The sequence below is a fragment of the Meriones unguiculatus genome, chromosome 16 (assembly GCF_030254825.1).
Source record: "Meriones unguiculatus strain TT.TT164.6M chromosome 16, Bangor_MerUng_6.1, whole genome shotgun sequence".
In the NCBI taxonomy this organism is placed as follows: domain Eukaryota; kingdom Metazoa; phylum Chordata; class Mammalia; order Rodentia; family Muridae; genus Meriones; species Meriones unguiculatus.
The window spans coordinates 59,128,181-59,407,226 of NC_083363.1; the positions used below are offsets into that span (position 1 = coordinate 59,128,181).

The 279,046-nt window shown below is 48.9% G+C and overlaps 4 protein-coding genes and 1 pseudogene across 18 annotated transcripts; 3 read left to right on the plus strand and 2 right to left on the minus strand.

Moving 5' to 3' along the window:
- Positions 1 to 11,293: 11,293 nt before the first annotated feature.
- Positions 11,294 to 116,772, plus strand: Inpp4a (inositol polyphosphate-4-phosphatase type I A). Of its 14 annotated transcripts, XM_060369871.1 has the most exons (27): positions 11,294 to 11,503; positions 11,699 to 11,811; positions 65,385 to 65,446; positions 66,317 to 66,519; positions 67,108 to 67,152; positions 72,332 to 72,450; positions 74,374 to 74,490; positions 74,770 to 74,849; positions 75,070 to 75,181; positions 75,965 to 76,055; positions 76,437 to 76,584; positions 77,937 to 78,067; positions 79,873 to 79,977; positions 80,487 to 80,595; positions 82,511 to 82,528; positions 85,573 to 85,756; positions 86,843 to 87,061; positions 87,926 to 88,181; positions 91,274 to 91,306; positions 96,647 to 96,819; positions 97,715 to 97,838; positions 98,609 to 98,735; positions 98,992 to 99,132; positions 100,976 to 101,073; positions 102,735 to 102,847; positions 105,032 to 105,186; positions 109,775 to 112,584. In XM_060369871.1, exons 4-27 carry the CDS (start codon positions 66,414 to 66,416, stop codon positions 109,953 to 109,955), a joined length of 2,985 nt encoding a protein of 994 aa, XP_060225854.1. In that variant the 5' UTR covers positions 11,294 to 11,503; positions 11,699 to 11,811; positions 65,385 to 65,446; positions 66,317 to 66,413; the 3' UTR covers positions 109,956 to 112,584. The 14 variants fall into 14 exon arrangements, with proteins under 14 accessions (XP_060225854.1, XP_021487229.1, XP_021487233.1 ...); XM_021631554.2 differs by lacking the exon at positions 11,699 to 11,811; XM_021631559.2 differs by lacking the exons at positions 11,699 to 11,811; positions 109,775 to 112,584 and adding an exon at positions 114,423 to 116,772 and having other exon boundaries at positions 11,295 to 11,503.
- A 6,136-nt stretch (positions 116,773 to 122,908) lies between these two features.
- Positions 122,909 to 133,944, minus strand: LOC110545445 (cytochrome c oxidase assembly factor 5). Its single transcript, XM_021631553.2, has 3 exons — positions 133,703 to 133,944; positions 132,168 to 132,251; positions 122,909 to 126,351 (listed from the first exon to the last, which is right to left on the minus strand). Exons 1-3 carry the CDS (start codon positions 133,799 to 133,801, stop codon positions 126,310 to 126,312), a joined length of 225 nt encoding a protein of 74 aa, XP_021487228.1. The 5' UTR covers positions 133,802 to 133,944; the 3' UTR covers positions 122,909 to 126,309.
- Positions 133,945 to 133,977: 33 nt separating this feature from the next.
- On the plus strand, positions 133,978 to 141,689 carry Unc50 (unc-50 inner nuclear membrane RNA binding protein). The gene is made up of 6 exons (XM_021631550.2): positions 133,978 to 134,330; positions 135,115 to 135,398; positions 136,336 to 136,456; positions 139,903 to 140,042; positions 140,134 to 140,235; positions 141,378 to 141,689. The coding sequence occupies exons 2-6, from the start codon at positions 135,119 to 135,121 to the stop codon at positions 141,512 to 141,514; spliced, it is 780 nt and encodes a 259-aa protein (XP_021487225.1). The 5' UTR covers positions 133,978 to 134,330; positions 135,115 to 135,118; the 3' UTR covers positions 141,515 to 141,689.
- Positions 141,690 to 141,954: 265 nt separating this feature from the next.
- On the minus strand, positions 141,955 to 223,207 carry Mgat4a (alpha-1,3-mannosyl-glycoprotein 4-beta-N-acetylglucosaminyltransferase A). 2 transcript variants are annotated; one of them, XM_021631549.2, is made up of 16 exons: positions 223,103 to 223,207; positions 218,660 to 219,000; positions 188,822 to 188,989; positions 186,777 to 186,917; positions 181,898 to 182,031; positions 161,636 to 161,682; positions 159,845 to 159,958; positions 158,884 to 158,959; positions 154,652 to 154,766; positions 153,225 to 153,355; positions 152,282 to 152,386; positions 151,995 to 152,188; positions 149,484 to 149,562; positions 148,453 to 148,519; positions 146,977 to 147,089; positions 141,955 to 146,839 (listed from the first exon to the last, which is right to left on the minus strand). In XM_021631549.2, exons 2-16 carry the CDS (start codon positions 218,751 to 218,753, stop codon positions 146,813 to 146,815), a joined length of 1,605 nt encoding a protein of 534 aa, XP_021487224.1. In that variant the 5' UTR covers positions 218,754 to 219,000; positions 223,103 to 223,207; the 3' UTR covers positions 141,955 to 146,812. The 2 variants fall into 2 exon arrangements, with proteins under 2 accessions (XP_021487224.1, XP_021487223.1); XM_021631548.2 differs by having other exon boundaries at positions 152,282 to 152,389.
- Positions 223,208 to 249,555: 26,348 nt separating this feature from the next.
- On the plus strand, positions 249,556 to 249,691 carry LOC132648460 (small nucleolar RNA SNORA48; annotated as a pseudogene).
- Positions 249,692 to 279,046: the final 29,355 nt, after the last annotated feature.

Sequence of the window (279,046 nt, forward strand, 5' to 3'; positions counted from 1 at the left end):
ACACACACAAACACACAATCCACACTGGTGATATAACTCAACTTGGTGGCAATGCTTGTCTCTCATATACAGTCTGCCTGTCCCGTGACACCCCCAGGGGTCTCTGCCTTTGTGATTTATGAGCTAGCCAAGGGTGAACTGAGGTGGGGAGAGAGACGTTGGGTGAGAAGAAGGGAGCTTTAACTATATTCGTTTTCAGATAGAAAACTGAAGTGTAGCAAAATGACTCAACTTGTTGATAGCATATGCCTTCAAAGTCAGTCGAGGACTGTGGACATGGATCTGTCACCACTGTGCTAAATTATGCGAGATGGAGTTGGATCTGCTTCATAAATCTAAGCAGAACGCATCCAAATGCTCTTTCACATTTACTATGATTCTACTGAACACTTAAGAAAAAATTGTGGATTGCAATTCATTCTTGAGTCATGGAATCAGTCCAAGTGCAAGCTTGGGGGGAAATCAATAGAAAATGACACACTTCGTTGACACTACTCCAGAAGCCCTGTGGTGTTGTGCTTGTTAAACACCCCCCCACACACACACATACATTTGATTAATAAATTAACAGAATGGTGGCTGGAGAGATGGCTCAGTGGTCAAGAGCACTGGCTGCTTTTGCAGAGGACCTGGCTTCTGCCCTCAGCACACACACTGAAGCTGCAACCATCTCTAACTCCTCACCTCAGGGAGCACCAGGCACACGCATGGTGCATAGGTATACATGCAGATAAACACTCATACTTTAAAGCAACTAAAGGCATTGACTGCAGCTCCTGCTCTGTATTGTAGCCAGCAAAGTCTAAATACCGCAACAAGTATTAGGCTTTAAATGTTTGTGAAGTTAGCAAGAACGAACCCTGTCATGGAGCTGGGGTCCTGGCTCAGTTGGGAGAATGCTCTCTTAGCGTGCACAAAACCCTGGGCACAATTCCTGGCACCCATAAACCGTGAGTGTATCCCCAACTTTCAGAAGTCAGAGGCAGGGGGAATCAGGAGTTCAAGGTCATCCTGAACTACAGAGCAAATCCTAGGCTAGCTTAGGATAGGTGAGACTCTACCTAAAAAACAAAACATAAAACAAAAGCCTTACATCTGTGGGAAATTCAGAGCGCTCCACCCTTCTTTGCAAAACATGAGTGGAATGAAGCTGCGTTCTTTTTAGAAGCACTAGCATGTCAGCATGTTCCCTGGCAACAGGATCCGCTTCCGTGTTCCAGCTCCCAAGGCAGTGGCGTCTCTCCAGCACACCTGGATCATTCCGAAGCAACTGAGGGAACAGACATTCTCCTTTCCAAGTAACCTGTCAAAAAGGACTGCTGGATGCTGAGCCACGGAAACTAAGAAGACGGTTGGCAGTGTTGGTGTCCTCCCTGCCGTCATCCTGTGTCCTGTCCCCATCCCCCTCTCCCCGCCCTGCCACCTTCTCTGTTCCCTCCACAGTCAGGGATCCTCTCTCTATCCATCTCATTCTACTCCTACCTAGCCTCAGCCTGTTTCAGACTAGAGGTTCGGTTTTACTTTAGAAGAGAATGGAATATGATACACTCTTTGAAAGGAGAGCAAAACAGAGTGGGCGGAAAAGGAAATAAAATTTATACCGAACAAGCAAGGATCGTGTGAGCAAGAGGATCAGGTAGGGCCTGATAGTCTGCATTTCTAGCAGGTTTCCTGGGGACACTGACCCTGCTGGTCCCGGGCAGCCTGGGCAGCCCTTTAGTACTGAGGTTATTACATAGTTGGATCATGAAAGTTTAATGGTGATGTGGCCTTGGCGTCTGGACAGAACACACCCGACACCACATTCTCAGCATAAAGGACATTTATTCCCCAGAGGGACGAGGGGTGGGGGCCTGCCTTGGATGGGGCAAAGACAGCAGCAGGTGGCTTTTAAGGAGAAAAGGAGAAGTGTGTGCCAGGATGAATTGGTAAGTCCTGATTGGACATGTTAGCCAGTATAGCCAAATAATGAATTCTGATTGCTAGGTGTTGGTGTTTTGGTAGTTGGACCTTGGTGGTCAACCTCAGGAATGAGTTGGGGATGAGGAAGTGGCGAAATACGGGACTAAAACTTGGTGGCTATCTAATTAGCCCATCAGCAAGGCTTATATTTATAGCTTCATTTTCTTGTGTTTTTATATTTTTACTTACAAATATTTTATTTTATGTGTATGAGTGGTTTTGCCTACATGCATGTGTGTATACCAGGTGCCTGCCTGCTGCCCTAGGAAATCAAAAGCAGGTGTTATATCCCTTGGAACTGGGGTTATGAATGGTTGTGAGCCATGTGGGTGCTGGGAGCTAAACTCGGACCTTCTACAAGAGCAGCAAGTGCCCCTGACTGTGGAGCCATCTCTCCAGCCTCAGGATTTTAGAGAGAAGCAAAGCAAAACATCACAAACTGAGTTTACATTTGCATGTGTGTGTGTGTGTGTGTGTGTGTGTATTTGAACACATGTGTATGGGCATGTTTCAACAGCATTCCTGTGGAGGCCAGAGGACAAGAACTTACAAGAGTCAGTTGTGCCTTTCCACCATGTGGGTCCTGGGAGGTTGGACTCTGGTCATCAGTGAGTGACTTTACCCACTGAATCACAGGACCTCCTTAAAGTATTTCTTATAAGATGGGTCTGCCAGGAATAAATTCAAGTCTTAATCTCTCCCCTAATTATGATGGCTAGTTTTGCTAAAAGTAAAGCTTGAAGCCTTTTCCTTCCACTGCTTGGACAGTGTTAGTGCTGGTTGGTTTTGTATCATCTTGACTCAAGCTAAAGTCATCCCAGAGGAGAAAACCTCAATTAAGAAAATGCCTCTATAAGATGGAGTTGTAGATGGCATTTTCGTAATTAGTGGTTGATGTGGGAGGGCCCAGCCCACTGTGGATGGTGCCATCCCTGGGCTGGTGGTCCTGGGTTTTCTAAGAGAGCAGGCTGAGCAAGCCATGATGAGCAAGCCAGAGAGCTGCACCCTCCCTGACCTCGGCATCAGCTCCTGCCTCCAGGCTCCAGCTGTGTTTGAGCTCCTGTCCTGACCTCATTGGGTGATGGACTATGATATGGAAATATAAGCCAAACCCACCCTTTACTCCCCATGTTGCTTTTGGTCACAATGTTTTATCAAAGCAACAGTAGCCCTGACTAGGACAATATTGCTGGCTTTTTACTGTTTTCGTTTGTTTGCTTGTTTTGTTTCTGTTTTCGTTTGTTTGCTTTTTTGTTTCTGTAAGAAACAGCTGTCAATTTTATTGAAAGCCATGTGTGATAAATTGTTTCTTTCTGCTTTCAAAGCCTCTCTTCATTCATGATGCTGTGTCAAGGTGTGAATCTTCTTGATGTCATTTCAGAAGAAATCTATTGGTTTTTGTTTTTTGTTTTGTTTTAGATGTTAAGGTTAATATTTTCTCATCAGATTTGTAAAGATTTTAGTGGCTTTTTCTCTGAAGATTCTTTCTCCATCTCTGTTTTCTTTCTACCTGAAGCTCCATGTACAGCTAGAATGTACAATGGTGCCCACCAAACTTTCAAGCTCTTTCTACTTGATTTTTTACTACAGATTTTCCTGTGTGTGCCTGTGTGCTCAGACTAGGCAATATCAACTGGCCAACCCTCTCATTTGCCAATTCTCTTTTGCTGCCTCAATCCACGTATTTTTCATTTCAGCACTACATCTTTAACTTACAGCATTAAAGTATAGTTTCTATATCTTTGTATTCCATTTTTGATATAGTATCATTCTTATATTTTCCCTTAGTTTTTGAAAATAGTTTAAATTACTTTTTGACCAAATGTGTAACAAGCTCATTCAGGTCTGTCTCAGCTGCCTCTTAGCCTGTGTCCTTTCTTGACCTGTTAAGTGTCTTGTAACTTCTTGTCAAAAATTGGACATTTAAAATAATGACAATAGTTACAACTCTGGAAATAATACTTCTTTCTCAGGGTTCATTGTTGGTATTTATTGTTACTTTTTTGCTTGCTTAGTGAAACTCTGGGACTAATTCTCTAGTCTATATATTTTTTTTTTCACTTGCAGTCATCAATATACTAAAGTCTTTATTCTTTTTCTTGTTGCACTGATTAAGATGCCTGACAAGCAACCAAAGGGAGGCAGGACTTGCAGCCCATCATAGCGGAGAAGGCATGGCGAGTGGCTGGAGCGAGTGGCTGGAGCGAGTGGCTCATGGCAGCAGGAACTGGCAGCATTGATTGCTCATGTCTGACCATCGGACCAGGAAGCATAGAGGGAACCTGTGTCTAAACCTGAGGGTCTCTGCTTCAACCCACTTCCTCCAGCAAGGGCCCACAACTTCTGAAACAGCACCACCAGTTGGGGACTAAGTGCTTAAATATGTGTATGTGCCTTACTGGGGCCCGGAATCCCATCTCCTGGGAGGCTGAGGCGGGGCGATTGCCTGGGATACTTAGAGCCTTTCAAGTCAGCCCTGGCTGCCGAGGAGCTAGAAAAACTGAGGAATATAGTTGCTCACTACCCCCCACTCCCTTAAAATGACTGTTGTTCTTTGAGGCAGGGTCTCATTATGTAAAGCGGACTGAACCCTCACAGAGATCTGCCTGCTTCTCTCACCCAAGTGCTAGGGTTAAAGGCCTGTGCCACGCTCCCCGGTGGCTGCGGTTAAGATCAGGCTGAACTAAGTTACTCCGCGTTGTGCTGAAGGGCGACTGTTCAGACTGTGCCTCGTTCTCGCAGGCAGCTTTTGACTCCGTTGTGAGGATGGAGGATGACTTTGCACCTGGGTGGGCACGTGAGCGGCACCATCTGCACACTCTACCTACGCGGCACAGACGCATAAAATTAATTACTTCCGGGAGTAAGAAGGATGACAAACCCTGTAAGTTTGTCAGGGTGAATTGGGACCGCAGGAGAACATGGGCATATTAAGAATTATCTCAGGAAAACCAGGCTTGAGGACTTACGGGCCATAGCACACTGAGGAAGAGTATAGACTCCCTCCTCGGGGTCTCCTAAGGAGGAAAACACACAGCTAGCTCTTTGAAGGCAGTGTCCCCCACTCCTGCCATCTGACCCTCTGACCTGTGCAGCAGGAACTGACAGGAATGGAGCTTCTGGCCACGGCAGGGCAGGGCATCAGCCCAGCTTGGTTTCTGCTATTGATGTATCCTATTCCAATTGTGCCTACCTGTCCTGTTTGCCTATCTGGGCATCCCTCCATCTGTCTGACATCTAGTTCCTCTGGGCTGCATCCTGCCCTTTTGCCTCTGCAGTTGGACTCAACTCTAGCCCTTCTCCAACCTGTGAGCCACATCAGCCCGGTGAAAACACTTCTTCAGAAGACCTCCAGGCTTGTGGTCTTTAACTCCTGTGATGGCTGTTTTGGTTTTCAACCTGACTACATCTGGAATTAACTAAAACCCCCAAAATGGCTGGACATTCCTGTGAGGGATTTTTGCTTTATTAAATCTTTTGTGGTGAGAAAGACACACCTTTAATCCAGATCTTGTGATGTAGGAAGACACACCTCTAATCTGGGCCATGCCTTCTGCCAGAAGCCTGTATGAAGTACATGGAAAGAGGAAGTCTGTTTGCTTGCTTGCTTTTGCCCTCCCTAGCAAATCTATTCCTTCACTGGCATTAGAGCCCACCTTTTCAGGATTCCAGCTAAGACATCCAGCCTTGGGGACTGAACAAACTGGATTTGTAGACCTTCTGTTGAGAGACACTTTGTTGGACTAGCCATACCACAGCCTATAAGTCATTCTAATAAATCCCATATGGGATTTATATTATATAGACATATATATTCATTTTATAAGTTCTGTTACTCTGGAGAATCATGACTAAAACACCTGTGTTTCTTATCAGTGTATCAGTTTGGCACAATTAGAATCATCTGAGAAGAGGGAGCCTACCTGAGAAAATGCTTCTGTCAGGCTGGCCCATAGGCACATCTATAGATTTGTCTTTTACATAATGATTGGCATGGGAGGGCCCGGCCCATTGGCGGCTGTACCATCTTTGGGTAAGTGGTCTTTGGTTGTACAAGATGGTGAGTTGAGCAAAACAATAAGTAGCAATCCTCTACGCCCTCTGCTTCAGTTCCTTCCTCCAGGCTCCTGCAAGGGAGTTCCTGCTCTGCTGTCCCTTGGTGAAAAACCATGGCTGGGCCTTTTGGTCACAGTGTTTACCACAGCAATAGAAAGCAAACTAGGACAAGACCCCTACCCTTGTGTAAATGTTTTATTTCCTCAGCTGAGGGGATGAGAGGAGAGCTGTTCCCAGGTGTTCTTAGCTCTTTCTCAACTCAGCTGTTCTGGCCTAAACTCCTCTCCAAGCTTTTTGAATCAAGCTGGCTGACTCAAACTGGCTTCTCCTTGGCTCCTGACTGAATCGCTCTGCCTGGCCTCAAATTCTAGCAATATGTTCTAATCTTCTGGCTCCTCCTCATTCTCTGGCCCATACTGTCTTCAGCTGTGTCTAGCTTGTTCCCTCTGTAACCTGTCTCTGTAAAACTGTCCTGGTAATTACCTCTTGGTAAAAACCTCTCTCTCCGTATGCTGCTCTTAGGTCACCCCTCTTTCCTGTCCTGTTTTCGTGTGAGTTGGGTGTATCCTATCTCTGACTCATTCTAGCAATTTTTTTTCTGATTTGTCACTTTGCCCCTCAATTAGACATCACTTTCAAACATGGCTGCTTCCTTCTATAAACTAACTTTACCTTCACTGTTTGGGATTAAAGGTGTGTATTAAGGTTGTGTCTGCATTCTAGCCAGATCACATAGACCTTGAAGGACTTTGGATGTGACCCCTTGCCAGAGCAGCGATGTTGCTGGATTAAAATTCATTCCTCTGTACCCACGCCCTTTCATTCCTATCCATTTTCCAGGCTTGACTTCCGGGGCCTTTTAAGTCTTTGTAGCCATTCTGTACCTACCTGTGTACATTTACATTTTTTGTTGCATAATATGTGATCAGAGAGTTACTATCAGTAATTAAGACTGGAATATCGGAATTGGTGTTTGTCTCTGCTGGAGCTAGGAAGAAAAACAGGACTATATGGCAAATTGCTGCCAATGAAAATAGCACACCTTGTGAATTTATTGTTATTCAATGGATTCTGACCTTGTAGAAAGACATAAGCACGTCTGTCTCTTTCTGACAAAGCACACTCACTCATGACAGCTACTTTACAGTACCCTCTTGTAATCAAAACAAGAACAAAGCAACCAAGCAAACAAGACCCTGCAAAACCAAAACAAGAGAAAGGCTACTGAATGACCGGGGGCCTGTCACATCCAAGCCATCACCGGTGTTATTCCAGTAGCTTGCTTCTAGGTTGCCTAGCAACCTCCGACGTCATCACCCGCCGCCAGGTGCGCATCAGGTGGGTGCGGGACATATCCCGGTACTCCTCTTTTTTTTTTTTTTTTTTTTGTCTCTCTGTCTGTCTGTCCCGTCTTTCTCTCCCTCTGTCTTTTTTTTCTCTCTGCCCTCATGGCTCACTCAGGTTTTAACTGCCTTCCCCTCCCCTCCCCTCCCCTCCCCTCCCCTCCCCTCCCCTCCCCTCCCCTCCCCTCCCCTCCCCTCCCCTCCCCTCCCCTCCCCTCCCCTCCCCTCCCCTCCCCTCCCCTCCCCTCCCCTCAAATAAACGTCTTTGTTTCAGACCTGTTGCGCGGCTTCTTAATATAACCACAGGTCCTTGGTTAGCTTCCGGGCTTCCCGGTGATTAGAGATTTCCTCGGGTCCTTCCTGTGTTTGGAGTCGGGGCTGTGTGCGTTTACTGGGCTTGTCTTCAGTTCTCAGGCCCACTCTGACGACTTCCTTACTCTTCCCATGCGGCTTGCTCTAAGTATCGAAGTCAGCTGGGGCTGGAAAACTGGGGGCTGCTTCAAGCCTTCCCTGGGCGTGTGCCCAGTTGTGTTCATCGGAAAATCCTTTCAGAATTCTTATTTCAACTTCTTCCTCCGTGGACATCTCATTCCTCATGTATTTCCTTTTAAGTTTTTTTTTTTTTTAACTAGTTTTTATGTGAATGGATGCTTTGCCTGCATGTGTGTCTACATGCCCACTTGCATGCCTGGTGAAGGTGGAGGCCAGGTCGGTGGCTCTCCTGGAACTTGAGTTACAAGTGTTAACTGCCGTGTGGGTGCTGGGAATTAAACCCAGATCCTTTGGAAGAGCAGCCTGTGTTCTTAATGGCTGAGCCATCTCTCCTTTCCCTCCTTTACAGTTCTAAAAATGTATTATGTTTTAGAATTTCATACACGCATATGTTTTGCTCCCCCCCAGATTCCTTCCCTCCAGTTCCTTCACTGTCCCTTCCCACCACTGAAACTTTCACTCCTTTTACGTTTTTAAGTGAGCCTTTGCTTTGCTCCAGGCAGCGCAGGCAGCTGCAATGTTAAACACCTGAGGCTGGTTTGTTGTTGTTGAGTCTTGGCATAAATAGCTCCATTTTCTAAGTTCTTAAGACACGTTAATTAAAGACCCACCACGATGTTATCAGACAAATCCAACAGCGCTAAGTCTTGAGGAACAGGACTTCTCGAGGCGCTCAAGTCCTTTTGGTCCACCTTGTTGGTGGACACTCACAGCTCTTCGGAGCTTCTGAAGCCATGGTGCTCTGGCCTACGTATATTTCCTTACAAAACTACTCGTACATATGAACATCATATTTAATGGTCAAAAGAGAAAGTCTCATGATTACTATGAATTGTACACAGATGGTTCAGGTTGGTATGCTTCTCATAGGTGCAACCCTCCATAGAAATAGGCCTCCTTAAAAATAGTTTGCCTCATCTCCAGGGTCCGGGGTAGCGCTTGGGAATTTACATTTTTAGTGTTTTTGTTTTTTAAAATTGTGTGTGTGTGTGGTGGTGGTGGAACTCAGAAGACAGTTTGTGGAAATTGGTTCTCCTTCCATGTGGAGCATGGGGATTGAACTCAGGTCCCCAGGCTTGACGGTAAGACCCGTTATCTGCTAAGCCTCTCTGGCCCCTGGTAAATTTTTGAGGGAAAATTGAAGCTGTTTCTAGAGTTAGTAGGGTCAGAGCCTGAGTTCCGGTAACCCTGGTAGGCTAGACTCGGCACAAGTCCTCATTAGGCCAAGTAAACAACAGTGAAAAAAGAGAAAGAAAATGTATGCGGAGTGTCCACACCGGGGAGAGGGACACAAAGCTCTAATGGCGTCCCCTAGCACCCAACCCCCCCCCCCCCCCCCGCCTATCCCAGCTCCCACCACGAAGATTCCATTTAACCATAGCAGCAGGTCTGCGGAGCCAAGTGGAGCCAGCCAAGGTCACTCATGTTCTTCATCATTTTCCAGTCTATGCGGCGGAGTGTTCTGACAAGTTGTGAGGTCTGTGTGAAGTCTCTTTCTGCTCCCAGAAAGAGATTTAATGGCCCCACTTCTGGCTGACACCATACTTCCCAACCCTTTCTTTCTCACAGCAGGAGAGGTTTGTGAGGCACTTCAATTTCTTGAATGGTATTTTTTCAGCAGTTTGACAGTTAAAAGGCAGGGCGCTTGTGTCTGCTTGGGATATTTCCTTTCCTACCAACATGTTTCCATCGCTGGTATTTGGGGCTAGTACACCGTGGCACCGCTGTCTTCCTCTGATGTTGTCATGTGCGGGGAATGCACATTGCCATATTTGTCCACAATCTCGGCTCCCTGTTTCCTTACTAATCTTCATGCTACAGTGGAGTGGGTGCCCATCAGCGCACTGAATCATGACTGGGCTTTTACCATTACTCAGAAGTGTGCAAGAGTCAAGGACAAATATTGGAACCCCTATCAGATTTGTTACTGTCTTGAATGACTGCTGAAATGAGATTGGTATTTATTTTAAACCTGTAAATTAAAAAAATGAAGGCTACTGGTTTGAAACTCCTCCTTAGCTTGGTTATAAATAGCATAGTTGTACTGGTTAGTTTCTTTCTTTTTTTTTTCTCTTTTTTTTTAGGTTGACAGACAGAAGCTAGAATTATCTAGGAAGAGGGACCCTCAGCTGAGAAAACTCCTCCATCAGAATGCCCTGTATGCACCTCTGTGGGGCATTTTTAAAGTTAGTGATTGATGTGGGAGGGCAAAGGCCCCGTAAGGCAGTGCCACCCTTGGGCAGGTGTTCCTGGGTCGAAGACAGCACCTGAGCAAGCAGGTTTCACTCATGGCTTTTACCTGGTGATGGTCTTGTAGTCCGTAAGCCAAAAAACACCTTTTTCTCTCCCAGTTGTATTTGGCTAGTGGTTTCCCACAGCAATAGAGAAGAGACACTCTGGCCGTACAGCTTATTATCTAAATGGAGATGCTTTTGAGAGTGAAAGGGGATTTCTACTCATTTTAATGGGAGAAAACCAGGCAGACCAGTCCCTTGAATTTTAAAAAATGAAATAGGAAAGTATTTTTCATTTTTACAAACATGTTTGATTTTCTTGGCTTTTGGTGTTCGGGTTAAGGTTCTGTAAATTTTTTTCTCCCATTCATTTGAATGACAAAAGATAAGCATTTTGTTAATAAGTTACTCTTCAGAGGGTGAAAGTGGATGTGGCAGTGCTTACTTGTAACCTCAGCATTTGGGAGGCAGAGACAGGAACCTAAAAAATTCCCAGGGGGGCAGCCTCCGCCACATAGCGAGTTGGTGACCATCCTGGGTAACATGAGACCTGTTTCAAGAACACAAAACAACCAAAACAACAACAACAAACAAACAAAACAAAAAAAAACACCCAAAAAACAAAAAAACCCAAAACAAACCAAAAAGGACAAATTAAATGTAAACAACAAACCAAAAAACTGAAAGAAGGTTTTGTAGTTCAGTAATTTTCCTTCCTCGGGCAGAAATGTTAACATTAGTAAAGTTAAAAAATATCAGCGGCAGGGAACCCCTGTCTCAAGTAAAAGAAACAAATTGAAATTAAAATAAACAAACCTATCTTCCGAAAGTTTTGACTGGTCTTCTCTATGGAAAAATACAGTTTTGAGGCAGTGTAAGGTCCGTTATCTCTCGGGAGTCTATAAACGTGTGCCTGTGCCTACAAGCTAGCACGGGATTCAGGAGGAGAGCAGCTCCGTTATGGCCACGCCCACCTTGATTGATTAGCTGCATCTGCACTTCCGGACTGCCCCTGCTTGTCTCTAATCACCTGTTCCCTTAGCGGGATCCAGAGGGCAAGGGAAGGTGGAAAAACCCGCCCACTCCTGGGTGACGTCACACGAGGGGTGGAACCCTACGGGAGGTGAGGCCTCCTGGGGGCGGAGTCGGAGAGGGAGGGGGCAGGGCGCCGGCCGGGAGCGGGGCGCGCATGCGCGGTGAGGGGGCGGAACCGGGGCGGGGCTGTGCGCGATATTCTGAGAGAAGGCGGCGGCAGGGTTCGGGCTGCGCGGGGACAGCGGGTTCGGGGCTGGGGTGGACGCCACGGGCCTGAGCAAGGCGGCCCGAAAACAAGTCCCGGCCAGTCTTCAGCTGCAGCAGCGGGCTGGGCCCAGGCCGGGGTGCAGGGCCCGGAGGACAGAGGCCGGGGCGCGCCAGGTAGGTGGGCCGAGCTGGGCCGAGCTGGGTCCGGTGGTGCTGGGCTGAGCTGCGCGGGCCGGGCGGCGGGGAGCCGGGGACACTGGGGACCCGGGCGGAGGGCGCCCGCGGTTGTCATGGCAGTGGCACAGCCTAGCGGTTCGCTGGCTGCGTCTTTGGAGCGCGGTCCTAGACTTGCCGCCGTCCCTCGCCCAGGGCTTCTCGGGATCTGGAGGATGCTCTACATCGCGCCCTCCCGGTGCATCTCTGCTGGATCTCAGGCATCCGACGCCGAAGGCCTCGCGGTATCTCGGGTGTCAACACACCGGGTAAAAATAAACACGCATCTTGGTGGAAGACGCCGACTCTGCGCCCTCGCAACTCTTCAGGCATTTTCTGTCCGCGCTTCGTCCAGGACAGGATCTCCCTCACCTTTGCTTTATGTATTTTATATTCCTCTGGCTTTCCTAGTAAGCTAATTGAGAGGTTTGCAGGGATCCGTGGTCGTCTTTTGCAAAGCCTGTCATGAATGTGTAGGCCATGGAAACACTCAAAATGTCAGACACAAATTTATATCGCTGTGGGCGAAGGAAGGGAGCGTTGATGGGGCCTTAGCTTCTCTTGCCCCTTTTCGCCTGCCCTCTGGCATTACATAATGGTGGGTACCTCCTGCCTGGAGTTGACAGCTCACGAAAACGTCCCACTGGTAAGAAGGAAGTATTGGCCGTTGTAAATCCCATCTTCTTGTCTTTTGCGTTGCCTCTGAATGTGTTTGGTGTTGAGACGTTGCCTAAGAGTAGAATGTGATTTGTCACCTGCCATTTAGGGCGTCCGAGCCAAGGGAAGGGGGGATGGGGTAGCACGGAAGTTGGGGTGTTGCAGTGATATTCTACTTGGTTCACTCCTGTGCCCAGTGGGTTGTGTGGACAGTGGTGGGGGGGCATCAGGGACCTGGGGACAGAGCAGGCTAATCTGGGTATGAATTCTGAAGATTCTGTCACTTGCTAACTTAACTCAGGTTCTGAGCACTCTTGTCTCTAAAAGGTGAAAACAGAACCTCATTTGCTGAGTTTAGAAATCTAGATGCAGGTGCCGGGCAGTGAGCAGCTGTAGGCTGTCCTACTTAGGATGAAGACGGGGAATTTTGTCTTTGTATCTGGGCTGAGGCCTTTGCCTGGGGAGTGCTTTGACAAAAGGTTTCTCCTGGAGAATTCCGTTCTTTGAAGGGAACTGGTGCTCATTTGAGGAGGGCTCTGCGTTGGTCAGTACATGTGTTGGTGTTGGGAGACCACAGTGCTGTTCCCGGGTGGCCCTGTGTGGGGACAGCATTGCCAGGAGCTGTTCCCTGTGTCTTGACAACATAATTAGAAATAAGTCAAAGTCACTGGGGTGGCTGTCTTAAAGACTGGGCCTACAGGAGTGGATTTGGATAGATACAGAGAAACAGGAGGGATGCATTTCTGCTGTGAGAGGATTTGTCTTGTTGTTTGTTTGTTTGTTTCAAGACAGAGTTTCTCTTTGTAGCCTTGGCTGTCCTGGACTTGATTTGTAGATCAGGCTTGCCTCAGACACACTGAGATCCACCTGCCTCTGCCTCCCTGTGAGACCTAGGATTTAAGGTGTCTGCCACCATGCCTGGCTGTATTTGTTATTCTTAATTAGCTATTTTGCCTAACTACTTACTTCTCATTTGTCACCACCCGTCTCAGAATCTGCTTAGGTAACCCCTGGCTCTCAAGCACACTCAGAACTTAGGGCATATGGCATTATTTATTCCATTGTTTTGGAAACTAGGTACTGTGTAGTATCACTATTAAAATGAATATTAGTTGTTAAAATCCACTTTAAGGAAATAACACACAGAAGCTTTATATAAATGTTAGAACACTGGGGAAAGGGGAAGTGTGTGGCGGAGACCTTACTCTCCTCGAAGCTGCTTACCCAGGAGCCTTCTCAGCTAGCCTCCCTGAGTGTGCACACTAGGAAAAAAAAAAAAGCACTGGGAACCAGCTAAGGGCCTCCTCACACTCTGGCCTAGCTACCCAAGAGCTCAGTAAGGCAGAGTGGAGGGGGAAGCGCTCCATTGAGGCTATTTTATTTTTTCATTATTATTATTATTATTTTATAGTTTATTTGCTCTGTATCCCAGTTGTAAACCCCTTCCTCATCTCCTACCAGTCTCACCCCCTTTCTTCCCCCCTTATGTCCCTTCCCTAGTCCACTGATAGGGGAAATCCTCCTCCCCTACTGTCTGACCCTAGCCCATTAGGTCCCATCAGGACTGCTTGGGTCCTCTTCCTCTATGGGCTGGCAAGGTCTCCCCACCAGGGAGAAGTGATCAAGGAGCAGGCAACCAAGTTCATGTCAGAGACTGTCTTTTCTCCCCTTGCTACGGCGCCCACATAGAGACTGAGCTGTGTATGGGCTACCTGTGAGCAGGGGTCTGGATCCTCTCTATGTATGGTCTTTGGTTGATGTATCAGTTTCTGCAGTCCCTCCTGGGCCCACTTCTCTCATGTTCATGCTTGTTTGTTTGTTTGTTTATTAGTTTTTTTCAAGACAGGGTTTCTCTGTGTTGCCTTGACCGACTCACTTTGTAGACCAGGCTGGCCTCGAACTAACAGAGATCCATTTGCCTCTGTTTCCAGAGTGTTTGGATTAAAGGTGTGCTCCACCACTTTTTTTTTTTTAAATAACTTATTCATAAACTACTTGATGAATACTCTGTAATCTTAAATACTTCTTGGTGGCTTGCTTTCTTTTTAAAAAAATTTCAACAATATTTTTTTTTGATTCTTTGGGAATTTCCCATCATGCCTTGCATCACACTCACTTCCCAGTCTTTCCATGTCTGCCCCCACCCTTGTGACCTCCGCCAAATAAACTAAAAAATAAAAATAAAAATTTAAAACAACAACCACCACCAATTTCAATTTGTGTCATCTATAGACTTGCTGGAGCATGCTCAAACTCTCAGTGGCCTGCCCCTTAAGTAGATCTGAGTCCTTACTCTCTTGCACCTTCGCCAGAAGGCATCAATTGTGGAGAGCTAACTTCAACATCCTTATCACACTTCTTAAGAGTTCTTCTTGATGGCTTCCTGTTTAGGTTGCTACTGTTTTGGCGGGTGTAGGCCAGAGTAGAGGTTGTCACAGAAGCGTTCTGCATCCCACTTTCCCAGCTGTACAGCTACAGTCATCAGTATCACCTCAAAAGTAGCTTCCTTGCTCTTTGCAGTTAACGGGAGCACAGGTCATGGGCTTTCGAAGGTGGAGTCTTGAAAACATTCTGCAGTACAGTACTTAAAACCCAGGAGATGAGCACTGACCGATACCGTTATTTCATGCATAGGTCTTATTTGGATCTTAGAAATTGCTCCAGTAATGTTCTTTGTCCCAAAAGGAAATCCTATCTTATCGGTTGTCGTCATTGTTTTGGGGCTACAGTCTCTTCTAACTAGTGCTTCTTTGTATTTGGTGACATTGACACACTTGAAACTACTGACTGTTTTAGATAGTGGCCGTCAGTTTGGGCTTCCTGATGTTTCGATTCAGGTGGTCCTTGCAGGAGCAGCACAGGGGCTGTGGTCTTGTCACATGGTAGACACTGCCTGCCATCTCATTACACTTGATACTAGTCTAGTTTAGCTTGGTATCTTGGTGAGGGTGGTCTGCAGCACAGTTTCCTCCTTACTCTCTGCTGCCATAGCTAGAGCCCGCTGCCCCTTTATCTGCATCTCGTTAGAGTTGACGAAAGGGATTTTCTAATTCCTGTTTCCTTCTATGTGGATTAGTTGGAGCTGTACTAAAGAGGACACCTTTTCTTCTCCAGGTATGCACTTACTTTTTGAGTTATATCCCTGGACCATGAATCCTGCCTCTTTCATTAGACGTTAGCCTGTTGCTGTCATTATTTCTTCATTACTCAGAAGAGTCCCAGATTCGGCCTCTGGGAGCCCCTTTCTTTGAACGTGTTCTCATCCTTCTTTAAGGACTTCTTTTTCGTTCTGGTACAAAATCTTTGAGACTCATTTTGTGTTTTCCTTGCCCCAACCTCAGAACCCCGTTCCTTCTGTGGAGAGCATCTTTAGACTCCAGGATGCCAGCAGTAGGTGCCCCAGTAGAAGCAGGGTCATTGCATTTATATATGTTTGTATTTGCAGGAGAGCAAACTCAGGGTTTCATGCATGCCAGGGAAGCCTGCTGCCACTGAGTCACATGGCCAGTCCGTGTGTGTTTGATGCCTCTAGACCTTTTCAGTGGATCAAGGCTCTTGTAGAGCTGGCATGGTGGCTCAGCGGGTAGAGGCACTTGCTTTATAGCCTGACAACCTGAGTTCGATTCTTGGTGACCCAAAATAAGTTATAATGTATAAGTTTAAGTTTCAGCTCACATAAGTAGTCACATTATACTCCATTTCCTCTGATTTGCTCTTTCAGTTTCAAGCTATGTTCTGGGGAACTGTTTGTGTACCAGTGTGATGAGTCTGTCCTGTTTTGGAAGTAGGGCTTCATCTTCCAGAGTAGGGGCGCACTGTAGCTCCTTGAACCAGCTTGTATAGTTGGGCCTGGTGGTCCTTTCCAATTTTCTACTGTAGGAATAGCCAGTTATCTGCGGTCCAGGTCCCCCGAGAGCCCTCCTTAGGCCCCTGCGTGCATCAGTAGGAAAAGGAGTGATTATGAAATGACAGTTTTGCAAAATCACCCCCAGGAAGACCTTCCATTATTTGTTTCCCTTTAACTCTGCAGCGTTGACATCTTAATTTTGCCAGTCCAGTGGCCCAAACAACATTTTTTAAACCATGTCTCCCAAATGGCCAAAATCATTGAACTCCTTTACATGTTGAACTTTTTGTTTTCTCTGAGTTACCTGTTCATAGCCTTTGTCTGTAGTGTCTCATACTAGGTTACTGCAGGTTCCTTGGCAGCTTTAAGTAGAAATTGTTTCCCCAAGGAAAGGGAGCCCAGCCCTTTCTGACCGCAGGCATGCCTTCTGTCCCCAGGCATCTTTGTGAGGTCCTGTCAGTGGAGAGCTTCTATCTTGAAGGGTGCTAAGGGGAGACATGGTCAGGCACCGGCCTGGTGGTGCTGATAGAAACCGGGTGGGGACAGAGTCAAGTCTGTCCACCTCTGATGCTATTTCCATTAAACACTGTATTCAAGGACGGTAAGATTTCTTCTCAGAACTTCGCGAGCTCTCGGCTGGACTTACAGAGGCCTTCAAGTAGCCATGTGACTTCAAGCAAGTGGCTTATTCTCTCTTTGTCCACATATATCATGTGCAAAACTGGGCTGATGGTGTTTATATGAACTCCTGGCCTGCACTCGATCTTTGATTAAGGGGTTGTTGAGTGAGGATCCCCTGGTAAAGGCCTCAGAAGTGGACCAGGTTGGAGAGGCTCATGGCATCACATCATAAGGTGAGATGTCTGTTTCCTGGGACAGTCAGGAAGACAGGTGTCCTCTGACCTCCTGAAGGAGGGGCCTCTGCTGGAGGAAAGTGTTAGCCCCTTCCAGCCCCTTCCTGGGCCTTCCTTCTCTGCCTCACACATCCTCCTGGCCACAGATTCCCACAGCACCCCTCTTGTTGGACCTCGGTAGGGTGCTGAGGTCTTCTGAAAACCCCTGTGCATTTGCTGCTCTGCAGCCTGGCACGCCTGGGATCGGCTGTCACAGAGACTCTCTGGCTAATTCACTATAGGGTGTGGGCCACTTTCTTTGCCTGTCCTGCGTTGCTTGCATATTAAACGATTTGCTCTCTACCTCACTGACTCGGGGTTTTAAGACTCGGGTTTTTTATATGCCTATATGTGCTAGGCATATATATTCTGTACATCTGAAGGAAGTATGTTCAGGCGTGTGGACATCTCTGGGAAGAGCCTCCTTGTGTGGGGGGTGCCCTGGATTAGAGGGTTATCTGGCTGGGATGCTTTCAGCAGCGTTCCTGTGCCAGCAGCTCAACGGTCTTGTCAGGGACCTAGATTCTTCTCGCCTGTCTGCAGCCATCACTGCTGCTGTTGCCTCATGATGCTTGCCAGGGTCGGCGGGACTGGGTGGTGTGTTGCCTCTGTCCATCAGGGAGGGGAAGGAAGTAAGCCAGGCACTCAGTAGCTGTGCACGTCAGCCCTTCTCTGCTTTGTGGGGCACAGGGCCTTGTCAGTATTCCCCCAGCTGTTCACCAGAGCAGCAGCAGCAGCTGTGAACATGCTGGAAACGCAGTGTGTCAGCCCCACCCAGCTACTAACTCAGAAACCGGGATTGGAACTTAGAAATCCTCTGCAATAAGCTCCCAGGAGGCTACACTGCAAGGCAGGTGTAGAAGCTCCTTCCTTATTGTAGCCAAGACCACCCCGACTCTCGGGGTAAAGACAGAACTGGAGATTAGAACTCCTTCCTAAAGAGAGAGTAATGTTGGGTGCTTAGCCTATCATGTGAAGTGCCCAGTGATTAAGAACTACAGGAGCATTGCCTTTCTCAATTCCCGCTGCTGTGTGCCCAGCTCACCCACCCAGATGACCTCCCTCGCTTTGTGCCTGCGTCCTGCCAGCTCCCTCCGAGTGGCTGTGTCTCCCTGTAGACCTGGCACAAAAGGAAGCAGTGTGGACCACATCCCAGCCCCAGGTAACAAGCGTGGAGTCCATTTGGCCTGGCCCAGGCTGACACTGCAGCCCTGGGCTCCCTTTGCTAATTCCCTGTTCAGGACACTTGTGTGTTCTAGTGTGTAGGGTCCATTGAGCTCTACTGCTGCTTGTGCCATCAAAAGCAAGCAAGCAAACAACAACAACAAACAAGGAGAGAGCAGGATGGCCAGCAGGGGCTGGCCTGGACACAGCCCAAGCGATGACTTTCCGTGGTGGTGGGAGCACTGGTTTCATCTACTGTGACCTGCAGCGTGCCCATTTCCCCAGCACAGTGCTCGCTCATGTCTGGGTGAAGTAGCAGCCACCACAGCCATGCTCAGAGTGACCGCCCTTGCACGTCTCCTGGAGTTAGGGGGCTGGGTATGGCTAGTGTGCTTGACTTTGCGATTTAATGTCTCATCTCAGTTCACTGAAGCCACAGGAAGAGCAGACTTGCATCACGCTTTCAGCCCTTTGAGCTGACACTAGGGAGGAGCTGGCCAGAGAGCCATGAGGAGGGGCCCTAGTGTGCCCCAAAGGGTGGCCGTGCTGAAATCAGTTTGAGGCTGTGATCAGTACTTGAAACTCCTTGGAAGAAAACCAGCAAATATCCAAGTGTGTTTCTAACGGGGCAGATTAGCGTCTTTCAAGCAGAACATTTAGGTCTTTGCATGTGTTGTATTGTAAGTTTTGTAGTAATGTAAATGTCCCTTGCTGGGCTTGGTAAAGACTTGTCAAACCTTAGGGGTGAGTGCAGGAGAAACTAGCTAGCAGTGAGGAGGGCATGAGAGCATACACGGCCTTTCTTGGGGATAAGGCCTGTGACCTCCGTGAGCACCTGAGTGTCTGACCCTGGTGTCAGCACAGAGCCAGGAGGATGAGGCAGTGAGGCTAGAGAACAGGCGGCAGCCGCAGAGAGCCCTGGTGCTTTCTGCCTTGAGCGGTGGTCTGTGGTCACTGGACACCCAGACCCCCGTGATGCCACTGGGTCTCAGCCTGCCACTCAGAGAGGCAGCAGAGTCCGTTGTAAGCTTGTTCATTCAGCAAAAGTTTTATGTCTACATGTGTGTGTGGACATGTACACGGCACTCTGGAGGCTCACTGTAGGGCTTTCTCCCCAGAGCCCCATGGTAGTTAAAAGGTGCTCCAAAGGCAGAGACAGGCAGATCTCTCTGTGGCGGGGAACCAGAGCTGTATACTGTCAGAGAGAGAGAGAGAGAGAGAGAGAGAGAGAGAGAGAGGGAGGGAGGGAGGGAGGGAGGGAGGGAAAGAAAGAAAGAAAGAAAGAAAGAAAGAAAGGAAGGAAGAAAAAAGTGCTAACAAGGCTGTGGGCTGTCCCATCTCTAGTTACCCCTGGGAGCATAAATGTTGCAGAGGAGAGAGGTGTGGAGAAGTGGGGACAGGCAGCAGAGGTCAATGGGCAGAGTGTGGGTGATGGTAGGCGGAAGAGGAAGGAGCTGGCCACTAGCTTTCAGTTAAGTGCTTGCTGACCCATCTATTTTGCAGGGGCTCTTTAAGTCACGGAAAGGTCTGTGGTTGTGTGCCATGGCGTGTCAGGTGTTCTCACACCCCGCACACTGCTTTGTGTTCTGCATACAAAATATTGGAGGAAAGAGTCCCCTCACATGACTCGGCGATAATCAAGTAGGGCAGGAGGGAATGAATGGCAGCGCTTAATTAGGAGGAGGCTAGATGCCGAGAAATGTCAAGGGACCTTGTTTGGAAGAGAAGGAGGAGGTGTGAACGGGCTGGTCTTGGGGTGAGCACCCCCCCACCGCCGTTCACAGTGGGCCCGGCTTGTGCTCTCTGGGTTTTGTCCTCAACTACCATGACCTAGTGCAGTTGCGCCCGGAGCCTCACCCACCTCCTGCCCACATTGGGGAGCTTCCCTTTGTTTTTGCCTCCCTCTGAGATGACCAAATGGGGTGTGATGAGTGAGGGCTGTGCGGGCAAAGTGTTGTGTGTTCTTGATCTTGTGGACAGTGGGCCAGTGCATGGGCATGCCTGAGTGTGCGCACACACACACACACACACACACACACACACACACACACACAAGCGCGCATGCGCGCGCGCACGCTTGCACGAGCAGCCTGTTTGGGGAAGTTTTACTTTTCTGCCCTGCCTTCCTTCTCCTTTCACTTTCTCCACCATCACTTTCTTGAGGGGAGGAAGCTTGGAGGCACCTCCTGAGCAGCAGGGTGAGTGGTGGAGAGGGATCACCCTCCCCCCTGCCCCTCATCCCTGCACCCTCCCCCCTGCTCCTCATCCCTTCCCCCTTCCTGCAGAGACCTCTCTGATAGCTGCACTCTATACCAGGGATGTGCTGCAGCCCACACCCCATGGGCAGATAGAGACCGCCCTACCCGAGCCTGCGTTCGCCTAGTGCCTGGGCACACTTGACCTCTGGCTGAGGTTGGATTCCTTCCTGTCTTCTCCATTCATCTCTCTCTTTAGCCCGTGCTCTGCTCTGACCTGTTTCCCCCATTTGGCCTAGTTTACTTACCTTTTTATTGTACTATTTTTAATTGACATCACAGGGTACAGAACATTTCAGCAACAAATTCATGATCAGTGAGGGTAATTGGCCTGTCTGTCCCCTTGGTGTCGGAACATTCAAAGCCTGCTCTACTAGGAATTTTGACACACCGAGATATCATTAGCATATTGTACTGTCCAACATGAGAAGCCATTGTTCTGTCCTACTGAGCCACTCATTAGCACCTACGCAGGCGCTTCCTTGACTCTAGGAAGCGTTGGTGCGCTGCTACCTTAAACAGATTTAAAGTAGGTGTGCTTATCTTGAGGGGATGAGTGTTGGCCTCCTCAGATGTCTGTGCGCCATGCTCAGAGTGACCGCCCAGTGTGTGCATTGCCCAGCGTGGCCGAGAGGGTGTTGAGTCCCCTGCATCTGGAGTTACTGATGGTTGTGAGCTGCCACGTGGCTGCTGGGAACCAGACCCGAGTCTTCTGCAAGACAGGCAGTGCTCTTAACCTCAAACTGATTCTCCGGCTCCAGATTGTCGCCCTTTTTGATGTCCCCTTTAAGCTTCTACATACACAAGAGAAGTGCAGCACTGCCTTCTCTGTGCCTGCACTTGACATAGTTCCACTCCCGAGATTGTGAAGGACAGGACTTTTCCTTTTTTTATGGCTGAATAATCTCTCTCTCTCTGTTCAGTCTTGAACTCCCAGGCTCAGGCTCAGCTGATCATCTCGCCTCAGCCCCCTGAATACCGGAACTTGAGGCACACTTTCTGTCTTTTCGATAACTAATTGGGGTGAGATGATATTTCATGTGGTTTTGATTTGCATTTTTCTGATTAGTGGTGTTGAACATTTTTTTCATATGCTTGTTGGTCATCTATACATCCTCTTTTGAGAAATGTCTGTTCAGAGCGTTACGTGTGTATGCTGTGGTCTCGGTCTCTGTCTTTCTCTTCGTGCATGCTCATGTGCCGTGTGTGTGTGCGTGTGTGTACATATGTTGAGGCTGCAAGTCAAAGTCAGATGTCTTCCTCTGCTGCTCACTTTGTATTTTGAGACGGGGTCTCGCTGAACCCCGATCGGGATCCCCGCTTCCCAGCACCGAGGTTACAGGCTCAGGCTGCTGTCCCTGGCTTTTATGTGGGAGCAGGGGATCTGAACTCTGGTCCTCATGCTTGCATGACAATTACTTCACTTCCTGAGCAATGGCCCAGTGGGGCCACCCCCTCTTTGTCCGGCTTTGCGTTGGGTTAATTGGGTTGTTGGTTTTGTTTGCGTTCCCCTGGAGATCAGTTCCTGTTTAGTGTGAGTTTGCAGTGTTTCTGTCAGCTGTCCATCACTTCCTACACTCTGCTGAAATGAGAGTCTCATGTCCTGAAGCACATTTTTTGTAGTAAATTTTTAGTTTTAGGCAATAAGTGAGTCTGATTCCCTCTCTGCATGGGACTTTTAGTCTCCCAGCTCCAGTTGTTGAAGACGCTTGGGCTCCCCAGTTACGATCTTGCTGCAGCCTGCCGGCTGCACGCGTGTGGGCTGCTTCTCAGTTCTGTTTCATTTGCAAGTGTTTGTATGCCGGTACCGTGTTGTTTTGATTCTTCTAGCTTTATGGTATGTTTTAAGGGCAGGTATTTCATGCCCTCACTGTTCTTGTTAAAGATCATGATCGCTCTGTGCACTCTGGTCTTTTGTGGTTGCCTGTGACTCTCACAGTGGTTTTGCAGCATGTGTGAAGATTGGCAGCTGTCCTTTGATGACCTGTCTTCTTTCCTATGAGCTATTCCTGACGTGTTGCAGAAGGAGAGCTAAAGTGCTAGCTGAGAAGAGGGGCAAAGCGCTTCAGCTGGAATACAGCTGGAAGGGTGCTGCTGCTTCTGGAGAGGAGCCTGAGGGAGCTCAGAGCTCTCAGGAAGCCGCAGCATCACTCCCTAGTCAGGGATCTCGCTCCTGCAGCTCTGCGCTGTGCACAGGTCCGGGGCCTCTGCTTAGTGCTAACTGTCTAATGTCCTCCACCCGAAATGTGTTCTGAGGTTGTTACAGGTGCTTTGGAAGTTTATGGTGTTTGAAGAACTTCGCCGGGAGGAGGAAAATCTTTTGTTTTGAGTCAAATTAACGATTTAGTCATTCTTTAATTAGCAAATACCAAGCTGGGTATTAACTTATTGGTCAGAGAGAAAAGTCGGCGGATGTCCTGGCTCAGAGAGAAGGAAGCCAGTGGTGGCTGCACACCCGGTACTGATGTGGCTGGTGAGTGACCCAGGGTTGCAGGTTGGCCTCAGTTTCTTAGTGGGTTACCACTGGCCTCTTGCGTGGGAATTTGCACTGGGGTATCCTGATTCTCTCGGGGTGCTGGGCCACACTGTGCTGTGCAGCAAGCATGCATTCAACCCATTTGATAACAAAGAGGGCTCTATGCCTTAGTGGATAGGACTCATTTAAAACAGGATTTTCTATGCTGAGCAAGGTCTAGGGCAGCAGTTACTGCATCATTCACTCATATTGAGCATCCTGGGGTTTGACCTGTGCTATATACTCAAGTGCTGGCTGACTAGGAAACTGTTAGGGATCATACTGGTGTTCCTCAGGGCAGCTAGCAGCTGTGGCTTAGATCATGAACCCAATATAATGGTCTAAGAACTGTAATGACTAAAACCAGGGCCTGTTTATACACCTGAACCTTGATTTTCCTGCACTAAATATGCAAGCCAAGCTATCAGATGTTTAGGGTAGCAAACGAGAATATGATATATGAAGCTTTTTGTACTTGCTACTTAGGCAGGACAGAGATAGGGCTGGTAGCTTTTTAAAGGTTTGTCAACTGTGGATTATATTAGGGAGAAACTGTTTTGTAATCATAACAAAATGAATCCTGTTATGCTTAAAAGGGACATGTAGCTGGAACTTGTAGCTAGCCCACAGCTACCTGCCTCCCTTGCAGCTAGGAATGCGTAAATTTGAAGATGCTTTATTTAAAGACCTCTACAAAGTAGAAGTGTGGAACAATTACCTTAAACCTAAAATAGAACTATTTCTTGTCCACAGCCCTCAGCGGTCTTGGGTGCTGATCTTCTGTGTATCGGGTATACAAGGGGAATGGTGAGGCTGCTGGGACTTGACATGGTTGTCTCTAATGGAAAGAAGCAGAAGAAAAGAGGCTTCAACAAAGTATTGTTGATTTGTGCTTCCTGTACTGACAGCGGGGGCATGCAGTCAGAGCTCTTGCCTTGCTGTCTTCAGGATGAGGCTGAGGGCTTTTGTGTAAGTGTGGCTTAAGGTGAAGTCAGTGTGCAGGCATTCCAGACACTAGGCTGGTGATAGAATGTGTGCCACGCTTGTCTAGCATGCCTGAGGTCCCGGGTTTCATTCCCGGCACTGCAGAAAAAGAAATGTAAAATACTAGGCTAAGGAAAGAGGCTTTATTATCACTCTTCTCAGTACATCAACCTTCTGTCTCTGTGACAAGAACTGAACAGCTACCCATTCCTAGCTGCAAAGGAGGCAGGTAGCTTTGGGCCAGCTGCAGGTTCCAGACTTGTTATTAAAAACAGGGAAAGGGAGGAGACTGCTCACAGTGCTCTGAAGTTAAGTAGCTTTCTAATGACTCCAGAGCTGCTAATGAAAAGTAGCTAATCTCTAGTAATAGTTTTTCTTAGCCTTTTAGCTCTCTCTCTCTTTTTTCTCTCTCACTTTTTTCTTTTTAAAATTATTTTTATTTTAATTTTTGGTTATTTTAGCTCTCTTTGTAACTCTACTTGTATAAAAGGCCAGAATGATCAAACAGCCCCCTACCCTTTCCTGCCCTGGGCAGGGTGGGGTCTGCTGACTGCCAGTGAGTGGGATACATCGTCTCCAGTCTCCCAGTTCTTGGTGTCTATGATGTCCAAGCTAGTAATAATTATTGGCATTATTTTTAGCTAATTATTTCATAATAGAAACATTACCCCATTAAAAAAAAAAAAAAAAAAAAAAAGAACAAAACCCTTTGCTTGCAGGATCTTCCTGTCAGGTTTCATGGAAATCCCTCCTCCACCCCCATGGCTGTGCTGCTCTGGGTGTCACTTGGAGCTCACCTCCTTATTTGCCTGGTGTCCCAGGTGGCTTGGATTGAGCGGGATGCTGTATGGTTTTGTTTAGAGGAAACAGGCTGTTGGGACGCCCAAGCGTACGTCCTGTATGCAGAAAGCGAGGCCAAAGCCAGGAGGGAAGTGCATCTGATGCCCACGTTTCCTCCGGCATGCCTAAGTGAGAAAACTGTTGCTGCAGAGAGGAGGGGAACGTGCAGAGGAGCCTGAGCTCCTTGAACCCTTGACCCACAAGGGACCGGGACTCATGGATTCTTTGTGTGACCCCTGGCTGTGGTCAGCGCTTGTCAGGGACATACTCAGGAGGCCCCTGGGCAGCACCTCAGTTTAAGATGGCAGCCAGCACGGGCCTCGACACCAGAGCTGTCCTTCTGCTATGATTCTGCTATGACTGCTGCAGATATGACTTGGTCATCCGTGGGGTTCCAGGTCAAGACTGTAGTGTGCACAGGCAGAGCTGTGACTTTGGGAACCATGCTCCCTTGCGCGCAGGCAGAGCTGTGACTTTGGGAACCATGCTCCCTTGCGCACAGGCAGAGCTGTGACTTTGGGAACCATGCTCCCTTGCGCACAGGCAGAGCTGTGACTTTGGGAACCATGCTCCCTTACGCACAGGCTGAAGTTACAGATCCAGGTTAGCCAGGCAGGCACCTGCGGCCTGCAGTCCCAGCCACTGGGCCTTCTGCCTACTTTTCCTCAGCCCAGTGGACAGGGGCATGGCAGGTTCCTCCTCTGCTGGGCCTGGTGCTGTGTACTTGTAGTTTCAAGCTGGGGAGGGAGATAGGGAATTGCTGGACTTGATGGCCAGCTGGTCATAGCTTTTTTTGAGTTCCTGCTTTGGAAACAAGGTGGATAGCCTCTGAAGACTGATAACCAAGATTGACATGTGGCCTCCATACTGCAATCAGGTGCATCTGCATGCCTGTGTACATGTATATAAACACCCCTTACACACACACACACACACACACACACACAGGCACGCATGTACACACACACATATACACATACACACATTATAATATACAGCATTACATATGGCCTAGTCTGTCTCTCACCTCATCCCTCAGCCGCTCAGTGCCATGTGGTCTGTGAAACTCTGTATAAAACATGCATATGTATGTGTATATATATATGTATATAGATATGTATGTATGTATACACATATATATGTATACACACATATATATTTATGGTATCAGACTTTTTCACACCCATGGTATCATGCTACACACGTAAGTGAAATTCACTTTCCTCATTACTGTGTATCATTGAAGCAGTCTTCTGTGGGAGTGCTAGGCTCTTGCCACCAGTGTCAGCAGTTTGAGAGAGGCTGGCCTGTGCCCACTCACCCCTCCTGTGGTGCCAGCACTCTGCAGGATTGCGTATCACTCTGGCTGCAAGGAGACTGTGGCTTGGATGAAGTTGTGAAATGACCTGTGACTTTACGTGTATTATAGATGGCAGTTAATGGTTACTTGTTATTTATTGATACTGGTTATACATTTTCCAAACAGTGCCTTTCAGTTGCCACATGGACTTTTAAAAATGACCCCTGGTACCCTGAGTGAGCTTTGTCAACGATGTCTTTGATGCCAGCTATGAGAGCAGTGGCTCCAAGGGCCTTTGCTCTGCCTGTCCCACTGAGCAGTGCCAAGTGTGTAAGGAAGGACCTCCTTAGTGGCCGGAGCAGAATGTCCCGGTCTCCTGCGGCAGTCTGCCTGAAGCTGGTCCTGGCCATGCACTCCTGGTGGGTCTGTCTGTGGCTTGGGGTGGTGTACACTGTGTCTGAGAGGTAGGAACAGCCCGGGCAGGGGATCCGAAGTCCACTTTCAGAGCAATGTGAGGACGTCTTGAATGTCTGCATCTGAGACAGCATGCTGCTTATGACGGGTGGTGTGAAAGCAGTCACAGCACTGTCAGGGAAGCAGGGGATGTCTTGAGGCCCCTCAGGGCTTTAGGTGGAGCCACTTGGGCAGAAGGGAAGCCACACTTGCAATCCTAGAGGTAACCAGAGAGTGAATGGATCTCCATCTGCAGAGTACTCACAAGTAGGCTTAGGGGAGACTGGAGCCATGCGCTCCTGTGGGCACACTTCAGAAATTAGCCCTCTGGGGTCTTCCGTGTGTGCCAGAGACTGGGGACAGTAGGAACACTGAGCCGTCTCTTGCTCCTGACCAGGTCTCACTCTGTGTGCCCATTGTCAGCTTCCTGCGCTGCGAGTATCAGCTAGCTTTGAGCACAAGGTCTCCTTCAAGGGAACTCAACCCTGACAGACAGCCAGGGAAGGGGCCAGGCATGCCAGCTCAAGTGGGGGCTTTAGGAAGGGAACGGTTTTTCTCCTGAGGTTTGAGGGTCCACCCCGGGCTTGGCATGGTAGAGGGCTTCCATGGCTCTGGGGAGGGATGCCTGTCAAATGTGAGATCACATTGCAGGTGAGGGGAGTGGCCTGGAGCCGGTGGCAGGGTCCCGGGGACAGTGCAGCCATATTCTGACACTAGAGTAGACAGCAGAAAGGCAGTCCAGATCATGAGACCCCCATCCTCAACAACCCAGAGGAAGCCGAGGCTGCGGTCTGCAGAGTGGGAGCGACGTGGGCACAACAAAGGAAGTAGAGTTCTTGCGCACAGCGGCTTTCAACATGTGGTCTCACTTTTCAAGAAGGAACATGGAGAGTTGGGTGTCCAGAGCAGACACTGAAGGAGTCAGAAGAGGGTTCTAGAGAAGGAAGCTCTTCCTGTGACAACACACTGAGGAGGAGTTTGATGGCCAAGGCTAGTCAATGCTGTCTTTGCCTGTCAGCCTGCCCTTCTCCCTGTGGATGCCATAACCGGCTGCTGGGGCTAGCTTCCCCCTTAGAAGCTGAGGGACCTGAGGACCTCAGGAGGGCCTGCTCCATGAGGTCGGAGCACAGGGCATCTGTGTGAAGTAATCATAGCAGACATGAAGACAAATGTCTGGAAAAGTCATGTTCCCATGGAATGAGATGAGTCTTCGAGCAGCCATGAGACACTCATTTTAAAGATGGGATCAAGCTAGATAGGCCCCATGGAGGAGCTTTTGTTTGCACAGCACAGAACTTGCCACTTAGCACAAGCCTTCTTTGGAGAGAAACCGTTGGTCCAGGGAGTATGGCAGGACTCTCCTTGCTAGGTGGGATTTCCTGAGTTCCTACCACGTGCCAAGGAGGGTGCAGATTATGTCATAGCCACTTTCTGTGTGGTTCCCTGTATTCGTTTCCTGGGGTGGCCGCTATAGCAGATGTGACTTACATCACTTAAATGTTCTTTCTCATAGACCCGGAGGCCAGAAGTTCAGAATCCGTATCAGCAGGCAGCTAAGGTGTCAGCGTAGCTGTGTTCCCTCTTTAGCTCTAGAGGGGTGGTGTCTGAATTCTGACATGCATGCACACCACACACACACACACACACACATACAGTTAGCCTGTAAGTCAGCAGTGGGTGCTTCATTTTTTCTGTAAAGGCCAGATAGTCTTCCAGGCTTTGCGGATTCCTTCATTTGTCCCGGTTCTTCCATGGTTGGCACGTAAGGTGTGCAAGCAGCTGGGTGTGACTGTGTGCCACTAAAACTCTAGTTTATAGCCGGTTGCTGGGATTTGACCCTTAACCTGTACTTTGCCTGACTCCTTTGACGAGTTATTATTTCCTTTTTTTAAACACTGATTTTATGCACGTGTGGGTAAGTCCTTGCTCTGTCCGTGTGTGTGTACACATGCCATAGCATACAAGCAGAGGTCAGATGACAGCGTGTAGGAATCAGTTCTCTTTGCAGCATGTGGAGTCCCCAGGCTTGGTGTTAAGCCCCTTTACCCACTGAGCCATCCTCGGGCCCTAAACCATGAATTCTTGCTTTCTGCTCGAACCCCTGACGTTTCTGGTCTGTTCTCTAACCCACAGAGCATTCCGTGTTCCACCTGATGCTCCTCACATAGGCTCAGGCGTTGTCCCTGCTGACTGCCTGTTTTTCCCTTCAGAGCCTCACGAGTCGCTGTTAAACAGAGGCTCTGGCCTCTTACTGGCTTCTGTTTCAGGCTAAATGGTCAGGAACTGGGCACAGAAGCTTGATGTTTGTTAAGTGGCCTGAGCCAGTTTGAAATGCTGAATCTGTGGTTGGGGAGTCCCGGCCCCTTTCTTCAATATCCCTTACCTGTTGAAGAACTCCAGGAAATTGTTGACCTCAGAGGTAGATTTGCCCTGACACTCTTGAACTGTCCAAGAAACCCTGACAAGACAGTGTCACAGACAGCACCATAGGATTCAGAACTGCAGACCTGGGTTTCTGCTCCATGCCAGGCTGGGTGCCTGGGCATACAAGCCAGGGTGTGGGCTGGCTTAAGAAGGAACGGGCGTGGGTGACCTTCAGAGGCTCTGGAGAGGTCCTGTAGCTGTGGTATTGGTTCTGGTACTGTGTCAGAGGGCTGCTTGCCCTTGTCCCTTGTTTAGTGACCTGTAAGGAGCGTGAGGGAGCAGGAGTTTGACTAGGCGTGGGCTACCGACTGAGTCATCGTCTGTCTCCTTTGTGTTTCCACTTGGCGAGGCCTGTTTCTGGACGTCCTGGAGCAGCAGTGTTGTCCCCTTGGATGGAGGCCGGGGAGACCGTGGAAGTGAGCATGAGCTGTGGGGGACAGAGGAGTTGGGCAAACAGCTGGACTTCCAGCATGCCCTAGCAGTCTCCATGAGGTCACGAAAGGGTCAGTAGGGTGAGCAACACACGCAGACCGACCTAGGGCAGAAATCTCTGCTGGCCCTGTGCCTAGCCTGCCCTAGCATCCCATGTAACTGTTTGGAGAAAGAGATACAGTGTATCTTCCTGGAGGTGCGCCCTGCCTGTAGCAAAACCAGTCCACCTAGAGGGCTGTCCTGTGGTGAGTGTTCAACTTGACTGGTGCTGGCTAGCTACCTCTGCTGAAGAAGTAACCTCTTCTGTGTGTAGCTTTTCTTCTGGAAGCAACTATGGCTTCTTGAGGGAGGTGCCATGCCCCAGTGAGGGTACCTCCTGCGGCCTCAGCTAGGCGTCATGATGGTCTGTGGTGGGCCTTTGAATTGATGGCTGTTCAGCATGGAGCATCTGCAGGAAGGGGGAAGTGATGAGACACACCCAGAGCTACTCCCCTTTCAGAAGAGGGAACGGAGGCCTAGAAAGGACGAGGGCCTTGCCCAAGTCTCCAAGGTTAGCCAGGGTCCTAGCTGGCTTTTGGGTGCCTGGTTTCCCTCTCATTTCGGCCTCCTGTCTGTCTGCCACAGCTGTGTGGAAATGGGTCAGAGATGGGCACATTGCAGAGAGGGCTCTGGAGCCCACGGCGTGCCAGGTACACGCTACTCTGTCCCAGCCGTGAGTCCCTTTGTATTTAGCTTTGTGTTCAGTGCTGAGGGCCAGTGGTGACAACGAGGCATTAGGGAGCTGAGAATCCACATAGGACATTAGAGGTTTTGTCCTATAGCTGAACAGAGCAGAGGGTGTTCCTTCCTTCCTGGAGAGAATGTGTTTAAATTGGCTGTGGAGCATGAGTTGACTAGAGCCAGCCGAGTGCTCCAGGCAGCAGCAGGGGCGGCATGAGCAGAGGCTGGGGAGTGTGTGCCCTAAGGATCACTTAAGTGATCTGTAGGCGCTTGGGGAGCTGGGGAAGGTAGATGGGCTAGAAGGTCCTCCTGGGTACACAGTTTATGCCACATGCTACTTGTGCTAAGAGCCATGACCTCAGCCGGGCTGTTAGCCCTGGATTTATGAGTGAAGAGAGCCCTCCAAAACCCCATAAAGCTGGGGCTCACCGCCTCGAGTGCCTCAGGAACCTGCCCCCGGGATGTCTGGTGAGATTAGCTGTGGGTAGACAGAATGGTGGGCCAGGCCAAAGGAGCCAGACTGACTTCAGGCTGGTTGAGGTGACGGTGACCGGTAGCATCTTGTCACGCTTTGCAAGTGGGTGTTGCTCTTCTACTTTAGGCATCAGCAGATGAAAAGTGGCCCTGCTGGCCTGTAGGCCTGGCTGTGTGGGGCAGTGTGGGCAGGGTAGGAACAGCAGTGCACCCCCCTTCAGCTTCTTTCACAGGGGAGCGTGGAAGAGGGGTACCACCGTCATGAAGAGGGGGACGGGCCTTCACGGGAGGCCGCATGTCCCAGTTAGCTGCCCCTAATCCTGACTAACAGTGTGTCAGTCATAGTGACTTAGTTTTAAGCCCCTCCCCAAGTGTTCTTCCTTTCCATTTGTTCACTAAGTCTGTCCAGAGATGTTTGATCCTCCGTGGTAACGGGGATGTACTGGCAGCCTCCTAAATCAGCTCTGTGCGGGTGTTCCTAACAAGTCGTCTTTGTACCAAGAGTTTGCCCATATATTTCTCCTGAGTAAAATAAATCAGACTTGCCACCTGGAAAAAAAGATAGATCTCAGATACTTAAATTTAGCATGTAAATTAGCAAGGAACACACACACACAAAATTTAACAAAAAAAAAAAAAAGCAAAAACAAAAAGCCACAGATTAAAAAAAAAATGTAAACACCAATGAAATGGTTCAGTGGGGAAGACCTCAGCTACCAAGCCTGAGGACCCAACCTCTGTCCCTTCAACCATCATGGTGGAAAGAGAAAACTGACTGCCTCAACTTGTCTTTGACCTCTGTACATGGACCATGGCAGTCGTGTGCGCAAACTCCACACACACATACACACACAGGGATGTGCAGACACACCAAGTAAACACACACAAATAAATTTGAAAACTGAATTTTAAAAATATGCCAAAGAATCATGCCATAGAAACTTTAGGTGGTGAGGGTCTGGAATACTAATTTCGCTGATGTAATGTTAGACAGTGCCCACTATGGACCGGGTGTCAGCAGGGCGCAGGCTCAGCGCATGTGTGAAAGTAATGCCTGGTGGGTTTCAGTGAAGCTGAAGCACAGCCGCATAGTTGAGTGCTCAGTGGTAGGTGTGGTGGAGCAGCTCTGTCCTGCCAGGGTCTGGGAAGAGCTCCCCCTCCTCCCCTACACAGAGGCCACAAGCACTGTGTGACCCAGCTCTGTAAGGACCGGCTGAGGGGAAGTGGGGCAGGCTTCCGGGAGCAGCCCCTTGATCGGTGTGTGTCCCAGCTGGGAATGGCCTAGACCGCCATTCCCAGATGTTCTGAGTCTCTTCCTGGCCTCTGAAGACTGGAGTACTTAGAGCAGGGCTAGTTTCCTGTGCCCTGGCTGCTAAGAGCCCCTCCTGTCTGCTCTCTTCGCCCTTGTTTTAATGGGTAGGAAGCCTCAGATGTGGGGCTGGAGACATGGCCCTGGCTAAGAGTACTCACTGCTCTTCCGAAGGTCCTAAGTTCAATACCCAGCATCCACATGGCAGCCCACCCCTGTCTGATGCCGTCTCTGACATAAACCTGCAGATGTACTTGCAGACAAAGTTCCAATATACATAAACACATAAATGTTAAAGAAATCTGTTTAAAAAGAAGGAAAGCCACATTGCAACAGCATTGAGCAGCAAACCGCTGTACAGCAATTCCACATCTCCGTGTGCCCAGGACTGAACTCTAATACCAGGCAAGGCACATGATGAGTAGAGACGGCATTTTAGTCAGGAGGACTTATGGCCAGTGCCTTAGCCTCAAGTCTGGTTCTTAAAATGGGGCTGGAGAGGGACACGTCATCTGTGGTCCCCGCTCTCTGGGATGGCTTACCACAAGCTCCAGATCTCGCAGCCCCTGTCTGCTTAGTGGCCGGATTCAGAGCTGTCCCGAGTTCCCTAAAGCAGGAGTGCTATTTTGAACACTTTGTTAGAGGGCTGGGTGTTTAAAACTAAAATAGAGTGTTCGTTTTAATTTACGGGTGTTTCTGTTCTCTTTTCCTGTCTCAGCCAAACTGTGTGTAAGTTCCCTTCACCCCAGGAGGACAGCCCCAGGGACACTGCACTTGGTGACAGGGAGGAGCAAGAAAGGTGGCCGCAGAGAGAGAGGCCTGCTGCTTGGGGAAGGCCTAGCATCCCCGAGTTTCCCTTGAGGGATCTTTGGTTTCTTCAGCGGCTTGTCTCCTCATCTGGGACCAACTCAGTCGTCAGAGATGTCGAGGGAGCCATGGCGAGGGAGTCATGGCATGGGAGGCTGAGCCTGCTCCCAGGGGAGCCGCTTTCCATCAGAGCTGTTTGAAGTTAGCTTCCAGCCTGGGAGGGGCAGGCCACACCCCCATTTCCCAGTCAGCTGAGGCACCCTCGGCAGATGTCAGAAATCCTCTCTCTGTTCTACAGCCAACGGTGGTCTCTTCTGATGGCTGCTTGTGTGGCTAAGAGGCTTCAGTTGGGGAGAGTGGGCAGGGAGGCCTGGGCGGGGCAGGTGAGCGTGGAGGGTTGAGCGGTGTGGCTGTCTGTCCTAGTCTGTCCTAGGACTCTGATCAGTGTTGTCATGGTCACACATGCCACTCACATTGCCGCGGTGCTGTTTTCTAGCCTTTGGAAAAGAGAAATGTCCGTTTTTTAAAAAAGAGATCATAGAAATTATTTTAAGCTTTTTTTAAATAAGAAAAGCAAATAAGTAAACATCATGCACCAAAATTAACCAGACCAAAGACCACCTACAGCTTGAGCAGCCGCGCCGAAAGGAAGCTGTGGGCGCCATAGTGGATTTTATACTTTCACTGTGGAATATGTGCATATGTACTTACTTACCGTCAACGATGAAAGAGAAATCCTGACTCTTGGAATCGGAAAACCAGCTTCTTTCTGTCCTCTCTCAGAACGCATCCTCCTTACCTGCTTTCAGTCCTCCCTGTCACCTTGTGTTTGGCCGCTTTTGATCTCTTCCCAGTGCAGCCAAACACACGCCTCTTCACATGTATTATTGGCTACGTTCTACATAGGAGGTAAGACATTTTTTCTTTTTAGTATTCTGTGGTCTACCTCAGTATTACACTTTCTAAGCCCACCCATTATTGGGTTACATTTTATGCATATTTGTATCATATTTCCATTATCTATTCATCTACTGATGGGCAGCTAGGCTGATTACATTTCTGTTGCTGCAGTGGATAAACAGCAAGTCATGGGGCACACGTATTCTGTGGCAGACACTGTAGATCTCTGGATATGGTGTGGTCATGCTGTAGTTCTTTTCTTAATTTTTTGAGATGTCTCAAACCGATTTCCACAATGGCTGTGAGAATTTGCACCCCACCAGCAGCGAATGGGGGATACTTTCTCCCCACATCTCTCCAGCATTTATTGCCAGGTGTGTTGATGATAGCCATTCTGACTGGGGTGAGGCATTACCTCAGGGTAGTTTTATTTTGTGTTTCCCTATGGTTAATGATAGCGAACATTTAAAAAGAGTTATTGGCCATGCATATTCTTTAAAAACTGTCTGTCCACTCTGTTTGCCCATTTGTTGACTGGCAGTTTTATTTCCATGGTACTTAATTTCTGCATTTTGTAAACTGGATACTTAGAGCTTGTCCAGAATGTCACTGGCGAGGCTCTTCACTTATCCTGTAATCATCTTTTTTCTGCTGATTGTTTCCCTTACTGTGCAGAAATCTTTCCATGGAGTGCCACCTGTTGATGCTTGGGTTAGTTACAGTGTTACTGGTGTCCTACTGAAAAAGCTTTTGCCTGCGTGAGTGTCCTGAATGGTCTCTCCTATGTTTTTTTCCAGGAGTGTCAGTGTTTCAGGTTTTATTTTATATTTTATTTTACGGGTTTCGTGTGTGTTTTGATGCAGGGTTTCTCTGTGGCCCCAGCTGCCCTGGAACCCTCTCTGTAGACCAGGCTGGCCCTGAACTGAGAGTTCCACCTGCCTCTCCCTCCCAAGGGCTGGGTTTAAAGGTGATGCCACCACTACCTGGTGGTGTTTTAGGTTTTAAATTAAGGCCTTTGATCCATTTTAAATGATTATTATACAAGGTGAAAGGAAATCTAACTTCATCTTCTCCAGGTGGAAGCCTAGTTTTGCAAGCACCGTTTGTTAAGTAGTCTTTCTTCCAATGTGTTTGTCTCCTTTGTCAAAAAGTAAGTGGGCACAGTTTGTTGTTTTATTTCCAGTTTTTCTGTTTGGTTCCATTGGCTTTCCTGTCTGTTTCTTTTCTTTCCTGCCTGGTTGTCTTATGACTGGAGCTCTACAGTGTAGTTGAGGCCGGGTATTGTAATAGTTCCAATAGCGTTCTTACTCCTTAGGGTTGCTTTGGTCTTTTGTAGGTCCATATGAATTCTTTTCTTTTTCTCTAAACCTGTAAAATATAACATGTGAAATTTGATAGGGATTGCATTAGTTCTGTATCTTAATTCTGGTAGTATAGAATTTTTCATGATATTAGTTCTGCCCATTTAAGGATATGAAATGTTTTGGGTAGGCTGTTAAAATTTAGTGGGAAATGATTGTATCAGGCTTTAGGCATCTTCTAAGACAGTGGGCCACAGGCAGCTTTTCCTTCATAAGAGGATGGCACCAGAGAGCTTGTTCAAGGGTATATTTTAATAAGTCGACTGATTTCTATAATCAGTCGACTGGGGTTAGAGAGGTGGTTCAGGGGCTAAAGATACTTGCTGCCACCCAAGTTTGACCTCTCGCACCCACACATTGTAAGGTGAGAACTGACTGCCACAAGTTCTCTTCTGGCTTCCACTTGTGGCATGTGTACACACACACACACTAACAAGTAAAATGTAGTAAACTGAAAAAAAAAATAAAAAAAGCAATCCAATGGGAGTCCTTTGAAGTCAGAAGGAAAAGTATATGGAGTAAGTGCATTTGTTGCCCTCTAGAGACTGAAGCGTCCTCAAGGCCTTTGTGGCGGCTCTTCTCGGTGGGGCATTCCAAGGTCCTGGCATGCTGGCACTGCCAGTCACTGGCTACTCTTGTACCAACCCTGAGCTGCCTCCTGCGTCATGCCATAACCAATGTATCTGAGTATTTCTACCGTGGCCCAGAACTGGGCTGGAACCACTGGCGGGAAGCGGTGCTGGTGGTGGAAGTTGGCTTGGCTGGTGCAGGCGCGTCTCTTGTGTGCCTCCTGACATGTGTCTGAACAGAACAAGATGTGAACTGAACAAGATGTCTTAAAAGCCAGGGGCTAGGCTCTTTGTCATGATTGCTCTGTGCCAGCTGTCATCATGGGCCTCTGAGCTCAGTACACAGTCTGGCCGACAGCATCTGCACGTGAGGATTTGAACCGACTTGTCTCTAGGACCACAAGTGTGGCCCAGCTGTTCACGGGTCAGCAGTGAGAGCTGCAGCACAGATGTCCCAGGCTTGTCCAAGACACAGGGCAGTTAGACCATGGTGTCTGCAGCACAGCTGGGCCGACTACACATGGCACAGAAACATGTGGAAAGAGCATTGGCTGTTGTGAGGAAAGATCGCTAGTTGACTATATGACATTGTCAGCTTCTCTGGAACAATTTGCAAATGACATTTGGCACACCAGGGGTAGTAACAGATGTGTTCCCCTCTTGGATCAGGAGGAAGGCCAAGCCAGCCATCAGCCATTTCCCTTGTTCCTGGTTGGCCAGTGTGAAGTCAGTGAGTCTCAGGCGATGCTCTCTGGATCCTACTGTGCCCAGCACCAGCGCCTCCTGGAGGGTCTCCCTGGGCTCTGCCTGTATCTGAAGCTGTCCCTTATGCACTTACTATACGACTTCCTCTGAAACCTTTCTTAGGATGCTATGATCACAAGCAATATAAGTCCTAGTGGAGGAAGGAAGCTGCCTTCAGGGAGGGCTGCCCAAGGTCACTTTCTAGCACCTGAAGCTGTGGGGCTTCCTTGTGGGCAATTACCCCTCTGCTGTCCCCGCTCCTGACCCTCTTCATGCTGCCTCGTTCTCTGCCAGGACTCGAAGCCTTCTTTTTATTCTGTTTCTGAAGGACCCCTGGTTGAACCTGTCTGACCGTTCTGGTCCTCTGACTGTAAGATGAATGCATGGTCTTATACCTCCTTCATATCGGAGTTGGCTCGCCATGCCCACGCAGGTGCTGGGTTTTGAGCCTGGCCTTTGTCAAGGCTCATTTATGACTCCAGGGCGACCTGATGAGGTCATTCCTATCCACTTGTGTTTTACAGAGTAGGGAAGGCTCGCTCAGGGTTGCTCTGGTTTTTATCCGACACTGTGAAATGTGTTCTGGCACCGTGTGGTGCTTCTTGCCTTAGAATTGTGGTGGTTTTTCCCACGTAGGTGCATCATTACCAGCGCGGCCTGCATTCCGTGCTAGGGACTTCAGGCAGCCTGAGTGTTGTTCTCAGCTCTCCACGCTGCCGTGGAGCCCCAGGAATTGTAGCCCCTGTGCAGAAAGGACCATATAACCCAAGTGGCCAGCACCTGTCCATTTACTTCCTGATTCTTCTTTCCTGGCAGTAGCCTCTGCCAGGCAGAGGGTTCCCCATCTCTAGTCCCTGGGGGTGTCTGCTGTCCTTGTATGCTTGCATCTGATTCCCAGCTGGTTTCTGTTGCTGTGGAGAGACATCATGACTATAGCAACTCTTATAAAGGAAAGAGTTTAATTGGAGCTGGCTTACAATTTCAGAGGGTTAGTCCATTATCATCATGGCAGGAAGCATGGCAGCACGCAGGCAGACATGGTGCTGGAGAGGTAGCTGAGAGTTCTACGTCTGGATCAGCAGGCAGTAGGGAGAGTGCTGCACTGAGTATGGCTTGTTCTGAGACCTTAAAGCCCACCCCATGGAGACACAGCAACTCCTCCAACAAGGCCACACCTCCTCCAACAAGACCACGCCTCCTCCAATGAGACCACACCTCCTCTGACAAAACCACACCTCCTCCAACGAGACCACACCTCCTCCAACAAGACCACACCTCCTCCAACGAGACCACACCTCCTCTGACAAGACCACACCTCCTCCAACAAGACCACACCTCCTCCAACAAGACCACACCTCCTCTAACAAGACCACACCTCCTCCAACAAAGCCACACTTCCTAATAGTACTGCTCCCTATGGCCAAGCGTTCAAACAACTGGGGGCCATTCCTGTTGAACCACCACACCAGCCAATCTTGACTTCTGCTGTACTGGCCTAGCATGTGGGTAGGAACCACATCACCCCTGAGCCTTTACACATCCAGAAAGGAGAGGGCCAGCACCCATGCTTACATGCTGACCAAGCAGCCAAGCAGCCACACCTTCACCCTGGAAGTAAAGCAGTACCTGGGATTGACTCTGAGTCACACAGCCATGCTGCAGGTTCAGCACTCTCAAGATGACACCCAACCAAAACAATGGACTAGAGCCTCTGTAGAACTTTACTTCTTCACCTGCCAAATTGTATAAACTCATGGGTTTCCATTTCAGATATACATAGAACGGATACTGAGGAGTGAGCCAAGGCCTCACACACGCTTGGCAGGCCCTCCACTACTGCCTCATTGCCGTTGGCTGGCTGTGGCCCCGTCATCTGATCAGCGGCTTCTTTCTCACTGTGGTAGCCCCTGACAATAAACCTGCCATCAGCTCTCATGTATTGTCCCCTGAGTGCTCCCAGCCTCCTCTCCCACCATGAGTGGACTCCAGCTGCCTCAAGTCTGCTTTGCAGATGATTGGAGTCTACGTAAGTGTGGCCTCATCCCGCTGAGAAGACCATCTGTGCCAGCGGAGACTGTCCTGTCACACAGGGCCCTTGTTGCCTTTCCTGACTGTGGCTACTGAAGAATGCTACTGTGATGTCAGGGTTTGGTGGTTAAGAACGTTGAATGAGGTAATCCTGCAGCCCATTGCTTCACGAGTGTGCTCACTTAGATGCCTGTGAGAAAGCTGGTGCTTCCCTTGGAGCTCACTGGTCTTAGCTGGTAGGGTGTGTATAAAAGGACTGGCTTTAACTAAGGCGTCATCTGCTTCTTTGTTTCCAGGTGTTGAGTAAGAAGCGAATCTAAAACAAAACAACCCTTCTCTCACTGTCCCTGCTTGCCCATGGGGGCTGGGCTTGTTCTCCAGCACCCTATGCAGTGGACTAGAGTGTGTCCAATACACCTCTGACAAGTGGGACCAGCTGTCACTTAGGACTCAACTCACCGGCTTCTGGTGGTCAGAACCCAGTTGTAGATTATTTTATTGACTCACATGGTACAGGTTTTATACTTTGTAAGTATTTTGGTTTTTAAATGTTGGGGCCGGAAAGATGGCTCTTAAGAGCACTAGCTGCTCTTCTAGAGGACCCAGATTTGAGCCCTAGTACTCACCTGGCAGCTCGCAACCCCCTGTAACGCTAATCCCAGGGCATCCTCTTGTGACCTCCATGGGCATGAGGCATGCCTGAGGTACACAGATAGACATACATGCTGGTAGAACACCCATACACATAAAATCAAATGAAGAAAAAAATGGAAGCGCTTCCTCTTCCTGTGAATGGTTAGCACAGGGTCGGTTGTGAGGGCGGCTTCAGATGCTGTGTGCTCAGCAATGGAAACCATCCCAGTGCTGAGACGCGGCGGCTTTTCGTAAACATCACTCTTTTATTGAAAAAGTCAGTGTCACGGCTTGGCTCTCTTCTTTGATCTCAGTATACTAAAGGGAAGGGTCTCCAGATGAGAAGGCTAAACCAGAAGCAGGCCTGTGTTCAAGTTCTGGAGCCAGGCTTCATCGGGGAATTTGAATTTCACACAATAGAAAATGAGCTGCTTGCATGCGGCTTCTCGTTCCTGATTCTTCCCAACAAGAAGTCTGTTGGCTAGCTGTCCCCACCTTCCTCCTGGGGGTTTTCATGGGCTGTTGTGATGCCATCAGCTGGCTGAGGTCTCCTGGAGCCTCCTCCTGGGTGTTTCATGGGCTGTTGTGATGCCATCAGCTGGCTGAGGTCTCCTGGAGCCTCATTCATCAATCAATGACGGTTAGGGCAACACGTGAGCACGGTGAATAGTCTTAGCGTATCCGCCCTCTCTTTCGTAAAAGATTGTGTATATATGCAGTGTGGATTCCCTGAGCTGGAGTGCTAGGCTGTGTGCTGGGAGCCATACTTGGGTCCTCTGCATACACTTTCATAACTGAGGACCCTTTAGCCCCCTTCCCCTTCTTTTTTCCTCTGTTGCTCGATTTCTCTGCTTTTGATGATATTCTGAGATATCTTCTTTGCCTCTCTCCTTGCTGTGTGTATAGGTTGAGCACTACTCTGAAATGCTTGGAACAGAAGAATTCACTTTTAGGAGTCTTTGTATGCATAGATAAACCAGACGGAGTGAGCTGACTTTGGAGTCTGAAGCGTTTCCTGTGTCTGATTTCCAGACTGGGGTTGCTCAGTCTGGATTCCCGGGCAGTAGTGGGCAGCCAGAAGGCCTGTCGTCTGAGGTGGAGAAGGGGGTTCAGATCAGGGGGTCTTCAGCATGTCTGGATTTCTGTGGCGGGCTGCATCGGAAGGTGGCTAGCATCCCAGCAAGGCTGCTTGCATAAGGCAGCCCAAGGAGGTTCACAGACAGCAGGTCCTCTCAGCTGTCTGAGCGCTCCCCATCAGCCTCCTCCTGAAGGGAGCTGGCTGGGGACATTTGCCTGCCATGACCTGCCCTATTGACGGAGCATAGCAATACTGACATCAGGCAACAGCAGGAGGCCAGAAGAGCAGGTCTAAATTCAAATGCTTCCCCACAGGTGTCCTTTGGTAGGTGCCCAGAAGGTCAAGGACAGCGATGTGCTAGAGTTGGGAGAGGAAGCATGATTTGCCACCCTCGCCCTAAGAAAAAGAAAAGGGCTGATTTAGAGCTGGGATTAAAGGTAAAGGCAAGAGACACTAGGTGGTGGGGGCCCTTGCTCCCCTTGCAGCGGGCCTAGTTCGGTTCCCAGCACCCACAGCAGGCGGCTCACATCTGCCTGCGGCTCCAGCTCCAGGGGATTCAACGCCCTCCTTCATCTGACCTCCAGAGGCAACTGCTCTCTCTCTCAACAAAAGAGAAGCCTAATTTAAAATAGTTTTGGATTACAGGAAAGGGTCACAAAGGCCCAGCCTCACTTGTTCATCCTCTTAATTGCCATGCTACATTTGTCACAAACCAAATTGATATTAACTGAAGCAAATATTTTATTTCAGTTTAGCTTTCTTTGACTTTTCATATAGTGAGCCTTTTCCACTGCAAGGTGCACTCCAAGTCATTTTACGTTATTTGTCACCTTCTTAGGCACCTCTTGGTTGCGACCTTTTCTCAGAGCATCCTTGTTGTAATGACCTTGGCAGTGTCAAGGGCACACGTGTTCAGGAATCGGCACAGTGCCCTTCAAAGCTAACATTATTAGGCTGAGACTAGAGTTTGGGGGTAAGACATCATCCCATCCCATGAGAAGCACACGGTCAGGCTGGAGGGATAGCTCAGCAGTTAGAAGCACTGGCTTTTCCAGAGGACACACCTACGTGGCCGCTCACAGCCACCTGTATCTCCAGCCCCAGGCATCTGATGGTCTCTCTGACCCTGTGGGCACCAGGCACACACTTGGAGCCCAAACACGCACGCAGGGAGAACACTCATACATGTTAAATTAACAAAGCAGCCTAAACCAAAACACACCAAACCACAGCTAGTACAGCTTGATCACCTGGCCAGGGTCACATTTGTCAGGAGTTGCCCTGTGAAGTCTCCCTCTCAACGGTGGTGTTTGGGGGGCGTCACTGCACATCTCTGAGGGAAGAGCATTTACTTAAACTCTCTGTTTGACAGTGGACGCATGCCTGTTCTAGTCTTGTGTCTGTTGTAGTGCTAGGCTGCTGTCTCAGTGCTCAAGTCTCAGCTTTGGCCAAGCCTGTTTGGGTTGCGCCACTCCAGCATCATTGTATGTGTGGACTTCCTTTTTTAGGACAAGGTTTCTCTGTGTAGCCCTGGCTATTTTGGAACTCACTGTTTGAGACCAGGTTGTCTTCAAACTCACGGAGATCCGCCTATCTCTGCCTTTCAAGTGCTGGGATTAAAGGCGTGTGCCATTGCCACCCAGGTCCTTTTGTTTTTCCAAGGGTCTTTTTGACACTTGAAGAGGCTCCAGGCTGGTCTTGACTCAGCCCTAGCATCAGTCATTTCTCCTGAGAATCCTCACCACTTGTGTGACAGCACAGTGGATGGATGCCAAGCCCCGTGTGCACTGCATCCTAACTGCTCTGCTGGATGCTGTCTCCATGGTGCATCTCCCTGGTCCAGGTGGGGCCACATTACTTGGTCTTGCATGACTGAGTCCCACTCACTGCCCTATGCCCAGTAGGGGCTCTGGGTTAAATATGGAACAATTTAACTGAAGAGGAAAGGCCTGGGGGAAAGAGTGTTCCAGAAGCCTGAGCACTGCAGTCAGGAAGCTGGCACTCCTTGGAGGCAGTGGTTGCCTGAGGGAGGAGTTCACAGAAGGGAGATTAAAGGTGAGAGGCTGGGCATAGGAGCAGTGTGTGCACCCAGGAAACTAGATGGGGCTGAAGCTGGTAGGGTGGTGTCCACCCAAGCCCTCTCCCTGGGCTGCTGAGGCCATCAGCCAACCACATCTTTCTGATGGGCAGTTGGTGGGTGCCTACTCCCCCATGCCTACTCCCCACCACCCCCGGCTGAAACTCTAGGATAAAGCCGCTGTCCACAACACCAGGACAGATACGTCAGAACTGGCTCTGATGCCAACTCTGCCCTAACGTAGGAAATGCAGAGCTGGCCTGCACCCTGACACCCCTCCACCCCAAAACTATTCCTTCATAAAACAGCAATCATCAGTAACTTCCAGAGTCAAAGCTTAGCGAATACGCTGCTGTTATTGTACAGAGGCTCTGGTAGGCTCTATTTGCCTTAACAGTTGCTCCAGATATGAATGGTCATGCTGGGAGTTTCGAGCTCACACAAGGCCTGTGTCCCTCCTATCGGCCCACAGATACCCACTCCAGGCTCAGCTTTGCCTCTACATCCCATGGGACCCAGCTGCTCGAACTTTTATGATCAGACAAAACGAATCCATCTTTGAAGAGGCCCGGAGTCTCCAGATTCCTGCCTCTTCCAGTCCACTCCTTCTCACACCCCCATCCCTACTCCCTCTCCCCCACTCTCTGCCACCACTCTCCCCTCTAGCTACTGAGTTATCAATGTTCAGCGTGCTTGTCCACTGACATGCACACTGGTGCTTCCTGACTGTGGGGTAGAGAACCGGAGCCTTCCAGAGAGGTATGCGTGAAAGCTTTAAGGAGAATAGGGACAGGGGCAGGCCAGACCATCAGGGCTTTGGCTGACCCCAGCCCGGCCTGCACTAGGACCGATTTGGGTGCTTATGAGGCTCTCCTCACTTGGGTGCTCCCACACCAGCAGGTTAGCTGGCAACCAGGTACAGAAAACAGATGACAGAGACAGAAACCTTACCCCAAACACAAAAGCATGTGCCACCTGAATACGTTACAATCCATAATATCAGAATTGTCCCGAGGGCACAAAGCTCATGCTACAGCCCCAAGCCCCACTTTCCTTCTGGTGATTCAGCCTTGTTTTCATTAGCTGGGGCTTGGCTGCAGGCGGTACTGATGGGACCCACTATTCCTAGAACCAACCTATCTGACCCAGTTTGAGTTTTCATCATTTTTTTCCATCAAAAAAAGAAATATAACCTCATTTCATATCCCAGTGTGACATTTTAATTTAAGAAGCTATCATTAAAACGCCTATTTCCTTTGGAACATGTTTTGTTTTGTAAGCAGAAAGAGTCTACCTGTTGTAAAATAGTAATTTCTGAAAGCAAATAAAAATAGTAATTTCTGAAAGCAAACAAAAACATCTGACACCCAAAGGATGCACTGAGCTCTGGTTAGGACGTGGGCAGGCTCAGCACAACCTCGCCCTGTTCTCTCCCTGTGGCCACTGACAAAGAAGGCAGCAGCTCTTCTAGATTCTGGGTGCTCAAAGGCCCTGTGGTCACAAGTGAGTGGCAATTCTAGGGTGAGGAGATACCGAGTCCTAATTTCGCATAGGACAAGAGCAGGAAGGAGGCACCCCATGAGAATAACAACATGTCGGAACCGACAGGCCACAGGAACCTGTGGCATCTCCTGTACTAACTGTGAGCTTCACTGTTGTACACACACACACACACACACACACCAGCAATCTGTAGCAAATAAGGCTATTGTCACCAGAGCGGCTGTTTTGTGCACTCAAGGCCATTCTCCTGAGGATCAGTGTTGGGGTGACTGTGGCGTGGAAATGCAAAGTGCAGAATTCACTAAACTAGCCCCACAACATCACTGAAGAAAAAACAAGCAAAAGATCCAGGATCAGTGTCCACAGCTGCTGCAAAACAAAATTGTAAGACATCCAAAGAAGCAGGTCACAGATGGTGCCCACGGGAGGGTCCAGTTATCGGACTTAAGACATCAAACCCTTAAAGAAATAATGCTTAAAGAATGGTGCGGTGGCAGTGCCTTTCCAAATAGCATCATTAAGGAGACAGAGTTAAACAAACAAAACAGAAATAGAAATAAAACAGTCTAAATGGAAACTCAAGAGCCACAAAACACAGTATCTGAAATGAAAATCCTCCAGAGGACTGCAAGGGCCGATACTAATGGGCCAAAGAGAAGCCCCCAGTGAACTTGGCTAACTTGACAACATGACCACTCCATGGGATGGTTAAGGGGAAGGTGTTATTGCAGACACGAGAGAGGACAGCCAGAGGCATCTGCAAGAGTCCAGAGCAGAGAAAAAAGTTAGTAGACAGAATGTGTTCAACAGTTGGCCATGGGGGAAGCAGGGAGCAGAGTGGAGAGAGATGGAGGAAGGGAGGCTGGGTGGGAGCAGAGAGGGGGAGCAGGGAGACAAGAGCATAGCTGAGACATCAGGGTTATAAGGAGAATGAGTAGCTGGGGGAGGGAGGCTGTGGGTGAGCTAGACGAGCTGAGAAGGGCTAGGATGCTCATAGGCTCTGAGGTGTTAACAGGTTCTTGTGACACTGAGGGAGACTGGAGGCCAGCACATGCCTAGGTATGCTGGTAGGCACCACAGATAGCCATTTGGGGAAGTGGAGTTGCCTTTGGACCTGACTTAAAGGTGGAATTATGAGATTACCTGATCCAGATGGCTGAGAAAAAGTGAACAGCTTATAGAAGTGTCAGGAGGAGCAGAGCCAAGTATCCATGCCAGAGTTCATGGTAAAAGTGTAGAAAGACGGAAAAGGGGGCCTACTGTGTAGGAGGGAATCCCAGGAGAGTTAGCAGATGACTTCTGAGAAATAGTGCTCGCAGGAAAACAGTTCTGAAACAAAGCAAGTCAATCTGGTATCTTATCCAGCAAAACTTACCTTCAGAGATGAAGGGAAACAGACAGACTTAAAAGAACAAACAGCCCAAGGCACACAACAAACCCCAGGACTGCTAGCCCACTGCCCTGTAGGAAGTACCAGAGGAAGCTCTTGAGGATTACAGCAGATGAGTGGACAGTGGCTTCAGGTTGGAGGAGAATGAGGAAACAGTGCCTGTAAAGGTGGTCATGCAGCTGTAAAGCCTTATGGTGCATAGCGCCAGCCTTCTTTCTAATGCTCTTCACAGGTAGCATCACATAATCACACCACTGGCCTGCAGCACCTAGGTGTGTAGCATCTCTGTCGGTGGGAGCAGGGGGGAGGCAGATGGAGCTAAGCAGTATTAGTGTGAAGAGGCGCCACACAGCGACTCACAGCCTTAGGCCGTGCAGAGACCCTCGTGATGCAGAAGGCCAACAGAACAATGGCAGCTTCACACTTGCTCTCTTCTCTTAGAGTCAGTCAATGAAAGGAATCAGTATTGGCCCAGGATCCCCAAGGCCAAGTTCTCAGCACAAAGGATATTTATTTGCCCCAGAGAGACAAAGAGAGATGAAGGACGAGGGAGAAGGGGAAGGGAACAGGGGAAAGGCATCAGACATATTTGTCCCTGGGGGGTGGGCAAGGGGAACATTTAACATAAAGGACTCCCTCTGGATAGAGAGGAGACAGATGCCGCAGGCTTATAAAGGTCAAGGGGCAGCCCCATGTTAGGATTTGGTGTTTAATTTTGGTTGGGTGTGTTCATTAGGTGAGCCAAAGGGGGCTTTTGATTGCTGGGCTTCAATACGCTGGTAGCTGGACCTCGGTAGTCAGCCTCAGGAGGAGGAAGTGGGCAGATAAGGGAGTAGCCCTTGGTGGCCAGCTTTAGGGATGGAATCTAACAGTTTTTAGCAAGGCAGAGGGGCTGGGGTTAGGGCAAGGCCTGCCAGAGCTTGAGCCGCTTGAGCTGGCCAGAGTCAGGACATAAAAATGCAACATGGTGTGATTCTGAGCGTGTGTTAGGGCATCCCTAACATGTTTGGATGTAACATGAAGCAGTGGCAGATGGACAGGAGACGTGAAGCCAGCACTAGCAGGAGTCTTCTTTCTGTGTCTCACAGGGAACCTGGGTGTGAAAGAACAGAGGCGGCACCGGAAAGTGGCCTCTTAGTGCAAAGGAAAGACTGCAGAGGAGCCAGAGAGGCAGGGCACCTGTGTCCTTGACACCCTAACGCTGTTTTGTTGGCTTTTAAAGGTTTGCTTACATTTTATGGGTATGGCTGTTTAGCCATGTGTATGTGCACCTTGTGTGTACCTGGTGTCCATAAAGGCCAGAAGAGGGTGTTGGGTCCCTGGCCCTGGAGCAGCCCACTCTCCCAACAGCTGAGTCCTTTTCCCAGCCCCTCTGTTTAAAATAAGGTTTTAAACTAAGTGCTGAAATGTTACTGTGTTTAGAAGATTCTACTAGGAAAGAAATTTTGTCAGCCTCCTGGCTGGAGCCCTCTGCCACCTCTGGCTTATCCTGGATGTGTTTTCCAAAGGTGTGTTTCAGTGTTCTAGTCAGAGCACCGTGTACACCTGGCCTGAAGGCTGTGAAGGAAAGAGCTGCAATGTGGGAGAGAGATGAGCCAAGGATGGTTCTCTTGGCTCTGTGACCTGCAGCTGGCGGTGTGAGCTACAGTGGTAACCCTTCCGCTTCTGGGCTCTGGGATTCAGGAGTGCTGAACTAGAAGCCGACGGCAGCTCCCTCCCCTCCCTCTGTAGTCTGTGTGTGAGGGGAGAGAAGGCCCTCGGCCCGTGGAGAGGCTCCTGCACCCTCCGCAGCCCCTGGGCCCCTTGGCTTCCCCCCACGGCATGCACCACACCAGAGTGTGGACTTGCACAGCGGGAATGGTACAAGGCACAGCATGGAAGACGTGGTGTGGGTGGGCGGGTCCTCCTACCCCCATGAGGTAGCAGTTAGTTAGTGGTGGAGTTCATAAAGATTTAATAGTCTGATGTCAAGAAGGTAGAACCTTAATCCCAGATGATTAGAGTCCTTCTAAAAAAAAAAAATGCCCAGAGGAAGATCAGAATGTGGATTCCCTTCACAGAGAGCTGTGACCAGCCTCTGGGTCAGCATGCTACCTTCATCTCGGCCTGAAGAGCTGAGAAAATGTCTGTTGTTTAAGGCCCCTGCTCTGTGACCTTTCATTATGGTAGCCTGGCCCTACTAATTCTTGCCTAATGTGGAGTCCATGCTGTGGGGAACAGGGAGAGCAGTCCCCTTCAGTTTTGTAAAGAACATGCCTGGAAGGTAATTACCGGTCTGAAGGCTGTTTGGGAGATTGTCTGCTCCTCGATCTCCTCATGTCTATTTCCTGACCAGCCGCACGACAGGAGCCATCTGTCCATCTGCTTGGGGTCTGGCTGGTGTGCACAGTGACGCGTGGGCAGCCTAGAGATGCCTGGGTGGCAGTGGATTCTCCTCGGCCCCCTCAGCTGGGTGTTGGAGATCGCAGCCCTACACTTGGGCTGTGCAATCCTCTCCGTGGGTTCAGGGCTTGAGCCTCCATGCAGCTTAGCATCCACAGGGGGCTGTATTTATTTGACTTCATTTGAAAATTTAAGGCTTTTCTGAACATTGCTCCAAGTAATCTGATGAATTAGAAATTCTAGGATTTATACCTAAAACAGCAGATGGTTGAAGGCTTTCTCATGACTTCCTACTAATCCCTGCCCTAGTCCATGTGGGGTAGATTGCTATAACCCCACAGACTTAGTGCCAGAACTCTGTTTTAGTTAATAAGCCTTATTTTAAAGCAGTTTGGGGTCATACCAGAACTGACTGGAGAGTAAAGCTCCTTTGATCCTCTCCACGCACAGATATCTGGCCCTGCCGCTGTGGCTGGAGGAGGCGGCAAAGGAACAGTGAGCATCTCAGTTTGGCTGACGGCCATCAGCGTTCAGAGTGTGCAAATGTCAGGCCTTCTTCTGTAGCCCCCAGCTCAGCCTGGCAGAACTGGGTGTATGTGTGGGACCGGCGCCGCCACAGGTGGTGCTGCCAGAATTTCAGGACAGTCCTCCTGGTGCCCAGGCGTCCCAGTGGTCCTGGCTCAGCCACCTGTTCAGGATGACAGTAAAGTAGCGGTAAGGGCAGAAAATCAGTTCAGGGAAGAGCACCGAAGAGGCTTAGTGACTCCAGGTCTGTCTCCGGGGAAGGATAGAAGCTCTGGGATTTGCCAGCTGACAGCAGGTGACTGGTTGGTTAATGGTCTCGTCACTCTGTTATCCCAGCCCAGTTCTGGGAGGAGTTCTGCAGCAGTTGTCATCATTGGAGAACTAGCTCTCATTGTCACTTGACCGCATTTAGAACCACACACTTCTAGGTGTATCTGTGAGGGTGTTAGAGAAAGCCCCGTCTGGGTTGAATGTCACCTTTGAGCCTTGTTCAGGCCTAGGATCCAGGATTCAGTCCTTCAGTGTGGGGTAGTGACTTGTGATCTGTGAAGCTCTCTCAGAAATTCTCACAATACTTCCTTAATTTTTCTTAGATTTATTTAAATTTATGTGTATGACTATCTTTCACACACACACACACACACGTCTGGTGCCCATAGTGGTCAGAAGAGGGCATCGGAAATGCTGGCACTCGGGTTACAGATGGCTGTGAGCTACCATATAGGTTCTGGGTACTAAACTTGGGTCCTCTATACAAACAGGTGCTTTTCACTCAGCCGTTCTCCAGCCCCACCCCCCTTCCTTAGCTAAGGTTCTACAAACACTGAAGAAAGGACTGTCTTCCCCACTGTGTGACTGTGAACTGGACTTCAGGCTGAGCTCCATGTGACTGCTACAAGGCCAGAGTCCTCCTAAGAGGCACACCTGCTGTTAAGGAAGGGCATTCATGGACATCTGTGGATACATGGTAAGGAGCCCTTGACTTGGGACCTTCTCAGTAGGTTCAGGGACTATTGAGAAGAGGTCTCTTGGGGCAGGAGAGAGATTGTGGCTCTGAGTACAGTACGGACAAGTGGGGATTTCTAGGTAGAGAGCAAGTTGGGGATGAAAGGTTACCAAGAGGGGCCTCAGGGGTCGGGGGCTCTGACTAAACTGACTTAGTGAAAGGGTTCTGGATGAGGGCAGACAGGGGTAGAGTGACTGGATGTATCCCAGGGTGATGGGTGGAGGGGGTGGAGGAGGTAAGGACTCAGATCAGATGTAGATGGTGGTCATTTCCAAGCCCACTTACAAGTCCCTTCAATAAAGCTGGATTTTAAAAGGAGGTGCACATATGGGCATAGGAGAGAGTCATTGTTGCTGCCCACAGAAGTGTGGCTGCAGACACAAATAGTTAAAGCCATGTATACCAGTGCTTAAATAGTATTTTTTGTAGTAAGTTTAAGTTTAAAAACAGAGTGCCGGGCAATAGTGCCACAGTGGCCTTTGATCCCACCACGCAGGAGGCAGAGGCAGGCAGATCTCTGTGAGTTCAATACCAGCCTAGTATACGAAGTGAATCCAGACAGCCAAGGCTAGACAGAGGAACCCTGTCTTGAAAAAAAAAAACCCAAATAAATAAATAAGCAAAAAAGCAAACAAACAAACAAAGAAGAGCCAGGCAAGGTGGTGAAAACCTTTAATTACAGCACTTAGGAGGCAGAAAAAGGTATATCCCTGAGAGTTCAAGGCTAGCCAGGATCACACATCTCAAAAAAAAAAAAAAAAAAGCAAAGAAGTAAATGCAAACCCTGAAAACATACATAAAAGTAACATTTATTTTACAGACTAAATAGATTGTGCTTATATACTTAGGAGTGTGTGTGTGTTTGTGTGTAAAACATTAAAGAAAAAGATTTGAAAGAGAACAAGGTACGGGGTACGTAGGAGAGTTTGGGTTGAAACTCTTTTAAATAATCTCAAAAATTTTACAGAGCACAGTTTAAGGTCGTGAAAGTGACTCAGAAAGTGCAGTAGCGCCCACAGCCCCTGTGCGAGAAGGTGCAGGGACAGCAGAGCCCTCGGTCTGTCTCGGCCTTGCTGGTTGTACGTGGATGGACTGGGACAGACACCTTTCCTCTGAACATCAGTGTCCTTGTAGGAATCGGAAGCGATGATTTCCCACGTGGGCAGGCTCTGTCGTGGACCCAGGACAGAGCCCAGCAAATGTGGTTGCTTTCATTTGGGCCAACTTCACCCATGTTTCGTATTTCGCTGGGGAAAGGAGGTGAGACGTGGGAGGAAGGAGCCACATCTGGCAGGGTAGCCCAAGTTGCTCAGAGTTTGTGCTGAGACCAGAGAGCTAAATAAAGACCTCAGCTAAGAGCTGGGAGGGTCTGACTGTGTCCCGTGTGTCTCCCCTGTGTCCTTGTGTCCCTGCCTCTCACTTGTTGGAAGGCGCGCCCTGCTCTGTGCACAGCAGCCTTGGGAGAGGTTCTGACTCACTGCTGTTAGGATCTCTGGCTGAGTGCAGTGTGTCGTCTTCACACCGCACTTCCCCTCCCCTCCCCCCACAGTGTTCTGCAATAGTGTGACTGTCTTCACACTGCCCACAGGGTGTGCAGAGCCTGGTCCTTCTAAATCCCTGCCATGAGGCCAGAGGCTAGGTCCAGCCTGGGGTAGCCAGTCCCTGTGCTCGCTCAGGCTGCCGGCGTCCTCCAGAGGAGAGGCTGTTACAGCTGGTGGAGGCCCACTCATCCTGCTACACCACCAGTGCTCTCCCAGGAGTCAGGACTCAGACCAGCTGGCAAAGAGGGTGCTTGGGCCTGGAGTGTATATGTCTGCTGCCTGCGGACTTCCAGGCTTTCATTTTCCACAGGTTTCTTCCTAAAAGTGAACCTTGAGGGGCTGGAGGGATGGCTCAGGGGTTGAGAACCCCTGCTGCTCTCGTAGAGGACCAGGTTTAGTCCCCAGCGCTCATGTCAGGCAGCTCCTAACTGCCTGTAGCTCCAGCTTTAGGAGATGGTACATTTCTGTTTACAACCCAGTTGCTTTCCATTTTTAACATACAGAGGCAGACGGAGATTTTGGGTAGCCTTCCCTGGTCACTGCTCCTGGTGATGGCAGATCTCCATCACTTTGTGGAGCTTGTATCTTTTTGCTGTGCCTCTGTTTCACAATTCAGCTGCAGATTGTGGAGAGAGGGATGAGGGAAAGCTCCTCCTGAAGCCTTCCCTCTTATCGGCCGGTCTGCAGACAACGCACAACCAACCTGTGGAACAAGCTGCAGCAGAAGGGAAGGCCCTGGCAGCCACATTGTTGAGCGGCTCCTCTGCTGTGCCCGTTAGGGGAGTAAGAGACCCGACACAGCAGTGAAGGATGCCCTCGTCCCCCAGAGACATGGCACTGACTTTAAAGCCTCCCAGGCCTTTACTTCCTGTTCCTGTTGGGTTTTATGTGTGTACAAGCGGTGCTTCTGTGAGAGCTCGCAAGCGTGGGCTGACATTACCTTTAGTTGTGCGGATGCCAGACTCATCTGTGGGGTACCTGGAGAGCCCTGGGTCTGCCCTGCCTGTGTTGCTTGGTGGATACCATCTTGACCCATTCATACCCATCCTTAACAGGGCTATAAAGAGCCCTATGCCCAGAAGCCTGTCTGGAGAGCGAGGTCTAAGAGCCACAGTACTGTGCAGATTTGTGGAAAGGATTAGGATCCTGCGAGGTTCCTCGTTGCCTCTGAGTTGGCCGCGCTCTGGCTTCCCGCCTTGACTTCTGTGTCCCATAGAATGCTGTCCCTTCAGTTAGTGCTCCCCCTAAATGAGCCCGTATGTCTAAAAGTCAGCTGGACCCACACCTCACAGCAGCATCATTGTCTCCAGTTCAGGCTTCTTCCTGCAGGACTCACTTGAATGACTTACTACTCTCTTACGTTAGTGACTCCGTCGTGTGCCCTCCATAAGTACCTGGTGCTGCCATCTGTGAAGCAAGTGAGTGTACAGCTGAGGTTCTAGCCGTGGGTGCAGAGGGTATTTCAGGCAGCTAAGCCAGGTGGACCAGGGACGAACAGAAGGCCACTGTCGAGCCCACCAGAACCCCCGTCTGCCTCTGCGGTCCTCTGTTGTTGGTGTGATCTTCCATAGTTCAAGAAGAGTCATGCCTGCAGGGAAGATGTTACTGTTGAGCACAAGAGTGACAAAGGCCAGCTGCTGCCTCGCCCTGCCTAGTCGAGATGGCCAGCAGCAGCGCTGGAAGGTCAGCTCTGGAAGTTTCCTCACAGAAATGCATCGGTCCGAGCCATGGCTCAGAATCTGTCTACAATTGTTTCTTTTCTCGGGCTTCCATCAGCCCTGCCACTGCCAGCTTTGCAGCAGCACCTGTAGCCTGGCCGCCTTGGCACGGACCCTCAGAGGGCCCTGTACTAGGTGCTCTTCTTGTTGTGATAAAATTCCCAACTGCAGCTTACAGGAAGGCATTTGTTTCAAATGGATATGGTTCCTTGTGGTCGGTCAGAAAGGTGGCAGCAGGGCCATGTGGCTGGCTCGTCACCTCCGGAGGAACAGGAAGTGGAGAAGGAGGCATGCTGGTGATCATGTGCCCCCCCTCCCTTTATTCAGTCTAGTATCCCAGGCCATGAGATGGTCCCCCACACACACACCAAGGGCAAGTCTTCTGGCCTCAGTTTAATTTCTCCGGAAGCACCCACAAGGCCATGCTCCAGAGCTGTGTCACCTTGGTGATCCCAAGCCCCGTCACATTGTAGGTGAAGATTAAGTGTCAGAGGCCCCATTTTACCAAACACAGAACAGTATTAACTGAGGAGCTGAAGCTGTAGACCAACTCTCCAGAGATGTCCTGTATAAAATCCATCTCCTCCTCACCACCCCCTCCCTCCCACTCTCCCTTTAATGAGAACATGGAAGGAAGTTCTGTCAGAGTCTGCCAAGAGCTCTCTATGGTAGTGAATTGTGCAAACTGTTCCATGGTTACAGCTGAAGCAAGCAGACAGCACACCACTTTGCTAGAGATCTATATACATTAGCACACGCAAGCCGTGTGTCTCCCTTAGGGCTCTATGCTACTTAGGGGCCAGAACCTCTCTCCTCAATTTCGATTTGTTGGAGAGGAATCTAGAGATTGGATGGTGTTACCCATTTGAAGGCCTTGAGCAGACCATTCCTGGTCTCCTGGCCTGCTGCCTTGCTTCAAAAATAACTTTATCTTCCTGGCACTTCATTGATCTGTGGTTGTTGCTTTGCAGTTAGAGCCCTTTATGGAATTCTCTTGCTACTCAGGAAATGCTGTATTTCCTCATGAAACGAACGTTGACACTTTTGAACTAGAAAATAAGTTTTCGTAGTGATTATAAAAATGAACCTGGGGATGACAAGATGGCTCAGCAGGGAAAGGCGCTTGCTGCCAAGCCTGAGGACCTGAGTTCAACCCCATGGTCTCCATATGATGGAAGGAGGGAATCGGCTCCTGAAGTTCTCAGAGTTGTCCTTCTACCTCCACCCATCCCTGCGCGTGCATGTGGACCCACACACAGATAAGTAAGATGCAATCAGATTCTTAAAGCTTTTGGGATGGAGAGAGGGCTCAGCGGTGAAGAGCGCTGACTGCCCTTTCAGACAGTACAGGTTTGATTCTCAGCAAGTACATGGTGGCTGACAACCGTCTATAGCTTCAGGTCCTGGGGTCTGATGCCCTCTTCTGGCTTCTGCAGACAGGGCGCGCACATGGTGCACATACATGTATGCGTGTAGGTGAAACACCCATGCATGTTCCAAGATCTTAAAAAAGTTACCAGGTCTCACCAACTCTCCACATCCGGCTTAGTCAGGGTTTCTATTGCGCAATAAAACACGATTGGCCAGAAAACAGCTTGGGAAGAAAGGGTTTATTTCTTCTTGTACTTCCAGGTCATAGTTCATCACTGACAGAAGTCAGGGCAGGAACTCTAGCAAGGCACAACCTGAAGGCAGGGACTGATGCAGAGGCCACGGAGGAGTGCTCCACTGTTGGTTGCTCAGCCTGCATTCTTAGAGCACCCAGGACCACCAGCTCGGGTGGCACCGCACACAGTGAGCTAGGCCCTCCCCATCAGTCACTGATTGAGAGATGCACCACAGACTTGCCCACAGGCCAGTCTGATAGGGCATTTCTTCAGTGGAGGCTCGCTCTTCCCAAACAATTCTGGCTTATGTCAAACTGATAAATGGAGTAAGCACGGCGTCTGAAGCATAAGGAACCTTGGGGTTCTTAGTTTCTTCTCCTGTGGCTGTCTAGAGTGGATGTGCTTAGGGTGAATGTGCAGGAGCCTCTTCAGGCTCTGGCACGGCCCTGCTGCGTGTGGAGGAGGAAGCAGGCTGTGCTGGGCTGCCTGTGGGTCTCCGCTGTGTGCACTGGACAGGTGCTAGTGCCTGCAGTGAGCTTGAACCCATCTAGGCAGGTTTTCCCAAAGCTCCGTTATTCCGGAGTTTTTAAAGTTGCCTGGATAGAAATATATTGCACTAAAAAGCCTGGCATCATGGCACCAGTGATCCAGCAGACGCTGCTAAGCTTCCCATTCAAAAAAACCTGGAATGGCTGGCAGTGTGGTGTTACAGGTGAACTGACCTTGGCCAAGGCCTGTGCTTTTCCACGGTGGCCAGCTAGTGCTCCAGTGGTGAGCCCTTCTCTGTGGGGTTCCATAAACCTGAGGCAGACTGAGGAGGGTTGTGAGGAGGTAGGATGCATGCTTTGTTCTTCATCTGCAGAGTGTGTGGCACTCTCTGAAACACAGCTAGGAGACTTTCCTTAAGAGGCTTTGGCACATTCTTCACTTGCGAGACCAAAATGTTCTCCAGTGACTGAATAACACCAGTTGAGAACAGAAAAAGGAAGGAAGTTGCAAGTGCCTGTATGGAAAGAACAAAAGGCCCCTGTGCTTAGAGCCAGCCTGTCACCACAGGAACCCAGACTGGAGACTGATGGCAGGGCATCACCTACTCAGCTCTCCCTGAGACATACCATTTCCATGGAATACTTAGGCCAGTGCTGTCCCACTGCCAGGAACAGGACCTTTTTGCCTACTTGGTATTGTTGACTAGGTGGTCTACTTGTCCTGTTAACTCACTTTTATTCTCTTAAGTACACCTTGAAATATTTTTAATAACAATATTGACAAGCTGGGTGTGGTAAGGGGACATGCATATAATCACAGTACTTGGGAGATGGAAGCAGCCTGGGTTATATTGGGATGCTCTGTCTGAGTGTCTCAAAAAAGACAAAAACCAAAAACCAAGCCAAGCCAACCAACCAACCAACCAACCCACCAAACAACCAAAGAGAAAAACAAAGGCAAGACAACCACACACACAGTCAAGACAGTAAATCAGCATACCTAAATAATAAATGACAGAGAGGTGTTCCCTCTAGCCCCTTACCTCTCCCCTTTTGCTTTTCCTGGAGACCATCTCTTCCTGATATCTGTATCCTTGATGTGAAAGCTACATATCTGCCAGAGCTTGTCAAGATGATGGCTGGAGGAGGCTAGTACTGTGTCCATGGTTGCAGTCTGAAGTACTGCTCCTGAAAGGAATGGAAGGAGGACACACTAATGCAGTAAAGGAGGAGGCTAGTACTGTGTCCATGGTTGCAGTCTGAAGTACTGCTCCTGAAAGGAATGGAACGGGGACACATGAATGCAGTAAACGATGTCGGAGGAAAATGACACCTGTGAGCATGATACAGATGAGGGACACCAGAGGTGAGGAAGGCGGCTCCTTGTTAGAGCTTGTTGTGGCCTGAGCCAGTGAACTCTGAGCTCGCTTTTGCTTCCCATGAGAAGGAACAGCATTAGGAAGGCCTGCTGTTAGGCTCTGGCTTCCCTTTGTAAGCTGTGGCCGTGAGGGCGTCCCTCCTGTCTGTCACTCAGGGTCACTGCCCTGTGCAGCACGATGACTAGGGGCCAGGGGCCCGGGAAGGCCTTTGCAAGCTGCCTCATGGTTGTCTGTACTTGTACTTCCTCCCTGGTGAGCATCTACCAAAGAGGTCTCTAGAGAAGCTGTACCTCTCTGTGGACACTGGAAGAGCAGCCAGAAGAGACCACAGGCCAGGCACTTGTTGGTCTCCAGCTGTGTAACTTTTGGTCATGTACCTACAGTGACAGGAGCACTCACAGACCCCTGGAGGTCATGTACCTGTGTTGGTAGGGAGCACTCACTGAGCCCTGGAGGTCAGGTACCTGCATTGGTGGGAGCACTCACTGAGCCCTGGAGCAGCACAAGGCTATAAACAGAAGGAAGGAGTAATGGCTGTTCTTCTCATCAGAAGGGAATCACAGGCCTGAGTTTGCCACTCCAGCAGCTACAGCGCAGAGCCCAGTAAAGTAGAAGAGTATTGAGGTGGGAGGGACCAGCATTTTCAGGGCTGCCTCTTTAAATAGCAGATTGTTTTATTTTGTTCCGTGACCATATTGATTTTTACTCAAACACTGAAACCAAATACAAACAATATGCTGCAAAGCAAGCTGTTTGGGATTCTCTGACTGGCGGTTCACAGTTGAGGGAGGTGTAGCCATGGCCTGTCCCTCTGCTCTGCTCACTCAGCAGCTTTTCACATTGGAAAGCTGAACTTGGGTCTTGGAGTTATTTGGCTTTTTTTCTTTAAGGTCAGAGCAAAGAGACTCTTATTTAGCTACTGAAGTCATAATGACTTCAGATGAGTCTCTCTAGGTGCCCCCGACCCTGGCACAAACTTGCCTACAGATAAGCTGATGGTTCATATGGGAGTTCCAGGTACTGCCATTTGATCCCAGCCCTCTGGCCAGGGGTCACCTGCTCTGGGTGAGCCCAGGGTCTCCCTTCCCTGGAAAGTGCAGCTAGTGTCTCTGGGGGCCGGCACTGGACAGTCGAGAGTTGGGATTGCCTTATGACCTGTCATGCAGGTAGCACATCTTCAGAGAGGGTGACTGGCTGGGACACGCAGCAGGGACCTGAGGAGGCTGTCTGCGCTGTCGCCATTAGGCCACAGTGGCGGTGCCCCTGCTCCAGAGTTCTCAGAAGTGTCCTAGCTTTATGACGGAGGTGCCCTTCTGCCTAAGCTCACCCAAGTTGGGTCTGCACCCTGCAGGGCAGTGCCTGGCTGTTAGCCAGTGGTTCTCTCTTCTCTTTAGGAATACAGTCTTACAATGTAAAACCCTGTGGGCACTTGAAACTACGGATAGTACCAAACCTTATTATATACCATGGTTTTTCCTAGACACACATACTTGTGATAAAATTTCTTAAATCAGGCAAAGTAACAGTAACCAATAATAAGACAGAATAATTGCTGTGTTGTAGTAAACAGTGACCGTATTAAGCGGGAGAAGAATTACGTGAACACAAACGCTGTGATACCGTGCTGTGGCTCCCACCGTTGAGAGGGCCACCGAGTGACTGACAGGAAGGCAGTGTGCACACTGTGATGACAGGGACAGGAGACAAAGACATGATTCACGTCGTGACTGGACAGTAGGCCAGTGTGAGAGTCCGTCATGCTTATCACAGTGACATGCAATTTCAAGCGTATGAATTATCTCTGGAACTTACTATTTTCAAACCGTAACTGGGTGTGCGCACCTGAAACCCCAGCAGCTGAACTGCAGGTAAAAGGGCTCAGTGAGATGCCATCATCACGACCCCTCCATCACTGAACCCCTCGAGGATGGGTGATACGGGCTGCGTGGGAAACTGTTAGGACAGCGGCAAGGGGCATCGTCATGCTGGACGTGGGCTGATGCCCAGGGGGACGTCCCCTCCTGCACTGCTGTCCCGGGAGGCAAGAACAGACGTGGACACGCCTCATCCTTGGGGAAGAGGAGAGGCGGAGCTTGGGATAGAGGGTAGCCTGGTGTCTTGTCTGGAGTCCAGCTCTCAGCAGGGAGAGCTAGAAGCTGTCACCAAGGCAGGCTTCCTGGCCTTGTTGAAAGAAGAGAAGGAAGAGGAAGCTCTTCCCGCCGAGAATGGGCATACTTGGCTGGCTGTTGGCTTGCAGAGGACCCTCCCTCACCACAGAGGAACTGGGGTAGGCCCATGCTCTGAAGCCCTTTAGCTGTGTCTCCTAGAACCCATATGTGGATGGGTGGGTCTGCCTTTGTCATTGGCTGGTGGCCCTCACTCAGAGATAGTGGGTAGGGCGTCACAGAGAAGTCACTATCCTCTTCACCGTGGCTCTTAGCTACCTCATGTCTCAACTGGTGTGTGAGAGTTCACAAAAATTAGTACTGGATGGTTTCCATTTTAGTATGCATATACAGAAAACTGTATGGCATTAAGGTTTTACCCGGCAAGGTTCCAGGAAACCTTCAGCTAATTGTGTGAAGTTCAAGTGGCTGGGCTAACAATAGTGAAAGAAGTGAGACTTCTCAAAGTCATTGACATTTGGAGAGAGAGCAGCACACACAGTTGTGGGCATTGTCTCTACGCAGCCCCGACAATGCACAATGGGTCCTACACAGTGTGTCCATTCTCTCTCCAGTACTGGGAAATGTATGTGGCAATGAAGGACAGATGGAGCTTAGTGGGTGCAAATGAATGGAGATGGTGTAAGAACACTGCTGATTAGCCACAGAAGCAGCCTCCGTAATCCCTGGTGCTGGCACCCAGATTTGGGGCGCTCTGCCTGGAAAGGAGCAGACTGGCCCTTCAGGCGGGGAGGGTTTCAGATGTTTGTCCAGCACCAGCCTGGCCTGAGATTATACCCATCTTCCGTGAATTTGCTTTCGCTTTGTTTGGTTTTCGTGTCTGGTGACTTCACTCCTGATGAAGCCTGTGTGTCCATCTTTGCATCCCCAAGGCATGATTCTTAAAGGACCCTCAACTTCTCAATGACTGCCAATTTCTAGGAAAGAAATAGCATGAGATACAGAAGCAAGAAAGTGGAGGTGTTTGAAAAGGTGTCTGGAGTGTGAGGTTTAATAGTTGGCTTACAGCGGGGTAAGCCAGAGGACTCTTCACCAACCCACGTCTGCCCAGGCATTCCTCCGACATCACAGGTCAGTATTGACACACCTACAGGCACCCAGACTGGGGCCTGGGGCCTGGGGCTCAGCACATACTTTCGTCATTTCCATTCAGTGGTTTGATCTCGGAGCTTTGCACATACTAGCAAGTGTTTAACTTCAGCATGTATTCCTAGCCCTATATGTAGCTTTATTTTGAAATAGGGTCTTACTAAGTTGTCTTAACTGGCAACAGACTCACTCTCTAGACCCAGCTGGCCTCAAACTCCATCCTCCTGCTTCAGCTTCCAGAGTAGCTGGGATTTCAGGCTGCTCTGAAATCATGCCACAATGCCTGCTCGGCATAAATTGTTTAAATGCACTTTCCCCAAGGCATCTTATTTTCAAGCTGCTTCCTATGTAAAATCTCCTGGAGGGTCACAGTTTGAAGAGGACATAATGGACTGGGTGGCGGTTCTTACCTGAGTTGTCCCTGAAGGCATTCTCATGGAGATCTACTGTGATCCGAAGAGCAGCCATAGGGTGGTTGTAGAGACAGAGACTTTTTAGATTTATAAAAGCTTTAAAGCACCATAACTGGGCAGTTAGCAACCCTCTTAGCTATTTTGCTGTTTTCCAGCTACACACCCCAAGTTACTTGCCATAATTGTTCTGTTTGGCTGCTTTTGTTCCATGGGGCCAGCCCTCATCCATGGCCATGCGCTCACAGTCTATACTGCTCCATGGGGACTTCCTTCCTCCCCGGCTTCTCCTACTACCTCATGGTCTCCCATCTGACCTCACGCCCAGGAATGTAAGCTTCACCCACTTCTCTTCTGCCCAGCTATAGGCTATCAGCAACTTTATTTAACCAGCCAGAGAATATTGGTGAGCAAAGCTTACACAACATCGCTTGGAGTACCGGAGACTCCAAGCAATCAGATCTTGGGGGCCATAATTTAGAATTTGAATGCATAGTGCCAGACCAGCCCCCAGCATAGGGTGGCCAGGCCAAAAGCTGTGCCAGGTAGAGTGTTTGTAAAGGCGGCTGCAGGAAGGTGCACAGCATTTGCTGTTGCCTCTGTGGACAGAAGTCCTGGGCTTGAGGAGCTGAGCAGGTTGAAGCTGTGATGGACTGACGAGGACATGAGAGGAGAAAGGTTATACACACTGTGTCTGGAGGCCGAGAAGGGAGGGGGTACCATTGGCTGAGATGGAAGCTTGAGGGGTGGAGTAAGGAAAGAAAGCTGAAGCAGCCGGGACTAGTGCTGCCCTTCAAGAACTCCTGCCCAGTTTAAAGGAACATCCAGGCTTTTCTGAGGCCTGTCAGACTTAGAGCTTAGCATAGCCAACCAAATACCTAGTGGTAATTCATAAACGTTATTTCCTTCGTTCTGAATTACAAGTTGGGGGCCTGCATTTGGTATCCAGTGAGAGCCTTCTTGTGCCTTCACACTGGAACACAAATGTAAAGTTAGTTACACTTAGGCCCCTTGTCGGGCACCAGTCCTCTCTGAGAACGGAGCGAGACACCTGTCTTCTAAAGAGCCACCTGGTAGTACCATCCAGTGGCCACTGAGTCTCAGTACATGAGTTTTGGAGGGTCCTTTAAGTGACTGACCTCCTGAATAGGGGATCTACATTTGTATCTGGGTTTAGACACCACATTATAAGGCATGCTACTTAAATGGTGCTGAGCCATTACCATCATTATTTATTTATTGTTATTAGCAGAAATCAGGAAGTGGGAAGCAGGAGGTAAATAATTGAATGACAACAATGAGTATGTATGAGTGTGTGAGTGTGTGTGTGTGTGAGTGTGTGTGTGTGTGTGTGTGTGAGAGAGTGTGTGTGTGTGTGTGTGAGTGTGTGAGTGTGTGTGTGTGAGTGTGTGTGTGTGTGAGTGTGTGTGTGTGTGAGTGAGTGTGTGAGTGTGTGTGTGTGTGAGAGTGTGTGTGTGTGTGTGAGTGTGTGAGTGTGTGTGTGTGAGTGTGTGTGAGTGTGTGTGTGTGTGTGTGAGTGTGTGTGTGAGTGAGTGTGTGAGTGTGTGTGTGTGTGTGAGTGTGTGTGTGAGTGTGAGTGTGTGAGTGTGTGTGTGAGTGTGTGTGTGTGGTGTTGGGTTGAAGCTGTTTGTGCCCAGGGATGAGCAGGGCTGGATGTTGTTAACTCTTACTTTTGCTTGTGTTTGACTTGTAAAGCACTTCCCTCCTGTTTTTTAAGTACTAGCCATGCTGAGCTGCTTTGTAGCATGGCTGCCCCGAGTCAAGCGTTACACCTAGTACTAGAGAAGTTGGCCCTCTGAGCAAAACAGGCAGGACTTCTACCGTGAATGGCTGTCGCCACAGGACAGTTGTTGGTGGAGGCCATCACTGCAGAGGAGGAGTCTCCAGCCACTGCCCCTAGACATCTGTGTGCAGTTCTGCCCTAATTGCATAGAGGGGTAGGGAGGATGGCAGGGGTTGGGGGGATGGGATGAAGTTCCTGTGCCTTCTAGAGCACATGGGCTAGGGGAGGTTGAGAGCGGCTCTCTCCATCCGTGTGGCTATGAGGAAGCCATCATCCATGCTGAGTTAGGACTTTCTAGGGTAGCTGTTTGGGGTCACCTATATGCTTGCCAGCAGCCTCTCACCCAAAGGGTGAGCTTTGGATGGGACCTTATAATAAATCCCCAGGAAACATTTTCCCGACACCCTGCAACTGTTCTCCAATGGTGGCCTGTCATCCAGACTGTTTCCCCTGTGAAAGGTAGTATTCAGGAGGACATTTCATTCAGGAGTCAACATCAAGGCTTCAGGACACCGTCTCCTTGGTTATTACAGGAAGTTTTGGTGCCAGTGAGAGCTGATGCCACAGTGATCTGTGAGTTTCAGTTGTTCTGGATTTGGGGTTTTAGGAGAAAATTCCTCTTTTTCCATCTTCTAAAGTAGGCTCTCCCTCAGGGCCTGCTTACTCACTCTGACTCACATCTTTCATGCTACTTTCCCTCCCATCGCTTGTGTGTGGAGAGAGTGGTATGGGGAAGGCTGATGCCCATGTGCAGACACGTCAATGAAAGGGCTGGGCTGGGCAGAAGGGTCCCATTTGTATTTGCGCTTTCTTCCTTTTTGCTTCACATGTCTTTTACTTCCCTGTGATTTCTGAGAGGATGCACCTGTGTATGTTACTCCCTGTCCCCATTTTCATGAGCTTAGTTTTAGAAAGATGCCAATGTTAAGATGGGCCAGAGCAGCTCTTGCGGCTCCTCCTCCTCCAGCTCTAGCCCATAGCCTCCAAGAGGCTACTGAGGTATGGGGGCTCCTGAGCCCCTTCTCAGCCTGAGACTCTTTAGTTTCAGTGAGGGGAGGGGAAGGCAGGCCTTTCCAAGACTTCAGAAGCTTCTGAGGTGCCTTGCCGTCCTCTTCCATTCCATTTGTTTCCTGTAAGAATCTGATGCTTCCCGAATTTCTGCATTCAGTGGTCATGGCCCTCCTTGGGGTTCAGGACACTGGTGCTATAGAGCCTCTCCTGTCAGAAGGACCTGTCCTCTGCAGAGTAGAGAAAAGAGGCAGTTCCACAAGCTCTTGCTTGCTTCCAGTTCCTTAAGCCCCTCCCCACAGTTTTCACTCTTCCTGATTTAAGTGCAGTTTTTCTTCTTCTTGATGAACTCCAGTCTTCAAACAGAACTGGGAGAGAAATTAGGGACACTGGGAATTTAGAAATCCTTGGTGAATTATCTTAAATTAATGAGTCCAAGGAGGGAAATCAAATTCGGCTGTACAAATTGCCTTGCGTTCTGGGTCTGATTTAAATTGTAGATTATAATTAAGTGCCCCCAAATAGAAGAAAAGTAGCTGCCAAAGTCATTGACCTAAAATACGTGACCTATGAACTAGTATAAAATTAGTATGTAAATATCCCTTTCCAAGAATTTTAATCTTCAGAGAACCCCCAGTGTAAATGACACAAACTACCTTCTCAGAGACAAGTGGGCAGGTGGAGTAGGCCGGAGGAGACAGGAAAGAGGGTGGGTGGTCAGCTGTGTGCGGAAGATGTCAGGGTTTAGACAGGCTGTTTGTTAGTGGCACATTGCTGCTGTCCAAGGGGAAGGGCTCACTTGTGCCTTCACCATTATGGTGAAAGAAAGGCAGCAAGGCAGGGCATGGGATACCAAGATTACAGTGAAGCAAGGGGCAAGAGAGGGCTGCTCCTTCTGCGTGCTAACTCATAGCCAGACTTTAATGCGGCCTTGTGAACATACAAACATGACAGTATAGAAGACAGAAAAAGTTCCCTGAAAACAGTTCCCAGGCCCAACGGCCATCTTGTCACAGCCTTTGCAGGCTTGTGTCCTATTTTTTGTTGTTGTTGCAACTAGAAAGCAGGTGGTGCAGACCTGACAGGAGCGTGTGCCAGGAGTGTGTGCCACGCCTGTGACTGTTGTGAAAGCATTGAGTACACGTCTCACTGAGGCGCAGAGCCCACTTCTGTACTGCTCAGTGGGTTGACACTCAGGCACACTTAGGGAATCTGCACCCCAGCCAAGAACAGAACATTCTCGGAGGCCAGGATCAACTCACACCTCTGCAGTGGACACCCAGCGTGATGCCCTTCTCTTGACAAAATGGATTCTTCGGCCCCTGCCTGCACCTCAGCCAGTGGGCCGTCCCTTTGGGGTCTGTGTGGTTGTCTTTCCCAGTGATTCATCTGTTTTGCTCTGCGCATTTTACAGAGGATGACCATTTCTGTTGTCCTCAGTGACTGTCACTGCACTGAAGAGCCTCATGGTGTGACTGTGTGTGTGTGTGTACTTACACAAATGTGCATTCCTGTTAGCAGTTGCATTCAGAATTCTATCTCGTGCAGATGGGTCACCAGCTAAGTCCTGTGTGCAGCTTGGGAAGGGACTGCCAACTGTCGAGAGGAACCATGCCATTCCTACCCCACCACAGCACTGGGTCCAATTGTCCTCCATCTTTGCCAGCTCTCGGCTCTGTCTGTCCTTATCACTGTAGCTTTCTAAGTGGTTGTTCTGGGCCTCTTGGCCTCAGTTTATATTGTGCGTGACTTGTGGATTTTTTAGTCATTTTAGTATCTCATGATGTTCTAAAACATCCCGTTGCTGGGCGCTTAGATCGCTTCTCATCTTCAGTCTTTACAGTAAGCGGTTTTGTGCACGAGGCTTTTCCATGTTTGAAATTTTGTTTACAAAATTTAATAAATTGTATTCTGAAACTTTGTATCACTCTAAAACGTTCTCTACAGGATAGAAGGGCCCGGGCCTGCCAGCAATTCATAATTTGGAAGATGAGTTGGGCATCCTTGCAGAGTTAATTTAGGTGGGATAGTTGGATTTAGTGTTACTTTGCTGGAGTTTAATAGTTTTTCAACATATTTACCATACACACTTTTCTTTCATGAATTCCTTCTCCTTGATGCTTGCCTCATCAATGAGTTCTGTTCATAACTGCCAGCATTATTGTATAGTTTTAGTAGTTTTCCAGTTTCATTTCTGTTGCTGTGACACACACATTGACAAAAAAGCAACTTAGAGACGAAAGGCCTTACTTGGCGTACAGTTCAAAGGTCATCACATTCTCAGCTGGGTGCAGACAAAGCAGGAGCTTGAGCAGTCCATTGACTACCTCATATCAGCAGGGAAGGGAAAGAGAAATAAGTGCACTCATGGTCGATGACTGCTTTCTCAGCTAGCTTTCTTCAGGCGGACAGCTCTGAGGCAGTGCGGGGTGGGGGGAGGGGGAGTTGGTACTGCCTGCCATGAGCGGGCTGGGTCAGTTATCCGTCGCTATTCCATGCACTTGCCCATAGTCCACCACGGTCTCGACAATTCCTCAACGGAGCCTCTCTCCCCCTCTGGCTCTGGGCTGTGACCAGCCCTGCCCAGCCTTGGAGGAGTCTCAGTGCTTTCTAAGTTTCAGTATTTGCATTGCAAATGTTACTTGTGTGTCTCTTGGTAACAGCAGATCAATGAGTAACTTCTTCCTTTCAGTAGTTTCTAGAGTGGCTCTCCATCCAGTCCGTAGCGCTGCGGGCTGAGCTATAGGGCAGAGCTTTTCGGGCACCCCAGGGGGCAGCGATAAGCCCTGCCTGCAGAAGACCATGAGTCAGTCCAGGGCCTCGGCGCCATTCCCTGCTGTCCTCTGATTATCACCAGGTGTGTGCGCTGGGCCCTGAGAGCTGCCGTACTGGCTCACAGCAGTTCCTGGCCTAAGTGGTCCAGTCTACAGGAAGTACCTGCTCACCAAGCAGTGGCGGCAAAGTGGGAGCCCAGTGGAGCGCACGAGCCCCTCCCGCTAATATGCGTTTGGCTCTCACTGTAGTTGGTGAGACGGTGCCGCTAGCCTCATCTTAGACACCAGAGAGCAGAGCTCAGAGTTGAGCTGCAGCCCCTCCTGGGCTGTGCTTGGTGAGTGGGCAAGCCAGGGCCCAGCCTTCCTCACTTTCTCTACCCACACTCCCTCTTGGACCTTCGGGGGAGGCCCACACTCCCTGACCGGAAATCCTTGGAGTGGAGGGGCCTTTCTCATTCTTTGAGTGAAACACTAGATGCGGCCAGCTGTTGACCTCCTACCGTTCTGGGTATCATGCTCTCAGGAAATGATGCCTGCTGTGCTCATCAAGTTACTTTTCTATCTCTAGATGAAGGATTTGGCTGTCCTTCTATGAAGCAATGCCTCGTGGTCTGAAGGCAAGCATGTCTGGTAAGTCACTTCTCAAACAGACCTGAGCAGTAGCCCGGGTCTTCTGGTGTGGGCAGGAGGTAGTGTGAATTGACTTGAGCAGTAGCCCGGGTCTTCCGGTGTGGGCAGGAGGAGGTTGTTTTTGAGTCTATGGGTTCCTTTGAGGGGGTTCTCTTCCTGAGCTGATGGCTCCGTTAGTTATCCTAATTATGAAGGCTAGTCCCTTCTAGAACCAGCATGGCTGGTAGATGGGGTTGGACAAACCAGAACTCCCTTCTTGCTGTTGAACCTGAAGCATGGTGGGAGCTCTGTGCTGTGCCAGGGCAGCCTCATGCTGACTCGGCCACAGTGGCGTTCTCTCTCAGCTCTTTACCCCCAACATCCTCCCCTGTGGTTAAGGGTAGATCGTCTCTTGACACTATGGAAAAGTCTTGAGAGCTTGTTAGCTGGAGGGAGAGAAAGTCAGGCTGGAGCTTCAAGCCTTGGCTTGTTCTGCCTGGAAGATGGACAGTGCCCTGGGCAGCAGAGCTCTGCCCATCGTTGTCCTTCCAGCAGAGGCACTGTGGGAGCTGATAGGGAGTGGAAAGGTTCTGTGGGACTTGCCATTAGGAGAGGGCTAGAGAGCGGCAAGAAAACCGTGAAGGCCTTACATTTTGCTTGCAGTGAGACTCGTGTAACATGGTCCATTCTGGTAGAAGAGAGTTGCCTGGGTACACCGTGCGGAGAAGTGGGGAGGAGGAAGAGGACAGAAGGTGTCAGCCATCCTAGCCCAGTTCCACACTGTCACAGGATGGCTTCAGCACCTTGCTGGGGTTAGGCCCTGCTCTCTTTCCATGGGGACACAGTTGCTCCACTGTCACCCTCTTACCAGCGTTTGCTCCCACCTCTCAGGGCTACTGGCGTCTTAGGAGTCCAGGGCAAAGCTGTCACAGGGGAATTGGGTGAGGCGTGACCCAGGACCAAGCTGCATATCCTCACCAATGACATCATGACAGCAAGAGAGCACAGCCCTCGCCATGGTGCCAGGGCCCGTGCGGTGCAGCGGGCTTCCACCATCGACGTGGCGGCTGACATGGTGGGCCTCTCTCTGGCAGGTGAGCTTCTCAGATGTGTACTAGATATATGCCATGAGCATGAAGGATGCAGGCTCCATGCTGTAACCGTGTTGCAAAGGCCAGGGGCAGCCGGCGACCAAGCCTCTAAGAGAGGCTGTCCTGGTGTGGTGTCCTCTGGCCGGGTGGGATGCAGAAGGGACAGCTGGAGCTCCGGGGAACTGGTCTGGTAAAACTCATCATTTCTTCCCAGCTTGGGTGAGCACCCTGTAAACAGAATGGAAAAAAGTCTGAGATTTTTTTTTTCCCGGAATCTCTAAACTACTATAATGTTTTGGGATGGGCTATAGGAATTAGTGTTTCTTGTTTCTATGTTTTTTTTTTTTTCTTTTGGTTTTTCAAGACAAGGTTTCTCTATGTACCTTTCGGCTGTCCTGGACTCACTTTGTAGACCAGGCTTGCCTCGAACTCACAGAGATCCGCCTGCCTCTGTCTCCCTGAGTGCTGGGATTACAGGCGTGTGCCACCATTCCCAGCTTCTTGTTTCTATTTTTGCATGAAACAAATGTAGTCTAAATTCTGGGGAAGATTCATTTACAGTGACGTTTTCTGTCATTTCTCTTCTAACAGGAAATATCCAAGACCCAGACGAACCCATTTTAGAATTCAGCTTAGGTAAGTACCTTCTCCTGGTTATTGTTCCTGTCAGTCTGTCTCCAAAGCTGCTGTCAGCACACTGCTGAGCTGTTTCTGAGGAGATGCAGCGCCTCAGAGGCTGCTTCTCACAACTGACTGCTCCTCCATGATGAAGCCGCCTGTGGGTGGTGGTCTGAGTTGTGTTCAGTGGACACTCTTACAAATAAAGTTTCAGTGGACACTTGGGAGCCAATCTTTTCATGGGGGCGAATGTCCATGTTTTAAGAATGAAGTATCAGGAAGGCACAGAGCAGGCTGCGTGAGCTCCAGCAGTCACAACGTGGTGACTGCACAGCTGCCCACACTTTCATTTCTGGTACCAGAGTCGCTTGTCTCTTTGGAGGGAGAGGGTGTTATATTGTTTAGGGAAGTGTCACCTGAGTGGAGGTATGTACCTAGCGGAAGGAAGATGAGGGCAAAGGAGGGAAGAAGCAAGAGTTCAGGCCCGGGTTCCTTTTACCTGTGGGGATGGTGGGTGGAAGTGTTCTCATCTCAACAGTGGGAGTGGAAATTTGTACCTCAAAAGTGATTTAGAAGAAAGCAAAAGAAATGAAAGACCAGCATCCTTGTGTGCTAGGCCTACAGCGTGAAGCAAGGGTGTTTGGATGGAGCGGGTGTCGCAGGCGTGGGAAACACCAGAGGAACACTCAGGCCTGTGGGGAGGATGTACCTGTATGTGCTCCCTGACAGGGTATTGTTTAGAAAGAGCAGCTGTAGAACACAGGACAGTCTTGAAGTTTAAAACAACAGATGAAACTCACCAAATCAGGAAAGCCTGGAAGATATCCACGAAACTGTCTTAGCAGGCAGCATAGGGAACAGGAGCGAGCCGGAGCCGGACCGTCCAGAGTGCCATCATTTAAGAGTAAATGGAAGAGCGAATGCAAAGAGGAAGTTTAAAAATAAACAAGAAATCCTGTAGAACTGAAGAATGCGAGTCTAGTTAAAAATACCTCTCAAGGCATCTTGTTTTCCGTCAAGTCTGGAGAGTGCCTGGCCATCGTTTTGTCAAATGTTCTTTTTCCCTTCTCCTTCTGGAACTCTGATTAAACCTGTGTTGGCAAACATGATCTCCAGGACTCTTGGAAATTATTTTTCTTCTTTTTATTTCTTTCTGTTCTTCAGACTAAGTCTTAGCTGACATTTCCCAAGTATGCCAACTCTTTTTTTTTTGGTCTGCCCACGGTTGAGCCCCTCTTAATGATTGTTTCGGTTCCGTTATTGTACTTTTGAATATTCTCTACATGGCTAGTTTTATGATTTCAGTTCCTTCACCGATAGTCTCTGTTTAACAAGACATTTTCCTCATATTTTACGTAGTTTTTTAGTAGGTCAAACATCTATGACTGCTCAGGGACAGGTACTTTTGACTGTTTTTTAGTTTTTAAATTCTTCCACATATGAGCAGTGTTTCTCTTGTGTGTTGTATTTTTCATGGTTCATAAAGTCTAGTTAAAGATGAGATGCTTTCAACATGTGATGTACCAGCTTTGGAAATCAGACTCTTCTCCCCAGGGATTTTTGTTGCTGCCACTCTTGTTATTGTTGTTGCTGACTGGTCAGGAATGGCCTCTGCCATGTGTGGCTCCTGGAGTGGCTGCTCAGTCAATTGGCAGTCAGGTTCAGTGTGATCTTTGTGCATATATCCAATATATCCATGTATACCTGTGTGTGTGTGTGTGTGTGTGTGTGTGTGGCCTGTGGAGGCCAGAAGATGGAGCCCTATCGCTTGGAGCTGGAGATCCTGACGTTTGAGAGGAGCCAGACATGGGTGCTAGGACGTGAATTCTAGCAGTCGTATAGAGCAGCAAACACTCTTAACTTCTGAGCCATCTCTCCAGCTCCATCTGGATGATTTTAATATCTTCATTTTATTTCCCACGTTCTGAAATTTCATCATGATAAAACTTGCTAAATGTCCCTTTCAGAGCGCAGATAAGCTCCAGAGACAGCCACACCTGGATTCATCCTAATTAAAATGGTGAAAGTCAAGGACAGAATTTAAAAAGCAGCAACAAACTATGAGTTTTATTTTTAGACCATGGCTTAAAAATATCGGAGGATAGGAAGAGGGAGGAAGAAGAGAGGAAGAAAGCAGGATGACATTCAAAAGCAGTAGGGTAACGCTGCAAATTCTTAGAAAGGCAGCCAACCTAGAATAATATATTAGGCAACATCATTAAAAATAGACGAGGACATATGTTCAACAAAAACTATTTCACAAGTGTTTTCAACATTATTTGTAGTAACCAAGAGGTAGAAGCAATCAAAATACCCACCAGTGGATGAACAGTGTGTGATGTGTTCATTCAGTGGTAACTCAGAGCACTGATACTGTAGCATTAGTGAGGCTGGGAAAGCGGGCACATGGGGGAAGACAGCCACAGGGCATACTGCACACTCCTATCATAATGAAATGTCCAGAAGAGGCAAGTCTACACAGGATGAGCTTAGTGGTTTCTGGAGGTTGGAGAAGAAGAATGATAAGTGGTTGCTGGTGGGTATAGATTTTTTTCTTTTGAAATGTGGCCGTATTAAGGAAGTAGACAACTGTAATGGTTGAACAGCTTGGGGTGGTGAATTATCTTCGTAAAAACACTGAGAAGCCAAAGGTACTCTGCTGCAGGTTGAGTTCGTAAGTCATGAAGGAATGGCCCCAGCTCAGAATTCATAAGGGAACAGATTTTTGAGTGAAAGGTGAGACAACATGTGGCATTGTAACCTTTGGTGGCTGAGAGATCAGAGACAGGAGAGATGGGAAGAGGAGCAGCAGGCACAAAGTCTCTCCCTAGTACAAGGGCTGGCCAAGGACCCAGTGTGACCAAGTAGCTTGTCTCCTGAAACATCCAAACTCCCAGGAAAAGAGAAAACTCATGTGCTTCTAGATGAAAAATAGCATTGCAAATTCTTAAAAAGGCAGCTAACCTAGAATTATATATTCTGCAAAACCAGAGACCTTACATAGCCTCATGCTTAGGAAAACTATCATTACCTGACCAGTTTCTGAAGACACACACACACACACACACACACACACACTTAGTTGCAGGGCATGGGGTGTTTTTTTGGCCAAAGCCAGAGTTTATTCAGTAGAAACAGCTTTTTTGTCTTGAGAATGTCAATCAGAAGCAATCAGGTTGGGGCTAGGGCTTGGTTGCCCAGTGGCCCATCATGTGCCAATATATCTGAAGTGCTGATCTCATTTTACCATGACAACTGTGGCAGAAGCCCCGCAAATCAAGAGGGATTCCTTTTCATACCACAGCTGAAGAAGGCAGTGCTAACGAGAGGCAAACAAGAAGTGTAACAGAAAATGGGTACTGACGAGAAAAGCATGACAGTGCAGGACAGGACCAGAGCCCTTGCAAAGCTCTGACATAGTCGTGGAAGCCAGCACATGTCTAGTGTTACTTATAAATACCAAATGAGCATTACAGGATTATAGCAGAATAACCAAAGCTAAAAATCTAGGGATAAGTTAAAAAGAAAAAAGCCAAGTTGAAACAGTTGAAGAGAAAATCGGTAATTCTAGGTATAGGCCAAAATGAAACTGCCAGTGTAATGACAGAGAGCTGCAGCAATAGAAAAAAGTTTACAGTATTAAAAACTGCTAACAGCGGCTGGACATGGTGCGCATACCTGTAGTCCTAGCCCGTGGGAAATAGAGGCAGGGCAGTCTCTGAGTTCAGGGCCCATAGTCTCTGCAGTCGTTTCATCTAGCCGGGGTTACACAGTAAGCTCCTATCACAGAAACAAGCTAACAGTCCCACAGTGAGAATGTTTAATCTGTTTGTATTCAAGAAAAAAAGGGTTTAGTGTTTGTAGTTGAACCTTTCTCCCAAGCTAATAAGATAAAAAATAAAAATAAAAAATAAAGAAGTTTTCTAGGTGCATTGTAGGAGAACTATTGAAAGCCAGTCTTGGAGAAATTGTGAGAATTGCCTGTTGGCATGCGCGCACACGCACACACACTCGCACACACACACGCACACACAGTGCTCAACATAGTAGTAATTAGACTGTCAGTTTTATAGCTGGAAAAAATAGAAACCCTGAGACAATATATTTAAAGGTCTTAGAAAATAACTACCTAGAGAAAATACTCTTCAATCATTCAAGTGCGGTGAAGGATTTCCAGACTGCACACACTGAAGGGAAGCGCCAGCCCCCCCCCCCCCCCGGCCGCGTAGTCTCCGCAGTGCTGTGGAGTGCTACTCAGGAGCACAGAGGCGATTCCAGGTAGAAAGTCACAGGAATAAAGAAACCGAGACTCCCAGGCCAGGAGGAGTCCGTGACAGCGCAGTCAACAGTGTAAAATGGTCTGTGTGTGACAGGGCACGGTTAACGGAAGGCGCTATAGTTAGAGCCCGTGGAGGCCAGAGAGGCCATAGAACTCCCTGGATTGGGGTTCAGGCACACCCATGGGGGGTGCTGAGAAGGGAACCCGGCTCCTCTGCACGAGCAGCCCTGTCTTTGTAAGGAACCGTCTGTTGTGGGTGGCATTAGAGTGTAGTGCCCAGGCCTTTGCTCCCCTTTCAGTGTTTTTCCGTCAAGGGACATGTGGGAGCCAGGGCAGTGACTGGGTCACTGTGTGGTAGACTTACTTCACACTTGGGATGTTTTGAGGTCAGAGTAAGACAGATTTGTCTAACTGAAAGCCTCCAGTGTTTAGTTCTAAGAAGAAGCATTTCAGAAATGCTAGATTTGACATGCGTTATAAAGGAGAGTTGGCCTCTTTTAGAAAGAGCTTGGTTTTGCCGTGGAATTTTACTCTTATTGTAGCAGCTGCCCGCTGGCACGCCGGGTCCACGGACTCTCCAGGCTCCTTAGCCACAGCCGTCATCATATGCAGATGCATGGCGTGGCCTGGGAGCTTGTGGAGGCTGCTGGCTCTGAGTCCACTCTGTGAGCCAGAAGGCCACCTAGTTCAGGCTCCACTCCACGGATGCCCTCCACACTGTGAGGAGGGAGGAGGGAAAAAGAATGAGAAGACAGGTTTTTATAATCCCCCTCTTACCGACACTGTGACCATGGTGTCTCTAGGACTGTTGTTTCAGGTTGTTGTTTTTTTTTTGGGGGGGGAGGGGTTGTTTAGAGCAGTGAACTAACTAGAACTCTACCCAAAAGGATTCTTCTTCCTCCCATCTTGATTCTGTAGCTTGCAGTGAGCTGCACACTCCATCGCTAGATCGAAAACCAAATAGTTTTGTGGCTGTGAGTGTCACCACCCCTCCCCAGGCATTCTGGACGAAGCACGCGCAGACGGAGATCATCGAGGTGGGTGCTGCTGCCCCCGTCCCTGGCGGGAGGCCTCGTACTCATGGCTGTCTGTTCAGTCCTTGGGCATCTGTGGCTTCAGTTCCATTTTCAGTTCATGATTCTTTTTGTCACTCTCCCCTGGGTGGCCCGTAGTTTACCATCCTTCCTGAGTTTTGATGAACTATTGGTTGCTATTTGTGCGAAGTGATCCTATAAGACTGACTGACTTTTGAGAGGTGAGAACTAACTTCCTTGTCACTTCCTGCTGTGAGTAGAGAATTGTGCTCATTAATTGATGCTTGGAAGAGTGAGGCTGGCCACTGTATTTCTTTTTTAACTTTTTTTTTCATTCTTTTGTGTTTTGTGTTGCGTGCTTTTTAAAATAATTTATATGGCTTTACCTAGGGAAGTGTACAGAATCTTTTAGATAGTCGAATACATTATATGAATTATGGTACAAAGTATAGAAGTTTCTGATATGTAATTCCACAGGGTTTTCTTTGTGATAAGAATAATTAGCAAATTGATCTTCATTTTAATTTTTTTAAATATATCTATGCTTTTACATAAGAACTCAATAGTATATAATACATACTTTTATATCAAGTTTTCCATTTTCGAGGCTTGCCCCTTCTGAGAGTCTCTCAGAGCTTATTTCCAAGTCAGGTCATATGTGGTCTAAGCCCCTGTTGAGCACTGGCACCATGTCAAGCACTGTACTGACTGTTGTACCAAACCCACAAGGGCACGGTTCTTGCCCTTGAGAGTATCTCAGGGGGGAAGGAGCACAATTTACCAGGTCACTTCTACACACAGGAAAGCAGGGGGAGCTTTAGGGTAGCAGGGTGAGGATACAGCAGCAACATTCCTTTAGGTAGGCCTCCTAGGTCACACTTCACAGGAAGCCCAGGTGGGGTCCCAGCTCTGCATGGCTTGAAGGTGATGCCTGATGTCTAGGACTGTGCATAGTATATGATGCAGGGTGAGAGCCGAGCATCATGGAGTTTAAGAAGCAGGGATGCTTGCCATAGAGCAGAGTAGCTAGCTCTGCAGGACTGCTGCACGGAGGTCTCATGACCCTGACAGGTGTCTGGGGGAGGGGTGTGGGAGGAGTTAGCAGAAGGAAGGAGTGGGAAGAACAGGCTTACAGGAAGACCCAGCCGAGGTAGACATAGCAGGAAGAGATTGTGGTCTCCTGTCAGCACCCACTCAGCAGACAAGGCCACCAAAGCTGAACCCAGGCCTTAGCCTGCTTTGATGATTCCTCTGGCATGTGGAGGGAAGGTTGGGGAGGGCTCATAGAAGCCAGCACTGAGAGAGAGACCTAGGGCTCCCGAGGGAGGGAGGTGTCACTCAGGTAACTGCTTGCTCTGCTACTTAGTGCTGCTGAAAAAGTGAGAAGAGTTTGATGGAGCTCTGAGGCAAAGCTTCCAGAAAAGGCACTTGTGACCTAGAAGCTAGAACCTGGTCCTGAAAGAGGACAGCCCTTAAAGGTCAGCTTTAATTATTCCAGACACAGGGGTCTAGAAATAATCACTGAAACTGTCCATTTCCTCTTTGCTCTGCCTTTGCACACATCTGACAGGAACACAGCTAAGTAGCAGTCTAAATATATAGCACACCTGAAACTGCATCACCAAGAACACTCCCCAAGAACCTGCTCCCCAAGAACGCTCATGGGTGTCTGACCCAAATTCACTCAGGGTTAGCCAGCAGTGAGTCCTGTGTGGCCTCTGCGGCGGGCCTGCTGGTTGTGCCCCACGGTGATGCTCCTGTCAGGCTACAGCTTCCTCTTTGGAAAGCAGAGTTCTTTGGTTCTGGTGCTGTCATTAGCATTTGTGTTGAGCAGATCAGTAAAAATGTTACTTTCCTCATTCTGAAACCATTCGGGCAGCTCAAAAACAATTCCTCAAGATGAATTCCAGCTGTTTTCTGTTCCAGGGAACCAGCAATCCCATCTTTCTAAGCAGCATCGCCTTCTTTCAAGACTCCCTTATCAACCAGATGACGCAGATCAAGCTGTCTGTGTATGACGTCAAAGACAGATCTCAGGGAACAGTTAAGTAGCGTGCAGTTGCCGAACAGGCTCCCTCCACTTACCGTGTGTAATGGTCTAAGCGAGCGGTAGCCAAGATTGAGCTCACTACTGACTGGCTTATAAATTAGCCTATTTGGAAACATGCTTCTCTCTGGGAACTCACTTCTGAGCTTTGTTATGGGTTAATGGGGTGAGGGTGGGAGGGAGGTGTTTCAGGAAGCACGTGGTTCCCTGAGCTGTGGTGCATGGATCGGAGGAATGCCCAGTGTCCTTACCCTGCTTCTCCCTGTCTCTGTCAGATGTATTTACTGGGCTCTGGAACATTTGTTGTCAAAGACCTGCTCCAGGACAGGCATCACAGACTGCATCTCACGCTGAGGTTCGTGCTCGCCCTAAGCCTTTGAAAGGCCATCTATCCTCCTGGGGTCTGTCTCAGGGGGCGGGCAGTGGTGTCACCGAGGAGAGGTAAGATGAGCTACTCAGTGTGTCCGAAGGCCTGTCGGGATGGTGCCTTGCTTCTCCTAAGACCCTGGTAACCCAGGATGACTGAGCTTTGCTCAGCCAGAACAGTGCTCCTCAAGGCACGACGCTTGTTGCAGGTCTGCGGAGAGTGACCGAGTGGGCAACATAACTGTGATTGGCTGGCAGATGGAGGAGAAGTCAGACCAGAGGCCCCCCGTGACCCGGTCTCTGGACACCGTCAACGGACGGGTGAGTGGGTACCCCTCTCGTGGCTTCAGAACCATCAGAGGACTGATCTTCACACCCAGCTGTGCTCGGTGAAGGGCAGGGAGTGCTGTCTGACATCACCTCCCAGCGACTGACTCTCAGGGCTTTCTTGCGTGTGATGTCAGGAGAAACAGAAGGGCTCCTGCTGTGACGTGCAAAGCGCTGCTGGCGGGGGAATGGCCTGTGCTTCGAGCCACGCTGGCCGCCTCTGTGGCACAGCATTGAGAGCAGAGTCTCATTGCTGGAGTACAGATGGGGCAATGGGAAGGCGTGAGTGAGGAGGTGATGGCGACATATGCTTCCCCTACATCCTGGTGACTGTTTCCCCAGTCACCTCCTTCACACTGCCATCCTCTCGGGACTCTCTCCTCCTATCCCGTCTCCTCATGGCCCACACAGTCTCTCACCCAGACAGTTTCCAGCTTAAGAGCCCAGCACTGTCCCCCAGGGTGCTCAGAACACTGACCGAGCATATCTGGTGTCATCTGCGTCCGTTTGCATTTTGTATACCAGACTGACACCCAAGGTGAAGTGACTTAGAAGACAGGTGAAAAGTGGGCATGCATCCAACGTGGGAGGGCCATCTGTGTGTGTGTGAGTGTGTGTGTGTGTGTGTGTGTGTGTGTGTGTCTGGGCAGCTTGTGCAGTGTAGACTAACGCTGCATGATCAGCCGCCAGGTCTTATGTGATGCACGAGTCCTGTTTCTGCCAACACCCTGGAGTCCTCAGACCCAGTGTTCTCTGTTTTTCTCTAACTCTTCCCAGATGGTTCTGCCTGTTGATGAGAGCTTGACCGAGGCCCTGGGAATCCGATCCAAATATGCTTCTTTGCGAAAAGACACCTTACTGAAGTCGGGTAAGCAGCTTGCTCTCATGTGACCGGCCACCCTCTACTCCCCACCCACTGTGGGTGTCACCCACCGGCCCCAGTTTCCACCTGTCTGCTGCTGTTCGTGAGCACGGCATTTTGTGCAGTGATGCAGAGTCAGGGTGCCTTGAGGATGGGCGTCTTATTTCCTTTTCTTTTCTGCCCCAGCCCCTAGCACTTTAGTTACTTTCGTCCCCTGGTGTAGGGAGGCGTGTCAGGGACAGCCACTTGGTGGGGCTTAAGTGGTTTTGGGGGTTTCTTGTTGCTGCTTGCTTGTTAACTCTCCTGGGGGAAACAGGGCCTGAGTGGGAGGGAGCGTGCAGGTGGGTGTGCAGCCTTTCACCCTCGGCCTCTCCCGTCCCTCCTCAGTGTTCGGCGGCGCCATCTGCCGCATGTACCGGTTCCCCACCACTGACGGCAACCACCTACGGATCCTGGAGCAGATGGCAGAGAGCGCCCTCTCCCTGCATGTGCCTCGGCAGTTTGTGAAGCTGCTGCTGGAGGAGGACGCGGCCAGGTGAGGCCGCTGGGAGAAGGAGACCACCACCATGCCGTGTGCACATGCCTTCCACACGCAGCAGCGCACCCCCAGGCTCTGCCAGTGCTGGCCCTGAGCCTCAGCCCTCCAGACTCTCACAGGCCTAAGCCCCGGAGGCTAACTGACATCAGCATGTCTCCCTCCTTTGTCCCTTTCTCCTGTCATTCACCCTGTTTGGGGCCACAGAGGTAAGGACCTGAAGGGTCCTCTTCTCCCAGAGCAAAGCTCTCATCCCAAGGCAAGGGTGAGGCTATTTCCTGTCAGTCTCAGGCTGTGACCTCCACACTTTTTCTAAATCAGTGTTAGTGATTAACACCATGTATCCAGAAACTCAGTACTGTAGTGCAGATGTTTTTAGTTTTCACTCTGAAAAATTCAGAATTTGAGAAAAATAGCAGGAATACAGTAAGTACCACATACCTTGCATCTAAATTTACAAAGTTATTTTGCAGTTTTATCTGTTTGTGTGTATTATTTGTGTCATAACTTTAACTTTAAAACCATAGTCTTTATTTGTACATATTTATATAACTGTAGTCGGTTTCTCCGTGCATGCTCAGTTTCCTTGTGTTAATTCTCACCATGCAGGGGTGGAGCATATGTGCTGTGGTGTCACGTGGGAGGGCAGAGGATGGCTGGGCGGACTCTGTTCTCTCTTTTCACCATGTGGCTCCTGGATCCAACTCAGCCACCTTCATCCACTGAGCTGTCACACCCACTCTCATGCTGTGTTTTTTTGTTTGTTTGTTTTACTGTTGCCTGCTTTTCGTTTCATGGTGCATTAATGCTTGAAAGTGCCCCTTCGCTGGGCAGGTGCTTTAGAGCCATTTACGTTGCTGGCCGCAGCGGCCTGTGATACGCTAACACTCAGTGTGGGCAGCAAGGATGCTCAGGAAGGCCGATGGCCACTCCGGAAGTGAGGGCCTGTCGCTGTGTACCTGGCATGGAATGAGGGTGGGAGTGGAGTGCGTCTCACCGCTCCTGGCCTTCCACTCTGGAGTACTGCATCGCCCTGCAGAGAGCTTTACCATTGCCTGAGTGGAGCCTTCAGGGTCACCGGGCAGAGCCGCTCCTTGGCCGCCGCTTTCCTCTCCCCTCATCCGCTGTTGGCCCTGAGCACTTAGCTCAGTTCCTGTGCTTTCTCCGTGTGCTTCTCAGTGATCTGGCACATCATCCTGTGTTCTGGCGACTTGTTTGCCTTTGCATTGGCCGTGAAGCTGCTGGCCTGGCCCTGGGAGCAGCGCTGCTGCTTCTCCTGTGTTCTCTGTGTTCTACCCCCCAGCTCCAGGGGCAGCCAGTCAGCCTGTGGCCTGATGTGTGTTTGTTTGCAGAGTTTGTGAGCTGGAAGAGTTGGGGGAGCTGTCCCCCTGCTGGGAGAGCCTCCGGCGCCAGATTGTCACCCAGTATCAGACTATCATCCTCACCTACCAGGAGAACCTAACTGACCTCCATCAGTACAAAGGTGGGTGCGGTCCTGTCTTCCTAAGGTAGCTCCCGTACTCCCACACAGGTATCTGAAGGCCTGGGGAGCTTAGACTTGCGCTGATTATCTTGAGTGGGTTTTTAAAAATAGATTCTTATGTAGGTGTGAATTCTTTCCATGCTGGGGTTTTCAGATCATAATTAAGATGATAAACTGATGAATTGGAAAAAGACTTTATGATGTTATCTCCTAAGACAACCACTGCAGAACGAGGTTGAGATGAGGCAGAGACCCAGGTTATTGTGGTTCGTGTGGGCTCTTCATCCTGGTGGGACCACTGAGAACCAAAGGACATGGGCTGTTCGCCTGAAGCAAAGCAGTTTCTCGTTGAAATATTCAGTGCCATTTTTAATGGATGTGTAAGTTGTTAGAGTGCAGCTCTCTATTTTAATACTCAAAAGAGAAAGTCACGTTCAGGCACCTCAACTTCGTTTTTTCTTTCTTGCTTTTTCTTCTTCCCAGGCTGGAGTCTGGTGGTCAAGCTCAGGGCCTGGTGCATGCTGGGAAAGCACCCTTCTTGAAAATGAGATTTGATTTCCAAACTGTACAATTTCTTTTTAACGTGTTTATTTTTATTCTAGATGGGATGGATTTTGCTTAATTGTTTTAGTCTTTCAAAGTACTCTTTATTTCTTATAATTTATTTTATAAAGATGCATATTATTTTATTTTTGAGATTATCACATAATTATAACATTTCTCTCTTCTCTTTCCTTCTTTCTTTCAAAATATCCTTTATCTTTTTTTTTTCCATCTATATAATGCTTTTTCAGTTTAAGAAAAAATCATAAACCTTTCCATTAGCTTGGAAAGATGGTGGAATGTGGGCCTGGTCCAAGCTGAGCTAGTCCAAGTGCATCTTAGAGAAATGGCAGTATTTGCCTGAAGGGCTGAGGCGCCTGCCCGTGCTAGATAAATGCTCCCGTGAAAGCATGGAACCCAGGCAGACTTGAGTTTTCTTGGATGGAGCTTCTCAGATATTAGAAGCATCCGGCTATTCTGAGACTCTCAGGTAAACACAGGCCTTGGCAATATTTCTTGCAGTGCCAAAGACAGGCACATGGCAGCTCTGAGAGTCACAGCATGGCTACCAGACTCCCGAGACAGAGAGCAGAACACACAGGTGCTGTCTGCCCAAGAGCCCCCGACGCATTGTTTCGTACTAGTTGGAATGTTTATTTCTTCGCTGTTGTCATTTTCATCAGCAATTCTTTTGGTTGGTAGAGTATGTGATTCCTTGTTTAGTTTCGGATTCTGGTTCTAGTAATAAGATTTTGGGTGCTGGTTAATTGTCCGACCTCTCTAGCCATGGCATGTGAACCTACTTAAATATGTTGGAGAGGGCAAGCTTCAGTGCCATGTAGCCTTGTTGAACTTGATGGGCCTAGGTGAGGCACAAACCTTTTCATCACTTCGGATTGAGATGTGCTGTCCCGGAAAGAGCAGGCTCCGGGCTCTCAGATGATCTCAACCTAGAGTTGGCGGGCAGGGTCTGCCATGGTCCACTGGCTTTTTATAGTGTTGGCTTCATGCTGCCTACGATCACATCTGGGGTGCGTGCCGTGTCTGTGGTGGACGGGTCACGGAAGGGATCATCACTGCCCTAGCCTTGGCATGCAGAGCCAGTCTCCTGGCCACAAGCTCGCCTCCGTACTGTGTTGAGTGGCCACTCCTGTCCTGCCCCTGTTGAGGTAAACCTGCTTCCATGCGGCAGCAACTCAGGGCTGTGTCCTACCTGTGCATTCCGCATGCTGACAGGCTGTTTTCTTGCTTCTGTTTCTTAGGTCCTTCATTTAAAGCCAGCAGTTTGAAAGCAGATAAAAAGTTAGAATTTGTTCCCACAAACCTGCACATACAAAGGATGCGAGTTCAAGATGACGGAGGCTCAGGTACTTACTTTTCTTACCCTGTTGCTGGCTGGTGTTCTGCTCCTCAGTTTGGGAAAACTTGGTCCCTGAGCTGCCCTCTATCTGGCTCATTTTTTTTTTTTTAAAGCTGGACAGCAAGAGAAAACTCATTCTCTTCCTTTCTCCCTTCCTCCCTCCCCCACCAAGGACCTTTGAAAATTTTCAGTTACAGAGTCCAAACCCCATCCTTACATCTTCAGCTTCCTTTCGTTCTTATGGCATAAAGTCGCCCACAGGTGAGCCTTCCCAGGATGGTTGGAAGTGCGCCTTTGGCAACCCAGGTGGCCCTTCCCTTCAGACACCAGTAACTATTCTTACTAATAGTCAGTGTTGGCTCCAGAAAGCCTCTTTTAGCCTCTGGGTGAAGGATTATGGAGCCAGAGGCTGTTTGCACGTGGGCTGTAGGACCCACAGTGCAATGCATGTTGCTGTAGCTGCCTTGTCTGCAGGCCTGACCCCAGAGTAATGGAGGAAAGCTTTCTGTCACTCAGATCAGAACTACGACATCGTCACTATTGGAGCCCCAGCAGCACACTGCCAAGGTTTTAAGTCAGGAGGGCTTCGAAAAAAGCTGCATAAGTTTGAAGAGACCAAGAAACAGTAAGTGGAGGAGGGTATTTGTGGTCCTTGTACAGCTGTGTTTGATGTTTGTGAGTTAAAATAAGAATCAAAACAGAACCGCAAAAACATCCAGCCATCTGATCTGCTTCCGCGTGGCTGGAGGAGCTGCCTTAGGGACCTGTGCTACTCCGTGTGTGTGCATGTGTGTGGCTGAGGAGAGTGAGCGGTGAGGGCATCTAATCATCAGTCCCGTACTTTCCAAGTGAGCTGCACACACAGAGCCAGCTCTTGAGTATTGCGGCAGGCAGCTGCCTGTGTGCAGTCCTGCCATCCCAGGTTCCGTAACAATACCTGGTCAGTTGGCGGAGCACCTGTAAAAGCCTCTCACAGGACTGTACTGTCAGGGGTTGTTTCCCTAGTTCGTAAAGCCCCTGGTGTGCTGTGTCCTTTCCTAAAGGACAGCAGTGACAAGCATCCCCACTACTGAGTGGGCTAGAGGCTTGTACAGTTCTGTCCTGAGCAGGAAGTTGCCAGAGAGGCGGGGGGGGGGGGGGGCTCAGACGAAGCGTTCCGTGGCTATCTTCCAGAATGTCACCTGGTAGACATTAAGTGGATCAGAGGGGTGTGAGTGCACTTGAGGTGAGTGCTGCTCGTGTGAGGCCTTGGTAGCAGGTGAGACGGAGGAGGCAGCATAAAGGACTGAGTTTCAGAAGACTAACTATGGTCTCAGTGTGATTGGCCACTATGGAACATGCCTATATGTAAGGTGAGGTAGAGAGAACAGACCAGTTTGGTTTTCCCAGAAGGGATGAGGTAGCAGGTGGGTGGGGTCAGGCGTGAGGGAATGAGACAGAAGAATGTTAGTGGGATTTCTCTGCGGAATGTGGTCTCAAGTTGAGAGTGGAATGGCTTGAGAGACAGGAAGCAAAGGTCCAGGGAGCCCCCAGAGACCCCCACGGTGGCAGGTGGAGGCATAAATGGGATTTGATTGGTCATTGTCCAGTTCTGCTGCCGTGGCCAGAGTGAGGAGACTGCAGGACTGGGTCAGGATCTGGACAGACTGGACCGGGGGCTGTCAGGGACCAGTGAAGTCAGAAGGCAGATCAGATGCCACCGATGTGGGCGATGCCAGTGGCTGAGCAGGGAGCAAGAGAGGCCATTCTCAGAGCAATTGCCCTTGCAATGTGTGTCAGCCAGCCCTGGCTGTGAGGAGGAGACATGTGCAAAGCTGGGGTCAGCAAAGCCACTTCAGGGTGCTAGCGAGGCTTCAGAGAGCCTTGGTTCTTTCCTACCAAGCACACAAACTGGGTGGTCAGACTCTCCTCCGCGTTCATGCCCGCAGTGTCCTAGGGGGTAGGAAGAAGGGCGAAGCTTCTGTCACAGTTCTGCACAGTCGGCCACAGTGTGTGTGTGGCCCGCCGTTGCCTGGTACTATGTGGAAAGACTGAGTGTATGAGCTGAGGCAACGTGATTCTCTGACAGAAAAAGTCCATTCATTCTAGGTGACCAGTCAGGAGGGGTCACCAGGCTGTCCAAGAAAGGCTGCAGTTTGGATACTAGACGACTTTACATTTTAGCTTCAGAACTTATTTCTACACTGCCTCTTTAGGCCTTTCAAATATGTAGGACAGATTTTATGTAACTTTGTACTAATGTCATAAGCCCACTTTCCGACAAAGTTTGTGCTCTTTGAGCTTTCCTTTAATGCAGATGTCTAGTGCCCCTGGTGGGATGGCTATGGGCCTTGAACACTGACCACAGACTTGTTGAGGGAATATAGCATTTTGGACTCATAAGTTTGCTTATCCCCATAGTCATGCCCTCAACAAATCATGTCTACTTATTTTGAAAAAAAAAAAAAAAAAAAAAATTAGCCAGCCTTTAAATTATGCTTTGCCTGTGATATTTGCTAACAATGGCTAATGCTTCATTTGGTGTTTTTTTTTTTCTTTAGCAGTTTTGAGGAGTGTTGGTGAGTTTTCTGTCTGTGGAGAGTGTATGTTGGTTCTTGCTCTTGTGCAGAGAAAGCTTGTGCTGTCCTTCATCCGGGTGGCTCCATCCCATTTGCCGCTTGGCTCTCAGTTCCGTGTCCTGTAGACAGGCTCCTCCTCCAACTGCAATGCCCTTGCTAATGAATAGCCAGTCTGCAGCCTTCCTGGCAAGCCTGAGGCAGTTTCTTCCTGCACTCAGTAGAGCCAGGTCCAGTGTGCCTCCTCCCAGGCTACAGAAGAGCCCACTGAGGACTCTGGGTGCTAGGTACCCCATCATTCAGCTGCTACATTGGGCAGTACACACCTTTACCCAGTGAGCCATCTTGTGCCCCCCAAGGCCATGTGGGAACCTTTTTTTTTTTCAGCACATGGTAGGCAAAGCTGGATCACTCTGCTCAGCCTCAACCATGTTAATTTTTTTCTTTTGAGACAGCGCTCACCAATTTTCTCCAAGCTGGCCTTGAACTCAGCCTGCAGCAAGGCCTTTCTCAAACTTGTGATCCTCCTGCCTCAGCCTTCAGTAGCTGGTATTACAGATCTGTGTAATCACCAGGCCCAGTTCAGTCTTCTATTACAAGAAGCATGAAGCCTTTGAGTTGTCATTTTCCTCTTGTCTGATGGAGCTGGTTTATGTTTTCGTAAAACTTAGAATATTCTGTGCTGGTCTCAGTGATGGTGATGTTAGGGCCAGTGTTGCCCAGTGGGCAGCAGAGCAAGAGCTGAGTGACCCCTTCCTCTGAGGATTAGATGGAAGCCAGAAGCTACTGTGTCTACTAGGATCTCCCCCCTAGTCCCAGACTGGGAACCAGCAGCTCACCAGGAGGAGGTCCCACAGCCCTATGGGAAATGCTGCCACCTTGATCTAATGAGCCAAGAGGCTCTGGGGCTGGGGCTAGATCCTAGTTAAGAGGGCACTTCAATGCTGGGAACACACCATGGCAGGGATAAACTTACCCAAGAAGAGGCCTCAACAGTTTTCTCTTGAGGGTCCCTTCCCTGAAGGAGGGAAGAAGGCGTCTAGGAAGAGGGCTGCTGGAACCATTCCTCATGGAGAGACTCATTCTCCTCAGCCTTTTTTTAGGAGTGTGCCCTCAGAATCTGTGTCCCTTCTCCCTCCTAAGGCTTCTCTGAAGGGAGGCTCCCTTTTTTCCATAGCAGGCTGCATCAAATCCCTAAGGGCCTGAGGGATGCACAGTGAACTTAGGACATGGAGGGCCAAGGGCCCCAATGCCCCTTGGTAAGTTCCAACCCAGGTGTTTTATGTGACCCTTATCTGGAAAGTTCTTGAGGTTCCATCTGAACTGAAGACTCTAGACCTTCCTTCTCTGAGGAAGGGCTTGGTTTCTTCCATCTTTCCACTCTTTCCCCAGAATACCAAGCATTCTTAGGACAGGTGGTGAACCTTCCAGCCTGAGAGCAAGGGGACGCCCAAATCTCAGTCAAACATTTGGCTCTACCCCAGGGGTGAGGGACCCAGATCCACAGGACTGTCAGCTATGCAGTGACAGCCTTACTCTTCATATGCAGAGTGACAGTCCATGCTTATGCTTGCATGGCACTCTGTGAGTAGCCTCCTCGGCTGCTGAGGACGACCTGGGAGGCCAGATAATGAGCAGAACAGTAGGCTTCTCCCCAGGGGCAGCGTGGCCTCTGCGCCCCACCCCAGTGCCTTTGTGTGGTGCCTGATTTTGGAGATCACTGAGTACATGCACGTATGTGCTCCTCATGTCCCCAAGAGCAGTCCCCTGAACTTGCTCACCGTGTGTCAGTCCTAGGTATGTTGCTCTAACAGGTGTGCACAGCCCTGGGCGCATGCAGCCGTAGACACACACGACACATGGGCCGTGTAGACTCTAAAGGTTGGGGGCCTGAAAGAACAGATTCTACTTTTTAATCTTTTCTGAACTGTATTTCCAAGACCTGCTTGTCCCAGTGGCAGCTATTCATTTGGGAGCGGGATTGCAGATTGGAAAGCAGCTCCTGCACGAGGCGCTGTGGAATGATCACATGCTACACAGGCGCGGTGGCAGCCGCTGCATGGGCTTCCGGCAATCCATCATTGTCTGCTGTGGTGTGTGGGCTTGTGGTGGCGGTGTTCTCTGGGGCAGTTTGGTGTGTGGTGTTTGCATGTTTGTCCCCTCACCCAGAAGGAGAGAGGGCCGTAGTGGTTTCTTTCCGACTTCCTTCTGGGCCTCCTGGAAAGGGCTGAGGTGACACTCCTCTCCAGCCACTGGGTAGTGTGTGAGGAGAGTCACCCTCTGTTCTCCATGTTGCCCCTCCTCCCTGGAATTCAAGGTGAGCCCTTTACTTCAGAAGGGGCAGCATTCCCTCTGGCTGCTGCCCAGCCCTTTCACATCCCATTCCCAGATACACGTGCTGCGAGCTGGTGAGGGGATGGAAAGGATGAAGGGCTGCGGCTTCAGAGCCATTGAGTTGTCGGGGCGGCCTCTGGTTGGCACAGTCTCTACTTTCTCTGATGCTGTTGTCAACATAAGGAAGTCCTGAAACCGGAGAGGGAAAGGAATCCCGGTGCTGGGAACTTGCTATGGTTAATATGTGAGAGAAAAATGTGGGTCTGCTCACAGGAAGCCTAAAAGCCCTGTTGCCCAAATGAAGAAGCAAACTTTAGGGTGTGGGTTTTAGTTCTTTGATTTTTTTTTTTTAATACATAGTTCAGTGTCTGTTGTAGTGTGGTAATTGATCCCTTCCTCATATGTGAAGGACCACTCACGAGTTAATGGATGAGGTTTCTAGGTAAGATCCCAGCATTTGGTAATTATTTCAGTGATATTTGAATGCATTTATACACATGCAAATGTGCGGTAAATACACAGGATACGGGTACAGTGCACATAAAAAGTGTTAGTCATGTATGTGTTATACTTCTCCTCAGATAAGAAGGATCTTCTAAGATGGCCTTTGCCCAGCAGTGACTAAATCACCCAGGAAGAGCTCTTTATTTTCGGGATAGTCGTGGGTGGGTTGCATGATTTGGAGAGCCCCTCAGACCTGTTGTTCCTTTTAGTGCTCCATCTAGCTGCCAGTCCATAATCTACATACCACAGGACATCATCCGAGCCAAGGAGATCATTGCCCAGATCAACACCCTGAAAACCCAAGTTAGCTACTACGCAGAACGGCTCTCAAGGGCGGCGAAGGACAGGTCTGCCACTGGCCTTGAGAGGACGCTCGCCATCTTGGCAGACAAGGTGAGGGGCTGCCCAGCTCCATGTGGGTGGAGAGTGCCTCTGGGTTTCTGGAAGCTACTGGGCTGCCCAGAAGAGGTCTTTAGAGAGTGGCATCGTGAGGACCCTGAAGGTTTTTCTTTTAAATCTGCAAAGTTTCAGGGAAGCCTGTGACTGGCTGGTCGTCAGGTGTGGCTGCAGACCAGCCTGTTGGTGTGCGAGTAAATCTGTGTTCATTTTCCCTGGGCTCGTGCCGACAAATGGCTTCCTTAGTGACATCCTAGTCAGCACGAATATACCAATTATTCAGTCACAAGAAATTAGCAATATAACCTTATAATGGCTTATGTAAAATTAATTTTAAAAGTTCTGTTTAACTGTGACTCAATCCTGATTAAGAATTGTAAGTATCGACGAATACTGAGAGAGCAGCTGTATCAGCACGTGGTAGATGGCCTTCTTCTCCTCACCCATTCTGATTGTACCTCTCCACCCACACCTGGCTTGATGATGGGTGCTGTTGGTCCTGCTCGGAACGTGTTAGATTCCTCACATGAGTTCCCACAGGACAGAGACAGACCATGACCACCTGGAAAGGAAGCTGTGGTTGTCAGCAGTGAAACTGGGAAGGGCAGAGCACCTGTTGCACTCTCCAGGATGAGGCATGTGCCACCAGGACGCCAGTCATTCAGAGCCTGATGCATCAAAAAGGCTCTAGTAATTGAACCAAAGTACTGTGTGACCCCCAGGGCCTAGCCCCCGAGGCTGGGGCAAAGTCCACCATGTGGTCAAAGCTGGAAAATGAGCCCTTTCCTCTAGGGATCTAGGGTCAAAGGCAAGCAGAGGCAAAAATGTCAGGTAGGAGTCTCAGCCTCTCCCCATCTTCCAAACACTTCTGGGATAAGCAGACCTAGTCCTCTAGTCTTGCAGGGAAGTTCTTGCTGAGATTATCCTACTGGCTCTCATGCTGCCTTTGTGTTTCGATCCCCTACAGAAGGCTGTCATGCAGGCTGCATGGAGCGGGATGGGCAGGGGAATGTTGGTCTTAGCCTGCGTCCTTCTCTGAGATCGCACATGCTTAGCAGCCCTGGTTTGTGTGTGTCCCTGCAGACCCGGCAGCTGGTCACTGTCTGTGACTGTAAGCTGCTGGCCAACTCCATCCACGGGCTGAATGCAGCACGGCCTGACTACATCGCTTCCAAGGCCTCGCCTACCTCGACTGAGGAGGAACAGGTGATGCTTCGGAATGACCAGGACACCCTCATGGCCAGGTGGGCAGGGCGGAGCAGCCGGTCTTCTCTGCAGGTGGACTGGCACGAGGAGGAGTGGGTGAGTCTGCTGTCCCGGCCTGTTGAACTTTGGTTGCAAACTAGAGCAATGCTGCCTGGGACCTCCCTCACGGAGTGCCCAAAGGCTGGCTGCTTTGCTAGCACGCCCCAGGTCTTCTGAGCATGTGGCTCGAGGCCAGCGGATGCTGAGGTAGACTGTCTTCAGAACACAGTGTGTATAAATCTACACGATTGTGCTGGGACAGGCCTGCGTTCCTCAGGGCTCTTTGTGCTTGAAAGCAGGAGCGTGAGTGCTCAGGCTACTAACCCTGGCATCTCGTCTCTTTATTGTTCCCGAACTGGCTGGAGAGCCGGATCCTTGTCTCTCAGGAAGGGACACATGCTGCAATTCGTCATTTGTTGGGGCCGCTTCTCAGAGGCAGCCCATGAAGCGCTGAATTATTAATTGGCAGCGAAGTGTTCCGCCAGCTCTGGCAGCCTGTGCTCTGTGTTCCGCCAGCTCTGGCGCCCCTCGCTCCCAGCCTGCCCTCCCTCCCCCCTGCTCCCTCCCCCCTGCTCCCTCCCCCCAGCCACCAGCTGTTTCCATTCCTGTCCATTGGAAGGAAACTTCAGTGCGTGTGATGGTTGCAGGTGGCTTGCAGTGGAAAGAGGCAAAGGGTGAGCTCCTGGTGCCCTGTGGCCTGTCAGGTGGGACTGGAAGGCTGTTGTTCCTCCAAAGAGTTGTCAGTGAGTGTCTGTAAGCTCTCGAGCCAGCGACCACAAGGCTGCCGTTGTCTTTGGAAAGCTCATCTGACTTGAGGGCTATTCAGACATTATGGGCTGGGGCGGGAGAGAGATGGGGTTAGGCTGCATTCTCTTCTTGTTTCTTGGTTACACGAGCTGACCCGGTGTTCTTGGTCTTCAGGAGAAAGTGTGGCTGAATGTGGACAAGAGCCTGGAGTGCATCGTCCAGCGGGTGGACAAGCTGCTGCAGAAGGAGCGCCTGCATGGGGAGGGCGGCGAGGACGTCTTCCCCTGCCCTAGCACCTGCTCCAGCAAGAAAGGTAACCGGGACAGCCAAGCCTACTGGATCAGACCGGAGGACCCCCTCTGTGACGGCCCCTCCTCGGCATGCCCCTCCTCCATGCCCACTGCTGCATGCCATCCTCACCCAGGCACACGTGCGTATGCATCCACGCTTTCCATGCAGCCTCAGCTTGTGCCTCGTCACTTCTGTGTGTCTGTGTCTCCCATGCCATGCCTGCTTCCCCCAAGCAGACCTCGGGGAGGGCTGTCAGAGAGCACAGGCCTGGGGGGAGTCCACATGCCAGAGCAGCAGACAGGCAGGGTGGAGGCTCCTGTCGTCTGTCCATGCCACTGAGCCCGCCACATCTGCCTCGCCGCCGTGGATAGACAGGCCCTCCTGGGCTGCAGTGTCACGGTGGGAAGTCTTCTTAGGCTGCAGTGTCACGGTGGGAAGTCTTCTTAGGCGGTGAGTCCCCTGAGAAGCTGCCAGGGGCTGCATGCAGATGCCTCTGGGGTGTTACTCTTGGCGTGTTGGAAATAGGTAGAGCTTCGTAGGAAGCCTGCCGGATGAGGCATGCTGGCAGCCCCAAGGGCTCTCATTGGCTGGGCATGCTCTTACCCAGCATGTCACCTAGCGTCATAGAACTCAGTCAGGTGGCAGATAAGCCCGACTGACCTGTCTGACCCCACTCTTAGAGGGCGATCCTGATGTAGCACATTTGTGCAGCAGCACGCTTCAGAAAGGGACACTGGGCACGCTGCACGCTGCCCTCCAGATAGGCCCGAAGGCTGAGGACTGATGGTCCCTCCTCTTCGGTGCCTCTCACCTTTTTCTGTAAGAGCTGATGACACTTGGGTCATGTGAGCCCTGGCTGCGCACCCAGCTTCTGCCTCCCCTTTGCTCTCCACGAGGAGCTTTAAGCTGCAGTGAGTCCCCAGAGGGGTGCAGGCTTGGCTTGGAGATGAGGACTCGTGGTAGACAGCAGCCACCGAGCACAGAATCATTCACCAATCCCTCGTCTCATTGGTCTGTAGTGTTTCCAGGGCACTGTCTTTCTTGAACCTCTGTTTCAGCCGTGTCTATATCGTCTATTTCCTCTCTCGGGGGGTCACACCTGTCACCTTTTCAAGCCTGTGATTGACTCATCCAACTAGGCTGTATCTGTTTTGTTTTCATTTTCCTGTTGTTTATTTTTTTTCTGAAAGTTACTTTTTTCTTTATTTCATTATTTAGTTCTCTTTTAACATTAACTTGTCTGTAGGTCTGGGGATGTAGTTATCTGGTAGATCACTTACCGTGAATGAATGTGAGGCCCCTGCAGGACTGACGAAGAAATAGCTATAACTTTGTTTGTAACGTTAAATATTTCCTGCGGAGGAAGAAATGGCTAGATGTTTTAAAGTGTAGGAGCTGGTGTGCTGTGTGATGAGGCTGTTTGTTTGTGACTCATTTGTCTGTGGCACTTGTCCTAGTTAGGGTTTCTGTGGTGGTAATAAAACACTGACATGACCAAAAGCAACTTGGGAAGGAAAAGGTTTATTTCGAAGCTCACAGCTTACAGTCCTCCATCCAGAAAGTCATGGCAGGCACTCAGGGCAGGAACCGGAGGCAGAGAAAGATACAGAGGCCATAGAGGACCCTCCTTCCTGGCTGCCCAGCCTGTCCACGCCTGGCCCCACCCACAGAGGCCTGGGCCCTCCCCAGCAATCACTAAGTAAGCAAATGCCCTGCAGGTTCACTGACAGGCCAGTCTGAGGAATCTTTTCTCAGTTGCTGCATTGTTAACCCAGGATCTATGCATACCCCAGCCTCATATACCCCTGAGATGCTAAAGTTTGTATGTGACTAGGAAGAAAGTCCATAGTAGCCATCAAATTTCAAAGGGCCCCATGACCCATGACCAGTTACGAGCCACTGATCTGAGAGTAACTGAGGAGCCTCCTTTCTCCCCTTGGGTTGAAAGGTTTGTTTTTCAAAGTGAGTAAACTCTAACAGGAATGGTCCCACCCTGCTGTGTGAGAGCACCACAGGTGCTCCAAAGGCCTAATCTTTCCTCATAGACCAGAGTCCTGCAGTAGAGGCTATGACGAGCAAAAACACACACACACAAACGCACGCACGCACGCACGCACGCACGCACGCACGTGTGCGAGTGCGGACGTAGTTGTCAAGGCTTGGGAGAACTCATCAGCCAGATGGAGGCTTAAGAATTGCTGACCGTGTTGGGCACATCATTTCACACCCTGAGGGGTCCTGACCTTCACCAGCCAGTCTCAGGAGTTCAGTTCTGACAGAGGGGCTGAGCTCCTCAACTTACACACGGCCTTTTCTTTCCATCTTGTCAGTTTAATGAGTCAAGGAACTCCTATGCCCTCCTTCCCTGACAACACCCTAAACTTGTTCTGGCTAGTCTTGGGAGACTATAGCCCTCTGGCTTCAGTTTCCTATGGACATCCTTTGAACTGAAGCTCAGACACAATATGAAATGCAGCTTTTCCCCTTTGGTGCCGTCTCTTACTGTCTTCTCAGATGGCACATTGACTTAATTAGGAATTGTAGCATTTTCCAGGAGAATGTGGGGGGCAAATGAGTGCACCCCAGTAGGACCCAGCAAAACTGAACCAAATCAAAACTGGTATTCTCTAGAAGACGTTCAGGGGCGGTCCAGCTGGAGGGACAGCCTAACTGGAGGAGTTTCCTATTGGAGCCATCTTTTAAATCATCTGCTTACTTTAGTTGCAGTTTAAGGACTGGCGTAAGGGTCTGTGGCCATATTGGGTTTATCACTGGGCCTTCACAGTTTAGAGCTCAGCAGTCCATCTTGAACTCTGGACTCCCTCATGAGCCAGGGCGGTGGGCTCCACAGTGCATGCTTGGTCGGTCAGTCTCTCCCACTTGCCGTTGAAAGCGAACAAGGGCTCCATGTCTACGTCACCATCACTGTGGCATCTGTGGCATTGTGTGTTGGCTCACTCACCTGAAGAACATTTTATGTTGGAAGTGTCAGCAACATGGATGTCGATTCTGGTGAATCACAGTGGTTTGCCCCCGGGAGGGCTCCGCTGCTCCCCGCAGCAGGGATGCCCCTGGGAAACCGGGTAAGAGGCACCTGGGCCCCAGGCCTCTTCTCCGTGTGTTTAAGCACCTTGTGCAAGCTGCTGCTGCAGTAGCTCTGACACCGAGCTGCTCGTGTTTGAACTGTGTGCTGCTCCTTAATCATCCCTGTTGCCCTCCGTTTCTGTGCAGATTGCAGCTCCCCTCCCGAAGAGTCCAGTCCAGGTACGTGCTTTGCATTCGAGGCTTCGGCTGGTGGCTTTTCAATATCCAGGTAGTGCTTGTAGCTCAATTAGCAAGGATTGCTTTGTGCTCCCATAGTGGGGAAAACATTTCAGGACTTTGTTAGTGTTGATGTTTGGTGAGGGACCCGCGGGGCTGAGGGAATTCTGGCCTGGAGCAGGCCGCTAGACACACTGTGCTTTTTCTCCTGTACCTTAAAACCTTTCTACTTGATTTATTTTTGAGAGCACTGGGCTTCGTGTGGTGGGCGACCTGATGTGGAATGCTCTGTGTCTGTAAACAGTTCTTGTAAGCTCGCCTGGACCTCTGCACGCAGCGTGGAGGCGCAGCCGGATGATCTGCGCCCACTGCGGGTGTGGCGGCGCGGCACGCTCGCTCTCCAGCTGCTGGATGCGGTGCAGCTTCAGAACTCTTCACAGACATTGATCTAGGCCTCAGTTGGGATTACGGCTACAAACGGGATCTTTCCACTACATTTTCATAGAGAACCTAATGTGCCTGGTTCTAGCTCGAGGGTTGGCAAACCACGGTCTTTCGCTAAATCCTGGCCACAGGCTGCATGGTGCTGTTTTATTGTCTACACCTGCTGTTTTCAGTGACTGCAGCAGAGACTACATTACTGTCGTAAAGACTCTATTGTAGGGTTACCTTCTGATCTTGTTCCTGATGAGCTTCCTGCAAATGCCTTGTGGTTTTCTCACAGTGTGCATGCGCCTTTCTCCCAGAAACAATGCGATCAGCCCAATGATTGCATGTTTCTGAGGAGATAGAAGTTGGAAAGACACCTGCTGTAAATCTAGAGTACAACAAATGATGGGGGCAGGATTTACAGAGCCATTTCTGCCCGCTGACACAGTGCCACGAGTCCACTCACTGTGACCACCTGGCAGCAAGCCCAGAACTGTGCTGGAGTTTGTCTCTAACTGGGCTCGCCACACCTTCCCAGTTCGCTCCCTTTGTAGTTCTCTTTCCCTAGACATCAGTGCAGCAGCCTCCCGAGGGTCTCAAATCCCAGTGTCATAGATGAGCCATCAGGGTCATGGGCCTTAGTAGATGCACAGTTAACTGCTCGGTACACGTCTGCTGCTTGACTCAGCCAGCACCTTCAGATAGCAGACTTCACTGAGCCTTGGTGGAAGTCTGGGGCCATGACCACCGGTGAGGACCAGAAAGGGAGGCCTGTGAGTCTGTGGCAGGAGCTCAGGGTTGTTCTTCACTCCGGTTTGTGTTGGCATACAAATGATACCTTGAAGTAGAATTTGGGGGGGATTGCTAACGCACCCCCTCACTTTTAGTTATCTACTAGGAGTTTCTGTCCCACTTGAGAAGTTGTTTAGTTTCCAAATAAAAGCCACAGAGACTCATTTGATTTATAATACGCTTTAAAGCACTAGAGCTGGGCAGACATCAACCCTCTAAGCTATTTTGCTATTTCCTAGCCATGTTCCCCAGTATTACTTGCCATATTGTTCCTGACTGGGCTGCTTCTGCTCCACCAGGCCAGCCCTCACGGCCATGGATGTGCTCATGGTCCATGCTGCCCTATGGTGACTTCCTTCTTCTCCTTCTTCCTCCTCATGGTCCCTACCCGAGACCCCAAGTCCAAGAACCGAAGCTCGGCCTACCTCTTTTCTTCCCAGCTACAGGTTGTCTAGCTTTTTAATTAACCAGTCAGAAATAATTGAGGAGCAAAGTTTACACAAAGTTTATACAAAGGACAGTGTTTGTGTGAATGCATACATCTGTACCTCAACCAGATCTTAGGGCTCAGAATTTAGCTAAATACACAGAACACCAGACCAATCCCCCAAAAGCCTTCAGATAGGGGATCTTACTGAGCCTCCATAGTGGGTGATGTGGATGTCTGGGCCCATGGCTAGTAGTTTGGACCAGAAAGGGTAGCCTGTGAGCCTGTGGCAGGAACTCGGGGGTTCTTCTTCATCCTGGTTTCCGTCAGCACACAGATGATACCTGGCTCATAGAGTTCTTCCTCCACTTGGGAAGCACTGGCGGCTTTTCCACAGTTGATGTTGGACATGGTTCCCTGCCGGGAGTATCCTGTACTGCATACTCAATGTGCATGAAGCACACACAATCCAGAGACCAAAAGAGTTACTGAATGAGTAAAGTGCCTGCTGTGCAATCACGAGGATCTGATTTCAGCTCCCCCAGTAAAAAGACAGCGGCGGCAGAGCATGCCTGTAGTCCCAACACTGGAGGGAGGGGTAGGAGCCAGGCTGGTCCCCAGAGCTTGCTGGCTGGCCAGGATGTAAGCCAGTTGGTGTGCATCAGGTTCATTGAAACACCCTATCTCAAAAAGTAAGGTGGGAATCGACAGGAGAGGGGACAGGAGATCAGCACAAATTTACAGATGCACGTAAGGATGCGCACACCTACGTGTGAGCACATGCATGCATATAGCACATATACATAAAATCATACAAACATGCAGACACATACATTCATATTGATGGGTTAATTAAAAGCAAAAATAGACTATGGATTCAGGGGTATGAGCACTTGAAGTTATCGAAAGGAGCTGCAGGTGTGACGGGTTAGCAGATAGCTAAGGATTTTACCCCAGAAGTGACACAGCTGCAGGGCTTAGAACATGGCTTAGTTGACCTGATTCACTAAATTATAACAACAATAGCAACAGTGTCTTTCTCTTTGAGGTAGCACATTGAAAACCCTTCACCAGCTTTAACATCCCAGCCATTTTTATTTGACAGGTCTGCGTAGATACCATGTGTTAAAGTTATTTTTATAAAAATGTTTCTCAGTTTCTCTCTCAAACTGGCTACCACACAAATAATCGAGACACTATTATATTATTTTAACAAGCTTTACAGCACATTAACTGAGCAGTTGTTAATCTATTCTTCACTATCCTGGCTAATCTGGCTTCCTCCAGAGTAAATCCATGAGATTAATTGCACTTTGTAGCTTTCCTGCTCCAGCTCCTCTCCCTGATATCTCCTGGACCTCTACTTCCTCCTCTAACTCCTCCTCTCCTGCTGGCAGGAAGTCCAGCCCTATTCTCTTCTGCTCAGTGATTGGCTGTAAGCCACTTTATTGGCATATCAGGGGACGGCTGGGGAGCAGTGTTTACACGACATTGAGACAGGAGATTCTCAGAAAAAGGATTGCAACCAGATATGGGGGTACAGAAGTAGCATTTGAATTACACAGTAACTTTATGCCTATAACCATGTGCTGCTATTGAAAATCAATTTGGCTTGGGAGTTTGTACTTATGCATAAACACATATTAATTACCCACTAACCCTCCGTTTTTCCTCAGCACAAGCAGGCTGACTACTAAGGATAATGGCTTTGGGAGTCAGTCAGGTGAATGTACATGGCCATTCTGTTTGTGTCTTGGAATGGCTCTGAGCCTCTGAGCCTGTTTCCTCTCTTTGTGGGTAGACAGGAAGGCTAGTGGGAATATTAGAAATGGTGGCCATGCCTTTACTGGGCTGTCGCCATCCAGGCTTGTCAGAGACCATCTAGGAAGATGTCCTCCTTGCCCTCTTGCAAGTTCACATCACCGGTTTTCCAAGACGAGCATTATGTGCCTTGAAGCCATTTCTTCTAGACTCTTTTTTTCTAGCTTAACAAATAATTCATTGTTATATGAATTTCATTTTGGAAAAAGGCAAAGCGAAAAAGTCGAATGGGGGAAGCGGGGCTTAGTAGAACAACTTGTACTCTGATTATTTTCAGGTCAAAATAACCACAATTACCTTATGGGCTGTAAGAACTGGAAAAGCAAAGTAAATATGGCTGCATTTGATCTAAGCATTTCAATCTCTAAGAGCAGCATTTGGAAGACAGGGGGGAGCCTGGTTGTTTTTATTTTTTGAGATTGGATATTAGTATGTAGCCTGGGCTAGCCTTGAACTTCTGATCCTCCTGCCTCAGCCTCCCAGCTCCTGGGATTACAGGCATGCACTTCCATACCCAGCTATGAAGAAGGCTCTCACCAAACCTTTCCCAAATGCTTTGCTATACTCCCTGGTCTCCATTGGCCATTTTTGGTAGACTCTGTTGACAGAGTTCTTCAGAGAAGCAGGAGACTTCGTGTATGAGGAGTTCCGAGGGAGAGTGAGATCTAGGGTCCATTCAGTGCTTCTCTCAGAATTTCCCAAAAAGGTCTCATGGCTGAGGAGTCCAGGGCCTTGCCTGTGTCCATCGCTGCTCAGCGGCCAGGCCTGGAACTCATACTTTCCACTTCTCGGTCCAGTGTTCTTTGTTACTGCGTTCTATTTGCTAAGACCTTTCTGCTTTAGATTCTAAATTTAAGCCTGCTTTTTTTTCCATTGCAGCCCCACCCCTTGTCCACATACAGTGTGCCTGCATAGCCAGTTAGATCATGCCCAGCCCTGGGCTGCTGTGTGTACTCAGGCCCGTTGCTGAGCGCGGGCAAGTTCCTCCACACATTCTTGGAGTTAAAGTGCCAGCCAGGTGGGGGACGAGCAGAGCAAGTCTCTCTTCTCTAGTGACTTCAGGCTGTGTGTCCCAGAGGCTACCCCTGGCAGAGCAATCGCTGCTCTGGGGGCTCTGCAGCCTGGAGGCACACTGCCTGGAGCATCCCGAGTGGGATTGTGCTGATGTCTATCTTTGGACATGGCATGGCATATCTTCTCTTTTTGCTGTCGTCCGGGATGGAAACAAGGCAGAGCCAAGGCTGCCCCTAACCCTGCTCTTCCCCTTCGGGGCTCTATTTTTAAGGGTTGTTTTGGCGCAGGGTTAAAGTTGCCTGGCATCTCTGAAGGAAAACTAAGATGGGAATATTTGAGAAGTGGGGTTGGGGGACAGAGAGTGCCAAGGAAGTGAAGGAGCAGAGGTGGCACTTTGCTGTGGGAAGGGCCGTGACGGACACCCTGTCAGTGTGCCTTCCTCGGGGAGTAGAGGAGCCAGCATGCTGTGGAAGGAGATTGGCTCTTCTTGCACACAGTCTTTCTCTGGCCTTGTGACCCGAAGAAGCTTCTCTGTTGTTGCTTTCCTTAACAGTCATGGTCTTGCATATCAAGGAAGGGGTCCCTGGCAGTGTTAGGGTGCCTGGTGTGTGGGGGTGTTACCAGAGTGGAACTCACCTAGCTTACTGCAGCAGCTGCAGGCCGAGAATTGGCTCTGGGCAGAACTTAGTGCTGCTTTTCCAGGCCATGTGTGAGCAAGCAGGGTCAGGAGGTATAGAGCGGCTAGGGGGGGTGAGAGGATGGATGGAGCAATGGTTAGGGGCAGGTGGCTTTCTGCTTTACAGGACCTGCTCCTTGAAGCCTTTCTTTCAAATTCTAACAAGCCCTTCGCTCACGTACAGGTGAATGGAGTGAGGCCCTTTACCCTCTGCTGACCACCCTCACAGACTGCGTGGCCATGATGAGTGACAAAGCCAAGAAGGCCATGGTCTTCTTGCTCATGCAGGACAGTGCGCCCACCATTGCCTCATACTTGAGCCTGCAGTATCGCCGTGATGTCGTGTTCTGCCAAACTGTAAGCCCCCAGAGGACACAAGGGTGGTCATGGGCACCTCCCACCTCAGAGAAAACGGGCTCAGGGAGCACGCCCCTTCCCTCTGCACTTGTGAAAAGCACAGGTGACTGTCTTTTCCCCACCTGCTACTTCTAAGTTTCCGTAATAGAGGCACAGGAAGGAGACCTCTCATTGAGGAGTATCGTTTCCTCCTCAAGAACCAGCTCTGACAGGACAACCTGGCACTAAGCAGAGCAATGGCAAAAGCCTCTTTGTCACGCTTTTCTTTTTCTTTACAAGGGATGTATGTGATCAAGAGCCACATAGGTGCTTGTCAGTGCAGTGGAAACAGCACACACTCAAGTTCTTGTCACAGGGCTCGATGTAAAGATTGCAGTTATCCCGCAGTGAAGAGTTGAGGTGAATCTCCAAAAGATGTCAGTAATCAAACTAGTGGTGTGAGCAGCCTGGGGGCTGGTGCTTTGTAGCCCCCACCCCCACCAATGCTGGGACGCCTGCTGGCCCACAGAAAACCCCCCTAGGGAAGCTAGGCTGAGACATTCCCTCTTGTTTCCAGACAGGGTTGGCATGGGCCTGAGGGGGTGGGCCCCTCCCCTGTGGGGAGCTGATTCTAAGCTTCCAAAAGGTTTCAGTTCAGGAACATCCCCAAGGAGGTCGTGTCAGAAGCTGAGCCCAGCCCAGCCCACCTTTGGCAGGTGCTGTAAGCCTGTGTTTACCACCCTTCCCACAGGGTCTCAGCCAGGGGTCCCTGGATCACCAGCCCCCAGCCCTCCCTGAGGGATGGGCGTGTTGCTGATGTCCCTTGAGCCGTGGAAACGAAGGGCCCAGTGTGGGGTGCTGCTCGGGGAGAAAAGGGCTGCTGAACACACACGCCATTCCCCCGTGCCCCCCACAGCTCACAGCCCTCATCTGCGGCTTTATCATCAAGCTGAGGAACTGCCTGCATGAGGATGGCTTCCTGCGGCAGCTCTATACCATCGGGCTGCTGGCCCAGTTTGAGAGCCTGCTGAGCACCTATGGTGAGACCCGGGTGTAACCGCCAGCCCAGGGCCGAGGGTGGTTCCGTGTGAGCCTCTGGCAGCCCTCCCTTCCAGATCCCAAGTGAGTTCGAACATCCCGGGATGTGTGGTAAAGAAGCAGGGGATAGCCCTGTGCAGTTCTGCACACCCCTTGGTTGGCAGTGGCGATGCTACATGTCTTAAAGGTTTGCATAGTGAACAGGGGTGATAGCCTGGGCTGCTTCTCATTTCCTCCACTAAATCTCTGCTGACACCTGTGTGCTGAAGACATTTAAATTACCCAAGCTCATTCCTGTGGCTGGGGAGGAGAGTTGCTGCATCAAAGAGAAGGGGCAGCTGAAAACTTAAAAGTTGATCCCAAATTGTCCTTTAGGGAGACTCCTCCCCTGGACTTTTGTTTCTTTACCTCTTCCAAGCAGGTGAAAATGGACCCTTTAGAAAGAGCATTTGTTCATCTTGGGATTATGGGTTCTTGGCCAGGTATCCAGCCCCAGGTGGAGGAAGGAGGTGGCCACAGCAAAGTCATTTTACCGTTTTTCTTCCCATTCTTGGGGAGCTGGCATGGGGTTTGGAGGCTCCATGCACAGAAAGCTCATTTCCACCAGTGACATGTACAGTGCCGTTATGCAGTCCACAAACACTCTCTCACAGAGCACTGTAATGAGGGTGTGGCTCAGGGAATGTCCTCCCACCCATGCCCTGAGCCCCCAGTCCACACATGTCCTGGGAGAGTAGCAGGCCTTGACATCACGCTTCCCTCTGCTGTTCAGGAGAGGAGCTGGCCATGCTGGAGGACATGAGCCTTGGAATCATGGACCTGAGGAACGTGACCTTCAAAGTCACCCAGGCTGCGTCGAATGCGTCGGCGGACATGCTGCCCGTCATCACAGGAAACCGGTACGTGACCCCTGGAAATGCTCTGGCCAGCAGCATGCTTTCGCTTGTGTTTGTCTCATGGGTCACACACTGCTCTGTCTTCACTTTTACTTTATCTTACTCTTTCAAACCACGGCCCCTACCCAGGTCAAGTTCATAACTTCTCCTTAAAGGTCCGAGTGGGCACCGAACCACGGAACCCAGGGCTCTGAATTATGCTTTCATCTGTGTCCTGCTGTGTGTCCTGACCTCACCCTGTGTCTCCTCTCTCCGCTAGTGATGGCTTTAACGTAAGGATCCCTCTGCCAGGCCCACTGTTTGACTCGCTGCCCCGAGAGATACAGAGCGGCATGCTGCTGCGGGTACAGCCAGTGCTCTTCAATGTGGGCATCAACGAGCAGCAGACGCTGGCTGAGAGGTGCGTGCTGGTGCCTGGGTGGGGGACTGGGGCTGTGGGTGTGAGGAAAAGCAGTGTGCTTACTGGGGAATGTTATACAGCGTTTTAGAGCAGGACACGCTCAGATTTACATGTTGAGTAGGTCATATTCTGGCCATGGGTGGAAAGGATCCGAGGGAGATGCGAGGCTGTTGCTGACGAGGCCGGGGGCCCCAGGGCAGCGCTGTGGATCTGGGTGGGAGGAGCCCGGTGCAAGTGCTCTGAGAAGATGCAAGTAGCATGAAGAATAAGCAGCCTGGCCTTGGCTTCCAGACTGGACAAGTGGGCTGGCGCCTTCACTAAGCTCAGGACAGCGGGAAGGTCATGTGCAGAGCAGATGGCAAACCACCGGAGGTTCCAGCGCAAAAGGCAGACCCTCCCACCCCCTCTGAGGCAGGAGCTAGAAGAGTCTATTTTGAGCAGAGTGGCCTCTTGTGGGGGCTGCAGAGGGAGGTGTCTCCGGAGAGAAAATAGCACTCCCTGCATCCAGCTGCTGCTGAGCGGTCTCTGCAGAGGACAAGTCCAGGGCCCTGAAGGGAGGGGAGGGGAGGGGAGGAGAGGAAGAGGAGGAAGGAGAGGAAAGGGAGGGAAGAGGAGGGAGGGAAGAGAAGGATCGTGTGCTTTTCGGCTGGAGCTGAAGAGTGAGCAGGATTGGCTTGGTTTGTCTGCTTGCTCCAGCAGCAAGCTAGTGAGTTTGCTTTGCTTCCCAGATGAGGGGACACACCCCCACCTCCAGGGAGCAGGTGTCTGCCACACAGAGCCATGTGGGCACCAGGTGAAGAGTCTGTTGAGTAGGAGGGAGCACTGCCTCTGAGCTAATGAGGGCAGTAGAGCACTCTGTCCTAGAGCAGTGTGCTGAGGGCACAATGGCAGAGCTTTTTTTTTCTTTGTATTTTCTCTTTCACTGTTGAGCCCCTTCCTTGAAGGTGGCATCCACTACTTACCTCAGGCATTCGGTAGGCATTCTTGCAGCATATAGTCGGCACAGGTCAGACCTATGATGAGGAAAGAGAAGGCCCCAGGCTAGCCCAGCAGGACAGTTAGTGTTCATACAGCAGAGGATACCTTTAGGTCCCAGCACAGTCTGCTCATTCACTGCCCCCCACTGCCGTCCCTTTTCCTGGGGGCCTGTGAGGCAGGGAGACACAGGAACTCCAGGAAGAAAGCTTGTGGCACACCAGTGGACCTTTCAGCATCATTCTTCATCGCTGTGAGAAAATACCTTTACGAAGACAAAAAATAAAACAAAAACACCTTAGGGAGTAAAGATTTATTTTGGCTTATGATTTCAGAAGTTTCAGGCTATGGTTTTGAGCCATTGCACCTCAGGCTGTCATGGAAAGGCAGAAAATCATGGTGTGGAGCAAAGTAGCTTACCCCATGGTGTGCAGGAGACAGGAGGGAAGGGCCAGAGGGTAGGGGCGATCCTTCAACGATGTAGCCCAGTGTCCTCTTCCTCCAGCTGGGTCCCGGCTCCTACAGAGCATTTAGCTGGGAACCCATCAGTGAATCCATCAGGATCCAGTAATCTCTCAGTAGTGCCCAGAGCCCAAGCCTTCATGTGCGCTTGCATGGGAGAGACGTCTTACCAAACTGCAGCAGGTGGGGTGCTGGGCCGGCGTACTCTTAGGCACACCCAGTGTTACAGTGGCTTCTGCTCACAGAGTTTGTCCCAGTGCTGTGGAGCTAGCTTTAGGGGGGAAAGAGAGACTTGGGGTTTGGACTGGCAATGTATCTGCCTAGGAGAGCCGAACCCTAAGATCTCTTGTAGTTTTCAATGTTGACAATGACAAGGCCTTCTGCTGATGTTCTCATTCTCCCCAAGGTTCGGAGATACATCCTTACAAGAAGTTATCAACATCGAGAGTTTGGTGCGGTTAAATTCCTACTTTGAGCAGTTTAAGGAAGTTTTGCCAGAGGACTGTGAGTGTTGCTTCACCCATCATGCTCTACGCTGCTTGTGCAGTCCTCATTCTGGCTGCCTGCTTTCTTTCCCGAGAGCTGCCCAGCGCACCCTACTGCAGCGTAGTGCACATTCATGTGTGTGCACAGATCTGAACATGCATGTCTCCGAGCTGTTCCTTCTCTGCCCCTCACGTGTGTGCATGTCCCATTCACCTGGCCTGAGTCCCACTCCGGAAAGCTGCTCTGGTGCTGCAGCCCCCGCCCCTCTTCTGCTATACACGCTGTAGTGCTTTCTGCTGCTGTGTTGAGCCTCCTTGGTCCATCCATGGCAGACTGTGTGCACCTGCTGAGCACCTGTGTGCACCTGCTGAGCACCTGTGTGCACCTGCTGAGCACCTGTGTGTACCTGCTGAGCACCTGTGTGCACGAGAGGTCTTGGAGACAGTCCAGGGCTTGGATACACAAGCTATCCATGTATTTCTGTCCCTGGCACATAGAGTAAGATGATCTTTAAGCATATTGATACTTTCATAGTGTCCTAGTTAGGGTTTCTATTGCTATGATAATACACCATGACCAAAAACAGCTCGGGGAGAAAAAGGGTTATTTTAGCTTATGCTTCCGCACCACAGTGCATCATCAAAGGAAGTTAGGGTAGGAACTCAAAGCAGGAACCTGGAGTTAGGAACTGATTCGGAAGCCAGGGAGGAATGTAGCTTATTGGCTTGTTCCCCATGACTTTCTCCGCCTGCTTTCTTAGAGAATCAGGACCACCAGCCCAGGGTGACATCACCCACAACAGGGTGGGCCTCCCACATCCACATCACGTTGTCAATAAGAAAATGTACCACGGGCTTGCCTCTGGTAGAGGCATTTTCTCTTCCAAAAAAAACTCTAGCTGGCTTGCTATGAAACTTGCCAGCACATATAACGTTCCAGGAATGTCTGTAGCCTCTAGTCCCTCCCAGGACTCAGCTGCAGGTCTTCAGCGAGGCGTCCTCCAGTTCTTCCTTAGTGCTCACTAATAAAAAACATGCATCAAGTCCTTGCTTTATGCCAAGGGCTCTGTCTCCTTTTCCTGAGGATTATCTGATCTGATCATTGCTGTGTGGACCAGGCACGTGTTACCTCAACCATGACCTTGAGGCCCTTCTCTTTATAATATGTGTGTGAAAAATTCCACAATAGCTTCAGAAATGGTTGCCTTGTCTTTAATTTTCGTCCCAGATTTTTTGGGTGAAGCAAGATGACATGGCAGGTGAGGAGGTCGTGCAAGGGCCTGGAAACTCCCACAGTGGAAAGGGGGAGCTGTTAGGAGCGGAGTTAGACAACCCTGGCCATTCAGAAATTCTTCCTGCAAGTGTAAACTGAGTTCTCACAGGCTTCACTTCCAGACTCTCCCAAGGTCTTGCTCACTGCCCCCTAGAGGGGTAGGAGGCTTGAGTTGCTACAGTCCTTTGGCATGCCCGTCTCCAGCCTCTTGGGAAAGCCAAGGAGAGAAAGTCCCTTCACTTTGACGGTGGAGCTGACAGCAGTGAAGGAAGCTCAGGGCTCAGCATCCTGGCAGCGCTGTTCAAGTCTGCAAACACCTCCCTCCCCTGCCTGCTGTGAGGCAGGAAAATGCCTGCAGTGGCTATTTGTGGGTGGCCCCTCTTCCATGGACTTCCCTTCTCTTCCAGGTCTCCCTCGATCTCGGAGTCAGACCTGCCTGCCGGAGCTGCTGCGGTTTCTGGGGCAGAACGTCCATGCACGCAAGAATAAGAACGTGGACATCCTCTGGCAAGCTGCCGAGGTACTCGCCCTATTGGAGGGCAGTCACCGTGTGCCCTCTGTCACTCACCGTAGTGAAGACAGACCAGAGCCTCAGCCAGCAGGGAGAGCGCAAACCCCTCTTACGCAGGACACAGGGAAGGTCGCCACATAGCTCCGGCAATGCTGGAAGACACTGAGCATCTTTGCCCAGGAGTTCACTCCAAAAGGGCTGCCTGGATTCCCACAACAGACCTGGAATGTGTTCCTGTGACATTGCCAGCCAGGCTGATGTGTCCTCTCTTAAGAAGCCTGGATAGTCTTTTGACCGCAGCCAAGACCTTCGCCTGCCTGGCTTGAGCAGTGCCAGGGGAGACTGGCTGCTTCTCATAGCTGCTCAGCGAGTTCTTCCTCTGCATTGCTAGGCAGACCTCCTCATTGCCCAAGCACCTGCACTGCTAGGATTTTCTCAGAACTTTAGTCAGGGATTCCCAAGGCTCCACTACGAGCCGGGGCACCTGAGCAGTTTGTCAGTCACTTGTGTGCCCTTCATGCTCATGGCAGTATACTCATGCTCATGCTTCATGCTCATGGCTAGTTCTGGAATCCGGGCACTCCCTCCAACCTACCAACCTGGCCTGGTGCTTGCTGGACCACCCCAGTTGCTGCTAGAGCCTGGGTTAGGGCGTCCTTGTGGTGGCCCTTCTCAGATGAGCTTTACATGTGAGTTGCTGATGGCTGTGGCTGCTGAGGCGATTGTGGAATGAAACTTTAGAGTGGACGTTGTCCGCACACAGTCTCTTCCTCCTCCACAGCAACCCAGCTGTGGGAGACGCGGGCTGGGTCCCCTGTGGAGCTTCTTTGTCTAGCTAGGCTGCCCTTTGAGCTTGCAATTACAGTGACACTTACTTTGAAACACCAAGTAGCAAAAGTCCTCACAAGGTTCACAGACTGCCTTTTCCCACTCTCCTAGTCTGGGGTCTAGTTTGACATTGTCGGGCTGGGTCCATGAAATGAGATGGAAACACAGGAGGACACGCCTTCTCTTGGGTCTGTGCAGCAGAGCAGGGGAGCGCCCCTTTCTGTTAGCTTGAGGGCACTGCTCTAGTGACAGCCCCTTTCATAGATGCCTCTGTGAGCTTCTGAGAGCCAGCACACAGTCCAGAGGGTGACAGAGAGGGACGCTGAACAAGGACAGGGTCCTCCCTTGCTGATCCAGTCTTAGCACGGTGACTGACGGCTTCACCCATGCACACATTCCTGCATGCCTTATTTAGAGACCGAGGCGTTCTGTCTATTGCATGCCACACGACAGTCCTCAGTTGTAGGGCAGCTGACCCTCCCTGTCAAGTCAGAAAACACACCTTCCGTTCCTGTTTCTAGTTGAGCCCAAGCCGTGGAAGCTTAGATTCAGGGCTGTGGACTTCTCAGGGACCTCTGTATATCTCACTTCATGTTGTCCATATGGTCACCTGTGGGGCAGTGGGTATGGGGCAGCGAGCCATACCACTTAGACGCTGCATCCCTCAGAGCTGTCCGTTTTCGGAATCTTCTTTTCCTTCCTATATACGAACAGAGTCCCCGGCCAGCTGAAAAACCGTCAGTCAGGTCTAGGTGATCGTCGCCTAGGCAGGAGACCCAGGCAGAGCCCTGGAGCTGGCCACAGACCTGGCTGGGAGTCTGTGAGCGCTGCAGACCCCTTCCTGTGCCATGGCTACAGTGTGGAGCCGTGAGTCTAGAGGTGTATCTAGAAATGAAAGGACATGCCCCGGTGTTCTTGCCGAGGGAGAAGAGTCATGCCGGCATGTCCAGGGATAAGGAGACCCTGTGTGTGGCAGTAGCTTTCCTTGGCTGGATTATCCTCTGTGTCCTCATTCCTTGGCCTGGGTGTGCCAAGAAGGCCCAGCATGACTTACTAAGGCCCAGTGCAAAACAATGATGTCCAGAAGTCTCTAGAAGGAATGTCCCTTGGAAGAACACACAAGGAACAAGTTCCCGTGAGGCTGTGAGAGGCAGAGGTGAACTCAGGTGGCAGGCCCTCCGGGACTCCTATTTGGGGTTACCTTAGGTTCTGATACCTAAGGTCAGCAGGACACAGGGCTGGAGAGCCAAGCAGTCAGGCTGGGAGCACTGTCATTGGTGTTCTTGTCACGTCGGTGGGGGCTCCCTCCCCTTGAGGGTGCTGCCTGTCTGCCAACTTTCCTTCCAGTCTGTTTCCTGTTGGCAGGTCTGTCGCCGCCTCAATGGGGTCCGATTCACCAGCTGCAAGAGTGCCAAGGACCGCACAGCCATGTCAGTGACCCTGGAGCAGTGCCTGATCCTGCAGCACGAACACGGCATGGCCCCCCAGGTCTTCACACAAGCCCTGGAGTGCATGCGCAGGTGAGTGAGGGCTGCTGCCAGGCTGCGCCCACCCAGCCACTCCCTCTGCTGTGTAGGCTGCAGAAGGGCCATGGCCCCACATGGGGCCCCAAACTTCCAGCACAGTTGAGTTTGACAACTACACAAACTACTGGTTTGTCAAACTCAGGCAGTGTCCTCTTCGGAGGCCAAGGGGACAAGCCAGCACTCTCCTTGAGCAGAACTGGACTGACCCCGTACAGTGGTGGGCAGGCTTGGGGTCAGACAGTTCAACAAGGCTGGGGAGCCACCTGGCCGGGGGGCAGGGGGCTAGGGTCCATGCTTTCTCAGCAGGCAGCTGCTTTTACATAGTATGTATGTGTGTGTCGTATACTTCCACAGTCAGGGAAGTACCATGCCTGCAGGTGGCACCGGTCTGCTCCGCTACCTCTCCAGTAGTGGACAGAGTTTGCTCTCAGGAGCAAAATGTCCAGTGAGTGTTCCATGGCGATAGCTGTCTGTGTGCCCTGGCCACCTTCCCCTAATGATGTCCTGACTCTGAGGCAGAGATGTGTTTGCAGAGTGAAAGCCAGAATTCAGATTGTCCTCTGTTGATGGATGCCTTGTTTCAAGCACTGCTGGGGAGCTCCCTACCTCGCATACCAAAAGAAAGGATAAGAAACCTGGTTCTCCTGTCTCCTTTGATGTACTCACCAATGCTGTTCAAGTCTCGCTTCCAACAGTCACTTCTACTGAGTGTTCTGCCTCATTCGTCCTCTCACCAAGTTCTTTAAAGCGTTCAATTCTCTTATCCTTTCTGTATGTTTCTGCCGTTTGACCTTCTCACAGTGCACAGAGGGACACCTGAGCTCATGCCTCTTGATAGTAGCAAAAATGGCACCATTCTGTTCCTGTTCTGTCTCCAAGTTCATTTGAACCTCTCCGTTAAAGTTCATCAGTCCATGCCTCTGTCCCTAGTGATGGAAAGGTGTCGGAGTCCTGGGGGCACAAAGCTCTGTGTCCAGAATCTGCACAGAGCAGCCTTTCAGCCTCCTCAGCCAGTGTGGCGGCTGGTCTGTATTAACCGTGTGCAGTTGATCTAGTGACCCACAGATGTCTGCTGCCGAGGGAGTGGGGAAGCCAGACAGGAGTCCCTCTGGTTGTACGGCAGAGGCTGGAACCAGTGTCCTTCAAAGGCACAGGCCTAGGGACCACGACCTCCGATTGTGCTCTCCAGCTTTGTCCCAGTAATGATGCAGTAAATTACGACCCAGTCAGTGGATGAATCTACTGAAGATGCGGAGTCCTCATATCCCAGTTTCCTCTCAGTGGGGCCCACCAGCTGGGCCCATATCTCCCACACACAAGGTCCAGTCTGTGAGGAGCCACAACTCCCTTGGCCCAGCTTTACCTGTGCCTCATTCTGGGCAAATTTGAAAGTTTTCAGACCTTTTGGTTCTGCTTCTCATTCTCAGTTCTTACCACTAATCTGGCTAAAAGCAGCAAGCAGCACCCATGCAACTTCTTACTTCGTGGGTTGCTCTGACAGCCTTCTGGCAGTTGCTTCTACCATCCACGGACACAAGGACAAATAGAGTGTGCATGGCCTCCAGTCCGGCTTCCAGCTGAGTGTGTTCCCATCTGAAAGAAACCTCACCGTTTTGACCGTCCATTTCCCCATTTTGTTTGGTATTCTAGGCATCTCAACCTCTGAAGTGCCCATTACACTCTGCTTATGGCAGAGTTCTAAGGGTTTTCTTTTCTTTTTTTTTTTTTTTTTTTTAGGCTGCTTCTCTGAGTCTAATGATCCAGTGTAGTATCCCATTTCTTCAGTACAAATTTGAGTGCTGCTCGATAGATAGAATACCCAAGAAAGGAGGAGGAGAGGATTCTGCTCAGAGCCTAAGAGGTTTTTCAGCTTTCTTTCTTGACTCTGGTGAGGAAGTCTCCTAGCAGAAGGGCATGGCAGAGCCCAGATGCTCACCTCATAGCGAGCAGGACACAGGGCGAGCAGGACACATGCCTAGGCCCAGCTGCACCTGTGAAAGCCACATGCCTTTGCACTTGCTCCAGTAAACTCCCAACCACACTCTGAAGAAACTCTAACTTAAGCAAGTGGGCCACACACGGAATGAGGGCACGAAAGGAAGAAGGACCCTCGTTGATAAGGGCTCCTAGGGAAGAAGAGGGCAGCTGGGGGTGAGCATGGCCAACATTCATTATACAGCTGTAGGAACCTGACAAAACCGGTGTCAGGGCTGTTGAGATGGCTCATGGCTAAAGGGGCTTGCCACCAAGCATGATGACCTGAGCTTGACCTCTGGGATCTACGGGTGGACCAACCAGCCCCTGCCAGTCACAGTGCCCCACCCAGCCCTGCACACCACAGCACATGAGTACACAACAAATAGACATAATTTAAAAGATTTTAAAGACACCCTACTGGCACTCACCCTCCAACCAGGCCCCAGCACTCACATCTCCTCATTATCAGCTTATTGATGAAGCCAGAGCCCTGGCCAGCCGCTCCACTAAAGTCCCGTCTTGAGCATGGCTTGCTCTGGGGCTCAGGCCTTCAACATGTGATTCTCTTGGAGAGTGGCATGTCAGCTCGAGTGTAACATCTCATGTGACAGGCCATTCTTTGGGCTGAAGGTCCGACATCTCTCCAGCAGTTTGAATACAGGGCAGTAAGCTGCGCTGGCTCAGGGTCTGGCAGCGTCATTCCCCCTGCCCATGTCAGCTCAGAGGCTATTCAGTTAGGGTTGCCCTGTCCTACTGTTTTGGAAATAAGGACCCCGAGATTGTGAGCAAGGAGTGATGTAAGAAATGAGCATATTTCCTGCTCTCTCTCTGTGTCTCATTCAACCAACTCCGTCTTTAACCACAGAGTTTTATGGAATCTAAAATCCCTACATGGACACACTTTAGTTTAATGATTTATTTTTAGCAGCCATTAAATATAAAACAAAGTGTCTGCCTGTCCCTCTGTGCTCAGCTCAGTAACAGTGTTCACCACTGCCCTCTGCTGACCCTAAGGTGCCTTTGTTTTCAGGTGACACAGTCACACCCAAAGGCTGTGTTTTCTGGATTAGCACGCGTGGTGAAGACACATTGTGCGGTCACAGTGGTGACCAGCACTACAGCGGAGAGCCCAGTGCCCCAGTGCACGCAGCGGGGGTCCCGGCGACATCCAGGGCCGAGTGTGTTTGGTTCTCTTGCTTTCTCGAGTGTGTCTTACCAGAAGAGAGAGTAGACTGTGAGATGGGAGCAGAGCTGACACTGTACTGACTCCTGGAGCCATGCATGTATACACACATGCACACAGGCACACAGGCACCTACCCCCACACCACACCACAGGCGCGTGTGCACGGAAGTAGTAACAGTAATAATTGCCGTGTAGCGGCTGCCCACATGTGCACCATGTATTTTTGTACCTGGGCCCCTCTCAAGACCCCAGTGGATAGGAATATGCAGTGGGGTCGAATTTCACCTAATCAGTTCCTGTAAGCCACATGGGCAGAGCCAGCATCCCCTGGCTCAGACAGAGGATCATGGCAGAGGTGGCCCTCTGCCCCCCCGTTAGGAACAAAGTCATCAAACAATAGGTCCCCCCCGGGCAGCCGCAGCGGCCCACCAGGCAGCCCCAGCTGCCACTGTGATCATCAGCCAGTGCTTGCCAGCTCGTACAGCTTCCCGTTAGAAAAGCATATCCCGGCAGGGCCCGTCCAGAGCTCTCGGCTTCCATGGCCACGGAAGGCACCTCCAGCCCCTGCCTGCCATGCCCCGAGAGGAGTCGGCCTTCATGCTGCTGTTTGCTGGAGAGGGACAGTGGTCCGCAGTCGTGTGCTTCCGGATGCCACCCAACCCCAGCAGTCTTTTACTTTTTTGGTAGTTGGGCTTGAGCTCAGGGCCTAGTGCCAGCCAGTTAGCATAGTTTACCACTGAGCTACACTCAGCCCCCAGAACGTTTTAGATGTTTCCATTGTGGATTCGGTTGACTCCATTGTGAGGGGTGACCTTCTAGACCAGCATCTCACAAAGCTGGAGGCGGGGTTGCTTTCCCCTCCGACACGCAGGCTGAGGCTCGAGGCAGGTGGGAGAGGACACTGCACTGGACTGACACCAGCCAAATGACTTGATTTGTGTGGCGAATCCATTGTACCTGCCCTCAGCAGGCACCGTGAGAAGGTCAAAGCCCATGGTTCTTCATGTTCAGCTTGCTTCTCAGAGATGCTCATCTGCAGCATGGGGCGTGGCGGGCAGCATGGAGCTATGCTTGGCCATCGAGAGAGGGTGAACATGGAAAACCATCCTTTCAGCCTACATGTGTTAATTTTGGTAGACTACAGAATTTTTTTCTTATTTTCACTTCTCTTTCTCTCCTTTTTTCCTGTAACTGTGCTGGTTTTGTTTGGTTTTCTGTTCACACCCTTTTCTACATCTCATTTTTCTTTCTGTGTGGCTCATTCCACTTTTTTTTTTTTTTTAATCTTATCTTTTGGTTCTCCTTTCTCCCCATACTTTTGCGTCAAACCCATTGCATGTGTCTGTCTTTTTTCTTTCTTTCTTTTTTCTTTTCTTTTTCCCTTTTCTTTTCCTTTCTCCCAACTTTCTCCTTTTCACAGCATTGGAACACGGGAGGTAGTCACCCAGAAGAACTTGAGCGGCCTGGTGCCCATGCGGGACTTGAGGCTAGACCCCAGCCTCCTCTGTTCCCTTCCCTTGCTAGCGCTGAGCCCCAATTTACTGATTGTGTGGCTCTTCCTGAGCATAGCATACCTGCTGACTAAATTGCGTTGCAAATAAGTACCATTATGAAAAATTAATCAGTCACGAGGCAGACAAAAGTGCCCGAATATGTCCAGCCACCGTGTACCAAACTGGACAGAAGGAAGGTGTCAAAGCGAGGTCTGCCAAGGAATATCTCATGCCTTACAGTTTGATGTTTTGTTCTTCTGAACTGTAAATACCTGCCAAATTCTTTCATCGAGAGGACTTGTTCATTTCAATTGTGTAGCGTCTTCAGTGCTTGTGACATGTCCTTCTGGTGCCCTGTGATTGCATTCTTTAGCTGGCCTGGAATTGATTACTTGTACCAAATATCTTACCTTCTGATGTATAACTATTTTATTACCTGTACATCTCATGTGCCCTGGTCCAAGAGAAAGGGATGCTGTCTGAGAAGAATTTGTATATTTGATACTATTCCTTCAGTGTGTTGCTAACCGTCCTTGCCTTCTGAAGAAAAATGATGAGAAAAAGAGCTTATCAGCCGGTTTCTCTAGGAGCCCCTGTCTCCTGGAACTGTACTTCCTGCTTTCCTTTCAGAGTGTGACCCTGGGAGTGTAGCAGCGAACTGTTTGCAGAGTCACACTTCCTCGCTTCTAGTTAGTTCCGCTCGGTAGCAGCCCAGCTGCGGATACAGGAGCACATGCCACCAAGCCCTGCACACAGAGATTACATGCATGGGACTTCAGGGTTGCTCTTAATACACGGAGCAGTGACAGTCACATACGTTTCCTTAGAATAACATTTTTTAATTTAAAAACTGTTTAATTCAGGTAAAGTGTAGATATTTCTTGTTCTTTACTAATACAATAACGTTAATAATGAACAAAAAAAATCAAAATGCTCTAAAAATGAGGCCTCAGTCTTGGCAGTTGTGAGAGACGGGGCCATTAGAAGGAGGGCTAAGTGTGAGTTTTGCCACTAGCGCTCTTAATGTTAACATGGGACTGCTCCTAAGATAGGATGACCAGTCACCCTGACATTCATACGTGGCCGAGAGTAACTGTCCTCTATAAAAACAACCACGTAACCCAGGGAAGACCCGACGAGCCTTGTGTAAGGAATGGTGAGTGGCTTCTCCATCTTCTTGTTTGTGTTGTTTCTGATTTTTTACCCTCAGTCGGATGAAGGGGATTTCTTCTCAGGAGTCTGGTGGAAAGCCTGGAGTGAGTTAGAGGAGCTGGGGTCTCCAGAATCTCGACATTCTCATGCCCACAAACCCATCCACCTGAAGTCCCCCACACCTCCTGACTGTGCTTGGAGGGTTTTCTCTGACTTGCCTCCCTCTAAAAGAGTGAGTCCAGGAGTTGCGTTGGCAGTTAGCAGTGAACACCCGGTGCTGGACGGAATCTGTGAATTGGGCTGGGTGAGGCTGTCCTACCCACACCAGAGCATCCCCTTCTGCGGGCTGAGCAGGATTCCCAGGGCGGGCCTCACTCCGTCTCCACCTAAGCAGCTCTTGTCTCTCCTGGGTTAAGCATGGCCGCAGCTCTGTGGCGTCTTTAGTTTAGTCTCACCCATTGCTGGCTGACATTAGCCACCCGACAGACTTGTCCAGTCAGTGACCCTTTGAAAGGGGTACTGGATAGATGCCCTTTCACCTCAGCACATGTGCTTCAAACCTCCAAGACCATTTTGCTTGCTTCTTTTGCACAGGGGAGAGAGAACCCGTAGCCTCCTTCCACCCTCATCCCACGGCTGCTCCTTCCTTTCTCTAGGCTGATACCCTCCTGATACCATAGGCCTGAACCATTTCCAGGGTGGTGTGGCCAAGCAGAGAGAGACCACAGAGCAGTGAGGGGAGCCTACAGAGTAACTCTGGACGTAACTGCAGAGACAGCACCCTCTGCCCCTAGCGGCCGGGATGCCACAGCTCTGGGGGGGCCTCATTTCAGGACCATCACACAGCAGAGGAGGCAGTGGGTGCTTAGAGAAATCCCCACCCCACCCCTAGCAGAGGGAACTCCTGTGGGGACACTGGTCTGCCAGCCACCCTCCTGTCCTGTGTGGCCTTGCCCTTGGGTAAGAGAGAGAAGGGTCAGAAAGGAGGCCGTGTGTGTGGCTCCTTGTTCTCGCCTCCGGGGTGAGCAGCGTGTAGCACCCCATCCGTGCAGCCGGGCACACAAGGGCTGCTCTGGAGGAAGCCAAGCAGTGGGCGCTGGAGTCTGCATTTCCTTTTCTCCTCTAACACCCTGGGAGATGGGAGGCCAGGCTTTGGAACACCCGTCTTTTATGCTGTGTTTCAGTGTCACTAAGACACCCTCAGTAGCCAGCAGCCATGTTCTGTGCTCTCGTCAGCTGGCCTTAGAAAGTGGCTGTGTGGGTTCTCCAGCTAGGCTGACTGCCACTGCTTCCTCCTGTGTCATTCAGGCAGACGCTGAAACAGGAGCGTCCACAAGGCACCCCCCGCATGTCTGCTGTGGAATAGCCTGGGGCCTTCAGGTGAACTCTGAAGTGGGAGCTCCCGCCCCAGGAAAGGAAAACCAGAGGTCTTTAGGATACCCCTTTTAGAGTTTCCGTTGGTATTTCCAAAGTTGATACCTATGAAATGAAGTGATTTTTGAGATAATAGAAAAGAACCAGGAGCTATACATTAACTATCTTTTGCTAAAATCTGCCTGAATTTTCATGTTTTATTGCACCTGAAGACCCTTTAGCAGTGTTGTCAGTGAAAGTGTTCTGCCTCAGGCCTTCATGCTGGACTCTGCAGCACATGCAACACGTCACCACCTCAGCAGATCTTGTCCCAAGTTCCAGCAGGTCACGGACACCTGCAGCTCATGCTGATAGTGGCAGCATGCAGAGCAGGCATGTCAGCTGCACATTGAGCATAATGGGAGACACGTTTAATTTAAGAAACAAGTTGAAGGCATAATCTGAGCTGTAAGCTGTGTACAACCACAGTGTACCAACCAGCTAAACACAGAGTTAGTTCCTGTCAGTGTGAACACAGACTTTAAGAGTTTCTAAGTTCCCATCTGGCATTTACTGGATAGGTGGGTCGGAGGTCCCTTCTGCATAGGTGGAAAAGCCAGGCCTGAGGCAGGCTGTTAATAACGGAGCTCCCAGGGACCACAGCCAGCTCACTCCCAGCACCCACCCCTTCTGCTGAGAGTCACACCTTCACCCGCTCCCCAAGTGCTCAGCACATGCTGTCCTTTGCTCGGGGTGGCCCTCTGGCGTTCTCAGGTGACATGTCCAGCCTAAGGCTTGAGGCTCCGGAGCACGGGCATGCTCAGGTGGCAGGAGCCGTTAAGAGTGGCAGCCGGATGCCCTTCTCAACTGCCTGGGCTTCCTGTCTTTTGAAGAAACATTATTGTCTCACCAAAAACTGCTCCACATGATCCTAGAGAAGGGACTGCCATTTTCATTTTGAAAGGCTTGAGCTGCTGTGTTTTTAAAAATGTATGTCATGTGGTCTTAGAATTTGAAATACATTTTTCAAATTACTGTTCTTGTAACTGCAAATTTTACTTCTCAGAAGGGTTTTTTTTTTTTAACTGAACTTGACAAGCACTTGATTACACTGCTAGTCTTTGAACATTATAAAAATAACAAGTTTTACTGTGTGTGGAAAGGCATTTATATTCAAAATCATTGTGGGCTGTTACTCTTACGCCCACCGCAGAGCATTGCCCCGAGAACTCCCTTGAGGGCCACAGAGGCTCGCTTGGCTCTTCATTCTCTTGGGCACCACCTGTTTTGACCCTGGGTAGCTGTGACATCAATGCCTCACTTGCAGCTGGGATTCGTGCTGGTAGTGAGTCCTCTAAGGGCAGAGCACCTGTGGGCTTGCACTGGGCTCAATGGTACTTGTACAAGAAATGGCCACCATGCGAGCAGCCCACCTGGCTAATGGCAGCTAGCACCACCAGGAGAGGGTGGAGCCTCAGGGCAGCCTGATAGCCATGAGGACCTGGTGCAGGCAGCACTTGGGCCTATGTGGGAGCTTTGCACTTGGACAGCTGCCCCTAGGTGGAGGCAGGCGTCAGAGCAGCCGCCTCAGCCGGGCGGTTTTGCTGCCTGTTGATTTCCGCAAGGAAAGTCAGCATGTGGGGTCTGAGGTGGTCACAGTTCTGCTAACACACAAAAGGTACAGTGTTTCAGAAGCCATGGTAAGCGTGAAATATCCCCGTGCATCCAGTGTGCTGCCTGGCAGTCTTTGAACCACAAGTTAGGATGGAACCCCGATAACCAAGTCCAAGATACACACAAAATCATGTCTTTCTTTAAAAAATTGTGTCTGCTTAGAGGCAATATCACTCTGGATCTGCCAGCCCACAGCTGCGTCCATCGTGTGCTCATCTTGCGCTTCCTTCCTGCTTTGTTCCGAAACCTCCATCTTGTGTGTGTGTGCTGTCCAGCACCCATTTTAATTAACCTCTTGTTAACGCTATGAAAATAATCAGTTCATTCCATCTTAGTTTAAGTCTTTTCTTTTTTCCTTTTTTACTGCTGTCATTTCTTGTGCTTGTTTTTCCCCAGTGAGGGTTGTCGACGAGAAAATACAATGAAGAATGTTGGAAGTCGCAAATACGCATTTAACTCCCTGCAGCTGAAGGCCTTCCCCAAGCATTACAGGCCTCCAGAGGGGACTTACGGCAAAGTTGAGACATGAACCCGCGGCTTCCTCTAATTAGCTGCTATGTAATCAGTGTGGGTCCCCTCTAGTGTCACATGATTCTTCAAGAAGACCTGAAGGATTGGCTTTTATTTTTGTGTTTTTAAAACTACTTCACTAAAGAGTCTACGGAGCATGATTTTGTGTTGGAATCTGTAGGGGGTCGTGTGTGGCTCAATAGCGTGGATAGTAATGGCTGCCCTTAACAATAGCTCTCAGCTGTAACTCCACAGTTCCTGTCATAGTTCTAGAAGAAGCCAGCTAGGTGCGTCTAAAACTCCAGGAGACTTTTTCAAATACCCACCGAGGCCCTGCCCACCCAACTTATTTTTCTGCTTAGTGACCCACAACTGAGCACTGATTTAAAATCTACTTCCCAAAGGTCTGGATATAAAGCAGGAAGTACCCACCCTCTTAAACTTCAGGTCCCGGCGGAGCAGTAGATGGTAACCCAGATGTTAACCTGGGGGAAAGAAGTCAGCACCTTCATGGTATGAGAGAATCTGGTTCCATTTGCCCTCAAAGACTGCTACTGTCTGTGAGCCCCCAAGTGGAAGGAAGGCTTGATCAGCCATACCAGGGTCCAGCTGGGCCCACACTGCTTCCTGCCCCTCACAGGTCGTAGAAAGGTGTCCGCTTGAAAGCAGCCAGGGGGTCCCTGGACTCTTCGTCCTCCTGTTTAGGCCCACACCCGCAGGGCATGTCTCCTTCTCTGGCCATCAGCACCTCCATCCTGGCTTGTCAGGTGGCTGTCGGGGGATTGAGGGCCGTAGAGACAGTAGAAGCATAAAGATTTTCAGAAGAAATGTTCCTCTGGGAGCTTTCTGATACTCTTCTAGAAGACCATAAATCATGTTTGAATGTCTAAAGGAAGCATCTTAGCTTTTGTTTGTGCTAATTGTTCTGTTCTCCTTACACAGCTGTTGAGAAACAGTTAAACTATCCCCTGCATTGAGCCCCGAGGGTCTTATGAGGCGGAAAGCAAGGGACTTCACACTTTAGTCTGCTCATCTTTATGAGGTGATGATGAGTCTTGTCTGCACATAGCAGATTTTTTTCTTTAGACGTTTCTATGTTTTATAAATTCTGTTTATTACAGTTCTGTTGACATGTTGTTTAAAAGGCTGTAAAAAGAAGTGTGTATGGAGTATAGTCATGATGCTGATATGACTCTCAGACACCATGGAATTCCTGCAGAGGTCTAGCTGCTTTTCTTTTGGCTCCTTTAGAAACATGTAACCAACTTGGGCCTGGGACACTGAGGCAAGGGACAGGGAGGATGCAGGCACCCCTGTGTAGCTGGGAGACAGTTTCCTGTCTCGTGGTGCCTGCTGGGAGGTAGGGCAGGGCAGCTCCACACTGCTCTGCTGGCTTCCGATGGTCCTGAGGCTGACCCAGTCCCCAGTAAAGACAGCGGGGCCTTGTGTGGCTGCCCAAGCCTCTTCTGCTCTGTCGCTTCATTCACTCTTAAGTTTTTAGTTTCATTTTTTTTCTCATCTTGACATCACTGCCTTTTTGAAAAATTCCTTTGGATTTTAGAGTTAAATGTTTCCCATGGTCTCCAGTTTTTCTTTCTGTCCTAAGGGCATTACTTATCCACACTTATAAAGGGAATATGAGTCGCCTACCAGCGGCTTTGCATGTGAATTATTTTCTCAATTTGTTTTATAATATGAATCACTGTAACACTCTTAAGACTTGGATAATCACAGAAAAGATTGTGGCTTCAGTGTTTTCTCTGAAGGCACTATGACTGGCTTCTGGCGCATCACATGTCCTAGGCTAGCCAGGAAGGCACGGGCACACGCAGCTCCTGGCTGCCCGCAGGATACTGAGCTGTTCCCAGTAGGAGGAAAACGGTTTCACAGGTCTCCACAAGACAGATGTTCCGTCCAGTGTCTGTCCCCATTTACAAGGAATGTGCGCTGTCTGGACCCCGGAACTCCAGGCGGACCCTGTCAGAGCTCCTGCAGCGCAGCTGCCTTTACTCTCCTTTAAAGATGTAAAAACATTGTACAGTACTGTTTATCCCACACTTGTATTTGCCAAGCTTAGTGCATTTAAATACTTTTATTTATTTATTTGTTTGGGACAGTATTAATATATATGAACATATACTTACTGTTTTATATATCCTTGGCTCATTGAAAGCCATGTATGCTGTAAATGTGCTTGTCTTTAGAATGATAAATAATAAAAACTGACCAGAACATACACTTGGTCTCCCTTGATTCACTACCCTTCACTGGATGGAGCTCCTGCAGCCAGCACCACACTGGCACGTTGGACCACTGGGCTTGGGTGCCAGGATTCGTAGGCTGGTAAGCGCGGGTCAGGAGAAAGTAAGGTCTTTTAGACCATGTCTGTAGTTAATTCAAATTCGGGTGTGGTTAAGATTGGGGGCAGACAGCCCCAGACCCAATTCTGGGTTCTGCCTCTCACGGGTCAGCACCTTGCTCGACATGTCTGAGGCTGTTTTGTGTGTGCCAACTGTGAACAGTGGCACAGTTCCTCAGAAGGTGGCTGTGAGGACCTGGGTAGTCTGTGCTCCTAAGTGTTTGTTGTTTCCTTTCCCTGAATGAGCCCGCTGTCACCGCCTGCGGGCACTCCCGTGCTGTGACTTGCTGAGTGTTCATCCAGCAGCTGTGTCATCGGCACAGTGAGGTGAGTCTCTGCATCTCACCTAAGAAACATGTGTCCAGTCGTTGCCCCGGAGATTCCTGGCACCGGAAATGCTTAAAACCAGTGGAAGGACGCGCAGCTGTCTGCCTCTGCCCTGTTACCGCAGCTGGGGACACTGACTACACTGGCAGCCAGTGCTGTCTCCTCCCAAGCCTGGGGAACGGAGTCTCGCTTCAGCCTCCGTACATCAAGTCTGCTCTCCTGACACGTGTTTGTATGACGGCCGATCTTTAATAAACATTCTTGGGTTGCAGATTTTAAAGATGTTGGTTAGCTGCGTTTTGGCTTCGTTTATGTTGGGGCTACAGAAACCTTAAATGTTTTTGTAATTAATGTCTCGCTCCACTTGATTTTTTTCTGAAGTCGAGTTTTGGCTTCCCTGCTAAGGACGGCACAGATGGGTGAGCACACCCTTGTCTGAAACAGTCAGCGTGCCCGTGTTGGAGGGCTGGGCCTGGTGCAGCAGCTCCCTCAGGGCACAGAGCGTGCTGTCCAACCCCGTGGGCTCTCCTGCTCCACAGTGTGCTGGGCTGTTCCTGTTCAGCCTCCTTCTGTTCTCACTTGCAGTGTTTTTAGCATTTCATGTTTCTTATGTATGCAGGTATGTTCTCGTGGGTGTGTGCCCACGCGTGTCTGCGTGAGCGGACGTGGGGGCCAGGGGTTCGTGTCAGATGTCTTCCTGTCATTCTTCACTTATCACAGCAGGGTCTCTCAGGATCCAGAGCTGGCCAGTTCCAGGCAGCTCGCCACCCAGCCTGCCCACGAGTCCTCGTCTCCGCCTCTGTGCTGGGATTGCAGTGGCCCTGTCCAGTCTTGATGCGCCATCCAGTGGGCGGTCTCCAGGCCCTTCGCCTCTGTCCTGCACCCGGGCCAGCTGGACGGCGCTCCTGTGGACAGGCACGGGCTGTACTAAATTGGCTAGGTTCTGAGTGGCCCCTTCTCTCAACCCTAGGATAAACACATGGTACTGGAGAGGTGTTCTCGTCACGAGAGCCTGAGGATGTGAGGTTGGATCCCCAGCACTCACGTGAAACCTGGGTGCTTTGGCATGAATCTGGGGCCCCATTGTGGAGTCTGCCGGCCAGTCAGACAGTCTAGCTGAGTCAGGGAGCTCCAAGCTCATAGGCCTCTCAGAAAGAAGGGTAGAGAGCAGCTGAGGAAGATACCTCATGGTGATTTCTGGCCTCCACATGCATGCACGTACGTGTGTGCATACACACACGTGTGCATGCACGCACATATGTGTTTACACATAAGTCAGATACACATGTACACACATGTGCATATATGGTGGTGATTTCTGGCCTCTACATAAACCACATGTACACACAAGGGGATGCATTCAAGGAAGCCACAATGGGGTAGATGATGGAGCGCCCATTCGCGAGGTGAACCGACTTGAAAAGGCTGTTGGTCACTGCAGGTTGTTCTAATGAGTGAACCCTCCAGCTCATGACAGGGAACGGCAGGCTGGAGCCCAGTTTGGATAGAGGGCCGTCAGGAAGAACTGTCACAGTGGGTTTCCCTCGTGCCGTGGAGTGACTGCGGAGCTTCATGAGGGGTGGTGTGGCCTGCTCTGTTGTTCTAAAGGGCTGCCAGTGTCCTGTCCGACGGAGGAAGAGACTCCCTCAGCGTGGGCACCAGCCTGATACATGGCTGCTGTGCTCCGGGGTGGCCCCTTTGGGACCCTGACAGGTAAGGCCCGAACCCTCCCTGTGGAGAAAGACAAATCCTCCCCCAGCCCCAGCCCCAGCCCCGCCCAGTGTCTCTTTCCTAGCCCTCCACGAGAAGATGAGTTCCCAGGAAGCTGTAGGGCAGACACTGTTGGGTGGTGTGAAACTCCTTTGAGAAAGCACTAGGGTCTCGAGGAGCCTGTGGTGAGGACAACTGAGGGCCAAAGGTGGGGGCAGCAGAGTCAGCTCCATTGTCCAGCCCGAGCGACCCCAGAGGCAGGAGCAGCCGCCTTCAGGGTTCTGTGGTTATGCTTGTACACTTTAATACTGTTTATTTACTTATCTTGTTTGTTTGCTCACTGTGCGGGCGGTGTGCCCACACTCTTGGGACTGAACCCAGGTCAGCAGGCTTGGCAGCAGGCAGTCTTACTCACTGAGCTGTCTTATCGGTTCTGTAAATACACGCTCTCCTCAGAGGCCCTGAGTGGCCCTGAAATTGGAGAGTCCTGAGCTCCTGAGTGTGCACAAGCTAGTATTTAAGGTTAGTGCGGAAGATATAAAAACAGACTACCCTTTAAAGAGGAAAAGGAAAATTTGGGGAGTTTATTCCCATGAGCACTGAGCAGATGAGATGGTAGCGATGGAAATGTGCAGTTACTTGTCTCACGCTCCCAGTGGGATCCCTGCAGGCAGAGGGCCCTGGCCAGGACTGACTACACACCACTGTCAGCGCCAGGATAGGCCCCAGGGTCGTTGTACCACTCTTAGGGGCTCATGGGTGACGCTAGGTGGGAGAGTGGGGGGGGGAGGCTCTCCTGCTGTATCCCCAGGTCACACTCCACTCTGGGCTACTCTGGGCTAACTTCTGGCAAGTGGACAGTAACTTACTGCTATCACCACCCACGTTACAGCCCAGGTCCCTGAGGTGCAGCCTGAGAACATCACTGTCCTCACTCTCACCCCACCCCTACCTGCGAACACACACTTTGGATCCCTTCATGATCACCAGGGGCCTAGAAGGCCAGTGTTCATCAGCCTGTGACTCCTTTGTACCACTTTAAGGAAAACAACAAACACGCTGCTGAGACAGCTAACGGGAACACCAGATCCTGAACACAGCAGGAGGGAACCTGCAAGAGGTGGCTGCAGGCACCACTCATCACTGCTTCCCTCTCCTCGTGCCCACCCTCCTCCCCGCCCGCCTTGATCCACCCTGCTCCCCAACCCTGGGCCCCCGAGACCAGACTTCTGTCTCCTGTTGTCCTACCTGACACAGCTCACCATTCAGATTTGATTCTTGCCCTCCATCTCCCATGGGTGACCTCTGTAACTTTCTTGTCCCTTAGGATGACAACCTTGTAGAACAAGGGACTTTCAAGCTAATGGCACCTACATTCCCAGACCCTTCCCAGCCTCGCTGAGCTTCTAGATCCCATGGACGTCCAGCTGGATCGACTGTCTAAGTGCCTCATACACAGCATGCTGACAGACTGGACAGCCCTTCAAGCTGTCCTAGCCTGAGGAATGACCCTACTTTCTATCCTGTATTATCCCTTCCTCCAAATACTGGTGATCAGCTTCAAGACTCTAACTCTGAGCCTTTGGCTCTTTCCACCAACTGAAAACCAGGGGACACCAGGCACCGCTAGCACCCCTCTCGACACACACATACAGTAGACTACTTTTTGATCCATATTTTGGCTGACCAATAAGATAAAGACAAACAGCATCTTTTTTTTTTTCTGCATAAACGCAGCATTAAACCCAGCATGCCTGTCTAATGGATCCACATTAGTCAATTAGTCTGATTTAGCTTTGTTCTTTCTGCCTTGACCCCATGCCCTTAAATTCCATCCCTGTACATACTTGCCCGGCTCTGCTCTAGAAAACTCAGGCTTCTCCAGGATAGTCACCCAGCGCCACACTAGGTGTGGGCTGGCCACACTGTCTTTGTCAGCAGCTTCTCCAGGGAAGGTCACCACTCTTTCCACACAGATGCAGATTAGATCCCTGGAGGGTGGCGGTGCTGTGCTAATGCGGAGGGGAAGACACTTCCTCTGTCATACCTCATACCGCCAAGCTGGCAGAGTTCAGTGTCCCCAGTCAGCTCATCACCAAGCTACAGGATCCAGTTCTTTGCCAACCAGCACCCTCACTTTAAATGATCCCCTTTGAGGAGGAAAAAGTGCATGAGAAGTCAGCCAGCGCGTGATGAGGACTTGTCTTTGTGGGAGCTTCAATCTTGGACCACAGACAGGAGGTTGTGTGTGCATGCGTGCGTGCGTGCGTGCGTTTGACTATAGAGGATTTATCGACTCAGACATTTGGAAGCTTGTGGCTGCTGCATGCTGGGGAGGGCGAAGCTGGCAGCAGAAGAGGCGGTGGCGAACGTGGAAGACCCAGGATGAGAGGACCAATGATACAGGCTGAGTGTGGAAGGACCTTGGACAGTGGCTGGTCAGAGCCTCTGCTGAAAGGCTGAAGCAGATGCGTCTTGTCTCTGCAGGAAATGCAGAGATGTGTTATCTGGTCAGCCTTGCCATTTCCTTTGCATTCATGAGGACAAGTGTAATTCGAGAAGTAAAAGAGCTACTCGGAAATTTACTGGATGTTCGAGAAGTAAAAGAGCTACTCGGAAATTTACTGGATGAGGGGCCGGCAAGGTGGCCCAGCAGGTAAGAGCACTTGTCATAAATCCTGACAATCTGAGTTTGATCCTTGGAATTCACATGGTCTCTGCAGGTACACATGCACTCACCTGTAAAAACACACACCCACACACACACCCACACTTCCCTAACTGAAGATAAATGGTGACTTTGTAGTGTTTAATCAAATCCTTCCTATGCCTGCACTATGTTGTCTTTCTTGTAACAACCACTTAATTCTAGGTGCAACAACGGAACAGGTCAAGTTCACCAAGTCCAAGAAGGCAAACTTGGGGCGCACAGTGTGGCAGTGGGGGCACAGTAAGTTCCTCTTGGGGCAGGTGAGAGGGGGTCTGTCTTAGCGCTTCTATCGCTGTGACGAAACACAGTGACCACACAGCAACTTGGGGAGGAAAGGATTTATTTGGCTTGTACATTGTAGTCCATCACTGAAGGAGGGCAGGGCAGGAACCTGGAGGCAGGACTGAGGCAGAGAGGGTGCTGCTTACAGGCTTGCTCAGCCTGCCTTCTGGTAGACCGAGAGCCATGCACTCCCCACATGGGCTGGGGTTCCCCATTAATCACAGGGAAGAAAATGCCCTATGTGTGGCTCTTAGGGAGGCATTTTGTCAACTGAGGCGCCCTCCGTTGACTTTAGCTTGTGTCAGGCTGAGGAAACACTAGGCACCACACTATCTCAGAAACATGAGGCGTGCTGGAGGCCAGGATGATGGCAGCATGACTTCAGAGTCCCGTATCTCCTTTCCTCTACACTGGTTATATTTAATAATGAAAATTAATTATTTAAACCCATCACTCAAAGAAAAATCTTAAAAGGAAGTTTAGGAAACTGGGTCAAAGGGATGAATCTGTAGGTGTGTGTGCTTGACCCCAGGCATGAAGGCCTGCACTGGAGTCAGGGGCCTGTGTGGTGAAAGGAAAGGCCTGATTCCTACAGTTTGTCCTCTGACCTCCACACGTGTGTGGCTGCATGGATATGTACCACCACCACCACCACCCCGCAAAATTAAATGTAAAAGTTAACTGAGGCATATCATCAAAGAACAAGATGCGCAGGAACAAACAATCTAAATGGAGGGGATCTAAATACTGAAAACTTCACACTTTGCTGTGGTTTCACACCAATAAATGTATCCTGTGGACTGGAGGAGCTACCCACGTTCAGGGCATCAGGTGCTTGGGAGGCTAAATGCCTCCCCTGTTCAAATAGGAACAGCACTTTTCTCTTTTTATGGAAAAAGCAAAGACACAAATTATCCTGAAATACAGACTCCCAAAGAGCGTTCCATATACCCCAAATAATCTTGAAAAAGAACAAAAATGAACTCATTTTCTGATTTCGTATTTTATTATAATGCTCCAGTAATCAAAACAGTGACAAGAGAGACAGAAGCCAAAAAAGATACTGGAGCTGAGTATGTTTTCCACATGCGAAGAATAAAAGTCAGACCCTTTCATCACACACAAAGATTAACTCAAAATGGATCAAAGAGCAAAGCTAAGAGCTAAAACTAAAATTCCCCACAGCAAGCTATAATTAGCTCCCCTGGGTGAGACAATGTTTTTTGTGGATATGACTACCAAAAACTCACCCAGAGCCAACAGCCCACTATTAATAGGCAGAGGACCTAAAAAGTTATTCATACACTACTTACAGGCGTAGAGAACAGGTGATATCACTAATCAGGAAACTATAAAGCAGACCCACTGGTCAATGTTCACACCCATTACAATGGCCACTAAAAACTAACAACTACAGTGACAAGGACATGTTACAATCTTTGTGCACTGCTGACAGAAACATAAAAGTGTGGCTACTGTGGGAACTATGGCAGTGCCTCAAAATAAAAATGTAATTACGGCACAGCACAGACAATCTGCTGGGTGTATGCTAAAACTGAAAGCAGGGACCAGTGGTATTTGTATATACATGTTCACAGCGTAGTCAGGAGCTCAGAAGTGGAAACAACTGAGGTATCCACTGCTGGGTAAGTAGGTAACAAGACAGTGTACACACACACGCATGCACACGCACACACACACAGAGACATGTTCACAGCGTAGTCAGGAGCTCAGAAGTGGAAACAACTGAGGTATCCACTGCTGGGTAAGTAGGTAACAAGACAGGGTACACACACACGCATGCACACGCACACACACACAGACATGGAAGTACTACTGGGCCTTCCAAAGGAAGGGAACTCTGATACGCAACAAGCCAATCCCCATCCCATCCCTCAAAGAAAGAAACAAGCAAACACATTAAGATTCCATCTATACTAGGCACTTAGGTAATCAAGTTTGGAAACAGGAAATGGAGCCGAGGAGAGCACGCCAAGGACAGGGTAGGGAGGGATGACGACCCGACAGTGGCTGGGAGTTACTTGATGTGCACACTTTACTTTGTGGAAGATGAAGAACTGGGCTGCAGGCTGACTGCACGCAACACTGCAGAGCTATCTACTGTACGATGCTGTTTATTATTCTAGTTAATAGATTTTAAACATGGCTACGAATAAAGGTGTATGAAATTATTTTGAAAGCAAGCACAGGCCTACAGTAAGAGGTAAAGTTTAAAAACTCTTCAATGAAGATAGAAGAGTAAGTTTCTGTAAGTTTGGGTTAGGAATGGTTTCTTAGGGCACACTGAAAAAGAAAAAAAGATTGTTATTTTCCAGTATTAAAACTGCTCTTCAAGCCAAGCATGGCGGCTTCTGCCTTTTGGAAAGTCAAGCAGTCAACTGCTAGCTGTACGTTCAAGACTGCGCTGGGAGTTCCAGGCTAGTCTGGGCCAAGACCAGGTCTCAAAAACACAAAAAGGCAACATATAAAAATAAAAAGCAAGACATTGAAAAGGGAAAACCAGAAGTTGAGGGAAAAAGAAAAATGCCACTTTAAAAGACTAGTATCAACAATTGTAAAAAATCTTAAGGGAAAATTAAAAGATAACCTAGATGAAAACCAGACCGGAGACTGAAACATTGCTGCAAAGGCAACATACTAAGGCCAGTGAGCATATGACAGCATGCTCAGGTTTTCAGACAGAGAGAAGCCAAGTCCAGGTCCCAGTCAGATGCCTCTTCCCCCAAAGCAAGGTGCCTGCCACAGTGCTGCACTGTGGATCTGGCGCCTGGACCCCAGGAAGGGGAGGAATGGTGGCAAAAACCACTGTAGGAAATGATCCATTGGGGCTGTCCCACGACCCTGTGATTCCACGCTAAGGCCTGCATTAAGTGAAACACACTGAAGTTTTTCACAAATGTTCACATTAGTCAAAAGCCCCACATAGAAACAGCTCAGAGCTCATCAGCCGATGATGGAGACATGGCATGTGCCGGCTACTGGACGCTGTTTAGCAGCGAGTTACAGACTGGCTACATATGCACAAACCTTTAAACCTTGGCGACAGAACTCAGAAAAGCCACGCTATATACCTCGACCTGACAGATCCAGAATAGAGAGACCAAGAACGCACTGCTCATGAGTGTGAGTCTGCTGGCGTGACGGTAAGTGTTCTGGAAGGGGCAGTGGTGACTGCTGCATGGCTGTGAGTATTCTAAAATCACAGGATTATAGAATACAAAGTTCAGTTTTGAGATGTCAATTTCTCCACAGAGCTATCTCCAAACAGACAGAGGCGTTTTCTACAAACACATTTTACAGTCTCTTATCAGAATTACTTTCAGTTAAAACGGAAGTACTTGTAGAAGGTGTGGTCAGCGGTAGCTTCCTAGCATGAGGTAGCATGATCCTCCACAGTGCAGACACGCACCAAGTTTGGTACATCAGCGGAAGGACTGAAGGACGCACACTTTCACACTCCCAATGGAGGCAGGACACAGGATAGGCCAAGGTGATATCCTAGGGAATCCTCAGAGCTTCACAACTTTAAAACAGCCAGGTAACTGCACACCCCTCACTGCATTAGCCCCAGTGAACCACAGAACGATAAGGAAGCTGTGGTGACTCCCACTGTCTAATGCCAAAAACAAAGTGGAAACTTCCTTTCCTGATGGCTCCCTACTGTGTTAAGTGATCAAAATAATGATTCTAAACATTTCCAACCATTTTGCCTCAGTGACATTTGCTATCTAGAGCGGTCATCTGCTGTTTCCATTTCCTGCAAATCCTCTTGTTCAGGGATGGGATGAGGCCCGTGCAGTGTGATGTGAGTGGAGTGGGCACGGTACATGAGACCAGGACCTAGCCAAGATCACAGAGGCTGGGACAGGGGCACATGACCCCGGAAAGACCCGAGTCCTTCAGCAGGCTGCGGCTTGTGGGGCCACAGATCTTGCACATGTGGACTCGGCCCGATATGACCCCTTTATGAGGAGAGGGCGGCCTAAAATTAAAACCAAGAAGCAGAAGCAGGAGTTGGAAGAGCCCTGACAACAGCTTCTGGGTCCTGTTCATCACACTGTGGCCTCCGGGGTGCGCACTGTGTGATCCGACTGGAGAGTCACCCTTGAACATGACCTTTCCGTTGGGCAACTCCCAAAACACAGGAAGTTCTTATGCTTAGCCCATAGCTGTTGATTCCCATGTATCTTCTAGAAATGACTTCACACAACAGAGTCACTCAGACACAACGTTTATGCATTTTCTCTAGTGTCGTTAGCAGGGCCCAGAAGTCGAGCAGCTATTGTGCTTCCTATTTTGGTTCTTTTCTGTGAAGGACCAAAGGAATCCTGGGTGATTTTCATCTTGCTTTCAACATAATGTTATCAATATCCTTTTCTTCCTCTGAATCTTGATCTGGTATCCAACTGAAAAGAAGCATACATACATTTAATCACATCTGGAATAATCATCAAACACAGCTCTGGTAAAAATTTAGGAAAGAAGCAAAGTAGCTTCCAGAAAAATGAAAAACTTGGCTGAGCATGCAGTTGATGCCTGCAGCCAGCACTCAGAAGGCCAAGGCATGAAGACTGAGCACACAATGCTACAGGCGCTTGCACTAACACAGTAACACAGAAAGTGCAAAGCCACTGAAGAAAAATTATGAAAGGGACATTAAAAACGAAAAATCCCATAATTTTGCCTAAGGCCCAACAAAGACTTGCGCCTGTCAAACTGAAACCACAGTTACCTTTTTGTTTCATGTATACCCATGTATGTTCTCGCAAGCCTACCTCTGTAAATCCAAATGTACTTGAAATTTTAAAACAACTGGAGATACTAATGACACACAACTAAGGAGTAAAAATTCCTGGAGTTCCCTCCCTCTAGGCTGACCCCAAGTTCTCTGATTTAAGCTTCACATTTGAGCTACTTCCGTAGGGTCAGCACAGGAGAAAGGGTCTGAAGTCAGGGGAAGGCAGAATCTGAAAGTCAATGGAGCTGTTGAGAAGATCCGCAGGAAGAATTTACTTTGGAGCCAAGCCCTATCAGCTGCAGGAAGGAGTTACTTTGGAGGCAGGCCCTGTCGGGGAGCCCACAGCGGGGCAGACAGCCATGTACATGCACAGCATGGAACGCCTGCAATCCTTGAATCTGAATACACAAATCATATATTTTTCTGTACTATGCATTGAACTCAAGGCCTTACACATGCCAGGCCAACCCTCAACTACTGAGCCACATTCCAGTCCTCTTTTTATATACCCATTAAGCTGGTCCAGGCTGGTCTTGAACTCACTCTATAGCACAAGAAGGCCTTAAACCTATTGTTTTCCTGCGTCTGTCTCCAAATAGCTGGCATCACCGTCCTGCACCATTGGGTCTGACTGAGAGCTCTATTTTCAAAATCACAATCTTCAAACATGGGAATCCCATTGGGGTGGTGTGCAGGATTAAGCAACCGTCTCTTCATCACTGGGACTCACGCTGCTGTGAGAGCTACATGGCTCACAGGCATGTCCCCACCTCTCATGCCAACAGCGAGGTGTGGCATGATGCATGTCCAAAGACTCATGGTCATGGAGTAAGTGTGAGAACCATGCTCTGCTCCAGGTCAAAGTGTAAGAAGGTCTGCCTCTTACTATCCACCAAATCACTGATATTTTAAGTTCAGAATTATTACAACTGCTCAGAAGAGGCCATGCCTGCCAGACAACCAGGTGGGCTGCCCAGACCTTCTCAGCCCTCCCCAGACCCAACCCCTCAGGGTCATCCCTTGCTCCGCAACAGAACACCAGCTGCGGCATCCCTGCCCCAATTCCTGGGCATACACCCCTCCTAACCTCCCTCCCACTTGTCACTGCATCCCAGCCTCTAACACCAGGAAGTACTCCCTGTGAGCATATCAGCTGAGCAGGCCAGTAAAATAGGCAACACACAGCCATCATACTCTCTGGAAATCCAGGGAGGAAACAGAAAACAGGGAACCAAACACCACCCAAAGACGACCAGCAATCAGCACCTAGACCTACACTCATCCCAAGCCCAGACTCCCAGAGGCCAGCACACAATACCAGCCCAGTTATCCCACCACGGCAGGCCCTGAATATTCCAACAGAGCTGAAGCACAAGAAAAAGACCTTAAGAACAACTATATGAAGATTATAGAGGTCGTCGTTAGAGAGGAAATGAATAAACAAACCCTTAAAGAAAACCAAGAAGATACAAACAAATAGTTAAAGGAAACAAAACTTCTCAAGACCTGAAAATAGAATAAAGAAAACAAACTGAGTAAATTCTGGAAATAGAGAATTTAGGAATTTCAACAGGAACTACCATGGCAAGCTTCACCAACAGGATACAAGAGGTGGAAGAGAAATCAAGCATTGAAGATATGATAGAAGAAATGGATACATGGATGAAAGAAAATGTTAAATCTAAAAATGTGCTGACACAAAACATCCAGCAAATCTGAGACACTATAAAAAGACTAAACCTAAGAATAATAGGGATAGAAAGAGAAAAAGATTTGCAACTCAAAGGCCCAGAAAATAGTTTAAACAAAATCATAGAAGAAAATTTTCCTAACCTAAAGAAGGAGATGCCTATAAAGGTACAAGAAGGAAACAGAACACCAAATAGATTGGCCCAGAAAAGTCCCCTCACCACATAAAAAAACACTAACTATACAGAACAAAGAATATTAAAAGCTGCAAGGGAAAAAGACCAAGTAACATATAAAGGCAGAACTATTAGAATTGTACCTGATTTCTCAGTGGAGACTCTAAAAGCTAGAAGGGCCAAGACAAATGTGCTGCAGATTCGAAGAAACCACAGATGCCAGCCCACATTACTATACTCAGCGAACTTTCAACCATCATAGATGGAGAAAACGAGATATTCTGTGATCAAGTCAGATTTAAACAATACCTTTCTACAAATACAGTCCAACATAAAAAAGGTAGAAAGAAAACTGCAACCTAAGGAAGTTAACTACACCCATGAAAATACAGCAAATAATCTCACACCAGCAAAACCAAAAGTTGGAAGACACACACACACACACACACACCAACCACCACCACCACCAACGACAACAAAATAACAGGAATCAATAATCATTTCCAGCACTCCAGGAGGTAGAAGCAGGCTGATTTCTGTGAGTTTGAAGTCAGCCTGGTCTACAAAGTGAGTCCAGGACAGCCAGGGCTACACAGAGAAACCCTGTCCCGAAACCCCTCATCCCCCCCAAAAAAAGAAATCATTGGTCATTGATATCTCTCAATATCAATGGTCTTGATTCCCCCCCAAAAAGGACACTGATTAGTAGAATGGATGTGAAAACAGGATCCCCCTTCTGCATCCATGAAGCACATGTCAACATCCAGGATAAACACTACCTTAGGGTAAAGGATTAGAAAAAGATATGGACCTAAGAAGCAAGCTGATGTAGCCATTTTAATATCTAACAAAATAGACTTCAAACCAAAACTAATCAAACATGATGGGGCTGGACAGTACATACTCATCAAAGGAAAAAAAAAAAATCCACCAAGATGACAATGCAATTCTTTACATCTGTGCCCCAAACACAAGGGCACCCAACTTTGTAAAAGAAACACGACTACAGCTTAAACCACATATTGAACCTCACACACTGATAGTGGGAGGCTTCAAACCCGACTCTCACCAACGGACAGGCCATCCAGAGGAAAACTAAACAGAGAAATCCTGGAGCTAACAGACACTATAAACCAAATGGACCTAACAGATATTTATAGAACATTTCATCCAAACACTAAAACCAAACCTTCTGCTCTGCACCTCATGAAACTGTCTCCAAAGCTGACCACATACTTCATCACAAAGCAAGTCTCAACAGATACAAGAAAACTGAAATAACTCCCCAAATCGCATCAGACCACCATGGATTAATGGTGGATATCAACAACAGGAAGCTTACAAATTCCCCTGAACAACACTCTTCTGAATGAAAAATGGGTCAAGACAGAAATAAAGACTTTCAATAACTGAACAAAATGAATACACAGCATACCCAAACTTACACATGAAAGCAGTGTCATGAGAAAGAAGGTTTATAGCACTAAGTGCCTACATTAAAAAAATAAAATAATAAAATAATAATAATAATAATAATAATAAAAACTTGGGGAGGCAGAGGCAGGTGGATCTCTGTGAGCTCCAAGGCCAGCCTGGTCTACAAAGCAAGTCCAGGCCAGCCAAGGCTACACAGAGAAACTGTTTCAAAAAGACAGAAAACAAAACAACAACAAAACAACAACAAAACAAACAAATGGAGCGCTCTCATACTAGCAACTTAACAGCACAGCTGAAAGCTCTAAAACAAAAAGCAAGCGCATCTAAGAGGAGCAGATGCCAAGAAATGACCAGAGGGCCAAAATGAACAAAACAGAAAGTGAACAAGACAACGAATCCATGAAACAACGCGTTGGTTCCCTGAGAAAAATCAACAAGATAGACAAACCCTTAGCCAAACTAACTGAGAGATGGAGACAGTATCCAGATTAACAAAATCAGAAATGAAAAGGGGGCATAACAACAAACACTGAATTAAGTCCAGAGAATCATAAGGACGTACTTTAAGAACCTGTACTCCACCAAATTGGACCGTCTACATGAAATGGATATTTTTCTCGGTAGATACCATTTACCAATGTCAAATCAAAATAAGAAAAACAATTTAAATACACCTATAACTTCTAGTGAAATAGAAGCAGTCAACCAAAAAAAGCCCAGGGCCAGATGGTTTTAGCACAGTTTACCAGACTTCCAAAGAAGAGTTAGTGCCAATATTCCTAAAATTATCCCACAAACCAGAAACATAAGGAATATTGCCCATTTGTTTTATGAGGTCACCGTGATACCCAAACCACATAAAGACTCAAGAAAACTACAAGCTAATTTCCCTTATGAACATAGATGCAAAATTTCTCAAAATACTCATAAACCAAGAACACATCAAAAAGATCATCAGCCATGATCAGGTACGCTTCATCCCAGAGATGCAGGATGGCTCAATATACGAGAAATCATTAAATGTAATCCACCAAATAAACAAACTGAGAAAAAAAAAAAAAAAACCATGAAAAGGCCTTTGATGAACTCCAACAAGTTCATGATGAAAGTTTGGAAGCGATTAGGGATAGAAGGGACATCCTAAACATAATAAAGGTAATAAGTATATAGCAAGCCAATAGCCAACATCAAAATAAATGGAAAGGCAAAACAACTGCACTAAAATCAGGAACAAGACAAGACTGTCTATTCTCTCCATATCTACTCAATAAAGTACTTGAAGTTTTAGCTAGATCAGTGAAGACAACTGAAGATCAAGCGGATGCAAACTGGAAAGGAAGAAATGACCTGAAAAATTCCACCGGGGAACTCCTATAGCTGATATTTACTTTCAGAGAAGTGGCTGGATATAAGATCAACTCAAAAAAAAAAAAAAAAGAGAGAGAGAGAAAAGAAAAACAGTAGCCCTCCCATATACAAACACAGACTGAGAAAGAAATCAGGGAAGCAATACCTTTCACAATAGCCTCAAATTACATAAAATATCTTGGTGTAACTCCAACCAAGCAATTGAAAGACCTATATGACAATAACTTCAAGTCTTTGAAGAAAGAAATTAAAGACATCAGAAGATGGAAAGCTCTCCCATGCTCACAGATCAGTAAGATGAACATAATAGAAACAGCCATCCTGCCAACAGCAATCTACAGATTCAATGGAATCCCAATCAAAATACCAACACAATTCCTTACAGAGGACCCTCACAAGGAATGTTAGCAGAGTTCCAGGGATGAGTGATGTCATCTGGTGCCCTCATGCCACCATCTAGCACTCTAAAAACAAATACACTTCCTCCTGGTTTATAAGACACAAGTGCAAACACCATCCTTAGCCTTCCAGGCTTGTAACCGCCAAATGACCGGAATTCATGATCCTTACTGTCAACTCCTCCCACTTATTCCTGCTGAGACTTCATCCGCAGGCTTTCAGAAAACCCTGAGGGTCAGCCACTCCGTAGGATAACAAGGTTTGGGGCTTCTGTGACACTGCCTCCCATTTATCACTGGAGTCCCAACACTATAATCCAAACCAGATCTCTACAACCAATTTATGATTATTAAACGGTTCATATTTAATTCTATATATAATTAACATAAGCTTTTCAAAGTGGGTAATCACTTACCATTGATCTTTTACACTCAAAAAATGAATACTGCAAAGCTCTGCAGTGGCCTTCTTTTAAACATTGCCGTGGGGATTTTCCTTCCTATGAAATACAAAGCAATATCAGGATCTGGGAAATTGCCCCACAAAGCACAGTCCAACTGTTCTTTAAGGAGTTCTTTTTTAAAATAAAAGTTAATTTAAGAAAGTTCTTAATTCCTTCTTCAATATCCTTGGTAGTTAAAGAGAAACAAATGTAAAGATTATCAAGTCACTGGGTACCCTGAATCTCAGTTTTTAATTGAATTTTGAGTGTGTGCCTGTATGTACAAACGTGTACCATGTGCAGACCTGGTGCCCGTGGAAGTCAGAAGAGGGTACCAGATCTCCTGGAACTGGAGTTACAGATGATTGTGCACCGTCATATGGCTGTTGGGACCAAAACCAGGTCCTCAGTAAGAGCAACAGGTGCTCTTAACCACTGAGCCATCTATCTTTCCACTCCCAGGGCGTGACATTTTTAGAACACATCATTAAATGTTTGTATGAGCCTTCCTGTGGATGAGAACTAAGAATTGGATGCCTTAAAATGAGAGCTTTTTAGTGCTGGTACTAAACACTGTATATAAATGGTAATGAGGGCCTAGAAAAATGGCTACATGAACAGGCACTTGCTGTGAATAAGGACTCTAGTTCAGCACCCACAGAAAAAGCTGGGCATGGTGGCAGGAGCCTATAATCCCAGAACTGAGTAGTGGAGACAGGCAGATCTGGCTAGTTTTGCCAGTCGTGTTCAGTGACACCTCAATCAAGTGGAGGGACTACAGAGATGAGTCAGTGGGAAAGAGGGCTTGTTCTTCTGGGGTCAAGATCAGTAGGAGTGCTGCTGATAAAGGCGCTCGAGAAAACCTCGCTGAGGTCCCCCTGGGAGTTTCAACTTTTCTGGCCTCCCTATAAGAGATGGTTGTGAACCTTCTCCCCACCTCCCTCTCCTCACTTGGCCCGCTGGAACGTAAATTGTTACCGTCTGAGTTCATACTTACTACCCTGAGTTTCTCTGAGCCCCTACAGTACCTCGACTGTCTCCCATGGCAACACATAAAATGAAGGCTTTTGTTGAATTCCTCCCAGAATGCAATGCAGTAGGCTTAAAATGGGTTAAAGACCAGCAAGGAGAAACTATGGCGCGCCATAAGATTCTTCCATATTCTAAGAAGCCAAGAAACCAAAAATCTCCATCACAGATCAAATAGCCATTTGGAGCAGGCACCGACCTCGGCAGCTTCCCTTGGACTGGCGAGCGCCCCAAACTGAGCAGCCCTGGCAATAGGGAATCACTTCTTGAACTGAGATGGCTTAATGTTTATACTAAAACCTAAGTTGGGCGATGCCTTAATGATCTCCCATTGGACACTAGAGAGAACTGGGGATGACAGCTGAAGAGATCTGTCCAAAGTCAGGACCCGGTGTCGCGACCTCCACCCCGGGAGTGACCTCCACGACAGGCCAACATGGAGCCGGCCCTCGCCGAGCTCTGCCCCAGGGACGCGCTACCTGGAGCACACAGGCCGACTGCAGCAGACACGCACCCAGGTCCTCCTTCACGCCCGCGCACGGGCCGCCCTCCGGCTTGTCCTCGTAATACTGGGGCATGGCTGCGCCCGCCGCCCTCACCACACCAGATCGCCGTCCTCAGACAACCGAGGCCGCCCGCAACGGGCGTGAGGCCCGCCCACGGACGGGCTCAAGGATGGGAGAAATCCCCGACGATTTCCGGTAGGCCCGCAACAGGCCGGCGTAGCTCGAGGTTATGCGCGTGCGTAGCGGAAGTGTGTGTCGGTGACGTAAATGCGGGGCGCCGCAAGTGCGGGCTACGTCGCTGTAAGGGAAGTGGCCCCGGCGGAGGCTGGGCTCGGCTACCGGGCGAAGGTGGCGTCTGTCCTGGGCCCCGGACGAGGCCGCGGCGGCCTTCAAGTGCGGCCTGCTCTGTGTGCGCGGGTGCCGTTCGTGCTGACGGCCGTTTCCACGGACAGCTCGCGGTGGTGCCTCTGCGGCCGGGCTAGGGAGAGGCCGGCGGCCGGCAGCTCGAGCCCCAAGCCCGCCGTGGAGCTGCTGGGTAAAAGCAAAGACGCCCGTTTACGTTGGAATCGCAGAAACAGAGCCGTTTTTGGATTCTAAGCAGGTCTGGAATTCTGCACGGGAGACACACACCCTAAAACCTTGTCGATGCTTGTTCATAGCTCAAATGTCACCGGGCTGTCTGTTTTTAGTCGACGGTGGACCTTGCAGGTTAAGAGAGCTGCGGGGCGGGATGGGGCGCAGCGGGGTGCTGGAACCTGTGGAAAAGGAGGTGGGGCGGCCTCCAGCGCGCATTTAGTTTCCGACTAGTTGCACTGTACCGTCCGCGTTGTTATTCGCCCTGCCCGGGTAGTCTAGGAGTAAAACCACCAATGATTGGCATTTGCTTCGTTTTTATGTCACATTCTGACTAACCGGGAGCTTGCTGGCCATCGCCGATGGACTTGTATGAATAAGCTGTGTGTCTTAGCTTTTCAGTAACCTTGCTTTTAGCGTAAACGAAGATTTTTGTTTTGTTTTAAATCTTGGCCATTAAAAACATGGAATTTTGAGCCAGCTTTCCAGTCATTGTGCCATGTGTGTCATTCCACACCCCTGTGCTGCTTTTTCCTCATCCTCCACTGTCAGTAGTTAGCTAGTCAAAGGCTTGATTGAGGTGGAGGTTGGGAAGCCATGGACTCGAGATAAATAGTTTCAGGTGGTGCAGAAGAGTGTGGCGCTGCCCTTGGCCAAAGTGCAGCTAACGCTTGGCCACCCCCTAAACACAAAGCCCCAGAACCACCTCCATTGCTTCTGGTTGCAGGAGAAAATGTCACAGCTCTGAAGAGGAGTACTTGGTAGCCGAACAGTTCTTAAGATCACATCTAAGAGAAATGTTTTCATTCCAGGAAGATGCTACCAAGTACTTCGGTGAGTTCTTCAATGCACGGGAACGGAGTCCTGAATTCCAGGGATGCTGCAAGGCACACAGCTGGAGCCAAACGTTACAAGTACCTCAGAAGGCTTTTTCGGTTTCGGCAGATGGACTTCGAGTTTGCCGCATGGCAGATGCTCTACCTGTTCACTTCCCCACAGAGGGTTTATAGAAACTTTCATTACCGGAAGCAAACAAAGGATCAGTGGGCCAGAGATGACCCCGCTTTCTTGGTCCTCTTAAGTGTCTGGCTCTGTGGTAAGTGTGCATTAGTTCACAAGCAGCATGCTTGGAAAAACAGATTGGGTATTTCAGAGGAAGCTTTATTTGGAGTATCTTTTGTGATAATGTATAATGCATCATAATTTTGGTGTATTTGAAGCTGTGGGGGTTTGTTTCTAAAACCTTAGAAAGCTGGCAAGAAAGAGTGTTTTTCTTCCTAGTTCAGGCTGTAACACATACTAAACTACTGTATTGGGATATTGAGAAGTACAGGACAGGATTTATTCCATAGCTGTTTTCTCCTTCTATTTGAGACAGCTTCTAGATGTGTAGCTGAGGCTGGCCTTGAATTCAAGATCCTTGTATGCCACCACACACTCAACTGACTTTTTTTTTTTTTTTTTTCTAATATGATCCAGTACCCACATGTGTGCAAAGAAATGTTAGGGTGGAGAAATTGCATTTCTTAATGAGGCAAATCTGTGTGGCTGGGAGGTTGTTGAGTTTTTTTAATTTTGTTTTTTTTGTCAGAGGGAAGGGCAGGAGTTAGTAGGACCAGGAAAAGAAACCAGGAACTTACACTACCAGGCAGGTGTTCTACCACAGAGCTGGAAGTAAGGGTTTCAGAGTAAGGGTTCTGGAAGTACTGATTTGAACTTGAGAAAGCAGTTTTAAGTTCTCTAGTACATTACGGAAAAACTCCAGTCAACAATAGAATATTGCAGGATGTAGGGCTTTTCACGTTGCAAGCCTCTGTACAGGTGTTGTGAGTGCCCTGCGTCATGGTGACCTTCCCATGAACCCTGTTTCTTTATATGCGTTCAAAGGCGGAGTTTATTTCTACATCAGTTGCATATAACTTGTCTTCAGGGTTCTATTCCTTGTGTGTACCACCACTACACTGTGGGCACATGGGTGGGACTGTATCTTTACTCTAGAGACCAGCAGTGAATCTCCTACTTCTTTATTTCAGTGTCCACCATAGGATTTGGCTTTGTGCTGGACATGGGATTTTTTGAGACAATAAAGCTGCTCCTGTGGGTTGTATTCATAGATTGTGTAGGTGTTGGTCTTCTGATATCAACTCTAATGTGGTAAGTACCATAATATGTTTTTGTTTTTTTTTTTAATGTACTGTTGGGCCTCTGTTTAATTTGAGGGTAGCTAATGGTCATTGAAGCCAAGACAGAGTACCTGAAGTGATCAGATTGACTGCCAGGATTATTGTAACTTTCCTCCTGTGTCTGTCCTAGATCAGAAGATACTTTAATGTGTGCTTATTGTCATGGAGGCAAATCCCAGTGTGGCCTCACCCTGTTTTTTCATGATATTATATGTGATTCTGCCTGAGTCTGGGAAGCTTGTTGTCTCCATTTGTCGGTGGATACCATTTCCAGATGCACAAGTGCTTTGACAGTGTTTTGATCCATTGAGATCTAGAGGGATAGGGTAGCCCTTGGACTTTTACTTTGACTCTTTGGCACTAAGTCAAGTGTGCTTGAAAAGGGTCTTGTGTTTAGTGTGGTTCCTTCCTGCTGAAAAAGGACATCCAGAGGTCTTCAGAGGCCCTCAGCCTGCTTCTGTCTGGGGTTGAGTGAGCAACAGTATTTGGCAAGTAGACTAGATCTGGTGTTGAGCTTCCCATTTCTCTCATGGGGAATGCTCCTGTGCGATTGGCTTCCTGAGCAAAGGGTAGTGGATGTAACCTTACGTACAGGGTGAGGACTGAGTGGGAAGCAGAGACCATTTTAGGCTGAGACAGAGGTCCACATGCTAGCAGTGGTTTCTGTAGTCTCCTTTATAAATTGAGTTGTTTCATCAGGTGGTTTAGGGGTAGTGGGATGAGAGGCCCCTGGTACTTAGGGGAGGGTCCAGTATATGGTAGCTGTTACTGTTTCAGACAAAAATGCCAAGGCCGTAACCTCCGGTGAGACCAGGCTTTTATTCTCCTCTCTAACTTTTGACCAGTAAAGTACAGTTTTGTGGGTACTGAATAGTTGATAAACGCTGTTATGTGTCATTAATCTAAGTCTCTAAAACCTGGGCCAAGGTTAATACTACTTACATAAGTCAAATTCTCATTGTGCAGCAGTGTGTGGGAAAATGGGGAAAGCTTCCGAGAACAGGTTGTTGTAGATGTCTGCCATGAGTGCAGTGGTCTGGATGGCCACAGAGCAAGGCCTGGGGTGATTGCTGTTGGCTTTTGTTTTTCCTGTAGTTTGATCAAGTAGGAAATGGCTCACTGTGCCATTTGTGAGAACACAGGTGTCATGAACTTGTGAGGAGCTGGGAGTAGAAATAATGGCATCCCCACCCCTCAAAAAAACCATCCCAGAAATGCCATTGGAACCAACATAAGGCCATGTTTTGGAGTGCTATGAGAATCTTGATTCCTGTTCTAGAATGTGCAGCTGCAGAAGCCTGCTTATGTGCAGTAGCAAGCTAGCTAGGTCTGAGGACAGGTAACACTAAATGCCTACAAAGAACTGAGACTAGAAAATGGCTTTGATGGAATTCAGAAAAAGGAAAAAAAAAAAGGCTACTATGTTCATGTCTGCAAGTGTGGGTTGGAAGGTAGAAGAGAAATGGAGAGTGTGGAGGCCAAGAACAAAAGCACTTCAAATTCACTGTTGAAAAAGTCTTCAGTATGGCAGCGAAGGCAGGGGTAGACGAGGGGAAGCCAGGCACAATCACGGGGCTCACGTGAGAGAAGGAGGTGCCCAGAATGGTGTGGGAGTATAGGATGAGGAGAGGATGCAGAGCTTCTTGTGCTGACAGGAAGCGCTGACAAGAAGTTGTGGGTTTGAGGACTGCTGGGTGCAGGAGAAGTGGTGTGTGTTGGCCCCGCTGAGTCAGGAGCTGGTGGGGTGCCTGCTGCAGGTGAGCGCAGAGGCAGAGGGAGGGCTGCCAGCCCACAGACCGCAGTCTGCCTGAGATGTGGCCATCATGGAGTTGGGAGAGACGCCAGTGAGTTGCCTTGGGGTTCTCTAGGAACGAATGTCTTGCCCGTGTAAGGGTGTGTAGAGGGAAAGCAGGAGGGCAGCAACGACATGGCTTCTGGGGCGCGGGCTGCAGGCTCCCTACAGTTCCTTTATCGCTCTTGCTAATTTTATGACTTAGGGAGTTCTTAGCACAAGGTAATTAGAGCTTCTGTCTCAAACGTTTACAGCTTACTGGTGTTGGGAAGCCACAGCTCTAAGTCCTATTTGTAAGTTCTCTTATAAGATGTCCAGGGCCCCGTGCTGTGAGCATTAGAACTTCTTGTTTCTGTTTTCATAGCCACAGTCCAACCTCCATCACCCCTCCTTAGCTTCTGCTGGCCATGATTCCATTTCCTGTTACTCTGAAGCCAGGTTTGTTTGTTTTGTTTTGTTTTTTTTATCTTTCATATATGCCATTTGTGGGTTGGTCTTTCTGTCCCTGGCTTTTTTCACTTAATTTTGTAAAATTGCATGGCACATTAGTTCAAACAGTATTTGGTGAGTTCTAGTTGGCTTTTTGATAACTAAGTATAGACTGTTTATTATATTCTGCCAAGCTTTCTTGATTTAGTCTGTTTGTCTTGTTTGTGTGCTGTTTAAAACATGGTCTCTAAGCTAAAGTCCAGGCTAGCCTAGTACCAAGTAGCCCAAGCAGCGTTTAAAGTAAAAAATGTCCCGCCTCGACTGCCTGCGAGCTGGAATTAGAGGCAGGCACCACCACAACGTGACCCTGGTTTCTGCATTTGATATGTAAAATATTAAAATACAGTGACACTGGCTCAGTGGGTAGACACTTGCCCTGTTTAACCCCCAGAATTCGCCTGTAGACCTAACTCCACACACCTGCCCCCATAAATAAATGTAACAATAAAAGAATCATTTAAAATCTCCTGACATAAAGGACATTGATTTCCACAGATGTAAGTTGAAGAACGGTGGTGGAAGCGGGCATACACGTCATTCTGTCTGTCTGTACCACTTGCCATCTCTGTTTCCTCCTATTTCTCTCACCTTGTCTGTGACTTTCTGGCATCTGGCTTTATGCCAGATCTCTTACTCCTGCTGGCCTCACCAGCAGCCAGTGGCGGTGCATCTTGTCACCTTCACTGCTACTTTAGTGGCAGGCTGTGGTCGATCCTCCTCTGTAGGTTGTGTCACAAGGAGACCCTGTCAAAAACCTCAGTCAGACATTTCTTGCATCTTCATGGTGCTTTTTTTTTTTTTAATGCGTAAAGACAAGCCTGAGGTCACAAAGTAGCCGCGGGCATCCTAAGAGCAAGCCCTGCATTTCCGTCTGACGTTCGCCCGCCCTGCCCTGCTCTGCTCCTTGCTTCTTACAGGCACACAGCTCCTCAGCTGTGCCAGGCACCATCACTGCCTTGGGTCTTCACCTAGACGCTGTGATTTAAAATCACACCTAAGGTGTGCAGTCTCCATCCTCGACGTCAGGCTCATGTCAGGCTTCTCCATCTCTAGGACGTCAGTAACTGTCGCACCCAGAAGGTGGCTGGTACTGAGAACTACTCTGCCATGCAAGAAGTGTTCATTTTGCTCTGCAGGTTCATCTCCAACAAGTATCTGGTGAAGCGCCAGAGCAGAGACTACGATGTGGAGTGGGGCTATGCCTTCGACGTGCATCTGAACGCCTTTTACCCGCTCCTGGTCATCCTGCATTTTATCCAGCTCTTCTTCATCAACCGTAAGCATGTGTTTCTCAGATGGTCGGAGTTCTTACTGCTCTATCCGTTTGCATCTCTCGTGAATGCTTTTATTTTTTTTTTTTCTGGCAGATGTTATCCTTACAGATACATTTATTGGATATTTAGTTGGAAATACCTTGTGGTTGATTGCTGTTGGCTATTATATCTACGTAACCTTCCTGGGATACAGTGGTAAGTTTGGGTGTTTGAGAACAGAACAGGGGAGGGTGGAGTGGATTTACAGTGCACTGACAGACTAAGGTATTCTTACAGTTACACAGGTGTGTCGCTTTCAGCGTGCCCACTGTCCAGAAGTAGTGTAGCCCAGGTGCTGTGTAACATTTGTTACAGCTCCTTGACTAGTTTCTGGGGTGGATTCAGGTTCAGTAACCTGAATTCATTAACCAAAGGGTGGAGAGGAGAGGCACCGGGTTACAGGCCCTCAGGTAGTTACATTTCTCTGAGATGATCCCAGATGAGACCACGTTGGCAAACTTACTGCTAAATCTTGTAGGTTCTGTTTCCTAGTGTGAATGAATATGGTCTTAGGCTGTTTGTTTAGGAGATGACCTCAGATTGGGAGTGTAGCTCAGTAGAAAACCTGCTAACTGTGTACAAGGTCCTGCTCACACCCCCACACCCAGCCCCCATTGCTAAGGTTTAGAGAGCTTCAGATTGAGCTCACAGAATGTCCAGAGAACTTTCAGCTCTTTGCTGCTTCTGATGAGCTGACTGGGAACACAAACAGCTCTTGCCTCTGACTGTCCTTCCCCCATGACCAGGCTCCTGGGAACACTTGACTTTCCAGTTGCCTTCTTTGGGTGAGGGGTTTTCTAGTGAATTTCTTGGATCTTGAAAGTATTGTGATCCATGGCAGCGAGACGCTGCTTCTCTCAGTGGCCTTGTGGATGCCCTGCCGAGGGCTGGTGAGGTGAGCAGTGTCTGTGTGGGAACGGCGTGAGAGATGCTTGGGCACTAACTAAGCAGTAACAAGCAGCTCAGTGCCCTAGTTCTCCCCCAGGGGCTGGGGGTTGCTTGACACACCTCAGAGTGAGGTGTACTGCTTTCTGGGCCGGAAACACTCAGATGGCCAGAAGAGATTGGGTCCCATGTGTACCAGTATCTATGGATGAAAATACCATGAGACCCCTTGCATGCTGACTAGACATTTCTGCAGCCTTTGTCTAGATAGCTGTTCATTTAGCCCTCTGCCCTAAATGAGGTGTACCTACAGAGCTGCAAGTGACAGCATGGTCCTACACCAGTGTGCTGAAGATTCAAGAGCCAGCCTTCAGCATGTCCTCTTGTCAGTCATGACTTTGCTTCTTTTCCAGCACTGCCGTTTCTGAAAAACACAGTCATCCTGCTCTATCCGTTTGCGCCTCTCGCTGTGCTGTACGGGCTGTCGCTGGCGCTGGGCTGGAACTTCACCCACACACTGTGTTCCTTCTACAAGTACAGAGTGAAATGACAGTGGCAGTGTCCTAGCCAGACTGTCTGCTGTTGGGAAGGGACGAGCTCTTGTAAATCTGTAAATATCTGAAAGATGCAAAGTTTACGAATTTGAGGTGATCTTAGCACTATTGTCTAGACCATTCCTTAAAACTAATTAAATGTACATTTCTAATAAATATTTTTAAACTAAAGCATGTAACTGTTTATTACTTTCACCTGACACTTGTTGGCAGGATGTACAGTCTGGCCCGTTTTTAAAGAACATTTACACACACAGTGTGGCCCACACAGGCCCCAGGGGCTGCTCCCACTTGAAAATTACATATGGCAGTGAATTACCTGAAGAGATGACAGCCACTGTCTTACCAGGATGGCATTTTCCCCTTTTAAGGAATGAAGAGGGGGGAAAACAGATTAACACCATAGTAATAGTGCTACAAAAATTCAGTGCACTCATTCGGTTTGAGCCATTTTTATTAGAAGGAATCTTGATTCAACATGGCTTTTCAAATTTCTTTATTTCAAATACACATGGACAGTTGTAGCACAGAGACAGTTATGAAAGGCACAGTCGACAGGACATTATTCGGTTTCAATTATAGCAGCAAACTTGAAAATAAATAATCTGCCTTTAAAAATCCAACAGGTACCTCAATATTACTGCAGCTATTAACTTTTCAGCCCATGAAGACACTGTGAGCAAAGTATGTACAGAAGAAAAAAAAAACAACCTGGTACAACCTAGCAAAGAGACCTCCCCATGCAAAGGCGGCCTTCTGAGAGCGCTCCAGCTGAGGAGACGTGAGGCTTAGTGGACTCTTGACTACGCTGAGAAGAACCTGCCGGCAGCACTGGGCCGTACTGTCCCAGCAGCCCCTCATAAGGCTCAGAATGCGCTGCGGGTGGTTTTACCTAGCCGAGCATTTCCAGTAAAGAATGGAATGCTAAGCAAGCTATAAAGACTCTACCCTTTCTTTCTGGGGCCAAGGGCCAATGACTAGTTCACCAGTACTTGGAGCAGCTGTAGGAAGCAGCGTCCTCAGCACCCACAGCATTTACCTGTCCCCTCAACAAACCAGCGAGGTCTGAGCAGCTGGAGTCCTGCTGCCTGCGTCCACCTGCGCAATGTTGGCCTTCCCTGCTCAGGTCACTGTCTGCTGCTGTCCACACAGGGTGTCGTGCCGCTGCTGCCTGCCCTCACACGTGCTTTTTTAGGTAGTGCAAAAACTGGAAAGGGGAGCGTTTCAGAAACAAAGCTCATTCAGCTACTGAAGGTACAGGGGCACGGGTAACGTGGTTGGTTTCTTTGTTTTGTTTCTTCTCTTTGTAAAAGACTGGTCATCTTTTTAGGAATTTTATGTTCACATGCATTAAACTGAGCATATAAATGAGCATAGCTTATATCTGTTAAGATTAATCATTTAAATCCTCACAACTATCAAAGTGTAAATTTAACAAGCTCTAAGTGTTGCTACATAGCTCAGGAATGCCCTTTGTAGAAAGTATTGCCCCGGGACTGGAGATCCCTTACTCTATGAAGATGAGGACAACAGAATGCTGTGGGACCTGATGGTGTTTAACCTCCAAATTCCTTCTCTTCAGTTGTTTTCCTTCAAGGCTATGTCAGTATGCTTTAAAAAAAAAAAAAAAAAAAAAAGTGAACAAACTTGATTATCAATTAATGGGTTCGAAGCAGAGGTATTGTGGAAAACATCTAAATACACAAGCTTGGTTGGTGCACACGGGGTCTGAGCTGTGAACTAGCTGTTGAGCTAGTACTCAACTGAGTGGTTACAGAACGGAGGCCTGCCACAGCCTACGCTCCAGCAGGCCTGTTCTGCCTGTGGCCCAGGAGAGCAGTGAATGGCACAATGCAAACTGTAAACTCACTAAACGCTTCTTAACGTTTTTCACGTAACCGGATTGTGTGGCTCTCGAGAATGACAGCGCCACGCCACACTGTCAGAAGGCTGGACACGCTTGCAGGTGCACATAAAGGCAGGAGGTTCTTTCCAATCTGACCTAAAATACCACTGTTATCCTTGCAAGTACTTCTGGCAGGCTCTTAAGTCGGTAGAATTTAGCCTCATCTAGGAGAAAAAGGTGCCTGTACCCCCACATCCTGATGGGTGTTTTACAGAACAAAAATAAAGCAAGTCTGACTTACAGTGGAGACGGGTTGATAAAATTGTCAACAAGCTGGACATGGTGACATCCATCAACACTTGAGGCAGAACTGGGAGAACAGACAGTTCAAGGCCAACCTGGGGTGCAAGGGGAGACCCTGTCTTAAAACAAACAAACATGCAGGCAAGCCAGCCTGGAGACCGCTCAGGCCTGACTGGACTCTTTGTTGCTTGTTAGGAAACTGCAGGGCTGGCCTCTTTCAGGACCACCCATCTGTCATGTCACTGCTGCGCATCAGAAGTCTGGCCAGGGGCCCGCTTACAAAGGTGCAGTGAAGGTGCTGGGCGCCCATCCAAAGATGTCAGTCTCCAAGCCTGGCTAAGTGTGGGGTGATGCTGTCCTTGTGGCAAAGAGGACTGCAGCTGCTAACAGCCTCCCCTCCGTGGGCCGGGCCACCTGCAGCCCTTCCCGGGGGGCCCCTGACCCTTCAGCCAGCAGTGCTGTTCAGAGTGCTGCTGCCGCCGCCTGAACTTCCACCAGCCTGCCCTGGCTCACAAGATTGGGCCAGTCACCTACAAATCTCCCACTCGTTAGGTAGTAAGACATGATCGTAGATCACAGCCACCGTTCTCAAGACACTCCTGCACGCCACAAATGCTCACTACGAACTGGAAGCACCTTCCTGAGCACACTTCTATATAGCCACACTTTTCCTTGAGGGACAGCGCTGTCAGGAACTTCAGTTCCCATGATTATGGACGACTAAAAAGAACTCTAGTCTCCAACTTTCCCGACAGCTTTTGAAATAAGCAAACCTATTACTTCACATGTAACCAATGCCTTCAAAAGCCACAGGGACCTTTGTTCAAACACACCCTAATGGATGGACACACATCTAGCCTACAAGCGAAGTCATCCATTTGCATTCACTCTTTCTCATGCTTTTCAATCAAACAGACCTCTTGAGGACACTGTTGCAATGCATGCTGGGAAGAATAACACTAACATACAGGCCAAGCAATCTTGGCCCCTCACCAAAACACACACCTTCACCTGCACCACACTGAAGCCACAGATCTGCTCTCAACCACAGCAGCAGGCCGCACTGTTCCTCCTTTCTAGAATGCTCGTGTTTATACCCTGGACACCATGCTGCCCAGCAGAACTAATGTCCCATCCTTCTGGGAGCCAGCATGGTGCCTGCCGAGCATCCGGAAGACTGCTAACATGGGCACACAACTTTTCACTTCATTTCAATAGATGCGTTTTGTGGCTTCTGCTGAGGCTGGCACTGCTCAGAGTCTGGTTTATCTGAAATACCCACCAGATGCCAACCACGACCTATTTTCTAGATACAGTTAGTACTGCACTCGGCACTTTTTTCCATTCGCTACTTGCGGGGAAGCGGCCGGCAGCCTCCAAGGTTCCGTGAGCACACCTTGCCGTTCTGAGCACTCCGGCCCCACCTCCTGCGCCCCTCACCCTCACCAACCCCCAGCGCTGCCGGGAACACTTCCTGCTTGGGACAAGCACATCTGCTTCCAATTGTCTAGCGCTGTCCTGGGCACAAGGTGGAGAGCAACCGACACTGCGGGGTCGCATGGCCCCTGCTGCGGTGGAAGACTGCGTGCTGGCCTCCAGGGCTCACAGCGTGTCGGACACCAAGCACTGCCACTAACGAAAACGAGGCGCTGAGTATGCGCGCCCACGCGTGCCAAGGAGGGCAGGCAAACAAAGCCAGGAGGGAAACATGAGCAGCTAGCAAACTGGCTCAACCAGATGCCAAGTGTTGAAGGAAATGAGAGAGAAATTTACAAGACACCAAGAAAAACTTCAGCTGGGTTTTGACTTTCGGCACAGTAGTGTTTTTCTACGGTTTCCCAGTCAGAACATGCAAAATGGCTGTTGAGTGCTTGCTGTGTGTCCCACAGGCTGCGGCCACGGCTAGGCCTGCCCACAGCCCCAGGCCTCCACATCCGCTGACCATGCAGCCCCTGGATGGCCAGACAAGGCTGGCAACTCCTGTGGGAGTGAAAGCACTTTCGCCGACTGGTGCTAAGCGGCCCCTGCCGCTGAGCCGGCGGCGTGAGCACTCTGTGGACACGTTTACCTCCAAGCTCGCGACGGCGGAGCAAGCGGACAAGCCCTGCAGCGGTCCTGCCCCAGAGCCCCGCATTACAGTTTCAGTTGTAAAATTATACCCATCATGATTCACACAACAGCATTACCAAGAAAACACTGAACTCCAAAACCTAACAACAGCGAGAAGGGAGACAAAGTGCTAACTACTGATTAAAGACAGATTAAAAAGGAAAGGAGTCTCATCCCCTCACAGAGGAAACCTGAAGGGCTCTGTGTGGAGACGCCGGCAGGGGCCTCCCACCTGGACTCTGACGGTCACACCGGTTTTCTGTGGCTACACACCATACACAGTACAGTAAAGCAACCCTCAAGAGGACATTGGTCTTTTCAAATCTTGGCTTTAGGATTGACAAATGCCTCTGAAAATATTTTGTTCAGAATTGCTGTGATTATAAAAGTACTTCAAGTTAAGAAACCCATCTAGAACCAATCCGGAATGGCAGTGCACTGGAAAAAATGGTGTTGATCTATAATGTCTGCATCTCCAAATAAAAATATAGAAAGAACTTAAAAAAGCCAGGGAACCGCTTCTTCAAAAAAAGGTATTGATCCAAAACTTTACTGCACAAAAATATGTACTTCTTAAGTGTTTCTAATAAATTAACTCCATAACATCTTTATGTGTATTTATATATTTATATATATATAATATCCCTGATCGTCTATAAAAGAGGGCCTATAATAGTAAAATAAATGAACTTCAAAAGTACCCCCTTCACAAAATGTATTTAACATTAGTTTTCTCAAATTTTAAGGAATGTAACAATATGTACAACTCTTGTGTATTAGTATAATACCAAAATAGTCCCAGTCACGCTAACAGGCTGTCTGAATTGTAAAATGCTTGTGTCAAGTTCAAATTGGAGGACAGCCTAGTTTCAAATGAATCAGTTATCCATGGGAGGAGTCCCTGTCTGAGCGGAAATGACAATCATCTCATCTACAGTAGGCTTCACGAGAGGTAGTGTTCAAGTCCAAACAGAAGAGGCCGTGCTAACTATTTTTAATCGAGTCACAGAAAAGGATGCGTTGGTTTCTTAGCAGGTCAATTGGTGGCTTTTTTAATATGAATCTGAAATACAAAATAATGAAATATTTGATAAAGCAGTTAATTCGCAATACCCAGAAGTCTTCATTTGCAAAATCAAAAGGCCATTAAAAAAAAAAAAAAAGCAGTGAGGCGGCTTCAGCGACCTAACATATCCTTACCTCATTAAGAATGGCCCAAACGGCAGAGTTCTGAATAACCGAAAGTCGAAAGGCTGATATGGGGTTTAGGCCAGGGTCCACCATTCCCTCTGCAACGCCATACTCAAATTTTCCTTCAAAACAGAGAGGTTTTCTGTTAAAGAACTGTTGGGAGTCTGACATAGGCGTGAAGAGCCACCAAAAGTGAAGCATTTCTAGTAGACAGGAAACACGAGTTTCCTCAGGTCTGTTTTTATGCAGCGGTCGAAGTCCCGCCAACTGGTGAGCTTGCTTTTAGAGACCTTGGACGCAGCCTGTCTGAGCAGGCGCACGCCTCTGCCCACGGTACAGCTACACGGCCTGCTGGAGACACGTTCGGTTTCACACGTTCTGTAAAAGACACATTGTGTCTTTCCAAGGCTCCACTGAGAAGAACTTTAGATGTGCTGCCTGCTCTATACAATCCCCATATACAATGCCACTGAAAATTAGGACGCTGGTTCACCTCATGGATTATTGCTCTCCAGAATATATACAGAAAACAAAACACACACACAAAAATCACCAAAAGCAAATTCCCGACTAATGGCAAGTAAGCTGAACATAAAGACGAAGAAAAATATTCAATTCAGTATGCCTCAGCCACCAAGAAAACATGAATCCAAACTATGTCAAGGGGCTGAAGAGAGCCACTCTGGAAACCCCGGGACCACCCTGCCCACGGCAGGCTACAGACCCGTCTCTACTCTCTTCTGTCTTGGCTTTGTACTAAGATGTGAGCTCACTGTGTTTGGTCACAATTAAGATCGCAGACTGTGGGCAACGGGAGGGGCTTCGTTGCTCTGCACACTGCCAGGGCTCCCTTCCCGGGGTCCTGGGGTCCCGGGGTCCCGGTCTCCCTACGGGAGGCTTCTTCTGCCTGCTCAGACCTTTAATCCACTGAACTGAATGTTCTCTACCCCAAACCACACCCAGCAGGGGTCCGACAAACTGCCTACAGGCCAGCTGCTCCTTTCACCCCTGCTTTTAGATGGATGGAGAAACTCTGTTTGACAAAGTTCAATTCCGGCCCCCCTCCTACAGTTTATTCGGGACCCCTCTCTCCCTGGCTTTCCCCATTAAACGTCTAGCTGAACCCTGATGCCACTTACCACCATCCCTAAGACCCTCCAAGGCTCCCCAGGTGCCAGTCGGCGAGCACCACATGGAGGGTCAGAACCCCAGGGTGATGAGGACATGGAAGCGGTGAAGACCATCCAGGACAAGATGGCCAGAAAGAAGCAGCAAAGGAAGAGTCACTGTCACCGAGATAAAGGAGACAGAAAAAGCCAACAGCACAGGGATGGACCCTGGGATTTGAAGCCCTGTCCGGTCAAGAACATGTAACAGCCAGAGCACCCTGGCGACACTGTCAAACGCTTAATGGCTGAGAAGAATCTGAAATGGCTTCAGGACTCAGTCCAGGAAATTAGGGGCGTATTGCTAAGTAGACATTACCTATTCTGAAATAGCCATCTTGCAATCGTTTGTCTTTGGTTTCTTTGCTGATTTCCAGACTGTCGCTCTAAAATAAAAATAGAAGCAGCAACTGTATAAGTAATTATGCCTGTTTAAAACAGATTTAACTTTGTATAGGAAGCTGCATTTGTGGCACGCCTATGGGGGGAAAAAAAAGGCATCTCAGTGGAGAATTCTGAAAACTTGTCAGTAAAAGTTACTTCAACCACGCTTTCAATGGGCCGGAAAATGAGAAGACTGTATGTTAACGAAATCTGGGCATTCCTTACAGGCCAGGGAAGGCACTCTGTACATTCCTCATCAGCCACCCAGGTGTGCACCTGACACTGTGGGACTCAAAATACAGAGTGACTTCCCTGTGGCAGAATAGGAACTCTTCTCCTAGTGTCACCAAACAACAGAAAGCAAAACGAAGACTATAGAGAAAACAGATGGGAACATTACTATCAGGTATTCAACACTTGAAAGTTATCACCACCCACCATGAATGTCCCACACCTTATCAGAATTTCTGTTCATCTATTGAAAAAACCTCTAAGTAGCCACGGTGACAATTGGCTTTAAGAGTCAACCTGACTAGAGATCGCCTGGGAAGGAAGCCTGGATGAGGGGCTGTCTACACTGGTTGGCCTGTGAGCCTATCTGTAGGAAGTCGTCTTGATTAACTGATTTGGGAAGACCCAGCCCACTGGGGGCAGAACCTTCCCTAGGCAGGGGTCCTTAAACCATGTCAGAGCGAAGAGACCGAGCTGAACACACCAAGCTGAACACAGGCAAACAGACAAGAGAGTGCGCATGCGTGCATTTCTCCCTGCTGCTCGATGCAGCTGCGATGTGACTTGATGTTTAAAGTTCCTGCCTCGACTCCCCCACAGCGAGGACCTATAACCTGGAACTGTAAGCTAAAATAAGCCCCCCATCTCTCTCCCCTAAGTTGCTTTGTGTCAGGGCATCTTATCAGAGCAACAGAAATGAAACTAAAACATCAGAAACAGCAGCAGCAGCCATACCTTGAGAGGCAGAACCTCCACAGTTGTGTTCACCAGGATGTCTCCTGGGTGTTCTTGATTGCCGCTGTGGAACAAATAACTGAAAAGACACAGCAAAGAATGAAAAACACGAGTCAGACTAGAGCGTAACTGATTCAAGAACACATCCCTCACCCCACAGCGAGCTCTCAGAAGGCGTCTGAAGGTACTGGCTGACCATCCCAGAACCTGCAGCCACCCAGCTGACTCGAAAGTACTACAGAAACCTAAGTCTGCAGCCCCAGGCTGTGTGTTAGCCTGTCAGGGGCCAGCATGCTTGCTGCTTAACACGCGACAGACACAGAAGTGGCAACAGGCCGACCTGTTTGCGATGCTGCCCACGTGAAACCCTGAATGTAACAATGGCAAACGGAGCGCCTCATCACAGTATCCGTGTCACAGTTTTCACAAGGCCAGGCATGGTCACAGCAAGTTCAGAGCCGAGCTTCAGGGTTAGGAGTGTGGCGCAGCGCTGGAGCATGTGCTTAGTCTGTGCAAAGCCCTGAGTTCAGGCCTCAGCTTGGACATACAAAAGTGTGCCTCACATTAGCTGGCGGAAGTGCCACACGCCTTTAATCCCAGCAGTCTGGAGCAGAGGCAGGCAGACCTCTATGAGTTGGAGGCCAGCCTGGTCTACATAGCAAGTTCCAGGCTAGCCAGGACTACACAGTAACACCCTGTCTCAACAAACAAAACAAAACAAAACAAAAAAACACCAAAATAACTAGTGTTGGTTTAGTCACACCAAGTGGCTAAACGTTTAGGTTCAGGAGCCTGAGGAGCCCACTGCTCTCACTCTGGCTTCCATGATCCCTTTGGTCCCCTGAAACAGGCCAACTACCTGTGCAGCATGAACTTCTGCTATTGCATATAGCTGTGCCCACCCACCGCTCGTGACTAATCTAAGTTTGTAAGAACCGGCAAGAGGAACCCTGCACATGAAAAATCCTCAGCCAGAAGGTTACAGGTGATAACTTGCTTTGAGTGGGTATTTGTGGGAAAACATCTCCTGTGACAGGAATTTGATTTTTAAACTACGCAGGAGAGCTTTTCCTAGCATTTTCAGATGAGAAATACTGTTTGGGAAAAAACAAAACACTCCAAAAGAAATCTTTGAGAGCAGGTCTCTCAACTGCCCTGGAGAATACCATACAGCATCTTTAAAAGATCAACACAAATCTCTGCCGTAAAATACAAGAAACCCTTCCCGATTCACCGGGCAGAACTACTTGATTCCAAACCAAATAAAGTGCAGAAAGTGAAAGCTGCACACCAGCATGCCCCGTGGGGATGCACACAAAACAACAGGATGTTCGTATACTGATTCAACGATATATAGAGTAATTATACGCCATGAATGCAGAGTGGAGCCCAGAGCTACGCGACCAGTCTGAGAGTCAAACATCAATGTCGGCCATCATACTAACCGCTGGAGAAAAACATGTGATCACTACAACGGACCTAGAAAGCACACTTGACAAAATTTGAGACCGGGCTTCCAAGATGGCTCAGCTGGCAAGAATCTGTAAGCGCAAAGACCCAAGTTCAATCCCCTTGAACAACCATGCCAATCATGTCAGCCCCATCAAGCCAGTGAGTTCCAGGAGAAACAGAGAGATCCTGCCTCAAAAGAAACGGGAGGAGATTGAGCAAGGTCCGTCTCTGGCCTACGTGCAGCCATAAATTAAAAATAATTCCAGCCCCACTGATGGTGCCTGTGCCAGCATGGCAGCAGGACGCGGAGTCGGTGGCCATTCCCATACACACTTCTGGCCGAGGATGGTGAGTGTGCCACTGACAGTTTAGTCAAAGGGCGTAGAGCTGAACGGATCACAGATATTACATTTACAAACACAAGAAAACAGTCCTAAATTTTATAAAATGAATGTGAGTGCCACAAAACCTAAAAGGGTTGTGAACTCGGTAGGGAGCTAAAGATGGCCTGAAGCAGCAGAACCATGAACATTTCCCACTTCACCGACTGCTGAGTGGATAACCTGCTCTCCTGTGCTCAGGGACAGTCTAAGAAAAAGACATGGAAACTATCTGAGATTTCAAGGAGACGTCGAAATCAAAGTAGCACAAATTACAGATTAAGTCTAATTTCAGAAATAATGGGCTCTACCAAACATAAGGCCAGCAAGACGATCAGCAAATAAAGATGCTTGCTACCAAGCCTGAGGACCGGAGTTCCACCCCCAGTAGCCACAAGGTGGGAGGAGATACCCAATTCCCACGTGCTGTTCTCTGGTCTCCACACACAAATGAGGGTAACATTTTGCAAAACAGTGTAGTCAGAACATTAAAACAGATGGTATCCCTGAAAATGCAAGCGTTTTTTCGTACTCAGCTGTATGAAATTAATTTATAACCCCGAATTCTGCGACTGACTAGCTCCTCAATCCACTGGCACAAAGCCCATTTTATCATGAACCACACCATAAACAGAAGGTCTGGACTCGAAGACAAAATGTCAGCCCCGCAGCCACCGACCTTTCTACGTTGACCGGTTTGTCGAACTTAAACAAGATGTAGTCTCCAGCGGTGGGGGTGATGGCCCAGAAGAAGTCCTCGCCCATGTAGGTCTTCTCCAGCGTGTGCCCTTGGTACACCTTGAGGGAGGTGGACACCTCTGCAGGTGGGTTCACGTGGATCTTGAGAAGCAACGGTTTCATGTAATCTTTATCCTAGGACGACACACACGCGCCGACTCAACACCTGCTCGTGTGCGCACCGAATGGCGGCCGCACAGCTAGGAAAAGCCCCGTGAAGTCACCTACCGTGAGCTTCTGGATTTTCCCCGACAGTGAGGAGTGCAGACCCACGTGCTGGAAGAGGGAAGGCCGGAAGCGGATGCGCAGATTTGCCTTCTGTCGGTCGCAGTGCTTCTAGACAGTGAGAGGAATCGGACTTGATCACTGAGTGACGCAGTGCAGGTGAGCCCCGCCGCCCTGTGAGCCTCAGCATTACTATCTAGTCCTCCTTTCGGCTGTACTGGGGTCTAATAAGATCCCAAAAGAGCCGAGAAAGGGCGGGGGGCTGACAAAAGGGAAGGAAATGCACTTCCACAAGCTAGGTCGGGCGGCAGCCAACAGGAAGAGCACGGCAAAGCGTCAGGACCATACAAGGGGAGCCGCCACTTAGAAACAGGGTCCGCTCAAGGGGTTTTCTACTATCATATAAATCTGGCAGGCTTGGGGCCACATGCTTTTAATCCTAGCACTCTGGAGGCAGGGGCAGGTGGATCTGGGTCTGGGTGAGTTTGAGGCCAGCCTGGTCTACAAAAAAAGTGAGTTCTGGGACAGCCAGGGCTACACAGAGAAACCAACAAAACAAAACCGTTTAAAAATGCCTCCTTTATGCAAGCACGCGCATTGTCATGACTTGGTCTTGAACCAAGGACCTTCCTGCATGCTGTTCAAAGCACTTTACACCACTGTGCCACAAACAACAACAGAACAAACAAGTCACAGAAGCCTTTCCAACATTAGAACTGTGAATCGGTCTCAGAAGGAGGCCAAGCACGTGAGGAGTGGAGGGGACAGTTTCCCTGCCGTGGCCTTATTTAACTCCTCATGTCTCTAAAAGTTTCTTCCATAAACAAAACATGCCCAGGCCAGGCGCCGCAGCACAAGCCTGCACTCGGATAGCTGGGGCAGGAGGACCTTCGGTTCTCGGCCAGCCTGGGGCTACACAGCGGGACCCCACGCGGAATTAACTCACAGCGTCTTTTTCAGGGTTGCAGACCTTCACCCAGAGAATGTGGTCCAGGAGCCAGTCAATGGGCTTCTCCTTGTAGAACATGAAGATGAACTCCACCACCAGGGTGAGGTCTGGCGCCTGGAACATCTTTCCTGAAAAGACATCCCCAGTCAACAGCTGTCACAGAGAGCTGACCCCCAAGACGCCTGCAGAAGGGACCTCCGAGCGCAAGAGGCTTCATGCCCATCAGCAAGGGCAAAGCCGCTTTAGCTAAACACTGTCCTGACTGGTCTGAAGCAAACACAAGTGGCCAACTCCTGCTATTACCACAAAGGCTAGCACACAAAGTTGCTTAAAGGATTCAGAAATCAAGTCAGATTTTTTTCCCCTGTATCTTAGTATGACTGTTCCCATAAACAAAGGAATTTGAGAGATATATGTTTAAAAAAAAAACAAAAGTGTGTAGGGCTGGGAATACAGCTCAGTGGTAGAGCACTTGCCTAGCACTGTGAGGCCCTAAATTTGTGAGGAAAGGGGAGGGGAGGAAGAGAGAGGAGGGAAAGGGTGGAGGGAGGCAACAGGGATCTAAATCAATACCTATACAAAAAGCAGAGGAACGGATGCAGGAGGAGAAGTGCCAGGAGGCTGAGGAAAAGGCTTACTAATTTTGTTTCACTAAAACTGAATTTTTGTGAATTTTAAAACAAGTTTTGAGTTAAATGACAAACAAGGTCAGAGACTGAGCCCCTAGTATCTGGGGGCTGGGGTGTACCTGAGGTCTCAGACACGCTAGGCAGGAGATCTGCACTAAGCTACATTGCAGCCCTTACAGTCAGAACCCCACTGCCTTGCCAGCCTTGACCTTGAGCGCCTCCTGTCTCTGCCTCTCAGATGAAGGCTTCACAAGAATCTCAGGTGTGCACCACCACACCTGGCTTGAGAGGTTATTTTTAAACCCTGTAAATTTCCCTCACTCATTCACCTTCAAATATATTCTTTTTCGCTGACTATTTTAGGGACACTATTCCCTCAAAGGCTTTAAAACAAGCACCCCAAACAGTTCGTGAAAGAAACAGATGAATGAGGAGTAATGGCTAGGCAAGGGCTGCGTGCCCCCGCTAAGAACCCATCATGCCATGCTTCGGGGACGAACCCCAGGGTTGTAAGCACAAAGGAACTGAAGGTGTCAGAAGACATAAGACATGTATGTTCCCAGCACCGAGATGGCCATGTACGGCACTCCAACGGCCACGCTATACCACAGAACTCACAGAATCACGTTCATCACTGTGCCTGAGGAGATTTACCTGAGTTTAATTTTCTCAACACCAATCAATTTCCCTGGGAAAAGGTAACTTTTTTTGGTCAAAGAAAAAGAAAAAGCAATTGGTTTAAGATTCTGGGGCTTAACTGTTTTGTAAAGCAGATAAATCAAACACTTTTCTTACCAATGAAGCCAAGCTGGGAAAACTCCAGAATCATCCACTCCTCAGAAGAAAGTTGAAGTGCAAAGTTTTTTATGGTATTGAAATAGTTTTGTTTGACAATAATATCATCTTCAAGCTAGAAAAAAAGTTGAACAGCATAGTTAATCAGTCAAAAAGAGAAGAAAAGGGGTACAGTGGTGTTACTGTGAAAAAAATCTAAGCACATGCTCACGAAAATCAAGAAAACTATGGTTAAAATCGACGAAAATATAAAAATGGATGTGGTCAAAACAAAAGATATACTCTGTGGGTCAACTACCTGGGTCAGAGGTCAAAGGGAAGCCAGCACCTTCCCTCATCTACTGTCCACCTGGCTCGCTGAGAGGACCAACATGAATCCTGGGTGTGCATCCATCTGACAGCTTTGCATTCTGACAGAGTACGTAAAATTCTGTCTCAGGCTGTGTGTGTGTGTATAGCTAAGTATATATAAATATATGTGTGTGTTCGTATGTTTGATATATGTGTGTGTGTGTATGTGTGTATGTGTGTGTTACATGCAGGCATAAGCTGCTGAATGGGGGATTCTCCCTAAACGTTTACTTAGGGCCAGCTTTGCACCCCAAATGGTTCAGCCCAGACCAACCTTTGCATCCGAAAGTTGGTTGAACAGAATTCGCTGAGGGGGAAGAAACCTACTTCATCATTCCTGGTGGGTGTGTATACGGCGCAAGGCAGGCTGGGGCCCCGGGTGACTGACGGATGAGAAAGGAGCTTAGTGCCTCGGGCTCCCAACTTCAGGACTCTGAGTGTGTGCACAGCCCAAACCAAGGAGAGTCCCAGGTCACTCAACTATTCCCGACGCTCGCCTGCATCATTACTGGGATATGCAAAGTACTCTGGGAACTCTAAGACAGGAGATGTTCACCCAAACGTGACGCCAGAGCAGAAATCTGAAGCTTAAACGTCACCCTGACCGAGGGAAATGACTGAGAGGCATCAAAGCTCTGGGTCTTCTAGGACGAGAACGTAATTGGAGGTTTGGCAAGACGTCCCTTTAAAAAAATGGTCTGCTGCTGCCACTGTGAACCTGACCCCAGGCCGCAGGGTTGAAGTGGGATGGTTGGAATCTTCTTTCTTCTTTTTCTTTAAGCATAAACCTTTAATGATGCAGCTGCCCTGGCTCTACTCTTTTCCTTGTATTTTTCCAATGCTGGCACTGAAGACAGGGTGGCATGCAGACCGGCCAGCACCCCCCCACGAGACTACCTCCTGCCAAAGCATCCCTTAGAAGCCGCGGCTGTGAAGCCCCCACGTGTGTGACCGCGAAGCCACAGCCCTAGGAGACATCCACGATGTGAAAGATACATTCCTTTGATTCCCCATCTTCAGCCCTGCTTTCCTTAGGTTTTCTAGAGGTGATCCCTTTCCTTTGCAAACATTTCAAGCCCTCCATCTGAAGGCTTTCGAAGCTGCTTGCCCTACTAGCACTCTGTAGGAAGATGACAGTGAACTCAGGGAGAGGATTCCTACCGCCCAACTAGAAAGACCAGAATAGAAAACAACTCTATTTCCTGAGGAACAAGCTCAGGGGGAAACATCCCATTTTCAGAAAAAAATCAGCCATCTTTGTAGAGCTGAAAATTTAGACAAATTTTGTGTAAATGACCAACAAAAGGTAATGGTACAAGAATAATGTTACTCCAAGAAATAATTTAAAACCACAGCAATTTCCATTACTGGCATTTAAGGCTTTTGATATTATGTTGCAACACTAAACTGGTTTTGAGGCAGTGTGTGTGTGTGTGTGTGTGTGTGTGTGTGTGTGTGTGTTTCCTGTAACTGTTAAAGATTTAAAAATTTTATTTATTACAATTTATTCACTTTGTAGCCCCCTCCCTCAGCCCCTCCCAATTCCGCCCTCCCTCCCTTATCTCCTCCCTGCCCTGTCCCCAGTCCACTGACAGGGGAGATCCTCCTCCCCTTCCCTCTGAGCCTAGCCTATCAGGTCTCATCAGGACAGTCTGCATTGTCTTCCTCTGTGGCCCGGTAAGCCCCCCTCCCCCACACCTCAGGGGGATGTGATCAAAGAACCAGCCACTGAGTTCATGTCAGAGAAAGCCCCTGTTCCCCTTGCTAGGGAGCCCATTTGGAGGCTGAGCTGCCATGGGCTATATCTGTGCAGGAGTTCTAGGTTATCTCCATGCATGGTCCTTGGTTAGAGTAGCAATCTCAGAAAAGACCCCTGTGCCCAAATTTTTTGGTTCTGTTGCTCTCCTTGTGGAGCTCCTGTCTCCTCCAGGCCTTTCTATCTCCCCCTTCTTTCATAAGATTCCCTGCACTCTGCCCAAAGTTTGGCTATGAGTCTCAGCATCTGCTTTAATACCCTGCTGAAATCTGTACACCTAAAGCAAGAAGGGGGACCCTGGGTAAGATGCTCAATCCTCATTCAGAAAGCCAAATGGGAGAGACACCAGAAGAGGATGAAAACAAGGAACAGGACAGGAGGCAACCACAGAGGGCCTCCGAAAGACTCTACCCAGCAGGGTATTAAAACAGATGCTGAAGCTCCTAGACAAACATTTAAAGATTTAAGACATTAGCAAGAGAGTGAACGGGCAAACCCCAGACCCTCCTTCATCCACAGAGATATGACTTTACAATCAGAGCATGCAGCAGCCAGGTCACCTCCCCTGGGCATGGTTTCCCAACCCCTGACTGCTCTCTCATCAGAGAAATCAGTTACAAATCCCTGGAGCCTTTCTGGTGTGCATCCTGGAAGTGTTGTTGCCGTCTCCTTTCAATCAAAGTATGGACAGGAACAAGGCAGGCACCCACCAGAGGACAAGAACAAAGGCCCTCGTTTCGGTGCAAGCGGCTGCAGTACCACAGAGAACCACCAGGCCTCCCTCCATTTGGACAACACAGAGACGCACTCTAGTCCCCAAGCTGGCCTTGAACTCAGATCTGCTTGCCTCTGTCTCCTGGATTAAAGATGTTTGTATTCCAGCCAGATCACACAGACCTAGAAGGTCTCTGGATGTGACCTCATGCCAGAGCAGCCAATTCTGAACTAAAATTATTCTACATTGACACATCCTCATTTCTACCCACTAACAGCAGCCAATGCCCCGACCCAGTTTTGTTTTAATCTCATTCAGTAGATCACTAAAAAGGCTCAGGTATTTAGGAAGAGCTTAAGAAGTGAAAGTCGTATTCCTGCTGAACTATCAAATGTTACTATAGAAATCAAAGAAAACAAGTACTGCATGTATGTAACTCCAGCACTCAAAGGCAGAAACGGAAACCCCCAAGCTTGAGGCCAGCCAGCTGTGCAAGCAGAGATATGCGAGTTCACAGCCTATCACCCATGCCACAAGGCCAATCATGGCAGGGCCTGCCTGAAATCCCACACTGAGCAGGCGGGAGGCTCTGGAGCTTGCTAGCTCCGGTTCAGCTGGCCTGACAAGTTCCAGGTCCAGCTAGAGACTCTGCCCCCAAAACAAGGTAAAGATTGACTGAGGGAGACTCCCAACATTGACCTCTGGCCCCTACAAATATGCACACATGCATACTCCCACCGACAAGAAACTTTCTGAACGGCACAGCTGCTCTCTAATCTACCTTCCCAGCTTCCATGCCCACGTGAAACAGACTCTGCACCCGGACACTGTGAAACTACACACAGACTATGCTCATGGACTATGCTCATCTTTACAAAGAAACAGGAAACAAAACTCATTCTGAGCGATGTGTGCCTGACCCTTACATTTCAAATCTTTTAGAAGCGAAAAGATTTCTTTTTCTATTTTAATAAATGTATTTTACTTAAAAGAAAAAAAAATGGCCTGGTGTGATGGTGGGACGCAGAGGCAGGTGGATTTTTGTGATTTTGAGACGAGCCTGGTTTATAGAGTGAGTCCAGGACAGCCAAGGCTACGCAGAGAAACCCTGTCTTGAAAAAAAACAAAAACAAACAAAAAATTAAAATCACCAAAGAAAAAGGCTAAGAAAGGGGCGCACTAACATGCCCTTTACACCTTCTCTTTAAAATGCTGAGAACAGCCTGGTGTGATAGGTGCACACCTTTAATCCCAGCGCCAGGGAGGCAGAGGCAGGGAGACCCTGTGAGTTTGAGACCAGCCTGGGCTACAAAGCAAAATCCAGACCAGTCGATCTGCAGAGTGAGACCCTAACTCAAACAAAGAAACAAACCAACAAGCAAAAAAAACCCTAAGAGCCCCGCCTCTTACCTGAATATAATAGATGCCCTTGTCCTGAGCATACATCATTAGAAAACAATAATCCAGGTTCTGCTTGGTTCTCCATCTGAAATGAACAGTTCAGAGAATAAGTTAGGAACCACTCAGAGTTAGCAAACTCAGATTACATGCATGAACCTTACTTCTGTTGTAACACACACACACACACACACACACACACACACACACGCACGCACGCGCACACGCGCACACGCGTACACACACACACACACACACACACACACACACACACACGAGACATGGTGCACAAGTGGCCTCCTCCAATGAAGCCTTTATCACCATGTTACTCTTGAGAAGACTAGCCCGGGCACGGAAGGCTCTCCAGCAAAGACCTGGGCAGCCCTGCACATGCGTCCCCCTCTAGAGGGATCAGTGTAAGAGATGCTAAAATATCCAGCACTGGGCACCCTCCCTGAGGTCCTGGGGACAGAACTCAAGGCTCCACGCATGCCCGGCTAACGCTCTACTTCTGATCTACGATCCAGTATTTCCCAGACTGCCTTGTCCACAAAGCTTTTCTTAATGTCTCCTTGAACTAGGGCTTGGCAGAGTCTGCCTGAGGGAAGATGAGGCTGGTGTCGAGGGCTATGAATTGAACACTGCTGGAGACTGAAAATGCACACTGAATACAAACATTAACTAATACTATGTGTTAATGCGTTTAAAACACATTTCAACCTACAGTGGTAATCTGTTCAGTAAATTCCTAGTGACTGACAGAAACATACTAATTAATGCTGAGTTAGAGATGGGGTCCCCAAATCAGCTCAAGGAGGCAGAACGAACAGCCATCGGAAGCTCAGCTCAGCCACACCCACCTCTCAGAATACATCCTGAGCCAACAAGCCCTGACAAACTAGCTCCCCATGGCACCCCGACATCCTGAGTATTGGCTGGCTGGGCATCAGCGTGAGAGAAAAGCGAGCCTCACCTTACTCTCTCCTTTGAGTCCCCGAAGGTCTCCTTCAGGTTTGTCAAGTCGGGGTAATAGCTTTCAGGAGGGGAGATTACCTCCAGCAGGCCGGAGCTGATTTCTTTAGAAAACCTACCAAGAGAAGGGTTAGTTGTGTTATCTTCGCTCTGTGGGATTTCATCCGCCTTGATGCACCACGTACCACACTGAACATGAAAACACATGAGGAAACAGAGGGGCAGCCTGGGAGGGAGGGGCCGGGGCACCTGAAGGCAGCTCGACCCTGGGCAGAAAGCACAAACCCCTACTAACACACATTTGTGAGTTTCAGCTGTGCTTTTAAAAGGCAGTAGAATGTCAGGGTAGAAACACTGAAACGTAGCAGAGAGAGAGAGGAGGCAAACTGCAGGCATTAGCACCTTAAAAGCCAATCAAGGAAGGTCTCACAGGAAGTGGAGAGCTCAAGGAAAAAAAAAGCCAACAAATGAATCTGTGTGCTCACCCAAAATATAGTACTGATGAAAAGACAAAATTCTTTCATCTTTCTGGGCTGCTGAGATGGCTGCCCCCCAAAGCCCGGTGGACTCACGCCCAGGACACACACAGTGGAAGAAGAGACGACCCCAGAAGTTCCTCTCACCTCCACACACACACGGCAGCACACGTATACTAACAAATCAGTGTGATTATTATTATTTTTTGTTTCAAATTTAAGGGCACATTGTTCTTCGACACTCAGAGAGCTTCAGTTGTAGGCTGCAGGCTCTGCCATTCCAAACCAGGGTTTTTAAACACAAGGCAGCTTTATCCCTTCCGGGAATAGTCAGTGGGCCCGAGGACATTTTGGTCATCACAACTAGTGACAATTCTACTGACGTCTAATGAAAAGATGCCAAGAATTCTGACACACATCCTACTATGCACAGAGCCCCCAAAGCCACGAATCACCTAGCCTGATCATTGGTGCCAGCCAAGAAACCCTTTCTGAGGCTCTTGAGTCAGACTTCACTAACTAAATGTGGTTTCTTTTGAACCAGTCATCATTACCCTGCTTCCTTACACCATCCTGTTCTCTAGAGACTGCCAAGAATGAAGCACTTGAGGAAAATTTTACACATGATAATTTGACCCTGAAGTATACATAATACTTCTAAAATCTCCAGCTTCCATATTTTGATTGACAGGAGAAATTATTTTAAGCATGGAGGTAGCGAAGAAAGACTGCTTCTAAGTCTTTTCTTTTTAAGTATTTTTATGATTTTTAATTACATGTATTATGTATGTGGGGAGGGGCTCTGGGTGGGTAGAGGTGACAGAGGAGAGTCACCAAAAAGCCTGCCAGGTCTGACCTGAACATCGGCGAGCGAGGTTATAAAACACGACAATGCCTTAAACACCCTAAGCCTGGCTTCACCTGCCCACAGGAAACTGGGGCCCAGCCTTGGCAGGACAGAAAAATGTGCTTAGAAATGGCTCCGTTTTCCTGTCTGTCCTGACAACGCATTTGCTCAGTGAGTAGAGGTGAAAGATTCAATAGTTCTGTACAACTGTACCTCTCTCTCTCCTCTTTCAAGAGTAAAGATCACCTGTTGGGAGTGATCAGCTTGCAGATGCTGTTCAAATCTTTTCTGCAGTGGAATTAACTGATTTACCCACCAGACCCCAGATTTATATACAGCTACTTAATGAGAATGTAAATGGCGCTGACACCAATGAACAGAGAAATGAATTAGAAAGGAAGAAAATTTAACAAAAAGCCAAACATAACAGCAAGAAAACAGTTTCATTTTTGTAGGTCAGAAAACTTACTCTTTCTCCAGGTTGGCTACAACGCTGTGGACATAATCAAGATCTGTCTGGGAAAGAGAAAAAGTATTATAGTTTTTATTTCACTTTACATTTTTATTTTATGAGTGAGTGTTAGCCTGCATGTATGTGTGTGTGTACTATAAAAACTAAACATAAAGCAATTCCTATTTCTCCCAAAACACCCGAGCTCTTAAGCGGCGAGTGTGCACAGGTGTGTAAGCAGCCTGCTGCAGTGCTTGGAACCATGACACTGAAATTACGGCTCAGGGTTCATCTCCAAAACTAGTCTGTGGTACTTCTCTGAGCTCTAATTTTCTCTTCTATTAAAAGGAGAAAAAAGGCAGGGGAAGAAAGAAACCTTAGAGATATATTAAATTAAATACACCTATCTAATTAAAAAGCAGCTTCATACTACATTATTATATTAATACTGAGAACTCACATCACGAGGATGATAACCACATTTAGAAATAAAGGGTGTGTTCAGTTATAAGCAATGAAAATTCTAGGCGGAGGATGTAGCTCAACGGTGGAACCTCTCTCTGCCCTACAGGAGCCAGGCCCTAGGTTAGATCTGCAATGCCACCCAAACCAAACACGCACACAACAAAACCCCTGAAAATCCAATATCCTTGTCTTAGTTAGGGTCACATCAGGGCCAAAAGCAAACTGGGAGGAAATGGTTTATTCTGCTCATGCTTCCAGGTAACAGCTGCTCACTGACTAAGTCAGGACAGGAACTCACACTGGAGCCTGGAGCCCATGCAGAGGCCGAGGAGGGGTGTGGCTTGTGGCCTGGGTCAGCCTGCTTCCTTATATAATCCAGGACCACCTGCCCAGAGGTGGCTCCACCCACCATGGCTGAGCCCTTCTGCATCAATCAGTAATTAAGAAAACGCCCTACAGGCTTGCCTACAGTGGGATTTATTGAGGTGTCTTCTCAGCCTAGGCTCCCTCCTCTGCGGTGACTCTAGCTTGTATCAAGTTGACATAAAACTAGCCAACACAATTCTCTACCCATTTAAAACTCGGTGGCAACTTTAATACTGTCCCCTATGAAGACAAATCAGTGATATGTAGAATCTGATCTATGTTATGAACATCAAACACCTAATGCTGACAGGTAAAAAGAAAATGCTTAATACTGAAAGTAACGAGAAAACCTCATTTAAAAACTAATATACATTTTTGCCTCATTTAACTTTAATTTCTGTTAATTGAAATTCCAACTTTTATTAAGCTTACTGATTTAATAATAAAGTAACTACATAATGTCCCATCCTTCAAACGCTTAAGAAGCTTTAGAGACACAACACAGACCAACCCCCTTTCCTCTCCCCTCACATGAGCCCAAATGTCGGATCTAGTCTTAAACAATCACCCACATGCTTGACCAAAAAGTATCTGCGGTTGTGATTTTGCAGACTGTAACAAAGCATGGTTTGCATAGGCAACAATGTGCTCAGAAACATCCTGATAAACACTTGCCCGTGAGCCCACGTGACATGACTGTCTAAAGCAACAGAACAGGGAGAGACAAGCAGAGCCTGCCCTCTGCTCCTGGCAGGCTGATCTGAGGCAGAGATCCAGGGGGGATTTCGTGGGAATGCAGGGTGTTTTTGTTTGTTTTTTTTTTAATGTGAGCTGTACGTCAGCTTATGGGCAATACAAAACACAGCCCTACAGAACAGGGTCCGCCATCCCCCATCACCGTTACCTACCTATTGACATATCTACAGAAAATCTGCTGAAACGGCTGTGCCTGGTGTCCTTCTAGGCAAGAGACTTAAATCACTCTGGGATCTGCTGAAGCCTGGGGGTGGGGCGGGGCTCCTCCGAAGAAACCCAACCTCTGACCACTCTAGACTCGATGGACCCACACTAGCCAGGTGTCTCCAATGGGACTTCTCCTGGCCCCTCCGTCTGTGGCTGGGGACACGGCTGGGCACTCGAGAGCTGCGCACCGTAAGAACGTCATTTTGCCAGAGGTGTGTTAAACAGCCTATGGAAACTGTAATAAAAGGAGTCACTCAAGTCTGTGAACTGAAAACTGGGGTATGCATAGGCCAGGAGTGGGATTAAATATGCACAGGAAGCAAAGACGGGCTGGAGGTGGCTCGGTCAATAGGCACAAGGACCAAAGACTAGACCCCCAGCACCCGAATGGGGCAGAGGAACAGGTATGGAGGCACCTGCCCCAAATCCCACGGCTGGGGATGAGGAGATAGGAGGCCCCTGAGGCTCGCCAGACAACCAGGCTAGTGTGAGATCCAGGCTCCGAGGCAGACCCCGCTAGCCTTACAAACCAAAGTGGAGCGTAACGGACAGAGTGGCCACTTGCTTATGCAGGCTCTGTAAGGCCAGGGCTTGGGAGGCATAGGCAGGTGCACTGCTGTGAGTTGGAGGACATCTTAGTCTACAGAGGTCCAGGCCAGATGAAGCTACTTAGTGAAACCTTGCTGAAAAGAAGAAAGAAGAGAAGAGGAGAGGAGAAAAGAGAAGAGAAGAGAAGAGAAGAGAAGAGAAGAGAAGAGAAGAGAAGAGAAGAGAAGAGAAGAGAAGAGAAAAGAAGGAAGAAAGAAAGGAAAGAAGGAAGGGAGGGAGGGAAGAAGGGGACAAAAAAGAGAAAGGAAGTAAAGGAAAGATATCAATCAAAGAAAAAACAAAACCAAACAAAAAAGGGTCAACAAGAGGTATTTCTTCCACGTGTTGAAACAGATGAACCTTGAAGATGAATTCCATAAATCACAATGCAAAGGGCCATGCACCCTACAACTGCGTTCCTAAGATCCACCCCACACAGAGACTACAGCAGCAGAAAGCAGATTAACGCTGGCTCAGGCTCCAGGAGAGAGATGAATGGGTTTTCTCTTTAGGGCTGTGGAAGTGTTCTAAAACACCCTGGCATGACAGCAGCCCAGCCTGACTGAAATGGATGAGCTGACTATACTGCAAGTCAGACAAACAGAAGTGAAGTGCAGAGCAGTAGGAAAACCAGCATCTCATGCTGCACACGCAGCAACGAGGAACGCCATGGTTGTTCAGCCTCACTCAGGGGCAGATGTGCAAAAGTGGGGTATCTGCGAGGGTGGGCCTGAGAGGTGATGCCAGCAGCAGGAACCAGAGGTCAAGCTCCTCCTCCACCAGGAAAATTGCAACTGGCAATCTCCGAGACCCCAATATTTGGAGAATTACTGCAGTGTGCCCTTTCCTTTAGCTCAGGGCCGTATGGAAAGGATGTCCCTGGTTCCCAGTCCTCTAGAGGAAGAATCCAGATGCCCTTAGCATCTTGAGACATGTTCCAGGAAGCCCATTCTAGTCTCATCTTGGGGATGCTGGCTGCAATGGCTTAACTACAGAAGCACCTAAGGAAGATCCGGAGAAAGGAAGTGAGGTCACAGAGAAAGGAAGTGGTCTCAGTGACAAGCACTGTGGTCATGGTGTTACATAGCTGGCACAGCAGCCCACGCACAAAGCTGACCTGGTCACTCTCAGAAGCACTGAGGAAATCCAGCTTAGTCCTAATTCCTGAACAGCTAGCCTTCCTGCCCAGCCTCAGAACCCACCCAGGGGCCCGCCACCGGCACACAGCAGCCATGCTTGCCCTAAGCAGTCAGAGCAGTGCCTCCCCTCAGCCATAAAGCCTTCAAAGACCCTGCCTAGGGACAAGAGTCCCAACCCACACTCTACACAGCAGCCTTGGGCTACGGCTGTCAGACAGTATATCCCAAAGCACCCCACAGCCGCACCCTGACGGGGGAAGCCATCTTCAAGCGAGCACCTCAAAGGAGCACGGCCTCTCAACACACGCAATCTCAACAGCAACTCTGCCTAACCTGGGGCCTTGGCTCGCACCTGCCCCTCCAGCTGCAGATTACAGTTGGTGTGGTTATGGGTGCTTGGGCCGGAAATTGCTACAGGACCACTTTGCAAGACACCCAAGCAGAGACTCAGGCAATATTGTCCACACTGTCACCAGACGGGGGTCCCTTCCAGAATAACATGCTAACCCAGATAGTTTTTATCTCTGCGAAGCAACACCTACAAAGGCCAGAAGAGGGCGCTGTTTCCCAAACCACAGAAACTCCAGGGACACATGGGGTCAAGCCCCTTTCCATGGCCCACCCCCCTCACAGAGCCTACTGCAACGCCTGCAGTGAACTTAAAGATCTACCAAGCTGGCTGTCAAAGGATTCCGAGGAATCTTCACAAGAATATGCAGAAATAAATATGCCCACGCCTGGTGATTCGGGTCTGTGATTTTCGTTACTCGGGAGGCTGGCAGTTCAAGGCCTGCCTAAGTAGTTCAGTAAGAGCCGGCTCAGAGAGTCTTGGCCAACTCCATGTAGTGTCAGAAGAGGTCACCAGTGAGTCCCAATCCCACCTATCAAAACTCAAAGGGGAAACCCCTGAAAGCAGAAAGATAGGAGAACTAGCACCTACAAAGGATTATCAACACAGCTATTAGCGGATTTCTTAACAGGAACCCGACGGGACAGGAAAACTAAGTAATATAGTCAAGGAACTGAAAATGACACAAGTACCCCGCAAAGCTGCCTTCCAGAAATGGAAAAACAGGACTGGCGAGGTGGCTCTTGCTGCCACAATTAAGTTTAATTCTCAGGGAAAGAGAACCAACCTGTGGCCAGAACCCATCTCCAGAAGTTGTTCTGTGCTCTCCATGTGTGCAATGACACAATCCTGCCTACCCTGTACATAGCACAAATGTCTAAACTCTATAGAAAGAAATGGAGGGGGGGTACCTAAGTCCATCACTTTGTAGCACTTACTGGCGAAAGTTCTTTGAGCTGACATAAAAGCCTCCAATAATTAGGGGCTAGAGGGGTGGCTCAATGGTTAGGAATGCTGGCTGCTCTTCCAGGGTGCCCGACTTTGATTCCCAGCATCCACGTGGCTGTAACTCTAGTTCTAGGGTATCTGAGCCCCTCTTTCGGCCCCCTTGGGTACTGGGAATGGAAATAGTACAGACGTACTAGCAGGCAGACATCCATACACATTTCTAAGGCACTGAGGATATCAAAGAACAAACTTGGTGGGAAATGGCTGCATTCAGCTTTCTCTACGACTGTGCTGGCATTTAGAAAGCAACTCGGCCCTGAGTACAAAGTTTATTAACTACAGTGAACATAAACATTAGAAAATGATGGGAAGACTCCAATCAGAAACAAGGAGGGAGGGGACATAAAGGCGAAGAGTTGTTTGAACACCACCCAAGTTAGGTTACTGGGTTTTTCTGTGTGAGCCTCACCACAACTGCAAAGCAAAACTCCTCAGGAGAAGCAGGAAACAAAACCAGAAAGCATTCAAAGCACTGCACAACACGAAACCACAGAGGAAGACAGTAAGAAAGAACACACTGCCAGCTGAACCGGAGAACCATGAGAAAGATGGCAGAAGAAATCCTTGCCTGCAGTGAGCTGTGAACCAAAATGGACTCGGTTCTCCAATGGAAAAGAGTGATTAAAATAACCCTCTCACCACTTCTTCTTCTTCTTCTTCTTCTTCTTCTTCTTCTTCTTCTTCTTCTTCTCTCTCTCTCTCTCTCTCTCTCTCTCTCTCTCTCTGACACACACACACACAACCCAATAACTTCCATTACATGCACAGAAAGTGCAGAGATTTAGAAGACACTTCTGGCAAACAGACACTGGAAGAGAGCAGGGACTACCTCTACTTTAAAAACAAAACACTCAAAGAAGGTTGTTCCTGTGCCAGAGCCAGGTGGATCTCTGAGTCTGAGGCCAGCCTGGTCTACACAGTGAGACCCTGTCTCAAAAAAGGCCATTATATGATGAGAAGGAGTGTTGGCGTATAATTCGAATGATGCATGAATTTCACATCTGACCGAATACGACATAAGCAGCGTCAAAGGATCCGGAGGGGCCAGGTGACCACCAAAGCCAGCCGTCAGCTCAGCTCTTACAGGCCTGAAGCTCGGCTCCCGGCTTCGTCTTTCGGTCTCAGGGTGTTCCTCCTCGCTTGTGTATCCTGGCACAGCAAAGGCTGCATGGGCTTATTTCTGTGTTGCCCTCATTTCAGAGCCCTCATCCGAGCTTCTTCCAGCAGCTCAGTTTGGTACTTTCCCTTCTGCACCATGATGCAGAATATGTCACCAGGTGGAAAGCCAGGGCCTGCGGCATTTCTGTCTGTGTCCTGGACAGTCTTACCCTGTTAGTCTGAACGTGTCACCAGAGAGAAAGCTGGGGCCCACAGCATTTCCGTCTGTGTCCTGGACGGTCTTACCCTGTTAGACTACTGTCTAGTGTCTCAGAACAGTCAATTCAGATATTTCCCCATCTTTCTAGCTGCTAATGTCAGGAACTCTACCACCACCAGAAACAGTCTTGACTTCACACACTCAAGAACCAATGGGAATTCCAGAAAGACAGTCTGTACCTGAAACAAATCAACAGGACCAAAAGGACCGACGGCATGTTCAAAACTGGGCCTAGAGCTTATGAACTAAACCTTACTTCCTTGGACTGAACAAATAGTACTGGTGCCCACATAAATGCTTTTTTTCACATCAAACAAAGGCAAGCACATGCCACAGTATTTCCGTGTGCTTTACTCATTTCTAAAACGGTCCAGTGCTGCAGTGTAGTGAGTCAGAAAGAGGAAGTTAACAGCTAGAGAAAAGCCTACTTCTTTATTTGAACTACATCTGTCCGAGCCGCTCCACCTCCCCCACCTGCAGACGGCAGCAGGCAATTCCCACACACTCCGCTCAGACCCATTCATGAACTGACCACTTGGGAGAGCCTGGCCCAAAACTCACCCAGGGTGACGACGGCCCCTGTCCTCACCAGAGCTGCCAATGGGAGCCCTTTCCAATGCCAAGGCATGGCGGTCTCACCAAGGCCTGCAGCCACGGTGCCATCGTGAGACCCTGTCAGGGAAAGTCAAGCTGAGGGTCTAGCACATGGGTGAGCAGGGCCCATCAAGACCCTCCAATTCCTGAGGAGCTGCCACAGAGAAGACAGTTGCCTCCAGGGCTGTGGAGGCAACCTGGGATGCTGCACCAGATGCGGAAACAGAGTGATCACAGTGCGAACAACACGGGATCCAAATGAAGTCTACTGTTAAAATCACCAGAACACAGGCACGGCGGCACACCTTTAATCCCAGCAAGAAGGCAGAGGCATGTACATCTGTGAGTTCAAGACCAGTAGGTCCACAGAGTAAGACCTCACTGCAATAAACAAAGAGCACTGAGCCAGCAGGATGGACGGCTCAGTGGGTAAAAGCACCTAGAAAGTACACAAGTATTTGGCTGTGCTCTGGTCTCTGCACAACATAGAACACATGCGCACACACACAACACACACACAAACACATACATACATACAACACACACATGCACACAAAACACACAAATACATGCACAATAACACACACAACACAAACACACAAGTGCACACATGCACAGCACATGCAACACACACACACAAGGATACATACATACACACACCAGACACACACACATAAGAGAGAGAGAATGAATGCAATTTTTAAAGTTTTTGGCTTAAGGGTATTACACCGGTGTTAATTTCCTAATCTTAGTAACTACTGTAGCAACACAAGTTGCAGCATTACCATGGGGAGACGTCTGTGTGAAACTACGCCACACGAGCGCACGGAGTCCATTTTCCCCAGGCACACACAGAGCAGGATAGCCAACACACGAGTACTGACAAGGCTGAAAGGGCCCGACACCATACAAACTGTTCTCTGACTACAACGGGGCTGAAACAAAGAGCTGTGGGAATTGTGGGAAATTCTCAAAAAGGTCAGTTTAAAAATTGCACACAGACTTAGAAAGTATTTTGATGTGAAAGAAAATAATGAAAGGGCATTCAAAACATATGGAATGTAGGGGATGGGGAGATGGCTCGGCAGTTAAGAGCACTTGCTGCTCTGCAGAAGACCTGAGTTCGGTTCCCAGCACCCACACTGGACAGCTCACAACAACCCCCTAACTCCAGATCTGCCACTTCTGGCCTCTGGGGTAACACATGTATGTGCACATTCCCATTCTCTCTCTCTCTCTTTCTCTCTCTCTCTCACATACACACACACACACTCTCTCTCTCTCTCTCTCTCTCTCTCTCTAAGCTTTAAGAAAAGAACTTGGGGTGTGGCTAAAGGGGCACTTAGAGGGGAGCTTGCAGCTTTGAATTGCTAATATTACTAAAAAACAAAACAAAAACAAAAAAAAACCAAAAAACAACAAACAAACCCGCCAACCAACCACCTCTGCATTCATCTTTATTCATCTTTTAAAAAAAGAGTAGAACAGTAAAACTAAAAAAATGTCGATGTGAATGGTACAGTGAAAGAGCAGAGCCAAAGGTTCTGCGTCATCTGCCAACCAGCCAGAGCCCAAAACCTAGGAGGTGTCAGAGGTGGGGAAGCGGGGCGGGATAGAAATCTGTTCAGCAACAGGCACAGCAAGTTAATCCCCTCCAAAAACAGAGAGCCAGTAATACACAAAGAAATGCTCCTGCACAAACTTCCGTTTGGGGGATTTATCTGTCCTTATCTTCAGGACCTGTTTCTTCGCCGTACTTCAATAAACACTCGTCAACAGGTGAAAGAGTAGTGTGAGGAAAGGTAACCACAGTGAGGGCCGTGTCTGAGAATGACGCACTCTTTAAGTACTTCAGGGGAGAAAACAGTTCAAAACTACACAGGTAACTAACCCTAGCCAAAAGCACATGCAAATGTCTAACAGGAAAGACTGAGACCTTAGAAAGCTTTGGAGTGGTAAAGAGAATGAGAAGGCCTTCCCACACCCCTTCCTGGAAATCACACCTCATTATCAGTGAAAGCAGACACAGAACCACAAGCTTCATTTTGAAATATTAATAACTGAAATTCTCAGGCTCAAAAGGATATCTATCTGGCTTTGTTTCAATAACCAGAGGTGACGTGAAGAACCACGCACACCAACTGGACCTGCAGCTAGCTCTGTGCCTAAAGGAGAACTGGTAAGTCTGTTTTTGTAAAATAACAGCAAAGATAATAACTGAAATGACCATAATTATCCTAGAACACATCTTTATACCGTCAGCCCCTGTCAGCCAGTAGCCTAAAAACCCATGCCCTTCAATGACTCATAAAAATGAAAGTAGAATGCAAAATAATAAGAAAAAACTGTTTCTTACACAGGATCTATTAATAAAATTGAGAGAAGAGTGAGGACAGAAAAAGGGGAAGGGGGAGAGGGGAGGAAGGAAAAGAAGAAACTGGCAAGGAATGACTTGACCATTAATTTAAAGAAAAGAACAAAGAAAACCACACTCAACAGAAAACGTTGCCGCTAAGAGGCGACACGATGTGCCAGAGGTGACTACAGCAATCCTGAAGGTGTGTGGAAACACACGGGGCCTCAACATATGAAGCCATCCTAAAAGCCCAGAGCTGTAGGACTGGATGCTGTGAGTCGTCACTTCATACAAGCCCACGATGGGCAGTGAAGCTCTGGCAGGAGACTTAGCTTCAAAACCAAAAAACAAACAATCAAAACCGAAATATAACAGAAAAACACCACCTTCACCAGCCCCTGCGTAAGGTCCACAGGGGACTGTAACAATGAACATACGACAATCAGAGGACCTTATACCTCAACAAAAGTTAACTCAAGGTGGAGCGCAGTCCCGATGTGAAAGTTAAAAGCAGACAGTTTTCAGAAGAGAGCTTTGCAATATAGAGGGAGGCAAGGGTTTATTAGCTCACAGCCTGCAGCTGCTGTACAAGAGGACTGCCTACCAGGCCAGTAGAAAGAAAACGGGTAGGCATTCACAGGGTGGGAATAAAGATTCAAATACAAATTTGGCAAGAAGGGCACCCATTTTATGTATAAAGAACTCATAACTGAAATAAAAAAAAATTAAAAAAAAAACAATTTTAAGAAATTGGAGAAAGGTCCAGGAGACCCACCACAAAAGAATATATATTTTTATGAAATGGATTAATGATAAAGGATGAGCAGGTGAGATGAAACACAACAAACAAAAATACTAAAACCCAAAAAGAAAGAATCAAGGTGGTAAGTATACAGGCATTTTGTGTAAAAACTTTGCTTTATGTATTAAACTTTTCCTAAGGAAAAAAATACCATGCTTTTTCATGACATTAAAGACTTAGCTATATAGGCCTGAAGAACATATAATGTGCCAGGGAAATATGACCCCTTATGCCTAAGATTAAAACTTATACTACCACTGAACCGTCAGTCTTTAAGGATATAAAAAGAATCAGCTGAGCAATTCAGGTAAATCATGGGTTTCTAATACCTAAGAATAAGAAATCTGTGGTGCTGTCTGGCTAATTTCAGCTCTATTACCCAAGCATACATGAAGGAAGGAGGGAGGGAAGGCTGAGAGTTTCTATACCCAGCTAAACTACAATGGCAGAAGCGCTCATTGTCCTAGTTAGCTTCTCTGTTGCTGTGATAAAACACTAATCAAAAGCAATGTGGGGGAGGAAAGGGTTTGTCTGGCTTACCAGTTACAGTCCATCATCAAGAGAAGTCAGAGCGAGAACTCAGGCAGGAGCCAGAGGCAGGAGCCGGAGGCAGGAGCCGGAGGCAGGAACCGGAGGCAGGAACCAGAGCAGAGATCTTAGAGGAACACTCCTAACTGGCTCATCTACCACCTTATACAGCCCAGGCCTGCCTGCCTAGGGCACCATCCAAAATGGGCTGGCCCTCCCACATCAGTAAATAATCAAGAAAATGCCCCCTCAGGTGACCCCAAAGGTCAGCTGGGTGGAAGCAAGTTCCTCAGTTGAGGTTCCTACTTTCCAGTTATATCTACGTTTGTGCCAGGTTGACAAAAACTAACCACGCCAACCATACGGGGCCTCAGAGACAACTGTTCACTGGAATCTTTGCTGAGATGGGTTTTTCTCAATCAAGAGAAGACAGGAGGAAGTACATCCAAAGGACAAGAGTGCTCGATGAACACAGGTAAGTACAGCACAAAGACCAAACAGAATGGAAAGAGGAGGAGGACCGGCCAGAAAGCACCGTGCCAGGGAAGACAGGCCAGCAAAATCTAACAAGGCAGGACAGCATCACACAGCCATCTCAGCCGTGGACCTCAGGCAAGGACCGAATCCAGGAGCACACATGGGATGCAGTGAGCAAGATAATGTAAACCAACAAGTAAGGCAGCTGCAGGAAGAGGGCAGAGAGGGCAAGAGAGCAGCACAGTTTTAGTGTATTCTCTAACAGGACTCTCTGAAGACCATCCAAGAAAACTGACAGGTTCCCACAAAGGAACCACAAAAGAAGCAGGTGGATCTCTGTGACTTTGAGCCAGGCTGGTCTATGTAGTGAGATCCAGGCCAGCCAGGGCTATGTAGTGAGATACTATCTCAAACTTGCAAACATACATATATGTAAAACTTTTCTCCAGTAGCAGAAAAACATAAAAAATAAAGCAAAACAGACTGCAAAACAGGGAGGGGAAAAAAAATCTACCTTTAAAAGCTGTAGAGAGAAAATACCAGGCCTAAGCTACTAAGCCCTCCCCCACCACCCAGCTCCCACCCTCACCTTGCTCCCCTCAGGATTGACTGCCAGCCCAGTGCTGTGAAAATGAGACGATGGAGGCACCTGGAGTGGAGGAGGGCAGGTGCTGTGACGCGCACCTGCAACCCCAGCTATCTGCGAGGCTGACGAAAGGGACCATAAGCTCAAGGGTCTTGGGACCCTGTTTCAAAACTGAAAGGCCTAGTGAATGGGGGGAAGGGGGGATGGAGAGGAGGAGGGGGAGAAGAAAGAGGGAGACACACAACCAAAGAACTACTAGTCATATCAGTACATGTAAGTCACCTGAAGTCACCTGAAACTAAATGCACTGTGAAGTGATTCGGAAAGGAAAACGAGAGTGTGAAGAAACACTAGACAAGCCACAGCATTCTCATTCAGCGAGGCTCAACTCACTCGGCCCTGTCCCCAGACATTAATAAAGGCACAAGTGAGTTCAAAACTACTGGCAGAAGCCTGGTGTGGTAGCACACACCTTCAATCTCAATCTGGGGAGGCCTAGGAAGAAGCAGGTGGATCTCTGTGACTTTGAGCCAGCCTGGTCTATGTAGTGAGATCCAGGCCAGCCAGGGCTATGTAGTGAGATACTATCTCAAACATTAACTAACTACATCAGTCAGCTAATTAGCTAACTAAAATATTAGCTGGGTAACTGACCATAAGCTGAAAGAGCCTACGTTCATAACAACGGAATACTATCACTTATAAAACAAAAGCTGTAAGAGAAGAATAAAAACATTAGGGGGATACTTAACGCGCCCCTCAGTCCACAACAAACCAGGGAAGGGGCCCTGGGTGTGCCTGTGGGGGAGTCCCCGGCTTGAGGTAGCTGAGGTGGGAAAGCCTGCCCACTATGCCTGGCCCCTTCCTCCGGCTCAGACCATGAACTGTGTGAGGACGGGAGCTCACGGAGCAGCAGCACTCCCTGCTCCTGCTCCTGAGCTGTGGGCCACTGGGGCCAGCTTGCTCCTGCCACCCTCCAACTGTGAGCTAGAACCAAACCCTTCTCCCTTAAGTCGCCCCTGTGGGGATCTGACGTCCCAGCAACAGGGACAGATATTTGAAAGTGAAATCCAGCAGGGCCATATAATTGACCCATATAACCCATGCCAGTGTCGCCATAGTAGCATAAGCTACAGGGCGGGGGATATGATTTCCCCAGAAATACGCCCCCTGGAAGGTCCCTGGCAAACTCATCCCACTTGGAAAAGAGACGTGTTCTGAGATTTCTACGCTTTTTCAGTCATGGCTCTGGGGCTGGAATAATGAATTCTTTGATCTTTCTCTGTGACACCTGAAACAGCACAACTAACCTTATAAAGAAATTTGTTATTAGTAGATTGTTAAAGGCTTTAATAAAAATCATAAGTTTAAGGAAAGTAATAAATTAGATTTAGTATTAATAGGCATTAAAAATAGTGAAAAAATAATAGGCTCCTTCTTAAGAAATAATAGCATGGGAGGTGCAGCTGGTGGGAGTTTCCCCCTCCCTTCAGTGCCTTGTTCCTAAGGAAGATCATAAATCTTGGGCAGGACATATGGGAGGATGATTAACAAAGGTGTAGTTAGATTTTGATATAGAGAGGGACTTTGGCAGGCATCTGACTTAGCTCCTGACTTTCCTCTTCACTGGTTAACAATAATAATATATATTTGAGGTTTCTTTTCCTTTGTGTGTTCTGATCAAAAAGTTTCTAGGCAAAGATTTCTTGTGGGCACTGCCCTATGTTAAAACATAAACTTTGTATCCTTGGTAAAAGTCTGAATGTTCTGGAACGCATGCCAATTTTAAGGTGCTTCCTTGTGAGATCACTATAAAAATACTAGCTTGACTTCAGTAAAGTTGCAGCAGAGTCAAAACTATCAAGCTGTCTCTGTCTGTCAATTCTTCGCCGAAACCGTGTCTGCCTTTCCAAAGCCTTGTTCTTCCGAGGACAATGGGAGCCCGAGTGGGCCGGTCCGTGGCAACTGATACCTCTGAACTGAAAATAGAGTCTATCTTCTCTGCACTGCACACAGAAAACTCAACAAAAGCTAATTGCTCAAGTCACAAGGAAAGCAGCAGTTGCAACGGGACTTCCAGACACATCTAGATTTAACTAGACGAGAGAGTGGGGTAAAGCGGTATGGTGTGGAGATGGCCCTTCTGTCAACTGACCCCTTTCAGATGGCCTATTTGTTAAGGGAGGCTCATGCCTCCCATGTAACCCCCCAAAGTAGCCCAGAAAGGTCGGCAAGCATACCAGCCTAGCTCCACTACCGAAGAAGGGAGAACACAGGCGCACCACCGAGGAGGGCGGAAAGAAGCTAATCCCCTTCGGAAAACAGCACTCTGGACGCTGTGAGGCAGGAGACGCTGTGAGGCAGGAGACGGAGGCCAGGCGCTGCTCCCGAGCCCCCAGCATGTGCCAGTGCAAGGCCAGCCTCGCAATCCAAACCCTGCCTTGCGCGTAACTTTGAAAAACGAGTAGACTCACCATGAACCCTGGCAGCCATGTTCTTCACTTTGGAGAAAACAGTTTCATCACTGAGGAGTGAGGGAAGGCTGGAGAGGACCCTATGAGCCTGGAGTCACACATACCATTACAAACGGATGTGACATCTTATTTCATGTACATAGATGGGGGCACAGAATGACACAGAAGTGAGGGGGATCTCCACTGGCAGCATCAATAAAATGATCCCTCAGCTAATGAGCACACACAGAATCAAGATCTGGATTTGTATTTGTGTGTGTGTGTGTGTGTGTGTGTCCCTGCATATCTGGGTAATTTTAAGTGCATACGAGAACAGAGGACAACTTTGCATCGTCCTCAGAAAGGCTGCCCACCTACCTGCCTCCTTTGACAAAGCAGCTCTCATTGGCCTAAGGTTCACAAATTAGGCTACACTGGCTGGCCAGCAAATCCCAGGAATCCTCCCGCCTCTTCCTGGCCAGTGCTGTGATTCCAAGTGTGTGCACCACACCTGGCATTTTTATGTGAGTTCTGGACTTGAACTCAGGTCCTCGTGTTTGTAAGGAATACAGTTTACTGACTGACCGAGTTGTCCCCTGGGTTTCGGAGGCCCACCCCTAACACAAAAAGAAGCAGGTTCCTTCAAAAAGTGCCCAAGTTCAGGGCCAGGAAAATTCAAGATCAGCTTAAAACCCTTCTGATGCAACAAGTGAAGAGAAACAGCCGGGCCACAGCAGGTGGAACAGCCCAATGGCCGTGACACACACAGGCACCTACTTGATTAACAAAACCAGAATTGGTCACTGCCTACAACTGAGGATAAGGAACTCCAGTTAAGAAACAGAGACAGAAATGGAACACATAAGTCATCTCTGCAGAGCCTCTGGGGTGTTGAGTTGGTGCCGACGCTCTGAAAGGAAGCAGGTACTTTCCTGACCTTCAGGCTTTCCCACAAGACAACTACTAAACATAAAAAAAACACACCATCTTTACATAGAAAAGCCTGGTATGCCAATTAAAAATGCCACGGTTATTTGACCGACTCATTTACAAACTGACCTGATTGGTCAATGCTCGCCGGCAGGCTGACCACTGGCACTGTTAAAGCAATTTATGTCGAAGGGTTTTAAAAAGGCACAAAGGCCTCCCATGCCCGTAGGTAGAACACGGAATGCATAATCGTAAAACCACTAAGCCAAAAGCAACCTGTCTCCTGTGGCCTTAATGAACACCACGAGGCAGGGAGCCCTCTCGACTCACACTTACTGTGTGGTGTGTCCCTTCAACCACACCCACACCCACACTAAATCAGTCACATCAGTGCAGAAGCATCCATTCAAATTCCACAGTTGGGACCTTGAAGATTAAGCGAGGGCCTTGCTATTTCCAGGTGGACAGGGCGACACGCCACCTCAGGCGGCCTGTCCGGAGCCTTGCCAATCGTTAGTTATCACCAATGACTTGTCAGCTACTCAGGCACACTCTGAAAGACACAGCCTCAAAATCCATGCGATCTCTCGAATCCACTCCAAAGAGCATCTACCCAGCAACCAGCCTGTGACCCCACCAGCTGCCTGTTCTGTCCCGTAGCAGTCTAAAAAACTCAAGTCTTCTGGGATTTTTGTTTCAAACAAGACACAGCCCCATCAGACAGGGTCTCAGCTGCAGCCAGTGGAGTCTGCGAGAAGAGCTGAAAGATGTCTGGGTGGGGCCTGCAGCTGGGCTGAGGAGCAGGCTGGGAAGGTGCACAGATAAAGTCACACGCAGCCAGGAGCCACGGCGCAGGGGTAAAGTACGGAGAGGCAACGCCATCTCTGCCACAGTCTGCGTCCAGAACGCCCATCTCAGCCTGGCTCCCTTCTCTAGATATATTTTTAGTATGTGTTTATTTACTTGGGGAGAGGGAGCATCCACTGTGTGTATGTGCGGAGCTCAGAGGATAACGAAATACTAGAATTAAACTCTAAGCTTAGAAAAGAAAACTCAAAAAAGGACCAACTGTATGTGGGTCACACAAAGAACCCACCAAGCAGCTGGGATTCATTCCCCTCGCGCCCTTCTCAAGTTCTGAACTGAGAGGAAAGGATGAAAGCATGGCTAATGAATGCCCTCCCAAAGATAGACAGCTTTTTGTTTAAAAAAAAAAAAAAAAAAAAAACGGGGCTGGAGAGATGAAGAGCTGAAGAGCTTCGGTGGTGAAGGGCACCAGCTGCTCTTTCCGGGGTCCCAGGTTCAGTTCCCAGCGTCCACGGCAGCTCACAACTGTCCATTAGCTCCAACTCCCTCTTCTGGCCTCCACTGACGCCAGGAGCGCGTGTGGGACCTAACACAGATGCAGGCGAAACATCCACAGGCGTACAGCCACACTGCTCTTCCTCTAGTCGCCAGCTAAGTGCGGTCCTCACCCCTCCTCGCAGAGACGTCTCTCTGCAACACCGGGAAATCGGTACAGAAAACCACAGGCAACCAGTGCCCAGGAGCGTGGCACCCAGCCCACCCTTAACACAACCCCTAAGGCTCAGGGGTCACTGTGGGAGACAGGCAAAAGAGTACCAGAGCCAGAGAAACAGAGGTTGCTCGGAGATCGTGTCTTCTAAGAAGACAGGGGCTGCTCCCACGACATCTATCGGCATGGCTGCCTACACACTGAACAAGGACAACAGGCATGCCAAGGGGAACGGGGAGAAGCCCGCAAGGCCTGCACGGAGAACGGCAGGCCACGAAGGATGCTGGGAGCATGAGGAAATAGTCTTCCCCAAGGAAGCAGTAACTGCTATCACTAACTTAAACAAGAGGCCAAAGGTGGCTTCACAGAAGGTGATCGGCTGGGGGGGAGGGGGGAGTAAGAAGTGAGTGTAAAAAGAGACGCAGCGTTCAGACTTTGAGAACGGAGAACACACAGATCTGCACTGGGCACGGGACAATTAGCAGAGAAGCCCCACGGGCACAGGGGCTACCTGGAAGAGCGGCAGCTGGAGACGGCTAGACTAATTAAGTTCTGGACGAATTGGGTTGCCTGTCTTCGTCACTGTTCTCGTACCGTGAAGAGACACCGGGACAAAGGCAACTGTTGTAAGAGAAAGCGTTTAACTGGGGGCTTCCAGGGCCAGAGGCTTAGCCCGTCATCGCCACGGCAAAGAGCACGGCAGCATGCAGGCAGGCCTTGGAGCAGAAGCTCAGAACTACATCCTGATGCGAAGGCAAAGGGAGGGACGCTGGCTTTGACATGGGGTTTTGAAACCTTAAAGCCCACCCCCAGAGATGCTTCCTCCAACATCACACCTCTTAATCCTTCTAATTTTTTTCAACTATTGCCACCCTCTGGTGATGAAGCATTCAAACATGCGCCTACGGCGGCCATTCTTATTCAAACCACCACACTGCCCAGGAGACATTTCTACGGTGTTATCAGGTAGGCACGCAGAAAACAGGTGCTGAGGAAGACTCTAAAGATCCCAGTGATCCTGGGTATAAACCACGGTCAAGGCCACAGAAGACATACCTGATACTCGCGCCTGATGGCTCTCAAGCTACAGAACAGGTAGGGGAAAACATCTAGCTAACCTATAGAGACTCACACAGACTCAGCAATGGTTTCAAATCACCTAATGACTGAGTCCAGTGAAACATCTCAACCCTCTGTTGAGGACGGAATCTCTGCACTGAGATGTGCAGGCAAACATCGGTGTCCAAGGGGGCTTTTCAGAGATGAGGGCTCTGCTAACACTGCCTTGCCTACCCAGTCCCCAGCGTCTCCCAGCACTTCCCTGCAGTAATGCTGAGCACAAGGGGGCGGTCGCATGATTGCCACTAGGCTCTGGGTAGAGTGGCAGAAGGCAGCCCTGCGCACAGCTCCACTGAGCACAGCTACGGTGATGCCGCCTTCGTGAGCAGATGAATGGCGGTGGCAAGAGGGACGCAAATGCCCACGAATGCTCATCCCTAAACTGTTGTTCAAGGTTACCTAGCTGTAAGTTTTCCCCCATTAAGATTGATATTCCTGTTGCAAATAAATTCTAACTTTATGAAAATGCATGTGGCAGAAAATGGCGTCATCGTAATCTTGAGTCCTGAGGCACCTGCCAGCAACTAACAGTTTGAACAAATTCCAGGAGACCATTCTTTCTTTTTTAATTAACGCGCTGAGGAGTGTTATGTATTTCTGAACTTGCCAATGTCTGCAGTGGAGTCTGGCGTCAGAAGCACAGCGCTGAGTCAACAATGCACTTCAGCATTCAGTCACCGCTTTGTGCCCCTCTCCAGGGGCAGACACATGGGACTGGCAGGTTTGCTTACTTAAGGTGTGAAAAGATTACTTAAGAAGAAACAAACAAACAAACATACCATTAATACAAATAACAAACTGGACAAACTACTTCAAAGAGTGAATTCCCCCATATATAAAAACTGCTTACAAATCAAAGCATAAAAAATACGCAAAGTTTATAAAAACATTTATAAATGTAAAGGGTCAGAAATCACACCAACCAACAGTTAATTCCATAAAAAATCCAAATTAAATAAGAGCAAAGACTGTTTTTACCCTAACAGTCTCCAAACTGAGCCATACTGGCAAGGGCTAAAGTGCTACTTCGTACCCATCAAATTGGAAAACGAAGTGCTCTAGTTTGCTTTTCTACTGCTTTGGTTAAATAAATAAATAAATAAATAAATAAATAAATAAATATGCTCTAGCAGCTGGGCAGTGGTGGCACATGCCTCTGGTACCAGCACTCAGGAGACAAAGGCAGGTTGATCTTTGAGTTCAAGGCCAGCCTGGCCTACAGAGTGAGTTCCAGGGCCTTCAGAGCTAAAGAGAGAAACCCTGTCTCTGAAAAAGAAAAACAGAACAAGCAAACAAAAAAACCCAAAGAAACAACTCTTTCCAAAATCTACCCACGGGAGGGCTTACTTGCTGATACTTGCAGGCCACGGCCCGTCACTGCGAGAGGGCAGGGCGGGAGCTCGAGCTGAAAATCCCACTGCTCGCTGGCTGGCTCTGTGGCTCACGCTCCAGCTTCTCACATAACCCCGGACCACTGTGGCATGGTGCCACCCACAGTGGGCGAAGCCACCCACATCAATCATCAACCAAGACAGTTTGCCGCAGACACGGCCACAGATCAATACGATCTGGGCAATTCCTTCCCTGGGATTCTTCGTCCCAGGTGACTCTCGAGTGGGTGAAGTTGACAATAAAAACTAGCCAGGGCAGACTAATATTTCCTGGGAGAAAAAAGAAATGAGCCATTTCTCATAGACGGCGGAAGAGGAAGCGCTCAGCTTCAGCTTCGGCCGCGCGTGCTGGCCCTAAGCGGGTACCTTAGTGTGTACAGCTCAAGAGCTGAGCTACAAGAAATTAGCTCACGTTTGTAACCATACAGAGGCACACTTCATTTTCATAAACACAATGCTGTTGCTGATCGCTGCAGGAACTCAAAAACTTACCCATGGATCAGAAATTAGAAAAAGAAAAAAAGATTCTGAAACCGGACTATGAAATATTTAGAAGCCAGAGAAGAAATAATGCTGGGACCTTTAATCTTTTAAAGTCTTTTTTTCTTTTTCTTTCTTTTTTTTTTTCCTTCTCTCTTTTTGGGGGTGAGGCATAGAAAAATGTTCACAATACAACAACATCTACAGAATGACCCTCTAGTATATATGTACACAAGCCATAGGAGGAGTTAAGTTTTTAGAAATAAACAGTTCTGTTCGTATGAAGAACAACAAACAGGCAAGCTTCATTATATCTTTCCGTGACTGATTTTCGTGGTACATGGTGTGTGCTTTGTCACTGAGACCATATTCATGGAAGGGCTCTGACACAGGGGATTCAGGGGCCTAAGTAGCAGTGTGTCCTGAAGTTCCTCCCATATACGGGAGAAGCGAAGGACTGACCCTAGTGCTCATCAGTGCCACAAAAAGGTTCTGCCACTGAGCCCCCGTCCCCGCCCTCCCCATTCCAAAACCCAGTACTCCCCCAGAGCAGCAGAACTCAGCCTTCCTCACACTGGAGGCTTTAAGACAGTTCCTCGTGCTGTGGTGACCCCAGCCATAAAACCATTCCATTGTTACTTTACAGCTATAACTTTTCTGCGTTGTGACAGGTGGCCTCCAAAAGGGTGACAGCCCACAGGTCTAGAACCACCTACATGCTTATAGAAACACATGCAAATATTTGGTTAGTATCATACCTAACATATGGGGAAAGAAATAGCAAGGAATTACCTCTCCTATGAAGACCACTATCACACAGTCCAACTTCTCTTCAGGATATAGATTGTCAATAAGGGAATGTAGCGTCTCTACGAGGTAAGATTTAACTTCTCTCTTCACGGTAGGAATCCCCATGACTACTGAAACTGGAAAAAAAGACACACAATAATTATGTGAAAAAATGTTATAATAACATTACAAATTCATAGGAGTAACTGAGGGAGTCGATGTTAGAAACGTCTACGGTCCTCAGAGACACTGACATACCTTACGAACGGACACGCTGCGTGTCAAAAGCTCAAGGGGACCATGAAGAAACACCGGGCAAACACAGTTTGGGGACATGGCACACAACTGCCAGGCAACACTCTTTACAGAGGAGGCCGAGGAGACATGATGGTGGAACAGAGCACGGGCTCCCGAGTGAGAGGAGAAAAATGAGCACGGTGAGGTCTCGAGATCTCGATCCACTGGCGTGGAACATCCATGGGAAACTCCCGGGTTGCGTCTCTGTGCTGTGAGCACGGACGACGGGAATACTGGAGGGTGCCGGGTCTACGTACAGCACCTCAAGGTTCCGAAATTAGAGTTTCCGCCACACCGCTAGTTATGAACGCAGATTTACTCCTGGATGGTTAGCGCGCTAGAGGACACGTGGACGAACAGGGATTTCACATTTGCTCATGTGTGGTTTCTTCTGAGATGCACAGTGGGTGGGCACCCTGCTAGGCCGAGTGTGGAAAATGAACGGAGCCGTGTGGGAGAGCACAATGCACACCGTAAACCTCTACCGGCGGCTAGGAAAGAAGCACCCACGGCATCCATGCAGGGTTAGACCCTGTGCCACTCACAAAGGCCTCTGTCTGCGTCCCCCCGCTCCCACCTCTCCCAGGCAAGCCTCGAGCTGTCCTTCAGCAGAGCTCCGCACCCACTGTAGTTAATACGTGCTAGCTTCGTTAGGTTCTTCTTAATGTGTGGCCCCAGAGAGCTCAGCACCGGGACCCCTACTTTTCACATTTTACCGTACAATTTTATCTGGCTCAGTGGTTTGGGGGAAGCCATATATCGTGTCCCGGAACTGACTGGATTTCAAAGTCCTTTAAAAACACTGTATCTTAAAGCCTTAAGGCACTGCTTTTTGGGTACTGTATCTACACCACAGCAAATATTAAAAACAATGTTAAGCCGGTGTGCTTGCACACACCTTTGATTCCCAGCACTCCGGAGGCAGAGGCAGGCGGATCTCTGTGAGTCTGAAGCCAGCCTGGTTCCAAAAAAGCCAAGGCTACAGGGTCCCCGAATCAAACAAAACAAAAGGAATCATAATCCTGGAGAGGCTAAGAAATCCTTCAGATCTCAAAGCTGAAAGGAAGTCTAAGGACCTTGGCTCTATCTTCACTGTTCTGAGGTGAGACTCCTAAGGAACAGAGGAGAAGGAACTGTCCCTAAGGTCCCCTCGCCAACCCTTGGGAGATAAGCTGCTGCCAGTGCCTCAGAGATCTACTTTGCTTGTTCTGTGTCCATTGAGCCCAGGGCAGTGTTCCAGGGGTCAGGTATAAGATGGCACGGAACTTAAGCAAGTCATTGCCTTCAGGAGACTCTTGAGAGCGAGGAAGAACTTTCCAGAAAAGGAAGCAGCAGGACGCTGGGGGCTTGATGACCTTGACACAATCAAGATTCAGCAGGAACAGAATGAGCAGAATGAGCCTCTATGGGGATGGGGGAGGGGGTATGTGCTCTAGCACAGCAAACTGAGTTCAATTCTGAGCAGGACAGACAGTTACCAAGAGGCTGTGAGTAGCAAAGTCACATTCCAAATTCTAGAACCTATTCCCTTTAAACCAGAAAAAAAAAAAAAAAAAGTAGAAACTGTCTAAATTTAGCATGCCCACCCTTCAGTTTCTAGGTCTACCTTCAGTCATAACTAAGCTCACAGCAGCCATTGCTGGTTTAGCCCTTCCTGTTTCCTTAAAATGTGATGTCGGTCAGTTGCTCCTCATTCTTCCGTCCGTCTCCCTCCTTCACTGGGCAGTCATTGGCTGGTTGCTGGTGAACCCGCAAGGCTCAGTCCTGCGTGATCTCACCTGGACACAGTTCTTCAACAACCACTTATTTTTGAGCGATGACTCACAGAACTAAGCTAACGTGCGTGGACTTCCCCTCTGAGTTTAAGATCTTGATAACTGCCTGGTTGACATCTCCCTACCTCAGCATCTCAAAGTTTCCTCAGAACTTAACTTGTCCAGATTTAGCACATTCTCTTCTCTTGAAAACCAGTGCCGCGAGCTGCAGAGATAGCTCGCTGGGTAATACCAAGTCCTGGCTTTGCAGAGATTCTGACTTTGGTTCTGGGTCCCCAGCACCCAAACGGGGCGGCTCACAGTGGCTTTTAACTTGGGGAATCTGACACTTCTGATCTCCCTGGGCCCCACACTCATGCACACACCCCCATACAGACACGTACACTGCATAGTTAAAAGACAAGAAAAATAAATCTTGAAAAATATTGCTGCAGAGTGCGTTTTACTATCTTGGCTTTCAGGAAACAGTGTCCACTGCTCGCTGCTATTCCGTCTGGAACTCTCTGTGGCCATTCCCTCAAGCCCAGCCAAGGTCAGTCTTCGTGTCCTCTCTAAAGTGCTGAAAAACCATCCAAACCCCTCCAAACTCACCCACTGCAAGTCCACCCTTCTCAAGTGGGTACCTGAAGGGACTAGAGAGACAGTGCTCTGGCACGAAGCCACCCAGCTCTCTCTTTACTTTGAGGCAGAGTCTCTTCTAAGTTGGTCAGGTTGGCCTTGAACATCATTCTGTTGCCTGGGCAGGGTTTGACCCCAGTAGTTTCCTGCCTCAGCCTCCTGAGTCCTTAGGAGTACCTAAGTCTCTAGACCCAATTCACTGCATGGCGAATCTGCGAATTTCAACTGTAACCACCCACATGGAAAGCAAACGTTTGTAATTGATCTTTTCCAACAGGTGGGTACTGCTTTATGGGTGTGACTTCCTCTCCCCTCCCTCTAAAATAAATCCTACTATTTGCTCGACTGGCTCAGTTTTATAGATGGCCATGTTCCTGGCCATAGCACTGGCCTTCTTATTGCTGGCCATGCCCTATTTGCAAATGCCGCCACTTTGCCATCTGTCTGCTGTGCCTGGCTACCTCAGCCGCCTCCGTAGGTGTGTGGGAGGGCTGAGGGACACTGTGTGGGAAAGCACTTTCTGGACTTCAGAATCCCAGAAAGTGGTGACTCTTCAGACCAGTCACCACTTGGAGCGCAGGCTTCCTTCCCCCAAGCCTGAGGAAGGCTTTGCTGCCATTCTGTAATTAATCAGCCCAACTATTGAAGAACAGAACCGCCAGCAAGCAGCAGGTCTCCTTGGATCTAGACAATGGGCATTCTCCGTGCAAAACCCCTTCACAGGCTCTGGGCTCCCACAGGACAGGAACTCCAGAAATCATGCACAAAGTAACTTTTCCATGTGTGTTTTCCTAAGTAGGGGTCAATGGCTTTTTTTTTTTTTTTTTTAGGACATCCTAAGGGTTCTTGGCTCTAGAACCACTAAGAACCATTTGTGTAATGATTTAGGAAAGAGAGGTTTTTGTTTTCAAATTAAATACAGCTTTCCCTCATATTCCCAAGCTGCCTGATTTTTCTACATTTCAAAAAACAACATCCACTTTACAAGAGTGTGGGCTATTTAAAAACTAGTTGGTCAAGATCTTGAAATGTTCATAAGGGATAAAATGAATGAGGCAGAAGAAGGGAGGATAGAGTGTCAGTTGTCAAACCAGAGGAGGTTGTTACATAAGAGCCTGCTGGAGAGCGTCACAGTTTCAGGTGACTTAGCAGAAGGAGCTGAGGGGGACATCTCACTGTGTGGCCCTAGCTGGCCCAGAACTCATGGAGAGCTACCTGCCTCTGCCACCCACGTGCTAAAAACCTCTTAAAACACTATTTTCTATTCACCTGTTATTCCCATGAATGAAAATACAGTCTACACTGTCCATGGAACCTTACCCAAGGAGTGGCTATTACAGGGAGATATCAATGTTAGCCTTTAAAAATAATCGACAATTGCTGTTCTCAAGAAAGTCACAAAGAGTGTCCTGTACATCGTGACGGTGTTTCTCTATCCAGCCCCTGAAGGATGCCCAGCCTCAATAAATATTCTTTTTCAATCAATAAAGAAAATTTTTAAAAAGAGTTAATCTGAATGGATTATTTTAAGATTCACAACCTCCATGGGAAGACTGTACATTGCTGTGAATTATTTATAAAACAGAAAGATGAGAGAACCAAAATGAAATGGATGCAGAGAGTTAGACTAACAACTCAAATGACAGGAGGAAATAGGACCTAAAGAGAAGATACCTAAGGTTCCACTGAATCAACCCCCCACCTCCCAATCTCCGACCCCTGCTGGGGCACAAGTCAGTGGAGGAGGGCTGGAGCAGCCAGCATGAGGCCCTGCATGCAAAAAAGGAAAAGCCAGCTAAATCAATGTTTTGAAAGTATTAACACAAGGGCTGGAGAGATAGATCGGCCACAAAAAGCACGCATTGCTCTTGCAGAGGACCTGGGCTCTGTTCCCAGCATCCACATGGTAGCTCACAACCATTTGTAACCCAGGTCCAGGGCACCCAATGCCCTCTTCTGACTAACTTCTGAGGGCAGAATCCTGTTATCACATGCGACACAGTTATTTTATATAACTACAAAATAATTCTAAAAAAAAACATTAACACAAAAATAAAATTAAAACTAGGAAGGATGGCAATGTCCCCCTCCCCCCCCCAACACACAATTTTAATTTGTCCCAGTGGACTTCTTCCCAGTGGTCAACATGGCTCGCCAAATCAGCTGAGATGACAGGCACACAGTGAACCCACCTCCCGTTCTTCCGCTGCTAATCTGTACGGCGGGCTGAAGGCTTCTTTCATTTTGCAATAAATGAGGCAAATGATAGTAAATACTTGGCACTTGAAGGGATTTTTTGCTTGTCAACTCTTTCAGAAGCTTTATGGTGTCATCTGAAACACAGAAAGACAATTAAGAGGTGGGAACCCCTTCCAGAGGTCACTGAGAACACTTTGGAGATCGGACACCCTCCTCTGGCTTTCTTGGGCACTGCTCACGTGTGGCACACAGAGAAAAACACCCGTACCAAACCCACAAAATAACATCATTAAAGATGAACCTCATGTGTAAAGTGTCAGTAAGCTACGATATCCTATTCCCACCCAGCAATCAGCAGCAGCCTGAATGATGCTATTGTCAGTCATGGTGTAATGACTGTTCTAGATAGTCAGCACGATCAATAGCCCTAAAGCAGTCTGTCCTGTGACTCGGTCATTTCCTCTTGATGATTCCAGCTTTCATGCACTCAACAAACACTTAATTGCTTTCTGTCTTGTTCCAGGAATGGTGCCATGTGTTTGAAAATCAGCGGGCATCAAAACATAATCTAATGACGATCACAAGGGCTGCCAGAAATACAACCAATTGATACACAGAAATGTTTCTCAAAGAGCTGTGATTTAGAGAGAGAAAATGACCCAGGAAAACATTCATTTGCTAATTACAGAAGGAAATGCTTAATGTGCTGTGGTTTATGATTAGTATATTAGCTGTTATAGTATTTTAGCCAATGTGGTGAGAGCACACTTGTAACCAACCCTAAGCACTCACTCAGGAGGCTGAGACAGGAGGATTGAAGTCTGAGGTCAGCCTAAACTACAGTTACTTCATCACCAGCCTGTGCCACAGAGTAAAATCTTATCCCATTAAGATAAAAAGTTAATGTATTTTGAAGAATAATGATGCCAGGCATTGTGGTGTGCACCTTTTATCCCAACACTAGAGAGGCTGAGGCAGGTGGATCTCTGTGAGTTCAAGGCCAGCCTAGTTCACATAGGAAGTTCCAGGACAGCCAGAGCTACAAGAGAAAGGCACCGTCTCAAAAACAAAAAAATACAAAAGGTAAAAATGCTCAATAGTATAAATTCAAGAAGTAAATAAAAAAAAAAAAGACTAAAAGGAGACAAAAAGAGTTAACAGGAAGCACTGGGTGATTTCTATTTAGCTGTCCCTTCTGTAATCATAAATGCAATTGTACTGACAAGATACCGTGCCCTCAGGAGGAGAGGGAGAAACACAACACTTTAGAAATGAGGTCAGGTGTCCCTATCAAGAAGAAAGACAGCCCTGTCTCCCTCTGCTTAGGGCACATGGAGCCAATCTAAAACTCTGGAAGGAGCTCCTGGGGCGCTTATATAACCACCCAAAAACTGCATCATCGGGGCAGAAGCACCAAGAGAGGAGGTGCTCCTCTAACTGGCCACAAGCCCCCCGAGAAGGGAAGGCTCAGTGCTTCCCAGGTCCACACTGCAAATCAGGCTTCTTCCTTGTTCTCCTTCAGATGCCTGAGCAGCACCTAGATTTCCCCAGCGGCCATCCAAGGCCAAACACAGTTACAGCAAACACGGGTTACAGCACGAGCGCGCCAAGGTAAAAGTTAACGTGTATTCACTTTAAAACATCTATTTGTGTGCGTGTTGGGAGCTCTGTACAGGGGCTCGCTCCACACACGCGGGACCTGGGAGTTGGACCCCAGCTGCTAGGCGCGCCGTCAAGCTGCTCTTACCCACTGAGCCATCTTTAGCCCGAACGCTAAAATTCCATCGCATATGAGTGCTTGCAAAAGATACAGGCTCTTCATTTGTACTGAGCAAGTGTACAAAACTGAAATGTAACAGCATTTTGTCAAACTCAAATTCAGCAATTAATAAACTGCACTTATGACCCACCAGCATAGCAAACTTTTGGTGAGTTTTCTTTCTGAAAAGAGCAAACACGTGCTGGCTGGCAAACCACTCACACAACTCTCAACTCACACTCCATAAAAACCCTTGAACGTATACTCCCTCTAAAGCACCTGAAAATGTACTCAGGGCAGCCTTGCTTCCGTTTGTTTCTGCTCCCACTCGGCGAAACTGCTGGACAATGGTGTTTAGCTCAGAAGAACGCTGAGATATCCTATGTTCAGCTATTCGAAGGCGTTCTTTTAGAGCAAGAAATTCTCGCTGATAAGCAATTAGTTTTTCTAGAAGCAAAACAGAAAAAAAAATCATTAGTATGATTTGTCTGTTAGTATATGTCTTAAAAACACACACGCCCAGCTTCCAGCAGCAGGCGAGGCATGGACCCTGGAGCAGAACCAACTGTCATCTTCCTGCACCACAGCAATTTCTAGCCGTGTTCTAATGCTTATCCTTCTTCCCACAGAGCAGAACAGTCCTCACCCCTCATCAAAGAAGCTTCTTTTTGCAACAGAGGTTAGCTATTACAGATTCACAACTGGCCAAAACGCAAAGGACAAATGACACAGAAGGGGGAGGCTCAGAGCGATCGTTAGAGCCAGAGGACCACGGAGCCTGCTGCTCATGTCTTCTGGAGAAGGAGGCCTGTACCCATAAAACCTCAACAACAGAGCTGTCTAAATGAGACCTGCTTAGTACCACCAGTTGACATGGCAGTGCATATGAGGGTAGTTTCACATGGCCCTATATCCCTAGACATGTAACCACAGTTTGGGAAGGGAGCGAGGGAGGGAGGGCGGGTCTGTTTTCTCTGGGGGTGAACACCATGATAGCCTGTCCAGTCCCAAACGGCCAGCCCTAAATACTCGTAATTAGAAGGACACGTGGGTCCCTGTCCTCACACAGAAGCACTAAGGGAACCAGGAGCGCTAAACTCGCAGAGATGTCTCTTCACGGGGAGAGAGATGGATAAACTGTTCCCCAACCAGAAGCTGGGAGCAGACTTTTCTGTGTGGCCAGAGCGCAGTTCCCCCCGCTACACCGCACCTTGAGCTTGTTAGCCTCAGTCTATAGCATACTAGACTCCCTCCCACCCTCGCCCTGCTCTATCCTGAGCTGCTCTTCTTAGTTCATCTCTAAACCCTATCCTTCTGGAAGATGTTGCCAGCACACAGGTGACTGAGCTGCCCGTCCTCCGGGACCTAGCGACTGCTTACCTGCCACTGCCAGATGCCACAGGTATGTGCAGCCCGATAAAAGGATCACTCGCTCACCCACCCCCGGGTCTCTCTCGGTCCCCGGCATTCCCTTTCTATCCTCGCAACCCTCTCTCTCTCCCTCTACGCTCATGCCTCTACCTTTTCCCAGGTCCTCACTCCTCTCTCTTCCCCCTAATAAACCTTGGCCTGGGTCTGCCGTGGCACCCCCTCACTGCACTGTAGTTCATAACATGTGTCACTGGCCCTTTGCGAAGAGTCTGGATGTAGTTACGTCTCGAGCTTTGCTGTGCACATGGGACTGAGTCCCCTATCTCCAGGAAACGGTTTCCAAATTGCGTGTGGTAAATATGCCTAAAATAAACTAGGGGAGGTCAGACGCTCCAAGTTTGTACCAGTACAGGCTCCTGGGTCTCACTGAGCCAAACTGCCTTGTTGCCTCCCTCAGACAGCTACTTTGCTGGCCACGCAGAGATCCCTGAACATTAACATATGAGCAACTCTAAGTAGACTCTGCAAGCTGTATACCCATACATACAAACATGTATACAACATGTGTCACAGTCATGGGTACAAATGAAGGGTCCATGAATTTTAGAGGCAACTGGGGAGGACACAGCGGGAATTGGTGGAAGGCGGTGGAGGGGTGAAAAGGATATAAATGCAGTCCTTGTGTATAAAACTCTCAAAAACATTCCTAATTAAATTAAAACATAAATTATCTCTACAAATGCTTTCAACACTTAAAGAAGTATGCTTCTAAGAAAACTAACAGAACTGCAAAAACAGATGCATAATTAAGGTCAATATTTTGCAAGAAAACACTCACTGCACTAGAATTGAAAATCAGAACAGGTCCTCACTTGTTGGACGACAACAGAGCCCCTGCTAACTTCACTCTTTGTACCTGTGAGAACGTGAGCACTTATGGAGTTACAGAGCAAAGCCCTGCCTGAAGGGAAAGACTCACCCTGCCGGCTGGCGGCCACCAACACCCTGTGAAAGCGGGGCTCACTGCCCCTCACTCAGGTACACAGCAAACTCCAGGAGTCTGTGGCCGGGTTATTAGCAGGCACAACGCCCGCTTCCCTAACGAGGAGAAGCAGAGCCACATACGGCTGTATCCTCTCCCAGGCCTGCTAAAGGAAGGGCAGAACCCAGGGAGAACTGTGACCAGGAAAGGGAGGTCAGGACGCCACTGTGGCCCACTTACTAATGCAAGGGAAGATGACATGGTTTAATGAAATCCCATACTCCACATTCCTGGTGGAGGCACGTCACTGTGCAAATTCATGAGAAAAACAAATGCTAAGATGCCATTCATAAATACAAATCTCGAAAAGCTGAACGTGGTGGTGGGAGCTGAGGTCCCGGCTCCTCAGAAGACGGAAGTGGAGGCCAGGAATTCAAACCAACCTGGCAACAGAGGAAGAACCCAGCTCAAAGACAGAGATCATGAATTGCGCAACGGTGTAAGGACTATCACAGGAGACAAGATCTATGAACAAATAGTACTGACGCCAGCCGGGGGACAGAGAAAAGACAGAAATCGCCCTCTCATTCCTGAAGAGGAACACCCAGTCTTGTAAAACAACTCTCCCCTAAGTAACGAACCCAAGTCAACACTTTCCAAAATGCCAATGGGGAAAGGAAGGCTTACGGCATCCTAAAATTTATCTAGAACAGCAGCGCTTCTTAAAAAGCCTAGAAAATAACACGAGAGCATGGCTGAAATCAGATCCCACTGTAAGGGTGCAGGGAGTAAGTGTGGGGGCCCCCAAGTCTGGAGACCATGGGCAAGCAGGCCCAGGCCCAGCATCACCAAAGCCAGCAGGCAGGCTACTCCCACATAACAGATAACCCAGGCAGTGCCTGTGCATTGGTTTTGAATACTATGGGCCACTTAAAAGAATGAGAACTCAATGGAGAAAAGTAACCTCAAGGTAGTAATATTAAGAGACAAAAAAAACAGATGGCCTGGCTCAGTGGATAACAGTACTTGCTGCACAAGCCCAGAGATCCAAGTTCAAATCCCAGAATCCACGCAATGGAGGCAGGAAAGAACCAACTCCAAAAGCTGTCCTCTGGCTTCTGCAGGCAGGCTGGCCTCCACTGCCCACACATACACTCAAGAGTAAAATTTTTATTTTTATTTTTCCCGAAAAACAGAATGCCAGGACATTGACAAAGGTCACAAAGCTACGTAAGAAACTCACGAGCTACATGGAGGTGAACTAAACCACAGACGATAACAGATTATAACCCATTGAATAAAATTAGGATCAATGCGTTCGCAGCCCTCAGATGGGGGTGGGGATGTTACCGGCGGGAAGAGGGATGACCACAGCAGTAACTGATTCAGGCAAGAAACAAGCGTGGATACTGTAACTACCAGGTGCAAGTCTGGGAAGGAATGAGGTATTTGCATCATCCCAAAGAATCTCCCCATCAAGTACTCATTTTACAGAGGGGAAAAATGCTAATTTTAGAGTGGGGAAACTGGGCAGACATCCCTTGAGGGAGTGGCCACAGCCCACATCAGCGTTAACAGGACCAGGACCAGGCCTCCTGAGAGATACTCCAAGAACACGCAGGGCTATTATGTGCTGCTCCTGCCAAAATCACGTAATCTCAACCTAATCTGAAGGAAACAGCCGGCGCTATGAAGCCGGGGACATTGTATGATACATACAGCATGCACTTCAAATGATGTAGGAGGTCATCCCAGACCAAGGCTAGGGAAACGCCCAAGACTGGAGTGCCCACCACAATGCACAGCAGTCCCGAGTGGACCCTGAGTGAGATTAACACTAAGACGGTATCAGGATCATGTCAGAAAAACGTAAAAGAGGCTGAGGGGGTACGGTGCAGGCTCACGTTTTTGAAAACCAGCACAGAGAGGATCCCCTGGGCCGCGGACAGTCACACTATAGGTTCTGACCTGGACACTACACTCAGTCCAAAGTCTATGGTGGCAAAAGGGTCCAGGGTCCATTTGGTGCTCATGCAACCTCTGCTCTAAATCTGCCCTTCCATATTAAGGAGTGCCCTACGTTATATTTTATCTAGTTAGCCAAGAGCTTTCTAGAAGTTTCTACAACACTCTTAGAACTTTCCCCATTTTTATTTCCCAGAAATTTAGTTCAAACTAAATTTAGTTCAATCTAAATTAGTTCAAATAAACACACATACACACACACACACATACACAGAAAAAGAAAAAAAAAAAAACTCCTCCAAATGACTGATCTGTTTATACAATATCCCATTATCAACATTTGTAGCAAAATTCCTGTATTTGCTTTGTTTTCAATCACTGGCAGTCTGCAGGGGCCCATGGCAGGAGCCTGGGGGTCCTCACCCTGCTCTCTTCCTGGGTGGGCACCTGGCTCTGCTGGCAAGTAGACAGAATCTAAAGTGTAAAACTCCCAAAACATGAAATTGTTGATGTTTGATCCTCTTGTGAAAATGACAACTTTCATGTGGGTTGACAATTTAAAATAACAGTTTTGGGCTCACTATAGGAAAAAAACTGATGCATAATATAATTGGTAACATTATATATTCATAAAAACAGAAATTTAAAATTCTTAAGCAATAGAACCTTCTAGTTAACAAGATGTGGGGTTTACTACTGAATTTTGTGAATGTTAAAGTTAACAAATTATACCTACATATTTGGTTATTATTTAAGAAATTAAGATTAAATTAAATTAAAATTTTGGTTGCAAAGAATGTTGATTACTGGCTTTGAACCTGAATTAAAAAGAAAACAAACAGGAGGGCATGCGTGTGTAGAAGATTTTTTTATTGTAGATTTAAGGGAGAAAGCAGGCAGAGAGAAGGGTAGAGGCTGAGCATGGCTGGCAGACAAGAGGAGAAGGGAGGAAGAGCTAGAGAGGAGCCACAGACTGGGCCAAGAGACCAAGGGTTGAGGCTGGGGTTGTGGGTAGGAGAAGTGGAAGTCTAGTCCCTGGGGGGTAGGAAGAGTGAGAAGGTCAGGATAGGGGGACAGGAAGCAGGAAGAAAAGTGCTGAGAGGAGCCACAGGTATAAAAGGATGCTGGGAAAGCTAGGAGGAGTCACAGGGACTGAGGAATGCTGGGAAAGCTGGGAGGAGTCACAGGGGCTGAGAGAGACTTGTCCCGGGTTTGAGACTTGAAAGTCCCTGTATGTTTTATCTCACACTCTTTCACAGAGAAAAACTTTTAAACACACACACAAACACACACGACACACAAATGAACAACTCAGAAACACCATTCTTAAGCTTAAAGATTTAATTTTCAGAAAGCCACTGTCTTTGAAAGGAATATTTCACTCTATTCAAAAAAAATTCACATTGGTTGTTCTTATACAACCAACTTAAAACTGAAGACAGGGCTCTGACAGTGATTGGAGGCAATTTCCCATTTACAAAGTTCTAAAATTCGCTGAGAGACTGAGAGGGAAAAGAGAGGGAGTGAAGGAAGGAGGAGAAAGGAGAAGAGGAAGAGAGAATAAATATGAGTATTTAACAGGCCTTCAGAAGCTGTTTCTCCAAAGGCTCATCACTTAGACCCACAGAGTAACTAGAAACAAGATTAAAACTTGATACCTCTACTCTCATTTTGGGTCAGATTCCAGTTTGACTCAGCCTAAATTTATCTCCTTTCCTTTCAAGGCTGAAGGCACAAAGATAAAAGTCCAAGGCCTAAACCCTTGGCCACTGAGTTCCAGGAACAACATACCTGATGGAACAGACAAACCTAGATAAGGGTGATTATGCAAACAGCAAGACCACACCCTGGAGGAGAGCAAACTCAGACTGGAAACCAGACTGGTCCGATTTCCGTAGTAACAACCTCAGACCACCTTGCAGGACCAGATCTTCAGCAATGAGGCCGCGCCTTGGCCAGAACTGCTTGACTGTGTGTGCGCTATGCCCCAGCCCCTGTCAGGACCCTGAGGACGACCTTGGGGTCAACTTACCCCTTTATCTGTTTCTCTTCCCAATGCAGCCACTGATGTTTCTATTCTTTTTACTTTTTGTCCCTCCTCATCTCTTTTACCGGCTTAACTGGCCAAGTCTACGCTGTCTGGGTTGGCAAGAGTCCTGACTTTGGCCCTAAAAGGCCAGTTACAGACAGAAAAATCTCTACCTAGGACAGACAGGCAATGCTCATAAAAATACCAGTCTCCATTTCCTCAACTTCAGCCTCCACACAAGACAGCTGGAAGGGCTGTAACGACAGGAGGGGGAGACTCTTCTCTCCAGAAATGCCGGGTCTCTAGTGGAGTGGGAAGGCCTGAGATCTGCTGACATTTTCCACAGCGATGTGGCAGCTACAGGCCCACAAACCACTCACTGAGAAGGGGGCGACACTGTCCTCAGAGTTTAGACCCGAGAAGTCCAGAGTTTATGGCGTTCTCTCCCCCAAGTGCCTTCAGCACCTCCGTCCTGTTTCCCACAGGCTAGGAGGTGTTCAGTGAGTCTCTGTATGCATCTATTTCAAAAGCGTCTTCTAAGGGTCCTGGAGGACCCTTGGAGGTGTCACATATGCAAAGACCCGTCCAAGGTCACAAGGGAAAACGGGGCTCGTAAGGGCATCACGCCGTCTTCTTAAACTTAAAGCAAGGAAATGAGCTTAACTCGTCTCCGATTTCTCTATACCCACAGAACAAGATCCTTACTAGGAGTGGCACCAGAAAAGCTCTGGAACACAGATGTCCCTCCATCACCCTCAGGTAGTGTGATCATTAACGGGGTGATATAAAACTGCATGAAGGCACAGGCTCCGTGAAGGGCCAAAAAGACACGAATGCTGCTGCACTGAGCTGCAAATCTCATTTCCTTAGAAACACCTTCTTCATCTAAACGGACTTGCAGGTTTTCCTTGGGTGTGTGTTGGGGGGGGAGAACAGCATCTTTTTTGTTTTATAAAGACCTAAATTCTATTTTCATGGTGAAGTGAGGGGAAAACAGCTACGTGACTTGGAATGGTACTCCTTTTAGTAGACTTAGGTTTTGTACAAAGGAAGGAAGACTCTGTAAGCCTGGAGAGATGGCTCAGTGGTTAAGAGCACAAAGGCCAGGGGTTCAATCCCCAGCACCCACAAACAGCTCAAAGTCACCTGTAACTTCTTCCAGGCAGGGAGTGCCTCCCTGACTCCTCCCTTGGGTCTCCAGAGACTGCGTGAGGAATGCCGCTCCATCTGCTGACCTAGATGCCCTGCCACCTTTCTTCCCACAACCCTTGGTGGACTCTGGCTGACATCTTTGAAACCATCTCTAGTGTTATCTGAGAGCATTCCTTGCTGCAACACGACCAAACTGCCCAGAATTCTCCAAACACAGTGAGCGGCTAGAATACAGGGCGGTCCCCACAGCCTAACTGCCTCCATCTTCAGTTCTGTTGGGCCTGCCCCGGGAAGCTCAGCTGGGCCTGTGGACAGAGGGGCCAGGGCAGGTCATGAGGCCATCACTTCGGTATCCAGCTACACCCCTCCCAGTAATATGCAATTCTGCCCTAATTTCACAGGGACTGGGGGTGGGGGGCAGGGGGCAGGGGCAGAGGATATAGGTGGGGAGGATGAGGAGAGGGTGAGGCCATCATTCCTGCCTGCCAGGCACAGACCTTCCATGTGGCTGCTTTAAGGTCACCTGTGCTCTTGTCCAGAACACCTCACCCACTGTTCTGTAAGGAAGCCTAAGACACTCACTGGCTCCCTTAGGTGAACCCTGAGAACTGCACCTCCATTTGCTAGGACCTTAGAAGGATGGGTATATAGGATGGGTTATGTTGTTCATGTCTCCCCGGAGAAGGAACCTAGCATCAGTACCCCACTATGCGTTCAGCCAGCTGCCTCTCAGCTCACCCTTCCTCCTCCATTTCTGGCTTTTTTTTTCCTCCCTCTAGCCCTCCTGGTAGATCATCCAAGCTAGGGGTAGGCTTGGGAACTCCTGCTGCCGAAGTTCTCACTACTGAGGAGAGAAAAGAGCTACACCTAATTATGATAAAATGCCTCAGGTACAAAGTAACGAGACAGACAGGGAAGGTCTGGAGCTGCAGAGCCGTGCAGCTGAGGGTTGTCTCAGCAAAGAGAACGGAGTCTGAGGAAGCAGCGGCAGCCTGAGAGCCGAACGGCAGCAGAGCTGTGCCGACACACCTAGTACCTTCAGCATGGGGTTTGGACAGCACCAGCAAAGGCTTCCGAGTCCATTAGAAACCTAATGCCCAAGGCTGTTAGAGCTGGGATGACGAAGACACCGATGGCAACTTTATTTTAAAGACCATACAGGGTACAGATGGCTCACTGGATAAAGATGCTTGCTTCCAAGCCTGATGACCTGAGTTCAAGTCCCGAGACCTACATGATGGAAGGAAAGAAGCTACTCCTGCAGGTTGTCCTGACCTTCATGAACACCGTTACATGCGTGTGCGCGGACACACACACACACATACATGCACGCATACACACGCACACACAAATAAGAAAATCCTTTTTTTAATTTAAGAAGAAAAGCTAGGTGTGGTGGTGCACACTTTTAATCCCTGCAGTCAGGGAGGCAGAGGCAGACAGGATCACTGTGAGTTCGAGGCCAGCCTGGTCTACAAAGTGAGTCCAGGACAGCCAAGGCTGCAGAGAGAAACCCTGTCTTGACAAAATAAAAAGAAAGTGAGAAAGACAGAAAAAGAGAGAACCAAAAATGAAAGACAGAGAGGAAGGAAAGAAGGAAGGAGGGAGGGAGGGAGGGAGGGAGGGAGGGAGGGAGGAAGGAGGCAGGCAGGCAGGCAGGCAGGCTGGCAGGCTGGCTGTGTGTGTACAGGTCCTCCACGTGGTGTGTATTTCTGTACGGAGACAGGGCAATGCTGGGTGCCTTCCTCTCTCTCTTCACCTTATAAAAACAGGGTCTCCGAATGCAGAGCTCAACCCCATGGCTAGACTGCTTAGTCTCAAGCCCCCATGAGCCTCCTGTCTCCCCCACCAAGATTAACAAAAACATAAAAAATAAAAAGCCAGCTTTTTGCGTAGGCAGTGGGGGGAGTCGGAACTCAAGTCCTCGTGTTATGCAGCAAAGACTTTACCCCACCACCCAGCCTAAGGTGCTCAGAGTTTTCTTCTCAAAATAATCAATGAACCCGAAAGACCTTTTATGTTAATTATACCAATATTTATACTAGGACTTAAAATTAACGTTAAGATCTATCACAAATATCATGTTATACAAGTAAGGACATTTTCAAAAAACCAGCAAAGCTGGGCATGGTGAGGCAGACTGCACTCCCGTATCTGGGAGGCTAACATAAAGGGTAGCCTGAGCTACCCTTTCCCAGGAACACAAAACAAAGCTAACAGTGAAAAGAGTGATATGTTTCATCAACTCTTATTCATGTCTGGCTTAACAGAAAACAGCTGAATCCTCATAGCTCCTTCTGCTCTTTTATAATAGTGCAATGGGCAAACCGCCTCTCAATTACTGTGATGAAATAATCTTACACCCGTGAGCCTCCTGGGCAGGGCTGGAGGGCCTGGTTTCTTCCAGACTGCACTGTGAGAGCCACTACTAGAGCAGAAAAACGAGAGCCAAAAGCCACAGGCCCACCTTGCTGTGGCTCGCTCTCATGGAACTTTCAAATCCCTGTGCGTCTGCATCCTTCCGTGTTTCTGTGTGCTTGCCCACTGAGGCCGCAGGGGACAAAGTGCGTTTATCTAGACACTCATCACCCAGTAGGTCTACAGCTGGACAATTCATGGGTCTACAGCTGGATGGGTCTGCAGCTGGACAATTGCTCTCATCTCCAAGATCTGCTTGGCTGTCCTCCGGAAGTAGCATGGAAAAGTCGGTTGGCTAATGCTCTGTAATAACCCAATGTTCTCAATTTAGCCTCCTCTAATATGTCAGCCATGAATAATTTCCTTTCAGAGTTACGAATACATCCAACATAGGCTCCAGACAACCTCGGGCACGGCGCAAGCCCAAACAGCTTTTCCAACCTGGAGAAATTCGATTAGGGGACTGTTTTAGGGAATGGCTGCCAGCCAACTAAGCTGAAGAGAAAATAATACCACTCCCTCCCAGTGCAAGCGGCCCAACTGTCAACGTTAACACACAAACAAGACAGGCTGCCGGCCAACTTGGCAGAGGCACCGTCCACACTCCAGCCCCGCCTGAGGACTTGTGTAAAAATCAGCTCCTTCTTTCTAAGGCCTAACGATCGCTTTCACTTGGAGAGATGGTCTGGCGAAAACACTGCCGAACCATGATTTCACGGGCTGGTTTCTCGGAGCCTGAGGGACCAGTCCTGGGGCCCCGAGAAGGCTGGCCATCACAGAACCTGGTAAGACACGGTATGCCTGGCTTCTGGCATAAAGGCATGAGGAGCTTCACAAATCTCTCCCCAAGAAAGCAACTATGAATCTGGTTAAGAGTCAAAAACGGCCATTTCAGTAACTCTGGAAATAAACCAAAGACAGTCAACAGACTTGTGTTTATTCATAAAAAACGTCTGGATCTGGGTTCTCGAGAACAACGCAAAGCCTCATTTTCTTGCAGGAGTTAGCTGCCCTCATCCCTACCCAGTCTGTCCTGTCAGAAGGTCAGCAAGGGTGGGGGCAGACCTTGGAAACCAACTTCCCTGATCCCTCAAAGGGCTTGTCGGACCCTGGGTGTGGCCAGTACACTGGGTAATCTGCCAGGCAGAATAAAGACTAGGCTACTGTTCCATTTGGAGAAGGCCAGGGGCTGGCAGACCATCCACACACTCACCAGGAGTCCCAGGAAGACAGCCCCGCGAGGCTCAAGATGCGCTTTACAAAGGCCAGGTTGACGGGGCGGGAGGCCAGGAGCACGCAGGGTAGAGACAACAGCCAGGCCAAGCTAGCCCACACAGCCCCGGCCAAAACAACCTGTGCACACCCAGAGAAGAATTACACCGGCAGCCGGAGGACACCATGCTGGGGCAGTCGGGAGAACAGCCCAGAACACAGCTGTCCACTTGGCCCACAACTGAGGCTGTCATGCAGCACTGGACAACCGCCTTCACCCAGTATCGAGCTAAACCCCACACTATGTGGGCACCAGAGTGGGTACAACCCCTCCAGGAAAGCATAAGCTTAAGAAAGGCACACCAAAACCCAGCTCCTAGGACATCACATACAGTGGGCAAGACAGACTTTGGGAGCTAACAAAACAAGGCACGCCAGCACCTTCAGGGCTATTAAATAACAATCCCGCTTCCATCCATGTATGGAGTAGTCAACAACATTCACTAGACTGGGAGAGAAAAAGAGTGTGAGCTGGGCCTGTACGAAAGCTCAGCTGGTAAGCATGTGCTGCCAAGCCCGAGTATCTAGTTCGAGTCCCAGCTCACCCAGTGCAAAGAAAGGTGTCCTCTGACCTCCATACAGATGCCATGACATGTGTACACACCCCACATGAACAAACAAACAAACAAACAAATAGACAGGTGTGACCTAACCTGGGGGTGGAGGAATAAGAAGAAATCAGGAGAAATGGTCTTGGGGGGCTCCAAGCTTTTGGGTTTAACAAAGACTTCAAGACAGCTAATCTAAAAATGCTTTAAAAACTAAGTAAAAACAAGCTGGGTGGCACTGCCGCAGGCTTTTAATCCCAGCACTTGGGAGGCAGAGAAACCCTGTCTTAAAACAAAAATCAAAAAACTAAATTAAAGCCATGTTTAAAGAATGAAAGGAAGTTCCCTAGAGCCCTAACCCCCACCAGCAGCTGATCAAATCACATGCTGAGACTCACAGGCAAGCAACAGGCAGAACTCTTGGGGAGTCCTGTGGAAGAGTGGGAGGGAAGGACAGGAGGACCCAGAGGGGACAAGAGCCTGCAAGAAGACCAGCAGAGTCCACTAACCTACATCCATGGAGGCTTACAGAGATGCAAGCACCAACCAAAGAGCACGGCTACACATATGTAACCACTGAGCAGCATGATCTTCACATGGGTTCCCTAGTAAGCTGAGAGAGTGCTGTCTCTGTTGCCTGCTTTCCATCACTTCACCCTAACAGGGCTGCCTTGACTGGGCTCAGTGGATGAGGGTTCAGTGCTGGTGGGACTTGATGTGCTGGGGTGGGTTTGGGGCAGGGGTGACCTCCCTTTTTCTGAGGACAAGTGGAGGGAGTAATGGAGAAAGAGGGTGGGAGGGAGAAACCAGGAGGAGAGAAGGGAGGGGCTATGATTGGGATATAAAGTGAATATATAAATTAAAAATAAATTTTAAAACAAGAAAGAAAGGTAAGTGCAATGAGGCTGATGCAAAGAAAAGGAGAAATCAAGAGAGAGAAGAGATGGAACAAAGTGGAAACTGGGGTTGTTACAGGAAACAGAGTGGAAAACTCACTGCAGAGGCTCAGCCGCAGATTCAGGCAGCAGACGGACAGGAGAGCCGGGGAACAGAAATGAACCAACATAAAGAACCGGTGGAACAAACTGATCAGACTCTGAACAGGATTTCCCAATGCGAGCTAGCACCAACTGTGCCCGGAAGAAAGATGACGGAAAGAAGGGAGGGAAGGAGAGAGAGGCGGAGGAAAAAGGAATAAATACATATGTTTTTTAAAAGCAATAGAATTCTGCAAGCCAGCAACACAGGGCCATCTCCTAAATAAATAAATATATAAGCATGTAAAACAGCACATCTGCAAAAGCCCTGTAGTTGACCCTACACTCACACTAAATTCAGAACCATTTAACACTACACTAGAGGTCCTCGCTAACGCAAGAAAACAGCAAAAAGAACGCTTCACTCACTGTGAAGGAGACAAAAAAAAAATCTTTCCAAGTACTGTGTTTATGCAGAAAATCTCAAATAAAATACCAAGAAGAATAAAGTAAGAATAAAACCCCAACACCACCTCCTGGAACTAACACACAAAGCTGCCAGGAATAGGTACATGACGTGTACACACCTGGTGGGGGCGCTTACCACTGGGGCGATTGCTCTCTTGTATTACAGCTGTGAACAACCAGACTTTTAAAACGCTGCTACTGAGGCCGGGGAATGGTGGAGCACGCCTGTAACCCCAGCACTCAGGAGGCAGAGGCAGGCGGATCTCTGTGAGTTTGAGGCTAGCCTGGTCTACAAGGATGAGTCCAGGACTACACACGGGGAAACCCTGTTTCGAAACACACACAGGCATGCAATCTAGTTTCAGGTAACAATGAAGGTGTCAAAAGTCAATTAAACCACAGGACAGAACCCAACATTCATTGATCTTTTTTTTTTTTTTTTTTTAAATACACTACCAATGACCTAGGAGCTTCCTAGGCCCGCGTGAGTTCCTCGGTGACAAAAGATACCAAAAACCGTTAAAAGGCCTGAAATTAATTCCTGCTCTCAGGAACGGAGCAGGAATGTCCATGCTGGCACTTCTGCTCCTGACACTAAGTTTCTAGCCAGCAAAATGAAGACAAAGAAGAAAAAGCATAAGTAAGAACTAACAACTAAGCTTGAAAAGGCTACGGGGCTGAGGCTCTGAGGCAGGGCACAAGTGTTCACCAGGGCTCTCGGCGTGAGCCTCGGCACCGGGAGGACAAATAGGTCCCACACAACGGATATAGGACTCGCCACAGTAAGCACTAGGAGGCACTGGACATCTCAGCACGCTGGCGCACACCTGTAATCCCAGTACCGTGGGAGACTGGTACAGGAGGATCATGCATTCACAGTGTTGGGGCTACAGAGTGGGTTCTATGCCCCCAAAATTGACAGGGTGACCCTGAAGACACTGCTCTCTGAGATTAAGAGTGCTTGCTGCACACGGAGAGAACTTAATTTAAGAGAAGTGCAGCACGGGGCTGGGGAGGTGGCTCGGGGGATACAAGCCAGTATGAGGGTGTGAGCTCACAGTCAGAGTAAAGCCGGCACACCTGTGGTGAGCTGTGGGGCTCAGACAGGCAACCCCCCAGAATCGCGATCACACACACACACACACACACACAGAGGGAGGGGGGCTGTTTTTTAAAAAGCATTCAATGGACAAACAGCCAGCAACAGTGAGCTTTCATTGAATGAGCTCCTGTCTAGGAGAAACCAAAAAGCCAATAAGTAATGCTCATGGAAGTCAGGTACCAATATGCCGTCTCTGGGGACCTCAATGAAAGAGGACAGGGACCCAGGGTCCACAGAGCTGCCTCAGGTGTCCCACAAGTAAGCACAGCCAGGCATCCTGGGAGCGCTGAGACCTTTAGGGCAGAACCAGGCAAGCAGGTACAGCTGTGGCAGGCAGGGCCAGGGGACAATGTTCTAGCCACGGCTACACCAAGAGCAAGGGCAGCCGTCCACATGGGGTTGGTATTAGACAGCCGCGGATCCTGAGAACCTGGAAAATGAAGATGAGCTGGGTGCTGAGGTCGGGAGACTCCACTGCAGGCTGTCAGCTCACAGCCTCCTCCGGGAATCCCTGGCAAGGGCACGTCTCTGTGAGCACATGCCTCTCTGCCTCCTGTTCCCTGGCTTCCTCCCTGGCGCTTGCCCTCTCACTGCAGTGAGCCCAGCCCTGCCCTCCTCCTCCTCCTCACCCTGCTTCACGGGCCTTCTCAGAGGCTTTCTGACTGCCCCCCAACCCCCACTTCCTAACAGCCCTCCCTCCCAGCTCACAGGCCACCGCATCAGCTCACTTTACCGTCAGTACCCACTTCTATCAGAAGGAACAGCTCAGTCCATTTAGCTGCTCGACTGTCACCGTAAGCCCTTGCCCCTCGGCGTCCACAGCAGGCTCCGTGACAGTGAGCATGTCCTCATCCATCTTGCTCAGCGCTCCACCATCAGGACCTAGCGTCCCAGCACCCAGCACAGGCTGCATCAACGCCGGAAGAGTGGGTCAATTAACCAGACAGGAGAAAGGAAACGTCAAGAAGAGCAGGTTACACATCGCAGAGCTCCGTGCCAATAAACCCGCGACGTCCTGCAACCTGAGCACTTATTACGGCAGCTCCAATTACAGCCACTGTTCAATCACTTCACTAGTTTGGGAGAACACCTCCCGAGAACAGAGATACGGAAGCAGCAGAGGCACATTCATACAGACAGACACTCCCTCTGAGGGAGGTGACAGGGACCCGGGTGGTCCTGCTGACACTAGACTTTGTTGTTATTTGGCTGGTTGGGTTGGGTTTTGGTTTTTAGGTTTTTTTCCCAGACAGGGTTTCTCTGTGTAGGCTTGGCTGTCCTGGACTCAATTTGTGCAACAGGCTGGCTTTGAACTCACATCGATGTGAGCGAGCGCTGTAACTATAGGCATGTGCCACCACATCTGTCCATACTAGACTTTTAATCCTACTTTCAGATAAGGAAACCCAGGCTGCTTTGACCGCCAGGTCCCATCAGGGAAGGAGGAGCAAAGTTCATTTCCCTTGAGAAGACTGTGACGCTCAGGACGGAGCCTGACCTCGCTGACCACAGTTGTACCAGCTTCTTCTGTGCGCTGAGCAGGGGAAAGACTCTCTCAGGTGCTCGAGGAGCGGGGAAGTCCTCCCAAGCCCTGGCCTCCCTCTCAGTTAAGGTGTTCCATTCAGTAAGTCTGCATCTCACAAGCTGGGCCCAGTGCTGGCAGGACTTTTACACTCAGAACCCCACTGACCCAGTACAGGGAGGAGTTTCTCTTCAGTGATGCTGATCTCTGTAACAATCACAGCCGCTTTCTCAGAACCAGCCTGAACACTAGCTTGTCCTGGCACTCCCTTATCCAAACAAATTAATTCACTATCTTCAAACTCAACCGCTCAGGACACGAGCAAAGGCAAGCGAATTCCTGATCAAAGTAACACACAAACGGACCCACCCCACTTCCTGTTAAAAGTCCTTGTTCTCTGAAGCCTCATGAGCTTCAACTGTCTGGCCACCATTTCTGGTCAACATTTCTCGCAGCACTCTAGTCTTCCAAGATTCCACAATAATGGACCCATACATAATCCCACTGTAAATTCCCTAACAGCACTCAAAGGCTTCCTGGTCCCAAGTTTAAAACTCTTTCACGTTATTTCCCCAAACTATTTCCAAAGGCCTGAGAACCACAGCAGTGATTTAGCATAGCAGCGGCTCCGTGTCTCAGATCAATTTTCCGTTTCAGCTTAACTCTTTTCCTGTGGCTGTGATAAAAACAAAACAAAACCATACTAACAAAGGCAACTTAAGGGAGAAAGTAGATTGTTCTGGCTCACAGTTCAAGGGGAAATGAAAACAGCAGGAGCTTGAAGCAGACCATCACACCCCACCCAGAATTGCTTCCCTCCCCCCTCATACACCACACCTGGCACCCGGGGACGGCTCCTCCTACCTCAGTTGACACTTCAAGATTTCCCCCCACAGGGTGACCCAGAGGTTATAGCTGGATCACGTGGATTGTGGAGTCTGTCAGGCTGACAGTTAACACAACTGACACATGGGGGGGCGGTTAGTGACATTCCCTTTACTCTCAAGTACCCCGGATAATAAACCATGTATGATGACTCATCACAGAGGAAATGACAGCCACTAAAAGATCTCTATAGTCAGGTGATGATGCGGGCCGCACGAACCTAACAAAAGCCCACTAACAAACAACGCTACATGCTATATACCAGGTACAGCTAAGTGTCTACACTTTGAAAGTGACAAACACAATGCGGGTGTTGAGTGCGTTCAAGCAGCCCAGGTGCCTGTTCCACACCACAGCAGACCTGGTCTCCAGGTTCTCCCAGCATCCCTCAGTCCCTAGCTGAACTTTCCAGCCCAGGGGTGGGCTTCCTGTCACCCAGAGGCTCTTCACTATAGAATCCAGACGTTTTGGTTCCCTCTCTCTGCTCTCTTGCGTGCACACTCTTTCTTTCTTCCTCCCCCCTCTCTGTCCCCCTGCCTGCATGGCAACGTCCTGGTCCATTCCTTGGGACTGGTGAACCCGCCTGAGAGCTGACCTCGTAAACCTGCCTTTATACTTTAGTTCAGCTCGAACTGGCTCATTTCATTTCACTGGCAGAGAATACCGACTAGAGTAGACAGACGAGGAGGGTAACACCGGGTCTGATACTGGTTCTTACGTGTTATCACCACAAACAGCCCAGGTCTGTTCTCATGAACAGTCAACCATCCGTGACAGGTTCACGATGCCACACATTTCACGACATTCTGACATGAGCCCCTCTGAGAAACTGGTCAAAGTCAGGAGTTCCCCACCCACAGCCGCATCTGCACCAGCCTATGACCTGCTTGCACGCCAAGCCACGGCCACTCCCCTGGGAACTACATAGCAAAGGTACCTCAGCATGCACAGCTGACCATCCCCGCCTCTTTATCGAGCTGTGACAAGAGGAAACTTGCAAGGTTAGGGAGGTTTTCTAAATTTGACAGACTGATCCCTGGAGCTCTCTGGCCAGTCTAGCCCAGAGGACGGAGGTCTCGTGAGAGACCCTGTCTCAGATACTAAGGTGGAAGGCTAGCGAGGAGGCGCAGCAGCTAAACGCGCAATGTGCTCTTTCAGAGGACCCATGTCAGGTGCTCACAACTGCCCGTGACTCAACTCTAGGGAATCCAAGGCCGTGCTCTGCCCTCTACGGGCACTGCCCTCGGGCGCACATACCCACACACAGGCACACAAGTGTACACACAATTTAAAATAAGTAAGAGGTAAGGTGAGGAACAAAGGATGGAAATAACGGACAGTGAACGCTTCCGCAACAGGGATGCAATTATGTGTTTGCATCTACCCACAAGAGCACATGCACGCATGCATACATATATACACGCATGCATACAAACAAATAAATGCATACACAGAGAGAGAGGAGAAAAACAGATGAGATATAGCTTTAGGGTTAAAGAGGAAAACTCTGAGATAAAATTCAAATTATGAGAAGTCCACAAAATATATAGTCTTCTACCGTAAAGCTGAAGGCCAAGTTCTCCAGCTTAACTTCCTCCAGCTGAAAACATGACAAAGGGGACGTGGAGCCTAGAGATCTAGCCGAGGACTGGGACAGTCCTGAAACATTCACTCCTCTGTGTAGACACGAATTTTCTTAGGGGTGGGGGCTGGGGGAGGAGGGTTACTTTGAAAATAGCAACCAAGAAGGCAACAGAAACTCCACACATTCCACAGAACCTCGGGGCTGCCCGAGACTGACGCAGAGCAAACCTTCGGGTGGCTGGCTAAACAGAAGCCGCCAGGCCACCGAGGGAGAGCACCACCATGCCCACAGCTGAGTCTCGCTGGCACCCAAATTTTGGTCTGTGAGAGATAATTCCTACAGAAGAGACAGGACTCGGGTACACCGGAGTCCTTCCAGGAGGGAAGGAGCAGTGGAGCATCTGGAGGCTCAGAAGCAGGCTGAGTAAAAAGACAGGAAACAGCCAGAGAGAACCCTCAGTGGCCAAGCTGCTTTGTTAACTTGAACAAAGGGATTATGGAAACACCTGGGTGTCCTTTCCCCTAGTGAGCAGATAAAAAATAAGCCTGCAAATACAGATGCGGGCCTGGATCTATCTGTGCGTATCGAAAGCGGGAAGGAACAGAGAATGATGTGTAAGGTTCTGGGAGGAAGAAGTATAAGGAGAACAAGGAAGCAAAGACTGGGGCAGAGGTCACACAAAGGAACTGGGTATGAACAAGACGGCCGTGGGTGCTGCGGATGTGGCTCAGCCGGTGGAGCGCTGGCCTAGCTGACTCCCAGCACCGCATACAGCAGGTGTGAGCCTAGCCTCAAGCTGAGGGAGCAGAGGGATCGAAAGTTCAAAGGTCATCCCTCAGTGCACATGGCTTGGGCTAGCCTGGGCTACCCAAGACCCCCTCTTAAAAGAAGAAAAAAGAGAATCTACCAATATTTAGCCTACAATGAGGAAGATCACCTCATCTCAAGAAAATTCTAGGAAGCTTTCTAAAGAGAAGCACACCCTTTCTCCACCCCGCCCCCCCCCCAAAAAAAAACCAAACTGTTAAGTTTGCAGGGTCTATTAGGTCTAGGTGGTAGTAGCCAGAAACTAATTCCATAGGGATAAAAACCAAGCCGGGGAAGAACTGAAACTTCTCTCTTCGGTGGGAGCCAAAGGACTCAGACACCTAGTAAGTTTAACAGGGAGAAGAAGAGAGAAAAAAAGAAGATCGGCGTCAGCGTTATGTTAATAAGTACCTGAGATAATTAATGCATAAAGGAAAAAGTTTGTTTTGGCTCAGTTTTCGAGGTTTCAGCCCAGGACTGGCTGGCTTGTTCCTTTAGGCCTAAGACACAAAGCAGCATGTTGGGCACACTCACCTCTTGGGCAGCAGCTGGGGGTGTGAGAAACAGGGACTCCCACCTCTTAAAGGGTCCACTACCCTCAACAGTGCCCACTGGCCTTCAGCTCTCTGGTCTTTAGGGACATTTCAGAGCTAAACTACAGTATGACCCTACCTGATAACCTGAACGGGACTTGAGAGGGGCAGGAACTGTCTCATCCTCCAAAGCCTTCCTCAATGACCCCCAACCCTGCTGGGCACAGTGTCCCACAGACATTCACTTTTTGTTTCCTGTCCCCAAATGTATAAAAATAAAAATCATAATCAAACCCAAGGAGAGTTAAGAAACAAAAAGGGGGGGGGGGGCTGTGCGTGTTGGCTTGAAGCTGTTAATTCAACACAAATCCAAGGCCAGCGTGGGCTTACATAGTGAGCAGGTTCAGGACAGGCTGAGGAGGGCCTGAGAGATGGCTCAGCAGTTAAAAGCTCAGATGCAACTCTTGCAAAGGACCCAACTTTGGTTTCGAGCACCCAGCTGCAATGCACAATCACCCCTAAGTCTACTGCCACGCCCTGTTCTGGCCTCAGGGTTTCTGCGCTCAGGCCCGCATGTCCACACAGACATGCAAGCACACACAGAATTTAAAAGACAAACACGTTAAAAAAGAAAAGGGAGGAGGCCAATCAGTCTGACAGCTTTGAGTGAGTTTAAATAAATATAAGGTTTTGCCCAATTTGTGCTTGTTCTGTCTAACTGGAGTGTTTTAAGTTCAAAACAAAAGCTGTACTTTTACATATAAAAAAAGACACTCGTATACACATGGAAGAGTCCCCTGTGTGTGTGAGAGAGACACATGCATGCATGCATTACTGCATTACTGTCAGGAGACAGAACATGTTACAGGAAGTAAAATGTAAGCCAGAGGAGATAATGGCACTTTGGGTCACAAAGTCCTCCGAGGGTCACCAGGCCTCCTGCTGCACTGCCATCATACCTGCCCTCAGAGTCAGGAAGGTCCTAGTCCCTGAGACCTCTGTCTCCCCAGGTCCCTCCTGCTCTTGTCTCTTCTTTGAGCAGCTGGCCTCTGGGGCACTGCCAGCCTCCCACGTCATGGACACACACTGGCCCAATCCAGCATCTCTGTGCAGCGATGAAGCGCCTTCCCCCTCACTTCTACCTCCTCAGAGCCTGTCCAGACTCCTCCCTGGAAGGAGCTGTCTCCACCCAGAAGCTCCCACAGACACCAGCCACACCCCCACGCATTCCTGTGCCCATGGCCACCTTCTAACATTCACCCTTGAGTCCTGCCTCTGGGCTTTCCTCCAGGGGTCAGGTTGTGTTTTCCTCCTGGTCTCCTTCTCTAGTGTCAGAGCAGACAGACAGCATCCTGCAGACGTAGGACGGGCAGGTGGGAAGGCTCAGCACAAAGCGTGTTCAGAAAGGAAACCCAAGCCGAGGTTCCTTCTCAGAAGGGACGTGGGAAAACTCTGGCAAGTGCCAGGTTAACCACCCAAAGGCTTGTTACCAGAGACAGGGCTTGCCAAGGCACTCACCTGATCCAATGTGCCCACCCATGTTTGCGTCTGACCATTTCCTCTGCCTGACCAGGGAAGGTCCTCAGACAAGGGCAAAGTGCGGCTCAGTCTTCCAAAGAACTGCCAAGTCTACGTGGAGGTGCCGAGTAGCACAGTTCATTTTCTTGGTTTAGAAAACTGAGCTCTAGCACCAACCTGACGGCTTAATGGTGAAGTCATGTGCTGGCGAGCCTATGGACCTGAGTTCAAGTCCTACAGCCCACGTGCTGCAGGGGAGACAGCCGACTCTCGCAACTTGTCCTCTGACCTCCACATGCGGTGGACACAGACACTAATAAACAAAGTGCTAGAAATGCACCCTGTACGTGGCTGATGGTGGCGGGTGACCAGAGTACAAAGGAACTCTGCGGCACAAACTCATCTCGAGCGCAAAAGCATTCGGCGCCACCAACGCCTCCAGTAAGCACGCTGGCTGCCATTGCCTGACTTCTTCCTACTTCGTCCCCACTCCCCCCTCCTCCTGCCGGCAGAGTGGGGCCGTTCGTCTATCTACATGCTCGCCGACTGGGTGCCCAGGTGCCGAAAGACATGCCACAAGCTGACAATGGTGTGCTGGGAACCTCAAGCTCACCTTTAGTTTTCCCTTGGACCCTGCTCAGCTTCCTTTTCAACCTAAAGAAAAATAAGAATGTAGGGGCAGGGCCATTCTCGTCTTGGGAACACAAGACGATTTCAATCTTCAGAAACTGCACTGGGGAGGCAGAGATGGGGGAATCTCTGGGGTCTCTGCCTACTGGGCAAGCTCCAGGCCAATAAGAGTGTCATTAAAAAGAAAAAAAAGTGACCAATTTCCAAGAAGTGATACCTGAGGCTGTCCCCAGACCGGCACACACACACACACTGCACATACATGAACATGCACACACAGACAGACACGCTGAGAAAACTTCAATTGAGGGGCCGGAGAAATGGCTGAGGTTAGGACACTTGCCACGTCTTAAGAGGGTCAGAGCTTGGTTCTCAGCAACAATACTGAGAACCCACATCCCCCGTAACTCCAGCTCTGGGGATCTGACATTCTCTTCTGGCCCCCACAGACACAGTACTCACATGGCATATATGTATACACAGATGCATGCACACACAGACATAGACTCCACATACACACGCACACATACACAGACATATGCACAGATGCATGCACACAGATACATGCACGCAGACACAGGCAGACACACAAATTACATCTTAAAAAAGCAAAAACTTTAACTGACCGTGTTTGTTGTTTTGTTTTTTAGCAACTAAGAGAGACAGCTTTCAATAAGTAGCCTGGTGTTCACTCTGTGCCCCCTACCATCTGTCTCTACAAGGCTGCAGGTTTTCTCCTGGGCCTGATGGCACAGCCTAGACTTGGCGTCTGCAGAAGCAACAAGCAGCTGGACGGCATCTCAAGGTCAAACAGCCAACCCTGGCCTCAGAAACTTCTTTTATCAGGGCAACCACAATTTGATTAGTCGGAGCTGGATGTATGCTCCAGGACAGAGCTGTGCACAATAAAGCAATCAGCCAGCAGAACGGAAGCTACCCTGGAGCAACTATGTAACCACGTGCCCTGGGCAGAGCAAAACCAGAGGGGGCCCGGAAGGAACCAGCAAGACCCCAATCACAGAGCCCAGCAATCAAATCAGCAGCTCCTTGAAGGGGGGAGACCCAGCGCCCAGAATACTGAGAGACAGCCATCTAAAATGTCTAGCAGCCACCAAAAAATAAATAAAAAGAAAAAAAAATTGAAGCATGCAAATAAACAGGCCCATGGATCTGAAAAAAAACAAAAACAAAAAACAAAACAAGAAACAGAAACTGCCTGTGGGTGTAACCGGATGAAAGTTTGCAGGGTTTGCTCCAACTTAAAGAAAAAAGGGGACGGGAGAGGCGGCTCAGCAGGCAGGGCACTGACTGCTCCTCCAGAGGACCTAGGGTTGATTCCCAGCACCCACAAGGAGGCTCACAACTCTCCGTAACTGCAGCTCCAGAAAACCCAGCGCCCTCTTCTGGGCTGTAGGACTTCAGGTTTGCACATGGTGCACAGACTCATGGTGCAGCCAAAAGGCCACACACACCTTTAATCCCAATGCTCGGGAGGCAGAGGCAGCCAGACCTGGAGCTCAAGGTGAGCGTGGTCTGCACAGGGAGTTCTTACCTCAAAACTGCAACAAAAACAAAGAAACACGGCAACACTGTGGTAAATGTCAAACCTCAATAGAGAGCAAAATTTAAGAACAAAACTAGAGCTGAAAGTAAGAGAAGTTAAAAAAAAAAGTCACTAGCGAGCCTCACTTGGGCCATTTTACCCATCTCCTTGGGTTAAGAGCTGCCCAGAGAGCCAAGAAAGCAGGTGTATCTGTCTGTTCCTGGAAGTGGTCAGCATTTGAACTGATGGACTGAGTGGAGAGCCTTGACCAGCGTGGCTAGATCCTGCAACATACTGACAGGTGGAGACGTGAAAAGGGGGCACAAAAGGCAAGTCTGTTGCCTCCTAAGCAAGAACAGTCTGCCTCTGGACTTCTGATCCTGGTTCTTGGGCCTTTGGACCTGGCCAAGGATGGGGGCGTATACCCTCAGCTCACTCATCCTTGGGTACCTGGACCCCAGCTAAATCATACTACCAGTTACCTGATGCACTGACTCGAAGATGCCTCCTGGGACTTCCTGTCCTCTATATCCCAGGAGCCAGTCCCTATGATGGTCTCCCGAGGCTACAGTCTGGATCTTAAATGTCCCCTAAAGGTCTACACAGTAAACCCTTGTCCCTAGCCTGTGGCCCCACTGGGAAGCGGTAGGCTCTTTAGGAGGTAGGGTCCAGAGAGAAGAAGCCAAGCCAGTGTTGGACAATGGACCCCAGCCCTTCCTGTCACTTTATTTGGAGGAAGGTTTTGTTTGCTTGCTAGTTTTGATTTTTTTTGAGACAGGGTCTTGTTGTTTAGTCCAGTCTGACCTTGAACTCACAGGGGTCCTCCTGTTTCGGCTTCTGTACGGCTGGGATTAGAGGCACAGAACACCAAGTTCCCGTGTGCCTTTGCTTTCTACCTGCAATAAGATGACCAGGCCACCTTCCCCTCACATCTGCCACCAGGATAACATACGGTTCCACCACCAAAGGCAGCAGGACAGGAGTTCATAAATGCAAGCCCTGGAAACCATGAAATATAATTTCTCACTTTCTCACATGGCAACAGAAAGCCAGCACATCTCATGTGTAAAATAAAAAGGGAAAAAATTCCGTATCTGCACATTTACAACATATACCGCTTCTCTGGAGAAGCCCAATACAACCGTACACATGAGCTAGCGGATAAAGAATTAGCAAAACTTCAGCTAGATCAACAGAGGTGATGTAAGCTGAACAACAGCGCCTCAGAAAAGGGAACCCCAAATGTCACATGGTGATACACGCAATGGGAACATGAGGAGGAGAGGAGGGGGAGAAAAGGAAGAAGAATAAGCAAATCAAGGCTGAATACTCGATAAATGTATTGAAGAACAACCAGGGAGCTCACCGAGAAGAGCCATAGCCAGCCTCCTCAGCAGGAATGAGACAAGTCAGAAGGCATTCAGAAACAAAACACAAACACTGCCAGCCGAGACACCCGCCCGAGTCCAGGAAAGAGGCCTTTCCAGATGAAAGTCGGGAGCTGGAGAGACGGCTTGGAGCATCTGCTGCTCTCGCTGAGGACCGGCATCTGGTTCCCAGCAGCCACAGGGACATGCACAGCTGCCTGTAGGCCAGTCTCAGAGGCCCTGCTGCTGCTCTTCTGGCCTAAGGCACCAGGCATGCACGAACATAAATTCAAGCAAACACTCGTACACATAAAATAAAATAAATAAATAAATAAAGTGTGAATACCGCCCTGCAAAGGACGAGTTCAGTTCCCAGCCCCCACTCAGGCTGCTTAAAACCAACTGTAACTCCAGTTCCAGGGATCTGACGGCTCTGCTAGCCTCTGTGCACACACACACTTGAGGATACCCACACAGACATGCACACACCCTTTCTAAGATTCTTGTTTAAAAATGAAAAGTCAAATAAAAATACTCTAAAAAACAAAAACAGAAGCTATTACTTGCCGACCCACCTTACAAGAAATCGCAAAGGGCATCCCCAAGTCAGACAAAAGTGACCTCCAAAGATAACTCACACAACCACATAAGCAACTGCTTTTTCTCTTTTTCATTAACCAAGTTAAAGTATATAAAAATAACAGATGTAAGTAATGTACTGAATGTATTGCTGAGTCTGTAATAACGCTGGGAAATACATGAATAATTGCCAACAACAGCGCAGAGGAGGCGACGGCAATAAAACTTCCGAAGGCCAAGGAGGTAAAGACAGATGGTAAGAACATAACTGTAACAATGCCTAACGGCAGATGTGAGATCGTAATGACAGCACATCATTGGGTTTGCAGAATTAACAGATGTAAACAATGGAACAAAAATGCCAGGCAAAGGTAGACAGACGCATGCAAGCAGAGGTATCGGGTGTGGTTATTCTTTTTCTTGATTGTGTGGATGTGGAGGCCACAGGACAACTCTGCGGACTTGGTTCCCTCCTCCCGTCTCTGTTCCGGCTCCAGGGATTGAACTCTGGCTTGTGGGGCAAGGCCTCTTTGCTCTCTGAGCCATCCCATTAGCCAAGGAGCAATGTTTCTACACTGGATTAGAATTAGGATAATTAAGCCTAAAGCTGATTTTGATAATGTAATAAAACATTAAAAATACCTCAAAACAGTTTTTAAAAAATCGTAAATTTTAAATGCCCCATTAGACTTTGATTAATGAAAAAACCAATGAGAAACAGGGAAAAGACATGAGAACATGAAATATGAAATATGAAAAACAAAAAATGGGATGAATCTGACTACATCAAAAATAACATTAGATGTGAACGAAGTCACAAAGCAATTGAAAGGTGACCGATGGACTAAGTGAAAAGACCTCGCCACGGGCTGCCCAGGGACAGACTGCAGCTCAGACACACGCAGATAAGAACAAGACAATGGACACGAGTAGTGTTCCACCCCTTTGACAGTCTGATGTTCCCCAAATGACTGAACGGAGGTACCGTGCGACCCAGGAAGTCCGCTTTTCAGCAGATCCCCAGAACAAAAGCACAAAACAAGTACATGTTAGTGCGTGCTTCAAGCGTCGTCACTAAGAGCCAAAGGTGCAGATGGCCCAAACGTCCGTCAACGGAAGAACACACATTTGGTGCGTTCATACGAAGAAAGGCCACTGGGGACGGGAAAGATGGCTCAGTGGGTAAAGAGCTTGCCCTGCAGGCCTGAGGACCAGGGTGTGGGTCCCCAGCACCCACACACAAGCCAGGCATTGCACCTGCGCCTGTAAGCCCTGAGGGGAACAGGAGGACGCCTGGGACTTGCTGGCTGCCAGTCCAGGTTCAGGGAGGGACCCTGACGCGAAAGCCACGTAGAGAGGCCTGGCTCAGTCGCTGAAAGCTTTAGAGCATCATGCACTTCAGAGAGCCAGGCAGGATGGCTCACCTGTAAGCCCAGCTTCCAGGTGACAGAAGCCAACGCCCTCTCCCGGCCTCTACAGGAGTGCGCACGTGCACACACAGGGACACATAAACAAGAATAAATATTTTTTTAAAAGGTGGAGATCCACAGCGGAAGACAGACACCAATCTCTGCACTATACACATGCCTGCATATGAGCGCACATACAACACACACACAACACACACACACACACACACACACACACCATTCATCTGAGAAAGAAGCAAAGGGCTGATCTACGCCAAGCCACAGCTGGACCTGGAAGCATGCTAACTGAAGGAAGACGGTCACCAAAGACACATTACACAACTCCGCTCATGCAGAAGTTCTAGTGGGGGAATCTGCAGACGGGAAGCACATCAGTGACAGCTGGGGCAGGCCAGAGCTGTGAGAGCTAAAGGTGCAGGACCCAAACCCAGGGCCTCATCCACGTTCAGACATCGCCCATCACCAGGCCAGGCCCCCACCTCCGCAGGGCGACCGCATCTGTGCAGACACCCCACCCCCGAATGACTATCTGTAAAAGTACTTTCAGTGGTTGAACTGTAACTGTGTAAACTCTAACTCCATGAGGCTGTTTCAGTTTTCCATACATGAAGCAGCCATTTTCGAGCACACACCGTGTCTCAGAGGCGTGACCAGCATGTGGCTCCAGGTCAGGCACGTGGACACAGGCTCTCCCTGCAGGGATCCATGATGCTTACTTGGTTTCCTTGTTTCTGCACTGTGTTTGAGCATGGAGAGAGTTGGGTGGTATCCGACTCACACCAGCACAAGACAACACACTCGATTGTTCTGGCCCCATTCTCCCGGTCCCCGCCCACAGCTTTCCCAGCCTTCCCGCCGCACGCACCTGACATCCTCCCTCATTTCCATGTGGGAATCCAGTATGCCCTGCCGGGCTGGCTCCCTGCCCCGAACCCCAGCTCCCTTGGCCTATGCCAGCTTCATGCGCTAGCTCAGGTCACAAAGGTGGGCTATCCCAAAGGAGCGCCTGTAAGGATGGACTGTGTTTCCAGTTCCAGCGTGAGCCAGCCTCGGAACCCCGAGTGCCTGTCAGAACACAGAGCAGGCACGCTCTGTTCCCATTCGGAATTCAGCCCTGTACCTGATGTGCCCGGCTTCCTGGGCTGGCTTTCACACTGTGCTTACTCTATAAAGCACCATGAAGAATCACATGCCCTGTCCCCAGTGTCCTGGGCAGCAAGCCTATAGCTACAAGCCTCAGCTCCGACTGCAGCTCTGCCACAGAATGAAGGCCCGGCCTTGCCGAGCGTCTCCAGCACTGGGATTTCTCCAACTACAGAGAGGAGGAGGCAGTAATGCTCCTCAGGGCTGCGAGGACTAAGTGACCAGCACATACGAAGCAGGAAAAGCGCGGTTATCACCCCTTTCTCCTCTAGCTGACCATATCTTCTTTCTGGACATTCAACTTTCCCGCCAGTCCCTGCTCAAAGGCATGAAGACTCTTTGCTCTCTTTGTTTTCATGGTTCTAACACCGCACCAGGCACAGGACAGGTACATGTAAGAGACCGTATACAAAGGTACATGTAAGGGACCATACATACAGGTTTATGTGAGGGACCATACTTTCTTTCACTGAGAATGAAGGAAAAAATATATTTCAATTCGTCCTGCAGATTTAGAAATCTTTCAAAATAAAAACCAGAGCACAAGGTCCCCGGAATGCTAGACTGAATATGTGCAGTCAGTTCTGCCCCGGAAAACGCAGGCTCGGTACCTGAACTCTCTAGGAAGAATCCAAATACTCAACAGTTAGAGCAGTGACACAAATGACAGCAGCCACCACAGGGGATTTACACAAGCAAACAGAAGACCCGGGCTGACCCCTGGGCCCAGAAACAGCATGGGAAGCCTGCAGAGAGCCCGCGCTCCTCGCAACTGTGTGCGCGGTGCCGCGCTGAAGGCGCCTCTGCCTCCCCAGCGCCTCTCCATGATCAATCGTCAGCCGTAACCGGTGGAGCTTTTAAGAAAAACCCTGTGAGTGATGCTGCTGCCTTCATCCATGAAACAAGATCAAAACCAGAGACATTCCAAACCAGACACAGCGGGGGAGCCCAGTTTCTGTGCTACTAGACCTCCAAGTCCGCAAGGTCCCGATAACAAAAACCCAAGTGCGTTTCAATTTTCTTAACAGTGACTCACTTGTTTTATTTATGTCAAGAACAATCATCTCTTTGACTCAAGAGTCTTCCTAATGAAGTCCTCTCATTAGGTGCAATCAAAGTCTGAAACCACGCCAGAGAGATGGCTCAGTGCGTGAGGGCGCTTGCCCTCAAACCCGATGACCTGAGTTCAACACCCAGGACCCAAAGGCGGAGCAGTCAGCCAACTCCTGCAAACTGTCCTCTTGACAATCCACATTATACAAAAGAACTAAGTAAACAATAAAGTGTATTTCTAAAAAAATGGCAAGCTGAAGCCTGGAAAGTATGCTCAAAGTACTCGCCTCCGGCTGAGCTCTCACGCGGACTTCTCCAGTGCCTCCTGAATCAGAACCCAGCTCAGAAGACAGGCGCTAGGGAAGAGGGTCAGCGTAAAGCAAATGCCTCTCAAGTCCATCTACTTATTGTACAAGCTGACGCACACAGCTACAATCCAAGTGTGTATAAAGCAGATACGCCCAGAGAGAAATGTAATCACTAACACGGGTCTACAGACACTAACGCATAGAAGAAAAAAAATTAGTCAGAAAACAATCTTTTCAATTGTCTTCCTGGGCCAATGTCAACAAGAGAAGCTTCAACTACCCCAGATGATAAAGACGGCACGAACAACAAATACACGGCCGTCACGGCCCTCCCGGCCTTCCTACCGTCGGCACTGCTTGAATCAGCTCTGGAAAGGGGGGGAAAAGCAAAAAAGCACCACCTTGACATAAGTTGGTGCATAAGACATCAACAGACAAAAGTTCTAGAGTCTAAACACAATTATAATTTATGAAACTTTTACTATTCCAATCCGAAATTCTCCTCATTGCCTTCTTAAATACTTTTGCCAAAGGAGCCATAAGACGGGCGTTTAAGTCACTGGCTACCTAGCACCAAGTCAGGATCTTAACTGCTGTGTATGTTTCCTGAAGACCCTGATCATGCCCTTTTAAGTGTTTGATACAGTACACCAAAGCATATTAAACATTTGTGATGACTCCTTTTTAAAAAGGAAAAGAAGTCTTTTTACTCAGCGTGGCTTTCGAAAGCGTGATTATAAGCTGGAAACACACCAGCTGGAACTGGAAGTCTGAACCCTCTGTCCAAGAAAACTGTTTCATTTTTGCGTCAAAAGAAGCCACCAGAAGAAAGAAGGCAGCCTGCAGGCTGAGGCTGTTTCCACTGGGCTCACCACTGGGGCATGGGCCACCCTGTCCCCCACCACAGACGGGGGCAGGGGCCCCTCTTACCTTTCCCGTTTTGCCATGTCGTGTACCAGGACAGAGTGAGGAAAGAGGTGACGAACACTACCGCAGTGGCCACAGTTCCATTTCGGAGCCTCATCGCATTTCACCATCACACTGGTGCGTGCGCTGGTGATGACAAGCAAGACCAGTCTCTCTCCTCAGCCGCGAGTCGACGGAATCCAGAGCGCCCGGGTCTAGACCAGAAGGAGCAGTGGATGAGCGAGGTTCATTTCAGATGCTGGGCAGAAGGTGTCAGGCAGCAAGCAACACAGAGGGTACTGCTATTCCAGATTGTCTTCGCAGTCTTCGTGGGCTAAAGGTTTCTTCTTTTTCTTTTCTTCTTCCTGTCAGGGAGAGAAGGGAAAAAAAAAACTTGCTGAATAATGCAAAGCAGAGGTCTCTTCACTTATTACTCAGCCTTAGAGGCAGATTTTTTTTTTTGTCAAGGCTAAACTGTATCTATGAAGACCGTCTCCGTATCAAAACTATTCATTTTTTACACAAGACATGTAAGGGTCTTTTCCCTCCAAGGGAAAAAAGCGACAACCTGGTTTCCTTCCTGGCTGTTTCTGTCTATGGAAACATTTAAAGGGAGAAGTTGGGGGGTTCAGATTCCCAAAGGGATCTTTAACAACTGAACTTCACCCCCCCCCAAGTTACTATTTGGCTGTATGACAAGCAATGATTAAAAAATAAATAAAAATGAGAGGATATATGACTCTAATAGTTTGAAAAGTCAAAAGACCTGGCTCTAAGAGCCAGCGCTGACATTACTGATACGTCTCCCCAGTACCCCTTTTTACCTGACCTCCAAGTCTCATCTATGATACCCACGTTATCACAAATCACATACAAAAAAAAGTGTGCAGTTATCAATACTGTTTATCCTCATCTTGACTTTTAGAGAGAAAGCTGGAATAGCCATGCATTCACGAGAGGGGGCAACCACGCCCACTCTCTCTCAGTAACGGCCCCAACACGCTGCTTTTGGCACTCTCAAGAAATCGGGAGGATTGCAACTCATGTTAACTAAAAACCTCAAGAACTAAAAAGAAACGAGGCTGATAAACAGACATAAGCGGGGCGCCCAGCACAAGACAAGTTTTCAGTAAATGCCAACTGTATCGAAAGGAAACAGAAGCAACAAACGCGGCCTGACATGGCACAGTCCAAGCCACACAAAGCTGGCCCCCTCCCCTAGGGGTGTGCCAGGCCACCCGAGGTGTGCACTCATTTCTGGTGGCATCCAGGGGTGGCACCCCGTCTTGTGGTGATACACTATGCGACCCTCTTGTGTGGCGAGTTAATGCACCTCCAAAACAACCAGCCAAGTGCAGAGACAAGGCTCCCAGTGGAGGTGCTTGCCTGATGAAGGCTGCCATGTTCGGGCAACTCACAAACTACAACCCCAGCTGTTTCTCAGCACTGTCGACCACTGGAAATCTCCATGAGCCAAGGAGGACCACACAGACAAATGACAAAGAGGATGGTGATGACAGGCACCATAATTTACTGGCTTTTTTCCTTCATTCTGGGCCCATTAGCTGACTTAAACCGTCACTAAATCCTTACAGGGCAAGCACTGCAAACCCTGCCATACACACAAGGGAGGTAAAGCTGACAAGAAGCCCCCGTTCTCAATAACTTCTACGTTCATGTTTTTGTTTTTGTTTTTTGAGACAGGGCTTCTCTGTGTAGCTGTCTGTCCTGGAACTCATTCTGTGGACCAGGCTGGCCTGGAACTCCCAGCCATCAGCCTGTCTCTGCCTCCCATCCCGCCCAGCCTAAGTTCGAGTCCTTCTCTGCCACTTTCTGTCCCGCAGAGTGAACAACTGCACCGCAGCAGGATGAAGAAGCTGCAGCAGGTGCTCTCCGGCCCCCCAGGAGGCCACAGAGCCTTTCTGGGTGTTCACTTGGCTCAACAGAAAATGTAAATTCTTAAGCATGTTCTTTCTTCTACAGTAAGCACAAGCCTGTTAGGGTGCGAACTGCAAAGTGAACAGAAAAATCTCACAGTCCAAACGTGCAACTCTAAACAAATTCCCCGCTTCCTGTAGCCTTTGGCTAATCCCTCTCTTCTGAGTACCCAAACAAAGCAAGCCTGTCAGTTTCCCTGGCCGGGAGCTCTAATCTCCATGTAACATTGTAGAAGTGCTGCCTTCCACGGCATTGCCTCCTGTGTCTACCTGAGCACAGGGTGTTCCAAAGAGGGTCTCCAACTTGCTGAGACCAAATTTATTCACCTCACGTGGTTAACAAACTATCGCAACCAGGCCCATGCAGACTGCTTGTAACGAAAGCCTCACTAAAAAAAAAAAAAAAAAAAAAAAAAAAAATCCAATAATTTAAAATTCCACAAAGCACCTACTCTATTAACTAAATAAAACTAAATAAAAATGACTGCTGATTATAAAAACAGGGGCACTGTCTCAGTAAACTGTAAATTGGAATTTTAAGCTTGGCTTGACGTTATACAAACATGCTTTTTATTTTCTGTCCATACATGATGTAGCCACATTTTGCTTCAGGGAGGATTTCATTCTGAAAAGGGGAAGGGGAAGCTGAATAAATATCCAGCTGACATAAATCAGGAAGCAGAGACATGCAGAATCATTTAAAAAATGATCATTAAGCCAGGCAGTGATAGCCACATGCCTTTAATCCCAGCACTTGGGAGGCAGAGGCAGGTGGATCTTTGTGAGTTCAAGGCCAGCCTGATCTACAAAGTGAGTTCCAGTACAGCCAGGGCTACAGAGAGAAACACTATTTCGGAAAAAAAAGTTTCTGTTAAAAACAATAAATATATGAATACTATAGATTAACCATCCATTATACCTAAAAGCATATGGAAAATTAAATACTGGATCTAAGAAGTCAGTAAACTCTGGGTTGGAGAAAACACTTAGTATGAATCCTACTTAAGTTCTGACATCTCAGAAGAAAGACAAGTGCTCTACACACAGGACGGCTGCTTGCATTTTAAATCAGGGCTTCCGAACTAACCAAGCGCCATCCTGAAGCACGAGGGAATGCTATCTCCAGAGGGGAGCCAACAGAACAAGCCAGGAGGCACCCGCTGGCTGGCTGGTTAGACACAGGTGGCCTACGTTTGTATCAGCAGCCACATATGTGAACATTTAAATATCACCCTTACCTTAAGGCTGTCCCAGGCTATCACGTAACACAACTGAATTTTTAAACAAAAAGGTAACGGCTACTGTTACTACCAGCCTCCCAAAGATGAACGGAACTTTCAACTCCTTCAACTCCAGACCTCAGAACGAGAAATCTGTTTGGTTAGCAGATCTTGCATCTTCTTAAATCACTGGTTTTTTTGGTTTGTTTTTTTTTTTAAGTTTTTAAAGAGTTCTCTGAAATATTCCATATGTTCCACGGCTGAGAACACTTTGCTTAACATTTGGCATATTCTCCAATCAGCATCCCACAGACAAAACAGAGGTGCCCGAAAGAGTTAGAGGCACGATTCATGAACCGATCAATGAACGCCATGACGTAAGCCTGCACAACTTTATAAACCACGATTCTGAAAAACCCCTGCCTTTCCCACTCGCAGAGCACAAATACTCCTTTTATACCGCTTACATAATTTCACTGTCTTTACGATTTACACTTAGGGGTTAAAGGAAGCTATGTCACCATAACCTGTTAGTAAAACTATTCTTCGGGCATTCGGAAGCGAAAGGAGCCTGATCCTCAAAGCGCGTGTTTCTGAGTTCTAAATTTAGATTTTTTTTTTTACATTCAAGTGAACAACTGTATCGTTCTGTATCTCTTATCAAATGATTCGTCAGGCAGCAAAAGCACAACAGCGAAAGAGATGGCAGGCTCCAAGAAGATAACACAGTATCTACTGCTGTTTCCCTGAATTCAGGATGTAAGCCATGAAGACGCTCCCGGAGATGACAGCGCTCGGAGAAAGGGAAGCATGCCGCTGCCACCTCTCAACGCCCCACCTGGCGCACCTGGAGGGGTCCGAGACCCCTGGGGTCCGGGGGTCCCGCCCGCCGCTTCCCTGCGCCGGAGGCAACCCAGGCCTGGAAGGAGGCGGGGGCTCGCTTCCCGGGTACCCCGGGCCCATCTCAGTCCCCCGCCGGGCAGCGGCCCCCGCCCTACCTGGCCCGCGGCGGCGCCACCGCCAGCCCTCCAGCCCCGGGGTCCTGCCTGCAACTCTGGTCCCCGCTGCACTTTCCCCCCCGCGAAGTCCCGGGGCTCCGGGACGGCTCGAGGCTCCAGGCCGGCCACCCGGAGGGAGCGCAGCACCGAGGGGCTGCGGCGGCGATGCGCGGAGGGCGCCCGGCCCGCGCCCCGCTCCGAGGCCCCGCGCGCGCGGCCCGACGCCGGCCCCGGGGCGCGCGGGCTCCGCCGCCAGCAGGTGGGTCCTCCGCGGGCCCCGCCGCCCCCCGCCCGGCGCCCCGCGCTCCTCACCTGCCGCGGGCCAGGGCGCTTCTGCCGCGGCCGCCGGCGACGCTGCTGGAGCCGCCTCCGCCGCCGCCGGCCGCGCGCCCCTCCCTCGCCGGGGCCCACCCCCGCCAGTCCCCGCCCCGGTCCCCGCCAGCCATTGGCCGCCGCCTCCCCGAGCGCCCAGCCGCCGCCGCCAGTGGCCGGCCGGCCTGCCACTTAGCGGCGCCGTAGAGCAGCCTATATATTTCTCCCCAGCCCTGTTCCTCCTGCATCGGTGTGGCGGCCTGAGCCGGTGTGCGGTCGCCACGTAGGGCTCGCTCCCTGGGCCTGAGCGCATGCAGCCCCGGCAGCCAACAAAGGCCCCAGTGAGCCCTCGGCGCTCAACCTGGCGACCGGGCCCTTCCTCCCAGCTCTGCGCCCATCTCCCGGGGTCCAGGCGCGGTGACAGGTCCTGGCTCTAACCCAACCCCAGCTTCCAAGGCCCGCGTTCAAAGCATCTCACTGCCGGCACCAGTGAGGAGCAGCGTTATCCACCGGGTCCCAGGAAAAGGCTGAGACGCAGGGAGGACCAACTGGAGCAACTAGAAGCGAGAGATAGGACTAGGCTTTTAAAATGCACGCCACTCGGTGCTCATGTCCTTGGTTTTTCCGCTGTGCCCTGCTAGTCTCTCCTTCTCTCTTGAGCAGGAAAGATCTCCATTTCGTAAAGTTTAAGGCTGTCTTCAGACCGGAATGGATGAATGGTGTGAGTGGCCTGCTCATTTGAGGCCGCTAATAATTAACTACCTTTGAGCACATTGCCGTCTATATATTTACCCTATATAAAGCCAGGCAAATGTTAATCGTTAATTGCACCTTATATGTTAGTCTCCATTTCTCATACACGAGCTCAACGGTTAAGGAGTTTCACTATGGTCACGCAGCTGTTACCATAATCCTCCCAAACACCATGCAAAGTTTTACAAGAAATTAAAGAACTAGGAGACAGCCTTGTTCCTGGCAAACCCCAGGGTAATAAATAAATAGATTCATATCAAAAGACAGTAATTCAAAAATGGAAAATCCTAGCCGACAACATCGGAGCGAGGGATTTTATCCTTTCCAAAGAAATCCCTTTATTTTTGTCGCAAAATACGTCATTAATATTTAGCTATTATTTTTATATTCTCAGGTCTCCCGTGGTGAGATTTCTCTCCGTCGTTCCTGAACTGTTTTAAAAGTCCAAAAAGAGAATCATAGCTTCCCTCCTCCCCAAGCCCTGCGCCACCTGGGGCCTGAGAGAAACGGTAAACGCAATGGCAACTCTGCAGAGAGTAGAGCCTGATTCCCTGTACACCCATGACAAAAACATGGCCAGTTAGCAGCCCAGCACCACACCTCATGACAGGCACAAGCAACACAGATGGAGGCCCTACCAGACACAATGCCTCAACCTGTTATGTTGAGAATTCTCTTGCGAGCATAGACACCAGGTTTTACTATCAGTGCTCTCGAAGGCAGATCAGCTCAGCAGCCTCATGCAGAGGAAAATGGTGATTGCCATCGGGCAAGAAAGGAATAGCCCTCAAGCTGGGTTTTAGAGGAGCAGGTCCAAGACAGCAACACAACCAGCCATTCTGAATCCCTATTTCAGACAGGGAGAAACTAGGGGGTTGGGCAAATAAGAACCGTTGTTTAGGCAACTAACAATGGCTAACCCCGAATCTCCTTGATTCAGAGCCTTCCACCACTCTGTGTCCGTTTGCATCGTTAGCGACTGACAAGCTTTTGGGTGACTGGATGATTATTAAAAAAGACATACTTCCGCTTTATTTTTTTCTTCTTGGCCGATGAAGTAAACGCGAAAGTGCTCACAGACATTTTCTAAGCAGAGACGAAGGTGGGGTGAGAAAGGAAAGCAGAATAGATGTACGTGGTTATGGGCTGGGGTGGCAGGCCCGGGGAGACTGTAAACTCCGGCAGTCTTCCTGGACTCTGGTTAATGGCAAGACAACACAAGCCTAGAGGAGCAGTACAACCCCCACCCTTTGAGAACCGTCTGTACGTTTTCTGTATGTTTATTTACTGTGGGGATATAGAAGTGCCACAGCACTACACAGCATCACGTAGAGGGCAGAGGATGACGTGGGAGTCCCCGCTGTTGGGGGCTAGCGATTGGTCTCAGGCAGGCTTGGCAGTGCCTTTAACCTCTACAGGGGAGGGATGCCTTCTCCCATACTTTGTTGCCCTTCCTCTGGCAGAAGGACAGATTTTCTGGAATTATGCAGAACCTCCCATGATTAAACTGGTCTCTGTTTACATTGTTGAAGGTGTGGTCCTCGGCTGAGCTAAGAAGTCGGAACTGTGAGGAAGAGGCCTCCTAGGTGTGAGTTGGAACCCGTGATTTGTCGCAGGTTTGAAGCATTCACAATCTTGAATTTCCCAACTATGTGCAAGGATAGCTGCTTCACAACGCTTGAACAGTCACTTGTAAATGACACACCTTTGATTCCTGGAGCATAAAGGGACAGGAAAACAGCTACCCGTCCTGTGCACCATTTCTTGGAAAATGATTAAATGGGTAATAGGTCTTAAAGATCGCTTTAATTGCTAGGCCAGGTGGCCCATATTTATAATCCGAGCACTCAGGAGGCTGAGGCAGGAGAATTACAAGTTCAAGGCCAGCAAGTTTGAGACCAGCTTGACCTACATTAGACTCTGTCTCAAAATAAATAAATAAATAAATAAATAAATCACAACAGAACATCCCTCATGATCTGTTTAATTAGCAATCAAAGGCAGTTATCCAAGTCCTGAGTCTGATCAATTTCTGTTTTTATTTTTTATTTTTAGTTTGAATCTCTCCCCTGAGGAGAGTCCCTCTCTCCCATTGCCTCTTCTAGTTCCGTGGTTTCTCTTTTTGCCCTCACACTGTCAGCAGATTCAGAGCCAAGAAGTCCAGCCTGTAACTCCACCATTCTCCTTCCTAAGCTGCCACCATTTAATACAGGTCCTCACAGTGTGGTGACCCCCAGCTACAAAGTTATTTCTGTTGCTACATTGTAACTGTAATGTTGCTCCTGTTATGAATCGTAATGTGAATACCTGTGTTTTCTGATGGTCTTAAGCAACACCTGTGAAAGGGCCTTCCAACCACGTGGGGGTCGCAACCCACAGACTGAGAAATGCCGCTGTAGTCTTGAGGTGTGCGCGTGTGTGTGTGTGTGTGTGTGTGTGTGTGTGTCTTGTGCGCCCCAACAAAGCTGCTGAGCCACGGCTGTTCACTCTCCTACCACCCTCCCCCCATTGCCCCCCCAGGGCCTATGATTACAGAGGCAGCTGCTGACTCCCCAAGGAGTCTCACAGACTAGTGAGAGACTTAGATAAGTAATTAAGCCACAGGAGCTGGGCAGTGATAGCAGGAGGCCATTAATCAGGTTCTCCGGGCAGGAAGGCTTCCTGGAAGTGACATTCAAGCTAAAAGCAGACTACACACAGGAAACGAATCTTCTCCTTTAATCTCTTTGATGGTGAGTGTTTGGCAGTGAAACCGCTCTTGCATTCATCAGTTTCCAAGAAATCAAGCACAAGATTGCCAGGTGTGGGTTTGGTTTGTTTTTTATTTTGTTTTGTTTTGTTTTTCACCCCTCCTTCCACGTGTCAGCAATCAGACTTGCATGGTTTGTGCCTTGGCTGTAAGTGTGAGCCCCTGTCCCGAGTTAGATCTGCATTGGGTAAAAGGGCTTCAAGAGAAGGCCTATCTGCAGATTCCCCCTGGCCCGTTCAAGTGGATCCCTTGTTTGAACTGGGAGACACTGAGGGTGCTACTTTTTTTTCTCCAATCAGTGCCTCCCTCCTGTCGTGAGCTAACGCTCTGTCTGCAGAAACACCTGAATATTGGGAGTGTAAAAATCCTGGTAACAGTAAGAACACATCGGCTCACAGTGAAGCATGTGATGACTCCCACTGCCGATGCCACACATGGACTTCACGGCAGCCCTCATTCTGAACACACAACACCGGCCGTGTACCCTTGGCGAGCCGCCCCCTGCAGAGTGCCTGTGACCGCTCAGCTCAGACGTGAGCCTGCTGTGTGCTCGGGCGTCCAGGGCTCTGTACGAATGGCACTGTCTGCTTTTACAGCAGCGTGATGCTTTAATTATGGAAAACAACAGCACTTAATATTCTCCTACTGTTGCTCCTCAGCATGTCAGCATTAAATTAGTATTTATTTGGCTAATATTGTGTCCAAATGTTTGATTTTAAAACTTGCTACCTGAGCCAGGCATGGCCTTTGGAACCAGCATGCAGGAGACAGAGGCAGAGGCAGAGGCAGGCGGATATCTTTGAGTTTGAGACCAGCCTGGTCTACATGTTGAGCTCCAGGCCAGCCCTGTCTCAAAACAACAACAAAAACTTGCTACATTAGTTGCTGACTTGAATTTTACTGGGAAAAAAAATCATTAAATAAATCTTGGGTGGGGATTAGGTTAGAATTTTCAATAAATTCTGAAGTGGCTCTAAACTTCCTTATGCCATTTTGTACTGGGTGTTTATCCAAACCAGTGTTGTTCTCAACATTAAAATCAAAACATAAAATCAAAATATCAGCCAACTGTGAAAAGCACTGAAAATGTTCCACGTCCCGCACCATCAAATATCCAACCAAGATTTAATTCTTTATGGGAAAGTGAACAAGCACATCTCATTGGTATGCAGGTTTGCTTTCGCCTTTAATTAATGTTGAAAATATATGTATGGCAGAAAATTGTTTTAAAATAAATTTCTTTATAACTTATTGTCACTACATGTTTGGCTTGTATAGATATATGCATATATATGTATATATATATATCTCCTGTATCTTTATATACAGTGACATGTACAAATTCCTCAGGTTAAAAGGAAGTCTCAAATGGCAAAATTTAAGAAGACATAATCTACTGGACTTGGGAGCACCTGGGCCATAAGAGTCTAAAAACCTGGCCGGACTCAACGGTGCAAGCCGGCAATCCTGCCCACAAAGATGAGGCAGAAGAACCGCAAGTTCAAGGCCCACCTTGGTTACAGAGTGGGTTCAAGACTAACTTGGGAAATGTAACAAGACCCTATCTCAAAAGAAACAGTAAAGTGAGTGGCTGGGTACATAGCTCAGTGGTAGAGTGCTTGCCTAGCATGGAAGAGGGCCAGGGTTCAAACCCCAGTACTGAAGGAGGGGTCCAGTCAGACTTTGTTATTTGTAGAACATATGCATGGAGACCAAGAGCTAGAGAGAGACTAATTCACAATGTGGTCCTAGCTGGTCTGGAGCTTTCTATGCAGACCAGATGCCATTGAATTGACAGAGATTTGCCTATATCTCTGCCACACACATGCTGTGTTTAAATGAAAGGCCACGAAAAGCTGCCATTTTTGCTTGTAATTCTTATTCTCCCCACACTGCACACACACCTTTGCTCAACAATAATCAATCCCCTTCGAAGGCACTTCGTGGTCCCACTTCACTCCCCATTACCGAGGCACAATGTTCAGACGTTCAGACAACAGCCAGACTGTGCGGCTCCCTCACAAGGGCGGTAGACGACCATGCCATTCCTAAGGGCGCTAACAAGCGGTGTTTGCATAATGTGTGCAAGCCGCTGCTACACTGTTGTCAAGAAGCCTCTAAAAAGAGAATCCCACCATCTTGCCGCGAGCAGGATGTCCCCCGCACATAGCTTGGGACGGCAGAGCAATGCTCTGTGTCAGCCAAAGACTCTGTTGCCAAGATGGTTTCAGAGGCTCAGAGGGACTGTTCTTCTCAGAGTGACTTGGCCATCTCATTAAGGCTGACTCACTTGTTTTTATGATACTCGATGTGTATTCAGAAGGCATGACAGACGAGACTGGAATATGAGACTTTAAAAGAAGTCAGGACCCCCCCCTTCCCGCTTCTTTCTGTTCCTTTCTGAGTTTGGTACTTGTCATGCATCTGAAATCTACCCATGCATAAAATCAGTTCAAGCAATTCAACGCTCTTCTACTCTGTTAATACATTTCAAACAAGATCCAAACCCTTCTTCACATAGTCCACCCAGAACTGTGGCTATCAAGAGTGATAACTGGGGATCTTGGCTACCGAATCTGTGCTAATTTTTCATTCATTGCCTGAACATCCTGCAGTAAAAGTATCTCTCAGAATCTAGGCAGAAAGAAGAAAAGCAGGGAAGGGGAGGGGTGGTGGGAGGAGGAGAAAAAGAGAGGAGAAACAGAGGGAAGGGGAAGAAGGGATGAGAGCAACAGGTGAAAAGAGAGAGTAAGAAGGGGAGGGAAAAGGAAGGGAAGCAGGACAGGAGAGCTGAGGAACCGGAGAGCTGAGATTACAGGTCTCGGTGAGGCCCGGCCCGTTGAACAAAAGGAACAAAAGGCTCCGCTTGCCATGGTGCTGAAGAGGCTGGGAAAACTCAGTGCTGAAAGAAAGTACGAAAGAGCAAAGATGAAGCAAGATGGATGGCGAGGCTTTGAGGCTGGTACTTGCTGGGCACCTCTAGAGAACGTCTGGGGTTGCCTCAGAAGTTCTGAACCAACTGGACAGCTGGAGACAGGAATTGCCCTACCCTGGCTGGTCTTGCAGCTGTTGCTGGTAAGTCCGGCAACCGCCACACCTGCAGAAGGAGGCAGGCGCAGGAAGCGTCTCTTTCCTCTGTCTTCTGATCTCCCACCATGACTCCCTGTAGATCTTAACCGGAAAAACCAGCTGGTGATTGCAGCCAACCCCCCAACTCCACTAGCATCGTAGAGCAAATGTTAGGAGGGCACCATGTGAGACCAGATAAATAGCCAGTCCAGCATCCGGTTAAAGAAGCACGGGAGGCATTCTTTCAAGCTAAAGCCAAAGTTCATCCTGGAAACTGAGAGACGAGAGCACTGCCTGCCTCTCTGATCTTCCAGCTCAGCAGAACTCATGCAGACTTTAAGAGAGCCCTGTAATATTGCCATTGCTCCTGAAAGACACGGCTTGCCTCTCTCGGGACAGCCATCACCACTGAGTCACTATAGGACTTCTCTACCAAGCTCTCCTCCTACGATCCACTATTTGCAAGACATAAAATTATAAGCTGTGGTCTGGAGCCTCCAGGAGTTCATGGTGTGGCTGGAGGAACCCTAAAAACTCCTCCTCATCTCCTGCCTCCATCCCTAGAGCCTCATGATATAGTGGCCCCTCAGCAGAGCCACGCCCTCACTCCCACACAGCGGCATCGTGCCCCTGGCCCACTCATTCTCTGTCCCTCCTCCACTACCCTCGCTGGCTAGCTGATGGTCTTCAAGGCTGAGCTTGAAGACTGCCACCTCCCCCACCCGAGCTTGGAAGTGGCGTTTGCCACCCAATGACACACACCTTTCACCTCCTAGGTCTTCAGCCGGGGTGCTGTGAGAAGACGGAAGAAGGGACAAACAGAAAAGCCTCTTTTCAGCTTTTGAAGGGCTTGAAGGAGCCCCAGTCCCTCTGGGACACTCTGACTATGAGCAGCCCAGCTGCCATGACACACGGGAGCAATGTGTGTTTCCATCTTGTTGAGAGAAGATGATGAGGCAGCACAGTCTACTGAGTTGCTGACCTGCGCCTCCTTCTTGAGGGCAGGGATCACCTCACTCACCTGCCTCCTAGACGCACACGAGGCTTTTCAGGTGGTTGTTGACTGAATTAACGTGGACCACGTGGAAGAGGAAAGGCTGGACCTGGGCCTTGAAGAACAAGAGTGGGATTTGGGCAGGGGAAAAAGCCTCGTGTATACCCGGCCCTTCCTAGCGTCTGATTGCCTGACTCCTCAGAGGGCATGAAGAGAAGCATCACAGGGAACATGGGTACTATGCAGAAGAGCCTGCATGGCAGCCTCAAATAAGAGGAGGGCATTCAAGATTCTGAACAGTCTGACAGGATTATAATAGAAAATATACCCAAAGGTGAGTATTTTCACATAACATACAAAGAATAAATACCCATGTGTGCATATATGTATGTATGTAGGTGTGAAGAAAAAAATCTGAATAAAGGAAGCTTCCTGTCCTTGATACCAGCTAAAAAAACTTCTCTGATAATTTTACCTGATGAAAAATTGGGCCTTATTTTGACCAAAAATGACATATGTCCAAATCTGATTCTTTTCTAAAGGCACCGAGTAAATATTCTCTCATTAGTTTGATTTGCTTCTCCTGACATAGGGCTGCAATTACTATCACAAAGCATAAAACCAGAGAAACAAGAACAAAGGCTTGTCTTTCCATGGCCAAATGTTCTAATGTTCATGTCTCAAAAAAATGTCCTATCACTTCAGTTGTGAACTGTGGGGAAAACTGAGGTATCTCTACAGAAAAGAACTATGGAGAATTATGCATCGGCCGATGGAGCTGGTCCAGCTCACAATTACATAAAGAGCATGGGAAAGTAGAGATAGCATCAGACATCAGTAAAATAAAAGTTTTGTCCAAAGACGTATCAGTAAATCATCTGAGACAATCTCTGTTCAGCACATGACGAGCCTAGTTTTTATCAAGTTCTTCTAAGGCTTTAATGGTCAGGAGCTTTTTGCGTAGTTAGCAAATGCTTAGAAGCCACAGTGGACAAGGGAGCTGCTCTGCTTCCTCAGAGGGACGGCGTGGAAAAGTGATGCTCCAATCCTGCCTGGAGTTGAGACTGAGTCCCTCCCGGGCTAGAAAGCAGGAGAGCAGCATTGTGAAGGATGCACTCCCCAAGAGATGGGACTTCAGCAGTGTTCTAGTGTTCTAGTCCTTCACCACCCGGCCTCTGGCTGGTCCCTAACTTTGGGCCATCTTCCAGTCAGTCCACCCTGATTTTCTGAGTTGACGTCTTTGTCCTCCACCAGGTAAACTGTGACTGTGTTCTCTTCGCAAAGAACAGTTGTTCCCTTGGTTTCTCCCCCCTCCACCCCCCTCCCCCGCCATACGCCCATGCTATCTGAAGTTTTTGCACACAGAACATACAAATTTATTAAGTGTCATTTTCCACAGAATTAATCAAATTCTATCCAGACAGAAAGACAGACGGTCAGAATTCTTTTGGTAACCCTGGTTTCTCTCTCACAAAGACAGGCAGACACAGCCCACTGGGCCATAACACTCAAACTCACAGCCAGTGAGGTGCCTGTAAAGGACTGAGGCCAACAGAATTCATCAGATTCTCCTCTGGAGGCCTTTGACGTGAGACTTGCAGTCTCCCTCAATGCCAGACAGAAGCAGGACCACAGAGGCTGGAGTAGGCAGGAGCAGGGTGCAAGCCAGCGGAGAAGCCAGGGGCAGAGAAGCAGCCAAGTCAACACACAGGGAGGAGCCCTGCTCCCGGAGCAGTCACTGTGGGGTGCCAGGAGCGCCTGCTGCCACAGGCGAGGGCCCAGCAGGCTTCAACTAGCCCTTGAGCCCATTGTTGTCTGTGCTCCTGCTCTTCCCAACACTTATCATAAGAGAGTGATGGAAATGCAGAGGGGCCTGGGGACATGTGCCCATCTTTAGAGCAGCCCTTGACAGGTTTTTTGTGAAAGACTGGTAGTTCTTACAATGTCACAAACATACACTGACATGCAGACAAAACACTCTAGAACCGCAGGCTGCCAAGCTTTCCGGACTATTTCTGTGTCTCACGACGTAGTCCAGGCTAGCGTGGAACCTGTGATCCTCCTGCCCCAGCCTCCTCCGCCTCCTGAGTGCATGGGTTAAAGGTGTGTGTCACCGTGCCTACTGAGAAGATATTTCATTTTGAATCTCAAATTCACTACAGCTAAGCATAGTGGAAAGTAATGGACACTGACCGACTGTGCTTGCAAAGACTTTAAGGCAGCCTGTTGGCCTTAATTTTTTTTTCCCCTAACAATGTGAGGTTTATCAGCACGGAATCTAAAGCTGTCACATAGGGGACCAAGATGACCTAGTTCTGATCATCATCGTTGTAACATTTCTGTTTCAGGCATCTTACTGAAAGCCTAAATATGATGTGATCAGTTTCCATGATAAATGTCTTCATTTCGGCATTCAAGCAGAACCGCAGACATGGTAGGGTTTTTTGTTATTTTTTTTTTTTTTTAAATCTTGTTTATAATTTTCTAATCTGAATCTTTTCTCCTGCTCCACGAAGATGCTGCCAGGGATACAATTGAGAAGTATTGAGGAAGTGGACTCTGAAACTTCTAGAAGAAAGTGGATTTGGCAGCATAGCCTTATAGAAGAATTACTCAACACTTACAGAAAAAAATAAATTGGAATTATATTGGAAAAGTGCCCCCAAAGAATTTCCCTCAGATAAGAGCTGTGTTCCTAATAGAAAAATCTGCCCTGTGCAGGGCTCCAATCAGCTAATGATTGTTATGTTTTGTTTCATTACACTAGGCTTGGGGGAACGCTCAGAGGGTAAAATGCTTGCTGTGCAAGCTAGAGGACCCTAGTTCAAATCCCCAGCACTCATCAAAGCCAGGCACAGTGGCACACATCTGAAATCCTAATCCCAGGGTTCCTACATGGAGCTGAGAGATGGAGACAGGAGACTGCCCAGATCTCACAGACGAGCAGACAAACCTGGTGTCTGCAGCAACAAACAAGACAAGGCCCAACGTGGACACCAAGGATTGACACCTGCAGCTGTCTTGCTGTAGCACTCACATGCGTGTGCACTCATCACACACACACACACACACACACACACACACACACACACGAGTACCAAAAAAAAAAAAAAGTCACACAATGGTGAATAGTTATAATCCTAGCTCTGTCAAGGCAGAGACAGGAAGATCCCTCCAAGGCTTGCTAGCCAGCCGGGTAGCCTTGGCTACTCAGTGAGCTCCAGGCCAGTGAGAGACCCTGTTCTCAAAACAAAACAAAAATGAACAAAACCAACATTATACCTTGGAGAGAGCACTGTCTAAAACATACAGCAGAGCAAGCCCCCCCCCCCCCCGCTTCCCACACAGCAAAAGCCGCGATTCCCTCCACCTTTCAAACACAGGAGGAAAAGCTCTCATCGTGGCCTCTGCTGAGAACAAATATTTAGGAATTACTCTTTGATTATATGGAGTATTCCTTCCTGTTCGACAAATATTTACCGAGTGGCTTCCTTGTGCTTGTATGTGTGGCTAATATGGCTCTGTGTTATGCCTGAGATTCAGGGTGAGGGCAGAAACACATTAAGAAATGGAATAGGGCTGGGGGCCAGCGCGTAGGGCCTGGGCATTTGGGAATTGCGATTTTGCCTTCTGGAGTGGGGAGCTGCCATCACTCACCCGGGGAATTTGGAGTACATTATGCAGAGAAGCCGCTGATCTCTAGAGAGTGGCCTGCTCAGAGCTGTGGCTCAGGAGAGTCTCCTGGTGACAGCTGGCACAATAGGGAAAGGACAGGAAGGGGGGGGGAGTCCTCTGAACAGGAGCCCACTGGACCTCACTCAGGCTGCTGAGGGGCCAGATAAGAGGAGAAGGCAAGGGGGATGTTCTTAGAGATGTCAAGCCTGGGGTCAGCCTGATGGCTGCTTTCCAGACGAAGGCAGCGGCCACGGGAAGGCATTCAGCAGGAGGAGGATGTCAGCAGGGCCACCACAGGCCAGACTGTGCTAAGAGACACATGACCGCTGCTGGGAAATGAGCATTAGCGCTTCAGAGAAAGGAGGATGTCCAAGCAGAGATGACGGAGTGCTTGCTTGGCATCTGTGAGGCACCTGGCACAATCCTCAGTACAGCACAAACAAAAGCAATGCAAATAGTTACAAAAGATAGCAAAACAGCTCATCAGAAAATTCAAAACCAGGACGAGGAGACAGAGATGGAGCCAAGTGGGGCTCACCCACTCTTCCCATTTCTGTCACCTCCACAGGAGCTCGTTCAGGAGAGCAACATTAGTGAAAAGCCACATGGCCATCCACCAAGGACGCGGGCTGGGAGGGGGTGTCTTCCGTCCCCTCCTCCCGGCCACTGTGGGAACAATTACATGGGAGAGGGAGCTGGTGCTATTCTTTCTTTCCTTGACGGGTAAGGAAGAAGGGGCTGAGCCGGGCTGAGGCTCAGCTGGTAAACTGTTGAACATGCACTGTGTAAGACCAGGAAGGTGGCCCGCGCCTCTAATCCCAGCACCACAGAGGACCCAGCCTACCTAATGTCCTCCTCAGCTTCGAGGAGAACCTGAGATCAGTCTGGGACATCTGTCTACAAACAAAAAACGTGCTAGTTGAGGATCATGACCCCGATGTCTGGCTTCCTCCAGCTGGGCAGCACCTTTGGATTTTCATCTTAGTTTTCCTCGCCACTCCTGATTCCACCGCCACTGCTGCTGTTTTTAAATTCGTGTGTGTGTGTGTGTGTGTGTGTGTGTGTGTGTGTGTGTGTGTGTGCGCACGCGCGTGCGCACGCGGTTGATGGTTCTCAACCTTCCTAACACTGCAGCCCTTTAACACAGTTCCTCATGTGGTGGCCCCCAACCGTAAAATTATTTTCGTTGCGATTTCCTAACTGTAATTGTGTTCCTGTTATGAATCGTATCGTAAGTGTCTGATATGCAGGAGGTCTGCTGTGGGCCCCCATGAAAGGATCATTTGTCCCCCAAGGGGGTCACGGTCCACACGTTGAGAACCTCTAACCATGTCCCCTGCTATCTCTCTGTAACTGCATGTAAGGTTGAAATCACAACAGTGCTTGTCCTCTGCCAGGCGTCGAACTAACGACACACACGTTAGCAAGTTCAATCTTGTCAACAACCCTACCTAGCAGTTTGGGCTTTCGTTTTACCTGTCTCATGGATGAGAAAAACCAAGGCAAGAAAAGCTGAAGACTTTGGTCTACAGAACCAGGAAGCAGTTCAGCTCCAAGTTCAGCCCTCCCCGTCCGCCGGAGTCTGCTCTTAACTCCCGTGCTGGCTGCTTGGGGTTAGGACTTCAGGGCAGCCTCCTCCTGGGAGGGGTCCTGACTTGGCATGTTCTCTCTAGTCAGCACAGCTCTACATCTGTGTGTGCGCGTGTGTGAGAGAGAGAGAAGGTGCACTGCATGTGTAGGCATGCACATTCACACGTGTGTGCATGCATGGAGCTCAGAGAACTTGGGGTGTCTTTATTCCTCAGGTGTCCCTCAGGGTCTTTCACTGGCTGGAACTTTACTAAAGGAGGTTACACTAGGGGGTCAGGGAGCTTCTAGGGACCCACCGTGTCACCAGCACTAGGATTGCATGAACCTGCCCCTATGCCTGCATTCTGTGGGTTCTAGAGATCAAAACTCAGGTCCTCACATGGGGGGGCAAATGTTTCACCAACTAAGCCATCCCCCGAGACCTCTCTGGGCTCTTACGCTACCTACAACCAGAAGAAAATGTTGATGGAACTCAACTCGTTAGTGTTGACCTGTGCATGAGGGGAATGACCCCGGATGTTGGTAGAAGAAATGTCGCCCTGTGGCTATTCCCCTCCATCTGCCAGGCAAATGAGGCCGGATCTCAGCCACCGAATCCCAAGAAAAGATCCGGCCTGCCCCACGGTGGCCTGTGCAGTGTTCACGGTCTGGTGAGACTCATCCGTGGGTGAGCCGCAGCTGGCAGCTTTCGCCTCTGACTGGCAGCTCACCCTGCTGCCCACAGGAATGTAGAAGAGGAAAGGCGTCAGACACGTGCCTGTCACACACACAACTTTACACGGAGGAAGGGAGGAGGGCCTAACTAACTGCCAAAGCGTGGTCATTCCTTAAATGACCCTACACAGAGGACAAACAGACAGCACATTTTTCTGATAGTCACCTCTCCCCAAAACTTTCAGAGCCCTTCAGGGGTGGTGTTAAATTTTGCCATCATTTGCACTTAACTCAGAGGTGTACTGTATTTCGAAGCCACTACTTAAAAAGAAATTTAAGATATTTGTTTTTCATAGCTAACTTTTCACTCCTAGCTCGAACATGAGATTAAAGAGCAGCGGAGCCTGCCCCCACCCAATTCAGGAGAGCAGGGAGTGGTAGGAGCTGGCTTGTCACCAGCTCCCCGCCTTATCATGAAGAAGCTGTGCAGCTCATCACCACCTCCTAAAAATGGAGACTTTCTTGTCTCTCCACCCCCCTGATTAAATCCAGGGCCTTTTATGTATCCAGAAGGCACAGCACCCTTGAGCTGCCCAGGATGTTTTTGAACTTGTAGTCCTGTATCAGTCTTCTAAGCATCTAGGCTAGCGGGCTCAGGCCATTGGGTCAGTCTTGAAAGTCTGACTCAAAAGCTAATTTCTCCTACTTTAGAACAGCAGGGGAGTAAGATACAATAAATCTGATAGTCACGTTTCACGAGAGAGACTTTGTGGAACCCTCTTAATTAATGTGAACCGCTGTGCTGAGGCTTCAGAGTTTGCAGCACAGACTTTTTAATCCAGTGTCTGAGCTGCATATGAATCTTTGGCTCATCTTCCATTAATATGTGCATTTCATATCAATGTTATCTGTTATATATTATATGAATATATTTATTAAAGGTCATCTATTATTTTAGCACACTGCACATTTGTATGCCATACATGATAACATTAGAGCACGCTAACAAACTATTGTGCTACATATGTTAAGTACATATATTAATATGCTAGCAATTAGGAACTCTCAGAAGCCCAGTTTTCACATCTGTAAAATAAATATGACATAAGCTACTCTATTAGTCAACCTCCAATTACTATGATGAAATGCCTGAGGCAAGCTGCTTTGCAAAGCAGGGGCCGTCCTTTCAGCTGGGCCTGGTGGAGGCTCTGCTTTTCCCATTGCACAGTGCGGGAGCACAGGCACACGCCTGTCTGTCTGGTTTCTTCCTCGTGAAGACCCTACTCTGGTGATCTAGCTCACTGCAATTACCTCCCTACTCTAAATACCACAGCATGGTGACGCTTCTGCTCTCGTCTCCCCATTCATGCGAGACTCTGGAAATTAAACTCCTGTTAGAGTTCAGGGAACGAGGCAAATTACACAGACTGCAGCAGCTGCTTTTCCCCTTTCGTTACCTGCTGCAGCGGGGAAGCCGGCCGAGACCTTGCGGCCTGCTAGACTCCGTGTCTGACAGAGGATACTTCTCCTGGCATCGGAGTGAGGCAATCCGGTCCGCCAGCAGAGGATGGCAAGCGGGAAACCCTTGGTGAGGCCGCAGAGAAATGCTGGCCCTTTAGATAAGTTATCTTTTCTTCTCTGTTTCCTGACTGCTTCAGCCTTTGTGGTTCTTGGCATGTGTGCCTTCAGGTGCGACCGAGAGCAGCAGAGGTTTGAGTGGTAGGAAGGGCCAGGGCAGAAGGTGTTCTCAGCCAGCCTGTAGGGAGGGGGCTTTCTCCCACCGTGCTGTACAGCCCCACCCCCCACCCCAAGCCTAACCAGCCCTCCTGCTGGTTGCCTTGCTGTCTGCTTTACTTCAGACCTGGCCAGACTCTGTAGCCATGGTGTGGGTGTTCAGCCTAATATGCGAACTGCAACTCTAACCTCTAAAAATAATTATCTATGTTGGCAAATATAGAAAGCCTCTTAAGCAGAAAGGCACCAGGGTGTGGGTCAGAGTGACCCCAGTGGGAGACTGGCATTTGCCCAGGACCCCAGCTCCTAAGTTGGACATCACCCAGCCACACGGAATTTTCCGAGTCCTTTGGGGACAGCCCTCTGCTGTGCCCAGGACCTGGCTAAGCTGTGCCCCTCCTGGTTCTGAGTCAGCTGCCCTTTCCTTGTTTCCTCTTGAATGTTGAAGCTGTCCCCTCTGCTGGGCCAGAGTCAGGGTTTGGGTGGAGTAGAGGATTCTTCACCTGTCTTCTTTCTCCTGAGGCTTTCTTCCAGTCCTGTTTCTGCCCCGCATGCAGATGAAGCCCCAGACACCTCGTTGTCCGGATGCAGTGGGACATAGCCAGCATCCTCCCTGAGGGAGACGGGAGGGCTCAGCTGCCATCTCTTCCCGTCCAGCCTTGTCATTTTCCCCCAAGTACATCTCTCTAGCTTGGATGGGTGTGTCTCCCGAGGGTTTCTGTGTTGTAAGTTTGGTCCTCACCAAGGCGTGGAGCCTAGTGAAAGGTGATGATGTCAAAGGAACATCATCTTCAAAGGGACAGGGACTCACTGGGGAGCCCAGGCTGGCAGCAAATTTGCTGTGAGCCCAGGCTAGCCTCCAACTCACTTCTCTTGCCTCTGCTCCTGATCTGGGGTTATAAGCACATGCCAGCACTGGGTCTAATCTTACGGGACTTCTGTTAGTTCTGTATGAGTCAGGTTTTTGTTGTTGGGAGTGGGTTTTTTTGTTTTGTTTTGTTTGTTTGCCTCTTTGTTTTGTTTGCTCAAGACAGGGTTCCTCTGTGTAGAGCTGCTGTCCTGAAACTTGCCTTGTAAATCAGGTTGACCATGAACTCACAGAGATCTGCCTTGCTCTGCCTCTCGAGTGCTGGGATTAAAGGCATTTGCCAATACTGCCTGGCTGAATCAGGTTTTGGGGTGTTTTGTTTTGTTTTGTTTTTGCTTTGTTTTGGAAAAAGGGAGCCTACCTCCTCTGAGTCCCCAGCTTCCTGTCCCACCACATGCTCTCTTCTCTCTCAGTCATACTCTGGCCACGATGCCACCCAGCATGATAAGGCCACCCAGTCTCAGGCTTCAGCCTCCCAAACTGTAAAATTAACCAGCCCATCTTTGCATAGTAGCCAGCCTCAGGCATTTTGTTATAGTAACAGAAAAATGATTAATACAACCCCAGAGCCCCTATTTGGAGTATAGCATCTCTTGCTCACTGTGACTGCAGCTCATGCCTCGGGTTCAGCTTTTGTTCATCCCTTTCTTCCCCTGTGCACTGGGTCAGCTGCCAACTGTCAGCTTTTTTTATTTAGCTGTTTGGAGGACATGCATTTCCCTTCCTGTGTCCTGTGTCCTCATTATGACAAAGCCTCATGACCTCAGCCTGTGGCTCAGAGGTCAAGAGTGCTGGCTGCTCTTCCAGAAGACTTGAGCTCAGTGGTCCACACCCACTGTGCAGGTACCACATATACATACACAGACTTGTAATACCACACACATGCACGCACACACGCACACACAAACACACATGCCTGCACATACCCATAAATTTAAAAAAAAAATCAAAATACTACAAAAGCTTCTTTGTAATTAGGAAAATGAAAACTAAAAGTATAATGTGATATCCACATAACTACTGTCTACTGATAGAAAATGACTAAAATAAAAATGAACATAAGTGGTGGCTGGGTTCTCCTACTACTGCTGAGAAGATAATTAATATAAATACGTTGGAAGACTGTCTGGGAGTGTGTAGAAAAGATGAATCCTGAAGAAAAGAAATGTAGACTACTTTTAGATATCTTCTTTGACAACCACCAAAAATCCTTTCCCTGCCCTCAAATTTAAAGTGCTTAAAAAAGAAAGATCGCCCCACAGCACCCGTGAACAGAGGAGGTCTCTGTAAGTCACATGCTGTGATTACAGCAATGACCCATGGTGGTGCCATCTTGGCTGGGAGACAGAAATACCCACCCTGTGTGAACTGTAAAAGGTCTTTGGGTGCACAGCCCTGACAGAGAATTCCGTAGCTTGTTTTTATTGGCAGCATGGCGTGATAATTAGGACAGTGTTGGTGGCAAGAGGCGGGACTCAATTAGAACAAAACTTAGTAAAGAAGAGGGATTTGGATTAGAAGCTCCAGGAGAAGAGAGGAGGAGATGGCCGCCCAGCTGGTTGGGAGACACCCCACCCCCACTCCCACCCCCACCCCCGCTCTGCCTATCCTTGGGGGCCTCTGAGCATCAGTTTCTCACCTCAGAGAAAGTGACTAAGCAGCCAAATGCGCATCACATTGGCCCAATAGTGAAGCATGGTAAAGATATGTGAATGGGCAGCACCGGCCAGGGGCACAGCTTTCTACCCACTGTGTCCAGGAGGCAGATTGTTAGAACCCTTACTCCAGTTACCAGAGATGCGACAAGCACAAAGGAAGACAAAGCCTGGGCACGCCGAGCAGAAGACAAGATAGCTCATCCCTGGGACATTCAGACACTGTCGGGTGTTTCTGTGTGGTAAGTCCTCTAGGGAAGTGTATCTGAGGCCCGGAGCTGCCAGAGAGTCAGCCACAGCCCCTGATCACTTGGACATGGATTCAGAAAACCCTGGGGTGTCTGAAAGTTGTGGACTATGGTGTTTTTCACTGGGTGGGGTGGCAATGTCTCCCCAGAATACAAACTAGCTTTCAGATAGTATGTCTTGATGCTTACACACACACACACACACACACACACACACACCACCACCACCACCACCACCACCAAACAGAAACACACAAAGAGGTACCCAAAATACAGGGGCTCTCATCATCTGATGCACACAGAGACAGGTGTTTCAAAGACTCCTCGTCACAATCATAAACATAGATGAATATTTGCACCACAGTCAGAGACACACATTCTCTCCTTTCCCCTTGTAACAGGGTCTGGGTGAGGGGGTTGTACCACTCCCTCAACTCCAGGGGTGTGACATATCATGTCCAGCCCAGGAGGGACCATCAAGGAAAATGGGGCCTCTGGTGGCAAAGCACATCCTTGCAAGGCTACAGCCTGCTGGGTACTTGGCAGCCGCTGGCCTGGCAGACGGGTCCAGGTTCTTGGTTGGATGCAGCCTCCACCAGGCTCGCCTGTCTCACAGCTGAAGGCCTTCCTCAGTGTGACTATTTGGGCTCTGTACCAAATTGTTCTGTCTGACTAACGGACAGTTTTGAGAACTCTTCAAAGGCTGCCTTACGGTTAACGTGGCACCCAAAAGTTCTTACATCAGTGTGGTTAGTTATCTAGAGCTGTGGGCTTTGCTGCCGGATGGATCCACTGACTTGTCAGATAGACAAGGAAAATGAAGAGTAGCAGCCAGCTAGGTGTCAGTGGCTTGCCCTGCCCTTGCTGGGACAGGCTGTTGACCCTGTTTGTGTCTGGATACTCAGCAGGAGGGCCAGGAGGATGTGGGTCCCACCCTGATCTCAACAGGAGGGTGATGTGGAGGAATCCATGAATAATTCACATCTCACCCCACGCTCGGCGGGAATGAATTACCCTGTGTGTGCTGCCTGCCTGGATGGCAGCGGAGCCCTCCCTGGCGCCTGGGATGAGCTTATGAATGAGTGCATTCTCCTGCCCCCTGAGCTTTCAGGGAGGCACTTTTGGGATCCTGGCTCCAGTTAGAGATCTCTGATTCGCTATTTACAAACTACATCATAAGATTTCAAATACCACAGGTCTAAAAATCATGCCCCGGCCCCCTCAGCTGGGAATCTGGGTGGAAATCTAACAGCATTTGTTTTGTTTTGTTTGTTTGTTTGGTTTACATTTATGATGTGCATTGGGGGGAAGGGTGCACAGGCCACAGTGTGAGGGGTCAGAGGTCGGAGGACAGCTCGAGGGGGCCATGTGGGTTCCAGGGAGCACAGGCTGTCCGGCTTTGCAGAGAGCACCTCCACCTTGAATGCTCTCCTCAGCCCTAGCAGTGTTCTTCATGCACATGGACCATGCAAGCCAAAGCCCAATGGTTGGGACTGGAGGGAGGAGGCGGGAGGGAAGATGGAGTTTTAGAACGCAGGCTATTTGGGAAACTGTGTAAGTACCTGGGCATACCTAAGAGGTATGGAAGTTTCCACTCTAGACTACTGCCATGAGGCTAATATTGCAGTGAGTCACACAGGTTGTTTTTGGTTTCCTGGTACACACAGAAGCTGGGTTTACCCTGTACTTTAGCTTTGTAAATGTGTCACAGTGTTATATGTAGAAAAAAAAGAGCAATGTCCACACCTTACTTTAAGAGTACATTACTGAGCTGGCAGTACAGTAGAGTGGCAGAGACTTTGCCCAGCAGGCTCCAGGCTCCAGGCTTGACCCTGAACAGCACTGACAGAAAAATGTAATCCAGAGTATTAAATGATCATCCAAATAGTTGGAAAACCTGACAGGCACTTGCTGGCTGCAGACTTTTATCCAGCCCTCAGTTTGCAAAGGAATGGAGGATTTGCAACATCCAAGCCCGCTTTCTCCATGTTAACACCATTTTAGTTCTGTGACATGGCCATGTCACAGCCGACCAAATCCAGCTGAGTCATGTTCATACCTGATTATCATGGTTATCAAGGGCTGGAGTGAAACTCAGTGGTAGACTGCTCGCCTAACCTCAGATTCAATCCCAGGTACACACACACAAATGATGATGATGACGATAATCTTTAAAGTGACAAAAATTAAAGGAGCAAAGTTAATTTGAATGACATTTTATTTCGAATAGTCAAAAACATTTTACTGAATGTGTAGTAGATATGGAAATATTTGCTAGGGAAATGGCTCTGTGGGTGAAGTAGTTGCTGCATCATCATGAAGACCTAAATTACAGGTCAGATGCCATAGTGCACATCTGTGATCTTGGCGCTTCTAGGGCAAGATGGGAGGTAGAAAGAAGACACCCATCCAAGGCCACCCACAGAAGCTCAAGCCCTGCCTGGTCTGACAGAGGCAGAGAGACCCTGATCTCTCTTCCACAAGGTGGAAGGTGAAGGTTGAAGCCAGGGGCTGTGGCTTGTGGACACCTGCACTCACATATGAACCTGAGTGCAGGGACACATACACACACTAGAAATAAAATTAGTAATTACGCATGAGGTATTTTCTTGGGATGGTGTCTCATGTCTGAAATTCCGGGCATTCAGAAGCTGAGCCAAACAGACGTGGAGCTCAGGGCCAGCCGGTGGCACACTGATGCCATGTGTCTGGATAAATAAACAAATAAACTAATGAGATAGTTTGCATTCTTTTTCTTTATTCGCTCAGTCGTTGTGGACACGTGCATGAGACCCGTGAGAGACCAGGCCAGGCAAAATCCAAATATGGAGTGGGGAGGTGTTCACAGAGTCGCACTCCTAGCTGAGGAGCTGCTGACAAGGGATGGCTGCTGGGAAAGGGAGAGTCGGTTCTCTTCAAGAGTGTGTGCAGTGAGAATTTTGGAATTTTGGAATCTTTAAAAACATAGAAATATTGTCAAGAATATGTGTTTGTTTTAATCCCAGGCGTGGGGATATGGGGCTGCTTCACGGCAGTTGACTGTGATTTGCCTCGTGCTCTGGTGGGAGACTGATTTTGCCACCTGCAGGTAGTTTCTACGATTGTGTGACCGTTGGAATTCTTCGACTTTTCAGTGGGTTCATAAATGCCAGGGCCCTGATGGGTAGGGTTAGTGGTTGTTAGTCATTCGGGGGAGAAGGGCTTGTTGGGTGGTTGTTGGTTGCTATAGGTTGCTGTTGGCCATGGTTTGTTAGTCATGTGCAAAGAAAAAACAACAAAAAGAAATTAGATATCATGATGGTAAAGATCAAACTTTCCCCTAATCAGCAGGAAGTAGTCTCACCTTAATGTTGTCCCCCCCCCTCCAACTCCTGACTTTATTCAGGGATCTCTTTCCTTCCCTCTCTATCTTTTTTTTTCCTCTTGTCTATTGTTAGGGAATTGAAAGAGTGGGAAAGGGATGGAGAAGGGTGGAAGGAATAAAGAAGCCGCAAAGAAGCTAAGCCCAGCTACAGATGTGGCCTCTGAAAGGTTGGCTACCTGCCCATGCTCCAGTAAATGTACCTATGTACATATATAGGTATATACATCTATGAATATACGTATACATGCTGGCAACAATATGAAGGCTTAGTGATTTTCCCATACTTTGTGACTGTTTTCTGACCTTGAAAATGGTGGGTGAGGGCCAGAGAAGGATAAGCCCTTCTCAGTTACAGGGAGGATTTGGATGTCTTTTTCCACTCTTAATGTTCATTCTGTTTTCTGCTTTCTTTCTTCTTTTTCTTTTGGGCTGGATACAGGAGCCATGGTCTGTGTGTAAAGGTCAACATTTAAGGAGTTGTTTCCTTCTGTCCTTATGTGATTTCCAGGGCTCAAGCTCTAGTCATTGGGCTTGCATGGCACCTTTATCTACTGCATCATCTTTTTTTTTTTTTTTTTTTCAATGCAGTTTATTCAGAAACCTTGAACAATCCTCGGACCCTGGGGAAAGCCAGCCCACAGCTTAAATAGCCTCTGGGTAGTCAACCCAGGCGTGCCATGTGGGCAATGCAGATAGGTCCACATACATGGAAGCAAGCCAGATCCTCAGCCTTAGCCAAATGTGGAATTGTTCGTGACAGAGAGCACTCACCGTCGGGAAGGTGGAAGGCAGAAACCAGCTCCATCTTTAAGGCATAGCATTCCGCAGCTCTCTACAGTTCCCCCTTTTTGTTTTAGATGCATCAGGCAAGAGTAGAGGTCTGATCTCTGATATTAGAAATAAATTGGGACTTTGTACAGATGTTCATTTAGGTGTCATCCACCCAAAGAGCATCAGACCCGTCTGATACCTTTTTCTCAGAGGCGGGACCTGGGGCATCAACCCGCATGCAACCAGACATGCTCTTCTCTGGGTCCAAAGCGGCTGACCCTGAGTCTACTGCATCATCTTAATGGCCCTTCACTTTAATTTTTGAGACAGGAATGCTTCAATGAACTTGGAAGTCACTAATTGACTAGACTGGCTGGCCATGAAAGTTCTAGGAACCCTCCCGTGTTACTTTCCAGTTCTGTGATTACAGACATGCACTATTGTACCCAGCCCTTTACATGGCTGCTGGGGATTAGAACTTTCATATTTGCGTGCTGAGTACCTTACCCAGAGAGTCATCTCTTCACTCTCCTCTCTATACCAGAGAGAAAGGGGAACAATTAAAGAAAAATAGCTAAAGGCCTTTGGTGGTTTTGTTTTTGTATTTTGGGGCCTAAATACTGCGAACAAATAACAATAACTGTTTTGTTGTTGTTGTTGTTTAAGAAAGTAACACATTTAATGCAGCATATTTTGGAAATATGGAAAAATGCAATTTTAAAATTATCAGTAATTATGGTGCCCAGAGATAAATTGTAGCCATATTTTTGTGCTTGCTTTAGTCATGCCCACATGAAAATGTTTTTCCTCTTTTTGTAAAGTTAGAATGTTATTCTTTAAAGTAGTAGGTAGGTTCCCATTATTTATTTTTTAATGTCGATTTTTAATTCTTATTGTTTTATTTTATGTGGATGGGTGCTTTCTTAACTCTTGCGATGGCTATTCTTGGTTGTCAGCTTGACTGTGTCTGGAATTAAAACCCAAATGCCTGGGCACACCTGTGAGTGATTTCTTTTTTCTTAATCATCCCTCCACTGGCATTAGCACCTACTTCTTCAGCATTTGTCTTATACTGAAGACCAGCTGAGACATCCAGTTTCATGGATTGAACAACTACTGGATTCTTGGACCTTCATTTGTAGGCAGCCATTCACATTATCAGAGTAGCTGGACCATGGCCTGTAAGTCACTCTAATAAATCCCCTACACACACACACACACACACACACACACACACAGAGTCATTCTGTAAGTTCTGTTTCTCTAGAGAACACTAACTAATACAATTCCCATATCGTATTCCAGAAAATTCCTTAGATAATCTTAGAATTTCTTTTATTTTAGGTATATTACTCAAAGTCATACATTACTGGTTATATGATCATATGAAGGCACTGTGTTGATGTAATCCTGATGCGATTAGACTTTCTCCCAGTTTCTCAGCACAGAAATTCTGTGTGATATTTTTGCACATGAATTTTGCTGCACATCTGGTCAAGTCTTTAGGATTAACTCCTAGGAGAGGAAGGGGAAATTCCCAGGGTTTTTAGTCCAGAAATACACTGCTAGAGTCCATTTCTGAAAGACCGAAATAGTTGATGACCTTACCACGAGAGATTTCTGTACCATCTGGCCTCAGAAACAACCAGCCACATTTCCAAAGGAATAGATACAGGGTAGATAGTTGGTAGCCCATTGGGGGCTTTTGTTTGCTTTTCTGTGAAGCTCTAGATATGATTATCCAGTTGTCATTAGGGCTACAGAAACTCCAGGGTGGATAAGAGTATTTCCCGAAAAAGGGAAGTGCTCGGAGGCTGGGAAGCACCCGGGAATCCAGTGTAGTCAAGTACTAAGGAGGAAGCTCCCCGCAGAATGGCCAGTGGCTGGGGCAGCTCAGAGTCTCTAGATGGCAGCTTGCTCTGACCAGACCTCCATCTCTGCAGAGGAGGCTTCTGGATGCTTTCCAGGCATGGTTAGCTAGAAGGAGTGCACCGTGGGACAAACAATAAATCAAAGAGAGGTGGAGTGGAGACCAAGGCGTGGGTCCAGGCTTCAGGACAGAGTCCAGGAAGGTCCTTGGGGACAATCATGTGGCAGTTTGTAGCATTTCAGGGACTATCAGGAGGAAACCGGGCCCACGTGGGGAGTGCCTGTGTGTACACAGCCTGACCCGGGCCAGTAACTGCTACAAATGTCTCAAGCTCTGTGTTCTGTGAAGATTCAGCATTAAAATTAGGAATAGGAAGGATAACACAGAAATATGGGGAAAGCAGTTGTTACATATTCACTTAAATTAGAGGTGTTCACCAACCGGAAGCCCCAAGGTTAGAGAAACTGAACAACTGTCGTTGTTGCAGTGACTGAAGGAGAGCTACCAAGGCCGCTAAAAAACCAAACAGACACCGACACTGTTTCTCTGATCCTCGTGAAAGAAGAGTCTCCTTCAGTCAGCGCAGACCACTGACAGCTTTTCCCCAGGGATAAATGCAGAGATCTCTTCAGCACGCCTCTGGCATGAGCAGATCCTATTGGCTTTGCAAATTCTAACTACTGGTTCTAAGTCTGGTAAATCAAAGGCTGTCGTTTTCTTCACACATCTTCACTTCTAACAAAGGGTTTGGAGTCATCACACAAACCTCTCAACCAACCAGGGAAACAGTGGTGGTATCAGGAGGACAGGGCATGCAGAACGGCCTGAGCTCACACCCAGTGCAGCTGAGGTAGCTCAGTGAAGACAGAGGAGGGTGCGTGAATGAACAGAAGAGGCAGCTTCGGCAGGGGGTTAGGGCTAACCGTAGCCCCTGAAGACAGGAGGGAAAGAGAGTGGAAGGCACAAGTACAGTCGCATAGAATGGAGTTTGATGGCGTCATGCACTTGTGAAGATGAGCTGAGTGAGCAAGTCACCACAGCAGTAGGACACCGTCTAGAGCTCCATGACTTGATCCCCCAGAGAGCTGTGGAAGTTCCCAATGCTCTGTTGTAAAAGACCTCGCCTATCCTGTGTGAGTGTTTGTGTGTGTGTGTGTGTGTGTGCACGCGAGTGCAAACTGGGGTCCTCTGCAAGAGCAGTTGTACACTCTTAACCACCGAACACTTCTGCAGTTCCATTACTTTTTCTTTTTTTTTTTTTTTTTTTCTGTTCTGAACAGGTTCCTTCTCCACAAAGTGCTATCATTTGCCTCCCTACTTTTTTTTTTTTAAAGAAGTCCAAGTCTTTGAAGATTGAGGACAGTTATTCATGACAAAAATCATATTAAGTTCAATTAACATTTATTGAGCTTCTCTACTTTGTACCAAGAACTCATGTTGACCTCTGGCCATTTTAAACTTACTGGGTCAGGAAATCACTCAGCTAAGTGATAGGTACCAAAGGAAAGTAGATGATCCTATACAGTATTTGTGATTCCATAAAGTACTTATTTTAAGCTAGCATTTAGAGGCCAAAGATATAGAATGTAATGGAAGTTTTGGTTTCTTTTAAAACTCAACCATGTTATGTAAATCTGTTTTTGTTTTAATCCCAAGTGTGGGATTTTAGTCGGGGCTTTAGTTTGTCCACAGCTCATAATTGCCTCCTTCGGGGTGTGGTCTTTGCTGCCGGTAAGGGCCTGCCTCGTGCAGCACGGAGAGGGGTGTAGGCTAGGACTCTGAGGATGTAACTAGGAGAACCCAGAGAGAGGGATGTGGCAGTTTGGGGAGACCAGAGATGGATGATGTGGAGGCTTAGAGAGGACAGATGGAGAGAAACATTTCAACGCAGCAGCTTGGAGGAGACTGCTTGCTGCGTTTGCCATTGATGGAGATTGGGGTAGCCACCAAAGAACCCGTAGACCCTAAACAGGAGAAGTAAAGCTGGGAGAAGTAAAGGGGTCTGCACCCCCTCTCCCCACTAACCTTCTCTCTCTTTCCTAGGGTTAAAGGGTTGGTGAAAAGGAGGTAGAGGCTTAGATACCCCAATAAAATAGAGTTTAAAAATGAGCGCAGGGGAACTAGTGTTTCCAGCAAATAAAGTGCCACTTAGTTACCAGGGAGGGGACCAAACTGCTGAGCCACGACTTTGTGTCGTTCACCGGCATTTCGTGTCCCCTCTAGCTCTTAGGATAATCATAAAGCAGGAATTGATAGCTCCGAGCTGTAGAGATAGGTCCATGCAGCTAATTTTGACAATCCGCTAAACACACTATGCTAACGCCGCGTGATGAGCTCATTCAGTTCTCATCAAATCCATTCCATGAGAGAGCTACCATTACTATCTCATTTTCCATATAGGCATCAGGCAAAGAATCCTTAAGTAACAGACCTAGGACAAAAACAGAAGCCCCCTCCGCTCCCCCTTCAATGGGCAACGGGGCACCTGGTTGGTGGTGTTGTTCAGTCAGGGGCAGAGCAGATGGCAGTCCTTTGCTCATCCTAGTTTGATGCCTGGCTTGGCCACCAAAGATGTTTTATGCTTAAGGCACATAAAATGGGATCAAATCCAGGCATCGCAGCGCAGGAGGAGGAAGACAGACATGTTTGGCCAGGTCACCCAGACGGGCATGGTAAAAGATTCCCACAGGCCTGCTCCCCACCCCGAGGCACAGGTGGGCCACAGACACAGAGAACCCGGCCTACCACCACACAGGCAGACACCTGTGGACACCGTGCCACCCACAGACCTCTGGTGCACAGCACAGGCAAGCTGTAGTCACTGCTGGCCACCTCACCATGCAGAGACGGGGGATGTCACCCAGGGGCCTGCCAGCCGCCTGGCCGGCCTACAGCAGGAGGCATCGCACTGGGCAAGTATGTGGTGGACGGATGGGAGCCGCTTGAGCATTCTGAAGAGAGATGGAACTGGAGACTCAAGGGTGGAGAGGAGTAGCCATTGGAGTGGCCGGGCGGCCACCCAGGGCCATGGTGAGGCTGCCTCTGAGGGTCACATCTGAGACTGTGGCTGCACAGCAGCAGGGGTGGTTGTTGATGTCCTATTACCATTACAGAACAGGGAGACATCCCTGATTGGGGCAGCTGCCTGGGGTCACGTAGATGTCCAGGGTCCGTGCAGAAGTGGCTCTGCCACCCCCTGGCCTGGGTGCTCTGGAGGGCTGGCCCCACCTCTCACCAGCAATGGCACTCGGAAGAGCAGGCCCTGTGCCTCGCCCAGGCAGTGTGGTGGAGCTGGCACTGGTGGTGAGGGGTGTGAGTGAGCTGGTCCTGAGGGTGTAAGTGTGGGAGGGCTGACCCCGGTAGTCAGGAAAACTACCTCATGAGCTCGGGAGAGCTAGCCCTGCCCCTCACCAGCTGCAGCACTCACCTAGCCTTGATAGCACAGCATTGCTGGCCCTGGCAGGTAAGCCACCCTGAGGGTGAGAGCAAAGGACTGCTGGCTCCACCACTCATCCGACCAGAGGTGGCCTGGGTGCTGGTGTGATGCCCTCCCCTCACCCCCTTCACCACCTGTGCTAGTTGGGAGAGCTGGCACTGAGGGCAGGAGAGCAGGAGAGCTAGCCCTGCTCCTGCCAGTGGCAGCATTGGGTGGCCTCTCTGGAGCACTGCTGGAGAGCTCGCCATAGGGGTGCAGGTAAGGGAGAGCTCTGCTACCGCCAGGCTCCTATCCAGGGCTCTGAGTGGGCCCACCCAAAAGCTATATCATCTGCAAATGGTTGGGATGCAAGAAAGGGTGGGTCCTGCCGTTCCAAAGCTGTGGGTTCGCCATGACAACAGGATAACCGGAGGTGTCCCAGGGAGGATCCAACATCGTCACAGAAGCCAGAGACCTCGCACCAGACTAATGACTCATTGCAGTAAACATTTGCAAGTGAAGAAGTGTGGACAGACGGCTGTACTTGTGACACACTGTAGCTTCTAGCATGAAAATGTTTCTATGCTTTTTTAATTGTTTGTGTGTTATATATTAGAGGGAGGAGGTTGCAAGAGCAAAGGACAGATATGAGTGGACAGGGAGATGACTGGGGTGTGTGATGTGATCAATTAAAAGTCTTTTTTAAAAGGCTAAAAACCAACAGAAACAAAACAACAACAACAAGACCCCAGAAATGCAGTCCAGAGCTCTTGTCCCTTCCATGTCAATGCTGCCCACTAAGAACACAGCATGGAGGTCCTCACCACCCCATACCCATCAAAGACAAGATGGCTAAGGTGAACATCACCAGGAGGCGCAGAGCTGAACGTGAGCGTTGTGGGGTAGCCACCGGAGAAGACCGCCAGACACGGGGCTAAGCCAATACAAAGTCTTTATGAGCCGGCCAGCAGCTACACTGGGTGTTTGGGATCCCAGCGTAGCACAGGGACTTTCTCAGGGTGAGCTTTTAAGCACACATGTCTTGTGCTGATACACTTCAGTGAGCAAGGACAGTTAGCCAGAAGCAAAACTACAGAAGCCAAAAAGCAAGGTTAGCATACTTAGAGTCTTTCCCAGAACTGTGGACCTGAATGGATTAGGTCTTTATTTTCACTTTGGCAGGTGGTGCTGCCTGTGTGCTGAGTGGTGCGGCCTGATTGGCACTTCCATCATGGAGTCGGTTGTGCTAAGGTTTGGGGCTCCATTACAAAGACCATAAACAGCTTGGTAACCATAAAGTTTTCTGATGACACAGTGACCAAAAATTAATTCACAATCAAATGTGTAATGAATACAAAGGGTCTGTGCCTGTGTGGCATTGGGAAGCCATATTTCGCTGCACGTTACTGCAGACTTGTTTCCTAGCAACATGACGGGCACTTTGCACTAGGCATGTCAGACACCATGCAACACCAGCGAACGGTGCCAGAGACACCTCAGCTTAGACCACTGAACATTATGAATTACCTGTCTTTACCATGCATACGGGTTTATGCTCACATGAAAGACAGTGGCTGGATGAAAACAAAGACATTCAAAATTTTCCCACCATCATGGTTAAGCATGTATCTACCGTGTATCCTGTGGATAATACCAGGGTTGATGCTTCATTTTAAAACTTCGGTTTGAAGTGCTGACCTGTCTTTCATAAAACAACCATTACGAGAATTTTGGTTTGGGATTGGGACACGATTTCCAACAATTTCTGGAATGGCCCTAAATACCCTCTGCCAGTTTGTACTAGCTGTCCACATGAAATGATGTTCTCAGCATTGGTGAATATGAAATCGAAATATTGATCAATCCTAAAAAAAAAAAAAAATGCTGGCAACAGTGGAGATACTGTACAGACAAAACAACAACAAGACCTCAGAAATGCAGTATCCAACAGCCAAGATTTAATTTGGGCGGGTGGCACGGGGAGACGAGGGTCTCACTGTGTAGCCCTGGCCCGCCATCAACTCAGAGCGACTAAAGGTGTGAGCCACCGCACCCGAAACGTTTAATTCCTTATGTAAAATAAGCACATTTGTCTCAGTATGCAAATCTGCTCTTTAATAAATGGCAGAATTATATGTATATCAAGTGATTCTTTAGAAAAAGTCTCCTTATGATCATCCATAAACATTTGATTCGTATGCCTATTTTATACAGACTACCTATACGCAAGGGTCACACAAAAGTTTCTCAGGCAAAAAGAGGTCGTGAGTAGGAAGTCTGAGGAAGTCATGCTTAAGGCAGACTATATGGGCTAGGTGAAAGGACGGTGCTTGGCTTCGGGCAGGCATTTGGCCATTTGAGGCGTCCTTGCGCTTTCTAGCCTTTTTATCTGAAAGCGTACTCTCCTGTAGAGTGCCGCTTTTTAGATGGAGACCATTCGTGGTTGGAGAGCTCTCAGCAGAATTGTGGGTGTCTGACTTCCTAATATTTTCCTTACACGGAAGAGAAGGGGAGGTGGTGAGACCCTGGGAGGGGTCTCAGGGAGGCAGAACCCGAGAAGTGTTGGCTCCCTCTCCCTTTGCATCCTCCACTCTGGAGACCAGCCTGCTCTGTACAGTCTCTGCGCAGTGCCTGGAAGAGAGGCCCTCACTCTCCTGAGGTCTCTCTGCCCTCCCTGTTCCTGCTGTGTATACAAGCTGGGTGAAATCGACTGCAGCGTCAGGCGGTTCCTCCTTGCAGACATCCCAGAATATGGAGGACAGCAACTGGCTGCTTGGCGTCTGCAGAGGCCGAATGGTAAGTTTTAGCACATGCTGGTGTCTGCCTCCTGCTCCCCAAACCATCTGGACCTATACATCTCTCACGCCTCTGGGATAGGCCAATGTGACAAGGCTTTCCAGAGCCTAACGAAAACCGTATCTCATGCCTTTGACTTGTTGGGGTAAGTTTAGGGGAATGTGTTTAAAAACGCACCCTGACAGAGAGGGCTTCATAAAGCTCAACTGTGCACAGCCCGCCTGAAAGGAGTTTCCCCTCAAGGCTGATAGTAGTTAAGAGATTTTTTTCTTCCTGGTCTTTTCCAGCCATAAAGGCTTTAGCGTTATTCCAATTAATGTGTGTACGTGAGTGTACATACGTGCATGATGGACATGCGTGTGTGCTCTCTCACCCGCATTCCTTTGATACAGGGTCTCTTACTGTAACTGGAACTTGTCGGGGCAGGGATGTCAAACCCACAGGGTTGTGCCTCGCAGGAAGGGAGGAGATGTGGTGAACGGCCTGGTGGCCTCTGTGCTTTCCGTGCGGCTCAGACCTACCAGGTCCTCCTGCAGACATTCGTGGCGGGCTTGTCGCTCTACAGAGCCTGTCTTTACGCAGGGCATCACGTGGATGCAGTGCATAGACCCCACCTTGATGGAGGATGTCGTGTACACGTCACAGAGAATTTCTACGCAGTTGTGTCTCAAGCTCTAATGTGCTCCTGGGCCTGAGTCAGTTAACACCAGGAAAGTTTTCGCCAGGTTGTTCTGTGCTTAACTAACCCTGTAATAAACAACTTGGGGTCGGACCCCTGAAGTCTGTGCCAACGCTGACTACTCAGCCGGTTTGCAGGAGTCTTTCCTTCGCTCACGCATGGCTGTCTCCTCGCATCTCAGTGGTCTCCCTTCTATGTGGTCTATGTTCAAATTTTTCTTTTTAAAAAAATCTAAATTTAATTTTATTTGTCTGTGTGTGTCTGTGGGCATGTGTGCACCCACACATACATCCATATGTTCAGGCACCTGAGGAGGCCAAGAGAGAACATTAGGCCCCCTGGATCTAAAGTTTCAGGTGGTTGTGAGGACTGGTTAGGGGTGACAGGAAAAAAACTTCAGTCCTCTGCCAAGATATCAAGAGCTCCTGGCCACCAGGCTATCACTGCAACCCCAAATTCCTCCCTCTTAGAAGGATACCTATGAAATCAGAATAAGTCCTTTCAGCTCAGCCACCATTTAAAAGGACCCGTTTTCAAATATGGCTGCACTGTGGGGTCCTGGCCTCCAGGCTTCCACAGAAGAGCCTGGAGAGAGAGACACACACAGTCCTGATGGACAGTGAGGAGGACACGCCTGACGCTTCCTTTCCTAGCTCGTGGGGAAAGCAGAGCCACCTGTGCCAAATGGTCTGTTCTATAATCTCAGGATGTCCCAGACGTTCCAAACGCTCCTGAGGTGTCTCACAGGGAGGGCTGCAACAGCCATTCACCCTAGAATGGCCGGGTGCCCCAGGCTTGAGATTCAGGAGGGAGCAAAGCCGCTTCCTCTGCCCTGAAGTTATGAAACATACTTATGGGAGAATCAGACTCTCGGCTAATTTGCTAGTTATTAATAATTGATAGCACCCATTCCTCAAGGATTATTTGCACAGTGCCAGGAAGCTAGAGAAATTAGGATAATCAAATTTTAGGATAGATAAAACTAGGTTAAGAGTTATTCTGCCTATTTGAAATGTTCCAGTATAAAATATTCATCTTAAGCTATAAACTAAAAAACAAAGATGTCCCCTACAGGCCCCCATGTGTAAAGGCCTAATGTGGCAATAAAAATAAAAATAGTAATAAACAAATTATAAGACGATGTGGTTCACAATGAATAAATGATTCGGAAAGTCGTTTAATGAGATTAGGCATGGGGGGAGGGGGAGCCCCCGCCTGCTCCACCCTGGGGAAGGACACGGTGATTTGACATAGCAGCTCTTCCCCACGTCCTGTCTTCAGGCAGCCATTGGGCAGCAATGATCAGGCTCTCTCATCCAAACCAAGGATATGGACCTCCAGAAGCTTCTTCTACTCTCTTCCAAAGTGGATCTGCAACGCAGGGGTCGGCATGGGCGGGGTTGGTGACGCCAATCTTTGAGTCTTTAGCCCCACTGCGACTTCCTGTTCTGAATCGTGGGTGGGGAGGCGAGTGTCTGTGCTCCTGGCTTCCACCTCCAGCCCCATCCTTTTCCTCCTGCTCCTGGATGTTGATGTCCCTCAGGGCGTCCTGGAGCTTGTGCTGCTCTCTCTGTCTGACCCCTCTCATAGCCTTAGAGATGGCCGTGCTGGGCTGAGGGTGTGGTGCCTGGCGTATCCTCAGCGCTCCTAGAAATTAAGTCAAGCCTGTGTTGACAGTTCCCAACCCCGATCCCCACTTCCTGTGCTGAGGGCAGAATCCAGGTACACACGCCACAACTGAGCAGCAGTCCCCAGTGACTTCCTCAAGACTCTCCCAGGAGCCCCATTCTCACTATCATGAGTGAGTTCCTGCTGCCGTATCTTTAAATCCCATCTGGAATCAGCCGAACTCTGCCCCTGTCGGTCCCCGCTGGCCCACCCATCATCATCATCATCATCATCATCATCATCATCATCATCATCATCATCATCGTAGCTCTTCCCACTACCACAACACCCAACTGGCAGCTCAAATGATTAGAAGCAAAACTTACACCACGCCACCCCCACCCAAATCCTATATTCTAGCAGATTACGGTGCTAGGATGACCCCCCAGCTTCCCACTGGACCCCACAGCCCTGAGTCCTTAGCCGTGCTAAGGCTTTTCTATTGCAGATTGCGAGTGAGAGAGTGAGTGTCCGCCAGCAGCCTCTCCGTGCCCCCTGGAGCTTTCCCCACCACACCCAGATAATCTGGCCAAGTTGCCTTCAACGGTCCAAATGATCCTAGGCCCGGCACAGCCCGGAACTTGGAAACGGCGCTCCCTACTCCAGATCTACAGACCAGGTCTCCGGCACAATCCCGGGTGGTCGCGACGCACGTCTAAGTGGGAGAAACTGTTGTAGCTTAGACGTGGGGGCGGGGAGCTAAGGGGGAGTACAATGGCTTCGTAGCCGCAGGGCCTTTGCACACACCCATCTTCAGCTCGGTTCTTCCAATGCCGTGTGCTCCCAGGCTATCTCTAGAAAAGGAAGTGGTAGGCCATAGCTGCTTCGGGGGAGACAGATGTCGATCCTGGAACCAGCAGCAGGAAGGGAAGTTACTTTTTATTACACTCTCCAATGCACCTTCAAGTGGAAAAGCTGTTTTAGTGAATTTCTCCCTTTCGGCCTCCAGCCCTGTTCCGGCCATCATCCTACAGACAGCAGCCTCCTTCACAGTGCTTCATAATTCGGTGATTGCCATTTCCTCCTCCTCAGGAAGCAGGAGCTGGGCAACCACCTGTGTCTTCAGGTCAGCCTGACACCCCCAAATACTTACAAAACGCTAAAGTTGTGTGTGCACCCACTCCTGCCTTTCCTCCTCTGAAGCAACCTCGCTTGTGAATTTCCTCTCTTTGTCCCTTCCGGGGGCCTGGGACTCCTCACCTGCTCTGTTTCTGTCTCTCAGGCCTGACCTTCCAGTTTCCTGGTGCTATCTTCTGTGGCTCCCACACATGGCAGTAGACTCCCGCGGCTAACAGAGGGGAACAGAAGCCTTCAGCTTAAGCTTCTCACGTCCCTGCCATGAAGCTCCCACACCTGTCTGTGGTCGTTACCGTTTGGATCTTAAACGTCCTCAAAAAGTTGATGTGTTGAAGGCTCGGTCCCCAAGTCATGGCGCTGTAGAGAAGTGATGGAAGCTTCCGGAAGGCGGCCTAGTTGGAGGAAATGAGTCTTTTCCACTGTGCTCCTGAAGGGCCCTGGCGTCTCCTGTTTTCATCTCTCTCTTTTCCTGCTTCCTTCCCTCCTCCGTTCTCTCCTCTCCCTTCTCACCTCTTTCTCATCTCTCCCTCTCTTCTCCTTTTCCCCCTCCTCTCCCTTTTGTCTTCGCTCTTCTCTCCTTTCTGCTTTCCCAGGTGCTTTGCTCCACATGCTCCATGCCACGATGGTCCTGCCCTGACACTGACCCCAAAGCCACAGAGCCAGCTGCCCACGGGCTGAGACCGGGAGCTGAGAAAAACCTTTCTTTTGTTAAGTGGTTCACCTCATGTATTTTGTCACGGTGGCATGAAGCCAAGATGGCTCTTACCCTTTTTACCTCTGCGTGTGCTAAAATGACACGGCTTTCTCTCCACAAGCGCTCTGTGCCACACTGAGAGGTGCTCAGCAACCTGCCGTTTAGGAATGAAAAGCTCTGATTTGTGGAGTTTGCCAATTCCGTGGTGCAATACACCCACCGCAGCCAACTCTGAGCTGTCAATGAGATGGAAGAGCCATACGGCACTGTGCAGCGGTCTCTCCATACAGAGGAGCCATCAGCACCCTGGAGCGGAAGGCTGAGGAGGGCGAGTTCTCAGTGTCTGCTGCCTTACCTTACAATCCCCTGAGTGTGAGGCTCCGTTCTCCACTCTCCAGCTCTCAACTCCTGCCTAAAACAGCTGCTCTGCTCACTGCTCCCTGTAGTCACATACATGCGAACACACACACACAGGGTGGGGGTAGGGGAGATCCAAAAAGCAAAACTTGACTTTGACACAAGTTGAGTACTGAATCCTCGTGAATGGAGTGATGTGGGGTCATGTCCTGCTGTGCCCTGCTGTGGCCTACTGTGGGCTCCTGGCATTTCACAGAAGGTCACCTCTCTCTCTGTCTCCTGTGCGTGTCCTTTCCTTATGCTTGTTTGTGCAAATGTCTCCAATTAGGCCTGGGCTGGATGCGTTTTTGTAGGCTGTACACAGGCTTTTCATATTGTAATTCCTCAAATGATACTGCACAACTCTTGACCCAGCGGTGACTGAGTAATCAAGATGTGACTGAAAGCACACAGGAGGATGAGCCGAAACTGTCTGTGAACATATGTGATTTTATACAAGGGACTTGATCATCCGTGAATTCTGATTCCCACAGAGGATGGAGAGGTCCTTGGATACCAAGGCACAGCTGTGCTCTTCTGGAAGGGCTCTCAGGCTCAGGGCAGGGTGTGGAGGCAGGGAGGCCCATGCCCTCCTCAGGCACATGGCTCTGCCAGCCCCTCCATGTGCCCCCTGACTTGAACGCTTGCAAGGCCTGCCCCACGCAGGCTTTTGTGCCGGTTCCATAACTTAGGCATGAGGGACTGACTCACGGTCTGTGGCTATTCGGTCTCCGCCCCCTCCAAGGCAGACCTAAAATTTCCCATCCAATCATTGTGAGGTCACTTCTTTCTTCAAGCACTACCCTGAGGCATCCTGCTCCTCCAGCCCCACAAACCCAGGGATTGTTGAAAGGGGAGCTCCTTCGCCTCTGTAACTCAGGATGTTCCAAGGCTTTAAGAGGTCTTGGCTCCCAAACCTGGGTTGAAGGCTAAATGTGTATTTCTAGTGACCTCACAGCGCAGAGACCCACTCAGGAAGAACAGCAGATCCCTTGCTGGGATGCCTAGAGCTGTAGGTGCCACCGGACTCCGTCCCCCTCTGGGCTAGGGAGACAGGCTGTCCTCAGAGCAGAGGGCTAGAAGGGAGTATACAATTGTGGTTACTTAGCATATGGGTGATAGTAACGTCACAACCGGAAGCAAGCATACATGGTGTGTGTGTGTGTGTGTGTGTGTGTGTGTGTGTATTTTAGGACATATTCTCAACTCCCGAACTTTCCTTCCCCGAAGCGCCCCTCAGTTTACTCTCAAGTATAGTTTGAGTCCCCAAGGCCAGGGTCAACTTCTACCAAGTCTTGACAGCAAATGTCCATTTTAATCTGCTCAGATTACAAACAACAGGAAATCACGTTTTACAGTTCTGGAGGCTGGAAATCCAAGACCAAGGGTCTAGCAGATTGGGTGTCTGATAAAGCCTGAGGTCCAGAGATGGGATCTTCTTGTTGAAGATCCATGGTGGAAGAGTAGAGAGAGTTTTGCATCACACACACACACACACACACACACACACACACACACACACAGGAGGGCAAAACCCTCGTAACCTAGCCAGCTCTAATGACCTTATTAATAATCCCATCACACTCAAGGTTACATTCCAATGCATGAATCTGGGGGGTGCACCTCAACATTCAGACCCCGCTCTGCCTGTCCCTCATCGTATTTGTCACACTGTGTCACCGGACCAGGCTGTTTCTACCACAGGACTCCAACTTCCACATCCTAGGAATCCAGACCCTCTCATGCAATACCTCCTTCCTCCTGGCTTTCCCCAGCGCTCACCCAGCACCTCGCTCCCGGGGGACGTTAAAGAACTATGTCTCGGGGTGAGGTGTGAGCTGAGCTCTCTGAGCTCCAGAGAATGAAGACCCAGAGGTGGCTTTTGGAAACACCTGGTCCCTGGGCCCTGGCCAGGCACCCCTGAATGCTGCCCATTGTGTGCTTGGGGAAGACGCGAGAGCTATCAGAGGGTGCCAGAGCCGCGTACTTAGTTTTTCTTCCGGCAGCCAACCCCACCTTTCCCGCCACATGAAAAACAAGTGTGAAATACCTGACCACTCATGAAGCTCTCCCAGCCCTGCCTTGGGTAAACACCCCTCCCCCCAGGCTCTTTATTATTGCTATAGCATGTACTCGCTGACAGCTTGGTTACACACAGTGCTGAGCTGCCTCTTTTGGAAAGCACTGTGGTTCTTGGATTGGGGCCCTCTCTGGTACAAAGGATCAGAAGGGACTTTGGGGGTTAGCTGCTGGCACAGGGCCTCCTGGAAGAACTTCGGCCACTCTTGGTAGGGGGTGTAAACAGTGGTGACAGGAAAGAACACCCATCCTTGATTTATAGTCTGGGGCTGTGCTAGGGGCCAACACTAGCACAACTTATAAGCAGATCGCTTGATTAAACCAAGCAGGAAACGGTTGTACCTGCTTTTTGTTAAGCTGCATAGTATGAGGGTGCCTGGCTCAGAAGGGCTCTGGGAGGCTAGGAGAGTGCTACCAGGCATCTGGCCTGCCCTCCTGGGCAGCAACGAGCCTCCGCTGGGCAGGCCCCTGCTGGCACCAGAAGCAGGTGTGCTTTGGAGAGGCTTTGGGAAGGAACCTATGCGGCTGAAGTTTGGTTCCCACAAAAGTAGACTACTCCAACAGCTTGTCAGGAGGAGGCCCAGGACATCCAGGATTTCGTGTACTTGAATAACTTCATGTGGGCACGGTGTGTGTGTGTGTGTGTGTGTGTGTGTGTGTGTGTTGGCATGGGGGGATACAACACCTTCTTTTTGAGTCGGGGTCCAACTTCCAACACACATTTGAATAAATTTTTACCTTCCTCCAAGCTGGTTTAGGACCACTAAACCAGAGGTAACTTCCAAGTCCAACTAAACATAGCTTTGTTCCTTGACTCCAGTTTTAAAGTGGAAGAGACTCCCTCTCCTCCCAACCCCTGAATATCTGTCTTGTTCTCTTATCTGAGTATCTGAGCGGGTGGGCTCAGCTCTCGGTGAACACATCTGCTTGTGGCCATGACTCACCAACCTGTCCTCCAAGGGGGCGTGAGTTATAGCCATAAATCTCAGTGTTGGCATGAGGACAGACACTTGCTCTTACAGTATATTCCAGACCACTCTTGGGGGTGTTGCTCAGGAGAAATGAAAACAGCAGGAGAGTTGTGTACACTCACACGCGTCTACACACACACACACACACACACACACACACACACACACACCCCACATTGTGTGCTGTGAAGTTTAGTCCTGATAAATCCATTGTAAGTTAAGATAAATAAAAAGAAAGAAAGAAAGAAAGAAAGAAAGAAAGAAAGAAAGAAAGAAAGAAAGAAAGAAAGAAAGAAAGAGAAGCATTCAGTGTGTCTAGCCCAGGCCACCTATACTATGGCCAGGGCACTTCCACGATCTACGGCAGGGCAAGCCGTGGAACACCAAGCTCACCCTACAACTCACTATCACAGCCGTTCCCGAAGTTGGCACTGAAAGTGAGAACAGATCGGGTGGGTAGCCACTGTTAAGACCCACATGGACAGCACACTGGCCTGAGGAACATGGGAAGCATTTCACTCAAAGGAGGCCTGAGTGACAGGGACGCTGAACCTGCAAAGTCATCAGTTCCTGACCGGATTCTGCTCACCGGCCCAGACAGCATCCAACTGCATCGCCAGCCCGAACCTGAGGTGTGGTTTCCACTCTGTCATCCATACATGGGAGAGTCGGGAGCCTGTAAGCTGAACCATCACAAACTGAGCAGTGTGTCTGTGTGTGCCGAAGGCCTGCTGTGAGCTGCTAGGTCACGTGACTCTGAAGGCTGAGCATCTCCCCGTGTGTCATCAGTCAGCTGGGACAGAAAGGCCTGTGGGACAGTTTGGAGGCCTGAACCGGAGAGTGGAAGGCGTGAGTTCTGCCTGGGTTAAATCCCTGAGAAACAGGGCTCAGAAGGAGGAAAAGGCCCATGTCTTCTCCTTGCAGACATATGTTTACCACTGTGTGGAGATTCCCAGAGCCACTCAAGTCTAATGAGCTATTGTAACTGGCCACGCCCGCCGCTGCTGCCACCGCCACCATTGCTGTCACTGCTGGTTCCTTGGCCCCTTTCTCCTCAAACTTCAGGACTGCTGAAGTATAGCTGCTCGCCTGGTGGCTATCCATGGGAAGGGGCCGAAGTCTCCCAGTCTAATTCAAGGACAGGCTGAGTACTTTGTCTAGCAGGTGACACAGGAGAGATGGCTTAAGAAAACAAGGAATAAGGTGCTCCCCCCTTTTTTTCTACTTTTAGAAACATTCTTGGCAACATGTTTATGCATTTTGTGAAAAGGATATAAGTCACACTATGGCCTTAGTAATCATGGAAGCCATCAGAGGCCCAGAAGGCCTCAGCATTAAATCATGTGGCTTCAGAAATGCAATCATAAATCTCTAGTCTTTCCAGGGGAAATGTGGACTACAGATCAGCTGGCCTCAGATAACTCATTAATTTAACTTCTTCTTTGGATTTATAAAGCAATCCAATTAATTAAAAAATGGTTTCATTGGCGCTGCTTGGATGATTCTTCATCAAGAATAGAGTATTCCATTCCTGGAACCAGTGGCTCACATCTTTTATTCTTGTGCTCAGTCTCTCCACTCTCTCCCTCTGGAAGGTCAAAGGATTTACTGCCTGGGCAGCCCATAGGGGACTCATGTCACCTGACAAACTGTTAGAAGACTGTTCCTCCAAGGGAGACTTCTGCAAGCTGCCAGGTCAGCTGCGAGGAAACACTCACGCCATACCCAATGCTGGCCGAAGCATGGAAAAAGACTTCCTCCCAAGACAGGGCTCACGGCTTGGGCCTGGACTCTCAGGTACTTGGGAAGTAGAGGCACGAGAATTTCAAGTTCAAGGCCAGCCTGGACAACTTAGAAGACTGTCTCAAATTTTAAAGAGGTAGGAAAAGGTTGGGGCTATAGCAAAATGGGAGAGTGTTTGCCTAGCATGCATGAGGTCCTGGGTTTGATCCCCAGCACTGAATAAAACAATCATGATGATACATATGTACAGTCCTAGCAGGATTAGGAAGGAGTTCAAGGCCAGCCTGGGCTTCACCAGACTCTGGAGAGAAGGAGAGATAGATAAATTCATATTTATATTCATATATATGAATATAAATTATAGATAATTTATATATTCTATATCCTACATAATCTATTATTATATTTTATAAATAGATAACTGTATACTATATAAATATAAATTATATAATAGTATATTTATTTATATAATTTATATATAATATATGCAAGAATTACAGATGAATAAGAGAGAGGCCTCTCTTTTGGGTGGGGAGGGCACACCAGGCCTTCGAGCTAGCTCCCTCTGGAGTTGGTCATCTCAGCTCTTAACCTAACATAGCCGGGCTGCTGTGTTAAATGAGCAATAACATCAATACAGAGGGAGGAAGGAGAACTAAATTTGCCTAACAGATTGATCACAGCTTTCAAATACCCCAACACATGAAGAACCGAGTCCAATAATTTCCTCTGTGTTGAGGAAGGTGAAATCAGTCACGGGCCGTCCGGAAGCCCTGTCCAAGCTCGTATGTTTCCCAGTCTTGTGTACTTTTCCTGTTTCTGTGCGCACTCAACCAGGTGCACCATGTACGTGTGTGGGCACGTGTGTACAAGAGGACGGCTTTCGGGAGTCAGTTTCTCCCCCACCATCGGCTTCAGGAAGGAAAGTCATCAAGCTTGTCTGCACTTTTACCAACACGGGCCTCTCTCCCTGGGCTCATCCCTTTTTAGTTCCGTTTAGTTTTTGTAGTTCTACGGATTGAAACTAAGGCTTTGTGCTTGCTAAGGGTGCGCACTACTGCTAAACTAAACCCCCAACCGCACACCTCCCCTTTTATAAAAGCACTTTCTTACACTCACCTGCAGCCCCAGCATGGAGAAGACTGAGGCAGGAGGATTGCCATGAGTCCTAGGCCAGTTCTGGCTCCAGAGTAAGTTTGAGGCCAGACTGTGTCACATAGAAAGACCCTGTCTAGAGCTGAACACTGTGGCACACACCTGTAGTCCCAGCACTCAGGGAGGCAGAGGCAGGTGGATCCTATGAGTTCAAGGCCAGCCTGGTCTACAAAGCAAGTCTAGGACAGCCAAGGTTACACAGAGAAATCCCGCCTTGAGAAGCATCAAAAAGAGAGAGAGCGAGAAAGAAAGACCCTGTCTGTTGGTAAACATAAATGAGCATCCCTTATTTTCAAGCAACAGACAATATGAACAATTGCTTTTGGTGAAATTAGGATTATCCCTACTGCGTATTTGTTTTTTTTTTTAATTTGTCTTTTATTTTTTCTTAAAAAAACAAAATAAAATATAACAAGCTAAAATAAATGAACAACAACAACACATACACACACACACACACAAACACATCACATTGCATCTGGATAAGGTAAATCACGAAAATGAAAAGAACCCAAGAACATGTGCAAGAACCAGAGCCCCAACATCTGCAAGCCCAAAGATGCAGAAAGCAGAGGACTTGAGACCAACGACTCACAGTTGAGCGTTAAAGGGGCGTGTTTACTATGGGTGGATTGTATTTCTCTAAGCACACCGCTTTAGCTGATCTTTTATGACTAACAGTGACTTAAAGTTGGAATATTGTAAACGCTGGCTTTTGGTTCATGAATTTTAGAACTAAGTCTGGCAGAATGTCAAAGATCTAGTTAATATACCAACAGAAGGCAAAGCAGTATAACATGAGTCTTATGGAAAGTGAGCATGGGGCTGACAGTGGTTGGGCATGTGGAGGAGGGTGAGGTGAGAAAGGCTGGCAGGGTCCCCACAGCATAGCGTGGATTAATGGAGGAAGAAAGAGTTGAGTCACAGACACACAGAAAAGCCATGAGTGCATGTGTTTATAAAGACGAGGAGGGGAAAGGGCTCAGTCATTAAAGTGCTGCCATAAAGGCATAAAGCCCCGAGTTCAGGGGCCCAGCACCCACGCACAAAGCTAGGCACAGCAGTACGAGCTGTAATCCCACCACCGGCTCAGTGAGCATGGAACCACTGGGACCCGCTAGCCAGAGAGTCTTGCTAAATTGCTGAGCTTCGGGTCCAGTGAGTATCTGAGTTACTTTCCTATTGCTGTGAAGAGACACCAGGAGGGTTAGAACCCAGGAGGTCAGGCATGGCACTGGAGCAGTAGCTGAGAGCTCACGCCCTGTTCCAAAGGCATGAGGCATTGACCTCTGGCCTCTGCTCTCCCACCCCCACCCCCACCTGAACACACATATGCGCGCACCCACATGAACGTGTATGCACACACGCACACATATGTAAATGTGTGCGTCTATACATGAACGTATGTACACATTCCTACAATGCAGGGACAAATCTTAGAGAGTTGCAAAGAAGAAATGGTGATGGGAGTTAGGCAGTTTTCTCAGTTTTCACCTATTTTACAAATTAAACAGAAGAGACTATGTAAAATTAACAAATCCAGAAGTAGAAGCCAAAGAGGTTACCCTCTGACTAGACTGGGCTCCTAGCAGGGGGAGGGGAACACCAACCTACCCACAAAAACCTCAACCCGAAATTGACCCTCCTACAAGATGTGCAGGGATGTAGATAGGGCAGAGAAGAAGGAATGTTCAACCAATGTCTTGCCCAACCTGAGACCCACCCCAATGGAGAGAGCCAGCCCCTGACACGGAACGATACTCTGCTCTGCTCACAGACAGAAACTTAACATAGCTGTCCTCTGAGAGGCTCCACCTAGCAGCAGATCAAAACAGATACCGAGATACAAGCCAAGCATTGGGCAAGCATAGGGAGTAGGGAAAAGCTGGAGGGGAGGATAGAAGAACCTGGAGGAGACAGGAGTTCTTACAGAAAGACCAACAGAGCCAACTAATCAGGGCCCAGGGTGGGAGGGGGGCTTGCAGAGACTGAAGCACCCAGCCAAGGACCATGCATAGACTGGACCCTACACATATGTATGAGATGGGCAGCTGGGTCTTCATGTGGGTTCCCTAGTAAGGGGAGTAGGGGCTGTCTCTGACATGGACTCTATTGCCTGACTTTTGATCATTTCTCCCTCATGGGGCTGCCTCAAAAGACCACAGGGGAAGAGGACTTGCGTCAATCTTAATGCAACTTGATGAGCTGGGGTGGGTTGATGGGAGGGGGTTCCCCTTTTCTGAGGAATAAGAAGAAAGAGGGGAAAAAGGAGGGAGGGTGGGACCAGGAGGGGGCTAAAACTGGCATATAATGTGAATTAATTAATTAACTAGAAGAAGAAGAAACCAGGTATGGTGGACACTCAGAACATAGAGAATGGACAGGCAAGAATTCAAAGCCAGCCTCACAAGACTAGCTTGGGATTCATGACAAGTTATCTTTAAAAAATGGGGGGAGGATGGGAGGAAGGAAAAAAAGATTTAGAATTACAACAATATTTTCTCTAATTATGAGGTGGGAGACTTTAATATTTCACACACACACACACATACACCCTGCTCTCACCCCTCCCCCATCCCTCTCACCTCTCTCAGGATCTTGCTAAGTAACATAGGCTTGCCTGAACTCTCAATTCTTCTGCCTCTGCCTCCTAAGTGCTAGGGTTATGAATATGTTCCTGGTTTTAATATTTCACTTTTTAGAGCTTAGTCATGACTCACCAAGCCCTGGCCCATGAGTTGGCTTCCTTACTTTGAAAATAAAGTTTAATTGGGACAGAGTCATGATCATTTGTATGACTTATGGTTTATTTTATGTCAACAGCGCAGTTCAGTACTTCTGACAGAAACCACATGGCTGCAAAGCTAAAGTTTCTACTTTGTCTCTTACCCTAAACTCTGTAAAATAGAATACAACTTCTTTTAAAACTATATGTTTGTTTTCTGTATTTTTTTTAAAGGGAAATTGAAATAGGAGTAAAGCCTAAACTTCTCACTTCTCAGAACTGATTTCCAAGCGATTGTAAGCTTGAAAGCTAGTTTATAAAAAGCTTCCATAACTTCGATTCATTCTTAAAGTGTCTCCAATAAGGACGCATTTGATCTTGGAACAGGTCCCTTACATGGGCAAACCTTGAGAAGCTGATGAAACAAAAATGGTAATTTTCTGTCTGCCAAATCTTTCCGCTCAAGAAAAGCCTGGTTTTCCAGAAGGTTTTCAGAAAATGTTTGTTTTATTCCTCCTGACGTGTAAAAAGTCCTTTTTAACTCAAATAAAATGCAAATGAGAGAAACTAAAGAATGCAGCGCTTTTTAACAGAATGCCTAACAACCAAAAATATCAGCCAGTGTTGGAAGACAGTTGGCTAAGGAGACTGGAACAGACCCAGAGGTGGAACCAGGATCCTCGCTCTACTACAGAAAACAATTTCGGGATGAGTCAGTACGAAACACAGTTGAGCTTATTAAGTAGAGACAGAGGTAAGTTGTTGTAAATCAGGAGAGCTCTGCCAGACTTGCAGCGACCTGGCTTACGTCATCAGCAGTAATTTCCAGTCTCGGTAAGTTACCACCCCAGGTCACTCTGTCTGTTTCTTTCTCTCATGTCCCCACGCCGAGATGGCCTTTCCCCCTTCCCCAATAAACCGCTCACATTAGCTCTGTTGCATGGCACGACCTCTTGGTGGCACAGCTTGGCCCCAACCTGCCAAAGGTACCTTTTCACCATCTACCCTAACCTAAGTGGCAGCACATCCTTCCCAGGGAAGCATGCGGGAGAGGCAGAGTGTCTGAGTAACAGGTAAGATTTTGTGGCTTTTAGGTTACATTGCTCAAAAGCTGTTATTTCAAAGACTAAGTAGAGTTTAAAACTTAAGTTCATGATACAAGCTGGTCTTCTTTCTTCTCTCCTTTTAAGGAATTAATCCCCTTCCTGTAATGAAATTGCAAGGTGGTTTAATGAGATGTGTTGCTTAGGTTTAAAGGATGACAGAGGGTGCTGATTTGCTGAACTCTAAGTTCACATAGGCCTGGTAAACAGACTTGATGGTTATCTTAACACTTGTCTTAGGGTTTCCATTGCTGCAATGAAACACCATGACCAAAAAGCAATCTGGGGAGGAAAGGGATTTTTTTTTCTTATACATTCATATTGCTGTTTATCACTGAAGGAGGTCAGGGCAGGAACTCAAACAGGACAGAAACCTGAAGGCGGGAGATGATGCAGAGGCCATGGAGGGGTGTTGCTTGCTCCTCTTGACTTGCTCAGCCTGCCTTCTTATAGAACCCAAGACCACCATCCCTGGGATAGCTCCACCCACTATGGGCAGGGCCCTCCCCATCACTCATGAGGACAACGCCTTACAGGTAGATCTTACGGAGGCATTTTCTCAACTGGGGTTCCTTCCCTTCAGAAAATGCGAGCTTGTGTGTCCAGCTGACGACACTCTTCTCTCGGATAAACCTCAGAATGGTTTGCACATCAGTGCTTTTCTTTTGTCAGCTGTGTTGAAGCTTTGGCCTCTCAGGCAGTGGGAAATGTACAGCAGGCTTTGGGTCCTGGGATGAGGGACTTACTTGCTCCCCTTCCACGGCTCTTCAGTTTTCCCTGACTTTCTGTCCCACCTCTCTAACAATGCATTGACTGACACCCGTCTGCTCTGAGGGCAAGTTGGCTGTGAGCTGAAGCTAGCTAGCCTTGAGCTCCACGTAGTGATGCCCTTTGTGTGACCATACATCTCTTCTCGCCCCTGGGTTTTGACACCTGTAGCAGGAGGAAATCTGCTACAGTCTTGCTTGTATTCTTTCAGCTAGGGAGCCGTTAATTGAAGTGGCAAGGCACGCTTCCCCTCTCAGCTTGGAGGATTACAGACTTTCTCCCGCTCGTACAAGAAGATAGAACAGTGAACCTCAAACGAATGCTTCCTTTTGTGCTCAGCAGAGATTTTTTATTTTAATTTTTACATATGTGCCTATGTGTGTGGGGTGCCTAGGTCATAAAGGGAGGCCCCAAGAAGAGAAAAGGGGGATTAAGGGGGTATTTAGGAGTTGGAGTAAATGAGAGTAGCAGAATCCGAGAAGGGGAAGGGGAGCTGGTGGGAAAGGAGGCAGGAGGCAGCTCAGTGGTAAGAGGAGAGTTGGGGGAAAGATCAGCACATGTTGGTGAGGGTCCCGCAGTGAAAGCCATGACTGCATATAACTCACAAATAATAGTGCACACACTGTAATCCTCGGAGGAGTTTCTAAACATTAGCAAAAGAGATATAAACAACAAACCAGTACAAGAGAGGCCTCTGAATATTAAAATTGGGTGCCTGGCACACGCTTACAGTTTGAGCTACGGAAGCAGAGTTGCCTGAGGCTGTGAGTTCAAGAGCAGCCACTGTAACATAGCGAGACCCTGTCTACCCACTGAAAACCAGAGAAGGCAGCAAAAGGCAAACAGAACAACGCGCAAGTGGAACAAACAGAAAAGAGCTGTCAGACTGCCTAATTTTTAATCCCACCATTATACATTATATATATATATATTCTACTATATATTCCACTATACACACATAGATTGTATGTGTTATTTATGTATATATTATATATACATATATATGTATTATATATTATATGTGTGTGTGTATATGTATACAGTCGATGATAAATCCATTGGAAATACAAAGATATCTGTAGATGAAAAGTAACAGGCTGGAACGGAAATCGGCAGCCTAGTATGCAAGGAGCCTTGGGTATCGTACCTCACTCAGGGGGAATAGAAGATAGAGAATGACCAAAGGTAACTACATTGAACAGTGTTGCTAAAATTCCTTCTTAGGAAGCAATGACAGTAACACCTCTGTCTCTTCCTGAGGCCCCAGCAACAAACTGAGGAAGGATTCCACCAAAGGTCAGTCTGGGGAATCTGAGTTTGTTGAGTGTTCTTTTTAACAAAACTGCAGATATTTGCTTTTACCAATAAAGACTCGGGAGCCAGACGCTGGGGCGAAAGCCTGCTGGCTCAGAGAGGCAGAGAGGTGCCCCCCATCAGCTGCTGTCCCAAAAGAAAAAAACCTGTCTCAAAAACCCTCTAAGAATGTTCCTCCCTTCTACTTCCTGTGTGCCTCTGTATCTGTCCTCCTGACTTCCTCTTACTCTCTGGTTTCTTCCTAGGTTCACTCCCTGTCAACTGGCTCCTTGCTCTGCCTCTTGACCCATGGTTGATTTCATTTACTTCAAGAAGGGAGCTCTGAGATTAAAGCTGTGTGCTCGGGCTGAGTCACAGCACAACTAGAAACAAGTTTTTCCGGGAAACAACACAGTCTTAGGGTTCACAGTATGATCAAATATCCTGCGACAGTTGGGCTTCAGGGCATAAGTCGGGGGTTACTTACCAGAGTGTGGGTACTCCCGTAAGAAGACTGCACTGGAAGAGCCTTCATCCAGCAGGGATGGTGTCTTCTCTGACCTTCCTGTCCCCAGTCCTTCCCCGCTCTGCCCTTCAGCCTCTCTTACTATGAGCCAGAGTCCTCTGCAGGGTTGCAATCAGTTGGTTGGGAAAAGCAGTGGATGACCCTCCCGCTGCCTGCCTGGGAGAGAAGTAAACAGAAGTCCAGCTGATTTTCTTCCCAGCAGGCCCACCAGAACGCCTCAAGATGGCGGTGGGTTGGCTCCAAGCACTGTGCAGGTGTCTCTCATGACTCGTAGTTTGGACTTCTTAGACTTTCAAATGTAAACATGAGCTATCTGGGGATGGAACTCAAATCTAAACATAAAATTCATTGATGTTTCCTTAGTCTCATAGCCTCATGGCAAGGTCACAAGCTTCTAAAGGTGATTTCGAGCATAGTCAGGTGACGGCTTACCCCTGTATCCCAGCACTTGGTTGGCTGAGGCAGGAAGAGGATTGCTGTGACTGTGAGGCTAGCCAGGGCTACACAGTGCGTTCCAGGTCAGCCTGGGTTACAGTGTGAAACCAGACTTAGAAATGAAATAAAATGTGTTTGGAACAAAGTTTGAGGTCTGGTATGAGACCTACTTGCAGTGTTTTTTATTTTGGAGTAGTTTGGACTTGGGCTTTGGGGGATTTCAGGCTCAGGAAGCCTCAGCAAGGCCACGGATACCCATAATCAGGAGAAAGCCATAATTAAGATAAAGTAAGCCACCACAACCGGCTTCAGTTCCCAGTCACCCACAGGGCGGCTCACAACTGCCTGTAACTCCAGTTCCAAGGGTTCTGACATCTTCACACTAATGCACACAAAAGTAAATAAACTATATTAAAAAAAAGATAAAGTAAGCCTTCAAGCAGCAAGGGTTATTGGGGGCAAAAAGACAGACACCCCAAAGCGACAAATTTGAGACATCAACCCCTCTGGGTTTGCTTGTGATGACAGAGCTTCAAAATGCACACTGCCAAATGATGTGAAGGCCGGAGGAGAGCTCTACAGTCAATTCCCTACCACAGACCGTGTAAATGCCCCCAGCCACACCGTCAACAGCCCCAGACCACTCCGCCACCACCAGTCCCGCCCACGGGAACAGGTCATATTTTGGACCACAAGCTGCAGCTCTACCTTATGGGGTGAGAGAGAACGGGCGTCCGGCCTGTGACTGAGAGTCAGGTCCTATCTCGCAAGCTTCGTGCGCTTAAACCTATGTTTGCGTATGTGTCCAGCAGAGGTGACCCGAGCACCCGCAGCGGGCACTCTGCCTTGCCCACCGCAGATGGGGACACAGCAGAGAAATCAGTGCCGGGGCCAAAGGGGGCTGGAAGGGGAGCCTGGTGAAGACCAGGCCAGAGCAAGGAGCTGGGGCTGAGTCGGCAGACAGAAACTGAAGCCATTGGAACCCGAGGGGATTCAAAACTGGAGACGGGAGTCTCCTCTCCTTAATGGTTACCTGCCCAAGGCATGAAGCTTCGGCTCGAGAAAACCTGCTTGTTCGTGGCTCTTCACCCAGAGGCCAGGCCCACAGGAGGCCACTGCTCCCGTGAATACAGGCACACTGGCTAGCCCCGTGTCAGGTGGAACCCAGGATGACTGGCTGGGGTGGCGGAGACTCATTTTCTCTTAGTTCTGGAGGCTGGAAATCAAAGCGCTGGTGGTGTTAATTCTCTCCGGTTTGCAGACGGCCGTCTTCCACATGCCTGGGCCATCTCTTCCTCCATCTTCCACATGCCTGGGCCATCTCTTCCTCCCATCCCAGGTCTACCTCCCTTAATCATCTCATTGGTGGCTTTGTTCCCAAATGCAGTCACCTACGGAAGCCCCGAGAGTTAGAACTTCAGCATAGGTTACTGATGGGGACAGGGCCCAAGCTCAGTCAGACACCATGGAGGCCCAGTCCCCACAGGAAGAGGGCTCAGAGAAAGCACCACTGTATCCCTGTGTGGCCCAGGACATGTGGGCGCTGGCCATTAGCAGAACAAGCTGATTCTCCTGCGGAAACTCCTTCCTCTACTCAAAGGTGATGTTGGCCTGAGCAGGGAAGCAGTGCTCCAGGCAGACAGCGTGACTTGAGGCCCATCACTCAGCCATTCTGTGGGTGTCCAGCTTCTCCCTCCCAACATGGCCTTCAGGAGGCGCACAGCGCACCTGGAGGAGGGCCTGAGCCTCAGAGAGAGGGTGGGTGGCCTGTCAGGGAAATGGTTGCTAATGGAAACAGTCGGATCAGCTCACCCTACCCGCTTCTCGGGAGGAAACAGGATCCGAATTTAACAGCCTCAGCTTCTAGAAGATTGGGTTTGCTTTACTTTAAGGACTCCCTGGTGATTTGCTTCTAGTTTTCGTTTCCTCTGTGGCAATTTGAAAGCGTCCCAGGTCTAAGAGCAGAACTGTCACCCTCCCTGGGGGACCTTTCCGGGGCGGCATGTTCTTCGTTGGATAGCCTGGCTAAAAGTAGAACTTCTGGGCTTCGAAATGAGGTGCTCCCCAGGGAGGACATCTCAGTCTCCAAGGCCTCTGGGCGCCCTGCAAATATTCGAGGATGCTCCCAGGAGAGGCTAAGAATGTGCCCTCAGCACCGCCTCCCCCCCCCCACCGGCCTCTCTGCCGTTTTTAATAATCCCAGCATCACAAACAGCCCTCCTCTATCTCCATGTTAATGAAGACAATTCCCCAACGGAGAAAGGCGGAGCCGAGCTGAGCGGAGCCTATGAAGCAGGTGCTAGCAACAGCCAGACACCTGTGCTCTGCTGCCAATGCATGCTTTCAGCTCCAGCCTGGCAGCTTACTCCTGAAGTGCCTGTCACTAGAGATCACATCCCTGCCACCCCGGTGTGTGTGTGTGTCTGTGTGTGTGTGTCTGTGTGTGTCTGTGTTCACATGCCCATGTGCTAGCTCGGAGGTCAGAGGAGAACATCACAGATGCTGCTTTATCACTTCCTGCCTTTTCCCTTGAGACAAGAGTCTCCTACGGCCTCTGGAGCTAGGCTAGCAGCCACCACGCCCAGCAATCCTTCTGTCTTCCCCCTCCACAGAGCCTGTGCTACAGGCACGCACCGTGCTGTGTGTGCCGGGAGAGCTGAGGATTTGAACTCAGCTCCTCATGGTTGCACAGCAAGCATTCTTATCTCCCAAGCCACTCTTCAGCCCTGCGTTATTTTCCTCTTCAAGGAATGTATGAACACTCTCCTCCACACAGGAGAGAGAAGAGAGCAGACAGTTAAGGGAGGCAGCTACTCATGAACTCCGTCTGTGGGGAGGAAGCCAGGGCCCCTCCCGATGTGGCTGATTCAGTGGGGCTTCCTTCTGCCAAGCTTTGGAAGTGTGCTGGACCCTTGGTGACATTTTACACAAAAGCCCACTTGAAAGTGTCTCCTCTCGGTGCCATGGGTATTATGGGGAAATGTAATAATAACGCATCCCCGTCCCGTGACGCTGAATGCCGTAGATTTCTAGACATGGATTAGCTCCCGGCTGGGGCGCCTTCTTTAATTTTGTTTTAAATATGATGGACTGTGATCATTCCTGCCTTCTATCCCTCTCTTCTTGGGATCCTGAAGATGGCCATCCCCTGTCTCCTTGCTCCCCCAGCATACAGTGGTACCCACTCTTTACCGGGCATCCTGCCCCATGCTGGAAAACTCTGATAGCTTAAACCCTTCTTCCTCTGTCCCTGCTGAGTTTTAATTTGTGGTTCCGGTTTGTCCCCACGGCTTCTCTCTTCCTCCTTCAAACATCCGTGAGAGAAACTTCTGCCAGGCACTCTCACCACCCCGCTTCCTCCGTGAAGACTTCCTAGCTTGCCAGCCTGGTTGTTCTCCTCTGGATCCTTTACAGACAATTGGCCATTTGTCTGCGGGGCACACACCACAGTGCCCACTTCCTGTGGGCTAGAACTCGCTGGTCTGGCCCAGCAGACAGGTGTATGCACTGGCTGTGGCTGAGGTCTCTGCTTCCGGGAAGAGCGCCACATGCTGCAAGAGGACCCCGGGTCTCTGAGGCACCCCTCTTGCTATCTCTGCAGGCCGGCTAGGGCACAGTGTAATTTGAGAGGCATTCATTACGGTTTCTCATGCTGTGTTCTCAACCTTAACCAAAATATTAACTTGGCAATAAGCAGAAGCTAGGTCTAGAGCCACAGGTTCGTCACCCAGTGCTCCGGAAGCTGAGGCAGGGTACTCAGTTTCAGGCCAGCCTGGGTCACACGCTTCATCAGCATAGACGCACGTGGTGGATAAGCCACTTTTCCTCACAGCCACCAGAAGCAAGAGAGACAGGAGAGCACAGGGTGCTAATATCCCCTTCAGTGCCATCAGGAACCTAACTGCCTTCAGGTGGGCGTCACTGCCTGCCGACAGTACTTTAGGCCGGTATCCAAAGCCTTCAACATTTATGTACCTTTGGGGGACAGTCAGCCCAAACTAAAGCACACCCAGAAAAAGGACACAGAAGGTGCTTGTTAGTTGCCATCACTGTGGAAAACAATTAGACGCAATGGCGGAAGACAGTGAACATTTATTCCCACAGTTTCAGTTAAACCTTGGACCAGTATCAAATGAAAAATTCGAGAGATTTAAATTGCATGCGGTTTTATGGATTATTATTATTATTATTTGCCTACTCTCCCTACCTCTCCACCCCGGCATTCTGTTTTCAAGCAGGATGGCAAGTCTTCCATCACCCTGCACAAGCCTGAGAAATGACCGACCCCTTGACAGACACTTCTGCTTTTCTGAAGGCAAGCAAATAACCCGTGTGTCCTCACAGCCAGGCCCTCAGTCATCAGATGGATTGTGGCGGTATGGAACTCTTATTTTTACCTAGTAAAGTCCCAAAGGTCCCAAAGTGCCAGAGCAGCCACGCCGGCAACTCAGGCGTGCCGAAGAGAAGCTACAACGTGCTTCCGTCACGTTGAGAAGCCAGGTTTATGGCGGATATATACGTTTTGCATACAATGTATATATTGATGCTAGCTGTGGGCGGCTTCAGGTGTGTGTGTCAGGGCGCTTCCAACAAACCCTCTGTGGGTGGGGCCACTGCTGATTTACAAGTGTGCAGTCGGCAAGGGCAGTGTGCCCCCGAGGTTTGAAGCGGGGAGGGTGAAGAGTTTGTGGACATATGTTAAATTCCCAGCCTAAAACAGCAGCTCTTTAAGTCATCGCATGAAAAGCGGCCACCTTTTGTTCTCTTCCGTTCAGTTTCTCCCTCTGTTTTCCATTCCAGAGTGATGTCCGGGTGCTATCAGTTTCTCCTCTTGATCTCTCACCCACCGAGTGGTCCCCCATCCTTTCCACAGCACACACAGGAAGCCTTGGTCACCCTGGATCTGGCCGCTGACAGGGCTGGAGCAGCGGCTGGTCCTCAGCTTCCCGGAAGCTCGCTAGAGGGTGGGGGTGGGAGGGTCCTCAGGGCTGCTGACAGTCAGTCTAATACAGAGGCTGGAGAAAGGTGACGACTCAGGTAGATGAGTCCACTGCTGGGCACGCTGGGAAGCACTGATCTTGTTGGTGTCAGCCATTAGTCAAAGGCTAGGCCTGGACGGGGCTGGGAAAGGTCCATCCATCAGGACTCCGGTTGCTGCACGCTGCCGCTTGTTTGGAAGAAGCTGTTGGTTTATGTGGAGTGGCGCAGGTGAGAAGGGAGATTTGTCCCGCTGGGGGTGGCTGGAGCCACGGGACCAGGAAGATGAAGAAAGCTGTGTCTCCTCACGCGCACACAGCTGTGCTGCTACCCCGAGTTTAATGGGCTCCACCGAGACAAAGGCTGTCAGCAGTGGGGCAGGATGAACACCCATAATCCCAGTGCTACCAAGCAGAGACAAGGGGATCCCTGAAGCTTGCTGGCTAGGCAGGCTAGGCAATCGGCTCCAGTCTAACAGAAAGACAAGTGATAAAGAAAGGTACCCTGGATCGATGGAGAACTCTGGCTTCCATACACATACATGTGCATTTCTACCTACATACAAGTACACACACACACATACACACAGGGATGTCATGTGCACATGGAATTCTACAGACTGCCCAAGGGGCCACCTTCTGGGTTAAGACAGCAACAATCATTAAATAAAAATGTAGAAGTCCCAAATACAGAGCAGAGTAGGGGAGTTGAATGCCCAAGAACCGTGAAAGCTTTGGGTTTTCCCAGGCATAAAATCTGCTGATATGTTTGTTACTGGATTTTACCTAGCTCTTTAAGGTGAAAACAGACCAGCGATTCAGTGAATGTGTTGTGGGCTATGAGAGTGATTAACTAGCCTACCCATATCTTAGGCTTAAAAGCCATCTCATAGGAAAGACAAGTTAGGCTCATTCCTGCTTATGATGAAGTCTGCTTCTCAAGGACTGGGCTGTGTAGCCTGAACTAGACTGGTTCGGTGCTGCCTGTTCCAGGAATGGCAACCGTGTCTTTGTCTCAGGCGGTGTCGTGACTAACTCGTTATGCTTACGCTTGCTCCTGGAATCCCACCTATTCGCTCACCACATCCTGCATTTGGAAAGTCCCTACCCCTGAGCTACAAAAACCTTGTCTTCCCCACGTCCAGTGCTGACCTCTTGAACCCTGCCTTGCGTGGAGGCAGCCAGCGTGCATGAATGAAAAAGCCGGCTTTAATCAATTGCTTGCTTCAGTTCATTTGGCCATGACGATTTGGGTCGGTGGTCTTTCTCCTTGAATTTCTGGGATTAACAAGAGTTCTGCACACCACATAACACTGTATCCATTCCCCCTCAACACGAAACTCAGCATCAAAGAAAATGGGTCAGTAGCAGGGTAAGCAGGGCAAGGACATCACAACAGGCTGGCTGACCGCGGCCAACTGGATCAGACACGGGGCTCATCAGACACGGGCTCCCCATTGCCAGGAGCTGTCCATGGATGAGAGGATTTCACCCCTGTCCGGATCTCTAGGGAGGAGGGCTGCTTCCAAAAGACTAGCCCCGTGCTTTTCTGATTTTCTCCTCTTGCCTCTAAGTTTATTTCCTCCTTTCCAATACACAAAACCCTTCAGCCACATAACCCCACCATTTCTTCTGCTCTGCTTCACAGTGCAGTTCTTGGCAGTTAGTTTTAGCTGCTACAGCAATAGGCCGGCTGGCTTTGACCTACCTCATTTATGCCTCTACCCCAGCAGCACCTAGAAAAGGGCTTCATCCAGGTCACCTATGACTTCCGTGTGCTGGAGCCCACAGCCACTCCTGTTCTCACTGTTACCCAGAGGATCTCAGCCTGGACAGCTGCACACACCCTTTGCACGCCCTTCTCTGTCTTCTCTCTGCTCTTGCTTCAAAGACAGTTTGGATACATCTGCTTTCTCCAGGCCCCTAGGGTTGGGCATACTTAGGTCGGTCCTGGAAGCCCCCTCTTCCTCTTCCAGACCTGAATTTCTGTCCCATTTCAAACTGAGATCTCCCGAAGCTGTAACTTGGCCTGTGGACATGTGATGTCTACTTATTGGCTTAATGGGAAGCCGCATTTGACAATGTCCTCTTTTCTGTGGGTTCCCTCTCAGGCCCCACTTCCGGAAATGATCTCTCCACTCTCCTGAGAACTCCAGCCAAAAACCTACATGTCAACCCTTATTTACATTCTTTTCCTCTCACACCACATGGAATCCACCCACTTAGACCGTATCCCAGGCCACCAGGATCAGCTGTATAATCAGACTGCCTCACCAGCCATCCCCTAGCCCCAACCTCAAGTGTCTTTTCAGCCACAACCATCCTCTGGTTTCAGCTCATCATTGCCCCTAAGATACTTCCTCTTGATTTTTGCATATTTAATGTCTATTCATTATATTCCTTTCCCATAAAAAAAAAATGGATGTGCCACAAAAAATGGAGTTTTCATGGGGTTGGGCTGCACTGTACAGACACTTACAGAGAGCTCTCATACAAGTTAGAAACATTATGCATTGTTCAAGGCTGTCTGACTATTTAAAAAATACAAAATTAAAGCAACAAAAAAGGCAACACTTTCTCTCATCCCTTTTGAAGCATGAGGGCAAAGGTGGTCACTAGGGAGACAGCAGGAGGTGCACATTGGTTCCTACAGCACAGGAGCTGTTCAGCATGTCCCATGATGCCTTGAGAACAAGGTTTTCTCCTGTATTCACTGCATTTTAAAAGCACGAATGCTTAGGGTTGGGGTCTAGCTCAGTGGTACAGTGTTTGCCTAGCAGCACAAAGGTTTTAGCCTCAGCTCTGAAAAACAAACCCAGCAATGTTGATTCACTGTAGGGTCTAAAAATGTAGGCCCTCGGTGGCCTTAGCCTCCATGCGCCTCAGTGTCCTCATCTGCACAACAGAAATAAGCACTCATCCCAAGGACGGAAGAGGGTCGTAAATAAGTCAGCTAACATATACCGCCCACGCCAAGCACTGCCCAGTCCTTCTTCTCAGGAGGACGCAGTCTGGTGACTCCTCGAGGCATTCCCCATTGTCACCACTCCAGGCTTCCAGGTCATCACCGAGCCTTGGCCGTGCCTTGGCTTTTCCAGAAGACCAGAAGAGCCCACCTCCTCGAGGATCATGCGAGTTAGAGGACACTGTTCTACCTACCGAATTCTCCTACTGCCCCAAGCCTACAGCCTTCTGTCCACCACGTCCTGAAGCTGAGAGAACAGTCATGTCTGCGGAATCAAGACCGACCCACAGCTCTTGCCTCCTACGCTGCCTCCGAAGGCTCCCTCTGAAATGCTCTGCCGGTTGGACAAATGATGGATTGGGGTAAGCACAGACAAATGGATTTTCCCCCTAGTTAAAAACTATTTCAGTCAAAGCTTCAGAGTTCTTGTGTTATGTTCTCTAAGAGAATGCCATTGCTGAATCAGTTTGGCTAGGGAAAGAACTG

Bases quoted from the DNA above. Each gene is read 5' to 3' on its own strand.
- Inpp4a (XM_060369871.1), top strand. From the start codon at position 66,414: ATGACAGCAAGAGAGCACAGCCCTCGCCATGGTGCCAGGGCCCGTGCG. The intron at 72,451-74,373 runs GTGGGTGCTGCT...TTTCTGTTCCAG, and splicing joins CGCAGACGGAGATCATCGAG to GGAACCAGCAATCCCATCTT. The intron at 105,187-109,774 runs GTGAGTGAGGGC...TCCTTTTCACAG, and splicing joins GCCCTGGAGTGCATGCGCAG to CATTGGAACACGGGAGGTAG.
- LOC110545445 (XM_021631553.2), bottom strand. From the start codon at position 133,801: ATGCCCCAGTATTACGAGGACAAGCCGGAGGGCGGCCCGTGCGCGGGC. The intron at 132,252-133,702 runs GTAGCGCGTCCC...TGTATTTCATAG, and splicing joins AGTCGGCCTGTGTGCTCCAG to GAAGGAAAATCCCCACGGCA. The intron at 126,352-132,167 runs GTAAGTGATTAC...GCTTCTTTTCAG, and splicing joins TTGAGTGTAAAAGATCAATG to TTGGATACCAGATCAAGATT.
- Unc50 (XM_021631550.2), top strand. From the start codon at position 135,119: ATGCTACCAAGTACTTCGGTGAGTTCTTCAATGCACGGGAACGGAGTC. The intron at 136,457-139,902 runs GTAAGTACCATA...TTTGCTCTGCAG, and splicing joins CTGATATCAACTCTAATGTG to GTTCATCTCCAACAAGTATC. The intron at 140,236-141,377 runs GTAAGTTTGGGT...CTTCTTTTCCAG, and splicing joins AACCTTCCTGGGATACAGTG to CACTGCCGTTTCTGAAAAAC.
- Mgat4a (XM_021631548.2), bottom strand. From the start codon at position 218,753: ATGAGGCTCCGAAATGGAACTGTGGCCACTGCGGTAGTGTTCGTCACC. The intron at 153,356-154,651 runs GTAAGAAAAGTG...ATGTCTTTTCAG, and splicing joins TTCCCAGCTTGGCTTCATTG to GAAAGATGTTCCAGGCGCCA. The intron at 148,520-149,483 runs GTATGGCTGCTG...TTTTTATTTTAG, and splicing joins TGGAGGTTCTGCCTCTCAAG to AGCGACAGTCTGGAAATCAG.